Raw genomic sequence first — 288,358 nt, 5'->3', positions numbered from 1 at the left:
CGTTTGCTTCGTGCTTCCCATCCATGAACTGCGTTGGCGGGGTAATGTTGTTACATTTCAACCGTTCTCCCGACCACAAATGTTCTCCACAAAACGAATTAATGTTGTTGATGTTATTATTGCTGTTCGAGGACCTGGAAATTGTTTGTCATTTCAAATCATTTCGACAATTATTATCACGGGATGGGCAGGAAGAGAGCAATAACCGAAAATTGCAGGGTGATAACTGGTTGGGACATGGAGGTCAGGAGAGGATTTTCGGAGGGATTTGGGAACAAATATGGGACAATAGAGTAACTAAGAACAATTTTTACTTACGCGGGAGGCGATCTATTGACGGACTTTAACAAAATTTTTAACGGCGACAGGAATGACGTTTTTTTCTGGGGACCAGAAGCTTATCGTTATAGACTAGCTGACCAGGGACCAGGGAGTTCTTTATAAGGTCCTGAAACTCGAGTCTGAGACGAACTGATGTGACCTGAATAGATTTTATAATAAGAGTTCTAGAGAGAGAGAGAGAGAGATTGAGAGAGAGCCGCGCTGCTCGAAGATGAGTTCTAAGAGGCAGTCTTTATCTAGATCTAGAGATCTTTTATAGACAACGTCTGAAAGGAGGTCCGAAAGAAAGGTTTTTTCCATAGACCATTTCTAACAGTGTTTTCATCGACGAACTGGATCAGAATGTTATATACACAATTTAGGTATAATATATATTCATAAGCAAGATGGAAAGGGGCCTGACGCACGTGTAGGGGCAAGAGCGTTTCTTTACTTAGGTGAGCACTGAAAAAATGCAGCCGAATAAGGCCTCTTGATAAATGAGCTACTCTGAGTCTAGACTCCGTTCATAGTCGAGCTGTAGCCAGGGTGCCTAGTCCTCTCCATAGACGAGCTGCATCCAGGGGGTCTTCTCCTCACAGACAAGCTGTAGCCAGAGAGTCTTCTTTTCAGAGACAAGCTGCAGCTAGGGAGTTTTCTCTTCAAAGACGAGCTGCAGCCAGAAAGACATAGACAGTCAGGGAGACCAATCTTCATCCGTAGACGAGCTGCTGCCAGGGAGTCCTCTCTTCATTGACGAACAGAATTTAGGGTTGTTGTTATTTTCTATAGACGAGCTGCAGCCAGCAAGTCTAATCATATTCCATCGATGAGCTGTAGCCAAAGGGTCGTATGTTCAGAGACGACCTGTAATCAGGGGGTCTTATCTTCAGAGAAGACTTGTAGCAAGGGAGTCTTCTCTTTAGAGACGATCTGTAGCAAGTGAGTCTTCTCTTCAGAGACGATCTGTAGCCAGAGAGTCTTCTTTTCAGAGACAAGCCGCAGCTAGGGAGTTTTCTCTTCAAAGACGAGCTGCAGCCAGAGAGACATAGTGAGTCAGGGAGACCAGTCTTCTTCCGTAGACGAGCTGCAGTCAGGGAGTCTTCTTTTCATTTACGAAGAACATTTAGGGATTATTGTCAGCCAGCGAATCTAGCGAGCTGCAGCCAGCGAATCTAATCATATTCCATCGATGGGCTGTAGCCAGGGGGTCTTCTCTTCATAGACGAGCTGTAGCCAGAGAGCCTTCTTTTCAGGGACAAACTGCAGCTATGGTGTTTTCTATTTAAAGACGAGCGGCAGCTAGAGAGATATAGGTAGTCAGGCAGACTAGTCTTCTTCTTCCGTAGACGAGCCGCAGCCAGGGAGTCTTCTCTTCATTGACGAACTGCATTTAGGATTTTTTGTTATTTTCTATAGACGAGCTGCATCCAGCGAGTCTAATCATATTCCATCGACAAACTGCAGCCAGGAAGTTTTCTCTCCATAGGCGAGCTGGAAATCTATATCATCTCATAGACGAGTTGAGGACGGGCATTTTTTTTATGTACGAACTGCAGCTGTTAGTATATCTCCTCTCATAAATAAGCTGAAGAGGATTTTAAAGAGTCATAGGACAAAACGACCTGCAGAGGTCTTAAAGGACTTTTTGAGAAAACCAATGTGTTTTTGAGAATTTTATGAGGGCCTTAGACCATTAAACCTGTAATCGTGGATTTTTTTATAATTTTTCGAAGGACTCCCCATTATCGCGTATTTTTTAAAGATCTTCAGATCTGCCATCGTGGTATTTCCACGAATTTTTTAATGACATTTGGAGTCAACAATTTTTGTTTTACTAAAGAGCCGATCCAATTTCTTAAAGAACCTTTGAAGATATAATTTTGGAATTTTGAAGAATTATGAACGAACTTTGGAGTTATAATCGAGAAATTTCAAAGAATTTTTTATTGGACATTTGGAGTTATATTTGTGGATTTGTTTAAAAGACTCTTAGAGCCTAATCGTAGAATTTTAAATAAATGTTGTAAAGGGCCTCTTGAGTGTAATCGTTGATTTATAAATTAATGGGACCCTCAGAACTAAATCATGGATTTTTAAACAATTTTTAAAGGATCTTTGGATACATAAGCGTGGACCTCATTAAGGATCTTTGGAGATACCATCCTGGGTTTCTTAAAGATTTTTTTTAAGGAAATTTTAATCTTGGATTGTTATATATATTTCATTTAAAGAGCCTTTGGAGTTTTGAAAAAAAAAAAAAAGAAAACTTTAAAAGGTCTTTGGAGCTACATTTTCTTAAGGACCTCTGGAACAATAGTTGTGCATTTATGAAGACAGTTTTGAAGATTAATTTTTAAATTAAATTTTTATTTGTAGTTTGTTTTAAGATTTATTCATAGTAACGTGGTTTTTTAAGGATCTCTGTAGTTATAGCGATGGATCTGTAAGGACATTGTGGAAGAATCTTTTGACATATAATGGTAAATTTTAATGGACCCATTAAGCTATAATTATGGATTTTAAAAGATCTTTTAACCTATAATTGTGGATTTTTGAAGATTGTTATAAAAGGGACTATTAGAACTATAGTCATGATTTAAAATTTAATTTTAAGGAACTTTCTAGATACAGTCTTCGATTATTTTCTGACAAAAAAATTAAGGACCTTCAAAAAAAAATATATTTTAAACAACTATTTTTAAATGACTGTATCTTTGATATCCGACAATTTTTTAAGAATTCAGGTTTAATGGGGGATAGGGAATTTTACAACAACGAAATTTGTGAATAATCTATGGAACTATAATTTTCAAAGCTGTAACCCTGACCCTTTAAGAAAGGCATTTTAAAAGGCCTTTGAAGCTATATCGTGGATTTAAAATATATTTATTTAAATAAAAATTTCCAAAACTGTTTTCCTGGGGGAGGAACTTGCCTCCTTTATTTAGGTTACTTTTTGATGTAAACTCTTAAAAGGCATGTCTTGGCTCTATTTTCATAATCTGCTATTGAGGAATTTTCGTTTGAAGGACCTTTAAAACTGTAACCATAGATTTATTTAAGATTATTTTTTTAAAGGACCATAGGCGTAATTTTCGTAGAAATATATGGAGCTTTAATCGTGGATTTTTGAAACCATGACTTGTTAGTTTAAAAACTTTCTTTAATTTTCTCCCAAAGAAAGTCTTGATAATATTCTCCTCACTTTTGAAATTATTAGAAACCTTTTATCTTAATCAGCCTTCAAAGGTTTTAACAGGGTCCAGGGGTTTCCAGGGGTAAAAGGGGTTTCATTTTTGGAAGTCTTAAAAATGTTTTTCTATTGAAAACCTAAAAGATCTTCTCTCCATTGAAGAACTATAAAATCTCTCACCGCTGAAAGACGGCTTCTCCATATACAGAGTGAGATAAAAAAACTGCAACAAAGTAAAACGCAATAATTTCTACATTTTCTTTTAAATTTCTTTGAATGAAAACAACAGATGTCGAAAATAGCATAAAATTTTAGAATAAGTTAAGATTTGTTCAAATTGGTCACCTTTGGCACGAATTATGGCCTTAAAACGGCCAGAATACTTGTAGAACTTGTAGGAATGAGGTCTTTATGACTTAAACTTAAAGAAGGCCTTTGAAATAATTTATACTATTGATGTTCTTCTCTCTATTGAAAGGTCTTTTTTACAAAGATCAATCCTCATGACGTCCTCTTTCCAATTGAAAACCTTTATTAGGGCTTTCAGAGGTCTTCCCTGTTTTAAAATATCTGGTCTTTATTGAAGACCCATACAACGTTTTCCCTCATAAAAGAGCTTTGAACATTTTCTCACCCATGGAAGCTCTTTAAAGGTCTTCTCCCCATCCCTTTAGGTACCTTCGTCTATAAGTTACCATTTACACATTTTCTCTTCAGATAACATATTTTAGAAGTATTTTATACATATAAACCGCAGAGTGTGTTTCATCTCCTAGATGAAGTCCTCTTTCCATAGAAAAATTTTATAAATCCTTTCCGAGGACTTCTCTCCCAGCTCTTTGTTGAAGACCTTTACAACGTGTTCCATTCTTAAAAGAGCTTTAAAATATTTTCTTCTCATAGAAGCTCTTTAAAGTCTTCTCCCTACCTCTTTAGGTACCTTCTCTCAAGATCGCCATTAAGTGATTTTCTCTCCATATAAGGTCTATTTATTTTTAAGAAAAATAGTCTCAAAGATCCAGGGGTTATTATCATCAGTAAAATAATTTAGATTTTTAAACAAATTTTTTAAGACATTCGGAAAATGAAATTCCTTTTTTATACCCTCTACCATTCTATGAGGGAATATTCGTTTTGTCATTCCTCGAAATATTCATGACAGACCCTACTATATATACTTTATATTCTGGATCAGCGTAAAATTTTAAGACGATTTAGCATCCGCATGTCGGTCTGTTGTAATCACGCTTTCGAACGTTTTGAGATAGAAGGCTAAAATTTTACACACATGTGTATTTTACCAGTAGACAGGTTAAGTTCGAAAACCGGCCATGTCGGTCCATGTTTTCATATAGCCCCCATATAACGGTACCTCCCGATATTCGGCAATTTGATCTTTTAGCGAATCGTTTCAAATTTCAAATTTCGAATTCGAAGTTTTTAATGGGTACTGCAGCCTACGCCTAAAAATTTCGTTTGCATGTCCTCGACTTCATATAGCCCCCATATAACGGTACCTCCCGATATTTGGTATTTGAATGATTTTAGAGACATTCTCCATACAAATCGTTTCAAATTTCGCATTCGAAATTTGTTAAGGCTACTAAAGCCTACGCCTAAAAATTTCGTATGCAGGTCCACGTCTACGTACGTTTAGCCTCCTTATAACGGTATCTCCCTTTATTCGGTATTTTTCGAAGATATTAAATGTACTACAGTCTACGACAAAAAATTATCTATGCAGGTCCAGTGTAGCTTTCGAATAAAGTTATAACGGTATTTTTCGTAATTTTTTTGAGTTCCTCCCAATTGGTGGAGGGTTCTGAAAGTTCTTAGCTATTTTGTTACTTGTTTATGAATGCAGTTTAAAAAAAATTCTCCCATTACACCGAAACACTTCATTGGCACTTGATATCCTTGCACCTGGTTTTATGACACTTATCTGATTAGGAAGCGTTCTTGTTTATGATACCCTTGGGTGACGTATATCCCTTGATGCTGTTTTAATTTTTTTTTTTTTTTGTTTTTGATTTTATTGCTGCTGCCGACCATTGCTATTGAAGTATTGAGTAAATAAATCTCCTTCCGGTGTTCTCTTTCTCTCTCTGGTATTTAGTTTTTGTGCTTTTATTTTTTCTCCGATTCTGTTGTTGTTGGTTTTTTTGTTTGGGTCCCTGTGAGGTAAATAAAAACAGTGGAGTGACAGCAATTTGGATTTGTTAAGTGTCCGCTTCGTATTCCATGTCCGCTTCGTATTCCAATCAACTTTTTCGCGGGGACAAATATTGCTTTCGACATTTTCAGGGCACACTTACTTTGACCGGCATTAAACTTTTCGATTAGATTTTCTGCAGTTTTGTTCTTCTTGTGACATTGATGAAAATTTACATGCTAATCATTTTCAAAGTCATCAGCGTTATCATTTCGAACTACTTTTACATCAGCTAGACAGGCTCTTGATGAAAATGTGGCAGGACAGTGGCTAGAAAGACTACAAGGTGCTTAAAACTGACAGCTAGAATTTAAATGAGCACACACTTCCCGAAATCAAATGACATTACCAACAGCGATCTATAGATAAATATTTATATCATAAATATATATTCTATTTACCTCTTTAAACATCTTGATTATTCTCCTTTTCATTGTCCTTTGCTTTATTGGCCACTGTGCATGTCAGCCTTGCAGTATGCTCCCCTCACATTATTCCACATTATGTGCTGCCATTCATCATTCATTTGGATCATTGACACTGACATAGCCATCGCCATCATCACCGCTATCGTCCTCCTCCTTGGTATATCCCCCTTCGATTTTCTCATCATCGTCCTCGTAATTGTTGTCGTAATGCCATCAATACATTTAAGTACTTAAAAATGATTTTGCTTTAAAAAGTTAACGGATCAATTGCGACAATTTAAAGGAACTTTTTGTTATTTTGGGGCCATAACTCCCACCAAATCCTGCTCCTCACTTGCCATCCCCGTAATGGCTAAGGACTTAACTGAGGATTAAAGTTTCATTCAGTCATTTTGCCTCGTTGTTTTTCTGGGGTGGCAGAGAGCCCGCGGGGGACTCAGCTCAAATGATAAACAATAGATATATGTGAGTGTGTGTGCATAGAGGAGAGAGTATTTTAGCGATAGATGTCAATAAAATCCAGGGATGGAAAAGTGAAACTCACAAGAAGTTTGAAAAAATACAAATTTTCCACATAGAGAATAACTTTTAGATTTTGTCAAAAGAATACCTTTAAACAGTCGTCCGCCCATTTTAGAAGTTCTTCTCACGTACATACACAAGTTATAGGTCATATATCCTTAGAAAAGCTTTAAGGAGTCCTTTTTCATCAGTATACCGGTCTACTGATTTTTTTTTTACAAAAAAAAAAAAAACTTTCCATTAAAGAAGTTCTAGTCTATATAAAAAACTCAAAGGTATTCCCTCTATAGAAGCTCGGGAAGGGTTGTTCTCTCAAGAGAAGAAGAAGATCTCTCTATAATAAGATATGTATAACGTCATATCCCTGCAGAAAAGCTTTAAAGAGTTCTCTCCCCTCAGAAGACCAGTATATTGGAGAAATTCTAGTCTATATGGAAGACTAATAGATATTTTCTCTATATAAGGTCTGAAAGAGGTATTTTCTTAAGAGAAGACCAATCAAAGTTGTTCTCTCTATAAATAAGACCGGCAAAAGATATTCTTTCTTCAGAGGGTGTGTACAACTTTTTTGCTATAAAATACCTGAAAAAGAGCTTCACTGCGTAGAAGATCTTTAAAAGGCCTGCTTAATGTATTCTCTCTACAGAAATTCTGAAAATTCTTTATATGAGGCCTTTTTTCATCCGAAGACTTTTAGAAGGACTCCTCTCTAAGGAAGTTTTGCAAAAAATATTCTCTTTCCAAAAAAAAAAACCTGTAAAACGTCTTCTCTTTGTAGAAGTTAACGATCTGTAAAATATCCTCTGCTCTACAGAAGACATACATAACGATAGAAAACCTGGAGGTCTTCTTTCGGCTATAGAAGACCTGGAGGTTTTCTATCGGTACAGAAAACCTTCAGGCTTTATATTGGATATAGAGGACCTTTAGGCATTATATTGACTATAGAGGACCTGAATGTCTTTATTTGGCTTTAGAGGACCTTCAGGCCTTACATTGGCTATAGAGGACCTGAAGGACTTCTAGTATTATCTCCACAAAAAAATTGTAAAGAATATTCTCTGTACTCCGTAGATGATCTGTAAAAGGCATTTTCTCTATAAAAAACCTGTTCAGGATATTCTCTTTACAGAAATCAATGCAAAAAGTCTTCTGTCTATAGAATATCGGCAAAACGTTGTCTCTCCATAGAAGACCTTTAAAGACCATGGGAAACTTTCTCTCTTCATATTTTCTCATCCAAAACTTGTATAAGGATTTCTTTCTGTAGAAGGTCTGTATGAGATATATTTAGAGCTATTTTCCGGTCTATAAAAAATCCTTTTAGAAGACCTTTAAAACACATTCTTCCCAAATATTACCTCTAAGAATTCTTATCTCCATAGAAGACTTTTAAGAGATGTATTCTCCATAGAAGACCTATGAGTATCTTTAAAGCTATGTTACTAAACCACACCTAAAAATTTTCGGTCGATAATAGACCTATAAATATTGTTCTCTTCAAAGAAAATACCCCATGAATTCTTCTTTCCATTGGGAACCTTTAAGAAGGCTTTCAGAGGACTTCTCTCCTTCGGGATTTTAGGTCTTTATTGCAGACCCTTACAACATTTTCCCTCATAAAAGAGCTTTAGAACATTTTCTCTCCACAGACGCTCTTCAAAGGTATGCTCCCCACCTCTTGGGTGTATTCCCCCATAGGAGACCTCCCTCTATATATTAGATGTCTTAGAGGTCTTTTATCCATGTAAACCACTAAGAGTGGTTTCCCCTAGGTTCACCCCTATTTCCATAGAAACCCTTTATAAAGGCTTTCAGAGGTCTTCTATACCAACCTATTACTGAGGACCCTTACAAAATCCTCCTGGCTTTTAAAATGTTCTCTCCATAGAAACTCTTTAAAAGTCTTCTCGCTTTCCCCTTAGGCACCTTTTTTCAAAGAAGGCCATTAAGAGATTTTCTCTCCATATAATGTCGCAGAGAAGTCCTTTATCCATGGAAATCGCTGAGAGTATTTCTTGCCTTTGATGGCTTCTAGGAAAACTTCTCTCCTTGGAAGACATCTAGGAGATATGTTCTCCATAGTAGACCTGTGAGATATCGTTAAAGCTATTAAAAGGCCCGTAAAGCGACTTCATTCCATGAAAATCTTTGTAGAAAATTGTGGTCCATAGAAGACTTTGATACACCGTGATACACTGACCTCCTTTGTAGGGTGCTAGAAGAACTAAAAAAAATCGGTTCATAAGATAACTGCTAAAGTCATCCTTCAAGTCAAGTCAATCTTCATAGAAGACCGAAGGCATGTAGTGAGTCCTTAAAACCGCTTTAAAAGGTTTTCGGACCATAAAAGTCCTAAAACTTCGGCTCATAGAAACCCTGCAAAAGGTGTTCAGAACCTAAAATACCCTTTTAAAATGTCTATAGGACGAAATCCTGATATGGCTTCTTAAAAGACAGAAAACCCTTAAAAAAGTTTGCCATGTCCTAGAAGACCTTTAAAAAAATATCGGTTTATAAAATATCTGCTAAGAGGTCTATAGTCATGTCTTTATAGAGCCCGATCCTTAGAACCGGTTTGAAAGGTTTTCGCACCACAAAAGTCCTTTGAAGAGACTTTGTCTCATAGAAACCTTTCAGAAAGGGTTTGACCATAAAATACCCTTTTAAATATGTCTATGGGTTGAAATTCTGCTATGGTTTCTTAAAAGACAGGAGACTTCTAAAATATGCTTGATACCTCCTTTTGCAAGGTCCTAGAAGACCTTTAAAAATTTGTCGATTCATAAAAAGGCTGCTAAGAGTCCCATAGTCTTCCTTCATATCTCCAGAGAGGACCGAAGGCTTATCATTGGACCTTAGATCCGCTTTAATTGGTTTTCGGATCATAAAAGTTCTTTGGAGGAACTTTGGCTCATAGAAACCCTGGAAAATGTGTTAAGACTATAAAATACGCTTCTAAGGATTTTAATGGGTCGAAATCCTGTTATGGTTTCTTAAAAGAGAAAGACTTTTAAAAGATTCTTGACACGTCATTTGTAAGGTCCTGGAAGGCCTTTAAAAAATCGGTTTCGTAATATTGCTAAGAGGTTTATAATAATCCGTCATGCCTTCCTAAAATGGGCATCCTTCATGTCTTCATAGAAGACCGAAGGCCAGCCATAGAACCCCTTTATAAGGTTTTCAGACCGGAGCTCTGATTTTCTATATTTTTTCAGTCCTTTGAAGGATTCTTGGCTCATAGAAAAGAATTTTTATGAGAAGAAATCCTGTTATGAGGTCTTAAAATACCCTTTCAAAGGAAATCTGTGAGTGGTTTTTGTTCCACTGAAACACTTAAAAATCTTCAATTCATAAAAAAACTGGGTGTATAAAATAAGGGTATAAGGGGTCGTCAATCTTTAGAATACTAAAGGTTTCTTTGGACTTAAAGCACTACCACTTCATTTATCCAACCCTGTTTTGAGCTTGAATGAAATTATCCCACCCCACCTTATCTATAAGCCTACCTATATACACAACCCAGGATGATGAGCCAGTGAAATACTTGTGTGGTTAAATATGCCACTCAATGACCGCTTGTCATCTATGGGTGGCATTGGGCTGATGCTACTGTCTCTGCTGCTGCCTCGGCTGGATGTATTTCTTCTTCGGTGTGCAATTCTGTACTGGGATGTAAATGTCAGACATTGATAGATGTTTTAGTGATGATAAGTGATTGATGGCTTTGAACAAAAAATGTAAATATATATGTACGAACGTACGTGTGTGTGTGTGTGTGTATGACACTTTGCGTAAAGGGAAACGATAATGCTCGTTGACGAGATATGTTCATGGCAATTAAGTCATTTTAATAATTTCTATTTTGTGCTGGCAAACAAAAAACAAAAAGTTGGAGAAAAATCACAGAAGAAAATTGTAATTTTATTTAAATTTAATGCAATTTTCCGGAAGTTCCCCATGGTGGATGGTGTGTATAAGTGAGAGGGGAGGAAACAAATTTTTTTCTTATTCAGTTTCTTGCACAATTTAATAATGAATTTGTTATTCAAATGCAATTAATGGTGACTTGAATGCCAGACACATTTTCCGGATTGTTTAAAGAATCTGAGACAATCTGGAATATTTAATAGTTTGTTTGTAAATGGTGGTGGTAGGGAAATGATTTGGTGGTTGGGGGTTCCTTAGCTTTTTTCTGATGTCAAATCGAAAAGCTTGAAAAAAAGGAGGGAGTCTTAAATAAATGGTAAGTAAAGCAAATACAGAAAATTATTTTTAATTGCAGAAAAAAACATTTTTAAAAATGTCCTTATGAACGACTTCTTTCTCGGGATATCTGTAGTGAATTTGCACCACTACAGAGTGTGTTAATATCCACAACACGTGTTAAACGTAAACTAAGAGGCCTGTTTCTTTTGTAACTAAAATGCAGAACTATGAATAGAAGATATATCGATTCACTTGCTAGTACCTACCCCCTAGACAAAGTCGCCGCTTTAATAGCAACATAGCAAATCAATTTCGTGAATCCAAATATGCTGAGGGTGAAAATCAGTCTGCGAAAATTATGAATATCTGCTATGAGTGTGGTATTCAGAAGAATTGTTAGACCTCAATTCTCATAAGAATTTCTCATATAACACTTAAAATGAAAACTTAGGACACATTTGGGCTTAACAGAGATATGTATTGCGAAAAAAACATTAATCCAAAATAGTTGTTTTTTCCGAATTTGAGTTAAATCGAGAAATTCGAGCGGATATTCACTTCTGTATCGTCTTACAAAACAAAGCTCTTATAGTCCTAAAGAAAAACATTTTCAGAGACAGTAAAGTAACATATATATTCAACTTTATTCAATGCTACTTCGTCAGTAAAAAGCCACCTTAAAATTTTAGGTTCGTTCGTACGCGCGGCCTCCATTTCAAATTTTAGAATTTTAATTCTATCTTAAGACCCAATCCCAAATTTGCTACTATACTTTTCGCCCACGTAGAATTAGTATGTCTAAAACCACCACCTTGACTCCACCCTATACACCAACAGTGACCACGATACCGAATCTTAGAATTTCATATCTATCCCTTTAGCCAACAGCACGCTTTGTGGCACATTGCAATTTTCATGCATTCGAAGAGCAACTTTTTAAAACCACCTCTTTCTCTCAACTATAGACACCACTCGTGACATTCATATAAATTTTCGGATTTTTAGTTCTATTCTTCCACCCAATACCAATTTTTTAACATTTTCTTCTTATCATATGGTTAAAGTATGCTTTTTCAAAACCATCTCAATATATCAACCTCAGATACCAAGAATTATTGCAATATAAAATATCGGGATTCCAGCTCTATCCCTTCACCAAATACCCATACAGGGTGAGTTAAAAAAACAGCAACAAAGTCAAATGCCATCATTTTTACATTTTTTTTTAAATTTTATTGAATGAAAGCAAAAAATGTCGGAAATAGCATCAAATTTTAGAATAAGTTTAGATTAATTCGAATTGGTCACCTTTGGCACGAATTATGGCCTTCCAACGGCCAATGAAAAAGTCACGCGCGGCCCGAATGTTGCTCTGCGGTATTTTGGCTCATTCCCGGCGAAGAGCTTGCTTGGGGTGATCGACACTTTGGTATTCCCAGTGCCAACCTTGCTTTCCAAAATACCCCAGACACAATAGTCCAATGGATTGGTATCTGGAGATTTTGGTGGAAATTGTGCGCTAGAAATAAATCGAGGAACCTCATTTTGTAAACATTCTTGGGTTGCTGTGTGCGATGGTGCTGAGTCCTGTTGGAATGTTCAAGGTCTGCAGACAAAATGTTTGCGAGCCCAAGGCTTTAATACACCCTCCAGAATATTTTCTGATGCCACGGTCGATTAATAAGAGCGAAGAGCGACTATCGACTGTTATGGCGGCCCACACCATCACCATGGCCGGCGCTTGAGTTCTGGTGGCCAACCGAAGGTGCACATTTTCAGCCGACCTCTTTGGCAAGTGAACACGATTATTTTGTTTGTTTACAAACTGCTGGGCACCGAATGTTTTCTCATCGGAGAAAACCAAATTCGACAGTTCACCACTTTCGGCCAAGCGAAGCAACTCTTTAGCTCTTTTGGGTCTATTTTCTTTCTGTTAAGGTGTAAGTTCTTGCACTTTTTGGAATTTCAATGGCTTTACCCCGAGCTAATTTTTCAATATTTGCCGAATGGAATATTGCGATATGTTCAGTACACGAGTCATTTTTCGGCCACTGTGACGAGGGTTTCGATCTAGTCGCTTCTTTACTTTTCGAACCATATCTGCTGTTATTGCTGTTTTCTTCCATCCACTTCCTTGACGTCGGGTTACGCTACCAGGATCACGGTAACGAGTGATGCCACGAGACACAAACAATTTATTCACATTTAAATGCTGGAGTGCTCTAACGATAGACACTTGTAGTTTTCCAGCCAAATATAAAGAAATCTGACTATCACGCTTGAATTCCATCACGAATAACTTTTTTTTCTGGAAAATTCTCACCAAAATGCTTTTGTATGCTTGTAAGCAATATAATGGGCTGTCACTGGAATAATTTTAACATCTGTCGGACAAGTGGCTTAGAAATGACAGCAGTCTGAAGTTGGTTGCAGTTTTTTCTAAATGTAGATGTAGATCGAAGTTATATAAAAATCTAAACTAATCTCGTTATAATTTTTTCGAGCAGTATCTGAAACTCGGTATCAAATATCATTGAGCCCCAAAACGGATAAAACATAAATATGGGTGCTGTAGCTATTTCTGAACCGATTTACACTAAATTTGAAGTACTGCTTTCTAAGATGAATATATAATAAACCTGATATAGGATAGAAATTTGTATCGGAAATATATCCTAATCTGAACCGATCTCGATAAAATGTGGCAGAGGCATTTTCGAGCGGTATATTATGTCCGGTACCAAATATCATTCTTGAGGGGGTTCATATTGCGCATGTGAGGGACTTAAAACTCCAAATCGGCTGAAACCGATTTTCTCCAAATTTGATGTACTTACTTCCAGACTAAATTCGGTCGGATGTGCCAAAATGCAGGTCAGTTGGACTGATATTGGCCATTTGGTGCTCGATTAACCCGAAATCGCTTGAAGATATATATGGGGCTATATCTAAAATTGAGCCGCCAATTCCAATAGGGCTTGTCCTTGGGCATTACAAATATTGTTTGGAAAACTTCATCTCAATCGGATAATAAATGCGACCTGCATTTTGTTCACAAGAATACATGGACAGACTGACGGACTGACATGCATAAATCGACTCAGAAAGTAATTCTATGAAGATCCTCAAACATAGTTACGTTTGGCCTATCTTGCTTCCTTCTCCATGTTACAAACAAATGCACATAGGCATAATATACCCTTACCAGTAGGTATAAAAATGGATTCTATTAAATTATTTTATACCATGGTATGGAGGGTATATTGTAACACTTCGAAATATACATTTTAGACCCCTTCTTGATCAGCATAAAATTCTATGTCGATTTAGCGATGTCCGTCCGTCTGTGGAAATCACTTTAGCTTCCGAACGAATTGAAGTAGATTGATAAAATTCAGCTCTAATGTATGTTATGTCTGCAGGACTTTTGGTATAGCCCCTATATAATGGTACATCCCGATATTCGGTCTTTTGATTATTTTAGCGACACTAATCACCGGAATAGCTTCAAATTTAGTATTTAAAGTTCGAAATGGATACTACAGCCTAAGACAGGTCCACGTCTTCGTATAGCCCCCATATAAGAGTACCTCCCGATATTCGGTATTTTTATGCTTTTATGGACATTTTTCACCAGAATTGCTTCAAATTTGATTTTTAAGTTCGTAATACTACAGCCTATGACTGAAAATTGTCTGTGCAGGTCCACGTTTTTTAACCCCCATGGTGCCTCCCTATATTCGGTATTTTGGTGATTTTAACGACATTATAAACAGATTTTTTTTTCAAGTTTCGCATTTGAATAAATGTTACCTACGCAGATTTATGTCGTCGTATAGACCCATTCTGTATTTTTAAGATTTTAACAGAATTTTTAATGGAATTTTTTGTTTTTGAGTATTGCCAAATTCGTAACAAATGGTTTAGGGTATTCAAACTTCTGCGCGGCTGAACTTAAAGTATTTTTACTTGTTATATTTTTAAACAATTTAAATTTTTCGTAACATTTCATTTATCTATCTTTCCAAATCCCTGACTTATTAACAAAAATTAAATTTTGGCTCGATTTTGCCAAAACTTCATTTAAAATCGCATAAATTAACAGAGCACCACGAAAACATCTCATTATCTCGTTTTACATTACAGCGAATTTGCAGGCAAACTTCGTTAACCTTGACCTATCCATAAATTCAAGCTCAAACCCAAAACACTGGTGCTGTAACTGCTGTAAAAAGGCCTTGCCATTATTTCGTTTGCTGGTTCGCTCGTTTAGAAATCAATGCAAAACCACACCAACTACAACATGAAGCCAGACACTCGTCGTCGACATCGTCAATTTTGGGTTACGATAAGTTTCAAATTGGAATGCCACCTCCAAAGAGCCATCGCATTCCCAAGGTGGCTAGGCAGCCAGTCAGCCAGGCAACATTTAATTATTCAAATAGCTGTGGAAAACTTTTTTTTCCACCGGAGCAGCCATTACAGGCCGCCACAAAAATAAAACGCTTCACTAGGGCGGACAATGATGAGTGTTACAAACCAATTATTTACGTTAATTGAGGCTAAAGTGTGTGTGTGAGGGAGAGAGAGAGAGCCAGTAAGCAAAACGGTACTCGAGTGTAGCTGCGATTATTATTTCAATAGCAAAATTTAGATGTAATGAGAGCATAGCATTGGCATCATGGCCTGCAGCAGAATTTGTTGGCAAACTCTTTTTATGCCAACAACACCCACCCACACACACACAAATATTCGCAAAAATAAAGCGTCAAAAATGTGACATAGAATTTCTCCTCCAGCTGAAGAGTTGGAGATAGCGAACTGGGGGAGAAAAAAATTTAGCTTTAATGCATTTTCTTCTTTCCAATGGCACACAAAAAGAGAACAACTCATTTCCGCTCCATAAACATTCGTTTAGTGGTTATTCGTATGAATTGGTACGACCGGATGAATGGCTATAAGGTTGGCTTGTATTTCCCCCGACAGTGGAGGGTTCCTTCGTTGCTTTGGCGCGCTTGAGTGTTGTTTAGGGGAGCAGCGACATCCCTGAAAAGCATTTTATAAATATGAATCGCTCGCTTATGGTGATGGGGATGGCCGTTACGACACCAAACAACAATCCAACTGAGAAATGTCCCAAAAACAACAACAACAAATGTTTGCAAGAGATTTCCACCGCTAAATCTGTGGTGACCGTGGCCATGTTGGTGGCGATGGTGATGTTGGCCAGCAATGGTCAACACTGGGACTGCAGCTGGCTGGGTGTTTTGGCTCCTTTCGTCGTCCTCATCAGCACCATCATCATAGCGTGTTGTACACTTTTCAGTTTTATAATATGTTTTTTTTTCTTTTAATGCGCCAAAATATAAATGAGACCACTTAGCTTAAAACATGGTAAATGTCCAATGTGAGATGATGTTGAGTATAGGATGCAGAAGGGTGGGAAGGGGAGGGGTTTGGTGTGGCAATGGTTTTGGGTCATCAACCACCAACTCGTTGTGTGTAGTTTATGTTGGTGGATATATCCTACAACGCCCCTGGAGACTGTGATGCCACAAAGGCATCACCATCATCAACATTATTTGGATAGCTCCGAAAACCCCCAAACTGGAAGAGCGGCCAACGACGACAACATTAACACAAGGAAAATATTGTTAAAAATTTTTTTATTTCATATCGCTGCCCGTTCTGTCTCGTTTGAGTTGTTTTTTTATGGGTGTAAGGGGATTATTTTTAGTTTTCGATATAAATGAGGCAAAGGGTCTTCATGGAGTCGAGTGATGGGAATCATTGATTTTTTAGATCAAAGGCAATCATCGGAGCCAGAAACGTGGATTTTTCAAAGAATATCTTATTCCAGGACATTCGGAGCCAGATATGTGGATTTTTCAAAGAATATTTATTCCAGGACCTTCGGAGCCAGAAACGTGGATTTTTCAAAGAATATTTATTCCAGGACATTCGGAGCCAGAAACGTGGATTTTTCAAAGAATATTTATTCCAGGATTTTCGGAGCCAGAAACGTGGATTTTCCAAAGAATATTTATTCCAGGACATTCGGAGCCAGAAATGTGGATTTTTCAAAGAATATTTTATTCCAGAACCTTCGGAGCCAGAAACGTGGATTTTTCAAAGAATATTTATCCCAGGATCTTCGGAGCCAGAAACGTGGATTTTTCAAAGAATATTTATTCCAGGACCTTCAGAGCCAGAAACGTGGATTTTTTAAAGAATATTTATTCTACCTTCGGAGCCAGAAACGTGGTTTTTTCAAAGAATATTTATCCACGTTTCTGGCTCCGAAGGTCCTGGAAAAAATTTTATTTTTATTCGACATACACCGCACACACTCTCGCACACGCACACCCATATAGTTTCACACACACACACACACACACAAAAATACAAAATTAAATGAGAATCGCACGATGTTCCTTGAATATCATGGTGGCTGGCGTATGACCAACTTACAGACCACAGACACTCGTATAGCAGTTCGCACATACACATACACACACCCATCCACACGCTTCCTGAGAAAACCACTTACACATTAAAAGCCCCGTCCCGCATAAAGCATTAAATCTCATTAAATAATAATAACAAAAGACTGTCATTTTTGGAGGGTCCTGATGGGAGAAGATTTACATGTTATTGACCATTGCAACGACCATTGACATTAACAAAAGGCCAATGACCTGCGGTGGGGAGTTCTGGTTCTTGTTTTGGTTGTGTGTTTTTATTTTCTTTTTTTTTATAAAATTACGTTACCAAAAAGTTTATGCGTGCTGTCGTGGAGTAATTTAAGGACTTCATCTTTTGTCACTTTGTAATGTGGCATTTAATTGTGTTTTATATTTGTTTTTATCCTCGCTCGTGGGCCTCGTCAAGGGAAAAATGAATGAGTGGTGTGAAAATTGTTGTTAAGAGAGGCAATTTGAGACTCAATATTTTGGTATTGGATTTTATAGCAGTTGGAAGAAAATTAAAAAATTAAATTTTGTTGTACCGGAAAAATATCGTTAAGAAAAATAAAAATATTTTTAAAAATCTTTTTTTATAAAGGTCGTGTAAAATATATTCCTTCAAAAATTTAAAAAAGGCCTTTAAAAATATTATAAATATTAAAAATCTGCGTTTTTGCTATGAGTATTCTTTTAAAATCAAAGTTTTTCTTTGAAGATTCTTGAAACAAATTTTTCAATTACAAATTCTTGTCCTTTGCAAATCTGACGATCATCGAAAAAAAATTGTTTTAAAAAAATGCACCATTTGTTGCTCTTAAAATCCTGAAAATATATTTTTTATAGAAACTTAATTTGCTCTTAAATGTCGTTAAAAATATTCTTTCAAAAAATGTTTGAATGAAAAATCCACGTTTGTGGCTTAATATATCCCCGGAAAAATATTCCTAAGAAATCAAAGTTTCTGGCTCCGAAGGTCCCGGAAAAAATATACTTTAAAAATCCAATTTCTGGATCCGAAGGTGCTTGAAAAAATATCCTTTGAAAATCCATATCTGTGGCTCAAGAGGTCCTGTAAGAAATATCCTTAAAAAATTCCACATTTGTAACTCTAAATATTCCTGAAATATATTCTTTAAAACATCCACTTTTGTTCCTTTGATGGTCCTTAGAAATATTCTTTTAAGAATCCACGTTTGTTCCTTGGATGTTCCTTAGAAATATTCTTTTACAAATACACGTTCTTGACTTTTGAGGTCCTGGAAAAATATTCTTTGAAAAATCCACGTTTGTGGCTATAGAGGTCCTGGAAAAATATTCTTTGAAAAATCCACGTTTGTGGCTATAGAGGTCCTGGAAAAACATTCTTTGAAATATCCACGTTTGTTACTCTAGAAGTCGTGGAAACCCTTTTTTGAAAAATACACGTTTGTGACTCTTGAAGTCCTGGAAAAATATTCATTAAAAACCCCCTTTGGTGACTTTTGAGATCCTGGAAAATATTCTTTGAAAAATCCACGTTTGTGACTTTTGAGGTCCTGGCAAAAAATGAATTGTAAAATCCATGTTTGTGGTTCAAGAGGTTCTGGCAAACATTTTATTTAAAAATCCACGCTTTTAGTTCTATGTTTCAAGGGAAAAATTTATTTTAAAAATTCGCATTTCTGGCTCCGAAGGTCCTGTAAAAATATACCTCAAGAATCTACGTTTCTGGCTCCGAAGATCCTGAAAAAATATCCCTTAAGAATTCACGTTTCTGGCTCCGAAGGTCCCGAAAAAACCTCTTTTAAAAACCCACGTTTCTGGATCCGAAGGTCCTGAAAAAAACCTCTTTTAGAAAATCCACGTTTCTGTCTCCAAAGGTCCTGAAAAAATATAATTTAAAAATTCACGCTTCTGGCGCCGAAGGTCCTGGAAAAATACCCTGTAAAAATTTACGTTATTTTATCTGTGGGTCCTGCAAAAATAACCTTTAAGAATCCATGATAAATTTTATAGACGTCTCCGAGGGCTCTGGAAAAATACCTTTTTAAATCCACGTTTCTGGCGCCGAAAGTCCTGGAATGAAGGTCCTTAAGAAATCCACGTCAATTATTTCGGAAGTCCTGGAAAAATATCCTTTAAAAATTCCCGTTTATTATTCTAGGATTCCTAGAAAAAATATCCTTTGAAAATCCTCATTTCTGGCTCCGAAAGTCTTGGAAAAATATACTTTTAAAATCCACGTTTCTAACTTGGAAGATCCTGAAAAAATGTCAACTAAAAAGTTTATTATTAATCTAGAGTTTCTGGAAAAACATATTTCGAAAATCCACGTTTTATTGCTCTGGGAAGTCTTGAGAAAACCCAAGAAAACCCTGGAAAAATAAACTTTAAAAACCCTCGTTCATTATTTTAGGGTTCTTGAAAATAATATATTCTTTAATTTAGCGTGGATGTTCTGTTGCACTAAAGACATCTGAAGTTGCTGGAAAATATATTTTAAAAAAATCCACGTTTGTTGATCCTGCCAAAAATGGTTTTCCACGTTTGTTACTCTGAAGGTCCTGAAAACAATATTTTTTTTAAACAACATTTGTTGTTATAAAGGCCCTGAAAAAAATATTTTCAAATGCCCTAGTAAAAATATTCTGTAAAAAATGTATGTTTTTTACTCTGAAGGTCCTATTCTTAGAAAATAATTTTTTACCATGAGGGTCCATTTTAGCAATGGACTTGGCCATTAACCATACAAGCGCATTTCGAACGTTCCAAGAGTTTTCTTAAAGCTCTACATCAACACCTAGAAGTCGTTCTTAGATCCGCATATATTTGCCTTTCATTTGTTTGTATGTCTGTCACTGGTGTTTGCATTCGTTCTCAAACGCAACAGAGAGAGCAAAAACAAAAAAAAAAGTGAAGAAGACACAACAACAACTGCGACTACTTGAATTTAACACTCACTTGCTTTGTGAATTGCGAATGGATGATGTCGGTGTTTTGTTTGGCTGCAGCATGTTGCCGCTCCGGTCCATGGCTGCTACAAACGGCTGTTGCAAGTTGTTTATAAGATAATTAAGATTTGTTTGCAACCAGCAAACAAATTCACTAAAACAGACATATTTACAACAATCACAACAGCAGACAGCTCTACACTCACACAATCGCACACCCATACACACAGTCACACACCCCTGTGCATTGGTGTTGAGAAATATATTTACTTTTGTTTTCCCTGACTAAAAGAGATATACACGAAATGAAGACACTGGCAATGTCTTCCTTTTCCACCCCACACACTCATGTTCTCATACTCTCTCAACATGGCCACAAGGAAGGAACGGAACATCTCTTTCTAAATGTCTGTGCTTTTCTGACCAGTTTCCATTACAAATGCACAACGAGTACTTTTAGTTTTGGATTTTTCACAATTTAGTTGTTATTGTTATTCTTGTTGCCGTGCTGCTGTTGGCTATGAGTTTGACATTGCCGTTAGTGTTGTTGAAGGATATCCCTTTGTATTAAATATGCAATGGTGTTGTGGTGGGTGGGGTCTGGCCATAGAAGGATGTTGTTGCTTGAAGTGCGGTTTGGGTTTTATCCACCAGAACCAGAACCTTCACAGGCACTTTCCATTTCCCGCTCTCGGTCGCCCGCTCGATCTCTTTCTCTCTCTCTCCCAAGAGGAAGTGCATCATTGTGTGTGTGTGAGTGGTGGTGGACAACCACTACATTCTGCATACATAACCAATTGCATCAGCAGCCAACACAAAACAACATTTCACCATGGAAACTTTTATGAAGTGCATTTAGAATAAATTTTTAATCACAATCCTCATGAATAAATGTAAAAATTATTGCATTACGTGGAAGTGAGTGTGGGTGTGTGTGTGTGTGGATTATGTGAATTTTCAAGAACATGTACAAGTTTTAGTGATTTGTTAGAATAATAGGAAATGTTGGAAATTATATCCTTTTAATTAAATAATGTTCTATAACGCACAGCAACAGGTAAGGTAGGGAATTGGAAAGTTACACATGTATGAAACATTAAGTATAGAGCTATAAAAACACTGAATTACATCTAGAATCTTTGATTTAAAAAATATATCATGACGGTTCAAATTTTTTTATTTAGATGAAGAGTGAACCCTGATTTGAAAGGCTTTTTATGTTTTAGTCATATTTTCTATTTTTAATTTCGCCAAATTTTGGAATTTTAAGTTCCTACTTTATAGGAACGCAACTAGCAAACATTATCAATATCGGTCCACATTTTGGTGCATTACTAACAGGAATGAAATGCTCTGGTTTTAGTTATTGCGAGGGCACTTTCATGCATTAACTCTATAAATAGGAAAAAATTTTTAATAAAAATTAGAAAATATTTTCCAGTTTTTTAATAACATTAATGCAAACTTCTGAATTTGTCCTGTAATAATTATCGAAAAAAATATTTTTGTAGCACAGTGTTATTTGCTTAAAACAATAGTTGTTGGTCTCAAGGTAATTGATGAAAATATTCAATAAAAAAAGCCAGGAGTATGGGTCTGATGTTGCTAAAAATATATTCTTTAAAAATTGATCCGATGTGAATTGAAAAAATAATTTTTTTGCAAATTCACAATTCTTGGCCTGAAAGTCCGTGAAAAATATTTATATTATAAGTCATACCCGCGTTTATATCTCAGAGGATCCTTATTGGGTCAATATCCAGGATTATAAGTTTGATGTTACCTAACAACATATTCATCAACGATTATGGGTTCGGAGGTCCTTCTTCTTTGAAAAGCCATGATTTTTGGTCTGAACTTCTTTTAAAAAGTTTTCTTTGAAAATCCGCGAATGTTGGTCTGAAGGTCCTTCAAAATATCTTCCGCGAAAATCCACGTTTATTGGTCTAAAAATATCCTTGTCCTTGCTAATATTTTCCCTTGTTTTGGTCCGAAAATATTTTCTTTGAAAATCCCACGAATTTGATCTGAAAAAAAAATATATTTGTTTTGTTTTTTTTTTTTTTGAAAATTCACGATTATTGGTCTGAGGATCCTTAAAAATATTTTCCTTCTTTGAAAATTCACGATTATTGATCTGAAGACCGTTGAACATATTTTCGTTCTTTGAAAATCCACAACCATTGGCCTGAAGGTCCTTGAAAATATCTTCTCTAAAAATCCACGATTCTTGGTAGATGGTCCTTGAAAATATCTTCTTTTAAAATCCACGCTTATTGATCTTGAAGTCCTTGGAATGCCTTCCTTGAAAATCAGTGATTTCTGGTCTAAAAGTTTTAGAAAATAGCTTCTTTGAATATCCACGATTATTGATCTTGAAGTCCTTGAAATGTCTTCCTTGAAAATCCGTGATTTCTGGTCTAAGAGTTTTAGAAAATAGCTTATTTGAAAATTCACGATTATATCCTTTATGGTCCTTGAAAATGTCTTCTTTGAAAGTCCAATTTGACATCCTTCAAATATCTTCATGAAACTATCTTCATCGGAAACCCACGATTATTGATCTGAAAGACATGGAAAATATCTTTTTGAAAATCCACGATTATATCCTTTAAGGTCCTTAAGAAAGGTCTTCTTCGGAAATTCACGATTATATCCTTCAAATGCCTTCATGAAACTATCTTCATCGGAAACCCACGATTATTGATCTGAAAGACATGGAAAATATCTTTTTGAAAATCCACGATTATATCCTTTAAGGTCCTTAAGAAAGGTCTTCTTCGGAAATTCACGATTATATCCTTCAAATGCCTTCATGAAAATATCTTCATCGGAAACCCACGATTATTAATATCAAAGTCCTGGAAATATCTTCTTAGAAAATCCACGATTATGTCCTTCAAGGTTCTTGAAAATGTCTTATTTGAAAATCCACGATTATATCCTTCAAATGCCTTCATGAAAATATCTTCATCGGAAACCCACGATTATTAATCTCAAGTCCTGGAAATATCTTCTTTAAAAATCCACGATTATTAATCCGCAAGTCCTTTCTTTCTGAAAAAAACCAAATTTATTGATCTGAAGATCTTTGGAAAAAAATTATTTAAAAATCCACAATTAGTTGTCTGAAGGTCCTTGAAAATATTTTCTTTGAAAATCCACGATTATTGGTCTGTAGATCCTTGAAAATGTTTTCCACGATTTCGGTTCGAGAATTTTTTCTTCGAAAATCCACAATTTTGGTTCGAGAATATTTTCTTTAAAAATCCACAATTAGTTGTCTGAAGGTCCTTGAAAATATTTTCTTTGAAAATCCACGATTATTGGTCTGTGGATCCTTGAAAATGTTCTCCACCATTTTGGTTCGAGAATTTTTTCTTTGAAAATCCACGATTATCCTTAAAATTATTTTCCACGATTTTGGTCTGAGAATATTTTCTTTGAAAATCCGCGATTTTGGTCCAAAACATATTTTCTTTAAAAATCCACGATTTTTCGCCTAAAGATCCTTGAAAGTATATTCTTTGAAAATCCACCATTATTCGTCTAAAGGTCCTTGAAAATATCTTTTTTGAAAACCCACAATATTTTGTCTGAAAATCCTTAAAGATTCTTTAAAATATATTTTTTTAAAATCCACGATGAGGGCCTTTTAAAATTTTTCTTAAAAATCCTAGAAAAAATTCTAACTTTTTAGTTTGAAGTTCCTAAAAATTTGTTATTTCAAAATCCACGGTTCTATCAATGAGAGTCATTGGAAAAAAATCGCAAATTAATCTATGAATTTCTTTAAAAAATATTTTTTAAAGTTAACGATTAAAACGACAGAGGTCCTCAAACAAATATTTTTTTTTATTCTTAAGTAATATTCTTTGAAAACCACGAGTATCTGATTTTCTCTGAGTTTCTCTGATTTTTTAAAACAAAAATCCACGATTATATGCTTAAAAAATCCATCTAATCCATGAAGGAACTCTGATTATATTTCAAAGATTCCGTTTAATAAAAAATTTAAAAATCATAGACAAATTTTTTTTTTTTAAATCCTTAAAAAACTTTGACGGTCCTTGAAAAAATATTTTTTATTTTAAAATCAAATATAAATAATTCAAGAAAAATCTCTGAGAGTCCCAGAAAATTATGCTTACAAATCGAAATTCTAATAAAAAGTATTCTTAAGAATCCGGGAACATTGAGCAGGGAGCAGTTCCTTGAAAAAGAATATTTTGCTCTTCACTACCTCCGAAATCATATTCTTGAGTAATCCACGATTTTAGCTCCTTTCAAACCTAATCTTAAAAAAAAATATAATTATGGCTGCACGGGTGCTTTCGAATTATTATTTTACTAGGCCCGAGTAAAGCTCTGATATTCTTTGAAGAAGTCAAAAGGAATATTGGTACATATATACCTGAATAGAATATGTTGGTCTTAATACCCACGAAATCATATTTTTAAATAATCCACGATTATAGCTTGGATCGCCTTTAGAGAAAATATATCCAGGAGAACAACAATAAAGTCCTTTAAACAAAATTATCTTAAACATTTGAGAACTGAAATTTTTATTTCACAAAGCCCGATTATAGCTCTGATGTTTGCATTAAAAATCCACGCCTATAGTTCCGATGGTCTATTGAAAATATCCTTAAAAATCCGTTTTTATTTCCAACAAATATCACAATCTACTCCAAAAATATCGCTTTATAATTTAATTCTTCCTTCTGTCTTTTGCCCTCTTTCTCTTATCTCAACACAAATAATTTCATACCTAATCAATTTTAATTAGCTCTGCTGTCCAATCTAAGGGTGGTAGAAATTACAAACTTTTCTCTTCCATTTACCCACAGTGATGTGTCCATCAATTCCGTGGTTACATTGGTCAGCGGAAAATTGTGATTTCAACAAAAAAGGAAACTAAAGTGGTTTTTGGATTTCAGAAAATTAATGGAATTCTCTTACATTTATTTCATTGTTTTTTCTTTCACGCCACATGATATCTAATAGATAAATTAAAAAAAATAAAGCTTCTAATTTTTGTGAAGGTTTATTATTATGATAACAAATTCAAAATTTTTTAATAATTTCAGGGAAAATCTAGCTGGTTATGAAAGTAGAGCTAAAAAAACGACGTTTTGAATATTAACGCCACAATGTAGTGTAAATAGAGAGGGCAATTAACCCCCTCTTCTACACTATTAGAAATTTAGGGTTAATATTCCTCAAAATCCATGCATTTTAGTTAGACAGTGACGTCGGCAATATTGCAGGTAAAAATACGAGGAATATGTTGGTAAAAAATCTTAAACCTCAAGCGAGTCAGTAAAGGGTCCTTTTTATAAAAATATGGTTAAAGCTCCCTTTAAACGGGATCGAAGAAAGTCAAAATATTTCATAGGTCCCTTGAAAACTTAAAGAGTATAGATTTTACCTAAACCCCAGAAATTCATAAATACTAAAAACACATTTTAGGGTTAAAGCCGTTCTTTTTATGATTTTGTGCAAAAATCTAAAAAAAATAAGAAAGATGAAGTCAAGGACAAAAATATCTTTAAAATTTTACTATAAGTCAACTTTTAGACTTGTGTCGTCTTCTACGACATATAGTAGAATTTTACGTCAGATAATTTTTTAAATATTCTGACTTGCTACGATCCAGTTTAAAGGGTGATTTTACCCATATTTAAAAGAAGTACCAAAACCCACATGAGGGCTAAAATTTTCAACAGATATATTCCTGGTATTTCTATCTACAATATTGCCGAAGACACCATATTCCTAAAATGCACGGATTTGGAGGAATTCTTATCCGAAAATTTCCAAATGTCCCCTTGGTATAGATTACTTTTAATACCTTCAGGCACATGGATAGAGAGGACATATATCATTTGATACGGCCAAAACGTGCCTCATCGAAATAACGGTTTTAGACCCTCTTTTTGGACCAAATCCACTTCAGTGTCAGTCCGACCGTCTGTCTGTCTGGCTGGATGGTGCACACCATAAATCTTAAAGGGAATATCCGATTTGGTCTAAACATGGTACGTCGTAACACACATCCCATTATTTTTACTAACACAAGATCTGCTTTGAAGATCGGTTCACTCCTTCTGGTACCTACCCCACAAAGGGGTAAAACGCCAAATTAACATCCGATTCCATTCAGAATTGGCACATTTCAATATTATTATCAATTAACGACCTGATGTGAAAATGGAATATATCGGGTGACTCCTTGTGGTAACTCCTCCACAAAGGCTCAACGTTTTGAAAAACCAAAACGTTTATAAAATCCGAAATATGCATTCGGTTCTCTTCATATTTCACTTAGCCCATTATTTCTGTTAGCAAATGTTCGGCTGTGAAGAAGGAAGATATCGGTCCACTCCTTGCGGTACCTCCCTCACAAAAGGTCGAAATTTTAAATATCGATTAAGCTCATAAAACGCGAAATTAACATCGGATTTCATTTAGACTTTGCACATCTCAATATTTCTAAAAACACAAGATCTGTTATAAGGATAGTAAAGAGTGATTTGTTAAGAGCTTGATAACTTTTTTTTTAAAAAAAACGCATAAAATTTGCAAAATCTCATCGGTTCTTTATTTGAAACGTTAGATTGGTCCATGACATTTACTTTTTGAAGATAATTTCATTTAAATGTTGACCGCGGCTGCGTTTTAGGTGGTCCATTCGGAAAGTCCAATTTTGGGCAACTTTTTCGAGCATTTCGACCGGAATAGCCCGAATTTCTTCGGAAATGTTGTCTTCCAAAGCTGGAATAGTTGCTGGCTTATTTCTGTAGACTTTAGACTTGACGTAGCCCCACAAAAAATAGTCTAAAGGCGTCAAATCGCATGATCTAGGTGGCCAACTTACCGGTCCATTTCTTGAGATGAATTGTTCGCCGAAGTTTTCCCTCAAAATGGCCATAGAATCGCGAGCTGTGTGGCATGTAGCGCCATCTTGTTGAAACCACATGTCAACCAAGTTCAGTTCTTCCATTTTTGGCAACAAAAAGTTTGTTAGCATCGAACGATAGCGATCGCCATTCACCGTAACGTTGCGTCCAACAGCATCTTTGAAAAAATACGGTCCAATGATTCCACCAGCGTACAAACCACACCAAACAGTGCATTTTTCGGGATTCATGGGCAGTTCTTGAACGGCTTCTGGTTGCTCTTCATTCCAAATGCGGCAATTTTGCTTATTTACGTAGCCATTCAACCAGAAATGAGCCTCATCGCTGAACAAAATTTGTCGATAAAAAAGCAGATTTTCTGCCAACTTTTCTAGGGCCCATTCACTGAAAATTCGACGTTGTGGCAGATCGTTCGGCTTCAGTTCTTGCACGAGCTGTATTTTATACGGTTTTACACCAAGATCTTTGCGTAAAATCTTCCATGTGGTCGAATAACACAAACCCAATTGCTGCGAATGGCGACGAATCGACATTTCACGGTCTTCAGCAACACTCTCAGAAACAGATATTCTCTCAATATTCTCTTCTGTAGGCACTGTACGCATTCGTGTGGTTGGTTTAATGTCCAATAAAGTAAACTGAGTGCGAAACTTGGTCACAATCGCATTAATTGTTTGCTCACTTGGTCGATTATGTAGACCATAAATCGGACGTAAAGCGCGAAACACATTTCGAACCGAACACTGATTTTGGTAATAAAATTCAATGACTTGCAAGCGTTGCTCGTTAGTAAGTCTATTCATGATGAAATGTCAAAGCATACTGAGCATCTTTCTCTTTGACACCATGTCTGAAATCCCACGTAATCTGTCAAATACTAATGCATGAAAATCCTAACCTCAAAAAAATCACCCTTTAGAAATCGGATCATTTCTTCTGGTACCTCCACCACATAGGGTTCAGGATGTTAAAAAAACAAAACTCTGAAAGAAAGCGAAATAAGCATCCGACTGTCTTCAAATTTCGCACATACAAACATTTTTGCTAAAACAAGATCTGTTGTGAAGATGATATATATCTGCGCACCATTTCTGATATCTCACCCACAAAGGTGGGTTTATCTATCATAACTTGTTAAAGAAATCATCGAAGTCTTCTTTACAACTTGCATATGAATATCTCTCTCAGTTATAAACCTGAGATAAATATGGAATTTATGATTTCGCATAAAATTGGATATAAGTGTTCGTTCGTCTCTAAAAATGTTATCTTCTAAAAATTAGGGAAGATCTCATATTAAGTGAAGGAAGTACCCAATATAGCCCATACCATAATGATTTAGGTCCGATACGTAATTGACAATATTGGCCCATTCCTTCGGAACCTACTCCATAGAGGGTCAACAATTTGAATATTCATAATAGAAGTCAAAATATAGTTTAATAATCGATCATCGGCTCATGGTATACATCTGATACATTTTAACTTATTTTTTAAATTACAATTGAAAATTAAATTCCGACCTTTTCTTTAAATCCTTTTGACAGATAATCCCAATTGAATTTCTAACAATTTTATGGGTTAAGGTTTGATGGCTAAAACTTGAAGGACACAGACTAATTGAAGCAACGAAAACACGCAAAAAGAGAAATTGAAATTGGAAATTAATTTTATTTGTTTCAATTTCATTTCTTTCCATTTTTCTCTCTCTGTCTCTCCCCAACACATTAGTTTCGGTTCTAACTTTATCCTTGCACCGCAGCAGGGAAATAAAATCGAAAAATTTGCGCGCATTGAAATGGAACGTTTAAATTTGTTCTCAATAAAATGTATCATATGGTGGTTGTTGACCCAAAAAAAAAAACTAAAACACACACACTAACACAATAGCCAGTGGTTGTTTCGTTGTGGTGGAAAGGACTTTTCCTCTTCCTCCGCTCATTTCTCTTATGATATGTTTTTTCTTCTCTATATCCTTTGTTGTCTGTCATGTGTTTCTTGTGTTTGTCATTTGTTCGTGACAATGATGGTGTTGTCATTAGATCTGCTACTGCTGATGTTGCTACTACTGGTCGCTCCCAACACATTCCCATGCCATCAATCTTAATGAGCAAAATGTATGTTTTGTGCGAAATGGCTTTTAGTCCCTGTTTTTTTTTTTTCTTCTTCGTTTCAAAACTTGAAACTGTCCTTTCGACTTCTTCTTAGCTTGAACCATAGGTTCTTTTGGCAAAAAATGCGTTGAGGTCGAGCAGAAACAACAACAAATATGTGTACGTGTTAATGTATAAATTGGAAAAAAGCTTTTCCCAGTAACCCACACCCCAACCCCCGACAACTTCAAGTGCGGTGGTGTCATCCATAAAACATTAACACCACTGATCCTTACAATACGTGAATGATGTAAAAACTCATAAAATCGAATGTTCTATTATCGCACTGACTTGAAGTCAATAAGTATTCGATGGGTATCATCCAAACACAAGGCGCAGGGCACAGGCCACTTGGCCACTGCCATTGACACCGGCCATCAGTGTAACGCAATTGAAGTCATTGGTGATGGATAGAAAAATCCCTCCGAAAAAAATACAACATTGTGGAAAACATAGACAAAATACATTTTTTTTTGTTTTTCTTTTTTGGTTTTGAGTAAAGAAAAATGACCAAAATGGAGAAAAGGACATCGCAAGAAAGCAATGTGCAATAACAACAACACTGATTTTAATCGACACACAAAAAATTCGATACAAGCAAATGTCCTTAATGTCACATTACACTTCAAGTCGCATCTTTTTTTTTCATTTTTTTCTCGGACATTTGTAACTGTTTATATGAACGCAGGATAAATGGCACGGAAAAAGCACATTCATGTTTTTTTTTTTGTAAAGTAGAGGGGTTTGGTGTTAAGATCGATAGATAAATGTTGCAGTTGGAAGTACAAAAACTACTATATTGAAAGTCATCAAGACTTCCAATTTTTTGAAAAATTTTAAGCAACTGTCTTTATACCCTACAACACTATGTGTTGGGGGTATTATTGGGCCAAAAATTATGTAACACCACGAAATATTGGTTTCCCACATAGGAAAGAATATATGGATCTTCCTATCTCGCCGAGCTGAGTCGATCCAGCTATGTATGTCCGTCCGTCCGTCTGTCCATGTTAATTTGTAATCACTTTACAGGCCGCAATTATGGTCCGATCCTCACGAAATTGAATATGGAGGTGGGGTTATGGTCAGAATAGAACCCTATTGCTTTTGGAGATTATCGCATAATATATAGGGGTAAAAATGGACCGAAAACGGAAAAATTTCCTAATTTTGCAGTTGCTATACAGGTCGCAATTATGGACCAATCAACGCGGAGGTTAGCATGCGGCTAGTGCTTAGGACTGGGCAGAAGTTCTCCAATTTTGATGGTCTTCGGGTAATATTTAGTGGGTGAAATAGACCATAACATTTTTGTTAAATAAAAGCCAACATTTCCATTAAACCGCGAATATTTTTAATCCCAGAGAAATCATAAATAGACGAAAAGGTCAATTCTCGAAGTCGATGCCGATAGTAAATATATAGGATATATAAAGCGAAATATATACAATGTATATATCCATATGAAGGGGATGTTAGCTATAATGCTCAAGAATGGTTGGACCGATTTTGACAAATTTTTCTAATTCAGAATGCCCCCGTGGCATAAAAAGATGTCAATAATGATGTTAATATAGGTTTTGTAGTATTTTGTGACATATTTTTATTTTTTCATATTTTCTATCGCATGCGATTTTTTCAATTTGACTAATAATATTGAAGTGTACATTTTGTAATATTTTTTCACCTTACAACACAGGTTGGGGTTATATATCCGATCCTCACGAAAATTTTCACAAGGGTAGGGTAAGGCTCAGAAGGGATAGACCTATTGGTTTTAAAGATGTCCGCAATATATTTGGGGGTTGAAATGAACAACAACTAATAATTTTCCTGATTTTGCAGCCGTTATAAAGGTCACAAATAGAAACCAAAGGACACGAAATCTCGCAAGAAGTTCGAGATTAGGACAGCGAGTAGAAAGGACCACTACTTTTGTGTGAAAAATACCAGCATTACTTACAGGCGATATCCGAAATAAACAAAAGGCGATCTCTAGCCATATGGCTGAGGGTATATAAAAACAGGTAGTGTCGGTCCCCTTTTTGGAATAGTCTCTACATAAGGGTGAACCCCAAGTTCAAGTACTTTTGACGATTTTTGACAGATATCCGATATTTAAATGATTTTTGCCACATTTTTTCACAGATATATATCTAAAATCTAAACCAAACTTTCCCAAATTAGTTCACACAGTTTGGACACATTCGCAAATCGACCTTTATGTATAAAACTTACTTTCCAATCTTGATTCTCATACCAAATTTTGAAATTTTTAGCTCAATCAGCTCAAATGGTACCATTCTAGAACTTTTCATAACCTTATAGTTCGAATTTCCAAAAACCCTTTAGTGCGTCTATCCTGCACTCCATCAAGGACTCTCATTCAAAATTACATCTTCATCGGTTTATCACAATGTCAATTTGTACAAAATTCGCCTAAATACAAATTGTACACTCAGTCAGTAATTTTATTTCCAATATTCGGGATACCAGCTCTATTGTTTAACACGAATCCAAATTGTACCGGATTTAGTACCATTTAGTACACTAAAGTACAAGTTTTCATAACTACCTATTTCATACAGTCCAATGTAGAAATCTAATTCACAAAATCCAGGATTACAATTTTACCGGTTCACCCGAAATTTAAATTTGACTAAATTTAGTACCAATTAGTACACATAAGTACGAGTTTCCAATACTACCTACATTTCTCAGTCCTAGAATGCAATAGTAACCTTATTTCCAAATTTCTGGATTCCATCTCTATTGGTTCTCCCAAAATTTGAGCTGTACCAAATTTAGTACCATTTAATACTTTTCGTTCTCATAAATAAAAATTTCGAAAACTTCCTCTATATCCTAATCCTATACTCTGCCAGTAATGTTAATTTCAAATTTCAGGATTCCAGCTCCATTCGTTCCTCCAAATTCAAATTGTACTAAAATAAGCACTGTTTAGTATTTTTCGTGTACATGAGCACACACTTCCAAAACTACTTCCTTACATCGACTCCACTTCTAAGTCTTGACTCCCATTCCAAATTTCAAGTTTTTAGCTCTAATCGTTCACAAGGCACGCAATGGTGCCAAATGTACTACATTTGAGTACTTTTCATACACTTATAGTGCGAATTTCCAAAAATTTTGGTACGGCCATCATAAACTCCATCAGTGACCCTCATTCGAAATTTCTAGATCTACTAGCTCGTCAAATACAAAAACTAAGTTATATAAATTATCGCTTGAGTTCTGGTGGCCAACAGAAGGTGTATATTTTCAGCCGACCTCTTTTGCAAGTAAACACGATCATTTTGTTCGTTTACAAACTGCTGGACAACGAATGTTTTCTCATCGGAGTGGAGAAAACCAAATTCGGCAGTTCACCACTCGCTTGGCCGAAGCAACTCTTTAGCTCTTTTGAGTCTATTTTCTTTCTGTTGCGGGGTAAGTTCTTGCAATTTTTGCAATTTCAATGGCCTTACGCCGAGCTCATTTTTCAATATTTGCGAATGGAATATTGCGATATGTTCATCTCACGAGCCATTTTTCATCTACGAGACACAAAATATTTATTTACATTTAAATGCTGGAGAGCTCTAATGATAACCACCTGTGTTTTCCAGCCAAATATAAAGAAATCACACTATCATGCTTGAATTCCATCACGAATAACTTTTTTTTCTGGAAAATTCTCACCAAAATGCTTTTGTACTCTTGTAAGCAATATAATGAGCTGTCACTGAAATAATTTAAACAGCTGTCGGACGAGTGGCTTAAAAACGACAACAGCCTGAAATTGGTTGCAGTTTGTTCATCTCACCCTGTTTGGTATATGGAATCACATTCTGAGTCGTTTTATGCATGTCTGTCCGTCCGTCTGTCCATGTATTTTTTTAAAGTAAAAAGTACAGGTTGCATTTGTTGTCCGATCGAGATGATATTTTTCACAAATCGTTTGTTTGGGCCAAAGACAAACTCTATTGAGATTAAAGAAAATCGTTCAAAATTAAGATATAGCTCCCATAAATATCTTGGCCCGATTTCAAATGTATAATATTCATCAAAATAGAAATAGAATTTCAGGACATCCGACCGAATTCAGCCTAGAAACAAATATTTCCAAATTTGATGAAAATCGGTTTAGATATAGCTATAGCTCCCATATATTTAATCCGATTTGGTGTTTCGCCAAATGATTAATATAAGCCAGAATTTAAAGAATGAAATACGAACGTATTTGTCATGAAAGAAAGTGTGATAAATTTGCTGAAAATCGGTTAAGATGTTGTTTCATTCAGTTTTTTTATTGAACTCCCTCATCTCCATAAAAGTTTTCTCCACCTGTGCTAAGTTTTATAGAGATCGACTCAGATTTATTGTGCACCAAAAGTGTAATATCACAACAAACATCCTCTATATCCCAATCTTCCACTCAGCCAGTAATTTTAAATGCAAATTTCAGGATTCCAGTTCCATTCGTTCCTCCAAGCACAAATGGTGCCAAATTCAGTATTTAGTACACACTTCCAAAATTATCTCCTTACATCCACTTCTCAGCCTTTCAAGTTTTTACCTCTAGCCGTTCATGACACGAAATGGTAACAAATGAGGTAAATTACACTTATGGTGCGAATTTCCAAAAACCCTTTGGTTCATCTATCCTGCACTCCATCAGTGACCCTCATTCCAAATGTAAGAGTTCTAGCTCTACTAGCTCGTCAAAGACAAAGGCTAAGGTTAATATTTACTGCCGTTTTAGTACGAAATTCCAAAAAAAAATCAAGTAAAAAAACATTAAGTTCGACCGGGCCAAACTTTTAATACCCTCCACCTTAGGGTAAAGGAAACATTAGAAAAAATGTGGCAAAAACCATTAAAATGCCGAATATCGGGAGGTGTCGTTATATGGGAGCTATACTAAATCGTGGACCTACACATGCAATGTTTCGCCAAAGGAGCTAGAACCCATTATGACCTAGAATTACCAATTTTCAGACAAATCCGTGAAAAAATGTGGCAAAAATCATCAAATTACCGAACATCGGGAGGTACCGTTATATGGGGACTATACCAAAACGTGGACCTATAATTTCAATGACTCGTCACACGAACTGGGACCCATTATGATCTACAATTACCAATTTTCAGAGAAATTCGTGAAAAAATGTTTCAAAAATCACCAAAATACCGAATATCGGGAGGTACCGTTATATGGGGGCTATACCAAATAGTGGACCCCTACATGCAATGTTTTGCCACCGGGACTGGAACCCATTATGACCAACAAATACCAATTTTTAGACAAATCCGTGAAAAAATGTGGAAAAAATAATCAAAATACCTAATATCGGGAGGTACCTTCATATGGGGGCTATACCAAAACGTGGACCTATACATGCCATGTTTTGCCATACGCACAGGGACCCGTTACGACCAACACATACCAATTTTCAAACAAATCCGCGAAAAAATGTGGCAAAAATCATCAAAATACCGAATATCGAGAGGTACAGTTATATGGGGACTATACCAGAACGAGGACCGATATATCTCATTTTCAATACCAACCATCCTAGACACAATACAAATTGCTCTGCGAAATTTTGGCGCTCTACATCAAATAATGTGGCCTGTATCATGATTTCAACAGACAGACGGACAGACAGACAGACGGACATTGTTAGAATTTTATGCAGATTATGAATATATGTACTTTATGGGGTCTACAACGAATATTTAAGGATGTTACAAACGGAATGACAAAGTTAATATACCCTCCTGTCCAAGATGGAGGGTATAAAAACGAAACAGCCTGATCTAACCCTTCGAACCAAGAGTGACCCTCACCCAAAATTTCAGGATACTTTAAAATTTTAAGTTCTTACTAAGCATATAAATGTAATCAGATCTAATCCACTTATGGGATATTGCCTCATATCATCCAGCTAATTTTCATTATTTTGGCTAATAACACGACATCACGTATTTATTCCATATCTGATCAATATCCCGAGGCACTAACAACGAAATTAAAAAAATATAACACATGTGTATAGCTCAGCTAATAAGGAACCTTAATACCTTTTACATCTTCACATATATATAAATATGAAATTACATGCCTTCACTGCCACCTGCATCGCCTTGACATAGTTGCTTGGCCCATAAATGCCACACTATCGAAGATAATCTAATTTTAAAAAAAATTTCAATTTTAACCCAAAAAAGGACGATATTGATGTGTTGACATATGGATATTCATATTTACGATTTCACTTTGTTTTACCTTTCCCATGGACCTTCATGGCTGACAATCCTCTCCAAAAAAAAAAGACAAAGTAAGAGAAACGAAAAAAAGAAGAAGTGACATAAGCGTAAATCGTTGATGGTATCTTAAATCGGATATTGATATTTCACAGCCATTCACATTTAAGGACACATTATAGGACATTTTGTTGTCGAAACGATGCGATTTCGAATCCGATGTTGCTGTTGGTGTTGAAATGATAATCCAGCATTCAGTTGATATGACGACAACGATGGCGATGACGAAGACGATGATGAGGAGCGTAGCAGGAGAATAGATTAAAGCCAAGACAAATATGGACGTAAAGCGAGTGACAGGCTTGCACAGCTGTTGTGACAGTCGGAAAAATAAGGAAAAACTGGGGAAAAGCAACTCAAGGACATGCTACATACTAAGTATATCGATGAGGAGCATAACACAACACCAATACAAATACTCAACAAAAAAATAGAGGAAAAACGAAGAAAAAATAAAAGACGACGACGAACTAAAAATGAATATCTGTGAACATTCTTCACCATATGTTCGAGTTTAGTTGGTGGCAGTTCTTCTTTGGAGAATAGGGAGCGGGTGGAGGATGAAGGAGGGAGGCATGTGGTATTCTGTTGTGTTGACAGAAATTTCAAATTAAATTTATTGCTTATTTGTAATTTATTCTAAACCCAAATACACACACACAGACGCACACTCGCTCACTCACTCACTCACTGATGGCATAACAAACATATGTATCGACGACAAATAGAGTTCGAACAGTAACTGATATCCACGGGGACAACGAAATCTGAAAGTTGGAAAATACATTCGTTTTACAGCTTTACTCGCGTTGGGTATTGCTTTGACAGCTGATAGTGAGTGTGAGTGGGATTGTGAGAGTGTGTGTGTGTGTGTGTGAGGGTGAGCGAGTGTAACCAATAAAATGTTATTTCAATACAATAACGTTGGGAAAAATGTGAAAAAAAAGAGAAAGCATCAGGACACTGCGAGCTAAGCACAAATGCATTCGACAACAACTGTCTTCTGAATTATTGGGGAATGTGTAGAGCATGGAAACCATTATTGCAGTAATATTTGTTTCGTACGCTTTAAGAATTTGCAGTTCATTGTTGCAGTAAACAGGGAATACTGAACTTTTGAATATCCTTCAATTTTTATCCCCACGATTTGTCGAAATAACAATTGCTGGTCATAATAGTACTTTTTTATGATCAGCGTTGATAAAAGATAGGACAAATTTTTGATTCATCTAAAAATTAAGATTTCCATAATACAACCCATCGAGGCATAAGTGAGCAGTGAATTTCCCTATAAATGGACTTTCTCAATATTTAAGGAGTTATGGCCATTTTAAAATATTCAATAATTCATGCCTAGAAAAGTAATCACAAATAATAGCTGAAAACGCTGAAAACTCAATACTTAAGAAGTTATGGCCATTTTTAAGTCTGGAATAATTCGTGCCTAAAAAAGGTGATCACAAATGAAAGCTAAAAGCGCTGAAAACTCAATATTTAAGGAGTTATGACCATTTTAAAATATTCAATAATTCATGCCTAGAAAAGTAATCACAAATAATAACTAAAAACGCTAAAAACTCAACATTTAAGGAGTTATGGCCATTTCAAGATATTCAATAATTAATGCCTTCTCTAGAAAAAAAAAAAAAAACAAGTTAAAAAGCAGTAAGTTCGACCGGGCCGAACATTGAATACCCTCCACCAATTGGAACAAATTTGGAAATTTAAAAAAAAAAAAATTAAAATCCTTAAAAAATTCTGTTAAACTTTTAAAAATACCGAATATAGCCGTTATATAGGGGTCTATACGACGTGGACCTACATAGGCATTGTTTGCCATAAGCCAGTACCATATTCAAATTCGAAATTTGAAATAAACGGCGAATAATGAAGCTAAAATCAAAAAAATATAGTATATGGGGATGTACCGTTATATCGTAGCTGTGCGAAGACCTGGACCAGCATGGACAATTTTCTGTCAGAGGCTGTAGCATCCATTACGAACTTTAAATACGACATCTCAAAAAATGTCGGTGGGTTTTGTACCTAAACTCGTCAAAATACCGAATATAGGGAGGTACTGATATATGGGGCTTATACCAAAACCTGGATCTGCATATACAATTTTCTGTCGCAGACTGTAGTTCCCATTACGAACTCTAAATACGTAATTTGAAATAATTCCGGTGAATAATGTCGCTAAAATCATGAAAATACCGAATATCGGGAGGTACCGTTATATGGGGGCTATACGAAGACGTAGACCTGCACAGACAATTTTCTGTCATAGGCTGTAGTATCCATTTCGAACTTCAAATACCAAATTTTAAAACAATTCCGGTTAATAATGTCGCTAAAATCATCAATATACCGAATACAGGGAGGTACCGTTATATGGGGGCTATACGAAGAAGTGGACCTGCACAGATAATTTTCTGTCTCAGGCTGTAGTATCCATTACGAACTTCAAATCCCAAATTTGACACAATTCCGTTTAATAATGTGGCTAAAATCATCCCGAATATCAGGAGGTACCGTCATATGGGGACTATATGCAAACGTGGACTTACATGGCCCATTTACGAACTTAACTTGCCTACTGAAAAATAAACATGTGTGCAAAGTTTTAGCCTTCTATCTCAATTCGTTCGAAATATAGCGTGATTACAATAGACAGAGAGACGGAAATCTCTAATCCGACTTAGAATTTTACGCTGATCAAGAATATATTTACTTTGTAGGGTATGACATGAGTATTTCGAGCAGTTACAAACAGAATGAAAAAGTTAATATACCCTCCCTAGTATGGTGGAGGGTATAAAAATATTACAAAAACAAAGATATTTTGACATCAAGTCCTTTAAAAAAATATTGTAAAATCCGCTACCGTTGACAGGAAGTCCTTTATATCCACCACTTTTGGTTGAGAAAACTAAAAACTATTATTTGATGAAAAGTAAACAAGTAAAATAGTATAAGTCGGTTTTGCCGACAAATGTATACTCCCAGCCTTGATTCTTAATTATTCAAACTGTTGACTCTTTTTAGAAAAGGTTCCGAAGCAATAGGCTAATATTGACCAATTCCTATCTGACCTAGACTAATATAAATATTACAACGTGACAGATTTGGGATACATCGACTTCTTCTAGTACCTTATATGAGATATGTGCAAATATAGGGGATCAAAGTATTCTATTTTCATACTTCATCTAATACAAATAAAAATATTGGTATGTGCACCATTTGAAGGAAATCCAACATTAAAAGGTTGAGAAAAAAACGGCAACCAATTTCAGACTGCTGTAATTTCTAAGCCACTCGTCCGACAGCTGTTAAAATTATTCCAGTAACAGCCTTTTATATTGATTACAAGCGTACAAAAGCATTTTGGTGAGAATCAGCCAGGAAAAAAGTTATTCGTGATGGAATTCAAGCGTGATAGGTTAATTTCTTTATATTTGGCTGGAAAACCACAAGTGGCTATCGTTGGAGCACTCCAGCATTTAAATATGTATAATTTTTTTGTGTCTCTTACCATCGCTCGTTACCGTGATACTGGTAGCGTAGTCCCACTTCAAGGAAGTGGACGGACAAAAACAACAACATCAGCAGAAATGGTTCGAAAAGTAAAAAAGCGACTTGATCGAAACCCGCGTCGCAGTGGACGAAAGATGGCTCGCGAGCTGAATATATGGCAATATTCCATTCGGCAAATAGTGAAAAATGAGCTCGAGGTAAAGCCATTGAAATTCTAAAAACGTGCAAGAACTTACACCGCAACAGAAAGAAAATAGACTCAAAAGAGCTAAAGAGTTGCTTCGCTTGGCCGAAAGTGGTGAACTGCCGAATTTGGTTTTCTCTGGTGAGAAAACATTCATTGTCCAGCAGTTTATAAACAAACAAACAAAGTGATCGTGTTTACTTGCCAAAGAGGTGAGCTGAAAATGCGCACCTTCGGTTGGCCACCAGAACTCAAGTGCCGCTCATGGTGATGGTGTGGTTGGAGCCGCCATAACAGCCTGTTGTCTCTCTCCGCTCGTATAAATCGACCGTGGTATCAGAATAAATGACGAATATTATCACGAAAATATTCTGGAGAGTGTATTAAAGCCTTGGGCACGCAAACATTTTGGCCGTAGACCTTGGACATTCCAACAGGACTCAGCACCATCGCACACAGCACGCGCCACCCAAGAATGGTTACAAAATGAAGTTTCTCACTTCATTTCCAGCGCACAATGGCTACCAAAATCTTCGGCTACCAATCCGTTGGACTATTGTGTGTGGAGTATTTTGGAAAGCAAGTTTGGCACTAAAAAACACCAAAGTGTTGATCACCTCAAGCAAGCGATTCGCCGAGAATGGGCCTAAATACCGCGGAGCAACATTCAAGCAGCGTGTGATGGTTTCATTGGCCGTTTGAAGGCCATAATTCGTGTCAAAGGTGACCTATTCGAACAAATCCAAATTTATTCTAAAATTAGTAGCTATTTCCGACATTTTTTTTTTTTTTTTGTTTTCATTCAATAAAATTAGAAAAAAGTAAAAACTATGCGTTTGACTTTGTTGCAGTTTTTTTATCTCGTCCTATATACCCTGTCTAGCCATATGACTGAGGTTATGAAAAATATATGGTTTATATTCAGATTTATTGTCAAATATTATGTTGAATATTTCTCCTTTTGACACCATTTTTCTAAAACGACATTTTCATTACTACCAGGAGTCAATTCGAAAAAATCCGAGGAAAAATTGCTTACAAAATTAGGAAAGTTTTTTTTATTTTTGGAACTGTGTCGCAATCATTTTTTGAATATCGTACTTTGCAAATAGAGATTTCTTTTCTTTCGTGACTTTTAGCAAAATTTGATGAAGAATATTTTTGCCTCTAAAATAACTGTCTTCCAAAATGATACTTTCTTGGAGATTTTGACAAAATATGTTTTTTAATTTTTATGCATTCCTGGTTAGACTGAATATTTGGTTTGTTCAAAGCGAGTTTAAACCATATTTTCAAAAAAGGTCTTAAAAGACAACTTTTTTTACTTGCTAGCTATTAAAATTTTAAAACAAAATAGTTATTTTCTGTTAACTGCAATTTTGCCAAAGACTTGCTAAATTCGGCGGTTTTCATTGAATATTAATCCGAAAATTTTAAAAAGATGTAAGAGGGTGGTTACGTTTCCCCCGAAAACTGTTTAAACAAGTTTCGCCAAAAAGATAATAGCTCTAGAAATAGATTTTTATTTATTTTTTTTATAGTGTTTGGAATTTATGAATTCCTGCCGTTTTGGTAAGATTTATACTTTTGATGTATTTTGACATCTATAGCGGAATGTTTGGGATAGTTAAATTTAAAATAATCATGCAAAGTGCCAAAAAGACCGCACTGGCAGACATATTAATATATGTAATATTGCCGAATTCACATTGTTGCTAAAATCCCGAGATTCCAAAAAACACTAACCCGAAAATTTCAGAATCTTAAAATACCAGGTGTCTTAAATTTTTGGCTATAATTTCAATACCTACTCGATTTTTCTTTAAATTATTAAATAATAATAAATTTGTCGCACAGTGTAATGAAAGACATTGTACCTATCGCCTTAAATTCCATACAAAAGTCGAACGGCATAATAAAAGAAGGATATATGGCTAGTATTTTGGTATGTTACAAACATGTTGGCCCTAGCCAATACACTAATCCACCCCCACGTAATGGCGTAAGATATAACAACAGACCAATAAATCAGTGTAGACTTTTTTACAACAACACAACCTTTTTCGATAATCTCTCTCTTTTTATTGCATTTTACACTTCCTTCATATTTATTATATTCTCCCTAAATTTTATTCGCTACGGCTTAGATAATAAAAACCAAACTTCCATAATAGACTGACTTTATGGCAATTTTGGTATTTATTTATGGGTCGCTCTTACTTTTTTTGCTTAAGCCTATCTCTTGGATGTCCATTGCCGAAATGCGTTTTCATACATCGAGATACGTTTATTACATCCTCTGACTAATTTCGGACAAAAAAAAAAAAAACTCACTTTTATGGGCGTTTAGGTGTAGCAAATAATTTGAAATCTAATCTTTCTTTATCGCATTAAAAAAGCCAAAGGAATGAAAGGTGTGAGAGTTCTCTTCAAGATTTACTGTGTCCAATAATGGGTAGACAAAAAATAAAATTATAAAATATTTTAGTTGTTCTCTGAAGGTGTTGCATATAATCAGGAAATAATACACAGTTTACAAGACTAATTACAAAGGCTCAAAATATTTTTATACCCTCAGCCATATGGCTAAACAAAGAATAATCATTTGATATGTCCAAAACGTGCCCCATCGAAATAACGGTTTTAGACCGTAGGTCTCTTTGGACCAAATCCTTTTCAGGGCATTTGGAATCGATCTAGCCATGTCCGTCTGTCACCAGCAAGCGCACGATAACACTAGAAGGGAGTATTCGATTTGGCCCAAACTTTGTATGTCGTAATATTATTATCAAATTTATTTCGAGTTCGGAGATGGGCAATATCGGTTCACTCCTTCTGTTAACTCCCCAAAAAAGGTCGAAATATTCCCGATTTGGCTCCAAATTTGCAAATCCTTATATTTTAATCAGTGCTAGGTCTGGTGTGAAAATGGACAATATCGGTCCACTACATCAAGTACCTCCCCCACAAAGGGTCAAAATTTGGAATAAATATACAGGATGAAATAAAAAAACTGCAACAAAGTCAAATACCATAATTTTTAATTTTATTGAATGAAAGCAAAAAGTATCGAAAATAGCATCAAATTTTAGAATTAGTTTAGATTTGTTCGAATCGGTCACCTCAGGCACGAATTATGATCTTCAAACGAGGAACCTCATTTTGTAACCATTTTCGGGTGGCGCGTGCTGAGTGCGATTGTGCAAAGTCCTGTTGGAATATCCAAGGTTTGTGGCCAAAATGTTTGCGTGCTCAAGGCTTTAATACATCCTCCAGAATATTTTCGCCATAATATTCGGCATTTATTCTGATGCCACGGTCGATTAATACAAGCGGAGAGCGACCTTCGGATGTTATGGCGGCCCATACCATCACCATGGCCGACATGGCGCTTGAGTTCTGGTGGCCAACCGAAGGTGCACATTTTCACCTGACCTCTTTGGCAACTAAACACAATAATTTTGTTTGTTTACAAGCTGCTGGACAACGACAACGAATCGGACATCGGAGCAATTCGGCAGTTCACCAGTTTCGGTCAAGCTTTAGCTCTTTTGAGTCTATTTTCTTTCTGTTGCGGTGTAAGTTCTTGCACTTTTTGGAATTTCAATGGCTTTACCCCGAACTCATTTTTCAATATTTGCCGAATGGAATATTGCGATATGTTCAGCTCACGAACCATTTTTCGGCCACTATGACGCGTGTTTCAATCAAGTCGCTTCTTTACTTTTCGAACCATTTCTGCTGATGTTGCTGGTTTCTTCCGTCCACTTCCTTGACGTCGGGCTACGCTACACGGTATCAGTATCACGGTAACGAGCGATGATACGAAACACAAAAGATTTATTCATATTTAAATGCTGTTCTAACCATCACGCTTTAACTCCCTCACGAATAACTTTTGTGCCTGGAAAATTCTCACCAAAATGCTTTTGTACGCTTGTAAACAATATAATGAGCTGTCACTGCAATAATTTTTACAGCTGTCGGACTAGTGGCTTAGAAATGACAGCAGTCTGAAGGTAGTTGCAGTTTTTTCATTTCACCCTGTATGCATTTTAAAAGACAAATTTTCCTCAAATTACACACATATACAAATACAAATATTTTTAAATACCTAAGGTCAGGTCTTAAAAATGGAATATATAGGTGCACTCTTTCTGGTACCTCCCCACAAAGGGTCAACATTATGAGTTCGATGAAGCTCATAAATCATCAAATTAACATCCGATTCCATTTAGGCCTGGTACATTTCAATATTTCTATCAGCACAAGACCTGTTATAAAGATGGTAGAAATCGGTCTATTTCTTTTGGTCACCTCAGGCACGAATTATGGTAGAGTTCAAGATTTTGAAAAACAAAACGATGAATGAAAGCGAGATAAGCGCCCAACTCTCTTCAAATATCAGACATAAAAACCTTTTTTGTTAACACATCATCTGTTGTGAAGATTATAACTATCTGCGAACGCATTCTGGTACCTCACCCACAAAGGGTCACAGTTCTCTTTATTTTTATCTGTCATAACTTACGAAACAAATAAGCGATTCCTTAGAATTTGCTATATCTAAATATTTTTTTCAACCAGAAACCTGAGATGCATATTTAAATTATGATTTCGCATAAAACTGGATATAAATGTTCGAGATTACTAGAATTTTTCCCGTGCCAATATTGTTATCTGTATTAGATGAAGTATGATAATGGAATACTTCGGTTGTCTATATCTGGTAACTCATGCTCCAAACCTGGCACGTCATAGTATTTAAATATTTATTTAGACCCTATACGACAAGTACACTATTAGCCCATTCCTTCGTAACCTATTCCACATAGGGTCAATCGTTTGAAAAATCATCACCAGAAGTCATGATATGTTTAAATTGGCTTGGAATATGCATCTGTCGGCAAAACCGAGGAATACTTTTTAAATTGTTTTCAATTCAACTTAATTTGTTTTTGCGAATATCACACAGTATTTTATGTAGAATGTAATCGGTTGTTTGTTCTAATATTTTAGTCTTCGGAAATTTCAAACACAAGAGCTGTATCACATGGTGGACTTTATCCCATTTTTCCGTATTATGACCCACTGTCCGGCATCGCAAATTTGTAGCAGTGAAATAAATAAACATTTCCACCTTCTTTGTTTATTTCTTATTATCTAACACTTCGCTCGCCCTACCTTCCGCCAGACAGCTCCTTTTATCTGGCCAGGCATCTCTTTCTCTCTCTCTCTCCCAACAACATCAAACTGTGCTGATGCCCATATAAATATTAATGCTCTCGTTTTAAGGTCTTTGTCCTTTATTGTATTTCAAAAAACAACATCCTTGTGATGTAGCAAAACAACAATGTGTGTGAGAATGTCTGTGTGTTATTGTTGTTGTTGTCGGAGGAAGGGTCCTTAATGATCCACTGACTTACTTTTCGAATTACCTTTGATTATCTTTTCTTAATGTAGATTTAAATGGATAGAATTTTTAAATATTAAATGTGCAGAGGGGTTCGTTCGGAAGGTGGAGAAACAAACAAAAATAATCAAGAAATTATGGAGACGAGGGGACATTAAATTTTATTTAAGTTTGTTTCTGTTTTAGCTTTTAGACGAAATGTCAGAGATATGACTTTTAGGTATATTTTCTAATAAAATAATTTGCAAATAAAATCTGTTTTTAAAGACTTGAGGGGGAAACGCCAAGTCTTGGAAAATACAGGGTGAGATAAAAAAAACTGCAACCAACTTCAGACTGCTGTCATTTCTAAGCCACTCGTCCGACACCTGTTAAAATTATTCCAGTGACAGCTCATTATATTGTTTACAGAATTTTCCAGAAAAAAGTTATTCGTGATGGTATTCAAGAGTGATAGCGAGATTTTTTTATATTTGGCTAGAAGTAGCTATCGTTAGAGCATTTAAATGTGAATAAATCTTTGTGTCTCGTACCATCGCTCCTGACCGTGATACTGGTAGCGTAGCCCAACCTCATGGAAGTGGACGAAAAGTGGAAGAAAAAAGCAACATCAGCAGAAATGGTTCGAAAAGTAAAGAAGCGACTTGATCGAAAACCGCGACGCTGTGGCCGAAAAAATGGTCGTGAGCTGAACATATCGCAATATTCCATTCGGCAAATATTGAAAAAGTCAGCTCCGGGCAAAGCCATTAAAATTCCAAAAAATCCAAGAATTTACACCGCAACAAAAAGAAAATAGATTTAAAAGAGCTAAAGAGTTGCTTCGCTTGGTGAACTACCGAAAGTGGTGAACTGCCGAATTTGGTTTTCTCCGATGAGAAAACATTCGTTGTCCAGCAGTTTTTAAACAAACAAATTGATCGTGTTTACTTGCCAAAGAGGTCAGCTGAAAATGTGCACCTTCGGTTGGCCACCAGAACTCAAGCGCCGGCTATGGTGATGGTGTGGGCCGTCCTAATACCCAATGATCGCTCTCCGCACGTATTAATCGACCATGGCATCAGAATAAATGCCGAGTATCATAGCGAAAATATTCGGGAGGGTGTATTAAAGCCTTGGGCACGCAAACATTTTGACCGCAGACTTTGGACATTCCAACAGGACTCAGCACCATCGCACTTAACTTGCGGCACCCAAGAATAGTTACAAAATGTGGTTCCTCGCTTCATTTCCAGCGCACAATGGCTACCAAAATCTCCGGACACCAATCGGTTGGACTATTGTTTCTGGAGTATTTTGGAAAGCAAGGTTGGCACAAAAAAATACCAAAGTGTCGATCACCTCAAGCAAGCGCTTTGCCGGGAATGGGCCAACATAACGCAGAGCAACATTCGGGCAGCGTGTGATGGTGTCATTGGCCTTTTGAAGACCATAATTCATGCCAAAGGTGACCAAATCGAAACTCATTCAAAAATTTGATGCTATTTCCGACATTTGTTGCTTTCATTCAATATAATTAAAAAAATATGTAAAAATTATGGCTTTTGACTTTGTTGCGGTTTTTTTATCTCACCCTGTATATGGGAGCTATATCTTAATTTTAACCGATTCTCACCAATTTCAATAGAGTTCGTCCTTGGGTTAAACAAATGTTTTTTGGAAAATTTCATCACAATCGAATTATAAATGGACAGACGGACGGACTGATATGCTTGTTACAAAGAAATGCACAAAAACATAATACCCTTACCACTTTGTGGTGTAGGGGTAATGGATTTTGCCGCACAATGACACCTGTGAATACTATGCGCTAACGTGAGATAATATCTTTTTTTTTGTCCAAAATTCAAGAGTTTTACTTGCATAACTTGTTGTTTCAACGAGAAAGTGCCACAGCTCACATAACGATGGACTTGTTCAGTGGCGAGTTTGGTAAATATTTTTATGCCCTCCACCATAGTATGGAGGGTACATTAAGTTTGTCATTCCGTTTGTAAAACCTCGAAATATACATTTTAGACCCCACAAAGTATATACATTCTTGATCAGCAGAAAATTCTATGTCGATTTAGCGATGTCCGTCCGTCAGTGGAAATCACTCTGGATTCCGAACGAATTGAAGTAGATTGATAAAAATTTTACTCAAATGTATGTTACGGCTGCAGGACTTTTGGTATTGAAAATGGGCCATGTATGTCCACGTTTTGATATAGCCCCTATATAACAGTACCTCCCGATATTCGGTATTTTGATGATTTTAGCAACATTATTCACCGGAATTCTTTCAAATTTTGTATTTGAAGTTCGTGATGGATACTACAGCCTGAGACAGATAATTGTCTGTTCAAGTCCATGTCTTCGTATAGCCCCCATATATCGGTATCTCCCTATATTCGGTATTTTGATGATTTTAGCTACATTATTACTGACTTTTTTAAGTTTCTCATTTGAATATTGTAATGGCTTATGACAAATGTTACCTATGCAGGTCCGTGTCGTCGTATAGACCCTAATATAACAGCTACATTCGGTATTTTTAAGATTTTAAGAGACTATTTAAAGGATTTTATTGTTTTTGAGAATTGCCAAATTCGTTCCAAATGGTTGAGGGTATTCAAAGTTCGGCCCGGCCTCGTTTTGGCTTTTAGACTAGTTTTTGTGGATGATGAAATGGATTAAGCGGAGGGAGACACAACCGCGGTCAACAATTATATGAAGTTATGTTTCAACCTTAAAATATGTGAACCTTACTTGTCCAATAGAGATTGCATGTATTTTTATCAAATTTATCTGTATTTTATTTATTTGTTTATTTTATTTATTTATTTATTTATATTTTATTATTATTATTATTATTATTATTATTATTATTATTATTATTATTATTATTATTATTATTATTATTATTATTATTATTATTATTATTATTATTATTATTATCTTTTTTTCTTTTTTTTTTTTTTTGAAGAACGTTCCTATACCTCATAAAAAATCAATTCACAATTCCAAAAAATTTTGTTTTTATTTCCTCACAAATAATTACCAAAATAAACTCAATTTAGAAAAATAATCATCCTCTCAAACTTTTTTATTATCCTTATGCACTTATCGATCATAAATATATAACAATAAATTCGATTGATGAGTACTAAATTTAATTGAAATACAGCTTAGCTCTAAAATATATTTCCAAAAAAAAAAAACTTTCTCGTATTTTTTCCAACCAATCCATAAATGCAATATATAATATTCATTGCATTGCTGGGGATTCATTTCGTCTCATCTTCATGCATTTCGTATTCCAGTTTAGCTGTGACGAATCATCGCAACTTCCTTTATCGATATTGGAATTATTTTGCTTAACTGGTAAACTGTAGTCTGTTGTCTACGGGAAAACTGCTAAAGATGTGTTCTTTTTATTTCTCTCTGTGATATTTATTTTGCATATTCACTCAATTTCAAAGTCATTGTTATGCGGACATGTAGTTCTGTCGATTTTATGAGAATTTATTGATGGAGGGTTTTCCTACAAGTACAACACATTCGCACATACATGTATTTGTATATATGTTTGTATGGATGTGTATACGTTTCTAATACGCATTCCTAACCCTTGCTCAATTTGTATTCATAGCCGTCAGGAATATAAGAAACTTCAATTTTTATTTTCTCTACACGATAAAAATAAAAGAAGGGCAAGGATGAATAACTTTGACGATAAACTTCGGTTGCTTCGGTTAATTGAGGATGGGAGGTTAGTGGATTTGTGAATTTGATCAAAAGTTCCTATGTTTAAGAAAATATGTCTGAGATTGAAAGCTACTTGGAACCGTTAAAAGCAAATGCATTTAGGCCACTGATTAGAGATTTTAGAAAAAATGGCAAATGTTCCATTGCTTATTAAAAAAATATTTTTTTTGGTAGTTAAAATTGTGGATTTGATAAAATATTGCGGACTCACAAAACATCGTAGAATCTTAAAAAATATTGTGCATAATTTCAAATATTATGATATAAGAAAATTCCTTTATATTTTTCAAATCGTTTGTGACAATAAAATAAGAGATTTACGGTTTAGGTCTATGCACGGAACACTTGAATTTATTTTAAAGGTAGGTATTTTTAATTCGATTACGGCAAAGTAATTTTCTCGTGGGGGAAATTACCAGTTGTTCGATCCCAAAATTCGGTTTTTATCCGGTTCTATTTTTTATTTTTTAAATGTAGGTATTTTTAATTCGAATACAGCAAAATAATTTTTTCATGTCGAAAGATACCCGGTTATTCGACCCGAATGTACGAATACATAACCGGTTTTTAACCGGTTCTAAAATCGTTATGTACAAAATGGGTATCGATGGAAAGCTTATGGAAATACCTATCCAGCAATTCATCATATTATGGGATTGCTTGAACCGGTTTCGGACTAATAAAAGAAAATTGATATTTTTGATGCTCATATCTCTTGTAGACCTGAAGGTATTAGCGATCAAAATCATAAAATATAGATTTCGTCAACTAATACTTATGCTACCTTTAAACATTTCTTAAAAACTCCAGCCTTGGGCGGGGCTTGAGATTTTCCCCTCTGGGGTATGTCGGTGCCGTGTCATAATTCCCAGGGACATAATAATCTACATTACAATTATGGGGATTATGACCGTTTTTTCGGCCATAACCCCTATAACGGAATGGGGTTATGTAAAAATCCCCAGAAAAAAATGAGGACTGCGTCAAAACTATAGCGGACATAAACCCTATAATGGGTAAGTATTTTTAACCTGTTTAGAGAAAAACAATTTTTTTTTTTTTTGGGAAATACCATTTACCCGTTTATTCGACCCGAAAGCTCGGATACAAAGTGCGAGTTTAATTGGTTCTACAAAACTGACTGATGTATCAAATCTGTTTGAAATCATATGGAAATTCCTATCCAACAAATGGTCATATGATGAGGCTGTTTGAACCGGTAGTCTGTAGTCTGTAGATCTTAACACCCCATAATGGGTTCACTTTCGACTTTTTAGAGGTTTTGCAAAAAGTTCCTGTACAAAAACACCAATTTATCTTTATTTAATTACTCCGGAACCGGTTCAAACAACCCCAACTTATATTAGGTATGAATTTCCATAGGCTTCCAAATGATACCCATTATGTAAATTTCGGTTTTGCAGAACCGGATAAAACCCGAATTTTTTTTCCGAACTTTGGGGTCGAATAACTGGTTAACTGATAAAAATTACTTTGCCGTAATCAGATTAAAAATACCTAGCTGTGATAAAAATGTCACCATTGTAGAAAGTTAGGACTGTAGGCTATAATGTTGTATGCGGATCTTTATACCCCATAACAGGCAAGAGCGTAGGTTATAATGTAATATTTAAATCTTAATATCCCATAATCCATTCATCCATCCATTTTCGATTTTTTTAGGTTTTATAAAAAGTTCCGGTTCAGAAATAAAAATTTTCTTATATTACTTCGGAACCAGAACCTCATCATATGGCCATATGACCCTGTTGGATAGACATTTCCAAAAGCATTCAAAAGATACCCATTTTTCTACATTTCAGTTAAACCGGATAAAAACCCGAATTTTGTATCCGAAATTTCGGGTCGAATAACCGGGTAAATGTATATTTGCCCCACAAAAATATTACTTTTCCTTCATCAGGTTAGAAAATCTACCTTTGGTAAAAATATTAGGTCAATTCAATGGAGAATTTAGATCTTAATATCGCATAGTGGATCCGTTTTCGATTTTCAGGGTTTTTCAAATCTTCCAATGTAAATATACCAATGTTCTAGCATTACTTCGGATATACATTTTAATAAGCTTTCAAAAGATACCCATCTTGAACATTTCGCTGTTGCAGAACCGGTTCAAACCCGGTTTTTATACGAACTTTCGGGTCAAATAACCGGATAACCGAAAAAATACTTTGTGGTAATCAGGTAAAAATACCTATCTGTGATACAAACATTTCAGGTCAAACCGAGCATACCCCCAACTTAAGCCCATTTTTCCAAGGCCCACTTCGACCTAAAACTAGTGAACCACATTTTTTAAACTCAAGTGCGGAATAAACATACATACAAATAAAATAACATTTTCCTAACCCTATTTTATAGTTCAATCTCTTATGTCTCAAAACTATCCTCAATCATTTGCATAGACAAACTTCAATAAAGCAAAAGGACAACAACTCAATAAAATCAATGGAGGGTATGCCAAAGCCTAAGGCTAATCTATTACAAAACAGTCATTTTAAGAAAAAAATATTTGGGATAACAAGCCCAAGGCAATTTAAAGGCACACATATACACATGCATCAATAATGCGGCCTAGTTGTAGATCAAGTCGAAGAGTAATTTCTTTCAAAGAAAAATCCTTGTGGATTTCTACAAATTTATTTTTTCTTAGATGACCGGATTGTCTTCGCACTGCTGCCGGCTGATGCCTAAAAATGTTTACTGGTACTAATAATATCCTGATGTTAGATAGGACAAATTTGGCTTTATTACATTTTGAGGTTTTCCTTTCCTTCATTTTTTGGGTAAATATTTCGATTTCAAAATACCCAAATTACCCACAACGACAAAAATGGAACATTTCTCTCCGTGACATTTGTTAAACTTGATTTATGAGTAAATTTCCCATAGCTACATAGCCTCCGAACATAATTAAGTGCCAAAACAAATGTAAACACCAAATAAAAGAAACACATTTGCAAATAAAAAGTAATTAATGTCCTCCGCCCGACCCAACAACCGACCAGTCGTACAAAAATCATCTAATCGGCCTGCAGCTATTGTGGCAGCGGGTAATAAAGCTTTGGCTTCAAATATTAGCGGATTATTGCCGGCACTTTTCTATGGTTTCCTTTGGTGTGGCAAAACGTTTCCCAAAAACTTTTCGCGCGACACCAACAACAGCCACGACAGCAAAAGGTGCAAAATTCCATAGAATTCGCCAGGATGCCATGGGATGTTGATGGCGTTGTTGGTCATTACATAAGAGGCTAATCCCTTTTTTCACCATGGAGAGATTTGAATATTTTGGGTATTGGGTGAGGAAGGTTGAAAAAGGGGGAGAGTGGTGGGAAAGGGATTGAGATTCAAGTGAAAGCTTACAAAAGGAAGGACGTTTGCCTGTTATGCCAATTAAAAGCCGCATACTTTGTGTCAGCTTAACTGGAAATGTAATTCTGATAAAACAACAAGAAATCTGGCAGATCTGAAACCATTGTAGTGGAATAGGCATATAATTATTTAGGCACAAAATGCCATAGATATTGAAAAGAGGCATATTTCAAAAAAAGGTCTTCAGTTTAAAAAAGATCTTTAAAATTTCTCCTGTCTATACATTCATATCAGAACCCGAAAAACCTACTACTATACCCTCCATCACAGCATGGATGGTATTAAAAGTATGTCATTCCTTTTGTAACACCTCGAAATATAAATGTTAGAACCCTTTCTAAATTCTATGTTGACTTCGCTTCGGAACAAAATGAAGTAGGTTGATAAAATGTTATTCATATATGTGGTAGGTCTGGAGGACTTTTGGTATAGAAAATGGGCTACATAGGTCCACTTTTTGGTATGGCCCCCATATAACTGTACCGACAGTTTTAGGGTTTGGTAGGTGTTTTACTCACAATTTTAACCTGAATTAGCTGGCACTTGCTGCCATTATGTATAAAACATGGTTCCATAGGACTTTCAATATAGGGTTGGGTTTTGGTTCCTATATAACTATACCTCAAGATATTCTGTAATTTGATGATTTTAGCGATATTATCCACCGGAATTGTTTCAAATTTGGTACTGTAAATTATTAATGGGTACTAAAGTTTATGGCAGAAAATTACATATGCAGATCCAGGTCTTCGTATAGCCGCCTTATAACGGTACGTACCAATATTCGGTATTCTTATGATTTTAGCGACATTATCAACCGGAATTGTTTGAAGTTTTGTATTTGAATATTGTAGTGGCCTATTGCATATACAGGTCCAACTCTTCGTTTAGACCCCAATATAACGGTAACTTCCTACATTCTACATTTTTATGACTAGCAGTATTATTTAACGATTTTTTTTTTTTTTTTGATAATCTGAAAATTCTTCCAAATTGTGAAGGGTATTCAAAGTTCGGCCCGCCCAAACTTACTTCGTTTTTACTTGTTTACTCGAAGGAACTGAAGAACTAACAAGTTAAAGAGTATAAGTCGGTTTTGCCGACAGATTGATACCCTTAGCCTTTATCCGTTTAATAAAATATGTTTCGACAAGCTCTTTTACTATTCAAAATGTTGACCCTCCAGGGTGAAAAAAGCTGCAACATAGTCAGACCTATAATTTTTACATTTTTTTTTTTTAAATTTTGTTGAATGAAAACCAAAAATGTCGGAAATAGCATCAAGTTCTAGAATAAGTTTAGATTTGTTGTATTTGGTCACCTTTGGCACGAATTATTGCCTTCAAATGGCCAATGAAACAGCCACACGCTGCCCGAATGTTGCTCTGCGGTATTTTGGTCCATTCCCGGCAAAGCGCTTGCTTGAGGTAATCGACTCTTTTGTATTTTTTAGTGCCAACCTTGCTTTTCAAAATATTCCAGACACAATTGTCCAAAGGATTTGTATCCGGAGATTTTGGTGACCATTGTGCACTGGAAATGAAGTGAGGAACCTCATTTTGTAACCATTCTTTGGTGGTGCGTTCTGAGTGTGATGGTGCTGAGTCCTGTTGGAATGTCCAAGGGCTGCGGCCAACATTGTTTGCGTGCCCAAGGCTTTAATACACCCTCCCGAATATTTTCGCTATAATACTCGGCATTTACTCTGATGCCATGGTCGATTAATACGAGCGGAGAGTGAACATCGACTGTTATGGCGGCCCACACCCACACAATCACCATAACCGGCGCTTGAGTTCTGGTGGTCAATCAAAGGTGCACATTTTCCGCTGATCTCTTTGGCAAGTAAACACGATCATTTTGTTTGTTTACAAACTGCTGGACAACGAATGTTTTCTCATCGGAGAAAACCAAATTCGGCAATTTACCACTTTCGACCAAGCGAAGCAACTCCTTACCTCTTTTCAGTATTTTTATACCCTCAGCCATATGGCTACAGAGGGTATATATCATTTGATACGGCCAAAACGTGCCTCATCTTAATAACAGTTTTGGACCCTAGGTCTCTTTGGACCAAATCCGTTTCAGGGCATTTGGAGTCGATCTAGCGATGTCCGTCCGTCCGTCCATCCGTCTATCTGGCTGGATTGTGCGTACGATAACTCTCGAAGGAAGTATCCGATTTGTACATCGTAATATTATTGTCGCACTTAGATCGAGTTCGGAGATGGGCAATATCGGTCCACTCCTTCTGGTACGTCCCCCACAAAAGTTCGAAATTTTCAAAGAAAACAATTTATTGCACAGAAAGAGAAAGGATAATCTGATTTTGCTCCAACTTTGCGAATTCTAATATTTTCATCTGTGCTACGTCAGGTGCAAAAATTGACAATATCGGCCTTCTCCATCAAGTACCTATCCCACAAAGAGTCAAAATTTTCAATAATTACATTTCCTTAAAATTTGATTTAAGAGTCCAATTGTCTTGAAACTTCACACATCGCAATATTTTTATCAACTCTATGTCTCGTGCTAAGATGGAATACATCGGTCCACTCCTTCTGGTATCTCCCCCACCAAAAGATCGAAATTTTCAAAAAACAAAAAAATATTTTCTGCACAGAAAGAGAAGCAATAATCGGATTTTGCTCCTACTTTGCAAATCCTAATATTTGCTTCAGTTCTATATCAGGTGCAAAAATTAATAATATCAATCCACGCCATCAAGTCCTTCTGGTACTTTCCCCACAAAGGATGAAACTGTTGAATAACCAAAACGATCATAAAATCCGAAAAAAAGCATCCAGTTCTCTTCAAATTAGACCACGGTTTGGTGTGAAGATGGTATATATCGTTCTACTCCTTCTGGTGCCTCCCTCTTAAAGGGTCAACATTTTTAACGCGAAATAAAGATCCAATTCCATTCGGACTTGGTACATCGCAATATGTCCATCAACACAAGATCTCTTATAAAGATGGTAAAGATCGGATGATTTCTTCTGGTACCTCCCCCACATAGGGTTCAATATTTTGAAATTTTTACACATACAAACATTTTTGTTAACAAAATATTTGTTGTGAAAATTACATATATATGCGAACCCCTTCTGGTGCCTCACCCACAAAGGAGCACAAGGAGCACTAAATATTGCTTTCAACTGAATATGGAATTTTGAATTCGCAAAAAATTGGATATAAAGATTCGATTTACTTGTATTTTTCCACTCCGATATATTTATCTGTATTGCATGAAGTATAAAAATGGAATGATTCGGTCGACTAATCTGGTAGCTCCCGCACATTAACATTTTTTAAAAATTATCATATAAAAATAGAACTTTATATTATAAAAGGTAACACAAAAACTCTTGAATAGCACTACGAAATTATCCAAATTTACTTTGAAAATCAGGCTCTACAGCAGTTGGCAAATGACCCATTGTTTTATCGCAAAATTGAGTTCAGCGATAAAGGCGCATTTTTGGCTTAACGGGTTTGTTATTAAGCTAAATTGCCGCATATGGAGTGAGACCAATCCACAAGAGACCCTACAGACTCCATTACATCCAGAAAAATACACCGTATGGTGCGGTTTTCACGCTGGCGGCATCATTGGACCTTATTTCTTCAAATATGAGGCCGGAGCTCGCTTTACGGTCAATGGAGATCGTTACCGCACCATGATCAATGATTTTTTGTTTAAAAATATGGATGACATTGATCCGGAGGAGATGTGGATTCAACAGGATGGCGCTACGTGCCATATGGCGATCGCAACTATTATTGAAATCAAAATTTGGCGATAAGTTGATTTCGAGAAGTGGAACTGTCAATTGGCCTCTAAGGTCGTGCGATTTGACACCTCTCGATTATGTCCTGTGGGGCTACGTGAAGCCACTGGTTTATGCTGATAACCCAGCAACAATTGACGCCTTGGGGACCAGCATTGTTCGTGTTATTCGTGACATACTACAGCAATGCTCGAAAAAGTGGCCAAAAATTGGACGTCCAGAATGCACTTCGTCAAGAACAGCCGCGGTAGGTAATCGTAGTATTATTAGTAAAATTGCATAAGGTCCTATGTATAAAAATTACAAGGATTTCTTAATCCGAAAGTTTCAGAAAAACAAACATGAACCTGGTCCTCCATTTGGGTTACTTTGCGAGATAAACATTCAAAATATCATTTTTGGCTCTACTTTCAGAATCTACCAAGTTTTCTAGTTATTATGGAAAAAAATAAAAACTATAATACATGGGTTTTCCTTACAAAACTCACTTAAACGCTTATCAATCATTCACGCAAGCTTATCCCTTCCTCCTCCTCCTCCTTTTCCCACTCGCTGTATGTGTTTTAAGTGTAATTAACTACTTTCTATAAAAATTTTCTGTTAAATTTTATTCGCTGTTTCAAAGAAATCCCTCTCTTCACAAAAACGAAAGGATTCACGTTAAGCATGCAATCTGTCTTATGTCATTTATCACTCCCCCTACCTCCCCCCACCATACTCGCTTTAAATAGAACATGAAAGTGGGGGAGGAAACTCGGTTTTTTTTGCTGATACTGATGCATGTCATTGCAACAAGAAGACGAATCCGACATGTTGTGCATGTGTCTTGATTAAGAGTAAAAATTCTCACATGATCCCAAAGCGAAGATGGTGCAATTAATTACGAAACGAAATGGTACAAGAACACACACACACACAAAGCTACACATATACAAATACCTACATAAGTAAAGAAAGGCAGAAAATGTTTTTCTTGTTTTCCCCTCCCATAAAGAAAAGAGGCCCCACACTCATTTAAGTGCATTGGAATTTGTCAAAAAATCTATGCATATATGTAGGTGTGTGTGTATGGATCTCTGCGTTGGTGTGAGTGTTGATGAGATTGTTGTTTCCTTTTTGTTTCAAAAAGTTCATATCGCAAAAATCCTTGTGTAAATACCAGCATAAATGAAGTTTGTGTTATTTCTTTGTTTGTTTGTGTTGGTTGTATGTTTGACATTCTTTACAAATCGTTCAAAAGTCTTAAACGCATCTGCTGCTTACAAAAAATCCGTTAGAGCCTTTGATGATGATGATGATGATGAGGAGCTGCGTATTTGCTGTGTACATAAATAACACATATAGTATATACCCTACATCAATATTTTTCCACTTAAAAATGTATAGCATATCTGGAAATTGGTAAAAGAAGCCGGGATACAGGGTGAGCTGAAAAAACAGCAACAAAGTCAAACGCCATAATTTTTATACCCTCCACCTTTGTCATTCCGTTTGTAACATCCCTAAATATTCGGCGTAGACCCCATAATGTAATAAAATTCTAAGTCGATTTAACGATATCCATCTGTCTCTCGGTCTGTCTGCATGTCCTTCCGTCTGTCTGTCTGTAAAAATCACGATACAGGCCTCATTATTTGACATAGAGCGTCAAAATTTAGCAGAATAATTTGTATTATGTCTAGAATGGTTGGTATTGGAAATGAGATATATCGGTCCACGTTTTGGTATAGTCCCCATATATCGGTACCTCCCAATATTCGGTATTTTGATAATTGTTGCCACACTTTTTCAGGGATTTGTCTGAAAATTGGTATTTATAGGTCACAATGGGTTCTAGCACCGGTGGCGAAACATTGCATGTATAGGCCCACGCTTTGGTATAACCCCCATATAACGGTACCTCCCTATATTCGGTATTTGGATGATTTTTGCCACATTTTTCATGGATGACAAATCCATTGGTATGAATTGTTATTTGTAGGTCATAATGTGCCCCAGTTCGTGTGGCGAAACATTGTATGCATAGGTCCACGTTTTTGTATATCCCTATATAGCGGTACCTTCCGATATTTGGTATTTTGATGATTTTTACCACATTTTCCCACGAATATGTCTAAAATTGGTATTTGTGGGTCATAATTGCTTCTAATGTTTCCATTACCCTAAGGTAGAGGGTATTAAAAATTCGACCCGGAACTTAATGTTTTTTTTTTACTTGTTACATTTTTTTAAATTTTATTGAATGAGAGCAAAAAATGTCGGAAATAGCATCAAATGTTAGAATAAGTTTAGATTTGTTCATATTGGTCTCCTTTGGCACGAATTATGGCCTTCAAACGGCCACACTCTGTCCGAATGCTACTCTGCTGTATTTTGACCCATTTCCGGCGAAGAGCTTGCTTGAGGTGATCGACACTTTGGTATTTTTTAGAGGCAACCTTGCTTTCCAAAATACTCCAGACACAATAATACAACTGATTGGTATCGGGAGATTTTGGTGGCCATTGTGCGCTGGAAATGAAGCGAAGGACCTCATTTCGTATCCCTTTGTTCGAATTGGTTTCCTTTGACACGAATTTTTGGCCTTCAAACGGCCAATGAAACCGTCATACGCTGCCCCAATGTTGCTCTGCGGTTTTATGGCCCATTCCCGTCGAAGCGCTTGCTTGAGGTGATCGAAACTTTGGTATTTTTTAGTGCCAACCTTGCTTTCCAAAATACTCCAGACACAATAGTCCAACGGATTGGTATCCGGAGATTTTGGTAGCCATTGTGCGCAGGAAATGAAGCGAGGAACCTCATTTTGTATCCATTCTTGGGTGGCGCGTGCTGAGTGCGATGGTGCTGGGTCCTGTTGGAATGTCAAAGGCCTGCGGCCAAAATGTTTGCGTGCCCAAGGCTTTATTATACCCTCCAGAATATTTTCGGGATAACATTCGGCATCTATTTTGATGCCACGGTCGATTAATATGAGCGGAGAGCTACCATCGGCTGTTATGGCGTCCCACACAATCAACATGGCCGGCGCTTGAGTTCTGCTGGCCAACCGAAGGTGCACATTTTCCGCTGACCTCTTTGGCAAGTATTGTCTATCTTCCGAGCGAATTGAAATAGAACGCTGAAATTTTGCGCACATGTTTATTTTTCCAGTAGGCAAAGTTAAGTTCGCAAATGGGTCATGTAGGTCCATGTTTTCATATAGCCCCCATATAACAGTACCTCTCGATATTCGATATTTTGATGCTCTTAGAGTCATTATTCACCGGAATTGTTTCAAATTTGATATTTGAAGTTCGAAATGGATACCACCGCCTGAGACAGAAAATTGTCTGTGCAGGTCCACATCTTCGTATAGCCCTCATATAAGGGTACCTCCCTATATTCGGTATTTTGATAATTTTAGCGACATTTTTCACCGGAATTGTTTCAAATTTGGTATTTGAAGTTCGAAATAGATACTACAGCCTGTGACAGACAATTGTCTATGCAGGTCCAGGTCTTCGTATAACCCCCCTATAACGGTACCTCCCAATATTCCGTATTTTGATGCTCTTAGAGTCATTATGCACCGAAGAAGTTTCAAATTACGTATTTAGAGTTCGTAATGGGAACTACAGTCTGTGACAGAAAATTGTCTTTACAGGTCCAGGGCTTCCTATAGGCCCCATATATCAGTACCTCCCTATATTCGGAACTTTGACGGTTTTGGGTGCAATACTCACCGAAATTTTTTGAGTTTTCGTTTTTGAAGTTCATAATGGATACTTCAGTCTGTGACAGAAAATTGTCTATGCAGGTCCAGGTCTTCGTATAGCTCCAATATAACGGTACCTCCCTATATACGATATTTTGAAGATTTTAGCTACATTATTCACCGTTTATTTCAAGTTTCGAATTTGAATATGGCAATGGCTTATGACAAACAAAGCCTATGTAGGTCCACGAGCTATAGACCCCAATATAATGGCTATATTCGGTATTTTTAAGATTTTAACAGAATTTTTAACGGATTTTATTTTTTGTTAATTTTCAAATTCGTTCTAAAGTTCGGTCCGGCCGAACTTACTACTTTTTAACTTGTAGGAATTTCAATGGCTTTGAGCTCGGGGTAATTTTTTCAATATTTGCCGAATGTAATATTGCGATATGTTCATCTCACGATCCATTTTTCGGCCACTGCGACGCGGTTTTCGATCACGGTCGCTTCTTTACATTTCGAACCATTTCTGCTGCTGTTGCTGTTTTCTTCCGTCCACTTTCATGACGTCGGGCTACGCTACCAGTATCACGGTAACGTGCGATGGTAGGAGACACAAAAGATTTATTCATATTTAAATTCTGGAGTGCTCTAACGACAGTCTCTTGTTCTTGTGGTTTCCAGCCAAATATAAAGAAATCACACCATCACGCTTGAATTCCATGGCGAATAACTTTTTTTCTGGAAAATTCTCACCAACATGATTTTGTACGCTTGTAAAAAATATAATGAGCTGACACTGGAATAATTTTAACAGCTATCGGACTAGTGGCTTAGAAATGACAGCAGTCTGACCTTGGTTACAGTTTTTTTCATCTTACCCTGTATAGCATATCTGGGAATTGGTAAAATGATCCGGTATATTTTGCAAGAGTATTTATTCCCCATAGTTTAGGGAATCTGGTTTTTGGTCTGTGGCATAGAAAATCGATGTATTTCATTGCATTATCATTGTAGGGTATCCTCCAATCCAATCTACCAACAACGTCCCATATTTTCCCCCAAATATTTCCTCTTACAACCTTCAAATATTTTGTGCCTCTGTATCTGTGTGTGTGTGTGTATCAGTGTGTAATAAATTAATTTGAGCTCGTTGTCGTTTCTTTTTTTTTGTTGTTGCTCTTTTTGTTGTTTCCTCTTTATTTACTCTGCCATATTATTTTTGTTTACATTTACATAGCTGTCGTTGCTGTTGTTGTTGTTGTTGTCGTTACTGCCACTGTTTGAGGCTTAAATACATCTGTTCCTGTTTCATCTTCTTTAGGACTTCAAGTCTGTTTTGAGTTAATACAGGATATTTTGTGTCATCTCTTTATAAAAGAAGGCAACGAGTACGAGTGCGAGAGAAAAAAAAACAAGCAATTCCCCTGCCTTCCTTTGTTTGTATAAGTGTATATGGGTTCTCATAATTTCTTGTGGCCTTGTTAGTTAGTCAGTTGGCAAGTGGTATTATCGATATACTCTCGACATGCATCGCATATACTCGTATATGTTGACATGATGTCAAGACCAAACAAATTTGCCCGGAAATGTTACTTTGAACACCAACTATCACTAACAATTGGCCGGCCCATAATATTTATTCATCTGCTGAAAGGAAAATATTATGGGCCAATTGTGAATAATAAAGGACATAACTCTGATACAAATCAAGATGATGTGTCAGTAGTTCCGCAAATGGACACTTTGAATTATTAGTTTGTATTTGAATTGACAAAAAAATATATATATTTATTTAAATTTAGTAAAAACGAAAACTAATTTTTGTCTTCCTTTTTTAATTTCAGGTGAGTTTCCAAATATTCAATTGTCCTACTACAGGTAAAAAATCTACATTACGTTAAATGAAAATTGAAAGCGGCTAAAAATGGAAAAGCTGCTACCTGAAAAAAACATAGCCAGAAAATATATATTATTAATTTTTAGCGAGACCTTTGTTTAAAGAGGTTATATATCTCATGTAATACCGAATTTGTCTGTTGTCTGGTGCAGCACATTTAAATACTTCCCCACAAAATCTTAAAAATACTGATCCAATTCTTTTTGTAATAACCCCAAAAGGGATAAAATTAATGAAAAACAGAACAAATATTGAAAAACAGCCGGTCGAACTATTAATACCCTCCACCTTTAAGTAAAAAAAAACATTTTCATATCAAATTCCTGAATTCAAACGTGTTTTATGTTGTTAAACTTAAAAAAAAAAACATAAATTGGATAAGGCCTATGTATGGGCGCCATACCAAAACGGAAATCTCTATAGACAATTTTATACTTCAAGGATTGTCATCTATCAAATCTTCTAAAACACCAAATTTGAAACAATTTCGTGCGTAAATGTAACTAGGATTATCAAAGTACCGAATATCGTTGGGTATCGTAATATGTGCGCTATAGGAAAACGTGAACTTAAATGTTTAAAGTTCTGCCAGCGGAGCCAGAACCCACTATGACCTACAAATACCAATATGGAAAAAATTATCAACATACTGAATATCCGGAGGTACCATTATGTGGGGGCTATGCGAAAACGTAGACCTACATATACTATGTTCTTGCCACAAAAGCTAGAACCCGCTATGAACTACAAATACCGATTTTTAGATACATCCGTGAAAAAATTCGGCAAAAAGCATCAAAATACCGAATATCGGGAGGTACCTTTACATGGGGGCTATAGCAAAACGTGGACCTATAAATACAATTTTTTGGCACACTAGCTAGAACCCATTATGACCTACATATACCAATTTTCAGAAAAATCCGTTAGAAAATTTAGCAAACACCATCAAAATACCGAATATCTGGAGAAACTTGACCTATATGTACATACAATATTTCGTCACCGGAGCTAGAACTCATTATGACCTGCAAATACCAATTTTTAGATAAATCCGTGAAAAAATGTGGCAAAAATCATCAAAATACAAAATATCGAGAGGTACCGTTTTATGGGAGCTATACCAAAACATGGACCTATAAATATAATTTTTCGCCACACGAGCCAGAACCCATTATGACCTACATATACCTATTTTTAGACAAATCCGTGAAAAATGTGGCAAAAATCAAATAAAAAATCAAAAAATGTGGGCTGTATCCTGATTTCAACAGACAGACAGATGGACATTGTTAAATCGACTTAGAATTTTATGCTGATCTTGAATACGAATATATTTAATTTATTTGGTCTACGACGAATATTTATGGATGTTACAAATGGAATTCCAAAGTTAATATACCCTCCTTTTCAAGGTGGAGGTTATAAACATTTAAATAGTATCAGTTGGTTTTGCCGACAGCCATTGTTCGATTATTTAAATATATTTTGACTTCGGTTATGATTTTTTAAATTGTTGACCCTCTATGGAGTAGGTTCCGAAGAAATGGTTCAATATTCTCCATTTTGTATCGGACCTAAATAAATATGATATAAATATTACAACGTGCCAAATTTGGACTATATTGACACTTCCCTAACTTTATATGAGGCATGTAATAATTTTAAGAAAGTGTTAAAATGTGAATGAGGAGTCAACCAAAGTATTTCATTGCTATACTTCATCTAATACAAATAAAAATATTGGTCAAAATTTTGACCCTTTGTGGGGGAGCCACCATAAGAAGAGGACCGATATATCCCATCTTCTCAGCAGATCTTGTGTTAGTAAAAATAATGAGATGTGTAAAACAAGAAGAGAACCGGATGCTTATTTTGGATTTTGTGATTGTTTTGAATATTCGAAACTTTGAGCTTTTGTGGGGGAGGTACCAGAAGGAATGTCCCAATATCTCCCATCTTTAGAACAGATCTTGTGTTGATGGAAATATTGAAATGTACCAAGTCTGAATGGAATCGGATGTTAATTTCGCATTTCATGGATATTCAAAGTTTTGAACTTGTGTTGCGGAGGTATCAGAAAGAGTGGGCCGATATATTCGATATTCACACCAGACCTAGGGTTAATAAAAGTATTTTGATTTGTGTAATGTGAAGACAATAGGACACTTACATCACATTTTATAGGATTTTTGTATAATTATTCAAAATTTTAAATGTTTGCGGAGGGGGAGGTACTTGATGGAGTGGACCGATATTGTCCATCGCCGGGTGGACATCGATAGATCGACTACAAATGTCCTGTAACAGATTTGGTCCAAAGAGACCTAGGGTCTAAATCCGTTTTGGCCGTATCAAATAATACAGGTTGAGATGAAAAAACTGCAACCAACTTCAGACTGCTATCATTTCTAAGACACTAGCACGACAACTGCTAAAATTGTTCCACTGACAGCTCATTATATTATTTACAAGCGAACAAAAGCTTTTTGGTGTGACTTTTCCAGAAAAAAAATTATTCGTGATGGAATTCAAGCGTGATATCGTTTGACTTTGTTGCAGTTTTTTATCTCACCCTGCATATTCTTGATCAGCCTAAAATTCAAAGCGATGCCCGTCTGCCTGCCTGTCTGTCTGTCGGTCCGTCTGTCTGTTGTAATCATGCTATCTTTCGGACGAATTGAGATAGAATACTAAAATTTTGCATACAGACATAGTTTACCAGTAGGCAGGTTAAGTGTATAATGTCGGTCCTCATTTTTGTATAGCCCCCATATAACGATACCTCTCGATATTCGGTATTTTAATGATATCAGCGACATTATTTATCGAAATTGTTTCAAATTTCGTATTCAAAGTTCGGAATCACTGCAGCCAATTACAAAAAATTACTTATGCAAGTTCTCGTCTTCGTATTGCCCCCATATAATGGTTTTCATTTAGCCAGTATTTTTCGACGAAATTTTTTCAAAGAGTTTCAAGTTCCTTCCAAATTCCGGAGGGTTTTATAAGTTTGACCCTACCGAATTTTGGTGCGTTTTTACATGCTGTAATTAAAACGGCCCGGCCGAACTTGAAGTTCCTTTTAATACCCTACAACACAAGGTGGTCAGGGTATTATGTCCTTGTGTATTTGTTTGTAACAGGCAAAAGTAAAAGAGATAGACATATAGTTATTTTTGATGATCTGCATAGAATCACATTCTGAGTCGATTTATGCATGACCGTCCGTCCGTCCATATATTTTTGTAAACAAAGTACAGTTCGCATTTATTACCCGATCCAGATGAAATTTTGCACAAATCATTTGTTTGGCCCAAGGACGAACCCTATTGAAATTGGAGATAATCGATAAAAATTTAGATTTAGCTCCCATATATCTTCGTCCGATCTGCCTTTTATTGTGCACCAAACGTGTAATATTATCCCGAATAGTATGGAATTTTGCACATACAACCAAATTAGGCCTGAAAATAAGTATGCCACATTTGATCGATCGAATCGGTTCAGATATAGCTATAGCTCCAATATATATTGTTCATCCGATTTGTTATTTTAATCCTCCGCAGCCGTAATATGCACTCTGTAACAACAATATTTGGGGAAATATAACAAATACAGCTCAGAAATACATTTGCTAAATTTTATCGAGATCGGTTCGGATTTGGATATATCTCCCACATATAACTTCGTCCGATTTACTTTTTGATTGTGCACCAAACATCTAATATTTGCCCAAATGGAATGAAATTCGGCACTTACGACCGAATTGAGCCCAGAAGCTAGTATGTCAAATTATAATTATAATCATAGCGTGTATGATTGAATTCTCCTATAAAAACTTTTAATTGTTATGCGGAGCTCTACCAAATTACAAAGTGGTGTAGGGTATCATAAAGTCGGCCCCGCCCGACTTTAAACCTTTCTTTACTGGTTTTATTTATATATCATTTTCTTTGCTGTTTAAAAATAAATACCAGTTTGACTAATTTCATTCAAAATCTCCATAGAATTAAATGACCTACAATATTAATCTCCACCAATATCATCTCAAAAACTTTGCTAATATATATTTTTTCTTACAATAACTCTAGTAATATCCTCTAAGTGGTTATATTACAAAGCAATAATATTCTAGACTGATAAATGACTGAAATGACAAACAGCACGGCAAAGCACTTAAGCCAGCTAAATGAGAATCGGTTAGGTTTTCCTATTAAAACTTTTGCAATGCCACCACCACCACGCAGTGTCAGTGTGTGACGAATGGGCGGCCGGGCGATAAAACACATGGAGCGAAGACATAAAACAAATAATGACAAAATTCATAAATTTTTGAAATGATATTTGCATTGGACTTGTTGTTGTTGTATATTATTAGTATTTGTCCCAGTGGTGACACAGTAGCTGTCATTCAGATCCGAGTCGAGAGTTAATACTAGCGTTTTTTATGTTACTATCACTTGCCCTACTACAACATCCACACTACGAGCAACGTTTCACGGCCTTGTCAAGAGTATTTGTTTGGTTTTTGTAATGGAAGCAACATCCTGATGCCAAATCATTTTGCATCATACACACAACATGTATGATGTATGCACATGGGTGTGTGTGAGTGCGCTTCTCCATATTCTGATATGTACTACCAAGGATGGATGGATGGATATACAATCTCACAGCTGTTAGGTGCGTAGGTGTTCCAAGGCAGGGGCTGAGAACAGCGTAGACATATGTTATCACAAGGAAAAATGCTTTCATTTATTTTATGATTTTTTCAACATTTCTAACTCCCCCCCACACACACACAAACACATACCCTTACCCCACTCTCACACATGGCAAACCCATGTGTTGGTTGCATATGAAGGGTACTAGAAGATTTTACTTTGTAAATATTTTTGTTGCTGTGCGAGAGAGTGTGTTTGTGTTGGTTGTTGCTGCTGCTACTCCTGTATTTATTAGTTACCAACCGTATGTGTTATTTTTTTAATATTTCTTTCGGTTCTGTTTTTTTTTTTGCTTTTCTCTGAATTTGATGTCAAATGCGTTATATTGCAGATTATAGTTGAGCAAACATAACTTGCTCAAACACAAACACACACACGACCACACCTACACTTATTGCTGGCAAGATGAGGATATTCATAAAGTGGTGTGTGGATACAGAATTGGGTCATTAAATTGCTCTGCTTGGTAGGTTCTTGGTTTGAATGTAATAAATGAATAGAATGTTATACATTCACATCTTGGTATAATCCCAATATAAAATTTGTGAAATTTTGAACACTTAACTGCTTTCTCCAACTGAACTATAAATCGAAAATTTTCGAATATCGAATCTCGTTACTCTAATTTTTTAAAATTTTCTTTACCTAATGGTGCTTTCTTCACTTTATATGAGATATGTGATTACTTTTAGAAAACTATAGTTGACCGAAGTATTTTATATTTCATCTAATACAGATAAATATATTTGTATGGGTAAACATACAAGAGAATCGAGCATTTGTATCCATTTTTTCTGCGAAATCATAAATGTCATATATATATATAGAAAGTTGTAAAGCAAGTTATGACAGATAAAAGTATTGAAAATTTCGGTTAGGTACCAGAAGGGATTCGCAGGTATATATTATATTCACAACAGATCTTAAAATTTGAAATAAGTTTGTTGTTTATTTCGCTTTCTTTGAGAGATTTGATTTTCAAAAGCTTGAACCCTATGTGGGGGACTTACCAGAAGAAATGGTCCGATCTCCACCATTTTTATAACAGATCTTGTGTTGATGGAAATATTCAGATGTATCAAGTCTGAATGAAAACGGATGTTAATCTTGAGTTTTATAAGGTTCATGGATATTCAAAGTTTTGAGCCTTTGTGGTGGAGGTACCAGAAGGAGTTGGCCTATATATTCCACCTTTACAACAGATATTGTGTTAGTAGAAATAATGGGATGTGTGAAATATGAAGCAAACCGGATGCTTATTTCGGATTTTATGATCGTTTTGGTTATTAAAACTTTAATCCTTTGTGGGAGAAGTACCAGAAGGAGTGGTCCGATCTCTACCATCTTACAACAGATCTTGTGTTGATATAAATATTGAGATGAACGTCCTGACGAAACAGGTGAAATATTGGGTGAGGGTCACTCTTGGTCCGAGGGTGTCAGATAAGGCTGGAATTTTGGAAATTTGTTCTAGAACGGTATTAGAAGTAACAAACGGTATTAAATATGGTACCCTTTGTAGTAGACGAACCAGTACAGCTATAGCTCTTAAATTTGAAGTGAGGGTCTTAAATTTGAATGTAGTGTAGGGTAAAATTTGAGTTTTTGGAAATTTGTTCTATAAGTGTACGAAAAGTACCAAAACGTACTATGTTTGGTGTTATTTTGCATTACGTAAACAGTTAGAGCCAAGTACCATAGTTAGAGTTAAAAACTTAAAATGGGAATCAAAGTTGAGGAGAAGAGTCAATGTAAGGAGGTAGCAGTTTGGAACTGTATACCAAAAGTACTAAATGGTACTACAACGGTTTTTGTATAATTCGAATTTGGTTGGGTTTGGCTGAAGCTGAAATCCTGAAATTTGAAATTAACATTGCTGGTGGAGAGTAGGATTGGCATAAGCAGGTACTTTTCGAAATTTGTACTTATGTGCACGATAAGTACTAAATTGTACTAAATTTGATGCAACTTCGATTTGGGTAAAGCAATAAAGGTGATGTGATGAAATTATTGAAATTGCATTGTAGGGCTGAGGTATGACGTAGTTTTGAAAATTCGTGCTTATGTGTACTAAATGGTACTAAATTTGGTACAATTTGGATTTTGGTGAACCAATAGAGCTGATATCCTGAAACTAGGAAATAGAATTACTGCCGGAGTGGAAAATTGGGATATGAAAGTAGTTTTGGAAATTTGTGCTTATGTGCACGAAAGGTGCTGAATGGTACTATATTTGATATTGCATTAATGGATACCGCTTGAAATCTTGAGTTTGGCATTAGTATCACTGTTTGTATGTAAGGTTAAAATTTGGAGGTGATTTTGGTAATACATAATAAAAACTACTAATTTGTACGAAATTAAGTTTTGGGTATGGCATTGAGTTGGAAGCGGTTTGGTTAATATTTTAAATTTGGAGTTCGAGTTCCTCAATACTAAAACGGAAATTTTGTACAATTTAAATTTATGTGAACGGATAGTGGTAAAAACTTGAAATTTAATATGAGAATCAATTCGCGGATGTGTAAGTGGTTTGAGTTTTGTACAGTCTGAGAAGTGTACTAAATGGTACTAAATTTAGTGAAGGAATGAAGCAGAAATCCTCAAATTTCACATGGATATCCCTTGTGCCGTCTGTGTTTGAAGGAAGAGCCTGGTGTTGGATATGCGTACCATAATTGTACTAAATGGTAGTAAGTTTGGCAGTGGAGGAATTTAAAAAGCTGAAAATCTAGTATTTGATATTACGTTCACTCTTGGTGTCTGAGATTGAGATATGGATATTGTTTTGAAAATGTCAAATATATTTATTTTTAATATCTACCTTTTGTGGCGGATGTACTAGAAGGAGTGGATCTATATTACCCATCTCCTACCTCGATCTAAATTTGATAATTAATCTAGAATGTACCAAGTTTGGACCAAATCGGATACTCCCTTCGAGAGTTGTCGTGTGCACCAATCAGACAGAAAGACGGAGGGAAATCGCTAGATCAACTCCAAATGTCCTGAAACAGATTTGGTCCACAGATATTAGACTGTAGGTATCTGTGGACCTAATCTGTTTCAGGACATTTGGAGTTCATCTAGCGATTTCCCTCCGTCTGTCTGATTGGTCTGTCTGTCTATAAGCACGTTTTTACGTATCAAATAAGATATACCCTTTCTAGCCATGTGGCTGAAGATATAACAAGTAAAAAATCAGGGAAACCTCCACCATTTGGAAAGAATTAGGAAATTTTTAAGAAAAATAAAACCCATTAAAAATTCTATTAAAATCATAAAAATACCGAACATCGGAAGGTGCCGATATATTGGGGGAAATACGATATTGTTGACCTACATAGACAAATCTGTGGCTGGGGTAAAGTACTCCCTGTGTAGAATTTCAGACAATTCCCTTAAAAATGTGGCTAAAATCATCATAATATCGAATATCGGGGGTACCGTTATATGGGGGCTATACGTTATCGAGGACATATGTAGACAATTCTCCTTCAGGGGGTAAGAAACTCCTTGTGTAGAATTTCAGACAATTCCGTTGAAAAATGTGACTACAATCATCAAAATACCGAAAATCGGGGGGTACCATTATATGAGGGCTATACGATATCGTGGACCTATATAGACAATTCTCTTTCAGGTGGTAAAGTGCTCTTGAAGAACACCTTGTGCAGAATTTCAGACAATTCCGTTTGAAAAATGTGACTAAAATCATGAAAATACCGAATATCGGGGGGTACCATTATATGGGGGCTATACGACATCGTGGACCAATATAGTCCATCTTCGAACTTGGCCCGCCTGCAGACAAAAGACAGATCTGCGCAAAATTTTAGCTTCCTATCTTCACTAGTTTTGACTGTAGCGTGATTACAACAGATATACAGACGGGCGGACAGACGTACGGAAGGACAGGACTAAATCGTCTTAGAATTTTACGCTGATCAAGAATATATATATTTTGTTGGGTCTAAAATTATACTATGGTGGAGGGTATAAAAAATTATGTTTATATATGTATGGGCTGAAAGAGAATACTTTTAGGTATTATTCGGCAGTGAAAGAAATGGAGGCCTCATCAGGTTTCAAAATATCGCATCGCAATATCGTCTTTAGTAAAAAGTGAAAGCTAAATTTTCCAATATTTTAATTTTAGGTTTTATTTGTTGTAAAAATCAAAAATTAGACTATGATTTTGAATTCCTCTGGAGACACTAGACGCTGTTGTGGAACCGAAACAAGTTAAAAAGTTTCGGTCGGTTTTGCCGACAGATGTATACCCTCAGCCAATGTTGGATTATTTTAAAATCTGTTGACTTCTGGTTTGATTGATCAAATGTTTAAACCTTTATGCAGTTGGTTCCGAAGGAATTGGCCAATATTGGCCATTTCGTGTCGGACCTAAATAAATATGATATAAATATTGCGACGTGCTAGGTTTGCACTGTGTTGTGTTAATGGAAATTTTGGGATGTACCAAGTCATGAATAGAATCGGATGTCAATTTGGCTTTTTATGAGCTTCATGGATTTTCAAAATTTTGAGCCTTTGTGGGGGAGGTACCAGAATGAGTGGACCGATATATCCCATCTTCACAACGGATCTTTTGTTAGTGGAAATAATGGGATGTATGAAATATGAAGATAACCTAATTTCGGGCTTTATAAATGTTTTGGTTATTCAAAACTTTGAACCCTTGTGGGGGAGATACCAGAGGGAGTGGACCGATATATTCCATCTTAACACCAGATCTTGGATTTAGGAAAGTATTGGAATGTGTGAAATTTTAAAACAGTCAGATTCTAACATCACATTATAATTATTCAAAATGTTTACCCTTTGTGGGGGAGGTTCTTGATGGAGTTGACCAATATTATCCATTTTTGCACCAGACCTAGAACTGACGAAAATATTAGGATTTGCCAAGTTGGAGCAAACCCGGATTATAAGAATATTTTTTTTTTTTTTTTTTTGAAAGTTTTGATCTTGTATGGGGGAGGTACCAGAAGGAGTGGACCGATATTGTCCATCTTAACACCAGACCTTGGGTTAATATAAATATTGGGATGTGTGAGATTTGAAATAATCGGGATCTTACATCAAATTTTACGAGAGTTGTAATTATTCAAAATTTTGACCATTTGTGGGGGAGGTACTTGATGGAGTAGACCGATATTGTCCATTTTCACACCTGACCTAGCACGGACGCAAATATTAGTGTATGCTTAGTTGAAGCAAAATCGGATTATCGTTTCTCTTTCTGTGCAGAAAAATATATATTTTGAAAATTTCGACCTTTTGTGGGGGAGGTACCAGAAGGAGTGGACCGATATTGCCCATCTCCGAACTCGATCTAAGTTTGACAAAAATATTACGATGTACCAAGTTAGGACCAAATCGGATACTCCCTTCGAGAGTTATCGTGCGCACCAGCCAGCCAGACAGACGGAGGAAAATCGCTAGATCAACTCCAAATGTCCCGAAACAGATTTGGTCAAAATATACACACCGTTATTTCGAAAAGAACGTCTCTAGCCATGTGGCTGAGGATATAACAAGTAAAAAAGCAGTAAATTCGGCCAGGCCGAACTTTGAATTCCCTCCACCATTTGGAAAGAATTAGAAAATTTTCAGAAAAATAAAATCAATTAAAAATTCTGTTAAAATCATAAAAATACCGAATATCGGAAGGTGCCGATATATTGGGGGATATACGATATTGTGGACCTACATAGACAAATCTTTGTCTAGGGGTAAAGTACACCTTGTGTAGAATTTCAGAAAATTCCCTTACAAAATATGGCTAAAATCATCATAATATCGAATATCGAGGGTACCGTTATATGGGGGCTATACAATATCGTGGACCTATGTGGACAGTTCGCCTTCAGGGGGTAAAGTATTCACAAGAAAATCCTTGTGTGGAATTTCAGACTCCTTGTGCAGAACTTCTGACTATTCCGTTGAAAAATGTGACTACAATCATCAAAATACCGAATATCGGGTAGTACTATTATATGGGGGATATACGACATCGTGGACCGATATAGCCCATCTTCGAACTTGACCCACCTGCGGACAAAAGCCAGATCTGCGCAAAATTTTAGCTTCCTATCTTCACTAGTTTTGACTGTAGCGTGATTACAACAGATATACAGACGGGCGGACAGACGTACGGAAGGACAGGACTAAATCGTCTTAGAATTTTTCGCTGATCAAGAATATATCTATTTTGTTGGTTCTAAAATTATACTATGGTGGAGGGTATAAAAAATTATGTTTATATATGTATGGGCTTAAAGAGAATATTTTTAGGTATTATTCGGCAGTGAAAGAAATTGAGGCCTCATCAGGTTTCAAAATATCGCATATTCACCTATTCGCCTTTAGGAAAAACTCATATCTAAATTTTCCAATATTTTAATTTTAGGGTTTATTTGTTGTAAAAATCAAAAATTGGACTATGATTTTGAATTCCTCTTGAGACACTAGACGCTGTTGTGGAACCGAAAAAAATGCTTTTGGTGTTACAGTCAGCGTATTTCCAGGTCTTTTAGTCCACGAAATTATGATACAAGTAGTGTTTTTAGGTAGAGTCCCCATTCCACTGATACTTTTATATTTTAAAAATTCTGAAAAAAATATTGATGACAATTTCATAATTTTTTTAGTCATAAATATCGGTCCTAATATCATGACCCCACACTGTTCTCTCATATATCCAGTTTGCTGGCGATACAAGCAAATGATGTTTATGTTTATGCTAAAGTCATGAATGCTTCTTTCACCGCGTGTGTGAGTGTGTGTGTGTCTCGTTATGTCAGTGTGTTAGCGTAGCTGATGCTAATGTTGATTTTGCTGATGTGCATGTGGAAGTCACGACGGATGTGGATTGGAAGAAAAAAAAAACGTGGAAGCCAAAGAAGAAGGTAATGTTGCTTTTGCACTACTGGTGGCTGGCTGACGAGCTGGCTGCCTGACTGGTGCTGATGTTGCTATCGTTGCTGCTTTCTGACTTACTTAGCAAGTGTTTCGGTGTTTACTTTGGCATATCCTTTCGCTTCACTAAAAGAGAAATTATATTTTAATAACATTCATTGTTCGGCGTCCTTGTAACGATTTTTATGCTGCTGCAGCAGCAGCATTGGTGGCGGGGGTTGTGGTAATGGTGCGGTAGCATGGAAGCATCCATCAAATGAAATCTGCCACAATTTCTACGTAAATCATCTAATGTGTGGCCTTTTCTATTAAAAAAAAGTGGCAGCATTCCTTAACTTTGTCAGAGTTCAAATTCATCATCAACAACTCTCCGAGATGGGTTAGTAAATCTGGGCGAGGATAAATTATGTGGGTTACTGGTATTACAACTGCCATCATCAGAAAATAATGCCAAGGCAGGCTATGGCATATATGCCACAACATGACGACGACCGTGATGATGATGGTGTTGTTGATTATGATGTGTTGGTGTGTGTGTGTGTGTAGATGTATATGTCTATGTGTGTGCACTGCCATGGCAATACTTTAATTTTGTGGCTGTTGAACATTTTTAGCAAACTAATATGACCACATCACCGACCAACAAAATTTTCTAATTAAACAAAGTTTTGTAAATCATTTTTTTCTCTCTCTTGCATCTCTCTCTCCCACATACTCCCCTCCATGGCTCTTTGGTAAATGTTTTGCCAAATTGATTGTAAAACCAAAAAATTTACCACAAATCATGAAACACTTTATGGTCCATTTAAAAATATTTCAAATGGCAATTTCAGTTTTGATGGCTCAAAAAGTGAGTTGCAGTTGTTAAGTGTTCAATATACCAACATTAGAATACACACACACACACGCATACATATGTATATTTTTGGTTACAAAGATGACCATTTTGGGTCAATAGCTAACAATTTTGTTCAATCCAAATCGGAATAAATTAATTAAAGAATATGCATTTTTTGATTGATATTGATGTGGCGGATGGGGGAGTTTTGGCTAATATTCTTGGGATATTTTTGAAATAACTATTTTAAAAAAGGCTAAAAAAATATATTTTAAATGTCCCACTAGAACCCAAAATATCATGTTCCATCTTTCTATTATTATTTGAAATTAAGTGTCCATTAATAAGCACACTGCGACAAAAAAAGAAGACACGTGTACCGGGGGGTTTGAAACGTAATTGAAATAGAGGTACAATTTTTCCCCATTTTCTACAATTTGAAAATTTTCGGATTAAGGTTTCTTGAAATCTGCATATTTTGGGTATATATCTTCGAAAATATTTCAAACAAAAATACAGGGAATATTTTGGTAGAAATTTTTAACCCTCAAGCGAATTAAGAGATAGAGGGGCATTTTCTCTACTCTTCCACACATTTGGACATTTTCGCATTAAGTTTCCTCAGAATCTGTGCTTTTTATGTTTATAGTGTCTTGGCAATATTTCAGACTAAATATATCAAATTAATCATAAATCCAATCAAATACTTTGGTAGAAATTTTTAACCCTCAAGCGAATTGAAAAATGGGTCTTCTTGGTACATTTTTTTAAAATTCGTGTAAAAATCTACTTTAAACGGGATCGTAGCAAGCCAAAATATTCTACAAAATTGTTCGTGATAAAATTCTACTATGAGTCCTGGCAGACGTCAAGAGTCTAAATCGAACCTAAACGCCAGGAATTCATGTACGGGTGAGATGAAAAAGGTGCAACAAACTTCAGACTGCTGTCATTTCTAAGCCACTCGTCCGACAGCTTTTAAATTATTCCAGTAACAACTAATTATATTGTTTACAAACGTACAAAAGCATTTTGGTGAGAAAAAATGTATGGGGAATATGCGATATCTTGGACCTATATTTATAATTCTCTTCCTGGGGATGAGGTCTCACAAGGTACTTATTTTGTGGATTTTCAGACAATTCAGTTGAAAAATGTGGCTAAAATCATCAAAATACCAAATATCGGGAGGTGCCGTTATATGGGGGATATACGATATCGGGAACCTACCTTGTGTACAATTTCAGACTATTCGATTGAAAACTATGGCTAAAATTATCAAAATACCGAATATAGGGGCGTGCGGTTATATGGAGGCTATACAATATCGTGGACCGATATAGCCCATCTTCGAAAAAAATTGGTGCAAAATTTTAGCTTTTCACCTTCATTTGTTTTGACTGTTGCGTGATTACAACAGACCGACGGACTCGTACCATTGCTCGTTACCGTGATACTGACAGCGTAGCCTAACGTCAAAGAAGTGAAAGTGAACGGAAGAATACAGCAACATCCAGAAATGGTTCGAAAAGAAAAGAAACGACCGTGATCGAAACCCTCGCAGTGGCTGAAAAATGGCTCGTGAGCTGAACATATCGTAATATTCCATTCGGCAAATATTGAAAAATGAGCTCGGGGTAAAGCCATTGAAATTCCAAAAAGTGCAAGAACTTACACCGCAACAGAATGAAAATAGACTCCGTTCTCCGCTCGTATTAACCGACCGTGGCATCAAAATAAATGCTGAATATTATCGCGAAAATATTCTGGAGGGTGTATTGAAGCCTTGGGCACGCAAACATTTTGGCACCAGACCTTAGACATGCCAAGAGGACTCAACACCATCGCACTCAGCAGGCGCCACCCAAGCAAGGTTGGCACTAAAAAATACCAAAGTGTCGATCACCTCAAGCAAGCGCTTAGCCGGGAATGGCCCAAAACATTCGTGTGTGACGGTTTCATTGGCCGTTTGAAGGCCATAATTCGTGCCAAAGATAACCAATACGAACAAATCTAAACTTTTTCTAAAATTTGAAGCTATACCCTCCACCATATTATGGAGTGTAAATTAAGTTTGTCATTCCGTTTGTGACACCTCGAATATTCTCGATCAGCATAAAATTCTATGTCGATTTAGTGCTTCCGTCTATCCTTCTGTCCATCTGTGGTAATCACTCTAGCTTCCGAACGAAGTGAAGTAGATTGATGAAATTTTACTTAAATGTAGATTATGTTTGCAGGGCTTTTGGTATTGAAAATGGGTCGTGTAGGTCCACGTTTTAGTATAGCCCCCATACCTCCCTGTTTTCGGTATTTTGGCGATTTAAGCGACATTATTCACCGGAAATATTTTAAATTTGGTATTTGAAGTTCGGAATAGATACTACAGCCTAAGACAGAAAATTGTCTGAGCAGGTCCACGTCTTCGTATAACGGTACCTCCCGATATTCGGTACTTTGTAGGTTTTAGCGACATTATTCACCGGAATTGTTTCAAATTTGGTATTTGATTTTCGTAAGGTATGGTACAGCTTATGAATGGAGATCGTCTGTTCAGGTCCACGATTTCGTATAGCCCCCTTATAACGTTACCTCTACATATTCGGTACTTTTTTGGTTTTAGCGTCTTTATTCAACGGAATTGTTTCAAATTTGATATTTGAAGTTCCAAAGGGATAGTACAGCCTAAGACAGAAAATTGACTGTGCAGGTCAACGTCCCTGTGTAGCCCCCATATAACGGTTCCTCCCTATATTCGTTATTTTGATGATTTTAGAGACATTATTCACTGGAACTGTTTCAAATTTATTATTTGAAATTCCTAAGGGATGCTACAGCCTATGACTGGAGATTGTCTGTGCAGGCCCACGTTTTCGTATAGCCCCCATATCCATATCATGGTACCTCCCTATTTTCGCTATTTTGATAATTTTAGCGACATTATTCACCGAAAATGTTTCAAAATTTGGTACTTGAAGTTCGTAGTGGATACTACAGCCTAAGACAGAAATTTTTCGTTGCAGGTCTACGTCTTCGTATAGCCCCCATATAACGGTACATCCCTATTTTCGGTATTTTGGTGATTTAAGCGACATTATTCACCGGAATTGTTTCATATTTTGTATTTGAAGTTCGTAGTGGACACTGCAGCCTATGACTGAAAATTGCGTGTGCAGGTCCACGTTTCCTCCATATAAAAGTACCTCCCTATATTCGGTATTTTGACGATTTTAGCAACTTTACCATTTTTTTTCAAGTTTCGCATTGGAATATTGTAACGGCTTATGACGAAAGTTGCCTGTGCAGGTCCACATCGTCATATAGACCCTAATATAACGGCTACATTCGGTGTTTTTAAGATGCTAACTGAATTTTTAACGGATTTTATGTATTTATTCATTTATTTATTTTTTTTTTTTTTTTAAAATTGTAAAATTCCTTCCAAATGTTGGAGGGTATTCAATCATCGGACAGGCCGAAATTTCAGCTTTTTTACTTGTTTTTTTTTTTCTGTTTTTTCGTATGGAGTAGGAATATAGATTTCTTAGGTGGCTTATAATGAAATGTACTGAGGAATATTTTTGTCTTTGACGTCATCCTCCTAAAATTATGGGTTGTTGCAGAAACTCACATAAATTGCGGCTTTTACTCTAAAATGTGTTATTTTATTATATTTGAATTCCTCCCGTTAATGTAAGATTGGAATTTTGACGTCCTCTAGGACCTATGGTACACAAATAATTTTGTGGAATATTTTTTTACTTGCTATTATCCCATTTAAAGTAAGTTTTTTGCCATATTTTAAAAAAGGGACCTACATTTTTCTTGACTCGCTTGAGGGTTAATATTTTCGACCAAAATATTCCCCGTATTTTTATCTGTAATTTTGCCGAAGGCACTATCTGTCTAAAATGCACGGATTCCGAAGTATCGTAATCCGAAAATTTCCAAAAGTGTGCTAGAGAGGGGAAATGCCCCCTCTATTTTGGTAACTTTACGATGAAAACTTTCATAAATAAACCGATACACGTGTCTTCTTTTTTAGCTCTATATTGAAGATGTGCTGGATTTTCCCTTAATTATTGAAAAAAATTTTATCGTCCAGTGTAATAAATTTGTGACGCTGATTGATTATTTTGAAAGCTATTTAGAATTAAGATGCTCGACTCAATTCCGAATCCAGAATGCCACACATTCGTGAAATTTTAATTTTCTGTTCCCTACAACAGGATTACAAAATACTTAAAAACATGCAAGCGCAAACTTTTCCCTCGCAAATTGTTTTCGAATTGCAATTTAAAGTTTTAATAGAATTCCCAATGACGATATGTGAATTTAATAAAACCAAAGATACACAGTTAAACATTTCCATTCTTCGAGTAATACATCATTTTTGTTTCAACATCATCATGCACAGACACACACACCCACACACACTCATGTGTATTTCCTTAAATCCCCTCATACATATGATCCCTGTGAGACAAGTGTTTGTTCATCTTTTTGCTAATTCCCAACATCAGCCTTAAGTCTTGCTCAAATAAATACAATTAGCAAGGAAAAGTTTGGAAGCAGGATATATTCTGCCAAACATACATGTATGTGTGTGTGTGTTCGTGAGCTGAGTGTGGTATGGAAATACATATTAGCAAAATGTACAAATTAAATCTTCTACCCTTCCTTCCTTTTGCTCCTCCCCGTCACTTTTTCATCCATTCACTTTTTGCAGTCTTTTGAGCTATTCATCCATTCATCCATACTCGTATATCGTTAATTGTTATTCATAGTCATGAATATATCATTTAAGTACTAAATTTTGCATTATTTGTTTATGTGGGAATGTGTGTGTGTGTATATGGCACACACATACATATACATCCATCGGCATAGCTACATTTTTGAAAAGAAAAGAACGAAAATTGTAAACATTTTTTAGCTGTCTATTCCGTTTTCAATTTTTCTTTTGTCGAGTTGCTGCCTTTTTTTTGGTAGTGTGTGCGCGGTGAACAAATGTATCGAGGCGTCATTTAAATTCACCAACACTCGAATCCATGAAGCAGTGAATGGAACAAGCACAGTACTGTGATATATGCTAATAATTTTAAAATAAATATAATAATCTGCTGAAAACTGATGGAAAACTAGGGGAACCCTTCTGAAAGTCTTCAATCGTATATTTGGAGACTGAAAGGCGGCTCTGAAAAGGGTAATATGAGATTTTGAAAAATCTCAAATTTTTACACAAGGATGCCTTAAAAAAAAAAAAAAAAACAATGAAATTGCGTATAAGAGGATACATTTCGCCACAATATAGTAGCATCTAAAATTTTTTGGCAAAAATTTGGAAATTAGGAAAAAGTTTTAAAAATTGTTTTCCAAAAATTGGAGAGGAGTTGGGCATGGTGCCTTTAAAAAGTTCTTCCAATATCTACGCCATATATCAAGAAGATCGTCATAACTATTACTGTTTTCATACCCTCAACCATATGGCTACCATATCATTTGATGCGGCCAAACGTGCCTCATCGAATTAACGGTTTTAGGCTCTTGGTCTCTTTGACCAAATAAGTTTTAGGGCATTTGGAAACGATCTAGCGATGTCCGTTTGTCCTTCTGTCTGTCTATTTGACTGTTGAGCACGATAACCCTCGAAGGCGGTATCCGATTTGGTCCAAACTTGGTACGTAATATTTTTGTCAAACTTAGATCGAGTTCGGAGATGGGCAATATCGGTCCACTCCTTTTAGGCACCTCCCCACAAAAGGTCGAAATTTTCAACAAATATATAGAAAGAGAGACGATAATCCGATTTTCCTTCAACATTGAAAATCCTAACATTTGCGTCAGTGCTAGGTCAAGTGCGAAAATGGATAATATCAGTATACTCCATCAAGTACCTCCCCCACAAAGGGTCAAAATTGTGAATAATTACATCTCTTATAGAATGTGATGTAAGAGTCCGATTGCTTACAAATTTCACACATCCCAATATTTTTTTTTCCTAGGTCTGGTCCGAGATCCTTCCACAAAAGGACGAAATTTTCAAAAAAAAACAAAAAAAACGAACGAAAAAAATATTTTCTTTACAGTAAGAGAAGCAATAATCCGATTTGGTTCCAACATTGCAAATCCAAATATTTTCGTCAGTTCTAGGTCAGATTAAAAAATGGATAATATCGCTCCACTCCATGAAGTGCCTTCCCACAACATTTTGAATAATTATAACTCTTATAAAATGTGATGTAAGAATCCGATTGTCTTCAATTTTCACACATTCCAATATTTTTATAAACCCAAGATCTGGTGTTAAGATGGAATATATCGGTACACTCCTTCTGGTACCTCCCCCACAAAGCTTCAAAGTTTGAAATATCCTTGAAACTCATAAAACTTGATTCAGGCTAAATATTTGTTCACAAAGGAACAATTTTTAGAATAACCAAAACTATCATAAAATCCGAAACAAGCATTCGCTTCTCTTCATATTTCACAGATGGCGTTATTATACCCTTAGCCACGTGGCTACAGAGGGTATATATCATTTGATACGGTCAAAACGTGCCTAGTGGAAATAACGATTTTAGACCCTAGGTCTCTTTGGACCAAATCCGTTTCAAAACATTTGGAGTCGATCTAGCGATGTCCGTCCATCCGTCTGGCTGGCTCGTTCGCACGATAACTCCCAAAGGGAGTCGGATCCGATTTGGTTCAAACTTGATACATCGTAATATTTTTGTCGAACTTAGAACGAGTTCGTAAATGGTCGAAATTTGAAAAAATAAATATAATTTTTTTCTGCAAATGCTAAAGAGAAACCATAATCCGATTTTGCCCCAACTTTGCAAATCCCTATATTTGCGTCAGTGATAGGTCAAATGGACAATGTCGGTTCACTGCATCAGGTACCTCCCCACCTCCTCCACAAAAGGTGAACATTTCAAATTTCGCACATTTCAATAGTTCGTACTTTTCTACTAACACAGGGCCTATTATGAGCAGTGATTGAACGGACCACTCCTTCTAGTACCTCCCCCACAAAGGGTCAAAATTTGGAATAACCATTAAGCTCATCTGATTACTTTCAAACTCGGCACATCCCAATACTTCTATCAACACAAGATGTGTTGTGAAGATAGACAATATCGGACTTCTCTTTTTGGTACCTCCACAACAATGGGTCAAAATTTTAAATAATTAGAGAGAATATATTATGAAATATGAAGCAAGTTGTCGATATAAAATCAAAATCTGATACGTTTTTATATTTTTATCAAACCTATTTCAGATACGATGGATGTCATCTGTTAGCTGGTGATACGGACCACAATTTTGTGTGAAAAATACAAAAATTATCGAAATCACAAGCACGCCTCTGGCCTTTACATTGATGCTGATTTTTAAATATTGTTTAGAATTCCCATTGACAAAACCCATTGATAAGACGTAAATATAGGACAAATGCTACGAAGATTGTATAACATCGTGGTTTTAGGCTAAAAACTAGATAAAACTTTTGTAGGACTGTGTGGCATTATTTCTAAAAAAAATTAAATAAAAATTCAATATGGAAAAAAATTTTTGAATGTTAAATTGAATGAAGTTTTTTGAATGTGAATTAAGTATTTGAGGTTATGGGAATATCTACTTCATGTTCTTGGGAAATATTGATATCAGATCTCTGATGATTAATTGAACAGAGAAGCAATTAGGTTTAACAATTTCTTTTATTATGCAGTAGATATGGGGGATGTTCCTTGGGGAAAATTTCGTCCTAGTTAAAAGGGTTTTCAGATCTGCGGATGTCGAAGAGTCGGTTCCACCACCAAAAGGGATCTCAACATACAATTTCAAAATCTCAGCTTCATATGTTCGCTCTAAGCCAAACTGTTCTAAATTCTGTACAATTTAGTACAGTTTGCACACTTAGTACACATTTCCAAAAAGGCCTTCAAATTTAATTCAAATTTTCGTCCTAATGCCAAAGTTCAAAATACTATCTCTATTGGTTCCCAAATACCAAATGGTACTACTTTAGAAGTTCAGTGCCATTTTAGAATTTTTCGTAACTCAAAGTTCGAATTTCCAAAAACTCTTATGCACACCTATCCTACACTCCATCAGTGATTCTCATTCCAAATTTCAGAATTTTAGCTCATTCCGTTTGCCCAAGGCAAAGTGTTAAATTTTAAGTACCTTTTAGTACGAATTTCCATAAATCCAGGCTTATCATAAATTTTCAAGATTGTAGGAAATTTTCAAGGTTCTAGCATCAGTTATTCCGCCTGTGCGTTGATCCTAGGAAAGACAGTCAGTTATTTCACTCCTCTTTTGTACATACAGATATGTACCATAAGAAAAAATCATCAATTTTGTTTTCCGAATTTCAAAATTTAAAAATCCTTGTTATCAATAATACTGCCGGAGACACTTTATATGTAAAAATAATCCGAAAATTTCCAAATATATCGAAGAGGGTGAACTTGCTTCCGCTATTCACAATCTCCACTAATTACTTTGCGGTATAAAACTTCAAAGCGCTTATATTATATTTTTAGCCAAATTTTCATAATCTACTGGAGGGTATACCCACCATACTATGGAGGGTATATTATTTTTGTCATTTCGTTTGTAACTGCTCGAAATACTCATGTCAGACCCAACAAAGTATATATACTCTTGATCAGCGTAAAAGTCAATTTAGCGATGTCCGTCTGTTGAAATCACGGTATTTTTCGAACGAATTGAGATAGAAGGCTAAAATTTTGCACACATTTTTATTTTTTCGCTAGGCAGGTTAAGTTCATAAATGGGCCATATAGGTCAACGGTTTCATATAGACCCCATATAACGGTAACTGCCGATATTCGGTATTTTTATGATTTTAGCCACATTTTTCACTGGAATTGTTTCAAATTTGGTATTTGATGTTCGAAATGGATACTACAGCCTATGACAGAAAATTGTCTGTGCAGGTCCACGTCTTATTATAGCCCTCATTATAAAGGCACCTCCTGACTTGATGATTTTAATGACATTATTTATCGAAATCGTTTTAAATTTAGAATTCGAAGTTCGAAGTGGATATTACAGCCTACGAGGAGAAAATTGCTAGTGGAGGATAGCGGCATTATTTACCGGCACTGTTTCCAATTTGTTATTTGAAGTTCACAATGGACAGCCTATGACTGAAGATTGTCTGTGCAGGTCCATGCGTTTGTATAGCCCCATATAACGGTACCTCCCGATATTCGATACTCTGTTGAGTTAAGCGACTTTATTCACCGGAAATGTTTCAAATTTGATATTTGAAGTTCCAAAGGGACAGTACAGCCTAAGACAGAAAATTGACTGTGCAGGTCCACGTCCCTGTATAGCCCCCATATAACGGTACCACGCGATATTCGGTATTTTGATAATTTTAGCGACATTATTAACAGGAATTGATTCAAATTTGGTATTTGAAGTTCGTAATGGATACCACAGCCTATGATAGACAATTGTCTTGGCAGGGGATGGATTCTTGTTCTATGAAAATATGAAATGAAAAATGTTTCGTTTATAAAATGTTTATTAGACATTTATTTCCTTTATAAAAGTTTTCATTTGACATTTTCATAGATCAAGAATCGAGGCTCAGGTCAACGTTTTGTTGTAGCACTCATACAGAAAATACCTCCCTATATTCGGTATTTTGATGATTTTAGCTACTTTGCCATGTTTTTTTTTTTAAGTTTCGCATTTGAATATTGTAATGGCTTATGACAAAAGTTGCCTATGCAGGTCTACGTCGTCGTATTGACCCTAATATAATGGCTAAATTCGATATTTTTAAGATTTTGACAGAATTTTTAACGGATTTTTTTTTTTTGGAAAATTGCCAAGATCTTTCCAAATGGTGGAGGGTATTTAAAGATCGGACAGGCTGAACTGAAAGATTTTTTTTTTTATATGGAGTGGAAATGTAGATTTCTTTTCTTTGATGGCTTATAATGAAATGTAGTGAGGAATATTTTAGTCTTTGATGTCATCCTCCTAAAACTATGTTTTGTTGCAGAATCTCACACAAACTACGGATTTTACTCTAAAATGTGTTATTTTATTATATTTGAATTCCTCCCGTTAAGGTAGGATTAGATTTTTGACGTCCTCTAGGACCTATGGTACAATTTTATGACAAATAATTTTGTTTGTTTTGACTTCTACTAGAATTGTGATTTATTTTTAAAACAATTGTGATTATTTCAAGCCTAGACCTGATGAAAAATATTTCATTTCAAATGAGTCACACTGTTGTTGCTGCACTGTTAGCTAAATGGCAAACATCAGGCAAAACAATACCAACTCACAAATGTATCACTCCCTCAAGCAAAACATTCATTCGTTCATTCATTCATTCGACGAGAATGCTCTTCCAATTTTTTTGGTGTAGCAGATTTTATTTTGTTCATTATTCTGTTGTTATTTAGTCGTACTTGTTGTTGCTCTTGTTATTTTTATTATATAACATTTTACATTGCAATACTGTCATTCATTCATTCATTCATTCACTCGCGGTCTTTTGTCCCGACGCTGATTCATACGCCCGCCATTTGGTGGGCAACGGTGTGTGTGTGTGTGTGTTTTTTTTTTTTTTTTTGGTGGCATATCAGAGTAACACTAGAAAGGACTATCACTTTATTGCGGATATGTACGAATGACTGGATGGCTTATGGTGGTTGTACTGACGGACGTGTTAGGTAAGGTAACTAGGTATGCAATGATGTTGCATTGCAATGCAGTGCACATTCCATTCGAACGGCATATCTCAGGTGGCTTAAGGTGTAGTTTATACGAGTTATCTGTAAAATTCCACGCTGTATTTTGAGCGCTGACAATTGTCTTGAGCTCATGGAATGGAAGATTTGAAAATCAAAAAAAAAAAAAAAAAAATCGTCGATACTTGGGGTTATTTCACAGAGAAATATTGCGATTATAATAGAGTACTCAAAGGAATATTTTTCAGGATTCGTCACAGATCACGAGAATCAACAGCCAAACGAAACGGCTGAAGCTAGAATCTTCAAATTATGCACTAGGGTCAGTCTTGGTACGTAGGCTGGGTTTTGGAAAAAGTACTAAAATGTAATAAAAACAAGTAAAAAAGTATCGGTCGGTTTTGCCGACAGATATATACCCTCAGCCAATGTTCGATTATTAAAAATATTTTGACTTCTGTTATGATTATTCAAATGTTGAAACCTTTATGCAGTTGGTTCCGATGGAATTGGCGAATAATGGCCATTTCGTGTCGGACCTGAAATAAATATGATATAAATATTGCGACGTGCTAGGTTTGGACTGTCTTGTGTTAATGAAAATTTTGGGATTTACCAAGTCTTGAATAGAATCGGATGTCAATTTTGCTTTTTATGTGCTTCATGGATATTAAAAATTTTGAGCCTTTGTGGGAGAGGTGCCAGAAGGAGTGCACCGATATATCCAATCTTCACAACGGATCTTTTGTTAGTAGAAATAATGGGATGTGTGAAATATATAGCGAACCTGATGCTCATTTCGGATTTTTAGTTATTCAAAACATTGGCCCTTTGTGGGGAAGGTAGCAAGAGGAATGGTCCGATCTCTTTAACAGATCCTGTGTTGATAAAAAAATATTCAGATGTGTCAAGTCTAAATGGAATCCGATGTTAATTTCGCGTTTTATGAGCTTAATGGATATTCAAAATTTCGACCTTTTGTGGGGGAGGTACCAGAAGGAGTGGACCGATATATGGCATCTTAACACCAGATCTTTGGTTTATGAAAATATTGGGATGTGTGAAATTTGACGACAATCGGATTCTTACATCACATTTTATAAAAGTTATAATTATTCAAAATTTTGACCCTTTGTGGGGGAGTTACTTGTTGGAGTGGACCGATATTATTTATTATTGTACCTGACCTAGAACTGATGCAAATATTAGGATTTGCTAAGTTGAAGCAAACCGGGATTATCGCTTCTCTTTATGTGCAGAAAAAATATATATTTTTATGTTTTTTTGAAAATATTGACCATGTGTGGGGGAGGTACCAGCCAGACAGACGGACGGACATCGCTAGATCGACTCCAAATGTTCTGAAATGGATATGATCTAAAGAGACCTAGGGTCTAAAACCGTTATTTCGACTAGGCACATTTTGGCCGTATCAAATGATATATACCCTCTGTAGCCATATGGCTGAGGGTATAATGTAAACATTTGAATTAAACAAATGGAATGAGGTCGATTTCTGATATCTGGTATCTGATCAGTTACTCTGATGGATGTACCAAAGCGTTTTTGGGAATTCGAACTTTAAGAAAAAATTCTAAAATGGTACCAAACTTTTAAAATGATACAATTTAAGATTATGTGATCGGATAGAGCTAAAAAATGGTATGAGAATAAAGATCGGAAAGAATATTTGATATACGAAGGTGGTTTCGGAAATGTGTGCAAACTGTACTAAAAGGTACTAATTCGAACCGATGTGGTTAAGGATGAATTAATGAAGCTAATATTTGGAAATTTTGGTGGTAGGTTTGTGATAAAGAGGTTGTTCTGCAAATGCGTTTTACAAGTGCAAGGAAAGTACTAAATGTGGTACAATGTGGCATCGGGTGAGCAAATACTGCTTGAAATCTAAAATTTGGTATTAGGGTAGCTGTTCATGAGTAGTTTGAACATATGGAGGTGCTATTGGAAATGTGTACTATTGTTGTACGAAAAGTACTAAATAGTACTACATTTGGTATTGGCTGAAGGGATAAGGCTGGAATCCTCATTTATATTGAGGTCTCTGCTGATATCTAAGATATGATATGGTTTCGGAGATGTTTACTATAATTGTACAAAAAGTACTAAATAGTACCAAAATTTATTATTGGGTGAAGGGATAGATATACAATTCTGAAATTTGATGTTAAGATTACTAATGCTATCTGTGTTTGAGATTTGGGTGTGGTTTGGGAAACGTGTACTGCAATTGTACGAAAAGTACTAAATAGTACTAAACTAAGTATTGTGTGAAGGAATAGAACTGGAATCCCGAAATTTAATACACATGTCACTGTTGTTGTCTGTGATTGAGAGAAAGAACTGGTTTTAGATATGCATACAACAATTAAACGAAAAGGACTAAATAGTACTAAATTTGACATTGAGTGAAGGAAAAGAACAGGAAGTGTACTAATAGTTCCTTTAATGAAAAATAAAGTGGTAAAAGCCTGAAATGAAGGTCACTATTGGTGTCTGAGGTTGTGGTATGGAGATTGTATTGAAGATATGTACTGTAATTTCGTGTAAAGTACTAAATGGTACTAAATTTGGTATTAGGTGAAGGAATAGAGCTGAAACAAATTGATATTGAGGAATCTGTTGGTATCTGGAGGTTGTTTTGGAAATGTATACTATATTTTTACGAAAAGTACTAAATAGTACTTAATTAGATATTGGGTGAAGGAATCGGGCTGGAATCCTCAAATTTCATATTGAGCTTTCTGTTGGTATCTGAAATTAAGATGTAGAGGAGTTTTTGGAAATGTGTACAATAATTGTATGAGAAGTACTAAATAGTACTAAACTTGGTATTGGGTAAAGGAATAGAGCTGAAATCTGAAATTTGACCACATGTTACTTTTGGTGTTTGTGCTTAAGACATGTAGGTGGTAATTGTTCGAAAAGTACTAAATAGTACTAAATTAAATGTTGGGTGAACGAAAAAGGCTGGAAAACTAAGAGCTGAAATATTAAGATCACTGTTGGTATCTGAGGAACTAAATAGCACTAAATTACGTACTGGGCGAAGGAAGTATTGAATTGTAAGGTTGGGGGTTGTTTTGCATTCGTACTATAATTGTACGAAAAAAAAACTAAATATAACTAAATGTGAATGTGAAGGAATAGGGATTAACTCCCGAAAATGTGACATTGGGATCTCTGTTGGTATCTGGGATTGAGGTATGGAGGTGGTTTCGGTAATGTGCACTAAAATTGTACGAAAAGTTCTAAATTGTACTAAATTTGGTATGGAGTAAAGGAATAAAGATACAGTTTTGACATTTGATATTTAAATTACAGATGCTATGTGTGTTTCAGATTTGGAGGTGATTTCGAAAATGTGTACCATAATTGTACGAAAAGTAATGAATGGTACTATATTTGGTATTGGATGACGAAATAGAGCTGAAATCCTGAATAGGTCACCTTTAGCACAAATTATGGCCTTCAAACGGCTCTGCGTTATTTCGGCCAATTCCCGGCGAAGCGCTTACTTGAGGTGATCGACACTTTGGTATTTATACCCTACACTACATAGTGGTAAGGGTATTATGTCTTTGTGCATTTGTTTGTAACATGGAGAAGGAAGCGAGATAGACCCATAGTTACTTTTGAGGATCTCCATAGAATCACTTTCTGAGTTGATTTATGCATGTCTGTCCGTCCGTCCTTCTGTCCATGTATTCTTGTGAACAAAATCCAGGTCGCATTTATTATCCGATTGAGATTAAATTTTCCAAACAACATTTGTTTGTCTCAAGGACGAACTCTATTGAAATTGGAGATAATCGGTAAAAATTTACATATAGCTCCCATATATATCTTCGTCCGATTTGCCTTTTATTGTGCACTAAACGTATAATATCAGCCCGAATAGTATGAAATTTTGCAAATACAACCAAATTTGGCCTGAAAATAAGTATGCCAAATTTGATCGAAATCGGTTCAGATATAGCTATAGCTCCCACATATATTGTTCATCCGATTTGTTATTTTTGTCCTCCGCAGCCGTAATATGCAATCTGTAACAACAATTTTCGCAATAATATTCAGCATTTATTCTGGTGTCACGGGCGTTAAATACGAGCGGAGAGCGACAATCGGCTGTTATGACGGCCCACACCATCACCATGGCCGGTGTTTGAGTTCTGGTGGCCAACCCTGACCTCTTTGCGATCATTGTGTTTTTTTTTTTTTTTTTTCAAACAGCTGGACAACGAACGTTTTCTCATCTGAGCGGAGAAAACCAAATTCCGCAGTGCACCACTTTCGGCCAAGTGAAGCCACTCTTTAGTTCTTTGAGTCTATATTCTTTCTGTGGCGATGTAAGTTCTTGCACTTTTTGGAATTTCAATGGCTTTACCCTGAGCTTATTTTTCAATACTTACCGAATGGAATATTGCGATACGTTCAGCTCACGAACAATTTTTCGCCACTGTGACGCTGGTTTCAATCACGGTCGCTTCTTTACTCTTCGAACCATTTCTGCTGATGTTGCTGTTCTCTTTCGTATACTTCCTTGACGTCGGGCTACGCTACCAGTATCACGGTAACGAGCGATGATACGAGACACAAAAGATTTATTCACATTTAAATGCTGGAGTGCTCTAACGATAGCCACTTCCAGGGGTTTTCCAGCCAAATAAAAAGAAGTCGCACTATCACGCTTGAATTCCATTACGAATAACTTTTTTTCTGGAAAACTCTCCCCAAAATGTTTTTGTACGCTTGTAAACAATATTATGAGCTGTCACTGGAAAAATTTTAACAGCTGTCGGATGAGTGGCTTCGAAATGACAGCAGTCTGAAATTGGATGCAGTTTCATTTTTTCATCTGACCCTGTATATAACCCTGAATTTTTACCAATATTTTTTTTTTCCAGATATAAAATTTTTTTTCAAAATATATATTTTTCTCAAAATCCCAATATTTTTATAAAATTTTTCAAGCTTCTTATCAACGAAAAATTGAACACCTCTGGATTTTTTTGGGTAGATGTATGCGGCTTTTGTTGATTTTGTTAGAAACAGACAAAAGGCTATTTGCGTATACCCCAAGATATGGGGGACATAAATACAACAACGTCATGTCAAATGCCATGGGCGCACCTATGTCGCAAAAACACATACTCACACACACGCACCCCCACAATCTCCTAACACTTTACTTTCAAGCACTTGCCCGTGGCAATACTTGGGCCTGTGTGTGCGTCTGCTTTGTTGCTTTTGGGCTGATAGTACTCACATAAATAGATACGATTTAAAATTTCCTTTTATGCGTCAGTTCTAACAAAGCTAGGGCTTTTGGTTATTATTTAAATGCGGGTGTGTGTGTGCGTTTAAAGGGTACTTCTGAGGTTGTATAAGTTTGCTTAAGCGTTTTCATTCTTACCGCGCTGTTTGTTTTTTTCTTCTTCTCTAAGAAAATGCGATACTAACATCAGATTTAGAAAAACGACGTGGAATCTAAGGCGTTTCTGGGGGAAAATACCCGAACAATAACGGAAACAAAGATAAAGCTTAAAAAGATCTGTCTCACAGCTATTAGAGAATGTTAAAATGACAATCTCAAAAGATATGGAAAGTAAAACGGAATTCAATAACATTAGACCTGCTTTCCATAACCTCAATACCGAATGTAGACTTTTCCAAGAATGAGGACACATTTACGTTTCAATATACGTAGGTATGTATGTATGTAGTTACGTGGGTGTGTAACATGACATAACTCCAAAAAAAGTGAAATGCAAACCATTTTTAGATACCACCATTTTACCAACCCAGCCCAGTCCAAAATACAATCTCTAACCGAATAAAAACTCAGATTTTTAATTAAAACAAGGTTTGGCTTTACACTCAGCCTATCTTTATTTCTTGTAGTTGTTGGTGTTGTCGTTTTTGTGTTTTTCCGAAAAAAAGTGAAACTACCAATAGCCTATAATAGCAGTCGATATTGATATGACTGTTGTAGGAGAGGACAAGTATTGCGGTTGATTGGATATTTCAACAGCACAATAATTGTGCCATGTGGTATTGTTGTCTTTGCTTTAATGTTCGGTCATTGAGTCGGAACCAAATATTAATTTTGAAAAAGTGCACAAGGATAACACATATTTTTCTTGAAAACCTACTAAAAAAATTAAGATATGAGCTCCGATAATCATAGAAAAAAACTAAAAAAAATGAATTTCTCAATAAAAATTTTTGGAACTACTTGACGAGTGCATGATATGAACCGAGGAACCGAGTCTCATCAAATGAAAAAAATTGGTTGAATTTGGAAAAATCCTCTGAACTTTGTGGTGATATAACATATTTTGTGCACAAAAACCTAAAATCGAATAAAGATATGTATGGGAGTTAAGTCCAAATCTTAATAAAACTTAGCGGAGTTATATCTGAGCTAAATCCTATGTATGGAACCAAATATCATTGTTGTAGAGTGTACGTACTTATACGTTTGTAGTATTTACTTCTTGGCGAAATTCGGTCGTATGTGGCGAAATCCATTCCACTTGGATGACATATGGCGCACAATAAAATTTAAATTGACGAAGATTTATAAGGGAGATAAACTCTAAATACCCTCCACCATTTGGAACGAATTTGGAAATAAAAACCTTAAAAAATTCTGTTCAAATTTTAAAACTACCGAATATAGCCGTTTTATTGGTGTCTATAAGACGTGAATCTACATAGGCCATGTTTGTCATAAGTCATTACAAAATTCAAATTCGAAACTTGAAATAAACGGTGAATAATGTAGCTAAAATCATCGAAATACCGAAGACCTGGACCAGCATAGACAATTTTCTGTTATAGGCTGTAGCATCCATTACGATCTTCAAATACGACATCTCAAACAATTTCGGTGAGTATTGTACCTAAACTCGTCAAAATACCGAATATAGGGAGGTACTGGGATCTATACGCAGACATTTACCTGCACAGACAATTTTCTGTCTTAGACTGAATTATCCATTGCGAACTTCAAATACCAAATTTGAAACAATTCCGGTGAATAATGTCGCTAAAATCGTCAAAATACCGAATATTGGGAGGTACCGTTATATGGGGGCTATACGAAGACCTGAACATGCATAGACAACTTTCTGTCACAGGCTGTAGTATCCTTTTGGAACTTAAAATACCAAATTTGAAACAGTCCCGGTGAATAATGTCACTAAAATCATCGAAGTACCGAATATGGGGAGGTATCGTTATATGGGGCCTATATGAAAACGTGGACTTACATGGTCCATTTACGAACTTAACCTGTCTACTGAAAAAATAAATATGTGTGCAAAACTTTAGCCTTCTATCTCAATTCGTTCGAAATATAGTGTGATTACAACAGAGAGACAGACGGACATCGCTAAATCGACTTAAAATTTTACGCTGATCAAGAATATATATACTTTGTTTGGTCTGACATGAGCATTTCGAGTAGTTACAAACGGAATGACAATGTTAATATACCCTCCATAGTATGGTGGAGGGTATAAAAATATTAAAAAATATTTTTTAAAAATCAATGTTAATGATGTATGATTGAAAATCCTGAAATAAAACACGAATATTCTTTGCAAAATATTCTTCTAAAAGTCAGCAAATGGTCATTCAAAAATATTTTTTTTAAATCTAATGCCCTTGAAAATTAGTTCTAAAAATACTTAGTACTTCACAAATTTACCCACCCATATGGCTACAGGCTCTTATGAGGCTTGTTTGCTTCATCGAAATAACGGTTTTAGACCCTAGGTCTCTTTGGACCAAATCCGTTTTAGCACATTTGGAGTCGATCTAGAGGTGTCCGTCCATTCGTTTGCCAGTCTGGCTAGTGGGCACAGGGTATCCGATTCGATCCAAACTTGATACATTATCAAACTAAGATCGGTGAATTATATCGGTCCACGATTTCTGGTACTACCCAGTTTAAATTTTTTAAACAAAATTATTGATCTGATAGAACAAGAAAGGATCATCCAAATTTGTGCAAACTTTATAAATCCAAATTTTTGTAATGGCCACTCCATCAAGTACCTTCCTCTCAAAGGTTCGAATTATTACATATTATAAATCTTATTAAATGTGAAAAAAGAGTCCGATTATCGTAATATTTCGCATATCCCAACATTTTTTACAACAGAAATTCTGAAATACATTTGGAATATATAGGCCCATCTCGTAGGAAAATGTTGAATAAATGCTCATAAAACACGAAACACATATTGTATTCACTTCAAATCCCATTTTACACATCACAATATTTCTACTAATATAAGGTCCTCGGCCAACTCCTTCTGATACCTTGTTTAAAACTGTCAATATAGGTCTAAGTTTTGTATAGTCCCCATATATATCCATCTGAATTGTTTCGTATTTCAATATCGTAATAGTCTAAGACAAAAATTACAGGTCCAAGTTTTCGAATAGGTCACAAAACAAATGTTACCTCATACAGGGCAGGATAAAAAAAATCAACGAACTTCAGACTGCTGTCATTTTCGACAGCATTTTCCAGAAAAAAGTTATTCGTGATGGAATTCAAGCGTGATCGTGTGATTTCTTTATATTTGGCTGGAAAACCATAAGTGGCTATCGTTAGAGCACACCAGTATTTAAATGTGAATAAATCTTTTGTGACTCGTGCCATCTCTCGTTACCGTGGTAGCGTAGCAAACACGCTAACATTTTGGCCGCAGACCTTACACATTCCAACAGTACTCAGCAGCATCGCACTCACCACGCGCCACCCAACAATGGTTGCAAAATAAGGTTCCTCGCTTCATTTCCAGCGCACAATGGCCACCAAAATCTCCGGATACCAATCCGTTGGACTATTGTGTCTGGAGTATTTTGGAAAGTAAGGTTGGCACTAAAAAATACCAAAGTGTCGATCACCTCAAGCAAGCGCTTCGCCGGGAATCGGCCAAAATACCGAAGAAAAGAAAAAAACTTATTTTAAAATTTGATGCTATTTTCGACATTTTTTGCTTTTATTCAATAAAATTTCAAAAAGATGTTAAAATTATGGCAATTGACTTTGTTACAGACTTTTTTTTATCTCACACTGTATAGGGAGGTACTGTAATATGGGGGCTATACCTAAATGTGGAATTATATAGCTCAGACAGACCAAACACACAATTTAATAAAATAATATCAACTTAGTTCAATTCGTACGAAAGCTATAATGATTTCCACAGGCAGACAGATAGACGGACGGGCATTGCTAGTAATGAATATATATATACTTTGTGGGGTCTAAAAAGTATATTTTGAAATATACCCTCCATACTATAGTGGACAGTATATAGGAACACGCTGATTGGCCTTGAAAATATTTTTTTTAAGAGTCCAAGTTAATAGTCCTCTATAAAATATATTTATACCCTCAACCTTACAATGCAGGGTATATTTAATTTGTCACATACATTCCCAATCGGAATTTAATGATAAGGCGATTTAGCGATGTCCGTGTTTCTGTCGGTCCGTAAGTGTGTCTGTATGTTCAAATCACGATAGAGACCTCATTGTTTAATCTAGACCTTTGAAATTTAGCACAAAGGTTTATATTGTATGCTGGCTGATTGATGCTGGTACTTTGAAAGACCTTACAACGAACTTAGTCCGAAAACCATGAACTTCAGAAGTCTTTGGAAAGGGGTTTCTAAAAAAGTACGGAATCCTTAGAAAAAATATTTAAGAAGTTGATGAAAATGGACCTCTTGGTCCTTAGAAAAAAAAAACATTTTTGAACATTTGAAAAATCACTTTTGAAAATCCATAATGATCCTTTCTTGGTCCTTTGAAAAATATTTTTTAAAAACCAACATTGATTATTTCTAACCGTCTTTGAAAAGTATATTTTTGAAGGTCCTTAAAAAAAGTCTTAAAAAATTATATTTTATTTTTATGGTTAATTTTTTATTATTTATTAATTTATATATTTATTTATTTATTTTTTTTTTTTTTTAAATAAATATCTCACCTTCATATTTGCTACAAGTCCACTAATTGGTATAGCCCATATAAAAGTACCTCAAGATTTTCAGTACTTTGAAGGTCCTTATAACGAACTTAGCAGTAATACCGAAGTTCTATGGGCCTTTTTAAGTTTTTTTCTAATAAATACCAAATCCGTAGAAAAAAATATTTAGGATGTTGATGAAAATAACCCATTGGTTTAAAAAAAAAATTATTTTTGAAAATTTGAAAGAGTACTTATGTAAAATGATCCTTTCCTGGTCCTTTGAAAAATATTTTTTAAAAAATCAACATTGATTTTTTCTGAACGTCTATTTTATTTTTATGGTTATTTTTTTATTATTGATTTATTTTTTATTTTTTGTTTATTTATTTTTTTTTTTTGGGAAATAAATATCGCACCTTCATACTTGCTACAGGTTCACTAATTAGTATAGCCCATATAAAAGTACCTCAAGATTTTCAGGCCCTTATAACGAACTTAGCAGTAATACCGAAGTTCTATGGGCCTTTTTAAGTGTTTTCTAAAAAATACCAAATCCTTAGAAAAAAATATTTAGGATGTTGATGAAAATAATCCATTGGTTTAAAAAAAAAATCATTTTTGAAAATTTGAAAAAGTACTTATGAAAAATGATCCTTTCCTGGTCCTTTGAAAAATATTTTTTTAAAAACCAGCATTGATTTTTTTCTGATCGTCTTTGAAAAGTATATTTTTGAGGGTCTTTAAAAAATAAGTTTTAAAAAATTATATTTTATTTTTAGGGCTACTTTTTATTATTTATTTTATTTATATATTTTATTTTATATATATTTTTTTTAAATCTCGCACCTTCTTGGTCCTCCCAATTCACTGGCCACAGTCAGCTGTATTTTTTGTTTTTGCATTCACAATGAATGGATGCAGCCTGTCTACGTTGCAATCTATCAGCCATCCATCTCTACTCTTGGAATCATACCGCAACTCTTCATGGTAAATTGTTTGCTATTTCCATTACCACACAATCAAACATGGCATGGCATGCCCAAACATCCCCCTTACCTCCCTTTGCCAGTTTTCCACAACAGCAATCTAAATATTTCCATGTTGCCAGAAGTAGTAGCACCAGCTGGAACAGCATTGTACCAACAACGAAAATCGATTTCTTGTCAAGTTGCATTGATTGAACTTGCAACAAATAATAATAACAATAAAAAAAAGAGAGAGAGAGAGAGAGAGAAACCAACAACACCACCATCCTGCAACATCAACGAATATATGATTTTTCATTTAATATTCCAAACCAATGGATTGGCGATGCCTTCGTGGCATGGAGGCCAAACTATGCCAGCATTTCAAGTCCATTCGACTGTGTGTGTGCGGAAAATAAAATTTTCTCCGGTTATCAGTCAACAACAAGGAAAATGCAATAGCGATTTTCAATCGGATAACTGATTTCAATGACATTTTCTAAATGGTTATGGCGAGGCAAGTGGCCCTGCTGCCGCCGCCGCCGCCGCCGCTTCATTCCATGTTACCACGACTGAAGTGTATTGCAGTGATTGTGCCGGAGATAGAGGGTCCATGCCGCCAAAAAGTGGCAACCAAAAAATACTTTTTGCCGAATTATTGCCTGTCGACATTCATCCACTAAACAAGACCACTGAAATGAATGCCAAAGTATTTGTGAAGAGGCTGCTATTGCATGGCTGGCGACATTCTTGTTGGTGTTGTTTCTTGTTTTTCCGAGATATCTTGTAGCCAGCCTTTCGTCTCTCTCCCCTTTACCCTGCTTGACAATTTCGATAATAGTTTATTGGATCAGAGCATCCCTTGGCCTGTATATATATATGGGTATACAGATGGTCATGGTGCCATTTTACATCAATGTTGTTCCAGTTACAACTGTTTCACATACGTTCCATCTCTCCCAGTTCCTCTCTTCCCATTCTCTCGTTGCCTACATATGACCCACCGAATGACTGCCCCACAGAATTTCATGCTCATCACTATCGCATCACTGAAACTCATTCAGGGTTTTAGATAAAAATTCACAAAAGGGTCATCGAATCGTTCTGCTTGTCCACAAGCATAATGCTAGGTACTTTGGACATATCCCTGTCTCTCTCTTCCCTTTTTCCCCTTCTCTCACCCCTTTGACTGTATTGCAGCCACTCGACCAGTGGATTTGTTTGCTAAGGAGGTGTTATGAATCTTAAGCTGTTACTTCACCCCAAAATGGATTGAACAGCCATTTGAATTGAATATTGAGTACTGCATCAGTCCGGTTGCAATTGAGATGGTTATCAAGGAAAAGTGCAGCTATTCTTTTGGCAGATTTGTGTGTTTGTCGAAGATTGTAGTTTATGAGATATTTAAATTTTGGGAAAATTTAAAGGCAAAATTGCATAGCAATACGGTTCGGACATAGGATGGAATATTTCAACCTCAATTGATAGAAAAAAGATGAGCGACTTAACCAACAGCGAAAGGTGTCGTATAGTGGTTGGTGCGTGGCACTTTCCTAGATTTTAAAAACAATTTTTGATTCTGAAGGTCTTTGAAGAAGTACTTGTGAAAAATCTACAATGGTGATCCATGAAAAGATATTTTTAAAAAATCCAAAATTATTTTTCTGACGTTCTTTGAAAAATATATCTCACAGAAATTATTTTTTATAGTTTGCATATCAATACGGTTCAGGCATAGGATGTAATATTTCAACCTCAATTTATGCAAAACATGTGTGGAGAAAGATCGAGGAGAAAGATCGCCCAGGCGAAATGGCTGAAGCTGGAATCCTGAAAGTTTAGGTGAGGGTAACCCTTGGTCCGAAGCGTTCAGATCAGGCAGGGTTTTTAGAAATTCGCACTATATTAGAAAAGTATTAAATGGTAATAGACATGACACCCTTTGTATTTGAGGAAGCAGTGGAGCTAGAACTCTTAAATTTGGAAATAGGGTCACGGATGGAGTGTACAGGGTGAGATAAAAAAACTCCAACAAAGTCACACGCCATCATTTTTATATATTTTTTTTTTTTTTTTTCAAATTTTATTGACAGAAAGTAAAAAATATCGGAAATAGCATCAAATTTTAGAATAATTTTAGATTTGTTCGAATTGGTCACCTTTGGCGCAAATTATGGCCAATTAAACCATCACACGCTGCCCGAATCTTGCTCTGCGGTATTTTGGCCCATTCCCGGCGAAGCGCTTGCTTGAGGTGATCGACACTTTGGTATTTTTTAGTGGCAACCTTGCTTTCCAAAATACTTCAGACACAATAGTCCAACAGATTGGTATTCGGAGATTTTGGTGCCCATTGTGTGGTGGCTGGATATGAGGCGGGAAACCTCATTATGTAACCATTATTGGGTGGCGCGTCCTGAGTGCGATAGTGCTTAGTCCTATTGGAATGTCCAAGTTTTGCGGCCAAAATGATTGCGTACCTAAGGATTTAATACACCCTCCAGAATATTTTCGCGAAAATATTCGGCATTTATTCTGATGCCACGGTCGATTAATACGAGCGGAGAGCGACCATCGGATGTAATGGCGCCCCCACACCATCACCATGGCCGGGGCTTGAGTTCTGGTGGCCAACCGAAGGTGCGCATTTTCTGCTGACCTCTTTGGCAAGTAAACACTATCACGTTTGTGTGTTTACAAACTGCTGGACAACGAATGTTTTCTCATCGGCGAATACCAAATTCGGCATTTCAACACTTTCGGCGTGCGAATCTTCTTTCTGTTGCGGTATTTCTGGAATTTCAATGGCTTTACTCTGATCTCATTTTTAAATATTTGCCGAATGGAATGTTGCGATATGTTCGGCTCACGAGCCATTTTTCTGCCACTGAGACGCGAGTCTCGATAAAGTCGCTTCTTTACTTTTCGAACCATTTCTGCTGATGTTGCTGTTTTCTTCCCTCCACTTCCTTGACGTCGGGCTACGCTACTAGTGTGACGGTAACGAGCGATGGTACGAGATACAAAAGATTTATTCACATTTAAATGCCACTTGTGGTTTTCTACCTTGAAATGACAGCTGTCTGAAGTTAGTTGCAGTTTTTTCATCTCACTCTGTATTTCAACCTCAATTGGCAGAAAATATGTGACAAATAAATACTAGATCGTAATAAAAGAGTAAAGTAATTGACTGACTGACTAAATTACTGATTGACTTAACGACTCACCAACACCCAGACGAAGCGGCTGAATCTAGAATTTTGAAATTTTAGGTGAAGACCACTCTTGGTCTTGGCTTGATTTTTGATACTAGAACTGTACGAAAAATTAAAAGGTATTCAATATCTTACCCTCTGTATTTAAGGAAACAGTAGAACCATAACTCTCATGTTTGGAAATAGGGTCACTTATGGAGTATATGATATATGTACCAAAGGGTGTTTGGAAATTCGAACTATAAGTGTACGAAAAGTACTAAAATGTACTAAATTTGGTACCATTTCGTATGATGTGAACATGGTTAGAACTTAAAACTTTAAATTTTGAATGAGAACCAAGGTTGAGGGTTAGAATCGATGTAAGGAGGTAATTTTTTGGATCACTTTTTGTGCGATAGGTTTAGTATATGGAGGTCAATTTGGAATTATTTATTAAAAAAGCACTAAATGGTATTAAATTTGGAATTTGAGAAAGGAAAAAAGTAGGAAATCTTAAATCATTATGTTTGCAGGAGAGCCAGTCTTGATGTGTAGGCTAGTATTAAGGCTGGCTTTTTGAAAATTCGTACTAAAAGGTTAAGATAAGTTAAACAACTCGAAATGAGGTAGAATTCTGAAATTTGAAAGTTGGTTTTGGGTGAGATAAAATTCTGAAAATTGATATTTAAATTTCTTATGTTATCTGTGTTTGAGATTTTCGGGTGGTTTGGACATGTGTCCCATGTTTGTACAAAAAGTACTAAATTTAGCATTGGGTGCAGGTATAGAACTGAAATCCTGAAATTTGATTTGATGATACTATTGGTGTCTGTGGTTAAGATATGAAGGTGCTATTGGAAATTTGTACTGTAATTGTTGGAAAAGTACTAAGAGGTACTTTTTGGGGTATGAAAACGTAAGTTACTAAATGGTACTATTGGTATTGTTCGAAAAGTACTAAACAGTACTAATTTACCCTCAGTAATACGGATACAGAGGGTAAATATCATTTAATACCACCAAAACGTCTCGCATTGAAATAATGTTTTAAGACCCTTGGTTTCTTCAGACAAAATCCGTTTCAGGACATTTGGAGTCGATCTAGCGATGTCCGTCCGTCTGTCTGGCTACCTGCTGCGCACGATAACCTTCGAAGAGAGTACCTGGTTTTGTCCAAACTTGGTGCATCGTAATGTTATTATCAAACTTAAATCGAGTTCGGAGGTGAGCAACATCGTTCCACATCTTCTGGTGAGTCCCGCACAAAAGGTGACGCCCCTCCTGGTACCACCCCCACAAAGGGTCAAAGTTTTGTATATCCAAATTTATTATAAAATCCGAAATAAGCATCCGGTTCTCTTCAAATTACACACATCACATTATTTCTACCAACACAAGATCTGCTGTGAAGATGGGTAATATCGGTCCACTCCTTCTGGTGCCTCCCCCACAAAAGATCTAAATTTTCCAAATTTTAAAAATTATGATTGTTTTCAAATTACACACATCACAATATTTTATTAACCCAAGGTCTGGTGTGAAGATGGCATATATAGGTCCACTCCTTCTCCACCCCAAATAGGGTCAACATTTTGAATATCCGTGAAGCTCATAAAGAGCGAAATTAACATCCGACTCCATACATCTCAATATTTCCATCAACATAAAGTCTGTTATAAAGATGGTAGATATCGGACCATTCCTACCTGGTACCAAAGGGTCAAAGTTTTGAATAACTAAAATGATCAAAAAAACCGAAATAAGCATCCGATTCTCTTCATACTTCACATTATTCACATTATTTCCACTAACACAAGATCTATTGAGAAGATGGGATGTATCGGTCCACTCCTTCTGGTACTTCCCCACAAAGGGTCAAAATTTAGAATATCCGTAAGGCTCATAAAACGCGAAATTGACATCCGATTCCATTCAGACTTTGTACATCTCAATATTTCTATCAACAAAAGATCTATTATAAAAATGGTAGAAATCGGACCATTTCTTCTGCTACCTCCCACACATAGGCTTTACGAAGTTGAAAAACAAAACCCTCAGAGAATGTGAAATGACCATCTAACTCTCTTCAAATATCACACATACAAACATTTTTCTAACACAAGGTCTGTTGTGAATATGAGATATATCTTCTGGCACATCCGCCAAAAAGGGTCACAATTTTCAATATTCTTATCTGTCATAGCATGCGAAACAAGACAGCGATTCTTTGCCTGAGCCAGAAACCTGAATTGAATATGGAGAAATAAATAAATAAATTTCCCAAATTATATTGAAATCGGTTCAAATTTTGGATATAGCCCTCATACCTATTTTTGACCGATTCTGGTTATTTGATACACCAAACACGATACGTATGTCCGATTCCAATGAAATTCGGCGAAAGCGACTAACTTTGGTATACAAATAAATTTGTCATATTGGGGGTTCAGATTTGGATATACAGGGTGAGATGAAAAAACTGCAACAACTTCAGACTGCTGTCATTTCTAAGCTACTCGTCCGACAGCTGTTAAAATTATTCCAGCGACAAAGCATTTTGGTGTGAATTCCCAGAAAAAAAAAAGTTATTCGTCCAGTCCAGCATAAAAATGTGGATAAATCTTTTGGGTCTCGTACCATCGCCGGTTACCGGTAGCGTAGCCGGACGTCAAGGAAGTGGACGGAAGAAAACAGCAACATCAGCAGAAATGCCTCGAAAGTTAAAGAAGCGACTTGATCGAAATTCGCGTCGCAGTGGCCGAAAAATGGCTAGTGAGCTGAACATATCGCAATATTCCATTCGGCAAATATTGAAAACTGAGCTCGGGGTAAAGCCATTGAAATTCCAAAAAGTGCAAGAACTTACACCGCAACAGAAAGAAAATAGACTCAAAAGTGCTAAAGAGTTGGTTCGCTTGTTGAACTGCCGAAAGTGGTGAACTGCCGAACACCAAAATCTCCGGAGACCAATCCGTTGGACTATTGCGTCTGGAGTATTTTGGAAACAAGGTTGGCACTAAAAAATACCAACGTGTCGATCACCTCAAGCAAGCACTTCGTCGGGAATGAGCCATAATGCCGCAGAGCAACATTCGGGCAGCGTGTGATGCTTTCATTGGCCGTGTGAAGGCCATAAGTCGTGCCAAAGGTGAACAATTTGAACAAATTTAAACTTATTCTAAAATTTGATGCTATTTCCGATATTTTTTTTTTTTGCTTTCATTCAATAAAAATAAAAAAAGTATATAAAAATTGTGGCGTTTGATTTTGTTGCAGTTTTTATCTCACCCCGTATGTCTCAGAGTATCGGCAAACTCTTACTAAATAACCAGGAAGTTATAAATATTAGACATGCAGTTTTGGGGTGAAAGTCGGGCCTTGGAAGATATGTGGAAAATGCCAATTGAAGATATATTTAAAAACAAATATCACGATGAGTCTCTGACCTTACGAAATGATCTCTGACCTCTTATACGAAATGTACAATAGTGATCCATTCCTTTGGAACCTACTCCATAGAGGGAAAACAATTTGAATAATCATAACAGAAGTCAAAATATATTTATATTTGCCTCTGTCGGCGGAACCGGCTGATACTCTTGAACTTGTTTTATTTTCTTAAACAGTGGAAAAATTGGGCTGCTGATATAAATTACCAATTATTTTTTTTAAAAATAACACAAATTAATTACCACCTGCAAATACTTTATTTCGAAACATCAAACTTCATGAACTTATCTGCTGCCAGAACCTGAAATAATTTTCCAACTAATTATAAAGTATTTGTGTTACGACTTATCACCATGAAAATCTCCATTGTTTCCGAAAATTTCCAACACCTTTGCATAAAATGAGATTCGATAAATAACTGTCACTTCATTGCATAAATTAATTAATATTCACACCTCCCCCTCCCTCACTTACCTGCCGCCTGCAAAAAGCATTTTTCACAAAATAATAATGTCGACATCAAAGTAATTATCGGGGTATAAAGCCTTCCACCCCCACCCTCTTGCTCTCCATCCCCAGGAAAAGTGTCAAATTTTATCATGATTAATTAATTTAAATGAATGTATCTTATCTAGCCTTCCTGTGACACATCAGTTCAATGTGTCATGTAGAGGTCATAGAGGCTGTAAGCATCGGCATGCTTGCTTGCTTGTGGGCTTCCTTTCATTACTTTGCCGCACGACCTACAAATCTGTTTACATTACTGCCTGTCAATCTGGGTATTTAGTTAAAGGGGGTGTGGTTCGTAGGACAAATACACAATATTGAGTAATGAAACCCTTTGTTAGTTTTTTTTCGATCTTTCAAAAAAGCCTTTTATTTTCCCCTCCCCTCCCACCCCTTTTCTGTCGCATTGTTTTTGCCTTTGACACATTCGATAAACAAAAATTGACTATGACATGGAATAATTACAAGTCTCGACGTGTTGATTATTCCCGTAGACACAACATGTCATCAAATCCCCCACCCCGCAACACCGACACAACCTGCGTTTCAACAACAATTTGTGTGTGTGTGTTTTTTTTTTTTTTTTTGTATTTTCAAATCAACTGAAAATTGTTTTCAGTTGATTTGATTTGAAACCCCTTTTCAGCACAAAACAAAAATCCAATTGACAAAGAAAAATCACCAGAGGTTGCTTCATTGGTTGGTTGGCGGGTCAGTCATGTTTTGTTACGTGATGCCCGGAAAATTAGATACCTTGAACTAAATTAAAAACCACGCCAAGGCAGTAACTTCATGAATTGTGTAGCAAAGTTTGATTGAAATGCCAACAGCAGTGGCGTGTTGAGAGTGGACTGGTGTTGAGAGATATCATTCGTGGATATTTTGCACCAGGACACTGGATATTTGATACAGTTGCACTAACTGCTGCATTTTTGTTTATAGATGTGTGTGTGTGTGTGTGTGTGTGTGCGTGTGTGTGCGTGTGTGTGAAAACATGTCCATCGTCATCATAAAGAAGTAATTAAAATATTTTGTTCAACTTGCCAACGTGCTCTGCAGTCAAACATCGAACCTGATTTGTGTTTGCCGTTCATTACAGCAACGCAAATGTGACCCATTTGTTGGGAGAACACGATTTGCCGCATTTTACCCGACTGCACTTAAGATTAATTAGCTGCTAACATTGTTTTCGGCAACACGTATTCACTTTTCGGGGGAAAAAACGGAAAATCTTAAAAGGTCATCAGATGCAATAGAGAGAGATAATGGGGATGATGTTACAGTTCTGTTTGAGAGTTAATGTTCGTAATTTTGATCTGATTTTTATAGAATGTTGGCAAAAAGCTAACACTTTAGAGGGAACATCTTCGAAATATATATTTTTTTAAATAGTTTTGTGTTTTAAAATGTGTTTTAATATGATAATGGTCAGCTGGGATACTTTCCTGTATTTTTATAATGGAGGCCCAACAAATTTTTTGATGAATTTTTAATGGATCTTAAAGGCTGTTACCGTAACCGGCCGCAACCGCTCCTTAAGATCTTCTGGGCTGTAAACGCGTATTATCAAGAAATATACCCCATTTACCATATACTTCATATACCATCGTGGGTTCATAAGAGCTATTTTTCTCAACAGGACAACCATCATGGATCTTTTGGGACAATGGCCTATATCTTCCACAAACCATCGGCATGAGATATCAGCAATGCAGTTGTGACCTCTAAAAAATATTTTATAAAAAATGAAGTGAAAATTTTTCTCCATATCCTCTAAATTATAAATATTCATGATCAGCATAAAATTCTAAGTCGATTTAGTAATGTCCGTAAGCCTTTGGCACAATAGTTTGTATTGTGGCTAGGATAGTTGATATGGAAATATATCTTTGACATTTTCGTATAGCCTCCATATAACGGTACCTACATATATTCGGTAAATTTTTTCACGATTTTTTTATTCCCTCAGCCACAGAGGGTATATTTCATTTGATACGGTCAAAATATGCCTAGTCGAAATAACGGTTTTATATCCTTTTGACCAAATCCATTTCAGGCCATTTGGAGTCGATCTAGCGATTTCCGTCTCTCTGTCTAGCTGTTGCACACGATAACTCTCGAAGGAAGTATCCCATTTGGTCAAACCTGGTACATCGTAAAATTTTTGTCAAACTTAGATCGAGTTCAGATATGGAATATATCGGTCAACTTCTTCTACACAAATATAGAAAGGATAATCCGATTTTGCTCGAACTTTGCAAATCCTAATATATGCCTCAGTGCCAAATCGAGTACGAAAATGGACAATATCGGTCCACTCCATCAAGTATCTCCCCCACTAGGGGTCAACATTTTTAATAATTACAACTCTTATAAAATGGGATGTAAGAGTCCGATTGTCTTCAAAATTTCACACACCTCAATATTTTTATAAACCCAAGATCTGGTTTGAAGATGGGAAAAATCCGTCCACTCCCTCTGGTATCTACCTCACAAAAGATCAAATTTTGCAAAAAAAAAATATTTTTTTTTTTTTTGCACAGAAAGAGTAAGGATAATCCGATTTTGCTCCAACGTTGCAAATCCTAATATTTGCGTTATTGCTAGGTCAGGTGTGAAAATAGACAATGTAGGTCCACTACATGAAGTACCTCCTCCACAAATGGTCAAAATTTTGAATAATTACAACTCTCATAAAATGTGATGTAAGAGTCCGATTGTCTTCAAATTTCACACATCCCAATATTTATATTAACCCAAGGTCTGGTGCTAAGACGGGCAATATAGGTCCACTCCTTCAGGTACTCCCCCACAAATGGTCGAAATTTTCAAAATTATATATTTTCTGCACAGAAAGGGAAGCAATAATCTAATTTTGCAAATCGTAATATTTGCGTCAGTTCTATGTCGGTTGCCAAAATGTGTAATGTTGGTCCACTCCATCAAGTGCCTCTTCCACAAACGGTCAAAATTTTGAATGATTATAACTCTTAAAAATATGAATCTGAATGTGTTCATCCACACACATCCTACTATTTTTATGGACCCAAGATTTGGTAGTGAGACGGAATATATCGGTCCACTCCTTCTGGTACCTCCCCCACAAACGCTCAAAATTTTGAACATCCATGAAGTTCATAAAAACGAAATCAACATCCGATTCCATTCCAGACATGGTATATCTTAATATTTCCATCAACACAAGATCTGTTATAAAGATGGTAGAGATCGGACCATTTTTTTTTTTGCTACCTGGTGCACATAGGGTTCAAGATTTTGAAAAATATAAAAATTTATCATATAAAGTGAACTGAACTGAAATTTATTTAAATTAATTAAATTTAATTTTATTTAAAAATACATCAATTAATAATATATCTAACATCAATGTCTAAAATTTAAATTTTTGAAAAATTAAAAAAATTTTGGTTGAGTCTGGCTGGAATTTAAATCGCGGACCCCATCTACCTGAAGTTGCCATCTCAACCTTAAAAGCCATCATCCCGTCTTCCTACAGCAGCACACGTCGCATAGTTTTCAATGTGTGTAGTGCCTCTCTGGATATTCTATTCAGTCAAATTTCAGATCATAAAATTCGTCTCGAAAGAGAAGAAACTAATTATAATATTTCTTCTGCTCAACTCACCTTATGTGGCGTTTCCACTACACTTGATTCGCTCTCTATCCGTTGTTTGACCCTTAACTATGAAACAACTACTTAATTCTCCACACAAAATTTCCCGATCGAACACTGATATTTGTACATTCTTCAAATCAAATTACTCTCAGCACAACAAAAAAAAAATAAAAAATTATGACATTTAAAAATTAAAACTAGAAAAAATTTGATGAAATTTTAAAAATTTTTGGGAAGACTGAAAATTATGAATGAAAACTACAATGTTGAATGGCGTATGTACATTCAAACGAAATTATATTTTGTTTTTTCTCTCATTCGAGGTACCCATTTTATCCACGAGTTGAAATTTCCACAGAAAACTAGAAAAAAAAGAGGCAATATTTTCAAAATGTTTGCATCGGTAGAAAAAATGTTTCACAAGTGTCTCTTCAGCAGAATTTAAAAATAGAAAAATACAAAAATATGTTCAAAATGTCAACATTTACACAAAAAGTTGAAAACGTGAATGAAAATTGTAAATTTAATGATATAATTATTCTTCGGAAGAAAAACAATAATTTCTTCTATTCATATTAGTGAGAGTTTCATGTATTTTTGTATAAATTCCCATTAAAATCAACAAACTAAATTTTTGAAAAAAGGAATTATTTTACTATGAGTTACGAATCGTGCCGTATGAACGGGTTAATTTGTGTACCTAATTCTGAGAGCGAACAACGTGATGGAAAGTGTAATGAGAACATAGCATTATGATTCGATAATTTAAACAAGTAAACAATAACACATGGGGCGTATGATGCATGTAACATAATAAATTATTATGAATTATACGTTCCATGGTACCATACTTTTCTTATGAATTTTCTGAAAATTACGCAAAGCATTTAAAAAAAAAAAATAAATAAATAAATATCTATTAAAAAAATCTAAAAAATGTTCCTTCATAATTCATACAAAGAATAATAGTTTCAGAATTTCTTCCCCTCCCCCACTCTAAAAATAATCCGATTGTAATGAAAACTGTAGCGCATGATTGATATTAAAAATAATATTTTCATAAGCTGACAATATGTGGAGTAGTGAAGTATCAGATGTGAGAGAGATGCTCTCTGTGTATACATCTATGTATGTATTGAGTTGTATGTTCCTCTACATCCTTAATAAGCAATTGCAATATTTTTACAGTACTTACTATTGCAGTTTTTTCTCTTTTTATACCCTCCACCATACATAGTATGGAGGGTATATTAAGTTCGCCATTCCGTTTGTGACTCATCGAAATATTAATTTTAGACCCAGCAACACATATATATTCCAGATCATCTTAAAATTATAAGACTAAGACGATTTAGCCCTGTCCGTCCATCCGTCTGTTGTAATCACGTTAGAGACAAAAGGAATTAAGATAGGAAACTAAAATTTTGCACACATCAGTCTTTTGTGTGTAGGCAGGTCAAGTTCGAAGATGGGCTATATCGGTCCACGATATCGAATGGCCACCATATAACAGACCCCCCCCCCCCCCCCCCGCGTATTTCGATTTTTTGATGATTTTAGGCACATTTTTCAATGGAATTGTCTGAAATTCCACACAAGGAGTACCTTGTGAGTACTTTATCCCTTGGAAAAGAACTATCTATATAGGTCCACGATATCGTATAGCCCCCATATAACGGTACCCCCCGATATTGGGCATTTTGAAGATCCTAACCACATTTTGAATGGAATTATCTGAAATTCTACACAAGGAGTTATTTGTAACTACTTTAACCCCTGAAAAATAATTGTCTATATAGGTCTACGCTCTCGTATATCCTCTATATAACTGTTCCTCCCGTTATTCGGTATTTTGAAGATTCAAACCACATTTTTCAATGGAATTGTATGAAATTTTACACAAGGATTTCTTCATAACTACTTCGATCACTGAAGAAAAATCTATAAACGCCTACGATCTCGTATATCCCCCATATAACTTCACCTCCCAACATTCGGTATATTGATGAATTTAGCCGCATTTTTTAATGGAATTGTCTGAAATTTTACACAAAAAGTTCCCTGTGAGTACTTTACCTCCTGAAAAGTAATTTTCTATATAGGTCCAAGATATCGTATAGCCCCATGCATTGGTACCTCCCGATATTCGGTATTTTGATGATTTTAGCCACATTTTCCAATGGAATAGTCTGAAACTCCATACACGAATTTCTCTCTGAGTACTTTACCTCCTGGTAGAGAATTGTCTATATAAGTCTACGATTTAGTATATCAACCATATAAAGAAGTTCCCTGTGAGTACTTTACCTCCTGAATAGGAATTTTCTATATAGGTCCACGATCTCGTATATCCCCCATACAACTGCACCTCCCGATATTCGGTATTTTTGATGATTTTAACCACATTTTTCAATGGAATAGTCTGAAAATCCACACAAGAATTTCTCTTCTTCTCCCTTGGAAGAGAATTGTCTAAATAGGTCTACGTTTTAGCATAGTAATCATATAAAAAGCTTTCCCGAGATATTTGGTATTTCTAGGATTTTCGCAACATTATTCACCGGAATTGCGTCAAATTTCATATTTGTAGTTCGTAATGGGTACTACATTCTACGACGGAAAATTGTCTATGCAGGTCCAGGTCTTAGTATAGCCCCCTTACAACAGTACCTCCCTGTATTCGGTATTTTTAATGATATTAGAGACATTATTCACCAGAATTGTTTAAAGTTTGTTATTTGAAGTTCGAAATCGGTACTATGAGTATTATGTCTTTGTGCATTTGTTTGTAACATGGAGAAGGAAGCGAGATAGACCCATAGTTACTTTTGAGGATCTCCATAGAATCACTTTCTGACTTGATTTATGCATGTCAGTCCCACTGTCCGTCCGTCCGTCTGTCCATGCATTCTTTTGAACAAAACGCAAGTCGCATTTATTATCCGATTGAAATGAAATTTTCCAAACAACATTTGTTTGGCCCAAGGACGAAGATAATCGGTAAAAATGTAGATATAGCCCCCATATATATCTTCGTCCGATTTGCACCAAACGTGTTACATCAGCCCGAATAGTGTGGCATTTTGCACATACAACCAAATTAGGCCTGAAAATAAGTATGCCAAATTTGATCGAAATCGGTTCAGATTTGGATATAGCTCCCATATATAACTTCGTCCGATTTACCTTTTTATTGTACAGCAAACGTCTAATATTTGCCCAAATGGGATGGAATTTGGCACCATCGACAGAATTAAGTCTAGAAGCAAGTATGCCAAATATGGTGAAGATCGGTTCAGATATAGCTATAGCTCCCATATATATTGTTCATCCGATTTGTCATTTTTGTCCTCCGCAGCCGTAATATGCACTCCGTAACAACGATATTCAGGCAAATATATCAAATACAGCTCAGAAAAATCTTTGCCAAATTTTATCGAGATCGGTTCAGATTTATATATAGCTCCCATATATATCTTTATCTGTTTTTAAATTAATTTTGGACCAAATGGGCAATACAAGTCCGAATTTAAAAGATACAAATGCTTCGGTATATTTAGTCCTTTGAACTTTAAATTATAATTACAATCATAGCGTGTATGATTGAATTCTCCAATAAAATCTTTTAACTGTTATGTGGAGCTCTACTAAATTAGCAAAGTGGTGTAGGGTATCATAAAGTCGCCCCCGCCCGACTATAGGACTTTCTTTACTGGTTTATTTCTTATATAAGAATATAAAAATCTTTTTTCAATTAATATTTATTATGTGTTTTTCTTTCTTTTTTCCGTTACAGGTTTAAATTTAAGTAGAGAGTAGAGAACCGACAAGGAAAAAAACGAGGAGGAACACGAACTTAATACCCAATAATAATATAAGAAAAAAATAGAACTTCTGTGAAAAGAGGAAAGCTAAAAAAATATCTATACACATTCATATATGCCCCGCATGAAATAAGTATGTGGAAAAAGAAGTACAAGAAGCAGAACATGATACTGTAACAGCTACCAATAAATATTTATTTATAACCAATAACTGCCATTGTAACGAAATAACAAAAACAGAAAAAAAAACAAAAACAAAATAAATATAATTTTCAATTTGAAATAATAAAAAGAAGAGAACAAAAAACAAAAACAATAACTGCAACTACAGAAGTAACAACAACAACAAAAAGCTGCCACCACCAATAATAGTAATAAATAAATAAAAATAACAGCAACTGCAACTCGAACTGCAACCGAAACGAAAATAAAGACTCCCCCTCAAAAAGAAAAAAAAAAAACAAAAAAATAAACAAAAACCATAACCTCAATTCTTTTTTGGGCGAAAATGATTATAATTGCAAGTCCGTAAGCTGATCAAGTTGAAAACGTAACAATTGAATTGAAAGATAGCCATAGCCAGCGGCAAGTGGTAATCAATCAATTTCGGATTATCGTTTACCACCCCTCCACCCCACTTCTACCCCTTGGCAGTTTTGCCATCACCATGAAATGTTGAGTAAATGGTCCATTATTATCGCATACTGGCTCGGAAAATGCTCCACACCAAGGTCCCGTGTAACAAAGACAACGCCAACGAGCTGAACGTATAACAACGACGAACGTATAACAACGACGACGACTTCGACGACCCTTGGAGCAATTTTCCATTTCATTTCATTTCATTTCATTTTCTCTACTGGTTTTACGTTCGCTCGTTCGTTCGTTTGTTCTTTGATTAAGTCAAGACGTAGCAGATAGCAGCCACCGCAGCCGGAGACCTTCTCAAGAAACTACCAATGAATGAATCCACGAATGTTTGTGCAACACGAGGACATCATACAATAAGAGCGACGACGACGACGACGCCGACTACCGCAACAGCACAACTTGGGGCTGGTGCAACAGTCTCAGCCGCAGTAGTAGAGAGTTACTCAAAGAAGGGTGCCAGCGGGGCCTTGGATACAGCCCGTGACGGAAGTGAGGCACCACAATCCCTTGCGGCACCATTAGCATTTCGAACAAAAACTGCCGCTTACCAACTACGAAGAGTTCCACAACAAACGCAACAACAGCAGGGGGCCAGGAAACAGCACTGCATCTTAAAGGCCTGGCTTAAATGTAGCCGCATTTGTTGTTGCCGTAATACGCCGCTGTATTTTAGCTTCAGATAGCAAAACGCATACCAACGACGTTAAGGCGTTCGTCTTCATTCTTCCAGGAATAAATCAACAACAACAACAACAAATAAAACAACACAAATCACCATAGTTAGTTACGCACACATTTCCACACTCTCTCGTCTCTCTCTCTCACCCGACTCTGCTACCATTTGCCTTTTTTGCCAACCAAAAAGAAATTTCCATCGTCCATCATTTGGGGGCTTAACAAAACGAAACGAAAAAAATACTCCAAAGGAACGGAAAGTCCCGACAAAAGCTTAAGCTGGCAAGACAAACGGCCCTAATTGCCAACTGGAAAAAAAAATCGCCCAAAAAAAACTGTCAAGGAAACGAACTGAATTGTTAACGGATTTTTGCATAATTATCCTGGCGGCAGGGGTGCCCGCAAACCAAGCAAACGTCGTGATCTCCAGTGTATGAGACTGAAATGACAGCTATTGTTGGTGGCAAATATTTTTTATGAAAAGGCTTTCATCTGATTTTTGTCAACAGCAACAGCAAAAAACTACTAAATACTCTACTCTCCAACTCTCTGATCTGATTGGACAACAACTAAACTAACAACAACAGCAACAATAAAAGAAAAACTCTAAGAAACTATCAACAAAAAAACTCTATCTCTTCTAGACTCTGCATCTTTCGTCACCAAAAAAAAAAAATAAAATAAAATAAATCAAACGAATTTTTTTTCTCTAGACTTAAGGATTAGTGAAAAACAGGACTCTAGCGGCCATCATCAAAAACCTACCAACCATCACCACAGTCAACCAAAGGAGGTGTTCAAGCAACCCCTCGCGACTCATTAGCATTCTCTCAAACTCGTAAGATTTCAAACAAACGGCAACGACGTCATCACCAGCAGCAACAACATCACCCACAGCAACAACGACTAACATACAGCCCCCCCTCACCAACGACAACAAGAACAACAACTACAACAACAAGTTCAACTTGATCTTTTGTTTTGCATTTACAAGGAGGCACCATACAAAACTCACAAAAGGGGAAATGAGATGAAGTGGTTTCAAGTGGCATTAGATATGATTCTTGTGCTTTCATTCATATCAAGTAAGTACCAAAGACACTAATACCATTACAATTACAACTACGAGTACAACTACAACAGCAATAATAATAAAAATGGAAATACGAAACGGACAAGTATAAATGGAACTACAACTATTCCATGTTGGATTTTATCACAGACAGCGTTCAGTTGCATTTCTAAAAATGATTTTTTGTAAAGAAAGACAGTGAATCAAATTCGATTTCAGATCTTTTTTAAAAAAATATTAAAAAAGGATAATAGAAAATACTAACAAGTAAAAAAGAAGCTAAGTTCGGCCGAACCAAACTTTTAATACCCTCCACCATTTCAAAAGAAATTGAAAATTTTCAAAAAAAAAAAAAAATCCGAAAACTACCACTTAAATGAAAACCGTTATATGGGGAAGACGTGGACCTGTATACGAAATTTTTTGTCATAGGCTGTAGTGCCCATTACGAACTTCAAATACGAAATCTGTTACAATTACGGTGAATAATTCCGCAAAAATCATGAAAATACGGAATATCGGGCGGTACCGAAGACGTGGACCTGCACGGACAAATATTCTGTCTTAAGTTGTAGTACCCATTAAGATCTTCCAGTACGAAATTTGAAACAATTCCGGTGTATCTTGATTCCCAATATCTTGATGTATCGTCATATGGGGGCTATACGAAGACTTGGACCTGCATACAAAAATGTTTGTCATAGGCTGTAGAACCCATTAGGAACTTCTAGTACGAAATTTGAAATAATTCCGGCGAATAACTTTACTGAAATCGTCAAAATACCCACTATCGGGAGGTACCGGTATATAAGGACTATAGGAAAACGTGGACCTGCATATAAAAATGTTTATCATAGGCTGTAGTACCCATAACCAATTTCAACTACCAAATTTGAAACAATTCCGAATATCGTGAAAATATCGATATTTAGAAAATTGGACCGACATGGCCCATTTACGAACTTAACCTGCCTACTGGTAAACTGCGCATGTATGCAAAATTTTAGCCTTCTATCTCAATTCGTTCGAAAGATAGCGTGATTAAAACAGACAGACAGACGGACATGACTAAATCGACTTAGAATTCTATGCTGATCAAGAATATATAAACTCTGTTGAGTATAACGAGGAGTTATAAACGGAATGACAAAGTTAATATACCCTCCATAGAATGGTGGAGGGTATAAAAATCAATTTCTATTTTTTTTTTTTGCATTTTTGTACCCTGCAACACTACGTGTTGGGACGTATTATAAGTTTGATTGGGCCAAAAATCATGTAACACCACGAAATATTGGTTTCCCACATAGGAAAGTATATATGGATCTTCCTAGCTCGCCGAGCTGAGTCGATCTAGCTATGTGTGTCCGTCCGTCCGTCTGTCCGTGTTAATTTGTAATCACTCTACAGGTCGCAATTATGGTTCGATCTTCACGAAATTTAGAATGGAGGTGTGGCTAGGGTCAGAATAGGTCAGAGATGATCGCATAATATTTAGGGGGTGAAAAGGACCGAAAACTGAAAAATTCCCAAATTTTGCAGTTGCTCTACAGGTCGCAATTATAGACCAATCAAAGCGGAAGTTAGCATGGGGCTAAAGCTTAGGGCTGGGCAGAAGCCTTCCAATTTTGATGGTCATCGGGTAATATTTAGTGGGTGAAATAGGCCACAACATTTTGTGTTAAATAAAAGACAAATTCTCAATTAAACCGCGTATATTTTTAGTCCCGGCGAAATCACAAATAGACGAACAGGTCGCTTCTGACCGTTACGTAGACACCGATAGTACAAAGGAAGAGGATGTTAGCTAGAATGCATATATCTCAAAAATGGCTTTCCCGTTTTTACAAATTTTGTCAATTCAGAATGCCCTCTTGGCATAAAAGAATTAAATCTAAAAAAATTGCATAAAAAGATGCGAATAATGATGTTAATATAGATTTTGTAGTATTTTGTGAAATTTTTTTAATTTTTTCATATTTTTTTATCGCATGTGATTTTTTCAATTTGACTTATAATATTGAAGTGTACATTTTGTAATATTTTCAACTTACAACACAGGTTGGGGTTATTATGTACAGCCTGCAATTATCGTCCGATTCTCACGAGAATTTTCACAAGGGTAGGTATAGGCTCAGAAGAGCTATGCCTATTGTTTTTAAAGATTTATGGGTTGAAATCGGCCAAAAACAGAAAAAAATTCCTGATCACACAATTGAAGCCAATCGACACGCCTCAGAAGAGAGTTAAGGACAGGGAAGAATTCTAACATTTTGTACGACCATTGGATTATATTTAGCTGTAAAATGGACCACAACAACCAACAGCACGACGGAGTGCGTAAATATTGGGCAAATGTCCCTGTTCAGAATGCTAAGGGTAATATCTGGGCAGTGCTCCGTGACATAATTTCAAAAGCGAAATCTTCAAAATATTGTAGTGTTGTAGGGTATCACATGGTCAGCCCGCACTACCGTAGCCTTTGGTTACTTGTTTTTTTTTTTTTTCTTTTAATTTTTGTATTTGAATAAGGAGTAGTGAAATAAATGACTGTTCATCAACGCCCAGACGAAACGGCTGAAGTTAGAATCTTGAAACTTTCGATAAAAGTCACTCTTGTTGCGAAGGGGTCTGAAAAGGCTGGTTTTTTTTGCAAATTCTTACTAGAACGGAACGAAAAGTATTAAAACGTAATAAATATGCTACGCTTTGCATTTGGGGAAGCAGTAGAGTTAGAATTCTTAAATTTGGAATGAGGGTCACTGATGGAGCGTATGATAGATGTACTTAAGGATTTTTTTTTGGAAATTCCTACTATAAGTGTACGAAAAGTACTAAAATGTACTACATTTGGCACCATTTTCGTATCACATGAACGGTTAGAGCCTTAAACTTGAAATTTGGAATGGGAATCAAGGTTGAGGAGTACAGTCGATGTTAAGAGGTAGTTTTCGAAGTGTGTACTCATGTATACGAAAAGTACTAAACGGTACTAAATTTGGTAAAATTTAAATGGATCGAGCTGTAATCTTCAAATTTAAAATTAACATTACTGGCAGAGTGTAGGATTGATATATGGAGGAAGTTTTCGAAACGGTACTAAATATGGTACAATTTAAATTAGAAGAAACGAATGGAGCTGGGATCCTTATATTTGAAATTTATATTAGTGGCAAAGTGTAGAATTGAGATAAGTTTCCCAAAATTATACTTATGTACACAAAAAGTAAGAAATTGTACTAAATTTGGTACAATTTCGATTTGGGAGAACCAATAGAGTTGGAATCCGGAAATATGGAAATAAGAGTACTATTGCATTGTAGGTATGAGGTATGTAGGTATTTATGGAAATTGGTACTTATGTGTACTAAATGGTACTAAATTTGGTACAATTTGTGTTTAGGCGAACCGATAAGAATGGAATGCTGAACTTTGGAATTGGGATTACTGTGGGAGTATAGGATTGGAGTATGTAGGAAGTTTTGGAAATTCGTACTGATCTGTACTATGTGGTACTATATTCGGTACACTTTAGATTTGGATGAATCAATAGAGCTGGTAGCCTGAATTTTGGAAATAAGATTACTGTCGTTTTGTGGTATTGGAATATGGTGGTGTTATTGGAAATTTGTACTTATACGTACTAAATTTGATACAATTTGAATATGATAGCACCGATAGGGCTGTAATCCTGAAATTGGGATTACTGTATTGGGGTATGTGCGAAGCTCTGGAAATTATATAAACTAAATTTGGTACAATTTGGATTTGGGTGAACCGATGGCACTGGAATTCTGAAATTTGAAATGAGAGACTCTGATGGAGTGCAGGATAGTTGTTCCAAAGGGTTTTTGGATAAGGTTACGAAAACTTTTAAACTTCCGAAATGGCACCATTTGGTATTATGTGTATGGATAGAGCTAAAACTAGAAATTCGATATGAGAATTAAGTATGTTATATATATACGAAGGTATTTTTGAAATGTTTACTAAGTGTGTGAGCTCTCCGAAATGGTACCAAATTTTGAACAGTTTGGTTTAGGGTGAAGGGATAAAACTGGAATTTTGAAATTTTTAATTGGCGACCTTATTGGTGGTAGTTTTGTGATAAAGTGGAAATGTGCATGAAAATGAACTAAATAGTACTATATTTAGAACAATTTGTACCGAATCTTACTAAATCTTGTAATCGGGGAAATTGAAGAGCTGAAAACCTAAAATTTGATATAAAGATCACTGGTTGTATCTGAGGTTGAGATATGGATATTGTTTTGAAAATGCATACTGTAATAGTTAGTAAAGTACTAAATGGTTCTTAATTATTGAAAAAAGGGATAGAGTTGAAATCCAGAAATTTGATGTGAACGTCACTGTTAGTGTCTGTTGTTGAGAGGTAGAGTCGGTTTTGGATATACATAATTTTTTACCTTTTTTTAATTTTATTGAATGTCGAAAATAGCATCAAATTTTAGAATAAGATTAGATTTGTTTTCAATTGGTCACTTTGGCTCAAATTATGGTCTTCAAACGGCCAATGAAATCATCACTCGCTGTCCAAATGTTGCTCAACGTTATTTTGGTTGAGGTGATCGACACTTTGGTATTTTTGGTGCTAACCTTGCTTTCCACAATACTCCAGACCCAATAGTCCAACAGATTCGTGTCCGGATATTTTTGTGGCTATTGTGCGCTGGAAATGATGAGATGAACCTCGTTTTGTAATCATTCTTGGGTGGCGCCTGCTGAATGCGATGGTGCTGAGTCCTATTGAAAGTCCAAGGTCTGCGGCCAAAATGTTTGCGTACCCAAGGCTTACACCCTCCAGAATATTTTCGCTATAATATTCGGCATTTGTTCTGATGCCACGGTCGATTAATACGATCGGAGAGCGACCATCGGCTATTATGGTGGCCCACACAATCACCATGGCCGGCGCTTCAGTTCTGGTGGCCAACCGAAGGTACACATTTTCAGCTGACCTCTTTGGCAAGTAAACATGATCATTTTGTTTGTTTACAAACTGTTGGAAAACGAATGTTTTCTCATCGGAGCGGAGAAAACCAAATTCGGCAGTTCACCACTTTTGGCAATTCACCAAGCGAATCAACTCTTTAGCTCTTTTCAGTCTATTTTCTTTCTGTTGCCGTGTAAACTTTTTGGAATTTCAATGACTCTACCCCCCGAACTCATTTTTCAATATTTGCCGAATGGAACATTGCGATATGTCACGAGTAATTTTTCGAAATCACACTATCACGATTGAATTCCATCAGAATAACTTTTTTTCTGGATAATTCTCACCAAAATGATACGTTTGTAAACAATATAATGAGCTGTCACTGGAATAATTAATTTACAGCTGTCGGACGAGTGGTTTAGAAATGACAGCAGTCTGAATTTGGTTACTGTTTTTTTTTTGTCTCACCCTGAATATCAAAATTAAGCTGAAGGTTCATAAGCAGCTTGGCATCAGGGAAAGCCATAATAATGTTAAATCGTAAGAGAAGACCGTGACTGGATTCGAGAGCGTTTCTGGTATCCCTTTAAGCAATGTCACAAAATATGTCATGCGAAGACTCCAAGCTGCTTATATAACTATACCTTTACTTTCCTATCTTGATTCTCATAGCAAATTTAAAGTCTTTAGCTCCATCCTTTCATATAATAGCAAATGGTACCATTTTAGGACTTTTTATAACCTTAAGGTTCGAATTTCCAAAAAAACGCTATGGTACGTCTATTCTGCACTCCATCAGTGAGTTTCATTGCAAATATCTGAATTCTAGCTCATTCTATATGTCCAAAACAAAGTATTCAATTTATAATACATTTTAGTACTTTTCATACCCTTTTAGTACGAATTTCTAAAAACCCAGACTACGCACCAAGACTGACCCTCAATGGAAAATTTCAAGATTCTAATTTCAGCTACTACGCTGGGTGCTAATTCTCGATTGATCAGTCAGTTTACTCTTGTATTTATATGGATAACTAAGACTTTCTAAAATACATCATTCTACAGAGGACCTTCAAGAGGTCTTCGTAACATAAAAGACCTTTAAAAAGTCTTTATTCTTTAGAAGACCTTCAAAAAGTCTATAGAAGATCTTCAATAGGCCTTTTAATGGTCTTCTTTCTTTCTTCCTTCTTTTTCACGAATTTAACAAAAATTGAAAATCCATTTAAACTGGACCTTCAAAATCGTAAAAATATTGAAAGGTTATCCTATGAGGACATAAAATGGTGAATTTTTAGTTACGGGCTTTAATATTTTTGACGATTTTGATTATATATTCTGATCTTAAAAAAATTCTAGATTTTTTAACCCTTTACTTGATAAGAAGCCTCATAATAGGAATTTATTTTTTTTTAATCACCACTGATTGTAATTTCACTAATTTAAAGGGTTATAACTTTACGAACAGCGAACCAAAAACAAACACACAAAAAAATTAAAAATTAATTTAATGAAATCATAACCCATCATCAACACCATGAACTGTGGTATTTGTGTCAAAAGATCAGCCTCCATGCTACTGACACTGTCGTCATCAAAAGTTTTCTTCGTTTTTGTTTCTTTTTTTTTTTTAATTGGGTTTCCTTTGCCTTCCATTCTGGGTTATTTTTTCCTATTCTTCACGGCTTTATGTTTGTGGTTTCCTTCGAGCTTTTCCCTTAAACGTTGGCTATCTCAATAAACAATTCAACTTGACCCAAAAGAATAGCAAAGCTGCACACACACACACACACACACACACTAAAATGCCAACATGTCAAACCGAAGTACGGCAGCCAGAGGCGTAGTTTAACATTTGAACTCTGTACAGCATTTCACAGTGGGTGTGGGTGTGTGGAGATACACTAACTTGTCTAAGCGAGAAAAGTAAACGCGGAATATTATTTTTTTTTCCTCTCCGTTCTCTCTACCAACGCCAACCATAATTATTATGTCCCAAGTATTCTCTTGGCTGATATTTGCTGATGAGGCAAAAACATGGTAGCCAAGTTTTCCAATTCCTTATCCGGTGTTTCTTGGTCCCTCTCCCTTGCCGCCCTCGTTGCATTTAGGTGCCAAGCAAAGAAAATGAAGTACGAAATGAAAATGAGAAAAGACATTCATAAATGACCACCACCATTCAGTGCAATATTTATATTGTAACGGGCAACCAGCCAGCCAGTCACTCACTCACTCCGGCTATGGTTGCAATTTCTGGTCATTTTTTTTTGCAGCCATCTTCTCGTTATTGTACTGTACTTTAAATAATAGAATTTTCAAAAAAAAAAAAAAAAAAAAAGAAAGTGAATAATGAAGGGAATAGAAAAAAGGAATGAATGAAAAGCCATTTGTGAGTGTATTAAATTTCATTAAAATTGCTTATGGTCTTCGTTTAATGTTTTTGGGAAGGGGCAATCAATATTTGTGGAGAATTTAAATTTAGGAATTTGATTGTAATTGCAAGATTAAGAAAAGAAAACAGACCTCCAAAAGATATGGAGGTCATTCTGTTGATGACCTTAAAACGAACTTCATTCTATAGAAGACCTTCAGAGGTCTTCTTTCTATAGAAGACATCTAAGTGGTTTTTTTTCTATAGAAGACCTCTAAGAGGTCTTCTTTCTATAGAGGACCTCTAAGAGGTCTTCTTTCTATAGAGGACCTCTAAGAGGTCTTCTTTCTATAGAGGACCTCTAAGAGGTCTTCTCTCTATAGAGAACCTCTAAGAGGTCTTCTCTCTATAGAGAACCTCTAAGAGGTCTTCTCTCTATAGAGAACCTCTAAGAGGTCTTCTCTCTATAGAGGACCTCTAAGAGATCTTCTTTCTATAGAGGACCTCTAAGAGATCTTCTTTCTATAGAGGACCTCTAAGAGATCTTCTTTCTATAGAAGACTTCTAAGAGATCTTCTTTCTATAGAAGACCTCTAAGAGGTCTTCTCTCTATAGAGACCCTCTAAGAGGTCTCCTCCATATAGAAGACCTCTATGAGGTCTTCTCTCTATAGAAGACCTCTATGAGGTCTTCTCTCTATAGAAGACCTTTAAGAGATTTTCTTTCAATAGAAGACTTCTAAGAGATCTTCTTTCTATAGAAGACCTCTAAGAGGTCTTCTCTCTATAGAGAACCTCTAAGAGGTATCCTCCCCATGGAAGACCTCTATGATGTCTTCTCTCCATAGAGGGCCTCTAAGAGGTCTTCCCTCTATAGAAGACCTCTATGAGGTCTTCCCTCTATAGAAGACCTCTATGAGGTCTTCTCTCTATAGAAGACCTCTATGAGGTCTTCTCTCTATAGAAGACCTCTATGAGGTCTTCTCTCTATAGAAGATCTCTATGAGGTCTTCTCTTTAGAAAAGATCTCTAAGAGATCTTCTTTCTATAGAAGACCTCTATGAGGCCTTCTCTCTATAGAAGACCTCTATGAGGCCTTCTCTCTATAGAAGACCTCTATGAGGCCTTCTCTCTATAGAAGACCTCTATGATGCCTTCTCTCTATAGAATACCTCTATGAAGCCTTCTCTCTATAGAAGACCTCTATGAGGCCTTCTCTCTATAGAAAACCTTTATGAGGCCTTCTCCCTATAGAAGACCTTAGGAAGATCTTCATTCTATAGAAGACTTGAAAGAGGTCTTCACTCTGTAGAAGGCATGAAAGAGGCATTCTTTCTATAGAATACCTAAGAGGTATTTTTTCTATAGAAGACCTCTAAGAGGTATTTTTCTATAGAAGACCTCTAAGTGGTCTTCTGTCTATAGAAGACCTCTAAGAGGTCCTCCTTCAATAGAGGTCTTCTTTCTATAGAAGACCTCTAAGAGGTCTCCTAGCTCTGTAGAAGAGCCCTAAGAGGTCTCATAGAGGTCGTTTATAGAAATAAGACATTTTAGGGTTTTTCTTTTTATAGAAGACCTTAAAGCAGTATTTTTTATAGAATAAGGTCCTATTAATATAGAAAGCCTATAAGAGGTCTTTTTCTAAAGAAGATTTTCAAAAGATCTTTTTATGGAAATCTTTGAAAGCTCTTTTTTCAATAGAAAACCCATTAGAGGTTATTTTTCAATAGAAGACCCTTAAGGGTCTTCTTTCTATAGACGACATCTTATAGAAGACCTCTAAGAGGATTTATTTCTATAGAAGACTCCTTTAAATGGTATTTTTCTATAGAAGACCTTCAAAAGGTCTTCTTTCTATGGGAGACCTTTAAAATGCCTTATTTCTACAAAATATCTCTAAGAGATCTTCTCTCTATAAAATATCTCTAAAAAAACATCTTGTCTTTTAAAAAAAGACCACTAAGAGGTCTTCGTTTACAGAAGACCTTTAAAAAAGGTTCTGCCTTGTAAAGACCTGTAAAAGTTTTTTAGTCCATAGAAGGACTATAAGATGTCTTCTCTCTATCAAAAAACTTTAAAACTTCTTCAGTCTATGGAAGGCCTTTTAAAGGTCTCCTTTGTTTAAACGAAGTATTTTTTCAACAGGATTTCAAAAAGTTTCTAACAAGTCTGTCGTTTTTACCCCTGAGGTCCCCATTTTTTCGTAAGAATACTGGGATTGAAACTCTCTGATCTTGAGTCTTTTCTCCGCCCTACATGGCCATTTAGAACCATCAGCTATGGTTTTATTTTTAACTTTTTCGTTGCTTTTTTTCAAAACATGTTTTTTGTTGTTTTTTTTTTTTTAACCTGGGCACCGTGCCAACTTAGCCTTTGGCTTAAAACAAGAATGACATTTGCCTGAATAGCACCAACAAAAGGAATGCCGACACCACTTCACACAGATCCTCAGCCACACTTGGCCAATATTGAGATGACATTTAACAACAAAAAAAAAGGTTTATTGTTTAAATATAGAATACTTGCCCCTAGAAACTATTTACACATACCAAGGCATGTACACAGGGTCAGTTGCACAAAAGGGAAAATAGGAAAAATAAGAAATGCTTTGGAATCTTCAATAAAAGGCTCAAAAAAACAATCTTAAAAATTGCATTCCTTGCCATCAAGACCTTGAAACAAAATATTCATTAATTTTTTTTTTTTTTTTTTTGGATTTGTGGATCCTGAATAATTTTAAACTCCGCGTAAGTCTGCGAATATAATCCTAATCAAAAAATCCTCTTCAATAAATTCTTTAAATTTGGACAGCGCCAATGGAGCTTGATAAAATGTAAAGTTGTCGCACAGTGTTATTATCGTATCTGACTCAGAAAAGTACGACTTGCAATTTAACCCGTCCTCCCATGTAATTTTCTTTATCCCTTATTTTGTAATTAAAAAAATATTCACCCTTAAAGCCACCCCGCAATATTAAATAACTTTAAAAATGACGGCGTAATAAAAAAAACGTCGACAATTACTGAAGGCCCGACACAAAAACGTCAGATCAGTTCTGTTTTAATAGCCTTACAAATTGCCTGACGACATGACCTACATAGAATTTCCGCTTCATATTGAATCAGCCAACACCACTCCCAGCACCACCCACCACCACCGACCGACAATCGATATTGATTTCCCATTCAATTACAAATAAAGGAAAATTATATCATATTTCACAAACACGGAGAGTTAAAAGATAAAAATTAATTTTATAGACACATCAGGGTTGTATTTTTTTTTTTTGCGACGATGAATAATAATTTTGCAAACTTTTAATTTTTTCCTCAACATCGCCGAAAAGGTAAATGGGAAACAGGTATAAAAAAGTTCCTGGATGGGTAACGGCATCATATCTCACCCACCAGCAGCATCAACTTTCATGTTGGCATAATATTCACGTTAAGACACACATTAAGGTGGGAATATAATTTTTGGGATATATTTATTGTTTGAGTGTATGCGTGTTGTTGTTTTCATGAAAAAGTTATACGTTTATTAGGGAGGGTAGGAAATATTAGGGAAATATCATGTAAAATTTTATATATAATTCAAATTAATTACAGGGATATTTGAGCTATAAACGTGGATTTATCAAAACTATTTTTCAAGGGACGTTTTTACTGCTTTCTAAGGACATTTAAGGGTAAAACAATAATTTTTCAAGAAATATTTGTTGAAGGATAATCAATAATTGTTGTTAGATTAATTTTCCAATAGTAATCTGAGCGGAGAAAAATGGTGATTTTTTTAAATTTTTTAAGGATACATTACTAAGACTATTTTTAAGGACCCACAGAGCCTTAATCATGCATTTCCTCAGAATTTTATTAAGAACATCAATAGAGTTATACTCATTGGTTTGTAGAAAAATTTTTAGAATATTTTAAAAGGGTTGTTTTTATAAAAATTTTCAAAAAAATGTTCAAAGACCATTGATTTTTAGAATATTTTAAAAGGGTTGTTTTTATGAAAATTTTCAAAAAAAAAAATGTTCAAAGACCATTGAAATCATAAAGGTCTTGTGAAAATACGTTTTTTTCAAGGACCCTTAGAGCCATAAATGTGGACTGAAATCAAAGTGGGTTTAATTTTTTAGAACCATTTTAGCGCTCGTGGTTTTTTAAGTATATTTTCAAGGACCAAACAAACAATAATCCTATATTGTTTAAGAATATTTTCAAGGCACTTATCGGGTATTTCTCATGGACCATAGGAACAATACGCAAACATGATTTTATAAAATTTCATTATAGATCACATTCTGGGATTCTCCGAATATTTTCAAGGACAAAAGTGGATTTTTAAAGAGTTTTAAGGACCATTTGATAATTACTTCACTATTTTTAAGGATTTTTTTCAAATAGTACAAAGTTTTCCAAAATTTTTTAAGGACAAACGTGGAATTCTAGTGACTTTTTAAGAACCCATAGCGCATTGAAAACAACTCATTAATTTTTAAGAAAAAAAAATGTCTAAGACCGTTCAGCATCTCTCTTGATTTTCTTAAGAATATGTTTAAAAGCACTCCTCTTAGATTTTTTCAAGGTTTATGGAGCCATATGCGATATTTTTCTCGTGGATTTTTTCCTAGAACTACCCGATGATTTTAAAAACATCAATGTTTTTCAAATACAATTTCGGATATTTTTTTAAATTTTCAAGGCACTATTCGTGGAATTTTTGAGATATCTACTAGGATTACATTTTATAGGGCATTCACGCGGATTCTTATAATAATTATTGTCTCGTCGTTTTCGTCGTGGATTTTCAAGAATATTTCACAAGGATATCCATTTAATTTTAAAAAATTTTCAACGAATATCTGAGACATTCCAGCAGATTTTCTGAGAATATTTTGTAAGAACATCCGCGTAGATTTTTAAGAATATATTTAAGGATTGTATGAGAAATAATAGAGACATTTTTTTTTGAAAATAGTTTTAAGTATTATTTTAAGAATATTTTTTTAAATACGTGGCTTTTTGAGCATTTTTTCAAGCATAATCTGAAATTGGATTTTTTGGAAATCATTTTCAAGGACATATACGAGGATTCAACTAATAATTTTCAAAGATATCCAGGTGAATTTAAAATATATTATTTCAAGGATTATTTACATTGAGTTATTTATAGCAAATATCAATGACATCCTAATGAATTTATTAGAATATAGTATCAAAGTCTATATGAGATACCCATGTGAATTTATAAGAATATTTTTCAAGGACATATATGTGAATTGCTTAAAATATTTTCAAGGACATACACATGAATAATAACCGATTTTTAAAAATATTTTTAAGCAAAATTGTATAAATATTAACTGAGACACACTCATGGAGTTTTGAGAATATTATTCAAAGACATCCATGTGGATTTTTGAGCATTATAAAGGGCAATCTTAGACAAATCCTTGGATTTTTATACCCTCAGCCATAATTTAATAGGTCAAAACGTGTCTCATCGAAATAGCGTTTGTTAACCCTAGGTCTCTTTGGACCAAATACGCATTTGGAGTCGTTTGAGAGATGTCCGTCCGTCTGTCTGGCTGGCTGGTGCGCACCATAACCTTGGAAGGGAGTATCCGATTTGGTCCAAACATGGTACCCCGTAATATTTTTGTCAAACTTAGATCGAGTTTGGAGATGGGCAATATCGGTCCACTCCTTCTGGTACCTCCCCCACAAAATGTCGAATTTTCAAAGAAAATATTTTATCGCACAGGAAGAAAATTAATAATCCCATTTTGTTCTTACTTTGCGAATCCTAATATTTGCATCAGTGTTACGTCAGGTGCAAAAATTGACAAGATCAGCCCACTCTAACAATTACCTCCTCCACAAAGGGTCATCATTTTGAATAATTACAACTCTTATTTTCACACATCCCAATATTTTTATTGGACCAAGGTCTGGCGTTAGAATGAAATATATATGTCCCCTCCTTCTGGTACATCCTACACAAAAGGTCGACATTTTCAAAAAATGTTTTCTGCACGGAGAGAGAAAGGATAATCCGATTTTGCTCCAACTTTGCAAGTATTAATATTTGCCTTAGTGCTAGGTTAGGTGCGAAAATGTATATAGAAAATATATATAATATATAAAATATTGGTCCACTCCTTCAAGTACCTCCCCCACAAAGGGCCAAAATTTGGAATAGTTAAAACGTTTATAAAATGTGATGTAAGTTTCTGATCTTCTTCAAATTTCACACATCTCAATATTTTTATTAACCCAAGATCTGGCGTTAAAATGAAATATTTCGGTCAATTCCTTCTCCTGCCTCCACCACAAAAGGTTGAATTTAAAAAATATATATATATTTTCTGCACAGAAAGAGAATCGATAATCCAATTTTGTTCCATCTTTCCGATTGTCTTCAAATTTCACACATCCCATTATTTTTATTAACCCAAGATCTGGTGGGATCAAAAGATCAAAATTTTGATCATCTATGAAGCTCATAAGACGCAAAATCAACATCTGATTCTATTCAGAATTGGCACATCTCAATATTTCTATCAACCCCAGATCTGTTATAAAGATGGTAGATATCGGACCATTTCTTTTGGTACCTCCCCCACATAGGGTTCAAGATTTCTGAAAATCACAACGTTCAAAGAAAGCGAAATAAGCATCCAACTCTCCGCAAATTTCACGCATCCAAATATTTTTTATTATGTATCCATGACTTTTGGTATTGAAAATGGGCCATATAGGTTCACATTTTGGTATAGCCTCCATATATGTTGGTACCTCCCTATTTTCGGCATTTTGATGATTTTAGCGACATTATTCACCGGAATTGTTTCAAATTTGGTATTTGATGTTCGTAATGGATAATACAGACTATGACAGAAATGGTCCATGTAGGTCCACATCATCGTATAGCCCCCATATAACGGTACATTCCGATATTTGATATTTTCACGATTTTAGCGACATCATTTACCCGAATTGTTTCAAATTTAGTATTTGAAGTTCATAATGGAACTACAGCCTATGACAGAAAATTGTCTGTGCAGGTCCACGATTTGGTATAGCCCCATATAATAATACCTCCCTATATTCGGTATTTTGATGATTTTAGCGACATTATTTACCGGAATTGTTTCAAATTTGGTATTTGAGGTTCGTAATGGATACTACAGCCTAAGACAGAAAATGGGCCATGTAGGTTCACGTTTTGGTATAGCCTCCATATATTGGTAGCTCCCTAATTTCGATATTTTGATGATTTTAGTGACATTATTTACCGGAAATGTTACAAATTTCGCATTTCAAGTTCGTAATGGATACTACAGCCTATGGCAGAAATATGTGTGTGCAGGTCCACGTTTTATGACCCCCATGGTACCTCCCTATATTCGGTATTTTGAATTATTTCAGCTACTTATGAACAATTTTTTTTAAGTTTCGCATTTGAATATTCTAATGGCTTATGACAGAAGTTTCCTATGCAGGTTTACGTCGTCGTACGTAATGTACAGCTACTTTCGGTATTTTAAAATTTTAACAGAATTTTTAACGGATTTTATTTGTTTGAAAATTGCCTAATTTGTACCAAATGTTGGAGGGTATTCAAAGTTCAGCCCGGCCGAACTTACAGCTTTTTTACTTGTACAAAATAATCCTTCTCGAAGTAATATCCGGCACTCTATAGCAATGTTATTTTGTATAAAAAATTAAAATGTCTCCATCAAATTTCGTGAAAATCCATTCAGAATTGGATATGCCTCCCCTATATTAGTTCCCTCTGAAACCAAACTCTAACTGCTCTAAAGCCAAAGGTTGATTGCCTAATTTGTACCAAATGTTGGAGGGTATTCAAAGTTCGGCCCGGCCGAACTTACCGCTTTTTTACTTTTTTTTTAATAGAATCCTTCTCGAAGTTATATCCGGTACTCTATAGTAATTTTATTTGGTATAAAAGATTAAAATGTCTCCGTCAATTTTCGTGAAAAACCATTCAGAATTGGATATGCCTTCCCTGTATTAGTTCCCTCTGAAACCAAACTATAACTGCTCTAAAGCCAAGCGTTGATGGGTGGTATGTTCCACATCAAATAAATTCTTTTGTTACGGGAGCTCTACTAAATATGCATAGTGGTGTAGGGTAGCATATAGTCAGCCCAGCCCGTCTTATGACTTTTCCTTACTGGTTTTTAAATTGGAAACGTTTTAATTCCTACTTCTCGAAAATTAGAAATACCACACTGATATTTCGAATTGATGATTTTTGAAATTATTCAAAAAAAATATTTTGATAAATGTGTTCGAGCATCACGCCTATATAAGCCATACCGTTTAATATATTGATGTAGGGTAATAAATGGTGTAGCCATAAATCTGGATTTCGTATTTGGAATTATTGAGCCTCTAACTTTAATGTCCCTCCACCCTCATCCATATTTTTTTCTGAATATTTATTCAGTCAATTCACACATTTTGCAATTGTTTTCTCATTAAAATTCATACGAATTGTGTTCGACGCAACCCAGTTCGGGGGCTGAAATCAGACTTTGCTGCTGTTGTGGTGCAAGCCCGGGCTGTTGATGATGTTGGCGCTGCTGATGATTATCAATCGAATCGAAACGAAATGAAACGCCTTTGCCTGAACCATGAATAATATTTTGTTGGAAACAAATTTTTGCTTTCGCTCAGACATTCAGCGAATGAATCGAATGGAAAAAAAAATCATTGATTGCCTTTGAAACTTTACACGTAAATTCAATTAAATAATTTACGTCTTACGTGCGGCACTTAATGTGCTCTGACGGATTTATTAAATGAAAGAAATTTGCTCTTGTGGAGTGAAGTGAATGAAGTGTGTGTGTCGGTGTGTTGGTGTGCACACACACACTTCAATGAATTTTATCATCAAGTATGGATGATGTCGATGTATGGGTGTGGATGTGTGTGTGTGTCTGTAAATTCATAATCCTTGAATCAACCGCATCTACATGTACGAGGCCAATGAAACATTTGATTTTATGAGTGATGCGAACGAAACTTAATGCAATACTCAACACGTATGTCAGCCTGCGTGTGTGTGTGTATGACTATGCCAATATCCACACACACACACATTAATGAGACAATACATACATAGATAACACTTAAATGCCATAAGACATTTTTCAGGGGGGTAGAAATTTAAAAGCTTAAAATTTATAATGAATATTAATGCGATTCGCCCACAATCTGACATCGCGGTCTGGCACACTTTAAGCCCAAAAGTAACTTGTCGTGGAAGTTCACAACACACACACACACACACCCACACATAAACCCGGACAGATAATGCCCCACAGCCGTTGCCATTTAGTTGAAATTTTGTCACAGTCATCAAGTTATGTCCGCACATATGTTCCGGGCAAATTACATTACATTGATTTTAATTGCATTTTTTCCGCCAGCAACAAACAACAATTGTTGTTGGTTTTGCTATCTCAACCACTGGTACACACCAATGCAATCTTGGTTGTGTATGTGTGTGTGTGCATTTGTGGGTTTCGATTGACGTCTGACCAGATAGAGTAATGCTGATTGTGCAATATTGTGTTTAAGGAAGTACAAGTTAAAGGGCATGGACGTTTTGATTTTAAAGGAAATTGTTTATTCTTTAATTGTTTAATTGTGTGAAGTATAAATTTTGAACATGGGAAACTACTTTCATGGAGAATTTGTTCAAGTTCGTGGGTAAATGTGACTAGGATTATCAAAATACCGAATATGGGTGGGTATCGTTATATATGCGCTATAGGAAAACATGGAACCTAATATTCAATGTTCTGTAACCGGAGCTAGAACCCATTATGAACAACAAATGCAAATTTTTATACAAATCCATGAAAAAATGTAACAAAAATCACCAAAATATCGAATATCAGGAGGTACCGTTATATGGGGCCTATACCAAAACATAGATGCCTACAATGTTTCGCCACACAAACTAGAACCTATTATGACAGACTAATACCAATTTTTAAACAAATCCGAAAGAAAAATGTTTGGCAAAAATTATCAAAACGTCGAATATCGGAAGATAACATTCTATGGGGGCTATAACAAAACGTTGACCCACATAAACTTTGATGCGCCACCGGATCTAGAAATCTTTACAAACTACAAATATCAATTTTTAGACAAAAGATTATACAAAAAAATTATAAAAATATCGAATACCGGGGGGTACCGTTATATAGAGACAATACCAAAACATGGACCTATTCTAGAACCTAATATGACAGGTACATACCAATTTTTACACAAATCCGTAAAAAATGTGGCAAAAATCATCAAAACACCGAAAATCGGGAGGATAGTCCTCATATAACGGACAATACCAAAATGTGGACCGATATATCTCATTTTCAATACCAACCTTTCTAGACACAATACAAATTGTTCTATTAAATTTTGAAGCTTTACGCCAACTAATAGGGCTGTATCGTGATTTCAACAGACAGCCAGACAGACATCGTTAAATCTACTTAGATTTTTATGCCGATTATAAATATATATATTTTATGGGGTCTACGACGAATATTAAGGGATGTTACTCCAAGATGGAGGGTATAAAAATACGAATTCTTTTTGTAAGAGAATGAAATGAATATTTTGAAAATCGAATATTTTGAAAATCGATCCATGCGATCTTTTGTGAAGATAGGTCCATTATTATTTATAGGCCCTATATAAGTGCAAAGATTCCCAAAACCGAGATGAATTCGAACGTCGAAGCTTTTCCCACTGATATTTTTTTATACCCTCGGCCATATGGCTACAGAGGGTATATATCATATGATATGGCAAAAACGTTCCTTATCCAAATAACAGTTATGTCCCTAGATCTCTTTGGACCAAATCCATTTCATTACATTTGGAGTCAATCTAGCGATATCCGCCCGTCTGTCTGGTTCACATGATAACTCTCGAAAAGGTACCAAATTTATTGCCAAATTTAGATCGGATATGGGCAATATCGGTGCACTCTTATTGGTACCTCTCAAACAAAAGATCAAACATAGCCACAGAAAATAATTTACCATTTAGAACAAGAAAGGTTAGCACAATTAAAAAAAAAAAAACCTTTTCAAATTCCAATATTTTTGTCAGTGCTGGGTCAGGTACGAAAATTGACAATATTGCCTCATCCATCAAGTAGAACGAACCACTCCCTTTGGCACTCTTCAAGAACTTGTAGTACATATTTACAAAACCATCACCATTCTTACCCCCAGATACCAACAGTGATATATATATCCAGTTTCAAGATTTAAGCTACATTCCATCACCCAATACTGAATTTAGTACTATTTAGTACTCTTCGTGCAACTATAGCACACATTTCCGAAATCACCTCTTTATCACAAACCAACCACCAGCAGGCACCCTAATTCAAAATTTAAAAATTCCTGCTTAATACGTTCAAACCATGCTGCGCGCACACTTCTAAAGGGAATATTAGATATATCAAACTTACCTTCCAAACTTGATTCTAACACTTAATTTTAAGGTTGACGTGAAAAAACTGCAACAAAGTCAAATGCCATATTTTTAAATTTTTTTTAAAAAACGTTATTGAATGAAAGCAAAAAAGGTCGGAAATGGCATTAAATTTTAGAATAACTTTAGATTTGTTCGGATAGTTCACCTTTGGCACGAATTATGGCCTTCAAACGGTCAATGAAACCATCACACGCTGCCGAATGTTGCTCTCCGTTATTTTGGCCCATTCCCGGTGAAGCGCTTGCTTGAGGTGATCGACACTCTGGTATTTTTAGTGCCAACCTTGCTTTCCAAAATACTCCAGACACAATAGTCCAACGGATTGGTATCCGGGGATTTTGGTGGCCATTGTGCGCCGAAAATGCAGCGATGAACCTCATTTTGTAACCATTCTTGGCTGGCGCGTGCTGAGAGCGATGGTGCTGAGTCCTGTTGGAATGTCCAAGGTTTGCGGCCAGAATATTTTCGCGATAATATTCGGAATTTATTCTGATGCCACGGTCGATTAATACGAGCGAGGAGCGACCATCAGCTGTTATGGCAGCCCACACCATTACCATAGCCGGCGCTTGAGTTCTGGTGGCCAACCGAAAGTGCACATTTTCAGCTGACCTTTTTGGCAAGTAAACTCTACAATTTTGTTTGTTTACAAACTGCTGGACAATGAATGTTTTCTCATCGGAGAAAACCCAAATTCGGCAGTTCACCACTTTCGGCCAAGCGAAGCAACTCTTTAGTTTTTTTGAGTCTATTTTCTTTCTGTTGTGGTGTAAGTCCTTGCACTTCTTTGGAATTTCAATGGTTTTAGCCCGAGTTCATTTTTCAATATTTGCCGAGTGGAATATTGCGATATGTTCAGCTCACGAGTCATTTTTCGGCCACTGCGACGCGGGTTCCGATCAAGTCGCTTCTTTACTTTTCCATCTGCGAACCATTTCTGTATCACGGTAATGAGCGATGCTACGAGACACAAAAAAATTATTCAGATTTAAATGCTGGAATGCTCTAACGATAGCCACTTGGTTTTGGTGGTTTTCCAGCCAAATATCAGTCTATCACGCTTAAATTCACGAATAACTTTTTTTCTGGAAAATTCTCACCAAAATTCTTTTGTACGCTTGTAAGCAATATAGAGAGCTGCCATTGTCACTGGAATATTTTTAACAGCTGTCGGAAGAGTAGCTAAGAAATGACAGCAGTCTGAAGTTGGTTGCAGTTTTTTTTATCTTACCCTGTATATGGTCCACTGGTGTCATGAGAAGGCATCCTGTCGCAGTTTTCAGCGCAACATTCCTGCACTTTCATCTCTGTTCTCATCTCCGCAGACCATATGTTAATGGGTGTTGATGTTGATTTTGTGGCGGATATTTTCATATTCCTCGTGTGGAAGTAGGCCGCATGGCCTCGATATAGCTGTTCAACCTTACACTTATATCAACAACACCGGAGCCGGGGCGGTTAAGGATCTCTGTGCCATCTGGAGGGCAAAGAATCCCGGAAAGGCATAAGTTATACAGTCCCAAGGATATCGCCCTATTTTGGGGAACTTTCTGTTTCACTCTACAGGGTTTGGACTTTGTGTTCCAGAATTCCACGTACGACTGACGTCCACACATATAGTCGATTTCCCGACGATTCAAGCTAGTCCTCTCTTTACTTCCTTAAACAGTGTGGTTGACGGTCAATGGCTACCAACACTGATGTGTGACACGATTTGTTGTGGTTTAATCCTCCTGATATGAGTGGATATTGTATGCAATATTTTTGTGGTGCTGTGTTTTGGACGGGATCCATGTTGATGGTTGAAAAGTGGATAGCTTTCTCTGATGCTGGTCTTTGATACTGACGACAAAATCGATATTGGTGATTGACGTCCTACTATCCTTTTTTTCCAGGGTTCGAGAGGTTCCTCACTTTTTTCACTTTTCACTTTCACTTTTCCTCTTGTGCCCCAGTACGTGGTACGCAAAGGAGTGAGCCTATAAATTTCATATTAACATAAGATCTGTGTTAAAAAAATTATGTTGAAATACCATTTTGGAAGGAAACGCCGACTTGTTTCTTAAGTTTTGAGCGTTATTAAAATATTGGAATGTGTAAAATTTGAAGAGAATCGAATGCTTATTTCGCGTTTTTTGAGAGTCATAATTATCCGAAATGTTTACCCATTCGTGGATGTGGTGCATGATGTGTGGGCCGATATTTTCCATTTCCGCACCACTTTTCAATTTCGCATATAGCACCGATTATATTCGTTCTAAGTTTTACGATAATATTACGATCTACCAACTTTGGACCAAACCTGATACTCCCTTCGAGAGTTTGTTTTAAAGAGACCTAGGATCTAAAACGGTTATTTCGATGAGGCAGCCTTGAGTAATTAATCTAAATTGGATGGAATTCGGGATATGCAACCGAATTGAGCCTTGAAATAAGTATGTACAATTTGGTAGAAATCGGATCAGAGCTATAGCTAGCTCCCATATAAATTGTTCATCCAATTTGTTGACTTTGTACAGATTACAATTTTTTAGAGATCGATACAGACTTGGATACAGGGTTGCCCATATTCGACGGACCCATCAGGCAACGCCATAACTTTTGCAAGCAGATTTTTACCATGAACCAATACACGCCACGCGAGCGCTCTGAAATAGTTGAAATTTACATTCAACAGAAGAAGTCAATTGTGAAAACTCAACGTGCTTTTAAAACATTAAAAAATGTGAGAAGTGCGCCTTCTAGGAAAACCATTAAGCGTTTATACGAAAAATTTTCGACTGGTAAGGCTCTTTCTAGTCCGAAGAGGCCATATAAAAGTCGGCCAAGGCGATCGGCCGAGAATATCGCTGCCGTACGAGCCAGTGTTGAGAGGTCCCCAAGAACATCCCAAAAACGCCGTTCTCAGCAGTTGGGCATGGCTCGGTCCACTTTACAACGGGTTATTCGCATTGATTTGCATTTGCATTTGTTCACAGTTTGGTGCGGCGTTGGTGCGAAAACGGTCATTGGGCCGTTTTTCTTCCAAAATGAAAATGGCCATACTGTTACCATCAATCGCGACATAATGACCAATTTTGTGATGCCAATTATTCGTCGAAAGCGTATGAGGCAGTTCTGGTTTCAACAAGACGGCGCTCCACCGCACACAAGTCGCATAACAATCGATTTTCTGAAGAATTTGTTTCCGGGCCGTTTGATGTCGATAAGTGGTGATTTGGACTGGCCACCGCGTTCGACCGATTTGACGCCGCCTGACTTCTTCTTATGGGGATATTTGAAGTCAAAGGTTTACGTTAACAAGCCAAGGGCCGTAGAAGAGCTCAAGGACAATATTTGTGAAGAAATAGCCGCTATTCCGGCCGAAATGTTGGCAAAAACGATGGAAAATGCAGCAAAAAGGGCACAATACGTCATCAACGCCAGAGGCGGCCATTTGAGAGATATCATATTCAAAAATTGATGTAAACAAATCTACTTGGAACAAATTAAATGACTAACATTGCCAACCGCCAAATTTTTATTTTTTTCTTTGATAAAAAAAAAACATGGGTCCGTTGAATATGGGCAGAGCCTTGTAATAAATATGTATGTATTTTTTTTTTTTTTTTTTTTTTTTTTTTTTGAGATCGGTTCAGATTTGGATATATCTCCAATATATCATTTTTCCGATTTCACGTTTATTGTTCAAAAAAGTGTTATATCAGCTCAAATGGGATAGATAGGATCAGATATAATTATAAATCCGAAATATATGTTTTAATTTAAACGTTCTCAATGTCGAGAGGTACAAATGCCTCTGTCAAATTTAGTGAAATCCCATTTATTATTTACTTTTCTTTTCAAACTATAACACACACAAATTCCCAATATAAAGGTTTATTTTTGCGGGTAGCTCTACTAGATATATGGTGTAGGGTATCATAAAGTCGGGTGCGCCTGATTTCGAATTTGGATTCCTTGTAATCCGTTGTGATATTCTTAGACCTCACACTGCACCTCCTAAACTATAAATTTCATTACTCAAAATATGGAAGGATTTTTTAACAAGTCTTTGTATATTTTTAACCTTTAACCTAAATTTTGTCCACCTCCTGATCTATAAATTTCATTACTCAAAATATGGAAAGAATTTTTAAAGAGTCTTTGTATATTTTAAGCAACCCCTTTAACCTAAAATTTGTCCCTTGACATTTGGCGCAACATATTACTAAAATTATAATTTAAATCCACCTTGAGCTGTTACTACTTAACATCCATTAACCAAAAACATATCCAACCCAAAAGAGCGGATAACAATTTTACCTTCAACATAATTTCTGTGATTTTTTTTTCTCTTTGCACTTCACCCCAATCTCAGAGGAAATGCCATAAGTAAATACATTTCACTAAGCCTGTTACTTTCCAATTACTAGTTTTACCCACACACACACCAGAGCATATACACACCCAGACACACACGCACACACACATGAGTTGTGATGGGTATTAATGTTGGCACTCTGTGGAATTTCCATCAACCTTCAAGGTTTCCTTTACCATTACGTTTAGGGTTTGTTTTGCCAACTTTTTTTTTTTTTTTTTTGTTCTGCCTCCTCTTACGTTTCAAAAGTAGTTTGCGGTTAGGTTTATGTCGACTTTTTACTCCAAACAATTCATTAACACATCATTGAGAAATTCTCGATTCTCCTTCAAACGCCTGCCTCTCCCCTCACCCAATGCTCCACAAACCTGGAGGGAGTAGAGCATCCTTGAAATGTTGTTCAAATAGCACTCACACCACAACAACACTACACCTTGCCACAAAATGCAGCCACACCCTGAAACTGAAAAATATAACTAATATTCTTCAAAGTGTATGTGTATGTGTGGGAGAGAGTGTGTGTGTGTTGCGTTGTTTGGGGCTGCATGTATTAGAAGTGACTTTCAATGTTGCAAATTAGTCAAATATTTCATGGAAAACTGTTAACATCGCAAAACTTTTGACCAACATGAACTTAAGTTGTTCTACGAGCAGCCTGACTGACTGAATGAATAAATGAAGGAGCGAAGGAGAGAAAAATATAGAGCGAACAAACGTCTGAACCCAGCAAGCAAAATCTATCCCCCAAATCACTTAGAAGTCACGCCTAAGCGATTGAAATCATCGCGTCTGATATCGCTTTCTCACCCCGGAAGGATCATCCTTCGGGAAGAGATGAACCACGCCCGCGATAGTTTTCTAAAAATCGTGGAAGTCACTTCCTCGATAGTTATTGGAAGTGAAAAAACAAAAAACAAAAAAAAAAAAAAATTTTTTTTTACTCCAGACTTAAGCCTTTATTATTTTTTTTTATTGTTATTGTTACGTTTTCCAATGTTAATTTATATAGAACTCTTACTTATTAGATGAAATATTCAAACATTTTTTTTCGTTTTAAAAATGTGATGTCTGGATTGGGAATCGAACCGAGGTGTTCAGAGAGCAAAGCTGGCATGCTTACCACTGCGTGTCTTATATTCCTCAGATAGAATAAAGTCTTATTTATGTTCAATTCGTGAATGATTGTAAACTATCACTGTTTTATCCGATGGCAGTTACTACATAGTGTCTGCACACGAGATACCTTCTTTTAACTTTCTTGCGCCACTACGTAGTAACTACGTGACGATAGAAAGTAGACAACAGTAGTTTTGTTATTGTAAATCTACATACTATCGCATTTAATAGGATTAGAAGCGTCGCAGAAGTGGCATCTTAAAATGGAAGTGAGTCACTCACTTCCAAATGCTTGCTGGGAATGAATGAATAAATGCACGCTTTTCTATGTTCCCTCTCTGTGGTTGTGGGTGTGTGTCTGTTTGCGTGCATGTTTATGGAAAAGAGAGAAAAAAAAACGAAATGGCAAAGCATTGTTGTTGTGGCTTAGGTGCTTGTCACACACACACGTATACACACACACAAAACAACAAATAAACAGCATAACCAGTAGTAACTGCATCATTCAACATAACTTTGTTGAGAGTCCTTGTAGAGCGCCAGCCAACCAACCAAACATCCAACCCAACCAAATCAGGCAGTCATGGAGCAAAAGAGAAAACACGAAGTTAGGAGAAAGAATGCACCAAAAAAAAAAAAAAAAAAAAAAAAAAACAAGTAAAAAAGCTGTAACTTCGGCCGGTCCGAACTTTGAATACCCTCCACCATTTGAAACGAATTTGACAATATTCAAAAAAATAAAATCCATTAAAAATTCTGTTAAAATCTTACAAATACCAAATGCAGCCGTCACATTAGAGTCTAAACGACGACGTGGACCTGCATAGGCAACTTTTATCATAAGTCATTATAATAATATAGGAGCTTCTATTATATGGGGGCTATACTAAAATGGGGACCTGCACAGACATTTTCGTGTCATAAGATGTGGTATCCATTACGAACTTCAAATACCAAATTTGAAACAATTCCGGTGAATAATGTCGCTAAAATCATCAAAATACCGAATATATGGGGAGAGACCGTTATATGGGTGTTATTCAAAGACGAGGACCTGAACAGATAATCTCTTGTCATAAGCTGTGGTATCCATTACGAACTTCAAATACCAAATTTGAAACAATTCCGGTAAATAATGTTGCTAAAATCTTCAAAATACCGAATATCGGGAGGTACTGTTATATGGGGGCTATACGAAGACGTGGACCTGCATAGACAATTTTCTGTCACAGACTGTAGTTCCCATTACGAACTTGAAATACCAAATTTGAAACAATTCCGGTGAATAATGTCGCTAAAATCATCCAAATCAGAATATACAGGGAGGTACCTTTATATGGGGGCTATACGAAGACGTGAACCCGCACAGATAATCTCCTGTCATATACTGTGTTATCCATTACGAACTTCAAATACAAAATTTGAAACAATTCCGGTGAATGCTGTCGCTAAAATCATCAAAATACCGAATATCAGGAGGTACCTTTATATGGGGGCTATACGAAGACATGGACCTGCACAGATTATCTCCTGTCATAAGCTGTGGTGTTCATTACGAACTTCAAATACCAAATTTGAAACAATTCCGGTGAATAATGTCGCTAAAATCATCAAAATACCGAATATCGGAAGGTACCTTTAAATGGGGGCTATACGAAGACGTGGACCTGCACAGACAATTTTTTGTCTTAGGTTGTAGTATCCATTACGAACTTCAAATGCGAAATTTGAAACAATTCCGGTGGATAATGTCGCTAAAATCATCAAAATACCGAATATCGGGAGGTACCATTACATGGAGGCTATACCAAAACGTGGACCTACATGGCCCATTTTCAATACCAAAAGTCCTGCAGACATAATATACATTTGAGTAAAATGTAATCAATCTACTTCAATTCGTTCAAAAGCTAGAGTTATTTCCACAGACGGACAGAAGGATAGACGAACAGACGTATAGACGGACAGACGGACGGACATAGCTAAATCGACATAGAATTTTATGCTAATCAAGAATATATATACTTTGTGTGTGGGGTCTGACATGAGTATTTCGAGGAGTTACAAACGGAATGACAAACCTAATATACCCTCCATACTATGGTGGAGGGTATCAAAACTAAAAAAATTTGCATTTTCAGCAAAATACGAATGGGGTGACATTTGTAATGCTAACACTGTTCATAATAGTAACGTCAAGAACAACACGAGCAACAACAACAAACAAACACCAACAACTAAGTATGAATAACAACATTAGTTGCTTAAAATTTAGGTCGCCGTTGGAAAATTGTGGTGCTGTTGTTGTTGTTGTTGATTTTCGTATTTTTGGTTTGTTGGCTTGTTGTCGCTGTTGTTGTTCGTGGTGCTGGTGGTGGTGTTGCTGTCGCCAGTATTTGCCTTCATCATTGTCGTTGCTCGTCCGCCTCTAGGCTCACCACAATTCAGGGCCAAACGTGCCGGGCTGTATGTTTGTGGTATGTAATTGCCCCAAAGAAATAATTCATGTAATGTATATTCCAATTCAATGCAACAAATGACCCTAACCTGCTTGAAAGCAAGTCAGCCAGCCAGCTGCACTAGCCTTTAAATTTTCAGACACCAAAACTTCTCCAACCAACAATTTCGACAAACACCATAGCCAGTTGGCTATGTGGTGGGTGACCTACAATTAAACAAATAGGCCTGAACGGATGCAAGCATTTTGGTTTGTTACAACTTGTTTTCACTTGTCCTCCATGGGTGGGGGCTAATTGATGAGGGGGAAATTATGAGTGATTATTTGGCATTTGTTTAGTTGAACAATGCCCCTAGAATCTAGTAAAAATATGATGTGGTACCTTGTACCATATGAGATATACATTATTACTATTTTGCTCACCAAACCATATCCTGAGAAGAGGAATTCCTGAAAATCCTACATTAGTCGTGATTTAAAGTCTAAGGACTCAGTTTGAATTTTTTGAGTTACCGGCAAATACTGGTGAAATAGAAAACGCCGAATAATGAATGGAAAGTGTACATTAAAATTGACAGCACTGTTGCTATCGGAAGGACATAGCGGCTACTTTGTTTTTATACCCTACACTACCCTTTTATACCCTACACTACCCTCCCTACTATGGAGGGTATATTAACTTTGTCATTCCGTTTGTAACTCCTCGAAATACTCATGTCAGACCCAACAAAATATATATACATTCTTGATCAGCGTAAAATTCTAAGTCGATTTAGCCATGTCCGTCTGTCTGTCTGGGCCATGTTCTCATATAACCCCATATAACGGTACCTCTCGATATTCGGTATTTTAATGATTTTAGCGACATTATTCACCGGAATTGTTTCAAATTACGTATTTAGAGTTCGTAGGAACTACAGTCTGTGACAGAAAATTGTCTATGCAGGTCCAGGTCTTCGTATGGGCCCCATATAACGGTACCTCCCGATATTCGGTATTTTGATGATTTTAGCGACATTATTCACAGGAATTGTTTTAACTTTGGTATTTGAAGTTCGAAATGGATACTGCAGCCTATGACAGAAAATTGTCTGTGCAGGTCTACGTCTTCGTATAGCCCCCATATAACGGTACCTCCCAAAATTCGGTAACTTGATGAGTTTAGCGCCATTATTTACCTGATTTTTTTCAAATTACGTATTAGAGTTCGTAATAGGAACTCGAGTCCGTGACAGAAAATTGTCTATGCAGGTCCAGGTCTTCGTATAGGCCCCATAAATCAGTACCTCCCTATATTCGGTATTTTGATAATTTCAACGACATTATTCACCGGAATTGTTTCAAATTACGTATTTAGAGTTCGTAATGGGAACTACAGTCTGTCACAGAAAATTGTCTATGCAGGTCCAGGTCTTCGTATAGGCCCCATAAATCAGTACCTCCCTATATTCGGTATTTTAATCATTTCAACGACATTATTCACCGGAATTGTTTCAAATTACGTATTTAGAGTTCGTAATGGGAACTACAGTCTGTCACAGAAAATTGTCTATGCTGGTCCAGGTCTTCGCACAGCTCCGATATGACGGTACCTCCCTATATACAATATTTTGATGATTTTAGCTACATTATTCACCGTTTATTTCAAGTTTCGAATTTGAATATGGTAATGGTTTATGCCTAACAAGGCCTATATAGGTCCACGTCGTATAGATCCCAATATAATGGCTATATTCGGTATTTTAAAATTTTAACAGAATTTTTTAAGGATTTTATTTTTTTTTTGAAAATGTCCATATTCGTTCCAAATGGTGGTGGGTATTCAATTATTATTATATTTGTGGAACCACCCCCATATGTCCAGGCTACACATGAACAGCGACGGTAATACCAAATTTCAAGCACAACCACTTTACCTAATACCAAATTGTACCAAGTATAGTACTATTTATTTCGTTTTGTGCACTTTTAGTACGAATTTCTATAGCCAACTCTTTATCACAAACCTACCATCATCAGGGACCATAATATAAAATTTCAAAATTCCAGATCCAGAGCTGAAATCCTCAAATTTGATATGGATGATGTCTGTAGTTATGATGTCTGTGTAGTTGATATTTGTAGTTGAGGATATCAGATGATCAGTATCAAATGCCACAAAGTGTGCCGTTACCTGTTGCGATAGAGATGGATTTCTGAAATTTGCTACAGAGATCACTATTGGTGTCTAGGTTGGAGATTGTTCGAAAACTAAATTGTGCTGAATTTTCTGTTGAATGAATGGATTAGCTTGAATCCTGCAATTTGATATTGTTATTTTGTAATGTTTAGATATCGTGGTGGCCTATGATTATTGAGGGCGGAGGGTTATAAAAGTTTATAATAAAAAAAAAACTTTTAATACCCTCCAGGCATGGGCCTGCAAAATAAGAAATTTGAAACAATTTCGGTGAATAATGCCGTTAAAATCATGAAAATACCGAATTTTGGGACGTTCCGTTTTATTTTTTTTTTTTTTTTTTTTTAAATGTATTTGACACAAAACACCTCAATTGTTGAACCTTCATAATATTTTTGAGTGCGGAATTCAAAACTCCAAAATCTAACTTTTACCCGAATTCTTACTTCTCTGTAACTAGCACCTTTTGACAATATTTTTTGTAGAACAGAAAATTATACTTACTTGTTTTCAACAGCTTCATTTCGATTGAAACACTCTCAAAAGTATATATATCTATTGTTTATTAACCCTATATTCAGTTAAGAAAATTTTCTTTACATGAATTTAAGAACTATAAGCGTACACATGCTTTAGCATCACTAAATTCAAATAAAAACGGATTTTGACATTGACTTTTCAGCAATGTTGGCCATATTTAAGTGAATCCCTAAACGGATTTACTTGCAAAGATTCAATGTCGCTTTATTTTGCTCTTTTTTATATTTTTCTTTTTTCTCTGCTTCTTGTTGTGTCAAGGAAAATTCCATGTTTTTCATATGTTCGAGAAATACACCTGTGCAATGTCATGGGAATGAAAATATGCTAAAATGCTTTTTTTGGAGCGCAAAAACTTATATGCTGAGAAAATAACTATAGTAAAATAAGTGAATGTATCAAATTTCCATAATGGAGTGGTTCGCTCGTAAATTTCAGTGGAAAATTTTTCAGGGATATTAGAAAATCTTGCACAATTGTTTAACAACTTATATTTCCAAAGTTTTGCGATCTTGAAAAAATATATTTTTGAACGTTTAAGTCTTTATATTTTATTAAATCTGACGACTTATAATCCGTATGTTGGAAGAAGAGCTATATCGGCGCGCTTTCTTTGCAGAAATTTAAAGTACAGGTCTATATAAAATGTCCTCAACATTCTAAATATTTTGAAGATTTTTAAGAAGTACTGTATTCTAACATTCTTGGCAATTTTAAAGTAAGATAATAAAATTCTCTTATATATTGGAGGAGGAAATTCTTAAAACAACACCAATTCAAACATTTCAGAAGTTATATAGGCGTATGATTAACATACTTAATATGAAAGTAACACAATTATAAATCATACGCCTCATGTTGTCATTTTTCTATCTATATAGAATACATTACCCTATTGTACTTCTGAACTTTCGAAATGACAAGGCTAGTAAAAATGCGAAATATTAAATTCGACCTGAGAACTACTTTCGACGGAAAAATTGTCACCAATAGAAAAACCTTCACAAATCGCAATTCCAACAAAACCGAAGCCGGCAATCAATTAACAATTTTTTAATTCTTTAATTTATCCACCAAAAGGTTGCAATAATAGTTAATTTTAAAATAAGTAAACAAACATTGAGTTCGGCCGGACCGAAATTTTAACACTCTCTACCTTTACTAAAACTTAAAGAACAAAAAACATAGAGTGGGGAGGCCGTTGTATGGTACCATATCAAAACGGTAACCTCCATAGCCAATTTTATACTTCATGGATTGCCATCTACTCAAGTTTCTTAAATAACAAATTTGAAACAATTTCGTGTGTAAATGTGACTAGGATTATCAAAATGGTGAATATCTGTGGGTATCGTTATATGTGCGCTATAAGAACTCGTAAATCTAAATTTTCAATGTTCTGCTGCCGGACCGAGGACCCATTATGACCAAAAAATACCACTTTTTAAACAAATCCGTAAAAAATCTGTCGAAAATCATAAAAATACTGGATATCGGGAGCTAACGTTATATGGCAGCTATTCCAAAACATGAACAGTCGTAGCTCACTTTCAATACCAACCATCTTACACACAATACAAGCTCTACATCAAATAATGTGGACTGTATCGTGATTCCAACAGACAGACGGACATCGTTAAATCGACTTAGAAGGAAAAAATAATCCGATTTTGCTAAAACTTTACAAATCCTTATCTTTCGATCAGTCCTAGGTCAAGTGAGAAAATGAACAATATCGGTCCACTTCATCAGGTAACTCCACCCCACAAAGGGTCAAGACTTTAAATGTCCATGAAGCTCATAAAACGTTGAATTATCATGCACTTCCATTCAGACCTGGTACATCTCAATGTTTCCATCAACACTAGATCAGTTATTAAGATGGTTGAGATCGGAACATTCCTTCAGGTACCTACCGCACAAATGGTTCAAGATTTAAAAAAAAGCTCAAAGAACGCGAAATAAGCCTTCCAGTCTCTTCCAATTTCACACAAAATTTCGAAAAATTATGTCATATATCAGTCATAGTCCAAACCTGGCACGTCGCAATGTTTATATATTATTTATTTAGGTCCGGTACGAAATGGACAATATTGGCCCATTCCATCGGAACCTACTCCACAGAGGGTCAACAATTTAAAGAATCATAACAGAAGTAAAAATATATATAAAAAATATTGCCTTAGATGTATGCCTATCGGCAAAACCGAAGGATACTTTTTAACTTTTTATAGAAAGAAAGGTAGACTAAGGCTAAGGTCGACCATTTGATACCCTGCAACACTGCAATTTTCGGTTCTACAGATTTGAAAGACTAGAATGAAGAATTGCTCTTCTTTTCGAATATTCATCATATTTTCGGACAAACGATCTCTTAAATACATCGGTGTTTTACGAAGCAAATTTTCCTACTAATCCCATTTATATATTTTTGATTTCGTTAATGTTGTTTTTTTTTACACAAAATTGTGATTCATTTTAGCTTAATATTATCTGTTGACCAACCAGAATGCTAGTCTTTAGTGATGTTAAAAACTCATAAACATATATATATATATATATATATATATATATATATATATATATATATATATATATATATATATATATATATATATATATATATATATATATATATATATATATATATATATATATATATATATATATATATATATATATATATATATATATTACAGGAAAATATCATTTTTATTAGCATCTTTGTTTTTGCAATTTTTCTACTTTCCATTCTCCATTCTCTAGTCCATTTGAGATTAGTCAAAATCCTCTTCTTTGATATAAGAGATTGTATATATTTTGCTATATATGTGATGTCTTGGCCCAGATATGGGTCAATGGCCCAGATATGGGTCAATGACCCTGATATGGGTCACTGCAATGATGAGAAGTGACTTCTTTGTGTATTTGTGATTTCGATGAAAATATAAATATTCGCGGTTTTATGTAAATGTTCGTATATTTTTTATGTAAAAGTTATGGTCTATTTCAGCCATTAAATATTATCCGATGACCATATAAATTGTTAGACTTCTGCTCAGCCTTAAAGTCTTGCCACACGCAGAATTCCGAGTTCTTTGGTCTTTAATTGTAACCTCAAAAGCTGCTCCAAAATAAAAAAAATTCTCAGTTTTTCGTTTAGCGATAATATATACCTTACCCCATCTCCATGCAAAATTCCGTGAGGATCGGGCCATAAATACGACCTATAGAGTGAATACGATTTCACACAGACAGATGGACAAATATACATAGCTAGATCAACTTAGCTCGGCGAGATAGGGAGATCACTACATAGTTGCCTATATCTTGGACAAATATTGCGAGGTGTTACATTATTTTATTCCCAATCAAAGTCATAATACACCCAGAACATAGTGTTGAAGGGTTTATACCATATTTTCTAAAAAAAATGTTTTCTATGCAAATTATGTCACTCCACCCTAATATCGAACAAAGTTTCACTTGTAAGACATAAAACTTGTTTTGCTTCCATATATTTTGTTTTTGTTTTGTTTTTTGTTTAACAATATTGCAAGTATTACGTAAATTCATAGTTTTACACATCGTTAGAGATTCGTGTGCAACATGGCAGCAAGTCTTTGCAACATAAATTCCAACAAAACAGATATTTGCATTATCCCGTTTGTTCGTTAAGGTTGTCGTTTTGTTTTTCGACGACGGTGGTGGTCGTATTACCTGCATGTTTTCCTCGGAGAGTTTCCAATGCGTTTTTCACAAAATCTTCTTTTGTGTGAATTTTTATGATGCTACAGATATTGGAATGAGACAGTGTTTACAAATAAAAAATGAGCAGCTTTAAACAGACAGAGAAAGGTGTCTTACATAGAGAGAGAGAAAGAGAGAGAGACTTGATAGATGGAGAGAGATACCTAAATAAAATTTGTTTAGATCGGGGCTAGCCAACAACTACCAACAAAAATGATTTGATACAGGCGTGAGTATGGAGAGAGTAATTCTCCCTCTCTCGGCAAATAGTGTGTGTGTAGGCTTGTTTGTTCGGGATACCATAGTATTTTGTTGTTGCAAAATGGTCAGTTTTAATTCCTTTATTGTTGTTTTTAATTCTAAGCGAAGTTGAAAATCATAAAATCAAGCAACCGAACCTCCCACTTCATTGTTTGCTCAAAAGCTACCGACTATCTTCAAAGCAAATTTGTTGTTGGCAAACATGTGAACAGTTCTGGTGGTGAGTTTACTGATCGATGGCGAGTGTTAAACACAAAACTATGATTGTGTGCGAGGTGTGTTGAATTTCTCATGAGTCGTATTTTGACTAGTCCTGCTTTAGATTTTTGGATGCTTACATTCATCAAACATTCCAAAGAGAGACAAAAAGAGAAGAGCATTTCTCTTTTATTAAAAAATAATAAAATTTTATTCTTGGCTCAGTAATATACGTATGCTAACCTCCATATCGGGGATTCCTCAGCCCTTGCAAACGTGGCACATCAACATCCTTTGAGAAGTTCAACAAAATTGAAATCTTCTGAAATATCCGCTATGTCACATTATTAAATGATCTCAAACTGCGCTGATTGAGGTAAAAGTTTAAAATAATGAAAGATGCCTTTCGAAATATTTCGCCTCCATAAAAATAAATTTTTCCATAATTTTCCGCTGAAAAATTTATTTTTTCTATCCCACTGTACCTTTTTTAATATTCCATGCATATTTCTTCAGCTTGACAAATTTCCTAAACAACAAAGTGATAATGTTTTTGTTTCTAGTTCGCATGTTCGCATTGTTTGCAGCAGCATCTTACATGGCTTCTTACACTGGTATTGGGAATATGGAATTCATGTAATTCGACTATCAAAACAAAAGATGTAATGACACCATTCCCAGGCCACCCTTTCCCATCTCTTGCTGTGCATTGAACTAAACCTTGAATAATTTTGGTTCTTTTGCAGGTTTAAGTTTGGTTGTTTTTCAAAAAAAAAAAGACCTGGTGACAAGCTTGGTTGCCTCAATGCACCCGAAAGGTGAAAGGGTTAGGCTGTCTCTTTCTCTTTCCCTCGCTCAGTAGTAACAAGTCGTTTTGCCTTGTGGCCATCACTGCCGCAAGTAGTTTTATGCGTTACTTACTCTTTGTCTTTGTTCGAAAATTGACATTTTTGGAAGATAAATTTTGGGTTGATATTTTTTTCTCTAATACTTTTGTTTTAGAAAAGTTTATTAAGAAATAACTTGTTTGTAAAGACTAGTTGTGTAAAAAACTTGCAAGAATATTTTCGGAATATTTTAAGAAGACAAGAATGCAATTTTAATTGGGTATTTACACACCTAGAAACATATCGGATATGAATATTTAGTGTTAGGGAAAACATTTTCTCAAAGAATTGAATAGCTCAATAGACTTCAAAATTAATATAATTTTTTAATTGAAAAAATATCTCTACATTAAAAAATGGTCGTTTTTAAAGAATAATTTAAGAGACACCACCCAGCCTTAAAATGTGAATTTTTTATGAATATTTAAACAGATTCAACGGCGGCTTTTTAATAATATTTGAGAGTGATCTCCTGGGACTTAAAATTGTATGTTTTCTGCAGCCACCATCAGGGCCCTACGTTGATTTTTAAAAATAGTTTCGAAGACTGCATCGGGGTATTATCTAGATTTAAAAAAAATCCTTAGAGGCTTTGAACTTTTGATTTATCACAATATTTTAGACTGGCCTTAAATGGATTTCGAGATATGGACTTATGATAAACAATTTACCATTGATATTGCCTTGCGATGATCTTGGCCTTTTTTCCAATTAACTTGATTGAAAACTTGTATTTTGGTTCCATCGGAATTAAAAACTTACCAACATTCTATTATTATAGATTGTGCTAAAACTTATATAACATCTCGAAATAATTGTCCTGTACATAGGAAATTATATGTGGATCTTCCTGTCTCGCCGAGCTTAGTTAGTCAGTCTCTCCATGTTGTTTCGTATTCACGTTAAATGACAACGCAATTATGGCTCAGGAAATTGAAGCTGGGGTTAGGTTCAAAATAGAGACCTATTGTTATTGGAGATGATAGCGAAATATTTAGGATTTCAAATGGATTAAAAACAGAAATAATTCTTGATTTTGCAGTTGCTCTTGAGTGTACAATTATAAACCAATCGAATTGGAATTTTGTATGGAGCTAGAGTTTAGGGTTATTCATAAGCTTAGTTATTTCCATGGCCATCAAATAATATTTGGCGGGTGACATAGACCATAAATATTATGTAAAAAATACAAAAGTTTTTTTTAAACCGAAAATATTTTTTTTCCGAACGAAATGAAATTGGTTGATAACATTTTACTCAAATATATATTGTGTCTGCAGGACTTTTGGAATTGAAAGGGGGTCATGTGGGTCCACGTCTTCGTATAGCCCTCATATAACGGTACATCCCTATTTTCGGTATTTTGATGATTTTTGCGACATTATTTACCGGGATTGTTTCAAATTTGATATTTAAAGTTCGTAATGGATATTACAGCATATGACAGAAATTTGTCTGTGTAGGTCCACAGTTTGTAGGTCCACAGTTTGGTACCTCCATAAATTCGATATTTCGATGATTTTAGCTACATTATTCACCGATTTTTTCTTTCAAGTTTTGCATTGGAATATTGTAATGGCTTATGACAAAAGTTGCCTATGCAGATCCACGTCGTCGTATACATATGGCTACATTCGGTATTTTTAAGATTTTAACAGAATTTTTAACGGATTTAAGTTTTTTGAAAATTGCCAAATTAGTTCCAAATTGTGGAGGGTATTCAAATTTCGGCCCAGCCGAATTTACAGCTTTTCTACTTGATATTCAAGACATCGAAAAAAGCCTATATTTAACAATTAAAGAGCTGTAAGTTCAGCAAGGTCGAACCTTGAATACCCTCCAACATTTGGAACGAATTTGACAATTTTCAATAAATAAAAACCGTTTAAATACAACAGCGTGGACCTGCATAGGCAACCTTTATTATAATATTAAAATGTGAAACTTGAAAAAAAAAATCGGTAGATAATTTAGCTAAAATCATCAAAATACCGGATATAGGGAGGTACCATTATATGGGGCCATACCAAAATGTGGACTTGCACAGACAATTTTCTGCCAATAGGCTGTAGTATCCATGACGAACTTCAAATACCAAATTTGAAACAATTCCGGTGAATAATGTCGCTAAAATCATCGAAATACCGAAAGTCGGGAGATACCCTTATATGAAGGCTATACGAAGACGTGGACCTGCACTGACAATTTTCTGTCACAGGCTGTTATGGCGGCTATACGAAAATATGGCTGTATATGGCAATATATCTCATTTTCAATACCATCCATCGTAGACATAATACAAATTGTTCTGCCAAATTTTAAAGCTCTACGTCAAATAATCGTGATTTCAACAGACATACAGACGGATATCGTTAAATCGACTTAGAATTTTATGCTGATCATGAATATATATACTTTATGGGGTCTACGACGAATATTTATGGGTGTTACAATCGGAATGACAAAGTTAATATACCCTCCTTTTTAAGGTGGAGGGTATAACAAATTGGTTTTTAAAGATTATTTTAGAGTGACCATACGGACTTGAAATCTTGATATTTTATGGAAATTTTTTACAAACACCTCCAAGATGGATGGAGACAATGGTACTAATGTACTCTGTCCTAACCCAATGAATAAACACTCATATAAGCTTAATGGCAATTGTAGCGCTTTTCAGGCGTATATTCTTCCAACTGGAAAAAACAGAAGAAGAAGTATGAGAATTCTGCAATAGCATAAGAGGAGGAGAGTGGTAGTCGATAGGTAAGCGGTTCTACCGATTGATGAAACTTTTAAACCACCAAGAAACTATTATGACAGCTGCTTCAAAAAATGTCTCATCGAAGAAGCTTTAAAAATAGGGTACTTGGAAAGTGGTTGCAAGTTATATGAGGCCACATAACCGGTATTCTCCAAGAGAAGAACAAACTTTGTCACTTAGTAGGTTTGATTAAAGAATCATGATATGCATACTGTAACCAATTTGAAGATGAAGACGAGATAGAAACTTTGCACATGTCCCATGTTATTCAACAAGGAACATAGGCCATTTGGCAGGTGAGAGATAGAAACTCAAATGTTCTTCTCCGACATAGATCCCATCATCATTTACAAGTTTGCCACAGGAATTCCATGCCTAGGCAGACAACCCTTTTAACTAAACTTCTCTCTATAAATATTTTTTTCTTTACCTGTCTTTGCAACAACCATATTCTTCGTAATAAACATTTTTTTTAATTTATTTAAATTTCTTAAGTTTTTTGAGCATTTATTAAAAATTTTTGAAATTTGTCAAACAAAAACAAATTACAATAACCACTTTGACACAAAGCAAGTATCATCCATGACAATTTCAATTTATTTACAAAATTGCATGTTTCTTAAAGCAATATGTTCTGTGATGTTTTTTATTTGTCTTCTCAGGAAAAAAGCTTCAAAAGCTGAGAAAAAAAAATAAAAAATAAAATAAAACATAAATCTTTTTGTTAGAGAAGAAAAAAAAACGAAAGTTATTTGTCTTCAAAACATTCAAAGACCAATGCAATAATTTGTTTTAAACAGAACATGATATTATACCTTAGGGTACAACGTGGATATACCTTGTTGTATAGCTTTGCTGAGGGGTAAGAGATTGCGAAAGACCCCTCTATTCAAATATTTGCTTCATTTTTGAAGAGAACTTATTGGTAGTATTTGCAAACCCTCTAAAAAGAGGAGGGATGAATCTAAATCTTCCTGACTTTAACTTCGAAAACGCTATTTACGTATCTTCATTTGGTGGCTATTCTTCACAATGAGTCATTCTTTATACTCCCAGCCATATGGCTAGAGGGGGTATATATCATTTGATACGACCAAAACGTGCCTCATCGAAATAATGGTTTTATACCCTATGTCTCTTTGAACCAAATCCGTTTCAAGACATTTGGAGTCCGTCCGCGATGTCCGTCCGTCCGGAATGGGCAATATCGGTCTACTCCTTCTGGTATCTCCCCCACAAAATGTCAACATTTTCAAGGAAAATAATTTACAGCATAGAAAGAGAAGGGATAAACCGATTTTTCTCCAACTTTGCAAATCCTGATATTTTCATTAGGGCTAGGTCAGATGCCGAAATTTACAATATCGGCCTGATCCATCAAGTACCGCTCCCACAAAGGGTCAAAAATGTTGAATAATTCTAACTCTTATAAAATGTGACATAAGAGTCCGGCTGTCTTCAAATTACACAAATCAAAATATTTTTATTAACTCAAGGTCTGGTGTGAAGATGGAATATGTCGGTCCACCCCTACTTGTACCTCCCCCACAAAAAGCCAAAATTTTTAGTAACCATGAAGTTCATAAAACGCGAAATTAACATGCGTTTCCATTCAGATTTGGCACGTCTTAATATTTTTATCAACACAAGATCTGTTATAAAGATGATAGAGATCGCACCATTCCTCCTGGTACCTCCCCCCACAAAGAGTTCAAGATTTTGAAAAACAAAACGCTTAAAGAAAGAGAAGTAAGCACAAACTTTTCTTCAAATTTCACACATCCCAAGATCTCTTGTGAAAATGATAGACAGGCTGAAATTAAAAAAAAAAATTACAACAAAGTCAAACGCCTTAATTTTTACAATTTTTTAAATTTTGAAAAAAATATCGGAAACAGCATCAAATTTCAGAATAATCTTTGGCACGAATTATGGCCTCTGCGGTATTTTGGCCCATTCCCGGCGAAGCGCTTGCTTGAGGTGGTCGACACTTTGGTATTTCTTAGTGCCATCCTTGCTTCCCAAAATACTCCAGACACAATTGTCCAACGGATTGGTATTCGGTGATTCTGGTGGCCATTGTGCGCTGGAAATGAAGCGAGGAACCTCATTTTGCAACCATTCTTGGGTGGCGGGTGCTGAGTGCGATGGTGCTGAGTCCTGTTGAAATGTCCAAGGTCTACGGCCAAAATTTTTGCGTGCATCTGGCTTTAATACACCCTCCAGAATATTTTCGCGATTCGGCATTTATTAATATTCGGCATTTATTCTGATACTACGGTCATTTAATATAAGAGTAGCCCTCGGTTATTATGGCGGCCCACACCATCACCATGGCTGGCGCTTAAGTTCTGGTAGCCAACCGAAGGTGCAAGTAAACACTATCATTTTGGTTCTTTACAAACCGCTGGACAATGAATGTTTTCTCATCGGAGCGGAGAAAACCAAATTCGGCAGTTCACCACTTTCGGCCAAGTAAAGCAACTCTTTAGCTTTCTTGAGTCTATTTTCTTTCTGTTGCGGTAGAAATTCCGGCACTTTTTGCATTTCAATGGCTTAACCCCGAGCTCATTTTTCAATATTTGCCGAATGGAATATTGAGATATATTCAGCTCACGAGCTACTGCAACGCGGGTTGCGATCAAGTCGCTTCGTTACTTTTCGAATCATTTCTGCTGATGTTGCTTCCGTTTTCTTCCGTCCACTTCCTTGACGTCGGACTACGCTATCAGTACCACTTAGTGGTAACGAGCGATGGTACGAGACACAAAAGATTTATTCACTTTTAAATGCTGGAGTGCTCTACCGATAGCCACTTGTGGTTTTCGAGCCAAATGTGAATAAATCGAACTATCACGCTTGAATTCTATCACGAATAACTTTTTTCTGGAAAATTCTCACCAAAATGCTTTTTTACGCTGGTAAACAATATAATGAGCTGTCACTGGAATAATTTTAACAGCTGTCGGACTGACAACAGTCTGAAGTTTGTTGCAGTTTCTTTAATCTCACTCTGTATATCTGTCAACCCCTTCTAGTACCTCTCCCTCAAAGGATCACAATTTTCAATTATTGTATCTCTCATATCCTGCGATGCAAGTCTGTCTCTCTATATCTATTTTTATCTGTATTAGAAGAAGTATGAAAATAGAATACTTTGGTCATTTTCCAAAAATTTGAACATATCTCGTCAAAAGAATAGGAAGTGGTCTATGTGGTCCAAATCTGGCACTCTTGTAATATTTATATCAGTCTTAGGTCAATAGTGGGTATACATCTCTCGACAAAACCGACAGATATTATTTTACTTGGTTTATTCCCCAAAGGTATACGTTACACCCTCAACACTGATTGATTATTGCCCATACGCCACATGTATCTTAAGATAGGCATATATCTAGAGTTGTGCAGATCTGGTTTCATCGAACGAACTAGTTCCCTGTCTATTCTCTTGGACTCCGATCGTTTACAAAAAAAAAAAAAAAAAAAAAAACACTGCGTATGAGTGATATGCAGTTTTTTAAATCACTCATACGATTAGAAACTGGTGTACCGAACTATGAACAAAGTTGAACCACCTTCTCCTTCAAAATCCAAAATAAACTTTCATTTCCAACCTAATACTCACGCATTCATTCCTATAGCCCGAAAACATCATCAACCATAAGACTTGATTTAGAAATTAAATTTCATAAATTGTGTGCTCTGTTGATTAAGTTGACATAAGACATTGTTAAACAATGATATGATGATGCATTTGCGAACATACATACGTACATATACATAGATGGTTTTCAATGCAGGTATGCCTATGTATACACCGGCATATGGGTGTGTGTGTGTGTGGGAATGAAATTATAACACAAGTATTGCAATGCCTGAACTCGTCTTAACCTCTGTCAAGTGAAGTGAAATTCTATTATTTTCATGATTCCGACAGATACTTCATGCGTGTACATACGTATGTTTGCATGTACGCATGTGTGTGTGTGTGTCAGTTGCTTTGCAGTATTTTAAATAATATTTTAAATGTTCAATTTAGGTGACATTTTAACATATTGCTGGAATATTGAATTAAATAACATCGAATGTCGAAACATGACCGAGTTCTGAGTTTACAATTTAAAAATTACGACGAATGGGTAATTAAATTGACATTTTGTAACATTTAAATATAAACTAGAGTCAGACGAGCCTTAAAATATAATGCCACGCATTTAAACTACCAGTAACATATGAGAATTTATACGTTTCTTTTAATTTCCAAACCAATGTCAAATTTCAGAAATTTATCTCTAAACCTTCACAAAATAGTAAATAAAGTACAATTCAGTACTTATCGTACTTAGCGCTAATTTCCCGGACCACCTCCATATATCCAGCCTGCACATGAACAGCGACCTTATAACAAATTAAAGAATTCAAGAATCCCAATACAAAATTGTACATTTCTAGTCAAAATTTTCAAAAAATCAACCTTGTCTTACCCAACATTGACCTACATGCATTGTCTCGAGATTCTGGCTTCAGCTGCATCGCCTGGCCGTCAATAAGTCACTCACTCATTTTCGTACCCTCAGTCATATGGCAATTGGTACGCACAATAACTCTCGAAGGGAGTATCCGATTTGATCCAAACTTAGTACATCGTAATATTATTGTCAAATTTAGACAGGCGGACATCGCTAGATCGACTCCAAATGTCCTGAAACGGATTTGGTCCGAAGAGACCTAGGGTCTAAAACCTTTATTTCAACTAGGCACGTTTTGACCATATCAAATGATATATACCCTCTGTAGCCATATGACTTAGGGTAAAAATGTTTAACTGTAGAGAAAGAAAAAAGGTAATCCGATTTTTCTCCAAAATTGCAAATCCTAACATTTCCATCGGTGCTAGGTCAGTTCCGAATGAAATCTGATGTTAATTTCGCTTTTTATGAGCTTCATGGATATTCAAAATTTTGACCCTTTTTGGGGAGGTAACAGAGGGAATAGACCGATATATCCCACCTTCACAGTACACCTTGTGTTAGTAGAAGTAATGGGATGTGTGAAATATGAAGGTAATATGATGCTTATTTCGGATTTTATAATCGTTTTGGATACTTAAAATCTTGATCCTTTGTGGGGGATATACCAGAACGAATGCTCCGATCATTACCATCTTTATAACAGATTTAAAGTTGATAGAAATATTCATGTGTACCAAGTCTGAATGGAAACGAATGGCACTTTCGCGTTTTATGAGCTTCACGGATATTTAAAATTTTGGCCCTCTGTGGGGGAGCTACCAGAAGAAATTTTCCAATCTCTACCATCTTTAATACAGATCTTGAGTTTATGGAAATATGGAGATGTACCAAACGAATGACAATTTTGCGTTTTATGAGCTTCACGGGTATTCAAAATGTTGACTCTTTGTGGAGGAGGTACCAAAAAGAGTAAACCGATATATTCTATCTCTACGCCAGACCGTGGGTTAATAAAAATATTGTGATGTGCGCACTTTGAAGGCTATCGCAATTTGGAGGTACTTGAGGGAGTGGACCGATATTGTCCGTTTTCATACCTGATCTAGCAGAATTTCTCCCCATTGGGCTGGAATAGCTCGCCGGGGTCTGGGATTTTCTACAGAAAATTTATTTGTTGAGACAGAAAGAGAAATGTAGTGGTTTGAGTTAGATACTACGTTTTTTTATTGCTAACTAACTTATATTATGTTTATTATACGGTAAATAAAAATTATCCTGATCATCTTCGGTCCGGGATTGGAAGTGGTTCTTCAACTCGAGACCTGGATAAGTACTCGAGAAACGGAACAAGGACACAGGATTTGGAATGGATTCAGTGCGAGATACCTGGATATGTACTCAAGCAGGCTAAAGGATATTCAGGGATACGGTTGCAGGAGACCTTATTAAGTACTCAAGCACTACAAGGATCTAGGTTGCAAGAGACCTTAATAAGTACTCAAGCACTTCAAGGATCTAGTATACAGTTGCAAGAGACCTTAATATGCACTCAAGCACTAAGGGATATTCAAGAATTACCATCGGGATTCGAGGATTAGAGACCTGGATAAGTACTCTATGGAAGGATGTCAAGGATACTTTTTTAATTAAGCACCTACCAAAGTTAATGTTGTCACGTTCAAGATCTCACTCTGACTGTCCCGATACTGCCAACGACTGCCCTTTTATACCCGGCTCCACCATATGTTCGTGATAGGGTAACGGGAAAATATTTTACCCTCCCCTAGTATGGAGGGTATGGTATATTAAGTTTGTCATTCCGTTTGTAATACCTTAAAATATACACTTAAGACCCCACAAAGTATATATTCTTGATCAGCATAAAATTCTATGTCGATTTAGCGATGTCCGTCCGTCTCTCCGTGTGTCCGACCCTACGTCTGTGGAAATCACTCTAGCTTCCGAACGAATTGAAGTAGATTGATAAAATTTTACTCAAATGTATATTATGTCTACAGGACTTTTGGTATTGAAAATGGGCCATGTAGGTCCACGTCTTCGTATCGCCTCCATATAGCGGTACCTCCCGACATTCGGTATTTTGATGATTTTAGCGACATTATTTACCGGAATTGTTTCAAAATTGGTATTTGAAGTACTCAATGGATACTACAGCCAAAGACAGAAAATTGTCTGTGCAGGTCCACGTCTTCGTATAGCCCCCATATAATGGTACCTCCCAAAATTCAGTATTTTGATGATTTTAGCGACATTATTCACCGGAATTGTTTCAAATTACGTATTTAGAGTTCGTAATGGGAACTTCAGTCCGTGACAGAAAATGTCTATGCAGGTCCAGGTCTTCGTATAGGCCCCATATATCAGTACCCACCGAAATTGTTTGAGATATCGTATTTGACGTTAGTAATGGATGCTATAGCCTGTGACAGAAAATTGCCTATGCTGGTCCAGGTCTTCGCACAGCTCCGATATAATGGTACCTCCCTATATACGATATTTTGATGATTTTAGCTACATTATTCAACGTTTATTTAAAGTTTCGAATTTTAATATGGTAATGGCTAATGGCAAACAATGCCTATGTAGGTCCACGTCGTATAGACCCTAATATAATGTAAATATTCGGTATTTTTAAAATTTAACAAAATTTTTAAAGATTTTATTCTTTTTAAATTTCCAAATTCTTTCTAAATGGTGGAGGGTATTCAAAGTTTGGCCCGGCCGAACTTACTGCTTTTTAAATGTTTTTTTTTTTTTTTTTTAATTGTGATCTTTTGTGGTGGAAAGAAAGAGAGGACCGATATTTCCTATCTCCGAACTCGAATTAAATTTGATAATAATAATATGATGTACCAAGTTTGGACTAAATCGAATACCCCCTTCGAGAGTTATCGTATAACAGCCAGCAAGACAGATGGACGGATATCGCTAGACTGACTCCAAATATCCTAAAACGGATTTGGTTCAAAAAGATCTAGGGTCTAAACCCGTTCTTTCGATGAAACACGTTTTGGCCGTATCAAATGATATATACCCTCTGAAGCTGAGGGTATATATCATTAGAAATTTTGTTTGGAGGGGATTTTCGAACCGTGGACAAATTTCACATTGCATTCCTGTTTCTCTTTACTGTTTAAATACCTTTTTTCATACGAGAACGATTCCTTTTCGAAATACTGATGTGGAGAGCCTTACAAAAGCTTTGCACGCATCTAAGAAGAAAAAAATACAATTGTGATAAGACATAATTATTTTTTACCGACTTATTAAGAAAACAGACTCCAGAGAAAACATCTCCTTTTTTAATAAGAATTTCGTGTTGAAACCAACATCGGAAAACACACACACACACTCCCAAATGCATACACAAAATGAAATAAATTGATAATTCATGAATGAAATGCATATTACGAATATTTCAATTACATTTCAAGTTAAGCTGAAGTGCCGTTGTGCGGGAGGAAAATCTCAAGAGGAAAGCCCATTTCCATGGAAATGTCTTAAGGAAGGCACGCACAGCCATATGTGGTTTGAAAGTACGAAAAAGAAAAAGCAATTAACAGCGCGCGGAATACAAGCTTGTACAACCATGGGAATAATATTTAACATAGCTTTTTTGAATGGATGCAGGTTGGGGAGAAATCACAGTCGAATATAATTTTTTGGATATTCAAATCTAACTACATTTTTTATTTCCCAATTCCAGCTAATATAGCTCCCAAATTGTTAATAATTTACATTTATTGTTAACCAAATTACCTTTTTGCATATGGGCCCATGGTTACATCCCTCAGCTTAGCTCAGTGCTCGCTCATTGTTTTTTTTTATATTTTGCCTGTCATTCATTCACTTACTTGGCAATTCTGAAATATAATCAACTGTAACCAGAAATTTTCACACACATGAATGCATGTCTGGCCGTCTGTAAAAAGCTGAAATCATTTTCCTCTCCATCACCGGATTTTCAATTTTTAAAGCAATTTTCATTTTCGTACCCTACACCACAAGGTGGTCAGGGTATTATGTCTTTGTGCGTTTGTTTGTAACAGGCAAAAGGAAAAGAGATCTGCATAGAATCACATTCTGAGTCGATGTATGCATGTCTGTCCGTCTGTCTGTCTGTCGCAGGTCGCATTTATTATCCGATTGAGATGAAATTTTGCACAAATCATTTGTTTGGCCCAAGGATGAACCCTATTGAAATTGGAGATAATCGGTTAAAATTTAGATATAGCTCCCGTATATAACTTCGTCCGATTTACCTTTTATTGTGCACCAAACGTGTAATGTCAGCCCGAATAGTATGGAATTTTGCACATACAACCAAATTAGGCCTGAAAATAAGTACGTCAAATTTGATCGAAATCGGTTCAGATATAGCTATAGCTCCCATATATATTGTTCATCCGATTTGTTATTTTTGTCCTCCGCAGCCGTTATATGCACTCTGTAACAACAGTATTTGGGGAAATATATCAAATACAGCTCAGAAATACCTTTGCTAAATTTTATCGAGATCGGTTCAGATTCGGATGTAGCTCCCATATATAACTTCGTCCGATTTACTTTTATTGTGCACCAAACGTCGAATATTTGTCCAAATGGGATGGAATTTGGCACTTACGACCGAATTGAGTCTAGAAGCTAGTATGTTATATTTGGTGAAGATCGGTTCAGATATATCTATAGCTCCCATATATATTGTTCACCCGATTTGTTATTTTTGTCCTCCACAGCCGTAATATGCACTTTGTAACAACAATATTTGGGGAAATATATCAAATACAGCTCAGAAATACCTTTGCTAAATTTTATCGAGATCGGTTCAGATTTGGAAATAGCTCCCACATATAACTTTGTCCGATTTACATTTTTTTGTCCACCAAACGTCTAATATTTGTCCAAATGAGATGAAATTTGGCACTTACAACCGAATTGAGTCTAGAAGCTAGTATGTCAAATTTGGTGAAGATCGATTCAGATATAGCTATAGCTCCGATATATATTGTTCATCCGATTTTTTATATTTATTACCCACAGCCGTATTATGCACTCCGTAACAACGATATTCAGGGAAATATATCAAACACAGCTCAGAAATATCTTTGCCAAATTTTATCAAGATCGGTTCAGATTTGGATATAGCTTTCATATATATCGTTATACGATTTCAAATTAATTGTGCACCAAATGGGCAATACAAGTCCGAATTTAAAAGACAAATGCTTCGGCATATTTAGTCCCTTGAACTTTAAATTATAATTATTATCATAGCGTGTATAATTGAATTCTTCCATAAAAACTTTTATTTATTGTTAAATTATCAAAGTGGTGTAGGGTATCATAAAGTCGGCCCCGCTCGATTTTAAGAATTTCTTTTTTTTTTTTTTTTGATATTTTCAAACAAGTTTTACCATATAACCGTATGTATGTATGCATGCCTGAATGAATAAATGTTTTGAATGAATGCTATGAAATCAGGCGAATGTGTCGAACACACGCCAGCACCAATACTCATTCACTTACTCACTGGCAAACATCTAGCCAATCAGCCGCCCGCACACTTGGCATAAAGGCGTAACTTTGCCGGGTATTTTATTTTATTCAATTCAATTCAATTCAATTTTTTTTTTTTTCATTTACATACCTTTGTATTAGATGAATATGAAAACAGTTATTTTGATTTCATATAAATACATATGTATATTTTCACAAACTCTCACACACACATATATGGAGATATGTATGTGGGCTCTCCATAGATAAATTTCTATACAGTTTTGTCACAAAGTGACAATCTAAATGCAAGTGTAAATATATTACAATTTATTCATGACATCAATACACACACGCGCAAACACACACACATCCATTTTGAACGACTTCATATCCAATTCGAATTTGATGTGAAATCCCGGAAACGTAGAACTTTTCCAAACATTTCCATTCAATGGAAAATATAAATGGAATCAAGGGTTTAATGTTGAACAAAAGCTGGGACACAGGGTAACAGAAATATATTGGAGTTGGAATCGCACTCATATAAAGTTGAGTAAAATCCGTTTCAGTCGATTTGCAGAATTTAATTGTGGTTCACAACAAATTTGCAAAGAATTGCAAGATTTGATAGAAAATTTTTACAGGATGAGATGAAAAAACTGCATCCAACTTCAGACTTCTGTCATTTCTAAGCCACTCGTCCGACAGCTGTTAAAATTATGCCAGTGACAGCTCATTAAATTGTTTACAAGCGAACATTTTCGCGAGAATTTTCCAGGAAAAAAGTTATTTGTGATGGAATTCAAGAGTGATAGTTTGATTTCTTGATATTTGTTGTCCAGCAGTTTGTAAACAAACAAAATGATCTTGTTTACTTACCAAAGAGGTCAGCTGAAAATGTGCACCGTCGCTCTCCGCTCGTATTAATTGACCGCGGCATCAGAATAAAAGCCGAATATTAATAGTGATCCACAATTATTACCATTTAGTACCTATCGAGCATTTGAAAAAGCTAATTTCGTGATTCCATCTCCACTATTTCGCTCAATACCCAATTTAGTTCCACTTAAGACAATTTAGTACATTAATAGTACGCATATCCAAACCAGCTCCTTATCTCAACCAAAGGCACCAATAGTGACATCCACATCAACTTTCAGGATTTCAGCTCCATTCCTTCACAATGTTTAGTACCATTTAGTACTTTTCCTAAAATAATAGTACACATTTTCAAAACCACCTCCATACCCCAATTCCAGATATCAACAGGTTCCTCAGTATCAAATTTCCATTTTTTTAAACATAAAAACCAAGAGAAAGCTCAATATGAAATTTAAGACTTCCAGCCATATCCCTTACCCCAATACAAAATTAAGTACCATTTAGTACTTTTCAAAGGATAAAGGGCACATTTCCAATTCCATTTTTTAAACCAGATAGTATCAGTAATCCAAATATCCAATTTCAGAATTGTATCCCTATTCCTTCACCCAATACTAAATTTGGTACAATTTTAGCAAACATTTCCAAAACCACGTCCATATCTTAATTCTGATCCCAACAGAGACCTCAATATCAAATTGAAGTATTTCAGCCCTTCCCTCATTACCAAATTCAGTACTATTTACTTCTTTTCGTACAATTACAGTACACATATCCGAAACGACTTCCATATGTTCAGGCTATACATAAACAGCGTCCTTAACACAAAATTTCAGAATATAAACACTGCAGGTTCTCTCAATACCGAATATAACTATTTAATACTTTTGGGGCACTTGCAGTACAAATTTCCAAAACCACCTCCATATCTAACCACAGGCACCAACAGTAAATTTAAATTTCAATTCTTAGCTCTATCCATTCACAAAGTACCAAATGGTACCATTTAAACGGTTTAGTTAATACAATTTTTAGAATTTTTGGTAGTCTTAAAGATTGAATTCACAAAAACCCTTTACTACACCTATCCTACACCCCATCGGCGACTCTCATTCCAAATTAATAAGGCTTTAATAACAAAATAATAAAGCGACGTTTATCTAACCATACGAATTCGAAATTTTTGGAGGTACAACTTCTTGAACAGAATTGAACCGAACTATTTTTCATACTCTCACCCATATGGCCACCGAATGTATACAGGGTGAGATAAAAAAACTGCAACAATGTCAAACGCCATAATTTTTACTTTTATTAAATTTTATTAAATGAAAGCAAATTATGACGGAAATAGCATAAAATTTTAGAATAAGTATAGATTTGTTCAAATTTGTCACCTTTGGCACGAATTATGGCCTTCAAACGGCCAATGAAACCGTCACACGCTGTCCGAATGTTGTTCTGCGGTATTTTGGCCTATTCCCGGCCAAAGCCGGCGCTTGAGTTCTGGTGGCCAACCGAAGGTGCACATTTCTAGCTGACCTCTTTGGCAAGTAAACGCGATCATTTTGTTTGTTTACAAACAGCTGGACAACGAATGCTTTCTCATCGGCCAAGCGAAGCACCATTTTCTTATGCGGTGTAAGTTCTTGCACTTTTTGGAATTTCAATGGCTTTACCCCGAGCTCATTTTGCAATATTTGCTGAATGGAATATTGCGATATGTTCAGCTCACGATCCATTTTTCGGTCACTGCGACGCGGGTTTCGATTAAGTCGCTTCTTTACTTTTTGAACCATTTCTGCTGATGTTGCAGTTTTCTTCCGTCCACTTCCTTGACGTCGGGCTACGCTACCAGCATCACGGTAACAAGCGATGGTACGAGACACAAAAGATTTATTCACATTTAAATAGCCACTTGTGGGTTTCCAGCCAAATATAAAGAAATCACACTATCACGCTTCAATTCCATCAGGAATAACTTTTTTTCTGGAAAATTCTCGCCAAAATGCTTTTGTGTGCCTGTAAACAATATAATGAACAGTCACTGGAATAATTTTAACAACTGTCGGACGAGTGGCTTTGAAATGACAGCAGTCTGAAGTTGGTTGCAGTTTTTTCACCTCATCCTGTAAATGTTAGATTTTCTTGTAATTTTTGTCTAAACCTAGCAAATCATAATATTTATATCACACTTAATTAGGTCCGATACGAAATGGACAATAGTCCGAAACCTACTCCATGGAGGGTAATAAATTTCAATAATCATAACAGTTGTCAAAATATATTTAAATAATCAAACATTGGCTGAGGGTATACATCTGTTGGCAAAACCGACTTATACTTTTTAACTTGTTTCTCTGGAGATACAATTTTTTCCCACTGTTATAGCCTAACCATAGGTTCGTAATGTAATGCTATCTTCTTATGAAAATTATTTCTTTTAATATATTTTTGAAATCTATTGAGAAATGAAAATCTATATTGCAGGCTAGTTTTAGTTGCCCTGTGTCGAGTAGACATACACCCAATAAAAGCATTAACATCAGTGTCATTCACATCCGCGGGGCGTTAAATAATTTTCACTGAGCTTTAAATGAGCCTCGGAAACGGAAACGAATTGTTTTTGTCTCTTGTCTGTCATTCGGTTCGGTTCGTTTGTAAGTTTCGCTGGATGTTCGTTTTATTGTTTTTTTTTTTTTTTTTTTTTTTGTTAAATCTGCTGCTTTATAAATTGATCCTTTTAACGATTTCGAAATGTCGGAAATGCTTTTGAGAAATGCTTCAAACTTTGTTAATTTTTCATGAAAAAAGAGCAAAAAAACAGAAAATCGCTGGGTGTTTTGTTTCTTTTCAGCAAATTTATGTTGATTATCTTTTGAATGTGTTATTGCCAAACAGACAGCTAGTCACTCCGACAGTCAGCATCAAAGCGCATCACAGATGGAGACGTGTGGAGACGTTCGCAGTCAACGCCGCGTTAACGGCGGCATTCTCTTTCATTGGCATCATCAGCATCATCGTCGCCGTCGTCGTCATCATTATTATCACCTAACAAAGCAGCGGGGCTAAATGGCTGCTTAAAAAAGAGCAGCCAGCAAAGCAAAGACCAACAAAATCTCGCTGAAAGGCATTTTCAGCTAAAAAGGCAAACAGAAGCTGTAGCAGCAACGACAGCGACAACAACAACAACAATGGCATTGTTCATTGTTAACAGTTAAATAGAACAGAACAGAAGAATAAGAAGAAGAATAGGACAAATAACAAAATAAAGAGACATAGAGACGGACTGGCTGACAAACAAACAAAGGCAACAAAAACTGAAAGAGGAAAAAAAACAATAACAAAAACAACAACGACAACCGACAAATATAATGAAGTATGCACTTGATCTCTTTCGCTCTCTGCTGTTAGATGCCTTTGATGACGACGACGCTGCACCGCTATGTTTGTCTATCTGTCTGACTGTTGCCCTTGCAATGGCATTCAAATATTGCCAAAAAGGAATTCTTGAGGCTGAAGAATGGTGATGTCTGAATTTATACGAAGGAGGAGGTGGTGTTTAGAAATAATTGTTGAAATATTTAAAATAAAAAGAGTTTTTCGATTTTGAAGGACTGCTATTTTATCTTCAAAAAAAACCTTAAAATTCCAGTTTTGAAATTTTTCAAAAGGCCGAAAAAGTTATTTTTACGGAATATATATAAAAAATATCCTTACGAAAGAAGATCTTGGGAAAGGTAAAAGGTATGAAAAGAAGATCTGTAAAAGCTGTTCTATAGAAGGAAGGGCATTCTATTGATAATAGAAAAAAATAATAGAAAAGACTCTCAAAAGATCTAATCGGGACAGAAGACCTCAAAAATGTCATCTATAAAAAAAGATATTCATAATTTGATCCAAAGAAATGTCTTCCTTAGGATGACCTTCTTTTCTTTTTAAAGGTATTTTATAGAAAAATTATATAAAACTCCTCCTTATAAGAAAAATTTCCTCTTTTAAATAGAGGAAAGACAATGAAACTACCTTCCGAACTTCTTCTAATAGAAAACAAGTTCCTCAAGGGGTCTTTATAATAACGAAGAGTATATCTCTAAAAGCCACTTTTAAAATTATTCCAGTTACAGCTCATTATATTTTTTTCAAGCGTACAAAAGCATTTTGGCGAGAATTTTCTAGAAAAATAGTTATTCGTGATAGAATTCAAGCGTGATAGTGTGATGTCTTCATATTTGGCTGGAAAACCACAAGTGGCTTCGTTAGAGCACTCCAGCATTTAAATGTGAATACATCTTTTGTGTCTCGTACCATTGCTCGTTGCCGTGATACTGGTAGCGTAGCCCGATGACAAGAAAGTGGACGGAAGAAAACAGCAACATCAGAAATGGCTCGAAAAGTAAATAAGCGACTTGATAATTACCCGCGTCGCAATGCCAAAAAATGGTTCGTGAGCTGAATATATCGCAACATTCGGCAAATATTGAAAAATGACCTCGGGGTAAAGCCATTGAAATTCCAAGAAGTGCAAGAACTTACACCGCAACAGAAAGAAAATAGACTCAAAATAGTTAAAGAGTTGTTGTTGTTGTAGCAGCTCATACATCCGTGTTCGTTCGGTTTCCATTTTCTGACTCAGTTCAATCAGGTTCTGCCTCTAAGTCCAGTCTCAAAAAGGATGCAACCTGTATGGGTTGTGTCCATAAAGAGACTGGAGTTAGGTGAGTAGGCTTGGCTGGGTAGCGAAATAGGTGAAGCGTATCATGTGAGCCTGTGCCACATGCTGGGCACATGTTCTGCACGTCGCCGTTAATCCGAGCCCAGTAGAAATTTAGGCGGCTGCACCATCCGGATCGTAATTGAGCCAAAACTACTCGGGTTTGTCGGTGCAGCTCTCGTTCTTCAGCTGCGACGGGAGGGGGATGGTCTCCTAGCACTGTATTCACTCTATATCCTTCAATGGCTTCTGAGACCGCATTAGAGAGAATACTATTCAGTCCCGCTTGATAGGCCCGTTGATCTAGAGTCTCTCTCTTATACCTCTGTACCTCTCTCGCCTATTCACAAGATCGTGATTTGGATGGCTTTGTCTATAACACCCAAGCAGGTATTGCATTGACAGCATTTAAAAAAAATCGGATTATCATTTCTCTTGATGTGCAGTAAAATATTTTTGTTGAAAGTTACGACATTTTCTGTGGGAGGACCGGAAGGGGTGGACCGATATTGCCTATTCCGAACTCGATCTAAGTTTAATAATAATAATAATAATATAACAATGTACCAAGTTTGCAGCAAATCGGATACTCCCTTCGAGACAGACGGACATACAGGCGTACGGACGAACGGACACACCTAGATCGACTCCAAATATTCTGAAACGTCCGCCCGCCCTTGTTCGTCGCAATAATCATATTGGACTTACGTTATATGCGAAATGGATAATATTGGCCCACTCCTTCGGTACCATCTCAATAATGAGATAAAACAATATAAAAATAAGGCTTAGGGCGTTCGACAAATCCATCTGATACTTTCTAACTTGTTTTTGAAAGATGATCTTCTACAGAACTCCGTCAGAAGGGAAATTTTTTATGCAGAAAAAAGATTTCCAGAAGGCAGTCCAAAGAGAGTACTGTCTAGGAAGAATATCTAGGAAAAAGTCTTCTTTAGAAGGAAGGCATTTTAAATGTCTATAAAAGGCCTTTAAAATTTTTTTTGCTGAAAGATTAAAAAAAAATTAAGGGCTTTTAGTTGAGTAGGTTTTCTTATATGCTTAAGACCTTCAAAGGTTGTTTTTCGGGTAAAAGGCCTTTTCAATATATGATATAAGGCGAGGATCAAAGTGTTTTCTATAGACCGAAAAATTTCAACAGACATATTCATTAAAGACCCAATTGATTTGACCTCACGAAAAGTATCGCTTTATAAAATATATTTGTTTAAAGAATTAAATTCTCCACTAAACCTAATTTAATGATTTAAATTCGGAAACCTTGTCAACATATTTAAAGCCAAATAGCGATAATAAACTATCATTAAATGTCTAAACATCATCCATTCATTTTCTGCTTTATTGACATTTATTGAAATGCCCGCACTTAGTTTGTAATTATTTTATTTTGTTAATGGTAATTTACACCCCAACCTTCCTTTCACAACGGAACTCCACCGCCATCACCTAAAACAAAATCTCTATCATATTCATCGTCAACTGAACAAATTCTAAAACATAACAAAATTGTTTATGCAGCCACACACATATATATATGAGAGTGTTAATATGTGTGTGAAAAAACAACAAAATACATACACACACATATGTGTATGAGAGTGCATGTGTGTGTGTTTGCATTTGTGTGAAAATTGTTAACACTTCATTGAGCAATTTTGGTGATTTCAACAAAATTTGCCACAATCTGTTTGAATGGATCCCAAAACGAATATTATATAAGCGTGTACACTTGAACACTTGTGACACGCTTGGCTACTTCATTACACTGTGCGGGATGAAAGGCAGGCTGTCGGTCTGCCTGACTGGCAGACTATTCGACTGCCACAAGTGAGTGAGTGAGTGAATGAATGCGGATAATACATATGTATGTTGGCAAAAGATAAACAGAGCGGGAGGAAATCATCTAAATGCCATTCAGAAAATTACTATCGTATCGATATGGCGGGGCGTATGTGTAATTTGTATTAAATATTTAACATTCCAAATACGCACAAAAGGTCAATCACCTCATTTTAAGCCAACATAATTTGATTTGATACAGCTGCTAACGCTGCTGTGCGGAATTTATTAGTCACATTTTGTTTAAGTCCATTTGAGGATAAGGAGAATTTTAATGGGAATTCAATCCTTAAATATTAAAAGTGGCATGATTTTGGGTTTGGATATGAAAGTTGAGTTTATTAATGAAAATACATCTGATTTGTATATATCCTTACAGGGCGTATTTAATTTCATACAAATGCGTTTTTTATACCCTCCACCAAACTGTGGAGGGAATATTAAGTTGTCATTCCGTTTGTAACTCCTCGAAATACTCATGTCAGACCCAACAAAGTATATATATTCTTCATCAGCATAAAATGCTAAGTCGAATTAGCCATGTCCGTCGGTCTGTCTGTCTTTCTGTTGTAATCACGGTATCTTTCGAACGAATTGAGCACAATTTGCACAAATGTATATTTTGCCAGTAGGCAGGTTAAGTTTGTAAATGGGCCATGTAGGTCCACGTTATCATATAGCCCCCATATAACGATACTTCCCGATATTCGGTTTATGATGATTTTAGAGACATTATTTACCGGAATTGTTTCAAATTTGGCATTTAAATTTCGAAATGGATACTACAGCCTATGACAGAAAATTGTCTGTGCAGGTTTTCGTCTTCGTGTAGCCCCTATGTTACCTCCCTATATTCGGTATTTTGATGATATTAGGGACACTATTCACCGGAACTGTTTCAAATTTGGTATTTGAGATTCGTAATGGATGCTACAGCCTATGGCAGAAAATTATCTCTGCAGGTCCACGTCTCCGTATAGCCCCCATATAAGGGTACCTCCCGATAATCCGTATTTTGATAACAGTAGCCACATTATTCACCGACTTTTTTCTAAGTTTCGCATTTGAATATTTTAATGGCTTATGAAAAAAATACCTATGCAAGTCCATGTCGTCGTATTGACCCTAATATAACGGCTACATTCGGTATTTCTAAGATTTTAAAGGATTTTATTGTTTTTGAGACGTGCCAAATTCGTTCCAAATGGTGGAGGGTACTCAAAGTTCGGCCCGGCCGAACTTACAGCCTTTTTACTTGTTGTTATTCATTGGATTACAAAACTAGGTAATTTTTACAAACTTGATTTACTCAAAGGATATGATTTAGTGGAAGACATCTAAGGAGGCTTTCATTCATCAATAAAATGTCAATAAATAAAAGTGTCTATCACTGACATCTGCTCTCATCACCCATCAACTTGATTCGTTTAATTTTTTTTTTTCAATTTTATTGAAGGAAAGCAAAAATGTCGGAAATAGCATCAAATTTTAGAATAAGTTTAGATTTGTTCGAATCGGTCACCTTTGGCACGAATTACGCCCTTCAAACGGCCAATGAAACCGTCACACACTGCCCGAATGTTGTTCTGCGGTATTTTGGCCCATTCCCGGCGAAGTGCTTGCTTGAGGTGATCGACACTGTGGTATTTTTTAGTGCTAACCTTGCCTTCCAAAATACTCCAGATACAATAGTGGTATTCGGATATTGTGGTGACCATTGTGCGCTGGAAATGCAGCGAGGAACCTCATTTTGTAACCATTCTTGGGAGGCACGTACTGAGTGTGATGGTGCTGAGTTCTGTTGGAATGTCCAAGGTCTGCGCCAAAATGTTCGGGTGTCCAAGGTTTTAATACACCCTCCAGAATATTTTTGGGATAATATTCGACATTTATTCTGATGCGACGGTCAATAAATACGAGCGGAGAGCGACCATCGGCTGTTATGGCGGTCCACACCATCACTTTGGCCGGCGCTAAAGTTCTGGTGGCCAAACGATGCTGATGTTGCTGTTTTCTTCCATCCACTTCCTTGACGTCGGGCTACGCTACCAATATCACGGTAACGAGCGAAGGCACGAGACACAGAAGATTTATTCACATTTAAATGCTGGCGTGCTCTAACGATAGCCACTTGTGTTTTCCCAGCCAAATATAAGGAAATAACACTATAACGCTTGAATTCCATCACGAATAACTTTTTTTCCTGGATAATTCTCACCAAAATGCTTTTGCACGCTTGTAAACAATATAATGAGCTGTGACTTCAATAACTTCAACCGCTGTCGGACAAGTGGCATAGAAATGGCAGGAACCTGAAATTGTTTGTAGTTTCTTCATTTCACTATATTTTCGATTCTATGTTGATCTCTAAATCAGTAAGTCCGTCTATCCGTCTGTGGAAATCACTCTAGCTTCCGAACGAAATGAAGTAGGTTAATAAGTCTTTACTCCAATGTATATTGTGTCTACAGGACTTGTAAGTACGCGTTTTGGTATAGTCCCCATACAATAGTACCTCCCTAATTTCTGTATTTTGGTTATTCAAGCGACATTATTCCCCGGAAATGTTTCAAATTTAGTATTTGAAGTTCGTAATAGATACTACAGCCTAAGACACAAAATTGTCTGTGCAGGTCCACGTCTTCGTATAACCCCCCTATAATATTACCTCCCGATCTCCGATATTTTCATGATTTTAGCGACATTATTCACCGGAATTGTTTCGAATTTAGCATTTGAAGTTTGTAATGGATGCTATAGCCTATGACAGAAAATTGTGTGTTCAGATCCAAGTCTTCGTATATCCTCCAAACAATGGTACCTCCCGATATTCGGTATTTTGGTTATTTAAGACACATTATTAATCGCAATTGTTTCAAATTTGGTATTTGAAGTTCCTAATGGATATTACAGCTTAAGGCAGAAAGTTGCCTGTGCAGGTCCACGGTTTGGTATGGCCCCCATATAATCCCGATCTTCGATATTTTGATGATTTTGGCTACATTACTCACCAGAATTATTTCTAATTTAGTGTTAGAAGTTAGTAATGGATACTACAGCCTAAGACAGGAAGTTGTCTGTGCAGGCCCAAGTGTTGGTATAGCTCCCATATAATGGTACCTCCCTATATTCGGTATTTTGATGATTTTAACTATATTATTTACCGATATTTTTTCAAGTTTCACATTTGAATATTGTAATGGCTTATGGAAAAATTTGCCTATGCAGGTTCACGTCCTCGTATGGACACTAATATAATGGCTACATTCGGTATTTTTAGGATTTTAACAGAATTTTTCACTGATTTTATTAATTTATTTATTTTTATTTTATTTTATTTTTTTTTTTTTTTTTTTTTGAAAATTGCCAAATTCGTTGCAAATAGTGAAGAGTATTTAAAATTCGGGCTGGCCGAAGTTACATCTTTTTTAATTGTTTTTTTTTTTTAATTTTCACATATCTCGAATAAAGTGAAAAAATAGTCGATATAGTCCAAATCTGGCACAAAGTGGACAATATTGGTCCACTGCTTCCGAACCTCCCCCATAAGGCGTAAAAAGTTGGAATAATTATGGGTCGAAGTCAGGATATAGTTAAATAATCGAACATTGGCTGAGGGTATGCATCTGTCTGTAATATCGACAGATACCTTTTAACTTGTTTTCTTTTATTTCTGTCGCACTGTTTTATGGTCCCCATTGGAGCACCTCAACGATGAAAGGAAAATCATTAATATTACTTCCATCTCCCCCCTCTTCCACCTCGTAATTCTTCAGTAATGTTAGTACTTTTTTTGTAATTAACAATGACACCAAAACAGCTACGGCAATTCAAATCCCTTTTGCAGTTAAGCAACACTTTCCACAGCTGCTTTCAAAAGTCGTCATTCATTCCATCGCTCACTGGCAACCAGGGAAACCATTCCATCATTTGGCTTGGTTGCATTAGTGAAAATCCGGATGGCAAAGGAACAGCTTCATTGGCAGTCTTAAAACGATACAACCCCATTTGAGCTTTCAGCTTCAAGAGTAAGTGTTTAAAATTACGCTATGCGTGTTGGGCCCGGGGAAGCGAGGGGTGGATTTCATGAAAGTGGGCCTAGGATTTGAATAAGAGTCATTCATTCAATACCGTGGCAGGGCATGTCATGGAAATAAATAGATATTCATTCAATTCAGTTGGGTCGTTGCTCAGAAGGCGCTTAGCACACCTTGCTGGATGGCTGGCTGGCTTAATGTGCAAAGTTTTGCACAAACCTACACACACACATATGTGTTCAACAGAAATCCAGATGTTGTTTAGCCAGATATGGGATGTGTGTCAGTGTGTGTGTTTGTGCGTGTCTGCATTACAGGGGGAGTAGTAGTGCAAATCTCCAAAGCCATTGCAGGCATCAGCTTCGTTATTCGTCTAAGTCAAAATAGACACGCGAGAGAGGCATTAATTTAAATGGACCCAAATGAGCAATTCCGCTACACCCATAAACTCTGAGTGCGCATATGCTTACGTGTGCGTGAGTGCGTGTTTGTTTGTGCATCTGGTGTTCGTGTTTATGTTTATTAGTTTGCCACAAAGTGGCCATAGCTGGGAATTTGCATTTGTGTGTGTGTGTGTGTGTACGCGGTGTGGGAGTTAAGCTTAAGTTGTTGTGTAAATTGCTGCCTGTGTGTGCGGCGGAGCTACTTAAATAAATTTTGTCTGAAGCTTCGATGGCATGCCGTTAAGATTTCGTTGACTTTCCCAGCATCGCTGCCATTTAATTTATGCTTTCTGAGCGGAATGTGATAACATCTTGCGATATATTTCCTTCATCGCTTTAAATAATGATACACAAAGGACTTTTCAGGAGAGTTGAAAGCTTTGCCAATTTTAATTATAATGGAGGTTGGTAATACAGGGTGAGATGAAAAAAACTGCAACCAACTTCAGACAGCGCTGTCATTTCTTAGCCACTCGTCCGACAGCTGTTAAAATTATTCCAGTGACAGCTCATTATATTGTTTACAAGCGTACAAAAGCATTTTGGTGAGAATTTTCCAGAAAAAAAGATATTCGTGATGGAATTCAAGCGTGATAGGGTGATTTTTTTATATTTATCTGGAAAACCATAAGTGGCTATCGTTAGAGCACTCCAGCATTTAAATGTGAATAAATCTTTTATGTCTCGTACCGTCGTTCGTTACCGTGATACTGGCAGACGTCAAGGAAGTGGACGCCAGAAAATAGCAACATCAGCAGAAATGGTTCGAAAAGTAAAGAAGTGACTTGATCGAAACCCGCATGGCAGTAGCCGAAAAATGGCTCTTGAGCTGAACATATCGCAATAATCCATTCGGCAAATTTTGAAAAATAAGCTCGTGGTAAAGCCATAGAAATTCCAAAAAGTGTAAGAACTTACACCGCAACAGAAAGAAAAAAGACTCAAAAGAGCTTAAGAGTTGCTTCGCTTGGTGAACTGCCGAATTTGGTTTTCTCCGCTCCGATGAGAAAACATTCGTTGTCCAGCACTTTGTAAAGAAACAAAATAACCGTGTTTACTTGCCAAAGAGATCAGCTGAAAATGTGCACCTTCGGTTAGCCACCAGAACTTTAGCGCCGGCCAAAGTGATGGTGTGGGCCGCCATAACAGCCGATAGTCGCTCTCCGCTCGTATTAATTGACCGTCGAATCAGAATAAATGTCGAATATTATCGCAAAAATATTCTGGAGGGTGTATTAAAACCTTGGACACCCAAACATTTTGGCATCGATCACACTCAGCACGCGCCACCCAAGAATGGTTACAAAATTAGGTTCCTCGCTTCATTTCCAGCTCACAATGGCCACCAAAATCTCCGGATACCAATCCGTTGGACCATTGTGTCTGGAGTATTTTGGAAGGCAAGGTTGGCACTTAAAATACCAAAGTGTCGCCTCACCTCAAGCAAGCGCTTCGCCGGGAATGGCCCAAAATAACGCAGAGCACCATTCGGGCAGTGTGTGACGGCTTCATTGGCCGTTTGAAGGCCATAATTCGTGCCAAAGGTGACCAATTCGAACATATCTAAACTTATTCTAAAATTTAATGCTATTTCCGACATTTCTTGCTTTTATTCAATGAATTTAAAAAAAAAGATAAAAATTATGGCGTTTGACTTTGTTGCAGTTTTTTTATCTCACCCTGTATATGAATGTCAGCATCAATGTAACGGTCACAAGTGACCTTTTCGTGTATTTGTGATTTCGCTGGAATGTTCGTATTTATGATCTATTTTACATACTAAATATTATTCGATGACCATACATTGGGTTCTGTCCAGCCCTAAACTCCAGCTCCATTCAAAATTCCGAGTCGATTGGTCAGTAATCAACAAAATTAAAAAGAGTGACTTCAAAATCAGATTTTTTTCTGTTTTTAGTCCATTTCAACCCCTAAATCATCTCCAACAAAAGGCTTCTATTCTGACATAAACCCACTTTCAGGCAAAAAAAAATCGTGAGGCTCGGCTCATAATTTCGTCTTGTAGCCTGATTACAATTTGTACGCGTACGTGGGCAAGTGGACAGATCATAACTAGATAAATTTAGTTCGTCGAGGTGTCCTACGTTTTGGACCAATATTTCGAGGCGTTACATAATTTTTGGCCACATTAAACTTATAATACGCCCGCCACAAAATGTGTAGGGTATAATGAGAAGAGTCAGTCCACACCTTCTGCTTTTTCATCAAATTCAAATCAAATTCTTGATATCTATTAGTCAAATTATATTAAAATAGGTTCAGATTTGGATATAGCTCCCATATATATTTTCCGCCGATTTCCCATATTTGATGTACAAAACACGATACGTATTTCCGATTCCATCTGGCACTAGAAAAAAATTGCCAAATTATATTGAAATCGGTTGAGGTTTGGGTATAGCTAACTTATATATTTTGGCCGACTTCATACATGTTATGCACCAAACTCGATATATATGACCGACTTCAATGAAATTCAAAATGTGTGGCGGAATTTGGTTATAATAATAAATGTGATAAATCAATTGGAAATTAGTTAAGATTTGGATATAGCTCCCATATATATATTCTCGGCCGATTTCACATATTTTACGCACCAATTTCAATAAAATATGAAAATTGTGGCGGAATTAAGTGTAAAAGTAAATTTTTTTTATTATATTTAAATCGGATCAGATTGGGATATGATTTTAATAAGAAACATTGACCCACAACGCCTTAGGCTAACATTAAAAAATAACACAACAATTAATTTGAAATACACTTATTACGGGGAAGTATGTTGCTACCTCGAACTCACTAACTGCAATAGAAATTCCACTCAACTTCAAAAATTGCAGTTTCCTGCACGCTTGGTATTTGCTTTGAAATAAATAAATCCAAAGGACAAACCCTTCGTGTATGCATGTCATGTTACTGCTTTTCTTATGGTTTTGTTTATTAACGCATTAAAGTAGTGCAATATATATATTTTTTTTAATTTTTAAATTTGTTTTTTTTTTTTATCCAATATATATTCGTAAATAAAATTTTGAATGCATATAAAATCGAAAGGGGTAGCGAAGCGCACCGGTTTCAGCTAGTTTCATATAAATCGGTTCTAGCACATTGTAATACTTTTATCAGACTTAGGTCGAACTTTACATATTCCAATATTTTCATCGGAAGTTGATCTAAACCAAAGAAGGGCCACTTACCAGCATTCCTCTTGCCACAATATTTCTCGATATTTCTTCGCATGTACAGATAGGATATATAAACGATTAATATTTTGTTTAAATCGAAACAAACTTGTATGTGTTGTCTTTCAAAAACTTAAACAAAAATATACCCCACCAACTATAAAGAACTTGCATTTTGTTGAAAGAATCATTAAAGTGAATAAGTACCTTAACCTTTTTCGGTTTATTTTCAAAATATGTTAACTGTAGTTATTACGGTATTCCTTTACCTCTCCAAACGCTTTTTTCCTTTTTAACTGCCAAGGATAATAGTCATTTAAAAAATCTAGGTGCTTGTTTAAAAGGGTAAACGAAATACTTTCACGATAGCAAACACTATAAGTGTAATCCGAAAAGTAAGCAATAAAATACTTAATAGCATTTCAAATGGTTTATTTGGTGTATTAAGCAAAACTTGACATTGCTCCTGCTGCTACTCTAGATACGGTTAGGTAATAAAACTCCATATTAATGTGTTAAAAAAGTTAAATTTGTCGCCATTTAGGATTTGATGAGTCATAAATAACAAACCTTGATACAAATCAACGACAAAACATAATTTTTCAAGGGATTACAAATTGAATTGCTTAAAGAACTCAATAGGAACGAGAGGAAGGTCAGAGATTTATAAAGCATATCGTAAGGGTTTTAGACTAGTTAAAGTGATATTCACATGATTATCCACACCACTATGCAATGGATTGAACAATAGGTGTATCTCGTTCCCTTCCATAATGTGGTGCAGATTATAAAAATTTATTAATTACTTTATGTTCTAGCTAGTATTTCTAGCAATAGCTAACCTTCTACAGCAATATTTTTAAAATTTCAGGATATCCTACCCAGCCGATACATCAAATTTGGTCTCATCTAATTTTGTGTTTTTTCCTTTTTTAATAAAAGTATTAAATTTAATGAATCAACTAATTCGACTAATGCCACAATATTAGCCCGTTAATTCAAATACACATTAGCCGATGCCTTCCGAAAATTTTCAAAATTTTTTGTTGCCACACGAACCCCTGGAACGCCCTCATTATAAACCTATTAAAACAAATACGGAAAAGTCAAAATTTGGCTGGGCTGACTATATGATACCCTACACCACTAGGCATTTTTACTAGAGCTCCAGTAACAAAAAAAATCATTTGAAGTAGATCATACCACCTATCAACCTTTGGCTTTAGAGGAGTTATCATTTGGTTTCAGAGAGAACTAGTATATAGGAGACATATCCAATTCTGAAACCGATTTAAGCAAATTTGATGGAGACACTTTTATCTTTTATACCAAATAATAATGCTCTAGAGTACATGATATTATTTCGAAGAAAGATTTTAATACAAAAAAATATATATCGGAGCCGAGTTCACCCAAATCGAAATCCATTTGGACTGGTTTTAGCCATTACTTGCACAGTAAACCTAAAATCACAATAAAGATATATATGGAAGCTATATCCAAATCTGAACCGATCTCGATAAAATTGGCAGTGGTATTTCCAAGCTTCATAAGATATCTGATACCAAATATAATTGTAGTGGAGGGCATATTACGCATGTGAGGTACTTAAAAACCCAAATCGGATGAAACATATATTTGGGAGCTATTGCTATATCTGAACAGATTTTCACCAAATTTGACGTACTTCCTTCTAGACTAAATTCGGTTCTAAATTTCTATTCGGTGCCAAAATTCAAAATTCAGGTCATTTGAACTGATATTGGCACAATAAACCTGAAATCGGTTGAAGATATACGGGAGCTATATCTAAATTTGAACCGATTCTCATCAATTTCAACAGAGTTCTTCCTTGGGCCAAACAAATATAGTTTGAAAATTTCATCTCAATCAGAATCATAAAAAATGATACGGCCAAAACATGCCATGTGAAATAACGGTTTAGACCTTTGGTCTCTGGGGACCAAATCAGTTTCAGGACATTTGGATTCGATCTAGCGATGTCCGCCCGTCTCTCTGATTGGTGCGCACGATTTGGTCCAAACTTGGTACATCGTAATATTATTATCAAACTTAGACCAAGTTCGGAGATGGGCAATATCGGTCCACTCCTTCTGGTACCTCCCCCACAAAAGTTGGAAATTTAAAAAGAAAAAGAGAAACGATAATCCGATCTTGCTACAACTTTGCCATTCCTAATATTTTTACCAGTGCTAGGTCAGGTGCGCAAATGGACAATATAAGTCCACTCCATTACAACTCTTATAAAATATGATGTAAGGTTCCGATTGTCTTCAAATTACACACATCACGAATGTTTTATTAACCCAAGGTTTGGCGTGAAGATGGGACATATAGAATCACTCCTTGATGGAAACATCCCCACAATGGATCAAACCAGTAATCCATGAAGCTCATAAAACACGAAATTAAAATCCGAAAATCCATTATTTCCGGACATACTTAAAAGAGGGTCAGAAATTTGAATAATCATAAAAGAAGTCAAAATATATTTAAATAACAGAGCAATGACTGATTTGTTTTTGTTTTTTTAATATCGACCTTTTGTGGGGTATGTACCAAAAGGAATGGACCAATATTGCCCATTTCCGAATTCGATATAAATTTGATAATAATATTAATATGTACCAAATTTGGACCAAATTGGATAATCCCTTCGAGAATTATCTTGCGCACCAGCCATCGCTAGATCGACTCCAAATGTCCTGAAACGGATTTGGTCCAAAAATACCAAGGGTCTAAAACCGTAATTTCGTTGAGGCATGTTTTGGCCGTATCAATTGATATATACCCTCTCTTGCCATATGGCTGAAGGTATAAAAAATGAATGTGATCAACGGAATGCTTCCTTTGTTTTCGTGGATCTAACCCCATTGGGATCTAATCTTGACATAATAATCAAAATATAATAGTAGACTTATCTTCACAAAATTTAGCAGGGAGAGATTATGTCAGCTCAGAGCTCAAAATGTCAAGTTACTTCTGATTGGGTGTAAAACTGGGGTTGAAGCTTTTAAGATACCAAAAATTTGGCGGAACCGTAGTATAGGGCCCACCACCAAATATTGCAGCAATATTGAACATTTTTAGCATGAAGAGATGACATAAGAACTCTTAATGTCAAGATACACATGATTTGGCTTAAGATTGTGGTCGAAACATTTAAAATAGCGAAAATTAGAAACGATGTATGGAGGATATACCGAAACGTCGATGTCGCTAATATAATATAAATGTCTGAGCAAAGCATAAATGTCTGAGTAAAACATAAAATAAAATAAAAAACGATAGAAAAGTTGGGCTATTTGACTCCAGAAGTCCCTATCAGGTAAGACATTTGTCCTTTCTCAATCGACATTTTTTGCTAAGGTTATTGTCACTATGTTTGGCCCATATAGGCCATCGGAACTTATAGGACATAACATAGCCCCAGGTGTATGTTTTAAGTTCAGGCATCTGGCTTGAAGACTACCACGCTCTGTTAAACTAAAACCACACATATTCTTCTTTATATCATCCTTGGTTCTCCCACTAATATATCAACATTCACATTTTTTCTCATTTCACCTTATCAGAGAAAACTTTGCTCTTTACTCGTCTTTAGTCAACGATGATTAATTAAAAATCTTTGCCACCAAACAAATCCTTTCCCCAGCATGACTACGAAATTATTGACCAGCCAAAAAACACCTAAATATTATTAATAATAAATTGATGATGTTCGGGCAAAAGTTTATTAAAAAGTTATGGACGAAAGAATTCGAATACCAAAGCAGAGCTCCTCCAATCTCCCACCCCCCAAAATGCCGAAATTCTTTATGATTCATTAAAGATGTTAAGATGAGTAGTTAAATACTTAAATTCCATGGCTTATGAGAGAGAGAGGGAGAGAGAGAGAGAGAGAGAGAGAGGGGAGAATACTTAACCCTTTTTGCTTAACTATATTTCCAGTTACATTTTTTTCTCTCTGGGTAAATAAAACTTATTAAGGCGGAGGTTGGCCCGAATGATGAAAATAATAATAATAAAGTTTTATGAATTTTTTCGTCACGCTATCAAAAAAAACGCATTTGTTTTTTGGAGATTCCCAACGAAGGGACAATGTGGAATTCCTGCCATTTGAAATGCATTGACAACTAAATTTCTGGGAAAAACAAAAACAAAATGCCACAATACCAGTCAAAAGCTGCTGCAGCAACTGAAGTGTTACAGGGGACTGTCAAAACCATGCCACGCCATTGGTAACTGTTCGTAATGATGGCTTAATAAGAATAAATTTCAGAAAAGTAAATGGGGGGGGGGGGGTGAAAATCAAAAAAAAAGAAAACTTTTCGCTGAATTCATTCAAGCTCTCAAAGCGTTTTACTTTACCGTCCTCCATTGCTTTTTGCCACTTTTCAATTCTTAAGAAAAATATAACAAAAGAGAAAGTTTTGTTTTGCTTTTTCGTACTTTGCCAAGTTTGGACCAAATCGTGCGCACCAATCAGAGAGACGGGCGGACATCGCTAGATCGACTCCAAATGTCCTGAAACGGATTTGGTCCAAAAATACCAAGGGTCTAAAACCGTAATTTCGTTGAGGCATGTTTTGGCCGTATCAATTGATATATACCCTCTCTTGCCATATGGCTGAAGGTATAAAAAATGAATGTGATCAACGGAATGCTTCCTTTGTTTTCGTGGATCTAACCCCATTGGGATCTAATCTTGACATAATAATCAAAATATAATAGTAGACTTATCTTCACAAAATTTAGCAGGGAGAGATTATGTCAGCTCAGAGCTCAAAATGTCAAGTTACTTCTGATTGGGTGTAAAACTGGGGTTGAAGCTTTTAAGATACCAAAAATTTGGCGGAACCGTAGTATAGGGCCCACCACCAAATATTGCAGCAATATTGAACATTTTTAGCATGAAGAGATGACATAAGAACTCTTAATGTCAAGATACACATGATTTGGCTTAAGATTGTGGTCGAAACATTTAAAATAGCGAAAATTAGAAACGATGTATGGAGGATATACCGAAACGTCGATGTCGCTAATATAATATAAATGTCTGAGCAAAGCATAAATGTCTGAGTAAAACATAAAATAAAATAAAAAACGATAGAAAAGTTGGGCTATTTGACTCCAGAAGTCCCTATCAGGTAAGACATTTGTCCTTTCTCAATCGACATTTTTTGCTAAGGTTATTGTCACTATGTTTGGCCCATATAGGCCATCGGAACTTATAGGACATAACATAGCCCCAGGTGTATGTTTTAAGTTCAGGCATCTGGCTTGAAGACTACCACGCTCTGTTAAACTAAAACCACACATATTCTTCTTTATATCATCCTTGGTTCTCCCACTAATATATCAACATTCACATTTTTTCTCATTTCACCTTATCAGAGAAAACTTTGCTCTTTACTCGTCTTTAGTCAACGATGATTAATTAAAAATCTTTGCCACCAAACAAATCCTTTCCCCAGCATGACTACGAAATTATTGACCAGCCAAAAAACACCTAAATATTATTAATAATAAATTGATGATGTTCGGGCAAAAGTTTATTAAAAAGTTATGGACGAAAGAATTCGAATACCAAAGCAGAGCTCCTCCAATCTCCCACCCCCCAAAATGCCGAAATTCTTTATGATTCATTAAAGATGTTAAGATGAGTAGTTAAATACTTAAATTCCATGGCTTATGAGAGAGAGAGGGAGAGAGAGAGAGAGAGAGAGAGAGAGGGGAGAATACTTAACCCTTTTTGCTTAACTATATTTCCAGTTACATTTTTTTCTCTCTGGGTAAATAAAACTTATTAAGGCGGAGGTTGGCCCGAATGATGAAAATAATAATAATAAAGTTTTATGAATTTTTTCGTCACGCTATCAAAAAAAACGCATTTGTTTTTTGGAGATTCCCAACGAAGGGACAATGTGGAATTCCTGCCATTTGAAATGCATTGACAACTAAATTTCTGGGAAAAACAAAAACAAAATGCCACAATACCAGTCAAAAGCTGCTGCAGCAACTGAAGTGTTACAGGGGACTGTCAAAACCATGCCACGCCATTGGTAACTGTTCGTAATGATGGCTTAATAAGAATAAATTTCAGAAAAGTAAATGGGGGGGGGGGGGGGGGTGAAAATCAAAAAAAAAGAAAACTTTTCGCTGAATTCATTCAAGCTCTCAAAGCGTTTTACTTTACCGTCCTCCATTGCTTTTTGCCACTTTTCAATTCTTAAGAAAAATATAACAAAAGAGAAAGTTTTGTTTTGCTTTTTCGTACTTTGCTTAAGAATATCATAATGACTAAGGAATTTAACCATTACACCCCTTTTGTATAGGAATTTCCTTTTCTTCCTGAGTTTTCTTTTCTTTGGAGCTTCTCTGGGTGTTGTGTGTTTTCTTCTTGCGGTTGGCTATGCCGCTAACTACACGTCTTTGGCCATAATTTCGTAAACAATAGCCATCCATCCATAAATGAGATATAGAATATATTTTTGTAGGTACATTTAATGTTGGCTACAAACAAACACTTAACTTTCAGCGAAAAAGCAAATAACGAAGAAAAAAGAAAACAACAACCACATGGTAACATTGTTAGCTCGAGCTAACAATGGTCAATGACTTAGGAAATGTCTTAAGCAAAACGCTAACCACTTTATGACCATACTTATTTTGTTCTTTATGGGCAGAATAATAATGAGCATTAGGATTTAAGACTTAAATGAACAGTGGAGCAAAATGATATTGTTTTTATACCCTCCACCATAGTACAGGGTTGTCCATATTCGACGGACCCATCTGGCAACGCCATAACTTTTGACAGAGATGTCACATCGCTTAATAACATACCGCGTTTGAAGCGTCAGTCCAAGCAGATTTTTACCATGAAACAATACACGCCACGCGGGCGCTCTGAAATAGTTGAAATTTACATTCAACAGAAGAAGTCAATTGTGAAAACTCAACGTGCTTTTAAAAAATGTGAGAAGTGCGCCTTCTAAGAACACCATTAAGCGTATATACGAAAAATTTTCGACTGGTAAGGCTCTTTCTAATCCGAAGTGGCCATATAAAAGTCGACAAGGCGATAGGCCAAGAATATCGCTGCCGTACGAGCCAGTGTTGAGAGGTCCCCAAGAACATTCTCAGCAGTTGGGCATAGCTCGGTCCACTTTACAACGGATTATTCGCATTGATTTGCATTTGTTCCCGTACAAAATTCACTTGACGCAAAGAATGTTGCCTGCGGACAAGCCTCGTCGATTGGAATGGGCCCAAAGGTCCGTCGAATATGGTCAACCCTGTATTTTGTTATTCAGTTTATAGCACCTCGAAATATACATTTTAAATCAAAGAAAGTATATATACTCTTGATCAGCGTAAAATCCCATTTAGCAATGCCCGTCCGTCTGTGGAATTCACTCTAGCTTCCGAACGAAATGAAGTAGGTTGATAAAATTTTATTCAAATGTGTATTATATCTGCAGGACTTTTGGTATTGAAAATGGGTCATGTAGGTCAAGGTCTTCGTATAGCCCCCATATAACGGTACCTTCCGATATTCGGTATTTTGATGATTGGCGGTGCAGGTCCATGGTACCTCCCTATATTCGGTATTTTGATGACATTATAAACAGAATTTTTTCAAGTTTCGCATTTGAATGTTGTAATAGCTTGTGACAAAAGTTGCCTTTGCCTAAGTTGCCGTCGTCGTGTAGACACTAATATACGGCTTCGTTATTTTTAAGATTTTAACAGCATTTTTACGGATTTTATTTTTTTGAAAATTGTCAAATTTGTACCAAATGGTGGAGGGTATTCAAAGTTCGGCCCGGCCAAACTTTTTTAGCTTTTTTACTTGTTTTTTTTTTTTTTTTTTTTTTTTTTTTTTTTTTTTTTTTTGAAAACATAGATGCCAATATTTTGCAAATGTGCCCTTGAAAATTTATCTGCATCTAAAGTTTGGTAAATTTTCAGGGTCAAATAGTTAATGTCATGAGATAACTAACAAGTAAAAAAGCAGCGAAGTTATTTTATACCATCCACCATTTGGGAGAATGGGGGGTACCGTTATATGGAAGCTAAACTAAAACGTGGGCCAATTTAGACAATAGGTATTTAAAGACAATTTCACTGAAAAATTTGGCGTAAAAATACCTAATATGGGGGTACCGTTGTATGGGGGCTATAGGATATCGTGGACCTATATAGATTATCAAAATACCAAATATCGGGGTTACCATCATATGAAGACTATACGAGAGAATCTATATGGACAATTCTCTTTCAGAGGGTAGAGTGCACACAAAGTACTCCTTGTGTAGAATTTCTTTGGAAAATGTGTGGTACCGTTATATGAGGGCTATACGATATCGGGCTTTACCGAAATAGCCCATCTTCGAACTTTAGCTGCCTGCAGACAAAATACAGATCTGTGCAAAATTTTAGCTTCCTCTCTTAATTCGTTTTGACTTTAGCGTGATTACAGCAGACAGACAGACGGAAGACGGACAGGGCTAAATCGTCTTAAAATGACGAACTTAATATACCTTCCATACTATTTATGGTGGAGGGTATACAAATACAGACGAACGTTTGGGTTTAGTCTGACATGAGCAAATATTTTATTTTGTGGTGTAGAATAAATTATTAATCCTTATAAACAGAAAATAATTTACAGTGGGAGAATTCGGTTGAGACACTGATAAATGGGGTTCGTGACACATGCGAGCTACTTCAGACCCATATAGAATATTTTTAATGCCCTCAGCCATATGGCTACATCATTTTGTCAAAACTTGCCTCATCGAAATAACGGTTTTATACCCTAGGTCTCTTTGTATCAAGTCATTTTCAGAACATTTGGGGTCGATCTAGGGGTATCCGTCCGTCTCGGTGTGTGGGAGGAAGTCTTCAATTTGATCCTAATTTGGAACATGGTAATATTATTGTCAAACTTAGATCGAGTTTGGAGATCGACGGCAATATCGATCCATTCCTTCTGATATCTCCCCCACCAAAGGTGAAAATTTTTAATAAAAACCAGCAAGGAAAAGTCAAAAGTCGGGCGGGGCTGACTATGTGATACCCTACACTACTATGCATATTTTGTAGAGCTTCCGTAACAGAAGAATTTATTTGAATCATATCATAGATCATATCACCTACCAACATTTGGCTTTAGAGCAGTTCTAGTTTGGCTTCAGAGGGAACAAGTATGTCGGAGGCATATCCAATTCTGAATCGAATTTCACTATATTTTAAATGTTTATACCAAATAATATTGCTATAGAATGCATGATATCACTTCGAGAATATACTTCGGATCCGAGTTCCACAAAACGAAAACGTACGAAAAGTACTAAATGGTATAAAATTTGGTATTGGGTAAGAGAAAAGAGATAAAATTCTAAAATTTGATACATTCTGGAACCTTTTCAAAATAAACTTTCAAAACGAGGGTACACATTTCAACCTTTTTGAGTTTTTCCTGTATATACAGGGTGAGAAAAAAACTTTGCAACAAAGTCAAACGCCATCATTTTTATTTTTTTTAAATTTTATATGAATGAAAGCAAAAAATGTCGGAAATAGATGTTGCTCTGCGGTATTTTATCCCGTTCCCGGCGAAGCGCTTGCTTGAGGTGATCGACACTTTGGTATTTTCTAGTGCCAACCTTGCTTCCAAACTACTCCAGACACCATTGTGCGCTGAAAATGAAGCGAGGAACCTCATTTTGTAACCGATAATATTCGGCATTTATTCTGATGCCACGGTCGATTAATACGAGCGGAGAGCGAACATCGGCTGTTATGGCGGCCCATACCATAACAATGGCCGACGCCTGAGTTCTGGTGGCCAACCGAAGGTGCACATTTTCAGCTGACCTCTTTGGCAAGTAAACACGATTACTTTGTTTGTTGACAAACTGCTGGACAACGAATATTTTCTCACCGGAGATACCCAAATTCGACAGTTCACCACTTTCGGGCAAGCGAAGCAAGGCAACGTGTAAGTTCTTGCACTTTTTGGAATTTCAATGGCTTTACCCCGAGCTCATTTTTCAATATTTGCCGAATTGTATATTGCGATATCTTCAGCTCACGAGCCATTTTTCGGCAACGGTGACGTGGGTTTCGATCAAGTCGTTTCCTTACTTTTCGAACCATTTCTGCTGATGTTGCTGTTTTCTTCCGTCCACTTCCTTGACGTCGGGCTACGTACGCCAGTGTCACGGTAACTAGCCATGGTACGAGACACAAAAGATTTATCCGCATTTAAATGCTGGAGTGCTCTAACGATAGCCACTTGTGGTTCTCCAGCCAAATATAAAGAAATCACACTATCACGCTTGAATTCCATTACGAATAATTTTTTTTCTGGAAAATTCTCACCAAAATGCTTTTGTACGCTTGTGAAAGATATAATGAGCTGTCACTGGAATAATTTTAACAGCTGTCGCACGAGTAGCTTAGAAATAACAGCAGTCTGAAGTTGGTTCCAGTTTTTTCATCTCATCCTGTATATATTCTCCCTCCCCATCTTTCCCAAATTTTTATGTTTTAATTAATAAATACGATATGGAAAACAAACATAATTATGCAATCAAAATAAATTAAAAAACTTGGGACGAAATGTGGGATCATTTTGTCCTTATAGTCCCTATAAAAATCTGGCCCAATTTTTGTTATTTAGACCAAGAAAGATTCACGAAAGAACTTTTAAAATGGCAATATTTGTCTACATAACTGTCAGCATTTAGATATATTCTTAATCGATTTTGAACCTAAATCATAGGGTATTTTATGCCAAATTACCAAAATTTTTAAAATTTTTGCTATAAAATATTCTCATAAAAGAAACTGAAGAATTTTCGATAATACCAAATTTTAAAAAATACTCCCTCCTTTAAATTTCTTAATTTAAAGCAAATACTAATAATTTAAAGCACCATTTATCCCCCAACTACTCACAAAAGCATGTCCCATTTATGTGTCGTTCATGCTGTTCGGAAATATTCTAATGTTGACAGGCTTATGAAAAATTAAATATTTCAAAGAGAATCTCTTCCTTCCGTTCATTATTCTAGGCAGGCAAAAAATATGTAGGCGATGGAATAACCTTAGTTCCTGTCATCATCGTCGTCGTAAGCGTGTCACAACTGAGGTCGGTGTCTTCTGCAACAACAACAACAAGACGACAGCAAATGCTATTTCCTAACCAAACAAGGAAATTGATGTTTTGTGTTGTTGTGGTATGGGTATCTGAGGTTATGGCTATGTTGCCATGGCGTAAAGCTTTAAATGTGGTATTCAAGATATTTTTAAGTATTTTTTCGGATTTTTCAGGTTTAAGTCGCCCAGTCGTCGTCGTTGGTAAAATGTATTTTGCTTTTAACTCTTGACATGGTTGCTTTTCATTTTTCATTTGTTTCTCTTGCCTCATTTGGCCCACAAACATAAAAAAGTCATAATAATGGCGTGCGTAAGCCATGGCCCGGCTTATGCTCGCAAAAGTATGATAAATAATGTGTTTAAAACCATTAACGACTTACTTTGCCACATAAAGGCAAAATGGTTGTTATGGAAGGGGGGGGGGACTCGTTGCTGCTCCCCAACTCTCCCTCCACTTTCTTAACCACACACAGCAAACAAATGGACATAAATAGCCATTGTTTGTTTTTTTGTTCGCTTTTTGTGTTCTTCTCTTGTAATAAATATTTAGGCTTCAATTAGTAACATCTCCGGGCCACATTTGCTGTAAATACAAAAAGCAGGGGGCGGGGAGGTTGTTATAATTACTGGCCACACGCATTTGCGAGGTTTTTAAATGTTTTAATATTTTTATGGCATTTTTCCTTGCAATCAATTTCAGCTGATGCCAGCCAACATTACTTGGCGTTCAATATTTTCTTTATCACTTGCAAGGCGATGACAGAGACAGTGGAGCTGCATAAGTAAATTTTTCCATTATGAGATTAATTTTTATACCCTCAGCCATATGGCTATAGAGGGTATATATCATTTGATACGGTCAAAACGTGCCTAGTTTTGAGACAGAATGATTCCGAATTCTTGGTACCCTCAGGCATATGTCTAGAAAGGGTATATATCATTTGATACAGCAATAACGTGCCTCACCGAAATAGCGGTTTAGACCCTAGGTCTCTTTGACCTAAAGTCATTTCAGGATATTTGGAGTCGATCTAGCAATGTCTGTCTGTCTTGCTGGCTATAAAACTTAAATCGAGTTCGGAGATGGACAATATCAGTCCATACCAGCCCCACCAGAGCACTATGGGTTTTTTTACGTTTATTTTGGCATAAACTCTAATTTCAAAGCTATTGAATTGAAATTTGGTTTGTATGCATTTTTTATGCTTCCAAGATGACCTACCAATTTTCATATGATTTGGGGCACTATTTCATATAGCTGCTATATAGCGGATCTGGCCGATTTGACCCAACTTTTTTGTTTATGAAGCTATTGAAGTGAAATTTGGTTTGTATTAATTTTTTATGCCCCAAAGATGACTTACGAATTTTCATATGATTTGGGGCACTATTTCATATAGCTGCTATATAGCCGATTTGGCCGATTTGACCGATTTGACCCAACTTTTTTGTTTATGAAGCTATTGAAGTGAAATTTGGTTTGTATTCATTTTTTATGCCCCCAAGATGACCTACGAATTTTCATATGATTTGGGGAACTATTTCATATAGCTGCTATATAGCCGATTTGACCCAACTTTTTTGTTTATGAAGCTATTGAAGTGAAATTTGGTTTGTATTCATTTTTTAAGCCCCCTCAAGATGACTTACGAATTTTCATATGATTTGGGGCACTATTTCTTATGTAGCTGCTATATAGCCGGTCTGGCCTATTTGACCCAACTTTTTTATTTATGAAGCTGTTGAAGTGAAATTTGATTTGTATTCATTTTTATGCCCCCAAGATGACCTACGAATTTTCATATGATTTGGGGCACTATTTCATGTAGCTGCTATATAGCCGATCTGGCCGATCGGCTATGATGATTTGGAGAAACATACTGCTCATTCATTACAATAATTATACTTTTGCTAAGCCATTTTGAATGTTTAGTTTTAAATCGCTCTAGTTTACGGATGCACTTTGGCAAATGCTTTTTATATAATTAACAAAATCTTTCACTTGTTTTGATATCAAACGCATTTGGTCTTCATTTAAACTGATATTATTGATATTCTGTAACACATATTTCACAAGTGCATCTTCTGAGCGATTGTTGCTTCTCCAAATTTCAATAAGCGCTGCATGGACAAACACATGTTTATCTGCAAAACACGTGTTGGCACAAAATAGAACAAAAAAGGCTAGTTACTCATTAATTAACACACTTTTGTTAATAACTTGGCATTTATACCTTTTTGCAATGCTTTGCCATTCACAAGTTACACTCCACGGAATACAACTACAATTTATAGATTTTATATAAAGCTATACATAAACGAAACAATTCACAGTATTACAACAACAGACAATTATGACAAAAAGGGCACCTCGTCTTAATTTTACATACCTGCACTAACGTTTTCCATAATTACACATTTTATTTTTTTCAATTTTGTCAAATCAGAAGCACTTGAACTTAGCTGATCTTTACCGCCAGTTGTACCAAAACAAAGTGACTTTCAAACAGCTGACTTTAAAAGCTCGCCAGCAAAAAAGGGTTGCCACCCGTATTGTTATTAAACATTTTTTTTTCTAATATGGGTATCTACATTTAGGAAATCAGTTAAATTTCAAAATATGAAACCAAAAAAAAAATGACTTTATGCCAAAAAATCATGCTTTTTACCCATAGTGCAGAGGTCAACATTAAAAAAAATCAAAAAGTATAAATTCAACCTACAGACGTATACCCCCAGCCAATGTTCGATAATTTAAATATATGTTGACTTCTGTTATGATTATTCAAATTTTTGATCCTTAATGGAGTAGGTTCCGAAGGAATGGCACAATATTGTCCATTTCGTATCGGACCTAGATAAATATGTTCAAAATATTGAGAAGTGCACGGTTTGGATTATATTGGCTACTTCCTTCACCTTACATGAGATATGTGATAATATTTAGAAAATTTTGAAATTTGCTTGAGTTACCACATACAGGGTGAGGTAAAAAACTGCAGCTAAGTCAAACGCCATAATTTTTTACATTTCTTATAAATAGAACAGTGTGGCTTGTTTGTTCGGGATTTTGTTGTTGCAAAATGGTCAGGCTTATCCCTTTATTGTTGTTTTTATAAAAACAACGTTTGTTTATTAGTGGAGAACGATGGTAATGTTTACCAGGGGATATGGCAGGGAATACCTAGGTTTCGGAAAGAGCCACCAATCCTCATCAGTTCCCTTGTTTCTTGTCTGGGATATTCTCCCTAGAAGTTATTTTAAAAATAACTTCTATAACAAAAAACATTTTTTTACCCACGTGACGGTCGACGAAGGGTTTTTTGTTGTCACAGACAAAACCAACTTACATGGTTATGCTACTTCGTTCAGGTTGAACGAAAGCATAACAAGTGGAGAGAGATGAAAATGTTTATAAGTGCGTTTGTAAGATTTAAAAGACTTTCCAAAAGAATTTTAGTTTTATTTAATTCTTTGGTTCCTCTTCTATTGAGCTTACGATCTCGTCACTTGGGTAAAAAATGTTTTTTGTCATAGAAGTTATTTTTAAAATAACTTCTAGGGAGAATATCCCAGACAAGAAACAAGGGAACTGATGAGGATTGGTGGCTCTTTCCGAAACCTAGGTATTCCCTGCCATATCCCCTGGTAAACATTACCATCGTCCTCCACTAATAAACAAACGTTGTTTTTATAAAAACAACAATAAAGGGATAAGCCTGACCATTTTGCAACAACAAAATTTCTTATAAATTTTATTGAATGAAAGCAAAAAATGGCGGAAATAGCATCAAATTTTAGTATAAGTTTAGATTTCTTCCAATTGGTCACCTTTGGTTCGAATTATGGCCTTCAAACGGCCAATGAGACCGTCACATGCTACCCGAATGTTGCTCTGCTTTATTTTGGTTCATTCTCGGCGAAACGCTTGCTTGAGGTGATCGACACGTTGGTATTTTTTAGTGCCAACCTTGCTTTCAAAATACTCCAGACACAATAGTCCAACGGATTGGTATCGGAAGATTTTGGTGGCCATTGTGCGCTGAAAATGAAGCGAGGAACTTCATTTTGTAACTATTCTTATGTGATGCGTGCTGAGTCCTGTTTTAATATCCAAGGATTGCAGGCACAATTTTTGCATGCCCAAGGTTTTAGTAGACGGAAGAAAACAGCAAAGTCAGCAGAAATTGTTCGAAAAGTAAAGAAGCGACTTGATCGAAACCCGAGTCGCAGTGGCCGAAAAATGGCTCGTGAGCTGAACATATCGCATCATTCCATTCGGCAAATATTGAAAAATGAGCTCAGGGTAAAGCCATTGCAATTCCAAAAAGTGCAAGAACTTACACCGCAACAGAAAGAAAAGAGACTCAAAAAAGCTAGAGAGTTGCTTCGCTTGGCCGAAAGTGACGAACTGTCGAATTTTGTTTTCTCTGATGAGAAAACATTTGTTTTCCATTGCTGTGTTTGCTTGCCAATGAGAGTCAACTAAAATTGTGCACCTTCGCTTGGCCACCAAACTCAAGCGCTGGCCATGGTGAGCCATAACAGGCGATGGTCGCTCTCTGCTCGTATTAATCGACCGTGGCATCAGAATAGATGTCGAATATTATGGGAAAAATATTCTGGAGGGCAAAATGAGGTTCCTCGCTTCATTGCCAGGGCTATATGGCCACCAGGATCTCAGAATACCAATCCGTTGGAGTATTTTAGAAAGAAAGATTGGCACTTAAAAATACCAAAATGTCGATCACCTCAAGCAAGCGCATAGTGGGAATGGGCGAAAGTACTGCAACATTCGGACACCGTGTGACGGTTTCATAGACCGTTTGAAGGCCAAAGTTGACCAATTCGAACAACTCTAAACTTATTCTAAAATTGTATTCTATTTTCGACATTTTTTTTGCTTTCATTCAATAAAATTTAAGAAATAATGTAAAAATATGGCGTTTGTCTTTGTTGCAGTTTTTTATCTAACCCTGTATTTGTGATTTCCCCTATTTTTCGTATAAGAGTTACGGTCTATTTGTCGGCATTGGTCATCTAAGGTTCGTGGGAAGAGTGAAAGTTTAATGATATGTTCATATTGTCTTCGAAGTGAATGGGAATTATTTCTCAAATGCATGTGTTGAGTAATATCAGATGTAAGGTATGTCGTGACTTGCTGCTCCTCCAAAGCCCCATTCTGAAATGACACCTTTTCTAAAAATTGTATATATTTTTTATGGAAAAGTGAATTATTTGATAGTTGAAAGAGTTAAAAATTGATTTCCCTTTTTGCCTTCCTCTAACAATTCCCCTGGGCACTGATACAAAATTTTTCTATGTTTCCCTTTTGACGGCGATTCGTTATGATTTTTACCAAGTTATAAAAAAAAAAACTAATTTCCATCATCGAGTTCCTCATTATTATTGCTGACGGTTGTTTGAATATCAGGTAATTAAAGTTCTGCTTAGTAAAAGCACAAAGCAAGCCTTTGTGTAACCCAACTTCTGCGATGTCCAGCAACTTCATCATTACAAAAAGTTTTTTTTGAATTTCAAGAAACAACACCTAATACCACCTCTTAAAGTTTTAAATCCAAGTACTGGCCACAAATAAATCGTTAACTACAGATTAAACTTTTCAACTTGAAATGAAAACCACAGGAGTTGCCGTAAATAAGAAAACTTTTTCCTGCCGCTCAAAAATGAGAAACTTATGAGTTATGGGATTTTTTTCTGGCGAACAACAAGTGGCAACACATTAATCCCTCCGGTTAACATGAAATCCAAAGTATTTTTAGGCTTAAATAATGAATTGATGCTTTGGTCAATTGTGGCCGACCTGCTGCCATAATCACAAATTTCACCTAACAAAAAAAAAAGAGAGAAGAGAAGAGGAGAGGAGAAAAGAACCCACATCTTCCATTGGCATCCTTGCATACCTGCTGCAGACGTAAATAAATAATGAGAACGACCTCCTACCATTGAAAGAAATTCGAAAGACTTTCAATAAATATTTACCATTGATGGTTATTATGTGGCAACAAAACCACAGGCATTCATGACCACGCTGGAAAGTCTTCCTCCCCAATGGCCAAGGGAATGGCTCGTGACTAACTTTTTGAACCGAATTCAATGGCCAATTGTTGTTTTGGCCATAGTGTAACGCAACATTCATTCTTAAATGTAAAAGTTCTGCTGCTTATCTTCAGTCAGCCACTTTACAAGGGCTTTTCAGGCACCCAGGCATGTTGGCTTCTTGGCCATGATTGCGGCGCAGTATTGGCTTTAAATTGGCCACTTGTTTTAATATCTTCAACCCTTCTTAGCAACGAATTCACAAAGTAATAACAATTTCCCGTTTAAGGTCATGCATGAACTCTCTTTACGGCAGGTATTCCACAGAGGGAGCCCTGACCACCAGTGGATATCCATGAGGATACCTTGGGGCAGCAGCAACAGAAAGAAAGAAAGACAGAACGGAAAAAAGCCCAGCACGAAAACAAACAAACTCTTAAATATTTAGTAGTATTTGTTTGTTTGTGTGTGTTGGTGCGATTGCGAGTGAGTGTTGTGTTTGCTTTAACACAGCGCGCATTATTGTTATCATAACAATCCCCCGCCATTGTCTCTGTCCGTAGCATTTATCCAACAACCCCTTCTCTCACTTTTCTCGGTTAGCTCTTAACCTTTTGTCCAAACACACAAACAAAGACACATTATTACCCTTATTATTTTATAACGTGTTATCGTTACACCGTCTAATGTTATTTTTATCCTTTCTTTTGTTCGCCCGTTCATCCGTTCGTCTGTGGCTACTCAACTCTTGAGCGGATTGTTACTTCGTTAGGTTTACTGCGCTCACATTTGCAAACAAAAACTACTGCCAGTCGGCTGAATACTTGGCTGAATTGCAAATAAATTTAAAATAAAATTCTGCTGAAGTGTTCAGATAAATTCCTTGGATTTAAAAAAAGAGGGGTTTTTTACATCTTATGACAATTTTCGGAAAAAGCAAGATGTGGGTGTAATTCACATTGACTTGAAATTGCTCGACACTCAAAGCTTGCTTTTCTAAGAAGTCGTCATATCAAACAGCAGATAAATCCCTTCGCCGCACCGGGGAGTTGATATCCTCAAAAACGCAAATTAATTTAGGGAAGCATTCTATCGCTTTGAAATATTGCTTAGACATTTACATTACCCTTAATATGCTTGGTTTGAAAAATGGGACATATCGGCCCACTTTTCGCTAAGGCCCCCATACAGCGTTACTTCCAGATTTTCGATATTTTGAATGTTTTGACCACAATCTTAAACCGAATCATTTGTAACTTGACATTTAGAATTCGGGGTAGATATAATATCGGAATACTAATAATGTTCAGGATTGCTCCAGTATTTGGTATAGACCTCATATTACTGTACCTCCTAATTTTTCGGAATTTTTTTTTTTCGACAATTCTAAACCAAATCATGAGAATTTCTCTCTCCTAAATTTTGTAAAGGGGAGTCCACTATTATATATAGGCCCAATATAACGGTACTTCCTAATTTAAGGTATTTTGAGGGATTAGGACAGAGTGTAATTGCAGACGTATAATTTCCTTCAAACTCAAACCTCTTTTTAAGGTGGTCTAGAAGTAAGTATTTGTCGGTGTGCCGAGACCCCAAGCGTATTACCAATTTTAAAAATATATATAATAACCATATAGTGTGAAAAATGAATTACAAAAGGAAATAAGAATTAAAAAACCCCAATTACTGTACGCCAGTAAAATCTTGAAAAATTTATTTTAAAAATCGGCTACGAAATTCTTGAATAACATCAAGTGGTTATTGTTCCCCAGAATACTTTGAAAAAGTATCCTTACAAGATCCCCGATTTAAATATCAAATCCACAAGTGTTTGGCACAAAGCTCTTGAAAGCCTTTGAAAAAAATTCAGTTTTCCACTAAAAATCCACAACCTATCGGCAGTATGTGATAGAAGGCCACGTCTTGCTGACCACTAAGCCCTCCACTAAACAAGAACACGCGGTTGTTGCCAAAAACAAGTTAAACAGCATCATTCGATATAACCCCAACCTTGAGTAATGATTATTCTAACTGTTGACCCTTTATGGGTGAGGTTCCGAAGCAGTTGACCATTATTGTCCAATTCGATTAATTACATATTCATATCAGATTTCAGGCTAAGGGAAATATTTCGACATAGCAAGTTGTATAGAATATAAAAATTATGACAGATATAAGTATTGGAAAATGGTGACCCTTTGTGGATGAGGTAGCAGGAGTTCGCAGATACCTATCATCTTCACAACCGATTTTGCATTGGGAAAAATGTTTGGATGTGTGAAATTTGAAGAGAGTCGGATGCTCATTTACGTTTTATGATCGTTTTCTTTTTCAAACATTTGAACCCTCTTTTGGGGAAGTACCAGAAGGTGTACGCCGATACATCTCATTTTCACAGCAGATCTGGTATTAGTAGTAATATCCTGGATTTTATGATCTTTTTGGTTATTTAAAATTTTGACTCTTTGTGGGGGTGGTACCAGATGAATAATCCGATCTCTACTATATTTATAGCAGGTCTTGCGTTGATAAAAATATTAAGATTTGCCAAGTCTGAATGGATTCGGATTTTAATTTAGCGTTTTGGTAGCTTCATGAATATTCAGGAGGAGGTACCAAAAGGATTGGACCGATATATCCCATCTTGATAGTAAATCTTGTGTTAATAGAAATAATGGGATGTGTGAAAAATGAAGAGAACCGGATGCTAATTTCGGATTTTATAATAGTTGTGGTTATTCAAAACTTTGACCCTTTGTGTGGGAGGTACCAGAAGGAATGGTCCGATCTCCACCATCTTTATAACAGATATTATGCTAATTGAAAATATAATGCAAATGTTGACCCTCTTGTGGAGGAGGTATCAGAAGGAGTTTATCGATTCATTTCATGTTCACACTGGACCTTGGTTTAGTAAAAAAAATTGTGACGTGTAATTTTAAGACAATTGGATTCCTATTTTACATTTTAAAAGAGATATGGTTATTAAAAATTTCCAACCCTGACCTAAAAATGACAAAACTATTGGGATTTGCAAAGTATTCTCAAAATTTATGGATCAATTCTTGTTCTATAAGGTAAATTATTTTCTGTGAAATTTTTTACCTTTTGGGTTGGGGACGGTACGAAAAGGGGTGGACCGATATTGCCCATTTCCGAGGTCGATCTAAGTTTCAAGTTAATATTACGATATGCCAAGTAGGGATCAAATCGGACTCAAGATATGCTGAAAAGGATTTTGCCCAAAGGGACCTAAGATCTTAAAATATAAAAAAACTCAGCAACAAATCGGGTACTCAATATGCTCAACACTTCGCACATTTTAATATTTGTATCAGACAGGAGCATGAGGTCAACATTTTAATTGTCTCATGTTCCAATATTGTTTAAAATATTTGATCTGGCATCAAGATGTGTAGGTCAACTTATTTTGGTATTCAGTCCCTTCCCAAAAAAAAAAGGGTCAAACATAATATCTCTTGTACAAAGTAAGTGTAATTCTGATTGGCTTGAGAGTACTCGTGACTTTAGTAGACCTTGATTTTACCAAACCCATAAAATCGGAAAGCCAAGTGAACATTCCCTTCCACGGAATAATGACATTCGTAGTGATCCACAAATACAGAATATATCTATATCTCTCAGATATAGAGTAGTAGGGCCAATAGGGAATAATTCCGAATTTTGCAAAAAAAAAAACTCTCGAATAATTTTGAAACATGAATATAAGAAGAGATTTAATAATTCCGGCCAGTTATTGAATGATTTCTATTTGAATTTCTTAAATAAAAATTGCTTCAGAAAAATCCTCAAACATAACGGTGCACTTCAGGAAAAATTTATTTCATTTTTTTCTCATCCTTCGTTTAGCACTTTCTTTAAATAGATTTAAAGCGAAGACCACCGTTTGGCCGGAATTGAGTTTCACTTTTAGACTCAACTTATGGTGGGAAAAGTTGTTTTTTCCTTCTTCTTATTCTTATTCTTCTTCTTTTCGCTCTTTCCTTTATTCATGTTTATCAAAACTTGTTTGCCTTGACTTGGTGGCTCCTGCTGTTTGGTAAGCCTTCCGTGGCCGTGGAAACTTTGGCGTTTGTCCGTGGTACTGCATTTAGACATTGGATGTCTTAAAGAGAGCAAAAGAAAAAGTTGAGAACCAAAAAAAAAAAGAAAACCAAAGAAGAAAACTTCTAGGAGGTTTTTCTTCTTTTCTCTACGATTCTTTCTTGCATTGTTTGATTACCATTATTTGGCCGATAAATTTTGGTCGCCCCCGCACCTATAAAAAAAAGAAGCAAAAAAAGTTGCTGCAACGCTTTCTATGTTACGCTACTTGTATCCTGGCTTTATCACTTTTTGCTGTTGTCTCCATCACCAACACCACCACAGGCAACCAATGGTTCTCCTTCGTTGTTGTGTTTGCTAAGGTTAAAAGTGCGAGAGAAAAGAGAATTGGGTAAATAAGTTTCAAGTTGAACGAAACAGTTTTCATTCCTTTTGCTGGCATTAAGAGGACTCATCTCTGAAGTGGATGAATTTCGGCACAGCAAATGACCTTTAAAAAAATAGAAACAGAAATTATTGCCATATTTTCTCTAAGACTTGTATTTTCCTCTACATTGAGCATGGAGTGGAGACTTGTCTTTAAGTTAATCTTGAAAATTGTAAGTTGAAGAAGTGGAAATGGAAAAACGGAATTCGAAAAGAAGACTTAGTGGCAATTGTAAGAATTTTCTGTTGTTGAAAATGGCAGAGACCCATGGTCTAGTTGTTTGTAATGCCCCAGTATCCTTCGCTGCTGGTAACAAAAGCCTAACTTCTATATGAAATAATTAAAAAAGGAAAAAACTAAACAAAAATGTGGTTGTTGCTGTTGTTGTTGTTTTCACATGTAAATATCAACAATAAGAACATTTACAGTTTTAATTAAATGTATATACATTAATGTGTGTGTGTGTACTTAAACTCTTAATGAGTGTGGGTTTTTTGAGTGTGTGCGAGAGAGAGTGTGTTTTTTTTTCGCATGCGTGTGTGTGTGTGAAATGCAAGTTGCCACAAGTGCTGGTTGTGCGTGTGACCTCTTCAAAAAAAAAGAAAAGCGAGAAATGTTATAATTATAATAACATTGAGTGCACTTAAGGACAGAGTTGCCAGCACCAGATGAGATTTACTTCCATTAACTAGTTTCACTTTTGCCCCTCCCCCTATCTCTCTTAAGCCCTTTGGTGCCCATGCTCCATAGTTTCTCGTTCACACTTTGCCAGAACTTTTGTAGTTTTTCGTTTCGTAAGCAATGAAAACAGAGGATTTTCACTTACTTCACATCCAAGAGCAGTAATGCTGCTGAGCTCACCAGACAGAGGCCGCTTGAAATTAATTATCTGTTTGGCTAATTTGGGTTAAAAGGATAAAGAAAATATGGTTTTTGTTTTGCATTTATGCTATGGCATATTTATGCTGGGGAAGGAAGAGCAAATGGAAACAAAAAACTATTTAATTAAAACTTAAACAAATGTCTTGGGAGTTATGAAGTAAATTTAAGGAATATATATATAGTTATAAGGTCATATTTTGTATTATTGTTATATTATGAGAAAAGCCCCATTTTGGGCGCCATTTTTTATTTTTTAAACGATCGTTTATATCAAAATTTGTGTCATTTATACTGGTAGGAAATTATAAACGATAGCAATGTCTAAATCTGAACCAAGAGAAAGAATTCTCTAAAGAATTCTCTGGGAAACGATTTCTAGGTTGTATGTAATGTTTATTTCACGTTGGGCGCCATTTTCTTTTTAAATAGTTATTGATTCCACAGCGTGTTCCAATCTGGCTATCTTCCGAAGGATTTGAGATCGAAAGCTGAAATTTGGTACACATGCGTTTTGGATCTGAACTTAGATCAAGCTTGGAGATTACTATACCGCTATAGCCCCCCATATAATGGTATCACCTCATTTGAAGCATTTCGACAACTTTCGACACATTTATCAACGGAAATGTCTGGAAAATTGGGCTTTTTTTATTTGAAAAAAAAAATGTAATTGGATTTGTTATTTGGTATTCGATTTGTTAGGGATTCCTAATTACCTTGCAATAGCAGTTAATTTATGTCCACATTGCAGTATATCTCCTATACAACAGGTACAACCCAATATCCGATATTCTGATGGTTTCCTTCATTTTTTCAACCAAACTTTCTAAAATTTTGTCTATATGTTTCTAGTGGATGGCTATCGGTCTTACAAAACATTTTTTTATATAGGTCCTCATTCCGACACCTTATTTTTTTATTAATTCGAAAATGAACCTTAACTAAACTCTGAAGGAATAACATTCCGTGGTTATATTCAAATCTGAATCGTGAAAAATATTCAATTTTTATCTTTTTTTTAATTGGGCGCCATTTTTGCGTTTTAAATCCTAAACACTGGGGGAAATACATATACATGTAGCAATAGTAGTAGCTTTTAGAAGCGATTTCCTAGTGGTCTATTATATTTTATTTGGGCGCCATTTTTTCATTTTTATATCCTCCACCTTCAAAAAGAAATATACAGGGTGAGACAAAAAAACTGCAACAATGTCAAACGCAATAATTTTAACATTTTTTATTATTATTTTATTTTTTAATTTTATTGAATAAAAGCAAAAAATGTCGAAAATAGCATCAAATTTTAGAATAAGCTTAGGTTTGTTCGGCCTGAATTGGCATGAATTATGGCCTTCAAACGGCCAATGAAACCGTCACATGCCGGCCGAATGTTACTCTGCGGTATTTTGACCCATTCCCGGCGAAGCGCTTGCTTGAGGTGATCGGCACTTTGGTATATGTTAGTGCCAGCCTTGCTTTCCAAAATACTCCAGACACAATAGTCCAACGGATTGGTATTCGGAGATTTTGGTGGCCATTGTGCGCTGGAAATGAAGCGAGGAACCTCATTTTGTAATCATTCTTGGGTGGCGCGTGCTGAGTGCGAGATACTGAGTCCGGTTGGAATATCTGCGGCCAAAATGTTTGCGTGCCCAAGGCTTTAATACACCCTCAGAATACTATCGCCATAATATTCGCATTTATTCTGATGCCACCGTCGATTAATACGAGCAGAAAGCGACCATCGGCTATTATGGCGGCCCACACCATCACCATTGCCGGCACTTGAGTTCTGGTGGCCAACCGAAGGTGCACATTCTCAACTGACATCATTGGCTAGTAAACACGATCATTTTGTTTGTTTACAAACTGCTGGACAACGACAGTTTTCTCATCGGAGACCGAGAAAACCAAATTCGGCAGTTCACCACTTTCGGCCAAGCGAAGCAACTCTTTAGCTCTTTTGAGTCTATTATCTTTCTGTTGCGGTGTAAGTTCTTGCACTTTTTGGAATTTCGAAGGCTTTACCCCGAGTTCATTTTTCAATATTTGCCGAATGGAATATTGCGATATGTTCAGTTCCCGAGCCATTTTCGGCCACTGCGACGCGACGGGTTTCGATCAAGTCGCTTCTTTACTTTTCGAACCATTTCTGCTGATGTTACTGTTTTCATCCGCTACCAGTATCACGGTAACAAGAGTTTACGAGACACAAAAGATTTATTTACATTTAAATGCTGGAGGCTCTAACGATAGTCACTTGTGGGTTTCCAGCCAAATATAAAGAAATCACCCTATCACGCTTGAATTCCATCACGAATAACTTTTTTTCGGGAAAATTCTCACCAAAATGCTTTTGTACGCTTGTAAACAATATATTGAGCTGTCACTGGAATAATTTTAACAGCTGTCGGACGAGTGGCTTTGAAATGACAGCAGTCTGAAGTTGGTTGCAGTTTTTTCATCTCACCCTCTAAGTATTGCAAATTGTTACCCTTTGTAGGGGTGGTACCAGAATATATTCCATCTGTCCATCAGAATATGGAATAGAATGAAACGGATGTTCATTTCGCGTTTTAGGAGCTTCATGGTTATTCAAAATGTTGAGCTCTTTATGGGGGAGTTACCAAAAGGAACAATACAAGTAATATTGAGATATTGCGAGTTTGAATGGAATTGGATGTTCAATTTGTGATTAATGAGCTGCATGGTTGTTCAAAATAAAATAAAATTCAACTAAAATCCATTCTCATAACTTTAATAATTTTTACATTTTAACAATTTTAGGATTATAAATTTGAAGCTTTCAGTAAAAAGAAGGAGTCTTTTGCCTTTGAACTTTTACTGCTTTTACTATTAAACATCCTCTAAAATTTTATGAGAATATATTTTTTTCAGAATCCAACAAAAGCGAAAGGTTATAAATCAATTGACTTAAATATTTCCAATTTTTCTTGAACATACTTTTTGCTTGATGGTAAAAAATCTTATGATAGTTAGAAGATTTTTGATTTAGTTTCGATTTTATTTATTTCTAGAAAAAATATATTTTTTTAGTAAATGTTTGTCTCTCGTCATCCTCGAAAAATTTCCATGTGGCAACTCTGTGTGCAGTAAAAAAACAAACACACAAATGCTTTGTTTAACTTGAAAATATTTGCTTACTTGTAGGCTGAATTAAAAAATAAAGCCACATTCTCCCTCGGCTCAACCGAGCTACTCTTCAAACACATTGCCACACATAATGAGCGCAGTTTAATGTACTCATTACGGAGAAGAAGAAGAAGCCTCCACCATGCTGATGATGATGTAGTAAAGTCATAACAATTCTCTATTCACATCCTCTTCCACATGCAACAACAATAGCAGAAGCACCAAAAAACTACAACAACAAGAATGAAATGTGTGAAACAACCGTTTGACCTTTCAAAATAACTCTATCATTCGTTTCTCTCGTTTGACACCACTTTGGCTCAAACAATGGCAAGGAATACAACAATACTCATAATCTCAAGACAACAACAATATGCAAAAAGTAAACAAAAATATTTTACTTCCGCGTGTGTGTGAGGGTATTCTTTCGCTCTCGAACAATTTGGACCGTTTTGTTCTCAGGTGTCATAATAATAATTATGAATTTAGTACATGTATTTTACGAATGTACGTTCTAAGAGTTATTGTTATGGTTGTGGGTGTGTGTGTGTACGTGTGTGGCAGAGACGGAAACAATGGTTTCATTCTTTTTGCTGTCGATTATTTATGTTTGTATGAATGAAAGTATGTACTCGTAAGTGTGAAATCTCTTCCTCCTCCTTGTGTGACAGCCATTAAGCGAATGGTACATAACGCGGAAAGAAAAAAATTACAAAATTATATTAATGTATATGTTTATCTGTGATTGTGTACAACAATTAATTACACAGGCAGCTACACACACACACGTACGCACACACACATGTTTACGTAGTTGGAATAAATGAAAGTACATTCACTTATAACTGCGTGTTTCTTGGGGTATACCGCGAAATATTGTATTGATAAAATGAGATTTGGATTATTCAGGGTTATGGATCTTATCGCCCATGCCCAAGGGTCTTGAAAAGCCTAAATACCCATCCTAACCATTTGTAAAGAATTTGCTAACTTTCAAAAAACCTGTTGAAAAATTAATTTACAGCCAAACCATTCGATTTTCTTTCTTTTCTCATTTTCCACATTGATCCCTCGAGCCGGATAGAGAATTGAATCTACACCCAGCCGAAGCGGCTGTTCTTTCTTTTGTCGTTTTTTTCATAAATATTTAAAATCCATTTTTTTTCTATAAAAATAAATTTTACAAGGGCCTTCTGAAGATTAAAAAAATATATATTAAGTCTTTTGATTCAGACTTAAGGGCTAAGTAGTCATGGCTAGGCATATTAATGTCAAATTATAATGGAAAACGACGGCTGGATTTTAGTGCGGCTCTGTAATCCCTTTGTGAAATGTCACAAAATATGCCTAGCCATGACTTCAAGCTTCTTATGTATTTAGCCCTTTAGGCTTAAGAAAACTTCTTAAAATCTACTTCAAGTGGCCCTTATTGGTCAAATTTAAAAATAATCCAAGTTCGAAGTATTTCACTTCACCTAATACAGAAAAATATGCGAAATTTTTACCACTTAGCAGGAGGAGTGAACCGATACATCCCGTTTTTCATATAACATATTGTGTTGGCAGAAATATAGAAATGTACCAAATTTGAAGACAATATATATGAGTAATAATCAATCAAAATGTTGACCATTGATGAGGAAGGTACTTGATGGAGTGGGCCGTCCATTTTCGCACCTGACCTAGCACTGATGTAAATATTCAAGAGTTACGTGAGCACTCGCCAGCGGGCCAAACAGACGTAAAACCCTAGATCGACTCTAAATGTCCTGAAACGGATTTGGCCCGGGCATTTTTTGGATGTATCAAATGATATACATGGCGATATGAAAACAAGTAAGCAAAGGCTACAGTCGAGCGGGGCCGACCGTTGAATACCCTACAACACTATAATAAACGATACTGTTTATATAGGCGAGATACTCGAAAGAATTCCACAAGATATTGTGACAAATAATAAAAGAAAACCATCAGGTTTTGTTCTCTAATTTTCGAATAATAGCAACCAATATTTCCCAAAGACCTATAATCTCTCAGAAGTGGCAAAAGATTAACATTTACTATTGGTTTTTTGGCTGAAACGCATCTATATGAGATACAGACATTTGACTATATTCTCCAACGAAATCAGCGTTAACGAAATAGTCAGAAGTGCGTCTTTCCTGTATTTGTGAATTCTCCAAAAAGTGACTGGAATGGACATTTTCGTATTGTGTCTACAAAAGTTGGCGAACTATTTCGCACATTGAATATTTTTGGATGGCCATCCAAAACTGCTTGGCTTTTGCAATGTCCGGTAACCCCCATTCAAATGTGCGTGAGGATCGGGCGATAATTACGACCTGCTGACAATTTTGCATTTTTTTGGTCCATTTCAACCCCTAAATATATTGCGATCATCTCCAAAAAGAGTAGGCATCTATTCTGACCCTCATCTTATCCCCAGGCAAAATTTCATAAGGATCGGGCCATAAATGCGATCTGTATATGATATCCTGATATCTTAACTACTTAGTTTTGTTAGCTGTAGAAATATTACCAAATGTTTAATTCGAAATGAAAATATGCCAAAAATACGACAAAAATTGAAAAAATATGACAAAAAGTTACAAAATCAATATTTTCATCTTTAGAGAGATATTTTTATGCGATTTTTTAAACGTTTTTTCTTTCCTGTCAAGAGGCCATTCTGAATTAATGAGAACTGTTGAAATCAGTTCAGCCGTTCTCGACATATAAGAGATCTTTCAAGCATATCTTCTTTGATAGACATATATATCGCACATATTTTGCTATATATCCGATTTGTTGGATGTTAACATCAATGTAGAGGTCAGAAGTAACCTTGTCATGGCTTCGTGATTTCGCCGGGATTTAAAATAGTCGCGGTTCAATGAAAAATGTTGAATTTTTTCAACACATGGTCTATTTTACCCGCTAAATATTATCCGATGACCACCCAAATTGGTAGGCTTCTTCTCCGCCCTAAACTCTAGCTACATGCGAAGTTCCGCGTCGATTGGTCTATAATTGCGACCTGTATAGCTACTGCAAAATCCGATATTTTTTCAGTATTTGGTCCATTTCGACCCCTAAATATTATGCAATCATCTCCAAAAGAAATAGGGTTCTATTCTGACCCTAGCCCCACCTCCATTTTAAATTTCGTGATGATCAGACCATAACTGCGACCTGTAGAGTGATTACAAATTAACATGGACAGACGGACAGACGGACGGACGGACATACATAGCTAGATCGACTCAGCTCGGCGAGCTAGGAAGATCCATATATACTTTCCTATGTGGGAAATCAATATTTCGTGGTGTTACATAATTTTTGGCCAATCAAACTTATAATACCCCCAACACATAGTGTTGTAGGGTATAAAAACTGCAACCAACTTCATACGGCTGTCATTTCTAAGCTAAGCTGTTAAAATTATTCCAGTAACAGCTTATAATATTGTTTACAAGCGGACAAAAGCATTTTGATGAGAATTTTCCAGAAAAAAAGTTATTCGTGATGGAATTCAAGCGTGATAGTGTGATTTTTTTATATTTGGCTGGAAAACCACAAGTGCCTATCGTGAGATGACTCCAGCATTTAAATGTGATTAATTTGTTTGTGTCTCGTATCATCGCTCGTTACTGTGATACTGCTGGTAGCGTAGCCCGATGCCAAGGAAGTGGACGGAAGAGAACAGCAACATCAGCAGAAATGGTTCGAAAAGTAAAGAAGTGACTTGATCTAAACCCGCATCGCAGTGGCCGAAAAAATGGCTCGTAAGCTGAACATATCGCAATATTCCATTCGGCTAATATTGAAAAATGAGCCACTGAAATTAAAAAAGCGCAAGAACTTACACCGCAACAGAAAGAAAATAGTCTCAAAAGAGCTAAAGAGTTGCTTCACTTGGCCGAACGTGGTGATCTGCCGAATTTGGGGTTTCTCCGATTAGAAAAAATTTGTTGTTCAACAGTTTGTAAACAAACAAAATGATCGTGTTTACTTGCCAAAGAGGTCAGCTGAAAATGTGCACCTTCAGTTGGCCACCAGAACTCAAGAGCCGGCCATGGTGATGGTGTGGGCAACCATAACAGCCGATGGTCGCTCTCCGCTCGTATTAATCGACCGTGGCATCAGAATAAATGACGAATATTATCGCGAAAATAATCTGGAGGGTGTATTAAAGCCTTGGGCACGCAAACAATTTCGCCGCAGACCTTGGACATTCCGACAGGAGTCAGCACCATCGCACTCAGCACGTGCCACCCAAGAATGGTTACAAAATTAGGTTCCTCGTTTCATTCCAGCGCACAATGATCGCCAAAATTTCCGGATACCAATCCGTTGGACTATTGTGTCTGGAGTATTTTAGAAAGCAAGGTTGGCACTAAAAAATACCAAAGTGTCGATCACCTCAAGCAAGCGTATCGCCGGGAATGGGCCAAAATACCGCAGATCTACATTCGGACAGCGTGTGACGGTTTCATTGGCCATTTGAAGGCCATAATTCGTGCCAAAGGTGGTCAATTCGAACAAATCTAAACTTATTCTAAAATTTGATGCTATTTCCGACATTTTTTGCTTTCATTCAATAAAATTTAATAAAAAATGTGAAGATTATGGCGTTTGACTTTGTTGCAGTTTTTTTTATCTCACCCTTCAAATGGGAGCTATAGCTATATTTGAACCGAATTTAATGTACTTTCTTCTAGACTGTATTCGATCAGATGTACCAAAAATTAGGATTTTTGGGCTGATATTGACCATTTGGTGCACAATTAACCCGAAATCGGTTAAAGATATATATGGTAGCTTTATCCAAATCTGAACCGATCTTGATAAAATTTGGTAGAGATATTTCTGGGCTGTATCTGATACCAAACATAGTTCTCTTGCTGGGGGCATATTACGAATGTGGGGGACTTAAATACCCAATCGAATGAAACCTATATATGATAGCTATAGCTATATTTAAATCGATATTCACCAAATTTGAAGTACTTGCTTGTAGACTCAATTCGGTATGATGTGTCAAAATTGAGGTCATTTAGACCTATATTGGTCATTTGGTGCACAATTAACCCGAAATCGGTTAAAGATATATGGGAGCTATATCTAAATCTGGTCAGATTGTTACCAATTACAATAGGGTTCGTCTTTGGGCCAAACAAATATTTCATCCCAATCCATGGTTCACAAGAATAAATGGACAGACGGACGGATGGACTGACATGCATAAATCGACTCAGAAAATGATTCTATGAATGTCCTCAATAGTATCTATGGGTCTATCTCGCTTCCCTCCCCATGCTACAAACAAATGCACAAAGACAAAATACCCTTACCACTATGTGGTGTAGGGTATAAAAAATCATACTTCTATACAATGTCTTTTCAGGTATAGTCCTTTTCGGGATAGTCCTTGCACGGATAATTCTTGTCCGGATAGTCCTTGAAAGAAATAATAAAAAAAATAAACAAATGCGAGACTTGAAAAAAACCTGTTTATAATTTAGGTAAAATCCTCAAAATACCGAATATTGGGAGGTACCATGGGTGAAGCTGCGCAGACAATTTTCTGTCATAGGCTGTAGTATCCATTACAAACCTCAAATACCAAATTTGAAATAGTTCCGGTAAATAAATTCACTAAAATCATCAAAATACCGAATATCGGAGGGTGCAGTTATATGGAGGCAATACGAAGGCGTGGACCTACATGGCCAATTTTCTTTCTTAGGATGTAGTATCCTTTACGAACTTCAAATATCAAATTTGAAACAATTCCGGCAAATAAATTCACTAAAATCATCAAAATACCGAATATCGGGAGGTACCGTTATATGAAGGCTATACGAAAAAGTGGACCTGTACAGACAATTTTCTGTCACAGGCTGTAGTATCAATTACGAACTTCAAATACCTATTTTGAAACAATTCCGGTTTCCGCATATCGGGAGGTACATAATACACGTTTGAATAAATTTTTGTCAACGGAAGCTAGAGTGATTTCCAAAGACGGACAGACGGACGGACATTGCTAGATCGACATAGAATTGTATGCTGATCAAGAATATATATACTTTGTGGGGTCTAAAATGTATATTTCGCGGTGTTACAAACGGAATAACAAACTTAATATACCCTCCATACTCTGGTGGAGGATATAACAAGATTATAGTGTGAATGACCCACACAAAAATTGTTGTGAAATTCAAGATCCGTTGACATGGTCGCACTCTTCCTAAATGTCTTACATTTTTTTTTTAGTTCTGTAGACCTTGATTTCTAGAAGATGTCCTTTTATTGCCTGTTTCATATGTCTGTTAGCCCCTAAAAAAGGGAAAAGAAATCCACAGTTACAGTTCTGATGGTATTTACAAAAATTTCCTCATTAAGTGACTATACATTTTTATTGGACTTAATAAATATTTATTTGTACCTAAGCCACCCTAATACACCACCAGTCGACGTGTGAATGCCTACTTAAGTGTGTGCTTAATTTTGATTGCGTTGAGTTGTATACAATTCAGAATTGCAATTTAACCAACGGAACCAGAACTGCCTGCCCACGCCCACAATTCACAGCAGCAACAACAACAACAAACAAAAAAACGCTGCCACTGGCGCTGGCTTTCATCTTAAATTAAATTCATTTCATGTCCTGTACAACGGATGGCGGCCCTACAACCGGTTCTGCCACAAATGCTGCTGACGGGTTTTTTCTCTGTGGTTACGTATAGGCACGAACACAAACACATAGATCAACGAAAAAAATATATCACTGAACAGCATAAGCGAGAGAGAAAACACACGCACACACACACACGCCAGCCCCAAACAAATACACTTATAATACTCTGAAAATCAAAATGCAGTTTTTCACTTTCATTCAGGCAGCCAAGCGATTTTCGTTTCAGCCGCTTTTTGCGTTTTTTTTCTGGTTTCTAGGCTTTAGTCGAGGCTAAACTGGGATGATGCGCTGACAGAGCCGAAAGACCACAGCATTTAAATTTAAATGTTACAAGGATTACGGTGACCACAAAGTAAATTGTTGAAAATCTAGCAAAAAAAAACAACATCAGCACCAATAAATGAACAGCAATTGGCGGGCAGGCGTTGCGCTGGCAAACAAATTTCGTATTTTATTTTATTGCAATTTTATGGCCAAACATAAATTGAAAAAATAAAGCATAAAACTGATGAGGGAAAAGCCAAAAACAAATTTGTTTTTAACGGATGGCAAATATGTATTTGGGTGGGCGGTTAGCATTTGTTGCTTTTGTCCACAATGTCGTGCGAACAAAGGCGGCCGTAAGTGCAAAAAGAAGTGTGGATAATTAGGCTATTTTGAATTTTTTAAGGGTTATTGACAATGGAGATTTATTGACGGATAATCAAAACACGTCTAACATCTAAAAAAACGATAATAAAATCTGATAGACCTTTAAAAATATATTTTAAACATATTCGTTTTTAGGTTTGACAATTATTCAAAAAAAATATAAAAATCTATGCTATTAGGTCATATTGTCCTCCAAATAATTATTTTTAAATCAACGTTTTTAGTTCCAATGTCTTCCAAAAATACTATTTAATTCGATTTTTTTCAAAAACTAATTTTCATTTAAACGTAAATAATTATACCCTCCACCATTCTATGAAGGGTACATTAGCTTTGCCATTCCGTTTGTAACTCATCGAAATATTTATCATGGACCCTACAAAGTATATGTACTCTGTATCAACGTAAAATTCTAAGGCGATCTAGCGATGTCCGTCTGCCTCTCTATCTACCGTCTGTCTATCCTTCGAACGAATTGAGATTGAAGGCTAAAATTTTGCATATTTTTTGCCAGTAGGCAGGTTAAGCTCGTTTTCATATAGCCCCGCATAACGGAACCTTCCGACATTCGATGTTTTCAAATTTGAAGTTCGTAATGGGTACTATAGTCTACAAAAAATGTTTTTGTTTGCAGGTCCACGTCTTCGTATGGCCCCCATATAACGTTTACACTCGATATTCGGTATTTTCATCATTTTAGCGACATGATTCACTGAAATTGTTTCAAATTTCGTATTAGAAGTACGTAATGGGTACTACAGCCTATGACAAAAAATTTCGAATGCCGGTCCATGTCTTTGTATAGTTCTCATATATCTGTTTTCATTTAAGTTTGGTAGTTTTTAGATTTTTTTTTCAATTTTTCAAGTTCCTTCCAAATGGTGGAGGGTATTAAAAGTTCGGCCGACCGACCCTATCTGCTTTTTTACTTGTTTTTTTTTTTTTTTTTGGTAACTTTCTTATTTGGTAATTTAAAAATACTTCCACTTATATCTCAACTGAAGAAGAAATATTAAAAAAATAAAACCCGATTACAACAAAAAAAAAAAAAACAACAAAAAGCCAGTTTTCTGATAATCCTCTAAAAAATATTTTAAAATATATATATATTAAATTTTATAGTCCTTAAAAATTACAAAATCCTCATCTAAAAATCAAAAAAAGTTCAAAAATTTGTTAAAACTCTAAATAATAATAAATAAAAAATCTAAAGTCTATCGCCTTTCTGAGACCTTAAGAACCACTCAACAATTAATTCATTACCCTGATGATCATTCATGATGATTATTCATTTATAATTGCCCTCTATAGTTTCGATGTTCCTTGACAAAATACTCTTAAAAATCTTATTTGCAATCTTCATAGTCTTCCAATGAAATCCATGTTTAAGGACCTTGAAAAAATGTAAAATTAAAATTTAAAAATCCATTTTTATAGCCTTGATGGTCCTTGAAAAAATATTCTTTAAAAATCCACGTTTATTTCCTTGATGGTCCCTGAAAAATATTCTTAATCGTCCTGATGGTCCTTGAAAAAATATTCTTTAAAAATCCACGTTTACAGCTCTGATGGTCCTTGAAAAATATTTATTTAAAAAATCCACGTTTACAGCCCTGATCATGGTCCTTGAAATTTTTTTCTTTACAAAATCCATTTTTATAGCCCTGATGATGGTCCTTGAACATTTTTTTTACAAAATCCACGTTTATAGCCCTGATGATAGTCCTTGAAAATTTTTTCTTTAAAAAATCCACGTTTATAGCCCTATTGAAAATATATTCTTTAAAAAAAGTCCATGTCTATATACTGGAAGGTCCTTGAAAATATATTCTTTAAACTCCACGTGGTCCTGGATGGTCCTTGAAGAAATATTCTTTAAAAATCCTCGTTGTCCTGGATGGTTTTTGAAAAAATATTCTTTAAAAATCCATGTCTATACCATGGACGGTTCTTGAAAATATATTCTTTAAAATCCACGTGGTCCTGGAAGGTCCTTTAAAATGTATTCTTTAAAAATCCACCTCTATATCCTGGGTGGTTCTTTAACAAGTATTTTTTTTTTAAATCCATGTCGATATCATGGTTGGTCCTTGAAAAAATACTTTTTTAAAATATATATATATATATATCTTTGAAAAAAATTTTTTTTTAAAATTCCATGTTTATATCCTGGTTGGTCCTTGAAAATATATTTTTTAAAAATCCACATCTATATCTTGAAAGGTCCTTGAAATTATATTCTTAAAAATCCACGTCTATATCCTGGATGGTCAATGAAAATATATTCTTTAAATGCCCATGTCTATATCCTGGATGGTCTTTTAACAAATATTTTTTTAAAAATCCATGTCGATATCCAGGTTGTTCCTTGAAAAAATATATTTCTTAAAAATACATGTCTTGAAAAAATATTTGTTTAAAAATCCATGTCTATGTGGTTGGTCCTTGAAGATATATTCTTTTAAAATCCACGTCTATATCCTGAATGGTCCTTGAAAATATATTCTTTAAAAATCCATGTCTATATCATGGATGGTCCTTTAACAAATATTTTTTTAAAAATATACGTCTATATCCTGGTTGGTCCTTGAAAATATATTCTTTAAAAATCCATGTCTATATCATGGATGGTCCTTTAACAAATATTTTTTTAAAAATATACGTCTATATCCTGGTTGGTCCTTGAAAAAATATTCTTAAAAAATCCATGTCTATATTCTGGATGGTCCTTGAAAATATTTTTTTAAATCCACGGTTATAGGCTTGATGGGATTTGAAAAAATATTCCTTAAAAATTCACGTCTACATATTGGATGGTCCTTAAAAATATGTTCTTTAAAAATCCAAGTCTATATCCTGCATGGTCCTTGAAAAAATTATCTTTAAAAATCCACGTCTATATCCTGAATGGTCCTTGAAAATATAGTCTTCAAAATACATGTCTATATCCTGGATGGTCCTTGAAATTATAGTCTTCAAAATACATGTCTATATCCTGGATGGTCCTTGAAAAATATTCTTTTAAAATCCACATTTATAGCCCTTGTCCTTGACAAAATGTACTCTAAAACGTTCAAATTTATTGCCCAGGTCGTTTTTAAATAAATTTTTTTTTTGTTAAACCAATGTTTATATCCTTTATGGTTCTTAAGGAATCATTCTTTAAAATAACCAGAAATATATCCTTGATGGCTTTTAAAAAAAAAATTTTTATTTAATTCTCGTTAGAGTTTTGATAGTTCTTGGTAAATATTTTGTAAGTCCGTATTATATCCTTGTTAGTCCTATAAAAAAATATTAGAAGTCTACTTTCGTCCTTGAAAAATATCTTAAAAATATTTTATAAATTCATTTTTTTAATTCCAATTTTTGGTCCAATAATCTTTCAAAATCCAATTTCCTTAAAATTCCCAAAAGTTTACTTCCCAAATAATTTGCACTTCCTTGAACTTCATTTTCATAATAAAGTCCGACAATAACAACGAATTATACAAAAACAATCAAGAACAATTTAGCATTCCTTTATTTTTTTTTTGTCAGCCTTACAAATAACATGATAATGCCCGAAACTACAAATGCTTGCCGCATAGAATTTTATCAAAAGAAGGAAAAAGGAGCAGTTGAAGAAAAAACGCCGACCGACCGACCACAAAGGCAATAACGAACAACCTAGGAAATAATAATAAAAAACGGTCAAACAGCCCATAACGACAACTGAAAGTGGAGGAAAAGCGTTGCAAAAAAAAAAGAAAAACAAATTCTATAGTGAAGTGTGAACACTCACTTCACTTCACGTGGAAGCAGTAAAACAGCAATACAGCTGTGCAATTATTTGTCTGTCCTAAATGCTGGCTGGCAATGGTAGGTGGGTGGGTGGTTGGACTAGGCCAGCGTTTATAGGCCAAATAAATTCCAGGAAAAAAATAAATATTAATGCCGTATGATGCTTATGCCGGTGGTTGTCGTTTTTGACTATAAGGCTGTGGTCGGTATATCCTTCACTCTCCTCCCTCTCTCCCCCTCCACCCCTCTCACGAAATATGTATTACTGATTCTGCAGGCATTTCCAATTTCATGATTTTTTCGCAGTTTTTTGTTGCCTGTCATTTAACCGTATCCACCGAATTTGTTGTTATTATTTTTGAAGTTGTTGCCATTATTTTATGGGTGGTGAGTGTGTGTGTGTGTGTGTGAGAGAGAGAGTGTACTTTTATTTATTTATTTTTTTTTTTTGTGTTGCTTTAACGCCTAAATTTAAATAATTTGTTTTGCGACCGACTCGTTGAGTTGTTGTTGTACAAACACCTGAGGGCTATTACTGTGAAATGGTGTAATTTAATTGTATTATTCAAGTATTTGTACTAGCAGCATGCACACATACAATCACACCAACACTCACACACACGCACTGTGTGGAAAATGTGCAAGAATTTAAGTTGTATTAAATTTTTGTTGCGGATATTAAGGGGGATCATGATGCAGTTAATTTTTGGAAAAAAAATCCTTGGATCCTTTCTAAGGATTTTAAGGTCCCCATAAATGCTTACAATAGGGACTTGGTCAATATGTCTGAATATGACCTTCATATCCCTTTCCCTTCTCAATGAACTATCCACTTGAGTAAATAGCATTCTTAAGATTCAATTAGACATGCCATAACCATAATCATATAAAACAGCAAACCCATCTCATCTGTTATCTCAGAGAGCCACCTTAATGTCGTAGTTTTTGTTACAATGTTTTCCCGATAAAAACCGATTTAAATTTATTTTTCGCTTCCTGTAATGAATAATAAATATTTACACAATGTTTTTGTAGTCACATACATACATATTTATTTACAAAGTGGACTAATGCATGCGCATAACTTTGTGTGATTTTTAGAGGAATGTAATTGCTAATCGCATAAAAAGATTTTATTTGTATTAGCTTCCGAAGAATTTATTGAAAAGAGATTAGCACCAGATTTTCTCAAGAATTTCCTTGATTTATTTATTAAGGGTCATCGAGGCTATCAAAGTTGATTATTTTAAAATTTTTTTTTCAAGGGCCATCAAAGATATAGGCGTGGAGTTTTTAAGAAAAGCTTTAAGGATAATAAAGGCTATAAGCGGAGATTTTTTAAGAAAAGTTTTCAAGGATCATAATGGCTATATGAGGGGATTTTTTAAAGAAATTTTCTTGAAGGAGCATCAATGATATAGACGTGGACTCTTTAAATAATATTTTTTAAGGACCATTAAAGATATTGATGTGGATGTTTAAAGAATATATATCTTTCAAGGACCATCAAGGATATAGACGAAGTTTTTTAGAGAATATTTTTTAAGAACACTCAAGATTTTTAAATAATATTTTCCAAGGATATAGACGTGGATTTTTTAAAGAATATTAATTTCAAGGACAATCAAGGATATAGACGTGGATTTTTTTAAAGAACATTTTTTCAAGGACCACCAAGGATATAGACGTGGATTTTTTAAACAATATTTCTTTCAAGGACCATCAAGGATATAGACGTGGATTTTTTAACGAATGTTTCTTTAAAGGACCACTAAGGATGTAGACGTGGATTTTTTAAACAATATTTATTTCAAGGACCATCAAGGATATAGACGTGGATTTTTTAACGAATGTTTCTTTAAAGGACCACCAAGGATATAGACGTGGATTTTTTAACGAATGTTTCTTTAAAGGACCATCAAGGATATGGACGTGGATTTTTTAAAGAATGTTTCTTTAAAGGACCATCAAGGATATGGACGTGGATTTTTTAAAGAATATTTCTTTCAAGGACCATCATATAGACGTTGATTTTTTTTTACAATTTTTCTTAAAGGACCACTATATAGACGTTGATATTTCTTTCAAGGACCATCAAGGATATAAGCGTGGATTTTTTAAGAAAAATTTTCAAGGATCATAAAGGCTATAAGAGGGGATTTTTTAAAGAAATTTTCCTTGAAGGAGCATCAAAGATATAGATTTGAAGTTTTTAGAGAATATTTCTTTCAAGGACCATCAGGGCTAAAAACGTGGATTTGTTAAGAATATCGCTTTAAGGACCATCAAGGATATAGGGACATTTTTTTAAGGAGCTTCAAGGATATAGGCGTGGTTTTTTTTTTAAATATTTCTCTCAAGATCCATCAAGGATATAGACGTGAAGTTTTTAACGAAGATATCAAGAAACTCAGTACCTAGACATAGATTTTTTTAAGGATATTTTTTCAAGGTCCATCAAGGATATAGGCGTTGATTTTTTAAAGAATATTTTTTTATAGGCGTGGATTTTTTAACAAATGTTTCTTACGAAGAGCATCAAGGATATAGACCTGGATTTTTTAAAGAATATTCATTTCAGGGACAATCAAGTATATAGACGCGGATTTTTTAAAGAATATTAATTTCAAGGACCTTGAAGGATATAGACGTGGATTTTTTAAACAATTTTTTTTGAAGGACCATCAAGGATATAGACCTGGATTTTTTTAAGGAATATTTCTTTCAAGGATCATCAAGGATATGGAAGTGGATTTTTAAACAATAATTCTTTCAAGGATCATCAAGGATATGGATGTGGATTTTTTATAGAATGGATCAAGAAAGTCTGAGCCATATACGAGGATTTTTTAAAGAATATTTCTTTCAAAGACCATCAAAAATACAGACGTGGAATTTTTTAATGAATATTTCTTTGAAGGACCATCAATGATATAGACGTGGATTTTTTAATGAGTATTTCTTTCAAAGACCATCAAGGATATAGACGTGGATTTATTAAAGAATATTTCTTTCAAGGACCATCAAGGATATAGACGTGGATTTGTTAAGAATATTTGTTGAGGACTATCAAGGATATTGACGTGGATCTTTTTTTTCAGAATATTTCTTTCAAGGACCATCAAGGATATAGACATGCATTTTTAAGGAATATTTATTTAAAGGAATATCAAGGATATATCGTTAGATCAAGGATATAGACGTTGATTTTTTAAACAATATTTCATTCAAGGAACATCAGGGATGTATACGTGGATTTTTTAAAGGAATATTTCTTTCAAGAACCATCGAAGATACAGACGTGGATTTTTTAAGGAATATTTCTTTCAAGGATATAGACGTGGATTTTTTAAAGAATATTAATTTCAGGGAAAATCAAGGATATAGACGTGGATTTTTTAATGAATATTTTTTTCAAGGACAATCAGGGAAATAAACGTGGATTTTTTAAATAGTATTTATTTCAAGGGCTTGGAAGAGAAGTTTTTTCAAAGACAATCAAAAATATTGGCGTGGAGTTTAAGAGAACATTTTTTCAAAGGATAGTCAAGCACATACATGAGGATTTTTGAAGAATGTTTTCTCAAGGACAATCCAGGATATATACGTCGATTTCTAAGTTTTCAAGGATATCAGAGATATAAAAGAGAATTTTTTAAAAATAATTTTTTAAGGACAATCAAGTATACATACGTAGATTTTTGAGAGAAGGACATCAGGGATATAAATGTGGATTTTTCGAGAATTTTTTAAAAACAAACAAGGATATAAACGTGATTTTTTTTAAAATATAGCTCCAAGGAATATGGACGTGAATTTGTAAGAGAAGTTTTCAAGGACATCAGGGTCATTAACTGGGATTCTATTGGTGATTTTTTTATGAACTAGGATATTTAAGGATATTTTTTAATAAATATCGGGGGGAGGATATTTTAAGATTTTTTAAGGACCAGCAGGATTCTTTTAAAATTTTTTAACGATTTTTTTTAACAACATGAATTTCAAAGTTTTTGCAATGGATTTTGTAAAAAAAATGAGAAACACCCCATCGGTGTTCCAATATTCATTTTAAAAAAAGAATGAACATTTTTTGTTCTTTTTTATAAAAATCTAGTGTTACCAGATCCAATGGCGTGAATTTTATTTTTAGGGGAAATTTCAGATTTGCATTATTAAGAAAATGTTCAACGGAATTTTAAAGCTACAAACTGCTGAAAATCGGGCATCATTTTTTAAAGAGTTTTCAGCACTGAAGTACACTATGAAAAAAGTGATTCAAATTGCGTCGCTTCGACTTGCGTCGAACTTTTTCTGGCCCATTAACGACGCAATTCGGATCCCTAGTGTACCAGTTTTTAAATATTATTTCAAGGATCGTCATTAAAGGCTATACTCGAGGTTTTTTTATTTATATATTTTAAGAATCTTAATAAATTTTTTTTAAAAAAACAATGTTTTGGATTTTTTACTGATTTATTTTTCAACGACTACGGATTTATTTTAGATTTTTAAGGATTTAAACTGTAATCTTGGACCTTTAAACATTTGTTTCATGCTCTAAATCTTATGAGAAATTTTATTGTAGATTTTCGGAAACATTCAAGGACTTTAAAGTTGATTTTCTTAAATTTTGTACAAATACCTTATTTTTTTGACAAATTTTGTTAATAACTGTAGTTGTGTATTTTATAGATTCCAAGAATTGTCAGGATTATTTCATAGGATTTAAGAAAGTTAAAACTTGATTACTGATATTTAAAACCTTTGATTCAGCGTTTTTTATGATTTTCTCTGAAAGTTTTTTTTTTTTTTTTTCAAGGACAACTGTTTCAAAAGCTATCAGAAAATTTCAGGTTTTTTTTTAGTTTTTTACATTTTTTAATATTTTTTCAACTACTACAAATGTGTTTTTTTATTTTTTAAATTATTTTCAAGGATTTTAGATTTGATTTTTAAGGATTTTAACCATTTTTTTAATATTTTCGGGGACGTTAATATATATTCTTTTGGAAACAGTGGCAATAGATATTAGGAAATTTCATGATATTTATTCTTTTATATTTGAATAGTTTTTAAAATTTTTTCAAGGTATTTAATTTTATTTATTTTTATTTGATTTATTATTATTATTTTTTTTTTTTTTTTGATCCATCAGGATTATTATAATGATTTTTTTAGAAAAAATCTAGGTATTTTTAAGGACCTCTTTAAGATTGTCGTTGCATAAAAGACCATTTAATGACTTCCATTAAGAGGATGCCCGTGACTGGCATTTTTATCTAAGGACAATTTTTTAGGATCTTTAGTCTATGGAACACCAAAAACCTCTTAATGATATTCCAGAAATAATTATCCCTGAAAAATATTATATAAAATCCCCGTATATTGATTATCCTTGAAAAATGTTCTTTAAAAAATCCACGTTTATGGTATTGATTATCCTTGAAAAATATTCCTTAAAAAAGGCCTATATCCTTGATATTCCAGCTATAGCTGACCTTTAAATGGTTATTGCCTTTACTTTCTTATAACTACAATCCGTCCGTACAATCCTCTTTCCGTCACCAAATAAACATCCATATTGGAATAATTTTCAATTATCAAATTGCAGTTTTATTTTAAAAACCCCATTCAATCTTGAAATATCCACAAATTTTCAAATCTCATTATGTTCATAATTTTTTTTCAAATAATTTTCTTTGTATTTCTAAAATTGAAATTCTACTAAAATATTATTATCCCTGCAAACATTCTCCCGAACATAACATCATTATTGATGAATCTATTTTTCCATTTCATTCCATTCTGTTTATTGGCTTTTAGGGCATGCCATGCCATCCATGGCTGTTATTGTTCGGCTAATTTGTTATTGTTATTCAGTAATTATTTATTATTTATACAAATGGCCAAACAAATAATAAACTTTTGGCATTTATCAATAAACAGTTTAGCTTAACTTATCTCATGGTCTCCGCTTCGGCCTCTCTTCATCCCGCCTGACCGATTCCAGGCCATTGTCTAACTAATAAACTGAGCCGAAATGGGCTCGTTTATTGTTCCTTTTGTTTGATTTCCTTTTTCAACAATTTTTGGGAGATGGATTGAAGATTTGACAAAGTAAACACAATTAATACCCATCACTGTCACTTTTGAGACTATTAGGCGAGGCATTATTGCGAAAAGTTTGGGTATTTCTTCCATTCAACACCTCATCCTCCCCCCGCTCCCAGTCTTCGATTCTGTGAATATTAATTTAAATATTTCGAATTAGAAAGAATCAATCAAATCATTATTCATACAAATATTGAACAATAGGCAAATTTTCCTTACCCATGTCTTCCTCGCCCTGTCACTGGCACAACTCCTCGCTCTCCTCGGCGGAGCTATAGGCCCAAAGTTATTGTTTGGCAACAAAAGAAATGTCCATTATCTGATATCTCTGTGGATGTGAATAAAATTCAAATATTTATCAATGATTTAATGAAAGATGAAAAATTGTTTTTGACCCCTCGAAGTCAGGGCTTAAAGGAAGTCAACATAAAATATGCAGACCACAAAAAAGGAAAAAAAGTGGGAGCATATAGAGAATTTGGAAGGTGAAGGAATGATTTTACAGAAAAATAAGGAAATTTAGGTCAGATTTAATTTTAATGAAAATTGAAAAAAAAAATCTTCGAAAAAAAACCGATCTCCAGGCCAGCTGCATAGGGTTTCCATTAGGAAATCACCTATTCATCCTGGCTGAATAGGGTTTTCATTAGGAAATCACCTATTCAGCATGGCTGAATAGGGTTTCCATTCAGCCTAGCTGAATGGAGATTCCGTTAGGACAACTCCTACTCAGCCTGGCTGAATAGAGTTTCCGTTAGGACAACTCCTATTCAGCCTGGCTGAATAGAGTCTCCGTTAGGACAACTCCTATTCAGCCTGGCTGAATAGAGTCTCCGTTAGGACAACTCCTATTCAGCCTAGCTGAATAGAGTCTCCGTTAGGAGAACTCCTATTCAGCCTGGCTGAATAGAGTCTCCGTTAGGACAACTTCTATTCAGCCTGGCTGAATAGAGTTTCCGTTAGGAAAACTTCATATTCAGCCTGGCTGAATAGAGTTTCCGTTAGGAAAACTTTCTATTCAGCCTGGCTGAAAAGAGTTTCTGTTAGTACAACTCCTATTCAGCCTGGCTGAATAGAGTTTCCGTTAGGACAACTCCTATTCAGCCTGGCTGAATAGAGTTTCCGTTAGGACAACTCCTATTCAGCCTGGCTGAATAGAGTTTCCGTTAGGACAACTCCTATTCAGCCTGGCTGAATAGAGTTTCCGTTAGGACAACTCCTATTCAGCCTGGCTGAATAGAGTTTCCGTTAGGACAACTCCTATTCAGCCTGGCTGAATAGAGTTTCCGTTAGGACAACTCCTATTCAGCCTGGCTGAATAGAGTTTCCGTTAGGACAACTCCTATTCAGCCTGGCTGAGTAGGGTTTCCGTTAGGACAACTCCTATTCAGCCTGGCTGAGTAGGGTTTCCCTTAGGAGATCTTCTATTCAGACTGGCTGAATAGAGTTTCCGTTTGGAGAACTTTTATTTATTCTCGTTGCAGAGGGTTTTTCGTAGAATAACTTAGTTTAATTGAAATATTTTTTATTCCGAATTGTATTAATAAATTATTTAACTCAATTGTTCTCCCCCTCCCTCCTCGGCTGTTAATTACTCTGCGAGGTTTTATTCTCACACAACAACGACAGCAAAAAGACAATAACAAAATTAATGATCATACGTTTTATGACAATTAAATTCAATCGTTGCAAACATAAAATTTAATTTTTTATTGCCATCATTTGTTGAACATCAGAATTCATTTTCATTTTGTGTTCTCACTTCGATTTTAACTTCCGTCGGTTGGGTTGGGTTTGGTTTGGCTTGGTATACCGCCAAGCCTTTGCAGCGGCCAGGCCATAACCATGTTGGCCATTGTGGTGGCCGCTGATGATGGGGATGATGAGTACGACGATGGTGCTGGCGAGCCTGTCGCCGAGACACAGTTTCCATGTGAACTGACGATAACAACATAAATTACATCTTAAATGGTTGTAATAAAAATTCAAACAAATTTATTGCAAACAATCAGACATACCAGCCGACAAATAGATGGTTGCAGACGGACATCGAACTGGCAACCCATACATAGGAAACCAGCCACAATCATTTATTTATGACTTTTATTTTATGAGGATGATTTTATTATTTAACTCGGAGAGTGGTGACGAAAAGCCCTTCTAATTTTGGGATATGTTTTCTTCTCTCTCTCTCTCGTTTCAGGCAGCACATCGAATCCCGATGCAAAACGTCTGTACGACGATCTCCTTAGTAACTATAACAAATTGGTACGACCCGTGGTCAATGTAACGGACGCTCTGACGGTACGCATTAAACTCAAATTGTCACAGCTGATTGATGTCAATCTGAAGAATCAAATCATGACAACGAACTTGTGGGTGGAACAGTCCTGGTATGACTACAAACTGCAGTGGGAGCCCAAGGAGTATGGCGGTGTGGAAATGTTGCATGTGCCCAGCGATCATATATGGCGACCGGATATTGTCCTCTACAACAAGTAAGTCAAGCATTGGTCTCATCCCACCATCTCTGTTTGTCCAGACCTCATTTCCACTCAAACCACATCCATGGAACACAACACATATTTGTTCATTCATTTCATGACTCTAAAACTTTTCCAATTATTGTATGTACAACAACAACAAAAACAACAACTAACTTGTTTCTTTTTTATATCTCCATCTTTCTTGTTCGATGCTGTTTCGCTGTTGTAATGATTTTTTTTCGCCACAACTCCTCTTCACCGGTCATCGCCATCGTCTTTGCCACACCCCCGCCTCATTCCCCGCGAATCCATCCAGTGCTGATGGTAATTTCGAAGTAACTTTGGCCACCAAGGCAACACTCAACTACACGGGACGTGTTGAGTGGCGACCACCTGCTATCTACAAAAGTTCATGTGAAATTGATGTCGAATATTTTCCCTTCGATGAACAAACTTGTGTCATGAAATTCGGCAGTTGGACATATGATGGATTCCAGGTGAGTTCTATTGCCATTATATTGGATGTACAATAAGTGACCCTTGAGAAAGTTAAGTTCGGCATTTTTAAAATAAGGAAAAATGAAAGGAATAACAGGGGTTTAAAGGGAATCAGAAATTGTTCCAAATGAAATTAAATGACTGAATATAAATTTTCCTAAAGAAAAAAATCCTAACGGAAACCCTATTCAGCCAGGCTGAATAGAAGTTTCCTAACGGAAACTCTATTCAGCCAGGCTGAATAGAAGTTTTCCTAACGGAAAACCTATTCAGCCTGGCTGAATAGAAGTTTTCCTAACGGAAAACCTATTCAGCCAGGCTGAATAGAAGTTTTCCTAACGGAAACCCTATTCAGCCCAGGCTGAATAGAAGTTTTCCTAACGGAAACCCTATTCAGCCCAGGCTGAATAGAAGTTTTCCTAACGGAAACCCTATTCAGCCCAGGCTGAATAGAAGTTTTCCTAACGGAAACCCTATTCAGCCCAGGCTGAATAGAAGTTTTCCTAACGGAAACCCTATTCAGCCAGGCTGAATAGAAGTTCTTCTAACGGAAACCTTATTCAGCCAGGCTGAATAGAAGTTCTCCTAACGGAAACCCTATTCAGCCAGGCTGAATAGGAGATTTCCTAACGGAAACCCTATTCAGCCAGGCTGAATAGGAGATTTCCTAACGGAAACCCTATTCAGCCAGGCTGAATAGGAGATTTCCCAATGGAAACCCTATTCAGCCAGGCTGAATAGGAGATTTCCCAATGGAAACCCTATTCAGCCAGGCTGAATAGGAGATTTCCCAATGGAAACCCTATTCAGCCGGAAAGAGATTTCCTAACGGAAACCCTATTCAGCCAGGCTGAATAGGAGATTTCCCAACGGAAACCCTATTCAGCCAGGCTGAATTGAAGTTTTCCTAACGGAAACCCAATATTCAGCCCAGGCTGAATTGAAGTTTTCCTAACGGAAACCCAATATTCAGCCCAGGCTGAATTGAAGTTTTCCTATGGAAACCTCTATTCAGCCGAGGCTGAATATAAGTTTTCCTATGGAAACCTCTATTCAGGCCAGGCTGAATAGAAGTTTTCCTAACGGAAACCTCTGTTCAGCCAGGCTGAATTGAAGCTATCCTATGGAAACCTCTATTCAGCCCGGCTGAATTGAAGCTATCCTGTGGAAACCTCTATTCAGCCCAGGCTGAATTGATGTTTTCCTAACGGAAACCTCTATTCAGCACAGGCTGAATTGAAGTTTTCCTAACGGAAACCTCTATTCAGCCCAGGCTGAATTGAAGTTTTCCTAAGGGAAACCTCTATTCAGCCCAGGCTGAATTGAAGTTTTCCTAAGGGAAACCTCTATTCAGCCCAGGCTGAATTGAAGTTTTCCTAACGGAAACCTCTATTCAGCCCAGGCTGAATTGAAGTTTTCCTAACGGAAACCTCTATTCAGCCCAGGCTGAATTGAAGTTTTCCTAACGGAAACCTCTATTCAGCCCAGGCTGAATTGAAGTTTCCTAACGGAAACCTCTATTCAGCCCAGGCTGAATTGAAGTTTTCCTAACGGAAACCTCTATTCAGCCCAGGCTGAATTGAAGTTTTCCTAACGGAAACCTCTATTCAGCCCAGGCTGAATTGAAGTTTTCCTAACGGAAACCTCTATTCAGCCCAGGCTGAATTGAAGTTTTCCTAACGGAAACCTCTATTCAGCCCAGGCTGAATTGAAGTTTTCCTAACGGAAACCTCTATTCAGCCCAGGCTGAATTGAAGTTTTCCTATGGAAACCTCTATTCAGCCAACTCTGAATTGAAGTTTTCCTATGGAAACCTCTATTCAGCCGAGGCTGAATATAAGTTTTCCTATGGAAACCTCTATTCAGGCCAGGCTGACTAGAAGTTTTCCTAACGGAAACCTCTATTCAGCCCAGGCTGAATTGAAGATTTCCTATGGAAACGTCTTTTTCAAAGAAATAGTCATTTCATGGGAAATCTTATAATTTCTCACCATTTTGCTATTCTCTAAAGTTTAAGATTATCAATTTTAAAACTCTGAACCACTGTTCAGAATTGTTGTTATGGTGCCCTCAAAAGAAATGTTACCGACCATCACGATTCCATCTTAAATGGATCAATAACTCTCCACGACAAAGTGAACACTTCGATGTAATCTACAACTTTATTACTTCTATACCCTGGGTTAGGGATATGTGAATGGATTCCAACACATGCATCACACACACCTGTGTGTGTATTTGCCAAATGAAATTAATTCCACACTCCCACATACATACACACATTTTCACCAAAGATATGCAATACCTACGTGCCACTGCTCTCTCTCTCTCTCTCTCTCTCTTTCTCTCTCGCCGTGTGTGTGTAGTGGTGTACATGAATTGCCATACATCATTTGATATGAAAAGGTTTTTAAGTAGGGTTTTAAAATGTAATTGCTTTGGAAAGAATTTAAAAAGAGTGACGAGAGGAGAAGAAAGCCAATGGGAAAGAGAGGAGAGATAGTTCCATTCATTGCCATTGCAAAAGGTGTAGCCCAATGTTAAATTGTGTGTTGATGTGTTTCTCTAACATTTACAACCATAATGAAGCTGATATTAACTTCTACACAAACAAACAAATAAACAGACACCTATCTAGGTAGCTGCGAAACGTGAGACGACGACGTAATATCATGTCAGGTTTGCTGTCTATCGTTCGTGGGTGCCCGTAAACAGGAGGGTATCCAAGGAAATAGTTTATTAAACTAATTTCCTTCATTGCTCACAGTAACAATTTCCGTTTTGTTAAAAACATCATCTAAAGTGTTTAGTTTATGTTCTCTGGCTGGTGGAAAAAATTCTTTTCTTGCTTTTTTTTGGTCGAGACGTTTAGTTGGGTTGCGGTGATTTTTAGATGTTTTTCCTTACGTTCCTTTTTTTTGTTGAACGTTTTGATCTGCAGCCTAGTTAAGTTGCACAGATGATGTCTGATGTTGGGTATTAAAGGAAACAATGTTTTTTTCTTGGCCACCCAACGGAAAGTTTTAATGTCGGAGGAAAACGAAAACATTTACTTCTTAGGATAAGGAAGATGCTGTTTTTTCCTTATCGTAGCTTAAAAATAAAATCAAAATCTGGGAATGCAAAATATTTAAGTATTTTTCTTTAAGTTGTGCAATTTTTCATGGAGTCACTGCAACTGACTGGATTTTGGAAATTGAATTCTTTACAAATGTAAAAAAAATATTTTAAATTTAATGTCATTTATTGAGAATTCTTAAAACAAAAAACACACACACCCAGAAGATCCAAATGTTAAGGAAAATATTCTAAATAAAAAAATATTCCAAATTATAGACTCAATATTTTGCAAACACTCAAGATTCCAATTAAGGTATTCCATACAAATTTATTCTTCAAAAAAATCCCAAATTCACGATGACAGTCTATATAGTCAGTTCCCTAGCGAATTCTGTAAAAAATATTCTAAACTGGTTAAAAAAACTGTTATTAGTTTTTGATTATAACATTTTCCATCCATTTATTCAAAAATTACATTCGATTGACATTTATTCTTCAATTCATTAAGTAAATTAAACAACGCACACACAAAAACTATAACCCAGTTTAATCGACTATAAGAGCCCAAAATGCGAAACACATCTATGATCCGACCACATACAGAGATGGTCAATTCAATACTAATGGCTACAGAAAATAAAGAAAAAATGTCAGGCGCATACCAATTTCTGAATGGTCCAAATTCATTATAATTGACATCGAGCTCGAAGATGAACAATATTGGTCTCCTCTATCTGATACCTGCAATTTTCAAAATTCAATTAAAAACAAAAATGAATCCTACAAATTTGTGGTAAAGTTTCCCCAGAACTAAAACCTCTTTGACCAATGAGAATTTGAAACAGTAATGGAAAATGTAGATTCTCGTATATACAGGGTGAGATAAAAAAACTGCAACAAAGTCAAACGCCATAATTTTTACATTTTTTTTTTAATTTAATTTAATGAAAGCAAAAAATCTCGGAAATAGCATCAAATTTTAGAATACGTTTAGATTTGTTCGAATTGGTCACCTTTGGCACGAATTATGGCCTTAAAACGACCAATGAAACCGTCACACGCTGCCCGAATGTTGCTCTGTGGTATTTTGGCTCATTCCCGGCGAAGTGCTTGCTGGAGGTGATCAACACTGGTATTTTTTAGTGCCAACCTTGCTGTCCAAAATACTCCAGACACAAAAGTCCAACGGATTGGTATCCGGAGATTTTGGAATGTCCAAGGGTCTGCGGTCAAAATATTTGCGTGCCCAAGGCTTTACTACACCCTCCAGAATATTTTCGCGATAATATTCGGCATTTATTCTGATACGAGCGGACCATGGCCAGTGCTTGAAACCCCATTCGGCAGTTCACCACTTTCGGTCAACCGACGCAACTCTTTAGCTCTTTTGAGTCTATTTTCTTCTGTTGCGGTGTAAGTTCTTGCACTTTTTGGAATTTCAATAGCTTTACCCCGAGCTCATTTTTCAATATTTACCGAATGGCAACCATGTGTTACCATATTTTTTTACAGTTACACTACGCACATCCCAAATCACCTCCTCTCCACGGCACATTTTGTGCCATTTTGCACTTTTTGTACAAATATAGTGCACATCTTCTCTCAAAAGTGACATCTATATCAGCTTTGTCCCTTCACCCAATACCAAATTTAGTATCATTCAGTTCTTTTTGTACAATTATAGTACACATTTAGTACGCATTTCCAAAACCTACCACCAACTTAAGTCCCAATAAAAAATTTAAAAATTGTAGCTTCATCCGGTTATACTAAACCAAATTGTTCTAAATTTAGCACCATTTAGTATAGTTCGAACATTTAGTGCACATTTCCAAAACCACGTTGATGTATCAAACATACTTTTCAACCTTGATTCTCATGCCGAATTTTAAGTTTTTAGTTTTATAATTTCACATAATACCAAATGGTACCATTTTAGAAGTTCAGTAACATTTCCTGAATTTAAAGTTCGAATTTCCAATAACCCATTGGTGCATCTATTCTGCACTTCATCATTGACCTTTATTCCAATTTTCAGAATTCCAGCTTCATTGGTTCATCGCATTTTCAATTTGTACCAAATTTAGTACCATTTAGTACACATAAGTACGATTTCCCAAAACTACCTACATGGCTCAGTCCTACAATGCTATAGTAATCTTATTGCCAAATTTTAGAAATCCAACTCTACTAGTTCTTATAAAATTTTAATTGTACCAAAGTTAGTACAATTTAGTACACATAAGTACGAATTCTCAAAACGACATTTCTTACCCCTAAAATGCAATAGTGATCTTATTTCTAAATTTCAAAATTCCAGCTCTATCGATTCACCCAATTCGTAATTGTACCAAATTTAGTACCATTTAGTACATTCCATGCACATTGGAATAAAATTCGATAATTTACTCCATATCCCAATCCTACACTCCTCCAGAAATGTTAATTTCAAATTTCAGGATTCCAGCTCCATACGTTTCTCCAAATTCAAATTGTACTAAATTCAGTACCGTTTAGTATTTTTCGTGTAAGTGAGCACACACACTTCCAAAGCAACCTCCTTACATCGACTGTACTCCTCAACCTTGATTCTCATTCCAAATTTCATGCTTTAAGTTCTAATCGTTCACATTATTCGAAATAGCAATATATGTAAATGTAGATCTTTGTTACACATTCCACTTTATTAATAACTATTTAAATATTAAAAAACAAACATACACACGCTCACATATATCTCATTTGTTTCACTTCATTTAAATGGCCAACATCTGTGTGTGTGAGTGTTGTTAAATAGCTGCTAGCATAAAAAGTCCAATTATGGATAAATGTAAGCAACTTTTGTTGTGTGTGTATGTGTGTCTTCAATAATGCCAGCTATATGCCACGGAAAAGCGTTTAAGTATCCTTGAAGAGGCGTCGTTGCTTGGCCAAATACCAAACATTAACTGTGTTATGTAGCTTTCTCTCTCTCTCACTTTGTCTCTCCCCTCTTTCCCGCTGGCCGCTGTGTGAGTGTGCTCACAGTTATTGTTTATTACCATTTTTATTAGCCATCGAAAACAAATAACCTCAAGCATTGTTAACAATCTGGCCAGCAGTTAATTTCTTTTACAATACAAATACTCAACGACCGGCCATGAAGTGGCAATTTTATGGCTCGGCCCTTCATCATTAAATCGCCCCTCTTTCTCTCGCCCTCTCTCTTTCTCTGACTCTCTTCTGGTCATCGTATCAAAAATAAAACGTGATTAATTTTAGTGAACAATATTTGGGCGTGAGTAATGAACGAATCCATAAGTGTTTCATTGATATTCCTCGTTTGTAATTAAAGAGGGCCCGGCCAGGCCATGCCAGGCAAGCCATGGCAGTCTACTGCAAGACATAAAACAATAACAAAAGTGAGCTAATTAATTTGGTTTTTGCAACATCAAACGAAAGTTTGTGGGAATTTGGTTTAGGGAATTAGAAGAGCATTTCGATGTAAGAAAGAATAATATATCAAATGTATTGGAGCAATGTGTTAAATATCAATGGAAGGTGCAGTCCGAGGTATATGTACATAAAGTAATATTTAGAATATAGCTTGGGATGTAACCTTCACTGAATATGAAGTCGTATACATCCTCGAAGGTGAGATTTACCGAATTACTCTTTCTCTGGTACACATATGCGTATGAGTAATACACTAACATTGACTTAATGAAATTAGTCGTATATCATACGCCCTAAGGGCCCAATGAGAAAGTCAATCTAACATTAATTTCATATTTTTGAGAGCTTCGGTTATTGAAAATGTTTATCTCTATCCCATATTCTATCCAGACTTAGTATTTGCAGAAATACAATAATGTACAAGGATTTGTAGAAATCCGAAAGTGTTGAGAATTTATAATGAGATTAGCCAGCATAAGTCTAACATAAATATTTATTGATATAAATATTTATTATTAAATGGTATACATAGACTTACCCTATTTGGTACCTCCTAATTGAACTGGCAAAATTTTGAAAAATTCCGAATCCCACATAATGCAATGGGAGTATTCGTGTGGTTCGAGATATCAAACTTTATATGGACATAAATTGCGGTTCTCTTTCAAGGATGTCTGAAAATCAGAACTTCATGAAAAAACTATTAATTTACAAAAATGCACAAAAAGCCATTTAAAAAAAATCGTACATTCAAAAAAAAAATTGACCTTTTGACAAAAAAAGGTGCTTTAAAATAAACATGATACAGGGTGAAATAAAAAAACTGCAACAAAGTCAAACGTCATCATTTTTACATTTTTATACCCTACACCATAAGGGTATTATGTCTTTGTGCATTTGTTTGTAACAGGCAAAAGGAAACGAGGTAGACCCATACTTTCTTTTGATAATCTGCATAGAATCACATTCTGAGTCGATTTATGCATGTCCGTCCGTCCGTCTGTCCATTTATTTTGGTAAACAAAGTACAGTTCGCATTTATTGTCCTATCCAGATGAAACTTTACACAAATCATTTGTTTGACCCAAGGACGAACTCTATTGCAATTGGAGATAATCGGTCAAAATTTACATATAGCTCCCATATATATATTCGTCCGATTTGCCTTTTATTGTACACCAAACGTGCAATATCAGCTCGAATAGTAAGGAATTTTGCACATACAACCAAATTAAGCCTGAAAATAAGTATGCTAAATTTGATCGAATTCGGTTCAGATATAGCTATAGCTCCCATATATATTGTTCATCCGATTTGTTATTTTTGGTACTTCGCAGCCGTAATATGCACTCTGTAACAACAATATTTGGGGAAATCTATCAAATACAGCTCAGAAATACGTTTGCTAAATTTTATCGAGATCGATTCAGATTTGGATATAGCTCCCATATATAACTTAGTCCGAATTACCTTTTATTGTGCACCAAACGTCTAATATTTGTCTGAATGGGATGGAGTTTGGCACTTACGACCGAATTGAGTCTAGAAGCTAGTATGTCAAATTTGGTGAGGATCAGTTCTGATATAGCTATAGCTTCCATATATATTGTTCATCAGATTTGTTATATTTGTTACCCACAGCCGTAATATGCACTCCATAACAACGATATTTAAGGAAATATATGAAATACAGTTCAAAAATATCTTTGCAAAATTTTATAGAGATCGGTTCAGATTTGGATTTAGCTCCCATATATATCTTTATCTGATTTAGAATTAATTTTGCACCAAATGGGCAATACAAATCCGAATTTAAAAGATACAAATGCTTCGGCGTATTTAGTCCTTTAAATTTTAAATTATAATTATAATCATAGGGTGTATGATTGAATTCTCCCATAAAAACTTTTAACGGTTATGTTGAGCTCTACTAAATTAGCAAAGTGGTGTATGGTATCTAGAGTCAGCCTCGCCTGACTTTAAGACTTTCTTTACTGGTTTTTTATTTTAAATTTCATTAAATGAAAGCAAAAATGTCGGAAATAGAATCAAATTTTAGAATAAATTTAGATTTGTTCGAATTGGTCACCTTTGGCCTTCAAACGGCCAATGAAACATTCACACGCTACCCGAATGTTGCTCTGAGGTATTTTTACCCATTCCCTACGATGCGCTTGCTTGAGGTGATCGACACTTTCATATTTTTTAGTGCCAACCTTGCTTTCCAAAATACTCCCGACAAAGTAGTCCAAAGGATTGGTATCCGGAGATTTTGGTGGCCATTGTGCGCTAGAAATGAAGCGAAGAACCTCATTTTGTAACCATTCTTGGGTAGCGCGTGCTGAGTGCGATGGTGCTGAGTCCTTTTGGAATGCTTTAATACACCCACCAGAATATTTTCGCGATAATATTCGGCATTTATTCTGATGCCACGGTCGGTTAATACGATCGGAGAGCGAACATCGGCTGTTATGGCGGGCCACATCATCACCATGGCCGGCGCTTGAGTTCTGGTGGCCAACCGAAGGTGCACATTTTCAGCTGACCTCTTTAGCAAGTAAACATGATCATTTTGTTTGTTTACAAACTGCTGGACAACGAATGTTTTCCCATCGGAGAAAACCAAAGTCGGTAGTTCACCACTTTCGGCCAAGCGAAACAACTCTTTAGCACTTTTCAGTCTATTTTCTTTCCGTTGCAGTGTAAGTTCTTGCATTTTTTGGAATTTCAATGGCTTTATTCCGAACTCATTTTTCAATATTTGCCACATGAAATATTGCGATATGTTCAGCTCACCAGCCATTTTTCGGGCACTGCGACGCGGGTTTCGATCAAGTCGCTTCTTTACTTTTCGAACCACGTCCACGGTAACGAACTTACCGTCCACGGTAACGAGCGATGGTACTAGATTCAAAAGATTTCTTCACATTTAAATGCTGGGGTGCTCTAACGATAACCACTTGTGGTTTTCCAGCCAAATATAAAGAAATCACACTATCACGCTTGAATTCCATCACGAATAACTTTGTTTGTGGAAAATTCTCACCAAAATGCTTTTATACGCTTGTAAACAATATAATTAACTGTCACTGGAATAATTTTAATAGCTGTCGGACGAGTGGCTTAGAAATGACAGCACAGTCTGAAGATGGTTGCAGTTGTTTCATCTCACCCTGTAAATCCTAATTCTCAAATAACTTTAAGGCTGAAAATTTTATAAAAATATTTTTTTAAGAATTTCCAAATATTGGATTTTTTAATTAATTTTTATGCTATTTTTATTATTTTGGAATCTAATTTAAGATATAATTCCCAAACTGTCCTATATATCTCTCCATTCCCCCCATTACAGGTTGACTTACGGCACATTGATGAACTAAACGGTACCAATGTGGTTGAGGTTGGTGTGGATTTATCAGAGTTTTATACATCCGTTGAATGGGACATATTAGAAGTACCTGCTGTAAGGTAAGTTTCATTTTATTTTATTTTTTTTTTTTTTTCTTTTTATTTTTCAACAGTTCTCCGATTAAATGGCGACATGTGCCTTTTAAAACGTTAAAATTGGACAAAATGCGTCAAATGATTTTACTATCTTCTTTTGCCTGCGGCGTTCAATTTGTATGTCTAACAAATCGTCAACGACATCTGAAGTTGATACAATGCCTGCGGAATGTCTCTCATTCAAATGGATGTTCATCCTTTATGTCAAGGGATCGATGTGAGCAGGTTCAATGTGAAGCAGTGTTGTCGTTTTTTAAGTTTGGATTTAAGGTTTCGGTGAATCGAAGTCAAAAAGAATGGCAATCGACCAAATATTTCTACATTATTTCATTAACACTTTTGAAGATGGAATATATCGGCTTACTCCTTCTGGCACCTCACCCACAAAGGATCAAAATTTTGAATATCCAAGAAGCTCATAAAAAGCGAAATTAACATCCAATTCCATTCAGACATGGTGTATCTTAATAGTTCCATTAACACAAGACCTGTTATGAAAATGGTAGAGATCGGACTATTCCTTCTGATACCTCTTCATATTTCACACATCCCATTATTTCTACAAACACAAGATCTGCTGTGAAGATGGAATATATCGGTCTAGTCCTTCTGGCACCTCACCCACAAAGGGCCAAAATTTTGAATATCCAAGAAGCTCATAAAATTCAGAATTTGTACTCCCCAATATTTCCATCAACACAAAATCTGCTATAAATATGGTGGATATCGAGTCAGTCCTCTAGGTATCTCCCCCACATAGGCTTCAAGATTTTGAAAAACAAAACGCTCAAAGAAAACGAAATAAGCATCCAACTCTCTTTACATTTCACACATACGCACATATTTCCTAACTCAAGGTCTGTTGTGAAGATTGGAACGTGGGTGTGGTACCAGGATGGCAATTTTCAAAACTTTTATCTGTCAAGTCAGCGATTCTTAAATCTTGCTATATCTAATTATTTCTATCAACCAGAAACCTGAGATAAATATGGGATTTATCGGAATTTATGATTTCGCATAAAATTTGATATAAATATTCGGTCTTCTTGTAATTTTTTCCATACTAATGTTTTTATCTGCTGTAGATCTTCATCTAATGAAAATGAAAGACTTTGGTCGACTATAGCTCACGAACTTTTCAACATTTTCTAAAAATTATATATCTCATATAAAGTGTAGAATAAAGTCCAAACCTTGCACGTCGTAATATTTATGTCATATTTATTTAGGTCCGATACGAAATGGACAATATTGGTCCATTCCTTCGGAACCTAATCCATAGAAGGTCGACAATTTAAATAATCATAACAGAAGTCAAAATATATTCAAATCATCGAACATTGGCTGAGGGTATACATCTGTCGACAAACCCGATTGATACTTTGTTTTACATATTTTTTTTTTTTTTTTTTTTTTTATTTATTTATTTATTTTTTTTATTTATTTTTTTTTTTTTTTTTTGTTTGGTATTTAAAACTCAAAGTAAACAGTGGTAACCCTGTCCTCAACGGAAGTTACTTTTGTTGTTTTTGCTGTTTTTTGTTTCTTTTCCATGACAATTAGTCGATGTGTCACGTAGTGTTGCTATCATTTATGTTTGACGCTGGAGATAATCGAGCTTCCGTTGTTCTTGTTTTTTTTTTCACTTCCGCTTGTAGCAGAGTTTTGTTTCAATGCTGGGAGTTTTTTTTTCATTCCTGCTGCTGCTCTTGGATACCATCGGCATTTCGGCTTGATAGGTTAACACACAAAAAGAGAAAACCCCATCACGAAGATGAGACGATGGAAAGGACGAAAAACATAAAAATTCCAACAACAGCAAACAAAACTTTAGCTGCAGGGTTGGCATTTTTATTATTATCATTAAATGGACGAACTGAAGCACCAGTAGCAAAAGCAGCAGCAGCGGCAACAACAACAAAGGCTGCCACAACACCACTAGTTTGATTTAATGATATAAACATTAAGCTATAAAAACAAAGATTGCATTTCCTCGAAAGATATGAAGAGATAGAGAGAAAGAGAGAGTGGAAAAAAATCAGATTTACTCCATTGGCGCTCATGATAAGTTGGCGTGAATGGCATGATAAAGTGTGGCCAGGAGTTGCATTCAGCCAACATCAGCTCGCTTGGATGGGGGTTTGCTTCCTTTCTTTTGGCTAAAAAGAAATTTATGCAAATCATCAACCTACTTTGAGGAATAAATCTTAACGCCTTTGTTGTTGCTCGTGGTTGTTTAGTTGGACCAACACCAACACAGACACCCGCAAAATATGTACACATGTATGTATTAGTTGCTCCATAAAAGCACAAATTGTGGAATATCCTGTCTTCATCTAAGTTCTCTGAAATGGATGCCAAGCTGTGTTTTATGAAATATGTTTGTGTATTTCTTCTTTTATGGATTATTTATTTCCTTGCATAAATTCATTGCAATGCAATATTAATCTAAACATAATGTTGTCAGATTTAGAAATCAATAAATTTTTATCGGAGGATATAAAAATGAATAAGAACATTTTTAAAGGATAGTGGCCAAAATGATGGAGTAGTATGGAATAAGTAGATTGCATCGAAAAATGCATAACATTTTGACAAAAAAAATTAAATAAATATGCGGCCATCGATTTGATGGTCCTTAAAACGATTTTTTAATAGTCCATCATCATGACTTTAAGGTTCATGAACATTTTCTTTTTAAAAAACCCACGTTGAAAGTCTTGAAGGTCCTTAAAAAAACAACTGGAAATTTTTCTAACAAATCGGCCTTGAAAGATTCCCTGAAAAAGTATTCCTAAAAAATCCAGGTTGAAAAGTCCTTAAAAATATATTCTAATGATGAAGTGATTTGAATAAAAAGTTTGCATCAAAAAAACGCATAAAATTTTAACAAAAAAAAATCTCCAAAAACTTACTGTCATCGATTTGATGGTCCTTAAAAGGATTTTTTGTTAATGAACATTCATGGTTTTAATGCCGATGAAATTTTTTTTAAATAACCCACGTTGAATGTCTCGTAGGTCCTTGGAAAAATATTCTTATAAATTTAATTTGAAATTCTTGAAGGTCCTTGAATATTTAAAAATATTTTCAAACAATCCACATAAAAGGCCCTTAAAAAATTCTTAACAAATCCGCCTCAAAAGGCCCTTGAAACGGTATTTCTAAAAAATCCAGGTTGTATGGTCCTGAAGGACCAATCCTAAAAAACTCCACATTTATGTTGATGTGCTTGAAAAACAATTCCCAAAAATACATGCTGGTCGGCCCTTAAAAATTATAAAATATATTCCGGGTTTTGTAAAAATTCCACGGTGAAGAGCCTTTAAAAAAAACCTGAAAGTCCTAAAAAATTATTTTAAAAAATCCACGATTGAAAATGCATAAAAAATATTGCGGAGTTGCAAATTATTCTAAAAAAATCTGAAGTCCTCACAAAAATCCTGAAAGTCCTTGAAAATAATTAAAAAAAGTTCACAAAAAGAAGTTCAAAAAAATATATCTGAAAGTCCTTGAAAATTAAAAAAAAAATGGAGACGAAGAGTCCTTGGTAAATTGTCCTGAAGGGTTTTGCAAATTATTCTAAAAAAATGTACGATGGAGTGTCCTAAAAATATTCGTGAAGGTCCTTGAAAACTATTCTAAAAGAATCAACGATGAAGAGTCTTGAAAAATATTCCTTAAGGTCCTTGAATATTTTTCTAAAAAAGATTCAAATATATAGTTGATATTTTTAAAATTGCACCTTGAACTTTGGTTGTCCTTGAAAAAACCATGCGTAAAACCCACCTTGAAAAATATTATTTAGATATCCTCGTTAATATCACTGACGGTCCATGAAAATACAAGTTGATTGCTTTGAAGGTCCTTGAAAAAATACTAGTTTAAGATCCACGACAAAAAGATTCTTAAAAATATATGAATTAAAAATTCGAGTTTATCATGTCTGAAGGTGATTAAAAGATATCCTTAAAAATCGGGTTTATCATGTCAGAAGGTCCTTCATGCTTTAAAAATCGAAGTTTAAAGACTTTAAGATCCTTCAAGAATATGCTTTAATAGATCCACGGTCAAAGACTAGAAGACCTTCAAGAATATCCTTAAAATAATCACATTGAAAGGCTTGAAGGTCCTTCAACAATATTCTTTAAAAAATTCACATTTATCGCCGTAAAGGAACTTCAAAAATATGCTTTAATATATATATGTTCACAGGCTTGAAGGTCCTTCAAACCTATGCTTTAAAATATCCAAGTTTCAAGGCTTGAAACTCCTTTAAAAAGCCACGTGCAAGGCTTGAAGATCCTTAAAAATATTATTTGAAATATCCATGTTTATAGGCCTGAAGGTCCTTTAAAAATATTTAAAAAAACTATATTTAAAGGCCTGAAGGTCCTTCAAAAATATGTTTTATAAAATCCAAGTGTATAGCCTTGAAGGCTCTTCAAAAATATGCTTTATAATCCACGTTTGTATCCTTGATAGTCCTTGAAAAAATATTCGTTAACAGTCCACGTTTTAGGGTCAGAATGTCCTTGATAAAAGAAGGTCATTGAAAAAACCTACATTAAGAAGTCCTCGTTTATGTGTCAGATTTTAAAGTCCCTTTCAAGTCCTTGAAATATTCATTCAAAAATCCACGTCTTAGGGTCAGAAGGTCCTTGAAAAAATTGTCATTAAAAAGCCTCGTTTAAGTGTCAAGTTTTAAAATCGTTTTAAATCCTAGAAATATTCATTAAAAATCCACGTCTTAGGGGCAGAAGGTCCTTGAAAAAATATGCATTACAAATCCACATTTTAGGGTCAGAAGGTCTTTGAAAAAATATTCATTAAAAAGTCCACGTTTAAGGGTCAGACGGTTTTCATAAAATGTGCTCTAAGATTTGAAGTTTAAGGGCCAGAAGATCCTTGAAGAAATACTATTTCAAAATCCAGGTTTATCATGAAAACTCCACGTATAAGGGCATGAATGTCCTTAGAACGTCCTTCAAAAACAACTTTAAAAACATATTCTTTAAAAAATCGCCACTTGAAGAAAACGCGTTTAAATGCTTGCAGGTCCTTAACATTTTTTTTTTAAAAAATCCACTTTTAAAGACTAGGAAGTTCTTGAATAAATATTCTTTAAAAAATCCCCGCTTGAAGGCTTGAAGGTCCTTAAAAACTATTCTTAAAGAAAACTCGTTTAAACGCTTTCAGATCCTTTACATTTTTTTCGTTAAAAAGTCCACGTTTATAGGCTAGAAGGTCCTTGAAAAAATATTCTTTGAAAAATCCACTTTTAAAGGCTTTCAGATCCTTAAAATTTTTTTCGTTAAAAAATGTACGTTTAAAGGCTAGAAGGTCCTTGAAAAAATATTCTTTAAAAAATCCACGTTTAAAGGCTTTCAAGTCCTTAAATTTTTTTCTTTAAAAAATCAAAGTTTAAAGGCTTTCAGATCCTTAAAATTTTTTTCGTTAAAAAATCCACGTTTAACGGCTAGAAGGTCCTTGAAAAAATATTCTTTAAAAAATCCACGTTTAACGGCTAGAAGGTCCTTGAAAAAATATTCTTTAAAAAATCCACGTTTAAAGTCTTTCAAGTCCTTAATTATTTTTTTTTTTTTTTTTTCATTAAGAAATCCAAGTTTAAAGGCTAGAAGGTCCTTAATTTTTTTTCTTTAAAAAAATCCACGTTTAAAAGTTAGAAGGTCCTTAAATTTTTTTCTTTTAAAAATCCACGTTTAAAGGCTTGAAAGTTCCCGAAAAATATTATTAAAAAAAAACGCCGTAGTGTCAAAAGGTCCTTTTAAAAATATTGACAAAAAAACACGTTTATAGCCTTAATAGTCTTAAAAATGTTCTTTTAAAAACCGACGTTTATAGCTTTAGTAGTCCTTGAAAAATCCACGTTTATGGCTTTGGTAGACCTTGACAAATATCCTTTTTAAAATCCACGTTTAGTCCTTAAATATTTCCTCTTAAAAATCCAAGTTTATAGCCTTAATAGTCCTTGAAAAATATCCTTTTAAGAAACACGTTTACAGCCTTGACAGTCCTTGAAAAATATCCTTTTAAAAATCCATGTTTATAGCCTTGATAGTCCTTGAAAAATATTTTCAATTTTCTTTAATATTTTCGCTTGAACTTAAAAGCCCCTTGTCTAAATTTCGAAATTTCAATTAACTACGTGTCCTGTGACTTGTAGCGAACTCTAGCTGTTCGCAAACTGATTGACAGCTCAAAACAGATATGTATTTCAAAATCATCTAAACATGGCTAAAACTCAATTTTCCAATTAAATTTCAATTTTCGTAATTGAAATGCAAATTCCCTACCCTCCATCCCTCCACCCCGCAATCATTCACCCTTCTCAGCGTTCAATTAAATCGCAATATTTTACGCTCGGTCACAGCTTTCTTTTGATATTCAACTTTTCATATTTGATTTGCGAGTTAAGCGCCACACAGCTGTGATTCCAAAACATTTATTCATTCGTTCGTTCGTTCATTTCGTGCTCTTTGTTGTCTCTTAACCCCAGAGAGAGATTAGATTACACAAGGATTAAATGGAGGGCTCACTGCTATACCGAACCAAGTCATGAAAAATAAAAAATGCCGAAATTAGTGCCAATGTCCCTGTATATGGAAACTCTGTTTACTCTGTAAAGCACAATGTCAAAAAGTGTTTCGTTCCAAAGATAATGGTAAAAAACCTAAGTCAACGACTGTGATTTTCGACTTTTTTTCAAAGCAAAAATGAACCAAGTCAGTGTGTTTCACTTTGAATCAGTACTATTAGTGAGCACGTGTTTATTGTCGTTCAGCTTTCAGCAATATTAAAAAAATCAGTGTTTTCTACAAATGGATAGTAATAATAGCAGTGCTAGTGATTTTTCCTGTAATGAAGATGAGGAATATTTGCCAGCCCTAAAAATGATGAAGACGGAAATGACGAATTTTTTGTGTGTAAATATTTGTTGAAACCATAGTAAAACTAGGAAGGTAAAGTCATTTCAAATAAGCATCTCTGCATTTTGTGTTATTTACTCTGTCAAATTTCCCTGCCTAGAAAGCAGATTCCCATCTCTGATTTATATATACAATGGATTTATAAATATATATTTTGACAATGAGATGTTGTCAAATCCATAACTTTGAAAAAAAAAAACAAGTAAAAAAGCTGTAAGTTCGGCCGGGACGAACTTTGAATTCCCTCCACCACTTGGTACAAATTTGGCAATTTTCAAAAAATTAAAATCCATTTAAAATTCTGATAATTATCTTAAAAATACCGAATGTAGCCGTATATTGGGGGCTATACGAAGACGTGGACATGTACAGACAATTTTCTGTCATAGGCTGTAGTATTCATTACGACCTTCAAATACTAAAATTTCAAATAGTTCTGGTAAATAATGTCGCTAAAATCATCAAAATACCGCATATCGGGAGGTACCGTTATATGGGGGCTATACGAAGACGTGGACCTACATGGCCCATTTTCAATATCAAAAGTCCTGCAGACAAAATACACATTTGAGTAAATTTTTATCAACTTACTTCATTTCGTTTGGATGCTACAGTGATTTCCACAGACGGATAGACGGACAGCCGGACGTACTTCGCTAAATCGACATAGAATTTTATGCTGATCAAGAATATATATATATATACATTATGGGTTCTAAAATGTATATTTCGACGTCTTACAAACGGAATTACAAACGTAATATACCCTCCATGCTATGGTGGAGAGTATAAAAATGTAAACATATAATTGCATGACTTTACCTTCTTTTTTCTGCCATAGTTGAAACCCTAAATTTTCCTTTGTCCTTGCTAATTAATATATTTTTTTTTTTAAATGAATTTATTTTATTTTCCTAAAAATCACAATGATTGTCAATTACAATAGAAGCACCCACAGCTGCCAGCAGCCAAAGCAAGACATGACTTAAAATAAAACTCCGAAACTAGAGGGAAATTAATCGCTAAAGTCAACTATATTTAGTCATATAACGAACACTTTATTTTATTTTTTTGACTTGGTTCGCTTTGGCTGTAAAACCTTGAAATTTTATTCAGACTAATAATGAACCAAAGTAGATTTTTTTGTTTTTGAATATTTTTTTAGCAATATATTTAAATTATTTTTGTTTTAAATTAATATCATTAGTTAATTTTGAATATAGACTTTTACATTTTCTTTTGGTAGACTACAATATTCCTTCCAGAAATTAATGGCAGTGCATTTACTTTACCTCCAAATATCTTCGAATTATGTTTTTATGACTTAGTTCGGTATAGCTGTGAGCCCTTCAAATATATTTATGATTTATTGGAGTATCCTGCAAGTTGTGTTTTTATTGTTGCCACAAGTTCAAATACCACGGAGATTCTGCTTTGCGTCGAGGAGTTTTGTTGCCACGAGTTCAAATACCTGGGCGACAAAGCAATTCGAAAGCATTTCGATGTGGTGGTACAAGTGTAATGTCTAGTGCGGTGTTTATTCGCATCCTAAGGACTTGTGAAAAAGGCGTAAATCTTGTTTAAGACATTTATGCCAAACACAAAGGCCAGGACACGACCACCACTGCAGGTATGAGAGGGGGAGAGAGACCGTCTGTGCTCCAGCATACATGGTCGGGCTAAATAGATTTATTACCTTGCAGTCTAATGGTTCAATGGGCACCTCAAAGAATCCTATCTCCTCTCTCATGCCATTATCACCCCCATCCTCTCTAGTTTCAAAGCCAAAAATGTCTAATGACATCTGCCTAGCTGCTGGAATTTCGAAACTAGTATTTTTTCTCCCTTATGCTCCCACTCTTCCCCCTTTTTGTTTGGCTGTCAAACAAAAAAGTCATCTTGTTAGCCTTTCAACTTGCCTTTGATTTCGTCGAGTGTTCTCTGCTGCTAATTCAGTTGGCAGGTTTTGTTTTTTTTTTCTGTCGCTCCCACTTTTCATTGCCTTTTTGTGCCAGGATGGAGGCCAAACTTATTGAAATATGAGTGGCTGACAATGTTTGCTGCTGTTGTTGTATGGCCCTTCTATGTTTACCATTTTGAAGAGCAAAAAACGAACAACCGGCTGCCGGATGACTGGCTGGCCCCAATTGGTCTCGTATTGACTTGCCTGGTATTTAGATAGAGCGTTTTTCTTTTTCTTTGTTTTGACAAAGGTTGCTATAACTTTCGAAATATCTATTGAAGATTTTTTTCTGTACCAGTCGTCGTGTGCTGTTCCCTCCAGGTCCTCACGCTGGAGGAACATGGACGCGGTCATACGTTTTTGATTTATTTAATATTATTCGCATATAAATTATGTTCGAAGCATTTCCACATCGACACCCATCCACTTCTACATACGGAATCGTATTAACACGTGTGTTGTAGATAATGTTGCCATTTTAGCTTTTCTTAAAGATGACCAAAATAAATCGATTTTCCAGCTAAATTAAATATACGAATATAAAAAATCCTCAAAAGGAATGTAAAAAACCTTCAAGGCACAGGATGAGAAAATCTTACAAGTTCCACGGTTACGGCTGTATGTCTTTTGAAAAATTGTATAAAATTTGCGGATATGGCTATTTAAAAAATATTACTTATCCACGACTGTGATTATGTTAGTCCTTGGAAAAAGCAACAAAATCACTCCTATATTCATGTTTTTATCCTAAAAGGTATTTGAAAAAATATTTTTGAAAAAAAAAACCTCTTTTAAAGGACCTCAAAAATTATTCTAAAATAACATCCACTCAGAACAATTTATGAAAAATAATTCTAAAAACTTCATACTAAATGTCCTTGAAAAATGTTTTTCAAAATCCACGCTAAAATGTCCTTAAAAATAATACGTATAAAAATAATTCATATAGGATTTTTCATTTTGTTCCACGGCTATGTGTTTGTAGGCCATGGAAAATTGTTTAAAATATCCACGGAGTACTGAAGAAAACTTAAATATAAAAAAAAAACTATAAAATAAAAATCAAAAACGAAATCAAATATAAAGTTTTTGGAAAAAAAAGGCTAGCTTACTCTTTGAAAAAGATTTCTTACAAAATCATAGTTGAAGTATTCAATCCAACATATTCTTTAAAACGTCCATGCAAAAGTCCTTGCAAAAATACGCTAAAAATTCCACTGCAGAAAATCCTTAACAAGATATTTTAAAAAAAGAAGCTCGATTATGTCCTGAATAATAACATGACTAAAATCCACGTTTACAAAAACTCCACTTTTAAGGTCATGATTGTCCTTGAAAATATATTCCTAATAAAACCGCGGTTCTGATTTTTTCTTGAAAAAATATTTCTGAAGAATTTACGGGTATCGTACTTCTACTACTTCTTTTCCTTGAGAAAATATTCATAAAAAAACACCGTTCAAAAAATCCTTGTTAGTCCTTAAATAAATATTCGTAAAAAATCCTCATTTTTTGTCCTGTTAGTCCTTGTAAAAATATTCTTAAAAATTCACGTTTATGGTCCTGAATATCCTTGAATTATTATTCTCACAAATACAAGTTTATTGTTAAAAAATCCAGGTTGATTGTCCAGTCAGTCCTTGAAAAAATATTCTTAAAAAATCCAGGCTTATGGTTCTGTTAGTCCTTGAAAAAATATTCTTAAAAAAATTCAGTTTATAGTCCTGAATATCCTTGAAAAAATATTCTTAAAAAAATCCAAATTTTTTTGTCCAGTTAGTCATTAATAAAATGCAGGTTTAAAGTCCTGAAAATCCACGTTGTGGTCCTGAAAATCCTTGAAAAATTATTCTTAAAAAACCCACGTTTATTGTCCTGTTAGTCCTTGAAAAAAAATAATCTTAAAAAATCCTGGTTTATTATTCTGTCAGTCCTTGAAAAAAATATTCTTAAAAATTCCACGTTTATTGTCCTGTTAGTCCTTGAAAAAAAAATAATCTTAAAAATTCCACGTTTATTGTCCTGTTAGTCCCTGAAAAAATATTCTTAAAAAATCCACTTTTATTGTCCTGTTAAATATAAATATTATAAATAAATATTCTTAAAATTCCGCGCTTGTGATCCTAATTTTCCTTGACAAAAATATAAAAAAATACACGTTCATATCCTTGAAAAATATAAAAAACCACGTTCATATCCTTAAAAAATATAAAAAATCCACGTTCATATCCTTGAAAAAATAAAAAATCTACGTTTTGTGGTGGTTTTGAATATCCTTGAAAAAATATTCCTAAAAATATCCACATTTATGACCCTGATTATACTCGAACAAAAAATGCTTCAAACTTTCATGTTAATGTTTGTAGCACTGATTATCCTTGAACAAATATTTTGGACAATTATTCATATTTTTAATTTCTTTCTTTTTTCAAATCCTGATGTTACTTGAAAAAATATTCTTAAAAAATATACGTTTATAATATTGAAGGTCCTTGACAAGCCGTTCCTGAGAATTTCGAGTGTAAGAATAAGAAAAGTCCTTAAAATGAAAAGAATTTAAAAAAACACATTAAAAGCTCTGATAAGCCTTAAAAATATTTTAAAAAAATTGACTTCATTAAATGCTCTGATGAGCCTGGAAAAATATTACAAAATTTGATTGTTCTTAAAAAAATATTTCAAAAATATCCAAATCTGTAGGTCCTTGAAAAAAATATTCTAGATAAACCCATGTTCAAAGAGTCTTCACCTCCTAAAAATATTATTCTCAAAAAGTACACGATTTTTGCTCCTTGAGAAAATAGACCGTTGAAAAAATAATCTCAAAAAGTTAGCTCCTGTTTGGTCTTAAAAAATATTTTTACGAAGATCACACGTTATGTCCTTGGTCCAGGTCCTTGTTTCGATAAAACCACGTTTAAAAATCTACCCATGATACCTTTTAAAACTTATAGGGTGGTGTTTAAAGACAAAAATGATTAAAAATCAAGGATTATGGCGTTATTACTCCTTGAAAAAAAAAAACATTTGTACAAATCAACCGTTGGTTCCTGAGAAATGAGTTTAAAACTTTACGTCATCTCCCCGATAATCCATGGAGAACTATTCTTACAACGGTCCGTAAAAATCCTATAAATCCACGTTTATGATTTAATTGACGAAAAAATACCTAAAAAATCATAGTTTTTTATTCAAATGGGTCTCAAACAAATCAAAAATCAAATCAAAATATTCTCAAAAACTTCTCTTGGTCTTTGAAAAATTTAAAAAAATACAAGATTTTGGGTCTCCCAACATGTGTTCCCATGGCAACCCTGCCTCCTACAGTTCTGAGATATTCGATATTGCCGCTGCCACAGGCATATCCATTTTTGTTTCTATGCTCTGTGTGTGTGTTTTTTCACCAGTTCCTCATAAGATTTCTGGTTGGCCCTTTTTTCGCCATTACAAAGTCTAGGGCAGAGCTATGGCAGGTTTTGTATTTCGATGCGTTTTATTGGCAATATGTTGATGTCGTTCTCCACGTTGTTGTTGTCGTTGGAACCCTTGGGGCACTTGGAATGATTTCTACTTAGTTATGTTGCCGTTGTTGTTGCTTCTGCTGATTTTTTTTTTTTTTTTTTTTTTTTTTTTTGCACATTGTTCCCCCCATATATTTTCTATCCAAGAGCATTGATGCTGCTGCTGCTTCTGTTGTCTTGTTTGGTTCGTTTTTTTTTTTTTTCTTTGTTTGGTTGTTTGTTTGCCACGTTCCTTCCTTCATTCTTTTGATGTTAACAATGTGACCTACATTTAGCATCTTGTAAGGATAAGGCAGAACAGAACACAACCAACAAAAAACAACAGCAAGAACAAACAACCAAATAACAAAAACAACATTGAAAAGTGTTCACACATAAATATATAGGCAAATAACACCCGCACGTACACATGCATACATATGGTGGATAGGTGGACATAAGAGTGGAACGGAAGTTCAAGGAGGTAGCATGCCCTTAAATTAAATTTTAGAATTATTAATAGGATATGACAACATGATTACAGGGTGAGATAAAAAAACTGCAACCAACTTCAAACTGCTGTAAGCCATTCGTCCAACAGGTGTTAAAATTATTCCAGTGACAATTTTTCAGAGAAAATTTTCCAGAAAAAAAGTTATTCGTGATGGAATTCAAGCGTGATAGTGTCATTTCCTTATATTTGAATAGAAAACCACAAGTGGCTATCGTTAGAGCACTCCAGCATTTAAATGTGAATAAATCTTTTGTGTCTCGTACCATCGCTCGTTACCGTGATACGGGTAGCGTAGCCCGACGTCAAGGAAGTGGAAGTGGACGGAAGAAAACAGCAACATCAACAGAATAATGGTTCGAAAAGTAAAGAAGCGACATGATCGAATCCCGCGTCGCAGTGGCCTGAAAATGGCTCGTGAGCTAAACATATCGCAATATTCCATTCGGCAAATATTGAAAAATGAGCTCGGGGTAAAGCCATTGAAATTTCAAAAAGTGCAACAACTTACACCGCAACAGAAAGAAAATAGACTCGAAAGAGCTAAAGAGCCGCTTCACTTGGCCGAAAGCGGTGAACTGCCGAATTTGGTTTTCTCCGCTCCGATGAGAAACTATTCTTTGTTCAGCAGTTTGTAAAAAAACAAAATGATCGTGTTTACTTGTCTAAGAGGTCAGCTGAAAATGTGCACCTTCGGATGGCCACCAGAACTCAAGCGTCAGCTATGGTGATGGTGTGGGCCGCCATAACAGCCGATGGTCGCTCTGCCGATATTATCTCGAAAATATTCTGGAGGATGTATTAAAGCCTTGGCCACATAAACATTTTTGGCCGCAGACCTTGGACGTTCCAACAGGACTCAATACCATCGTACTCAGCACGCGCCACTTAAGAATGGTTACAAAATGAGGTTCCTCGCTTCATTTCCAGCGCACAATGGCCACCAAAATCTCCGGATACCAATCCGTTGGACTATTATGTCTGGAGTATTTTGGAAAGCAAGGTTGGCACTAAAAAATACGAAAATGTCGATCACCTCAAGCAAGCTCTTCACCAGAAATGGGCCAAAATACCGCAGAGCAAGATTCGGGCAGCATGTGACGGTTTCATTGGCCGCTTGAAGGCCATAATTAGTGCCAAATGTGACCAATTCGAACAAATCTGAACTTATTCTTAAATTTAATGCTATTTCCGACATTTTTTGCTTTCATTCAATAAAATTAAAAAAAAAGTTAAGAATTATGGCGTTTTACTTTGTTGTATTTTTTTATCTCACCCTATATTTCAACCATTTAGGTATTATTTAGATATTAAAGCAAATTACTTTAAACTGAAAAATATTGCAATCGGTATCAATCATGGATTTAGGTTTATGTCAATCCCTTTGGTATTTTTTCTATAAACCCCAGACTTTTTTTCTGCTTCTCTTTGATATTTTAATGAAATTATATGTGTCAATCTCATTCCCCAGTATTCCATTCCACCCCAATGTCTCCATGTGAATTTTTCTTTCTCTCTCTCACACTCTCTCCTCTTTTGTAAAAGTGGAAAACTTTTATGGACCATTCTCTGATCTAACAACTAAAAGTTATTCAATTTGTTAAAAGTTTGCTCCGAAATGTAATTTACTGTTAAGCTAAAAACTCGAAAAAATAATTATAATTTTAAAATGGAAAAAATAAACACAGAATATTTTGCGAGTTAACCACTACAGAATTTAATGCAACTTCAGGGGGTAAAGTGTGCAGATTATTCTGTTATGAGAGATTTGCAAACATTACCATAACTACTATAAACAGTTGTTTGATGATTTTTTTTAAATAATTTATAAAAAATTAGGAAACTTGGCTCAAAGCTTTAATATGAGAAAACGTAGAGATTTTAAATTTATTAAATGTAGTGGTGTAGTGACATAACATTTTTAATATACCTATGTAGAAAATTTTCCAGATAGTCCTGGATTTTAAAATGTATTTTTGTATTTTTTTTAAAGGCCACAGATGTGAATTTTTAAAAATATTTATTTAAGTACCATCTGGGCAATAATCGTGGATTTAAAAAAAAAATATTTTGTCATTATTTTAAAATAGAGTTTTTTCAAGTGTCTAAAACCAAGTGAGCGTTAATTTTGATTTTTTAATGAATATTTTTGGTCATCAACCAAAAAATACTTTTTTTGAGAACAACAAAATATTTTTTTAATAATATTTCAGGAATCTCTTCAACAGGGTTATGGTTCGTTTATTTTATAAAAAATATTTTTCTGGGACCATCAAGGTTTAAATATGTAAATTACTATACCCATGAATTTAAAAAAAAAATATGTTCTTCCATGGACCATCAGAACTATAACCGCGGATTAAAAAAAATAGTAACCACAAGAGTAAAATCGTGGATTTAAAAAAATATATTTTTTTCCAGTGATCATCGGAGCTAAAATATTTTAAAAATTATCTTTTTAATTGACTACAAATATTCTCATGACCCCTGGAAAATTATTCGTTCAAATTCCCCTATTAGGGAACTAGAAAAAAATATTTTTGATTATGTCCCTGGTGTTCATTGGCGGAAAATTATTTAAAAATCCAATATTCTTAAACAAATCCACGACCATTGGTCTCCTGGTCCTTGTTTTGTATACTAGTTTTCCTTTTAAAATCAACGATCAAAGCCCTGAAAGATTACGAAAAATACTTTTAAAATATCCTTGAAATTTTTCCACAATTTTTTTCCTCGAAAATATTCTTAAGATTAAAAAAAAAATAAATATACGCTTTGAGGTCTTGGTTATTCTTGAAAAATATTTTTGAAAATAATTGTTATCTTGTTATTGCAAAATGGTCAGGCTTAATCCCATTATTATTGTTTTTATAAAAACAACATTTGTTTGTTAGTGCAGAACGATGATAATGTTTACCAGGGGGTAAAGCAGGGTAGTTTTCCACTAATAAACAAATGTTGTTTTTATAAAAACAACAATAATGGGATTAAGCCTGACCATTTTGCAACAACAAAATGCTATGGTATCCCGAACAAACAAGCCAAAACTTTTGTAATATCTGTTATCCTTAAAAGAAATTGTTATCTAATAGTCCACAGTTATGGTCCTGGTTATCTAAAAAAAATCCTTAAAAAGAAAAATATTTTAAAAAAACACATTGCAAGCTCTGACGAGCCTAAAAAATGACAAATTTTTACTTTATTAAATGCTATAAAGAGCCTTGAAAAATTAATAGTTTTTGAACATTTTTTTCAAAAATATATCCATGTCTGTGGGTTTTTGAAAAAATATTCTCAAAACATCCACGTTTTCCAAAACAACTATTTAGCCAAGAGAGACTTCGAAAAAATACTACTAAAATATCATTGAAAATTGTCCATTTAAAGGTCCTTTAACTTATTAATTATTCAAGCACGACAATTGGTCTGATTGTCCTCAAAAAATCCGCGTTTATGGACTTAATACTCCTATGAAAGTATTCATTAGTAAACCCATGAAAGATAGAAATACTATTCTAAAAAACTGTTAGTTCTTTAATAAAATATTCTTTAAAAATCCACGGTTATTGTCCTGTTAGTTCTTTAATAAAATATTCTTTAAAAATCCACGGTTATTGTCCTGTTAGTTCTTTAATAAAATGTTCTTTAAAAATCCACGGTTATTGTCCTCTTAGTTCTTTAATAAAATATTCTTTAAAAATTCACATTTATTGTCCTGTTAGTCCTTGAAAAAATATTCTTTAAAAATTCACGTTTATTGTCCTGTTAGTCCTTGAAAAATATTCTTTAAAAATCCACATTTATTTTCCTGTTAGTCCTTGAAAAATTATTATTTACAAATCCAAGTTTAGTGTCCTGTTAGTCCTTGAAAAAATATTCTTTAATCCACGTTTATAGTCCTATTAGTCCTTGAGAAATATTCTTTAAAAATCCACATTTATTGTCCTGTTAGACCTTGAAATAATATTCTCTAAAAAATCCATGTCTATTGCTAGGATGTTCTTGAAAAATATTCTTTAAAAAATCCACGTCTATTGCTTGGATGGTCCTTGAAAAATATTCTTTAAAAAATCCATGTCTATTGCTTGGATGGTCCTTGAAAAATATTCTTTAAAAAATCCACGTCTATTGCTTGGATGGTCCTTGAAAAATATTCTTTAAAAAATCCACGTCTATTGCTTGGATAGTCCTTGAAAAATATTCTTTAAAAAATCCACGTCTATTGCTTGGATGGTCCTTGAAAAATATTCTTTAAAAAATCCACGTCTATTGCTTGGATGGTCCTTGAAAAATATTCTTTAAAAAATCCACGTCTATTGCTTGGATGGTCCTTGAAAAATATTCTTTAAAAAATCCACGTCTATTGCTTGGATGGTCCTTGAAAAATATTCTTTAAAAAATCCACGTCTATTGCTTGGATGGTCCTTGAAAAATATTCTTTAAAAAATCCACGTCTATTGCTTGGATGGTCCTTGAAAAATATTCTTTAAAAAATCCACGTCTATTGCTTGGATGGTCCTTGAAAAATATTCTTTAAAAAATCCACGTCTATTGCTTGGATGGTCCTTGAAAAATATTCTTTAAAAAATTGACTCTATTGCTTGGATGGTCCTTGAAAAATATTCTATAAAAAATTCACGTCTATTGCTTGGATGGTCCTTGAAAAATATTCTTTAAAAAATCCACGTCTATTGCTAGGATGGTCCTTGAAAAATATTCTTTAAAAAATCCACGTCTATTGCTTGGATGGTCCTTGAAAAATATTCTTTAAAAAATTGACTCTATTGCTTGGATGGTCCTTGAAAAATATTCTATAAAAAATGCACGTCTATTGCTTGGATGGTCCTTGAAAAATATTCTTTAAAAAATCCACGTCTATTGCTAGGATGGTCCTTGAAAAATATTCTTAAAAAAATTCACCTCTACTGCTTGGATGGTCCTTGAAAAATATTCCTTAAAAATCCACGTCTATTGCTAGGATGGTCCTTGAAAAAATATTCTTTAAAAATCCACGTCTATTGCTAGGATGGTCCTTGAAAAATATTCTTTAAAAAATCTACGTCTATTGCTTGGATGGTCCTTGAAAAATATTCTTTAAAAATCCACGTCTATTGCTTGGATGGTCCTTGAAAAATATTCTTTAAAAAATCCACGTCTATTGTGTGGATGGTCCTTGAAAAATATTTTTTAAAAATCCACGTCTATTGTCCTGTTATTCTTGAAAAAATATTTTTTAAAAATCCACGTCTATTGTCCTGTTATTCTTGAAAAAATATTCTTTAAAAATACACGTTTATTGTCCTGTTAATCCTTGAAAAAAAATAATATTTATAAATCCACATTTATTGTCCTTAAAAAAATCCACGTTTATTGTCCTTGAAAAAAATATTCCTTAAAAATCCACATTTGTAGCCCTAATGGTCCTTGAACAATTTCCTTTAAAAAAGAAATTGTGAAAAAATATATAAAAATTTGCTTTTACTGTTCCGATAATTCCCCACTTGATCTATTTCAAAATTCCGTGATTAAAGAAGTCCTATTGTTCCTTGAAAATATTTTATTTATGAGCCAGAAATAATCTTTAAAAATCCAAATTATAGTCCTAATTAAGGTCCTGATAGTCCTTGAAAAAAGTTTCTTTATTTATTTTCTTTGATTCTCATGATGACCTTTGAGAAAAGTTGTTAAAAATCCACGCTTTAGATCCTGGTAAATATAGATTTTTCAATTTTTTGAAAATTAAAACTTTAAACCTTTTCCCATGTTGATATTTGTTTACCATTATACATCAAAACGTTTGAAATCGCCTACTATAAAATTCTCTCTTTTATTTCATTGCAATTTAGAATCACTCTGGAGAGAAAACAATTAAATTTTCTAAAATATTGAATTTTTTTCGAAATCCAATTTATTTTTATATAATATTTTTAAAAATTAAAAATTAACCCATCAACACAACACTAAATATGAAATTATTTTCAAAATATTCTAAACATTTTTAATGCAGCTGCCAACAGCATCCGAGCTCCATGGAATTCCCATAAATATTTTGTGAATTTATTTTAACGGTATAACAAATTCAAATTTAGTTAGCAATGCACCGCTCCCATCTCCTCCTACCCCCTCCACCACACATAAGCCTATTTCGATGCAACTACCAAAATTTTTCGAATGACATGACTGACTGACATGCATTGAATTCCTTCGGAAGTGCATCATCATAATTTTATGAAAATGTTGCCAATGTTGATGATGCCGAATGTTGTGCGTGTCATTGTGTATTTTGTGTGAGAATGTGTGTGTGCAACCTGTCATACAAACGAAAAAAAATCAACTTCTACCGGATGTTTTGTTCCTAATTGAATTAGGCGGAAATGAACATCCGTCCGCTCGCTTTTAATCAAAGTGAAACAAGTTTTCAGTTTCGCTTTTTTGTTTCATTTGTTGTATATATTTTTTGTGAAAAAAAAAATAGTTAAAGCTTCTGCTTAGTTTTAACTCTGGGCGGGCCTGCCAGAATGCCATGCCATGTCTACTTTAATTCTCTATCAGAGCGAAATGCTCCTCGGTACACTTATGAAACTAAACATTAATCACCAGAGATGAGCTCTTCTATTTTATGATTTATGGCTTTGTACGTAAGTTTTTTTTCTGTTTTGTTATACTGCTGCTGTTGTTGTTGTTGCTATTATTGTTATTGCTGTTTTATTTTCACATTCTTTATTGGCTACCCCTTGCTGCTGGGAATTTCTGCCATTTTTTTTTGCTATTGTTATTGTTGTTCTTGGGTGGCTGGTCGAACTGAACAATATATAACTGCAAAATAAGGAGTGTTGAAAAAACACACACATATATATGATTTACACACACTCCGATATATCAGAGTGAATGGCTATATGTGTGTGTGCGTGTGATAGCATGAGAATTGCATTAAAAACTGATATGGTAGATTATGTTCATATGGATCATGACATTTGTGAACTGTCCAGGATATTAATGATAGATCACATGTTTCAATTTATAAAAAGAAATCTTGAAAATAGTTCAGGGCCATAATCATAGAATATTTAAAATATTTTTTTAAGAAATATCAAAATAAAGAAAAATTTCCTAGGAAAAACGGGACCATAAAGGTAGTATTAAAAAGATTTTTCTCAAGGACTATCAGGATTTTTGCTAATAACTTTTTTCAAAGATTTTCAGCTTGATATTTGTATAAAAAAAATTCCGACAACGTTTATTTTAAAAGACAATTTTTCCAAGGACAATAAACGTGGATTTTTACAGAGTATATTCTAAAGGGCCATCAGGACAATAAACATGGATTTTAAAAGAATATTATTCAAGGATCATCAGAGCAACAAACGTGGATTTTTTAGGAATATTTTTCAAGGATCATCAGGATAATGAACATGGATTTAAAAAAATTATTTTTCAAGGAAAATCAAAACTATTAGCTTAGAATAATATATAAAGAATAATTTTTAAGGGCTATAATACTAGATGTTTTAATCAATATTTTTTCAAGGATCATCACAACTATCAATGTGGATTTTTGAAAGAGAAAAATTTCAAAGTCTATTAATTTAAAAACAAAAAAAAAAGTTTGTAACGTACCATGAGGAATACAAATGTGGATTTTTGACAAATATTTTTCAAGGGCCATCAGAATTGTAAAACTGGATTTTAAAAAGTATTTTCCGACGAAAATCGGGATCATAAAAGAGGGGTTAAAAGATTGTTTTTTTTTCAAGTAATATAAGTATAATAAGCTTGAGTTTTTCTAATGACTTTTTAGAAGGACTTTCAGTTCGATATTCATGGATTTTTAAATTATTTTTTCAGTAACTGTGCATTTTTTAAAAACATTTCTTAAAGGACCCCCAAACTTTGTATTTTTAGTACTCTTGAAAGGACATAATCGTGGATTTTTTCAAAGAGCATTTTTCAAAGACCGCCAAAAGCATAAACGTGTATTTGTTGAAAAATATTCTTTTATGAAACTTCAAATATATAACATGGATTTTTTAATAATATACTTTTTATAACTTAACTTCTTTAAAAAAATGTTTTGTCAAGGACCTTCTCTTTTATAAACGTTTATTTTGGACCATTATCATCAAGGACCATCAAGTCCATTAACGCAGATTTTTCAAGATTTTTTTAACGGACCATGAGAACTTTAATTGTGTATTTCTGAAGAATACTTTTCAAAGACCAATAAGGTGTCCTGTTGGTTTTTAAGGGCCAAGGGCTTTAAACAATCATATTTAAATAAAATTTCCTTCAAGAAATGCAACGGCTACAGACGTGGTTATAAAATGGGTTATAATTTTTATGAAGAACCATCAGGTCAGATTTTTCAAGGTATCAAAAATGTTAAAATGTTGATTGACAAAAGCCTCACAAAATGTTAACTAAATTTGTCGGTCCACTCTTTCTGGAACCTCCTCCTACAAAAGTTTAACATTTTTATTCACAATTATTCCCAAAAAATTTGAAATAAATTTCTAATTAAAATTTTGCAGATTCAAATATAAATACTAGATGAATTGAAAAAATTCAGTCGACGATTTTCAAATCTTATAAAAAATTTCAAATCTTATAAAAAGTGAAGGGAGTAGTCGATGTAGTATGTGGAACGTTGTAGTATTTGTATCGGATTTATATAATATTCGAATCACACAATCCAATATAAATTTTATTTGAAATTTCAGAATTCCAACTCTACCGGTTCTCCCAAAAATTTAAATTGTACCAAATTTAGTATTATTTAGTACACATAAGTACGAATTTCCAAAATTACCTACATACCTCAGACCTACAATGAAATAGAAATTTTATTTACAAATTTTAGCATTCTAGCTCTACAAGTTCACCCAAACCGAAATCGAATTAAATGTAGTACCATGAGTACAAACTTCGAAACTCCATCCATATCCCTTGTTAATTTCAAATTTCAGAACTCCACTTCCTTCCGTTCCTCCAAATTCAAATTGTACTAAATGTAGTACAATTTAGTAATTTTCGTATACAAGAGTGCACACTTGCAATATTACCTCCTTACATCGACTCTATTGCTCAGTCTTATGATACGAAATGGTACCAAATATAGTACATTTTAGTACTTTTCGTACACTTATATTGCGTATTTTCAAAAACCCTTTGGTTTATCTACACTCCCTCATTGACCATCCATTAGTGACCCTCATTCCACTGCTTCCGCAAATACAAAGGATACAATATTAGTACCTTTTACTACTTTTTGTACCTTTTTAGTACGAATTTCAAGCAACCGCTTCGCCAGCAATGTGCCAAAATACCGCAGAGCAACATTCGGGCAGCGTTGACGGTTTCATTGGCCGTTTGAAGGCCATGATTCGTGCCAAACATGACCAATTATAAGTAGTTACTTTGTTGGGTCTGACATAAGTATTTTCAGGAGTTACCAACGGAATGACAAAGTTAATACACCCTCCATAGTATGGTGAAGGCTATAAAAACCATTAATGATTACAAAAATCGGGGGTTTGTTCAGTTTGGGCAAAAAAAACCCTCTATATCTCATTATTGTTATACTCCCCCCATTGTCTGCGAAATATTCTAAAACAAAGTCCTTCAAATGCTAACTTGCCAATGATATATTCATTTCCACTTATGCTAAATTGGAAATTACAAATACTTGAAAGTCCTCGTGATATTTCTTTATTATGTTAATGTGATTGTTTGATTAAAATATATTCTTATGTGATTATCATATACTTATTACTGCATCGCATCACTGGAAAATGAAAAGGAGGATACTTGAAAATGAAATTCAAAAAAGAAAAACCAAAGAAGGAAATGGAAATGGAAAATAAAAATCTCTTAATTGATGTGTTTTCACAACCGACACAACAACAACAACAACAACACAAAAGATGAATTCTTTATTTTATTATTATCCTTGATGTGCTGGTCGAGATAATTTTTCTTCTCCATCTCGAGGAGACTGAGGACGAAGCAGCATTCAATAAATCATTTGATTTCCATTCAATGCAACTGCATTGTTTATGTGTTTATTATACCCTCCACCATAGTATGGAGGGCATATGAAGTTTGTCATTCCGTTTGTAACACCTCGAAATATATACATTTTAGACCTCAGCATACAATTCTTGATCAGCATAAAATTCTATGTCGATTTAGCGATGTCTGTCCGTCTGTAGAAATCACTCTAGTTTCCGAACTAATTGAAGTAGATTGATAAAATTTTACTCAAATGCATATCATGTCAACAGGACCTTTGGTATTGAAAATGGGACATTTAGGTCTACGTTTTGGTATAGCCCCCATATAACGATACCTCCCGATATTCGGTATTTTGTTGATTTTGACGACATTATTCATCGGAATTCTTTCAAATTTAGTATTTGATATTCGCAATGGATGCTACAGCCTATGACAGGAGATTGTCTGTGCAGGTCCACGTCTTCATGTAGCCCCCATATGACGGTACCTTCCGATATTCGGTACTTTGTTGATTTTAGCGACATTATTCATCGGAATTCTTTCAAATTTGGTAGTTAAAGTTCACAATAGATACTACAACCTAAGAAAAAAAATTATCTCTGCAAGTCCACGTCTTCGCATAGCCCCCATATAGCGGTACCTCCAGATATTCGGCATTTAATGATTTTAGCGACATAGTTCTCCGAAATTGTTTCAAATTTGGTATTTGAAGTACATAATGGATACTACAGCCTATGACAGAACATTGTCTGTGCAGGTCCACGTCTTCATATAGTTCCCATATAACAATACCTCCCGATTTTCGGTATTTTGATGATTTAAGCGACATTATTCATCGGAATTGTTTCAAATTTGGCATTTGAAGTTCCTAATGGATGCCACAGCCTAAGAAAGAAAATTGTCTGTGCAGGTCCACATCTTCGTATAGCCCCCATTTAACGGTACCTGCCGATATTCGGTATTTTGATGATTTTAGCTACATAATTCATCGGAATTCTTTCAAATTTGGTATTTGAAGTTCGTAATGGATACTACAGCCTAAGAAAGAAAATTATCTCTGCAGGTCCACGTCTTCGTATAGTCCCCATATAACAACACCTTCCGATATTTTGATGATTTTAACGGCATTTTTTACCGGCATTGTTTCAAATTTGGTATTTGAAGTTCGTAATGGATGCTACAGCCTAAGACAGAAAATTGTCCTAAGAAAGAAAATTGTCTCTGCAGATCCATGTCTTCGTATAGTCCCCATATAACAACACCTTCCGATATTTTGATGATTTTAACGGCATTTTTTACCGGCATTGTTTCAAATTTGGTATTTGAAGTTCGTAATGGATGCTACAGCCTAAGACAGAAAATTGTCTGTGCAGATCCACTCCTTCGTATAGCCCCCATATAACGGTACCTCCCGATATTCGGTACTTTGTTGATTTTAGCGACATTATTCACCGGAATTCTTTCAAATTTGGTATTTGATGTTCGTAATGGATGCTACAGCCTAAGACAGAAAATTGTCTGTGCAGGTCCACATCTTCGTATAGCCTCCATAAAACGGTAGCTCCCGATATTCGGTATTTTGATGATTTTTTTCAAGTGTCGCATTTGAATATTGAAGTGGCTTATGACAAAAGTTACCTATGGAGGTCCATGTCGTCCTATAGACCCTAATATAACAGCTACATTCGGTATTTCTAAGATTTTAACAGCATTTTTAACGGATTTTATTGTTTTTGAGAATTGCCAAATTTTTGTTCCAAATGGTGGAGGGTATACAAAGTTCGGCCCGGCCGAAGTTATGGCATTTTTATTCGTTTTTCTTTTTCTGTTCTACTTCTTCTCCCGTCATTCATTCATTATCCTTTGTGAAAAAGTGGCAGTGGTAGCAATGATTCAGTGCCAACTATTAATGATTGACCTCGCCAGAGCGCTGATAATGATGAGCGATAGTACACTACTAGTTTTTCACAATTTTTGGAAAATTTCAAAATTTTCCTCTTCGTTTTCCCACTACATTCTTTTGATTAATTTATTCTTTGTTGATGCTTTTTTCTCACATGTAACCCCTTTTTTCTTCTCTTCCGCAGAAATGAAAAATTCTATACGTGCTGCGATGAGCCGTACTTGGATATCACGTTTAATATCACAATGCGCCGTAAAACGCTCTTCTATACAGTTAATCTCATTATACCGTGTATGGGAATCAGTTTTTTAACGATTTTAGTATTTTATCTGCCATCAGATAGTGGTGAAAAAGTAAGTAAATTATTCAAAGCTCATCAAACGGACACGCACACACACACACCCACAATCCCTGCAATTTGCCATGCCATGTTGGCCACACTAACACACACTCACAGACAACGACCCATTACTTTTCCTTTTTGTCTTTTTTGTCATAAATATTTATGTTTGAACATTTGTAACTGACGTATCGTAAAGATGCTGGCGAGGATGATGATGATGACGACACCAAATACGATTACATCTCTCTAGCAGATTCAGTCATCCTCTTCTAGCCAGCAAAAAAAAAATCAGAGAAGGACTTGATTTGCATCAAACTTTAATATTCTTTGACTTGACTATATTTTGTCTGTGTGCGAGTGTGTGTGTGTGTGTGGAAAAATAATTCTGGTTCTTTATTCTGTATTACTGATGCTGATGATGTTTTCTTTTTTCCCTACTGCCTTTTGTTGTTGATATTTTTGGTTCGTTTTTTTTTCGTCTTCTTCCCCTTCTTTTTTGCAGGTCTCATTAAGCATATCCATTTTACTGTCGTTGACTGTGTTCTTCTTGCTGCTGGCGGAAATTATTCCGCCAACATCGTTAGTTGTGCCGCTTTTAGGGAAATTTGTACTTTTTACAATGATACTCGACACATTCAGGTAAGTCAAAGACTCTGTTTTTTTTTGCAGGTTATTAAAACACTGACACACCCACGTCTATATGGTAATGTATGCGTGGCTTACATTTCGTAACATATATTAATTTGTAAGTGTGATAATGTCTGATCAATAGACAGGGTATGAGATATTCTATAAATGTTTATAAGAGAATGTGGAAAATTGTTATCCCGAGGAATTTTAAAATTATTAGAAAGATTGCGGAACTGTGTGAAATTTTTAAATCAAACATTATTAACCCCATTTTGACACCACAACATTGTAGAAGACCAAAAGAGAGATGACACGTATCTCGCTGTTGACGCGTTATCTCATTAACTTTAGCAGTTATGGGCCGAAACGTGTGGAAATTTCTTGTGAAAATTAATTATTTCTGGAGGTTTATGATCTGTAGGTCGTTTGGAGACTTGATTCTCTCTGTATCTCTCCCTGTCTCTCTCTCTCTGAGAAAAAGTTAATGCTATTGTTACGCAAAAGAATGTTAAGTTTGGTAAAACTTTTAGTAAAAATTCTCAGATTTTTTTTTCAAATTTTTTCCAGAGGTAGGAACCGGATATTTGACCCGGATTTTCGGATATTTGACCCGAACTTTCTAATCCGGTTCTATAAAACCGATATGGATAATATATTTGAAAGCTAACGAAAATACCTGCCCAATGTTATATGGTTATTTGGGTTATATCAAAATTATGGACTTTTTAGACCAGGATTTAAAAAAAAATACCACAAAAGTCTAAAAAGGTCCACTTTGCGACTCCATGAAATACATATGCCAAATTATATTTGACATTGCAACCTTTCCTTGAGACATAGCAATATTTTTTATTAGCTTTCAAATGATAAATACCTTATCGTTGTTGTAGATTCATATCGTTTTTATAACCCAGGTCTTGAACCCGGACTTTCGGGTAAAATATCCGGGTCCGTTCCCCAAGAAAAAAATAATTTCCCGGAATTAGGGTACAAATAAATAAATCTTTAAAAAATCTGAGAGTTTTTACTTAATTAAAGTTAAATCAAAAACTCCTGTAAAGGTAGGAGACCTTCCAAAGCCCCAAAGCAGACAGATAAGCTTGTAAATCCAGATACAAAATCCAGGCCTTTCCCTGGTAGTCTCCTATTCGAAACTGGTCTTCCATACACAGAAGACCTCTAAAGATTTCCCGTTTTGTTGGCATTTTTATCGGCAATACTCACCGGAATTGTTTTAAATTTCGTATTTGAAGTTCGGAACTGGTACTACAGCCTATGACAAAAAATTGCTTATGATGAAACACGTCTTCGCATTGGGGCTATGGTGGTATGGCTATGGGGTTTCATTTGAGAAGCATTTTTCTATGATTTTTTTTTTTAAATTTTTCAAGTTCCTTCAAAATGGTAGAGGGCCTGGCCGAACCGAAAAGCTATGAAAACTATACCAGAAAGAGCTTCCATATGTCGTTTCTAGCTATAGACGTTCTATAGGGGACTTCTCTAAATGGAGGACTCTGAAAGGGGCCATCGGAAGGATTATATGCATGCAAAATTTTAAGAAGGAAGAAATTGTATATTTATTTAAGACCTCTGGAAGGTATATTCAGGTAGGGAATCTTCTGTGTATTAAATACCTCTTGAAGGACCACAATGTAATGAAGTCCTATGGACTAAATGAAGATCCCTGGAAGTTCGTCTAAGCAAGAAAGGCAATTAGAAGGCATCTATATATTACAAAGAAAAAAAAACAGTAAATTCGGGCAGAACTTTAAAGATCTTCACGACTTGCAAGGGCTTTGCATATTAAAAAAAACTGTTGAAAAAATACGGTAAAATCATAAAAATTCCGAATATATGGAAGTATCGTTATATAGGGGCTATATTGCATATAGGAACTTCAAATTCCAAATTTAAAAAATTTTCTTGTGAAAGGTGCGACACAAATCATCAAAATACCGAATATCGAAGATACAATTATATAGGGACTATACCAAAACGAAGACTTATTTTGACAGCTCTATGATGGGATTTTCGGCAAATTTAAAAAAAAATGGGGTAAAATTTCCCTTTACCACCCAAAAACCGTTGAGTGACTAACTGACTGATTTATCAACGAAAAGGCTGAAGCTAGAATCTTGACATTTTGCATGTCAAGGTTGGTGTGTAGGACTTAGACAAAGCTGGGTTTTTGGGAATTCGAACTAAAAGCACTAAAAGGTACTAAAATTTTAATACATTTTATTAGGAAAACGAATAGAGCTTGAGTTCTGAAATTTCGAATGAGGCTCACTTATGGGGTGTATCTACCAAAAGATTTTTGAAAGAAAGATACAATCATAGTACAAATTTTAAAAACCACCTCCATATCTAAATTTCAGTTACCAACAGAGACCTTAATATCAAATGTCAGGATTTCAGCTCTATCCCTTCACCCAATACCAAATTTAGTACCACTTAGAGCTTTTCGAATGATTATTTACACATTTCTCAATTCCAAATACCAACAGGTCACTGTCCTCAAAGTTGAGGATTTCAGCCCTATCACATACCATACCAAGTTTAGTACAATTCAGTAATTTCCGTACAATTATAGTACTAATACCAAATTTCAGATTTCAATTTGGCACTTTTCTTTCATTTTCCATTTCCAAAACCACCTCGTTATCAAAAATCAACCACCAAAAGGGACCCCAATACAAAATTTCAAAATTCCAGCTTCATCCGTTCACCCTGAACCAAATTTAATACCATTTACTACATATTTAACTACCTTAATATATCGAAGTTACTTTCCAATACCAATACCAATACTTTTATACATTTACCCTGCACTCCATCAATGATTCTCATTCCAAACCTCAATTCATTTTGTTTGACCGAGACAAAGTACATTTTAATATTTTTTCTTACACTACAAATTTCCAAAAACTCAGCCTTATCACCAAGACTAGCCCTCGTGAACAATTCTAAGATTTTAACTTTAGCCGTTTCTTAACACTTCTCACTCTCGTTTCGAAAATAAAAATTTTCAAAATAGGTAATGGAAAGTAATCCGCGAGAAATATTTTTTCATGATTACCCTGATTATAAATAATTATAATAAATTAATTAGGGCGGAGGAAGTACTAAATATGCAAATTGGTGTAGACTATTGAATAGTCGGCCCGATTGCCTGTTCTCTTACTGGTTTTCTATTTTTGTTACAAATTTTAAGGTCAACATTGTCTTGTTGTTCCCACCTCACTTCCTAGTACAAATTTCGTATTTTAAAATCAATTCCAATTCAAATAAGTTAAACGAAAATGTTGACCAATTCCCCTGGGTAATATCGAAAACATATGAAATTCGAATAAAAAAATAAACCTAAATACGCAGTATATCATTCTCTCCCTCACATATTGGTGTTCCTCTTTATGGCATTCCTTCCTTGGGGATTATGTTTTTGTCCCCTTTTGAAACAGGCTGTCTGGCCGCTTTCCACTGTACAAAACATAATTTCCTTTCAATAAACATTGTTTGTTTGCCACAAAATGCCTTAGTTTTCCCTACAAACTTTCTTTAGCTCCCCTCACGATTTCCCTTCCTCCCATTTTCCTACTCTTATGTTTGATATACAGCTCAAATGTAATCCATCTGAGAAGAGGAGAAACCTAAATTTGAGCTCCTTTAAAAAAATGTCACAACATTAAAAGATTATGTCAAAATAAAAGTAAATTTTTGGTAACATACACCGTAAAGGTGTTTTTTCCCTCTCTAGTGAAGAGAGGGAGGTGGGGAGACTGGCAATTCGTCTAAGGCTCTTAACGTTGTTGTGACTTCGCCCTTTGGGTAATATTTCAACATCAATTTAAACTAATTCGTTTAGCCGGTATTATTCTGTTGACAGTGGCATTATTTTGCGGTGATATGGCCCTGTCGTGGCATCAACAACGTCTAGCAGTTGTATGGCAAGTGGCAGGGCGAGAGCAGCAGCCCTTGTAAGAGGATAAGTTAACATTATTTTTCTTGTTTTGTTTTCGTCGAAATAAACCTAAATCCAATAATAACATAAGTGACAGACACCTATTTTATGAGTCACTTACTTTGCCATGCCGTGCGTATGATTTATATGGTATTTGTGTGGCAGTTGTAAAATAATGTTTAGCATACGACAGGGGGGTTTGTTAGGTTTCTTAGTTGGAATATCTAAGTAATAAGAGTTTTTTTCTGAAGTTAATTTCTTATGGATTCTCCATTCCAAATGACCAAAATTGGAACAGTCATAAACATAAAAAATTCATCGATTTCGTAAGATAATGAAATTCTATCAAATTTAAAGAAACGACATCCCTAGACTCCCATTGTAGGCACATTTTCTTCCTCGTCTCCAGATGGGATCGGCATTTTTTTAAACAAAGTGGAGGGTTGAATTGTGTGGGAAGTTTGAACAAACAGGGCACTTTATTCTTTTTGTATAAAATTGGATATTTTTTATATATTCTAATCAAATTTGGAAGCATTGCGAAAATATATTCTCACTGTGTACACATTCCTTAAAATATTCAAAAATCAAAAAAAATTAACAAAAAACTTAAAAAGTATCAGCCTGCTCTTCATACATGTCAAAAATTGAGTTATGTATTAATTACAAAAAAGTTGATTATTCTTCAGAATTTCCAGATTTTTGGCCCGAATATGTTTGAAACAAAACGTTGTCAATAACTTCCTCTTCAATGTTTGTGAACTAAAATTTGTTCGTCATGGTCCGATAACAAAACGAACACTCCTTGCTCATTTCCGAAGAAAAATGGCCCAACAAAGCCTCTGAACCACATATAAAATTTCAGAATTTCATATCTATACCAAATTTAGTACGTATATCCAAAAAAAAAAAAAATATTCGCTCAATACCCAATTTAGTACCACTTATTACTTTTCGAACAATTATATTACACATTTCCAAAACCACGGCCAATATCTTAACCACAGATCCCAACAGTGACCTCTATATCAAGTTTCAGAAAGAAATTTAGTACTATTTAATATTTATTTTCTTTCAATTATTGTACACATTTCCAGAGCGACCTCCATATATCAATTCCAGATGCCATCCTAGACCTCAAAATCAAATTAAAGGATTCCAGCCACATTCCTTCAACCACGTACAAATATATGACGCATTTCCAAACCACCTCCAAATCTCAAACACAGATCACAGATCTCAATCTAAATATGAAATTTCGGAATTTCCATCTCCATCTCTTCACACAATTCCAAATGTAGTACTATTTAGTACTTTTCGTACAAATATGGTACACACTTCCAAAACCACCTTCATATCTTATCTACAGACACCAACAGTTGTCACAAATTAAGGGAATCCAGTACCACCCGATTTAGTACCACTTAGTACTTTTCGAAAAATTATAGTACGCATTTCCAAAATAACTGATATTCCTATTCCTTTATACAGTGCCAAATTTAGTACCACTTAGTACTTTTCGTACAAATAAAGGACTCATTTCCAATTCATCTCCTTATCAATTTCGGATACCAACAGAGACCTCAACATTAAATTTTGAGAATTCCAGCTCGCATTTCCATAACACCGACAAATCTTGAACAGAGATACCATCAAATATCAAATTTTAGAATTTTATTTCTATATCCCCACCCAATATCAAATATTTTGAAAAACCACCTCCATATCTTAACCACAGGCACCAACAGTGATATATATTGCAAATTTCAGGGTTTCAGCCCCATCCCTTCAACCAATACCAAATTTTGTACCATTTAGTACTTTTCGTACCAATAAAGTACACATTTCCAAACCACTTCCAAATCTCAAACGCAAATACCATCAGTAATTTAGGTATCAAATTTCCGAATTTTATCATTATTCCTTCACCCATTACCAAATTTAGTACCGTTTAGCACTTTTCGTACAATCATAGTACACATTTCCGGAATCATCTCCATCTATCCAGGCTAAACATGGGCAGCGACGCTAATGCAAAATTTCAGATTTCAAGCACTATCTGGTCACATAATACCAACTTGTACCAAATATAGTACTTTTTGTGCACTTGTAATACTCACTTCCAAAAGCACCTCTTTATCACAAAGCTGTAACCAAGAGGTACCCCAATACCAAATTTCAAATTTTCTACATTTTCTGCTTCATACAAATTGTTCCAAAATTCTCAGCATTTAGAACAATTCGCACACTTAGTACACATTTCTAAAACTAACTCCATATCTCAATTCCAGATACCAATAGAGACTGCAATATTAAATTTTGAGAACTATAGTCCCATCCCTTAACCCAATACCACATCCCTTAACCCAATACCACATGTGTACTTTTCGTACTAATATAACGCGTATTTTCAAACCACCTCCAAATCTCAAACACAGATACAATCAGTAATCTAAATATAAAATTTCAGAATTTTATCTTTATCCATTTATCGAATATCAAATATGGTACCATTTAGTACTTTTCGTACAATTATTGTACACATGGCCGGTGGTTTACCAAAATTGAGATTTCAAGCACTATATGTGCACCCAAAACTTAAATGTCCCAAATATAGTACTATTTAGTACTGGTCGAGAACTTGTGATGCACATTCCCAAAGGCACCTCTTTTTCGCAATTTTAGCTTCATTCATTCACTCTAAACCAACTGTTTCAAATTTTGTACTATTTAGTTCTGTTCGTACATTTAGTACACATTTCCCAAGCCATTTAAAATATCAAATTTACTTTCCAACCTTGATTCTCATACCAAATTTCACGGTTTTATCTCTGTCCGTTCACATAATGCCAAATGGTACCATTTTAGAAGTTTAGTACCATTTAAGAACTTTTCGTAAGGTTGTAGTTCGAATTTGGTAATCCTTTGGTATTTCTGTCCTGCACTCTATCAGTGACTCTCAATCCAATTTTCAGGTTTCTACCTCATTCCGTTTGTCCCATATTAAATATTTAAACCAAACCTTTCGTGCGCTTTTAGTACGAATTTTCAAAAACCAAGCCTTATCATACGCCTAGACTCACCTTGGGTAAAACTTCAAGTAGCCGTATTTTCTGGGCATTGATTCTCGGTCAATCAGCCAATTATTTCGCATAAATATAAGTTTAAGTTAAGTACGAGTTAGGTTTTAATTAGACGTGCTTGCCTTGAAAAATATTCTTAAAAAAAATCAAATAGACGGCTATAAAGCTTCTCCGAAAAATATTTTTGATAAAATTCAAGTTCAAAGTCTTGGAGGTCCTTAAATAATATTCTTGAAAAAAAAAACTAGATTGACGTCCTAACAGTAAATAAAAAAAATCATAAAATTCAACATAAATGGCTTATAGATCCTTGCAGAATATTCTTAAAAAATTCCATTGACGGTCCTGAAAGTCTCCGAAAACAACCCACTTTGACAGATTCTTTGAAAATATTCTTAAAAACCTACGTTAAAAGGTCCTTGCAAATATTCTTAAAAATCCACTTTTCAGACTTAAAAGCCCTTGACAAATATTCCTAAAAATCCACATTGACCGGTCCTTAAATATGTTCGATTACAGCATTAAAATCTTTGAATAAAAATTCTTAGAAATCAAAATTAAGATTTTTGGAGGTCTTTCAAATACCCCCACAGACTTAAAGAATATTCTAAAATATCTCTTTTGACAGTCTTGAAAGTTCTTAAGAAATATTTAATGCTTAAGGAAAATATTCTTAAAAATCCACTGGACAGTCTCAAAAGCCCTTTAAAATTTTTTCTTAAAAATCAACATTGACCGGTCCTTAAATATGCTCGATGACAGCATGAAAATCTTTGAAAAAATATTCTAAGAAATCAAAATTGATATTTTTGGGGTTCCTTTAAATTTCCCCTTTCACAGACTTAAAGAATATTCTAAAATATCCCTTTTAACAATTTCAAAAGTCCTTAAGAAATATTTAATGCTTATGGAAAATATTCTTAAAAATCCAAATTGATAAAAGTTCTGGAAAAAATATTTCTTAAATTCTTTTGAAAATATTCTTTAACTAATCCACATTACTTGAGGTTCTTAAATTAATAATAATCATTCGTAAAAAAATCAATATTCAAAAAATTCAAATTCAGTTTACAGATCCTTAAAGATATTCTTAACAATCGACGTTGATATTTTTGAGTAAGTATTCTTTAGATGGCCATATTGACAGCCTTAAAGGTCCTTTAAAAATATTCTTGAAAAACTAGGTTTAGAGTAAATTAAAAACAGTAACAACAAATCAAAAAATTCATAAAAATCTTGATGTAGGATATCATATAGTCGGCTCCGCCCCACTTTTCACTTTTCCTTACTGGTTTAAATTGCAGCTACTTTGCCTTTCAAATATCCTTTTATGAACCGTAGATTTATTTGTCAAGAAGGGTTTCCTCTGGACAATAAATGAATTCTTATAATTTTTACTACTCATCCTGGCTGCTATTCTGAGAGGAGTACCTTTATGGGCACATCGATGAGGAAAATCTGAACTCCACCAAGTGAATGGGAATTATTTCCCCCATTACATACAACACACTTGGCCAAAGGTAGCCAATTTTGCCTATCACAAATTCACTTGAAAAAAATTACCTAATATCCACTGGATTTGCCCCCGCAGCCACAAAATTTCTTTCCACCTTCCTTCCTCATTAATAAATCTCTCTCTCTTACCTACGCCATCGCTCTTTTTTTATTGTTAATAAAATATTTACTATCCCCCGCCACTTGCCAACATTAATATTTCCCCTGCATGTTCTCGCAGCAAATAAACTTTAAGTGGCTTAGCACGATGGGCTTCATTTCTCCAAGGTGAGTGCAGCCTCTGTTTCTGCAGAACAATGTAAGGTTTTAACAGTTTTATGGCCTCGTCGCCCAGCACCATTTAGACAACAATGAATTTTATGCTGTAGTTTTAAACGAGAACCTGGGCTTTGTGAAAGTGTGACAAAGAGAGGTTGGGCAGGGGAGAGGGAGAGGTGAGAAAAACAGGTGTTAAATTTAATAGCAAACATTCAACATTATAAAAGTCAGTTGTTAATGTAGATCTTTTAGCACTTTTTTTCATGGCTGCATTAGGCCAGACAAATGGGTCAATTATTTTTATGGATTCTTGATTTTTTTACTGCCACTACTTTTGCTTCCACTCGCAATGTGGTCAAACTAAAAAGAGAGAATTTTTTATTAAGAATCAGCCAGTGAAGGAAAAAGTAATTTTATTCCCAGCTGAGCGGGAAAAAAGGCAAAAATTAGCTAATATCCTGCCGCTTGTTTTTGCTGTAACAATCATTGATTTTTGTTGCCACAACTGTCGTTTGTCCGCCGTTGCTTTCGCCTAATTGCTTAAACACACCATTATGCTGATTATGTGCGCCGCTTATGCGTTTGATGGTGGTAGTATTGGTGTTCGTACTGATGCTGGTGATGGTAGTAATCATTATTGTCGTCGGAATCTGCGGTTGACTTAATTGCTCTGTACACAGACCATTAACTTGATATTTGACACATTAACGCTCATTTCATTCAATCATCAGGCATGCATGGCAACACATCCGCCTGTGTGTGTGTATGGGTGCATTGGGGGAACATTATTATCCTGATTGTACTTGTGTTAGTAGCTTTGGCAAATTTTTTGGGTTGGGTGAATTTATTTAGGCTAATATGGAATATTTCGGTCCAGTACTTCTTATAACTCCCCGACTAACGGCAAACAGTTTGAAAAATTGGCTGTCAAAGTGGATTTTTAAAGAACCCTTGTTCAAATTTGGTTTCTAAGAATATTTTTTAAAGAAACGTGTGTATTTAAGGACCTGTGAATGTGGATTTTTAAGAAAAAAGTTTGAGGTCTTTTAGAGCTTCCAAATCGGAGTTTTTAGAATATTTTTAAAGACTTCAAGGCTATCAAAAAAGTTTCCTCCGAAAATGTCAATTTTGATTCCTAAAAATCCTGTAAACGTGGATTCTAAAGAATATTTTTCAAAGACTTTTAAGGCTGGCAAAATTGATTTTTTGGAATAATTTCCAAGTACCTTTAAAGCTGTCATAGGTGTTTTTAGAGGACATCTTAAAATATCAATTTTGATTTCCAAGAAAAATTTTCAAAGACTTTAAAAGTAAATGTGAATTTGAAAACCTGTCAATGTGGATTTTTAAGAATATTTTCAATGATCCTCTTAAGAATATTTCTACAGGACCTTTAAATCAGACAACGTGGATTTTCCTAACAATCTGACAAGGCAGTTTTTAGGAATATTTTCAAGGACCTGTCAAAGGGAGTTTTTATAATAATTTTTAAGGACCTTCAAAGGGATTTTCAAAAGAATTCTAAGAATTTCAATGTTTATGTCTACAGAATCTTTTTTAAGGACCCTTAAGGCCGTAAACGTCGATTTTCAAGCATACTTTTGAACACCTGTCAATGTGGATGTTTAAGAATGTTTTTTTAAAGTTGGATTTTTAAGATTTTTTCATGGTCCTTTAAGGACCTTTAAGGATGTCAATATCGATTTAAAAAAAAATCATTAAAAATGTTGATTTCCAAAAATATTTTTTCAATGTCTTTTAAGGATGTAAACGAAGATTTGTAAGAATATTTTCAAAAACCGTTTAGGCCGCGAACATGGATTTTTAAGACTTTTTTCTAGTACCTTTAAGGCTATTCAAGGTAATTTTCATGACATCAAAGAAAGTCAATGTTAATTTCTAAAGAATATTTTTTGACTTCGCATTTGTTTTAACCAAAATTCTCAATACCCTCAGCCATATGTCTACAGAGGATACATATCATTTGATAAGGCCAATATGTGCCTCAGAATATATAGTCTTTTGCTTGAAAAGATATTCTTAAAAAATTGAAATAAAAAACACGTTCAGAGCCTTTAAGTTCCTTGAAAAACTATTCTTTAAAAAATCCACGGTCAGAGCCTTTAAGTTTTTTATAAAATATTCTTTTAAAAATCCACGGTCAGAGCAATAAAAGTCCTTGGAAATTTTTTTTTTTAAAACACGTTCGTAGCTTTAAATGTCCTTGATTAAATATTCATTAAAAAATCGAAGTTCAGAGCCTAAATGTCCTTGAAAAAATATTCTTTTAAAAATCCAAGTTCAGAGCCTTTAAGGTTTTTAATAAAATATTCTTTAAAAAATCCATGGTCAGAGCCATAAAGGTCCTTGGATTTTTTTTAAAACACGTTCGTAGCTTTAAATGTCCTTGATTAAATATTCTTTAAAAAATCCAAGTTCAGAGCCTTAAATGTCCTTGAAAAAAATTATCTTTAAAAAATCCAAGTTCAGAGCCTTAAATGTCCTTGAAAAAAATATCTTTAAAAAATCCAAGTTCAGAGCCTTAAATGTCCTTGAAAAAATAATCTTTAAAAAATCCAAGTTCAGAGCCTTAAATGTCCTTGAAAAAATATCTTTAAAAAATCCAAGTCCTTTAAAAAATATTATTTAAAAAATCCAAGTTTAATGCCTTAAAAGTCCTTTAAAAAAATATTTAAAAAATTTACGTTCATAGCTTTAAATGTCCTTGAAAAAAAATATTTAAAAAATTTACGTTCATAGCCTTAAAGGACCTTGAAAATTATTTAAAAAATTAATGTTCAAAGCCTTAAAGGTTCCTTCAAAAATATTCTTTAAAAATCCACGTCCTAAGCCTCGAAGGTCCTTCAAAAATATTCTTTAAAAATCCACGTTCAGAGCCTTCAAAGTCTTTGAAAAAAATATTAATTAAAAATCCACGTACAGAGCCTTAAAGGGTTGTTCAAAATTGTTTTTAAAAAATCGACGTATAGAGCCTTAAAGTCTTTTAAAAAAATATAATTTAAAAAATCCACGTTCAGAGCCTTAAAGGGTTCTTCATTTTTTTTTAATCCACGTTCAGAGTCTCGAAAGTCCTTGAAAACATATTTTTTAAAAAATCCACATCCAGAGCCTCACAAGTCTTTGAAAAAATATTAATTAAAAAATCCACGTTCAAAGCCTTAAAGGTTCTAGAAAAAATATTCTTAAAAAAATCTACGACCAGAGACTTTGAAAAAGCATGTTCAGGACCTCAAAGGTCCTTGAAAAACATACTTTAAAACATACAGTTTTAGACACTTGAATATCCTGCAAAAAATGTCTATAACATATTCGGGGTCCTTGAAAAAAAAAATTCTTTAAAACCCCAGGTTCAGAGCCTTGAAAGTCCTTAAAATATTCTAAAAAATCTTCGTTCGTAGCCTTGAAAGTACTTGAAAAAATATTCTTTGAAAAATCCGAGGTCCTTGAAAATATAATATAAAAAAATACGTTCAGAGCCTTAAAGGTCCTTGAAAAGATATTGTTTAAAAAATCCACTTTCATAGCCTTTTTATAAGTTCACAATTTGTGTTTCCGGTAGAAAATATTCTTCTAAAGACCTGAACTAAATTCTTACTAAATATTATAATGATATGTATTATAGACTTATTACTTATGAAAGCAATCTCCTCAAATGAAAATTTAATACACCTTAAAAATCATAAAACATTTAAGCTTACAACTCTACTAACTACTGCCAATTTTGAGGGTATCCTCCAGTAAATTCTCTAAATAAAAAAACACACATACTCACAACTGCCACCATACAATCATGATGACGATCATCATCATCATGACAATAATTATTACTTGTGATGATATGTTGGCAATGCTTAAAATGTGTCACCACCATATCCTTACATCCTTCCTTCCGGCCAGTGATCCGTTCATTCGTCCGTCCGTCGGTTGGTCCTTTCACTTATTTGCTTATCCGTTTTGCTCATTTCGTATTAAAATTTCAACACCCAGAAACATTAATGGGGACAGACGGACGGACGGACGGACGAACTGGCATTCCAAACCATGGAAAGGAAATGAGCTGCAATATGGATAGTCATATTAGTTGAAACGTTTAAACGCCACTTAAGTTGCATGGCTTAATGAAGATGTGCATGTTTAATCGCGCCCAAAAGTTTGGGGCAGAAATTTACTTCCAACACCCTGACCCACCCTGTTACCGTTGCCCTACAAATGGAGATAGGAGAAAGTTGCTAAACATTGTACTCTAGTTGGGCTCATTTTACAGCTCGTCCCCCACCACACACTTATGGAAAATTGTCTAGTTGATGAAATTTATAATTTTTTCCTTTTGGCATTGTAGCCCGTAGGTCCGGCCCGGCTGAGCAGTGCCTTTGTTGAAGGGTGGCCAATTTAGATAAATGATGATTTAATTATTTAACCTCTCCGTAAAGAAGTCTATAATTTAACCGGAGCACAAGGCTCAAGGTGTTCTTTGCTGTCACGTTATGGACGTATGTGTGTGTGTGCGGGTTCAAGAATGCATAACAGTTTCAGCACCTACTCACAGAGCATGTTGCACCCACATATACACACATTCACCCGTAAGGCATGTCCTTATTTATTTATTAAAAAAAATAAATCTGCATAACACTTTCAGAAGAAGGCAGCAGTTTTTGTTTAAAGTTGTTAGTGTGTGCATAAATGTTTGAGTATGTGTGTTGCAAGCTTAAAGACACATCCCAGCAAGCATTTTTTGTCGCTGACATGACTAAAAAGTCACCAACAGGCGATGAAAACCCTCGCCGGCGATCTCGAATCTTTAACCAAAAAGTTAAACCGTTCGGGAAGAAATGAACCACGCACTCGTTACTTCTTAACATTGACTTTTTAGTGGCAGATAAAATTGACGACTAAGTAACGATCAGTTGTTACAATAAAGGTAATTTATGGAAGTAACGAGAGCGTGGTTCATTTCTTCCCGAACGGTTTACCTTTTTGGTTAAAGATTCGAGATTGGGGGTGTGGGTTTTCATCGACTGTTGGTGACTTTATTGATTTGTATGCGATATACAATGCCTTCAGAACGTAAAAAAGAGCTGGAAGTCTTTAAAATAAAATTATTATTTGTATAACTTTATTAATATAATTTCAAATAAATAAGCGTAATTAAATAATCGGTAAAACGCATACAAAAATCATAAGTAAAACACAGTTATTAACACAAAATTAAATTTTATTTTTTCACTAAATAATATTAATTTTTTTATTTTTTTTATTACTTCTTTTGTAATTTTTAAAAAATTATTTGAACACATACACTAAAAATACTGGAAAAAGGCACAATTATTTTTCACTAAATAATTTAAATATATTTTTTCATTTAATAGTTTTTTTTTTTCACTCGTGCACCAATGCCGATCTCCGACAAACTGAACTCGTTTAATTTTGTTCTCCGTTTTGGGAGTAAAACAAAACAATCGCTCTTTAATCTACGGGAAGTGCCAAAAAAGTTACTATTGGAGATGAAAATTAGTTGACTGTAGTGGGGCAATAGAATTGTTATTGCAAATCGACCAACTATCGACGTTTCACAAGCAGGAAGCGACAAAGTAGTGTAATATTAGGTGATGGAGTTAAAAACTCACATCCAAATGCTTGCAGGGATGATAGCTAGAATGTTGGTGGGCAACAAAAAAAGAGAGAACCCTCTCCAGTGATTTCTATATATAAGTGCATATGAATGAACTCAGCGCCCATCTCACACAGCTCCAAACGTGACGTGTATGCTGACATATGCTGCACTTTGATGTGGTAGCTAGATTTGTAGCTAAAATTGTATTAGGGGTAGTACGAAACTTGGGAGTCGACATGGAAACAACATCAGATGGTTAGGTTTTGGGATATAGGATATGGGAAAATGTCCTTTCAAAATCACATATTGGTTAAATATCGAAACCAGCTTTCCATAGATAAAACACTTCGAACTAGTTCTTACCCCCAATAGCGAAAATTCAATACATTGGTAGTTTTTAATATTTTAAAGTAACAGAACCTATCAAAAGCACATTCACAAGTGTTTTCATATTTATAGTCCACTGTGAATATAAGGCAAAAACTTAAGCGTTGCACCATGGGCATTGAAAAAATATTTTTCAAAAAAAAAAAAAGTACATCAATGCCACAAAAACACTTCTCTTAGAACCTTAAAGGTCCTTTAGAAATATTCTTTAAAAATTCAAATTCATAAATAGCATTAAAGACCCTTGGAAAAATGTATGTAAGGGCGTTCGTACCCTTGCCCTTGAACAAATATTATTTAAAAAATCGAAGATACATGAAAGAATATTCTTTAAAAAGAATATATCCTTAAAGATCCTTGAAAACATACTCCTTAAAAATATCAAAGGTCCTTGAAAAAATATTCTTTAAAAAAATCCAGGATCCTTGAAAAAATATTCTTTAAACAATCCCAGGTCCTTGAAAATACATTTTTCAATAAATCCCAAGTTTTTGAAAAAATATTCTTTAAAAAATCCCAAGTCCTTAAAAAATATTCCTTAGAAAATCCAAGGTCCTTTAAAGAAATATTCCTTAAAAACCCTAGGGTCTTTTAAAAAAATATTTTTTTTTTAAAAAATTGATGTTCATAGCCTTAAAGGTCCTTGAAAAAATATTCTTTTAAAAATCCAAGTTCAGAGCCTTAAAGACCCTTGAAACAATATACTTTAAAAAAATCCCCGTTCATAGCCTTGCAGGTTTTTGAGAGAAAGATTTTTAAAAATCCTCGCACAGAGCCTGAAAGATGCTTTAAAAATAATCTTTTAAAATCCAGGTTAAAAGTCTTAAAGGTCCTTGAAAAAATATTCCTTGAAAAATCCATGTTCTGAGCCTTAAAAATTCACGTTCCGATTCTAAAAGGACCTCAAAAATGTTAATTAAAGGTCAACATTCAGATCCTTGAAGATCCTTAAAAAATATTCTTTAAAAATCCACGTTCCTTTTATAAAAGGACCTCAAAAAAATGTTTACTAAAGGTCGACACTCAGATCCTTGAAGATCCTTAAAAAATATTCTTTAAAAATCCACGTTCCTATTCTAATAGGATCTCAAAAAATTTTAATTAAAAGTCAACATTCAGATCCTTGAAAATCCTTAAAAAATATTCTTTAAAATGTCCAAGTTTAGAGCACTGAATGTCCTTGAAAAAAATTCTTTAAAAAATGCCGGTCAGGAATCTTAATGGTTCTTTAAAAAAAATGTTATTAAAAATCCAGTTTCAGAGCCTTAAAGCTCCTTGAAAACCAACTCTTTAAAATAATCATGTACAGAGGTCCTTGTTTTAAGGTCCTTAAAAAATATTTTTTAAAAAGTTCACATTCAGAGCTTTAAAGGCCCTTGAAAAACATTCTTTAAAAAATCCAAGTTCAATGCCATGACAGTTCCTGGAAAAATATTCCTTAAAAAACACACACACATTCCGAGCCTCTAAGGTTCTTGAAAAAAGTCCACGTTCAGAGCCTTAAAGGTCCTTGAAAAAATTGTCTTTAAAAATGCACATCCAGAGCCTTGAAAAAAATTGCCTTTAAAAAATCCATCTTCAGAGCCTTAAAGGCCATTAAAAGATATTCCTTCAAATCCACATTCAGAGCCTTAGATGTCCTTTAAAGATATTCCTTACGTTCAGAGCCTTGGTACATTAAAAAATATATTCTTTGAAAAATCCGCATTCAGAGCCTTAAAGATCTTTGAAAAATGTTCATTAAAAATCCATATGCAGAGCCTTGAAGGTCCGTAAAAAAAAATCGTTAAAAATCCCAGGTCCTTGAAAAAATTTTCTTTAAAACCCCATATCCAGAGACTTAAAGGTCCGTAAAAAATTTTCTTTAAAAATTTCAGGTCCTTGAAAAATTGTTTTCTAAAAATCCCAGGTCCTTGAAAAAAAAAAATTCTTTAAAAACCCATGTCCAGAGCATTAAAGGTCCGTAAAAATGTTCTTTAAAAATTCCAGGTCCTTTACAAATTGTTCTTTAAAACCCCTAGTTTATAGCCTTTAATCGACCTTCATAGCCTTTAAGGTCCTTGAATAAATATTCTTTAAGAAACCACGTTCGTAGCCTTAAAGGTCCTTGAAAAATATTCATTAAAAATCTATGATCATAGCCTTAAATATTCGTGAAAACTATTTTTTAAAGACCCCACGTTTATTGACTTAAGGGTCATTGAAGAAATGCTATTAATAATCTAAGTTCAGAGTTCAGAGTTCCTTAAAAAAATTTAAAAAAATCCAATTTCAAAGCTTTAAAGTCCTTGAAGAAAATTCGTTAAAGTATTTGAAAAAGATTTCTTTAAAAAGTCTATAGCCTAATAGTCCTTGAAAAAAATATTCTTAAAAAGTCCACGTTCAGAGCGTTGGTAGTCCTTCAAAAATTTCTAGGTCCTTGAAAAAATATTCTTCAAAAAAAATGTTTTCAATACCTTCCTTGTCCTTTTAAATACATCCTTTAAAAAATCCGATGTCCTTTTAAAATATTCGTTAAAAATTGCGTTATAGCCTTAAATATTCCTAAAAAATCCAAGTTAATTATCTTAGAGGTCCTTGAATAATTATTCTTAAAAATCCACGTTCAAAGCTTTTAAGGTCCTTGAGAGCGTGCTCTTTAGGAAATCCACTTCCAGGGCCTTAAAGGTCCTTGATTAAATAGTCAAGAACCACGTTAATTATCTAAAATGTCCTTTAAGAAATACCCTTATAAATCTACAAAAAAATATTACTTAAAAAATCCTGTCCCAAGAGTCCTTCCACCAATATAAAAATATTAAAAATATTCTTGAATGAAACATGACACATCTTTCAAAAAATTGTTTTTATTTATTGAGAGAATTATCCTCCCATTGTGCAGTGGTCACTTGCTCTGTCTGTTATTGAGAGCCAACACATTATTCTTCCACCAAAGTCAAAGTAAAGTGCAAATTATTTGGCCCCAAAACACACAGGGCAAGCGAACCCAACAAAAAAAAAAATTCAGCCCCAACCAGCAGGTGATGTTTGTTGTGTCGAAGAGAAAAGAAATTGATTTTTGTATTGTTTTTTCCTACCTCTCTTCTCTTTTTATGCATTCCCTATTCAACAACTCTGTGCAATGCTGCTCCTTTGACCATTGATGCTGATGCTGACGACGACGATACATTTATTGTCTGTAAACTGAAACTGAATCTGAAACTGAACGATAATAAAAACATATGCTCTGTGTATTGCTGTAATTCCCCGGATGCTGCGTTTTGGTGATTTTGTGGTCGACTGACTGGCTGGCTGGTTGACTGTCGGCTGGCAAATGCAACTGAACCGAAACAATGGCATAAAACATGTTGCAACTTGTTACAACGTGGATGGTGTGAATGGCAATGCATTTTCGCGCTGGACAAACATTGAATACGACGGCCACATTCCATACCTTGATGCATATCCTGCTGTTTTTGGTTGCCATTACTTACCTTTTGGCCGCCATGGGTTTCTGGAATCTTGCTATGGTGCCTGGGTGCATATGCATATGCTTACGTGTGTGTGCGTGCGTGTAACACTCGAACAGTATATGTGTGACGGTGGTAGTACTAAATATACATTTTCGCTCACCACAAACACACATTATGGCACCGTGGGTGCGAACAGTGTTTATCAATCAACTGCCACGGTTTCTGGTTATGCGACGACCGCTCTATCCCATAAGTGAGATGATGTAAGTATTGGATACCCACAGACCACTTGTTTTTTTTTTTTTGCATTTTTTTAATGTGGTGGAATTTTATTTACTTCTGCTTCTCTGCTCCGACAGTAAAACATCACGCCAACTGATGCTACGCACATGTAATGGATTCGAACTTAGGGATCAAATACCACCGCTGCCACCACCAGTAGCCTTATCACGGTAAGTTGAAATGTATGAAAAATAAGTTGATCTATTTTTAAAAATCCGCGTTTAGTCCAATAGTCCTTGAAAAAATATCTTCAAAATCCACGTTCAGTCGAATAGTCCTTGAAAAAATATTTTTCAAAATCCACGTTTAGTCGAATAGTCCTTGAAAAAATATTTTTAAAAATTCACGTTTAATAGGTTTTTAAATATATATTTTTAAAAATTCACGTTTAATAGGTCCTTGAAAAAATATTTTTAAAAATTCACGTTTAGTCAAATAGTCCTTGAAAAAATATTTTTAAAAATCCACGTTCAGTCAAATAGTCCTTGAAAAAATATTTTTAAAAATCCACTTTTAATAGGTCCTTGAAAAATTATTTTTAAAAATCCACGTTTAATAGGTCCTTGAAAAAATATTCTTAAATATCCACGTTTAATAGGTCCTCGAAAAAATATTTTTAAAAATCCACCTTTAATAGATTCTTGAAAAAATATTTTTAAAAATCCACGTTTAATAGGTCCTTGAAGAAATATTTTTAAAAATCCACGTTTAATAGGTCCTTGAAAAAATATTCTTAAATATCCACGTTTAATAGGTCCTCGAAAAAATATTTTTAAAAACCCACGTTTAATAGGTCCTTGAAAAAATATTTTTAAAAATCCACGTTTAATAGGTCCTTGAAAAAATATTTTTAAAAATCCACGTTTAATAGGTCCTTGAAAAAATATTTTTAAAAATCCACGTTTAATAGGTCCTTGAAAAAAATATTTTTAAAAATCCACGTTTAATAGGTCCTTGAAAAAATATTTTTAAAAATCCACGTTTAATAGGTCCTTGAAAAAAATATTTTTAAAAATCCACGTTTAATAGGTCTTTGAAAAAAATATTTTTAAAAATCCACGTTTAATAGGTCCTTGAAAATATATTTTTAAAAATCCACGTTTAATAGGTCCTTAAAAAAATATTTTTAAAAATCCACATTTAATAGGTCCTTGAAAAAATATTTTTAAAAATCCACGTTTAATAGGTCCTTGAAAAAATATTTTTAAAAATCCACGTTCAATAGGTCCTTGAAAAAATATTTTAAAAATTCACGTTTAATAGTCCTTGAAAAAATATTTTTAAAAATCCAAGTCCAATAGTCCTTGAAAAAATATTTTTGAAAATCCACGTCCAATAGTCCTTGAAAAAATATTTTTAAAAATCCACGTCTCTTAGCTGTGAGCCCCTGAATATAAAGTCCTTTTTTAAGTTCTTTAGTTAGTCCTTCCACACCTAGTAGCTCTTAAAGCCCTTGACAAAATATTAAAAATATCCTTTGATTTTTTTCTTCTTCTTCCCCCCGTTTAGACTACACCATAGTCCGCATAAAACTTCACGTAGCACCTCGCCTCACCTGCAACACCGAGTACAAAGTCTCAACCTATTGGACGAAATCGGCGGACCAGGCGCCTTGGCTGCTGCTGGCAATATCGGCTTTGGTGCCACTTGTGTTCCAGCTGCCGCCACCATAAGCGGCAATTTTATATATCCTTGTACGGTGAATCAGGAAACCTCCACCACCAGTTCCCTGGTCGATACGCTGCATCACAGCCAGTATCAGCAGACGGGCGATTCGCTGCTCGACCATCCCCTGACGCCAACGAAATTTCGCCAGAAAACCTCAACATCGGTGCAGACGAACGGCTTCGGTTGTGTGGAGTCGTCGACCTCGCAGTACAGCGGTTACGGTACCATCCATCATCCGCCACATCATCATCAACCCCTCTATCATATGGGCCAATCGGCCACCAAGTCCTCATCCACCACCACCCTGCATCAGCAACAGCAACAACACTCGCATCCCTACCATCTGTACCGTCAACAATCCACTTGTTCGGCGAACTTTTCGCCAGTGCCTGCTCCCCTGCACCCGCATCAACAGCACCAGTCAACTACGACATGTGACCTGATAGGCAATACAAATTCGAATGTGATAAAATCGACGACTACGGTGAATTCGGTGGCCACAGCCTCAACGCTGGCCGGTTCGTGTTGTAGCGTCAGCGGTACGGTGCAAATACATCAGGGCCTGGGTACGGGGGCGGCATGTGAATCGGCTGCGGCGACAGCGACTGGTGGCCAATCGGCAGCGGCCGGGACAGCAAATCGCCAGAGTGCAGCCGTACAGACCAATCCAACTGCCACTGCCCGTGCCGAAGTTCTGCCCGAATGTCAGCGTGAGGGTGGTCCCCATTGTTGTGAGGTGAAGGAGAAGAAGCTGAGAAATCGCTGGCACAAATGTCCCGAACTGACAAAGGCCATGAAGGGCGTAACCTACATAGCCGATCAGACGCGCAAAGAGGAGGAGAGCACAAGGGTGAGTAGCTATTGCACAAAAAAAACACAGAGAAATGTATAATCTTGAATTGAAATGTGGGATTAATTGGTATGAGTTCTAAAATAGAAGAGAGTTGGTGGTTTAAGAGAAGAGAAGAATTCAACTCTCTAAGCTGGGAGATCACAACCACAGTTTTAATGGCAAATATACACCCTCATAAGTTTTTTATAGCAAGGATATATCCAACTCAACTTTTCAGAAAAAAGACTCCTATGCTTTTCTTCTTAACAATCCTGAAACTTGAAAAAAATATATACATTTGTTCTACTAGAAGAGAGTTTTCTCAAATCTCTCCCCTCTTCCTTTTTTTCTCTTTTACTCTCCTTTTGTAAAGGAGAGCATTTAATGTTTATTTCAACCTAGCCTTGTTGTTAGCACTCAACTGCCTGCTGACCCCCATCTTGATGGAAGGCAATGCAAAATTTGACACTCATCCAAAGGTGTCCGAATCTTCAACACAAATCAAAATTTCCATACGGCCCAGAGTCCCACATGTTCCATGTCAATTGACTACAAAATTTGATGATTTCATGTTTTACATTGAATCTCAGCAGCTGTTAGACGATGATGCTGATGATGAGGATGGTGATTTCCATGTGGGACCGAGGGAACTGGTTGTCCACAATAATTGTTGATTAGCTTCAAAGCATGTGGTATTGTGAAATGTAAGAGACTTGAAATGAATAAAGACAGATTGAAAGTTCCAATGGGGTACTTACTTAATTGACTGTGTGTGAAAGTTAATTGGAGTTGTAATTAGTATTGAAATTGGTGATTACTGGTTAGATACTGACTGCTTGCTGTACTCATAATATAACACTGTGAAACAAAATTCAGCTTTTTCGATAATTACAGGAAAAACTTAGTAGATCAAGAAAGTAGAGCTATGAATTGAAACATGTGTGTGAAATTTTTGGAAAGTCTAGGATTTCGGCTCCGTAATTCCCCATTGTCAAATTTAGGACAATTTAGTAAAATTATTAATAGTACGCATATCGGAAACCACCTTCATATCTCAATCCCAGATACCCACAGAGATTCCAATATCAAATTTCAGAATTCCATCTCTATCCCTTCACCCAAGACCCCATTTAGTACCACCTAGTACTTATCGAACAATTATAGTACACATTCCCAATTCCACAGACACCAAGAGTGACATCCATATTAAATTTCAGACTTTCTACCGTATCTCTTCTCCCAATATCAAATAGAGTACTGTTTTGTACTTTTCGTACAATTATAGTACACATTTTCAAAACCACCTCCTTATTTTAGCTAGAGACACCAAGAGTGAGCTTAATATCAAATTTTGAGCTTCCAGCTCTAACGATTCCCACAAATCCCAATTGTACCAAATTTAGTTCCCAAAATTTCTACACTCCAAATTTCCAAAACTGCCTCCATACCTCAATTATGCAATACCATAACATTTTTTATTTCCATATTTAAGAATTTCCAGCTCTTGTGGTTCACTACAATTCCAAATGTGTACCAATTAAGTACATCTAAGTACGAATTTCCATAACCAGCATTATACAATCCAATAGAAATTGTACTTCCCTATTTTTGGATTGCAGCTTCATCGGTTTACCAAAAACGAAATTGTACCAGATTTAGAACCCATAAATACGAATTTCCAAAAATTTCTATTTACCCTAAACCTGCATTGCCACAGTAATCTCCATTCCAAATTCAGGATTCGGTTCAACCTAACACAAATTGTACCCAATTTAATAACATAAAGTACACATAAGTAAGAAATTTCAGGATTCAAGCTCTATCGGTTTAACCAAATCCCAATGGTACCAAAGTTGGTACATATAAGTACAAATTTCCAAAATTTCACCATATCCCAATACTACACTCCGACATAAATATTATTTGCAATTTTCTAGATTTCAACACTACCGGTTCTCCAAAAATGGTACTAAATTTAAATGGTAGTACACATAAGTACGAATTTCCAAAACTACGTACGTACCTCAGTCCTATAATGCAATAGTAATCTGGAAATGGAAATTATACCAAATTTAGTACTTTTCGTGCACATAAATACAAATTTCTAAAACGTCCTCCATATCCCATTCCTACACTCAGAATTCAGGATCCTCCAAATTCAAATTTACTAAATTTAGTACAGTTTAGTACTTTTCGTATACATGAGTACACTTCCAAAACTACCTCCTTACATCGACTCTAATCCTCGACCTTGATTCCCATTCAGAATTTCAAGTTTTTAACTCTGACCGTTCACACGATTAGTAATGGTACCAAATATAGTACGTTTTAGTACTTTCCTATAGTGTACAGTTCCAAATAGAATGAGGGTCACTGATTAAGTTTATGACATATGCACCAAAGGGTTTTTGGAAACTTGCACTATAAGTGTACGAAAAAAAACAAAAATATACAACATTTGGCAACATGTTGTGTCATGTGAAGGGTTAGAGGTTCAAATTTGGAATGGGAATCAGGGTTGGTCTAATAGTCCTTGAAAAAATATTTTTAAAAATCGACGTTTAATAGGTCCAATAGTCCTTGAAAAATATTTTTCAAAATCCAGGGTTGAGGAGTAGGTCTGATGTAAGAATGTAGTTATGGAAGTGTGTACTCATGTATACGAAAAGTACTAGATTGTGCTAGATTTGGTACAATTTTAGGAGCTGGAATCCTAAAATTTAAAATAACTAATCCTTGCGGAGCGTAAGGTTAAGATATGAAGGTATTTTTCGAAATATCTACGTATGTGTACGAAAAGTACTAAATGGTACTAAATTTGGTACAATTTTGATTTAGGTGAACCGATAGAGTTGGAAGCCTAAACTTTTGAAATAAGATTACTATTGCATTGTAGGATTGTGTTCCAAATTTGGATCATAAATTTGGTACAATTGATATGTTGGAGAATCGGTAGAATTGTAATCTTGGTATTGGGAATTAATATTAATGTTGGAGTATAGGATTTGGTTATGTGGGAACTTTTGGAATTTCGTACTTATGTGTACTAAATTTAGTACAAACAAGGACTGGTTTTCCGCAATTCGTACTAAAACAGTACGACATGTACTATATCATACTAAAAACTTAATACTTTGTACAGATGGAATGAGCTAGAATTCTAAAATTTGTAATGAGTCACTGATGGAGTGCAGGACAGATGTATAAAGGGTTTTTGGAAATTCGAACTTTTAGGTTACGAAAAGTTCTAATGGTACTATACTTCAAAAAAGGATACCATTTGGAATTATGTGAACGGATAGAGCTAAAACTGAAAATATGGTATAAAAATCAGGGTTGGGAAATATGATTTTTATATGAAAGTGGTTTTGAAAATGTGTACTAAGTGTGCTTAGTACAGTTCGCACACTTAGTACACATGGTACTTAATTTTGAACTGTTTGAATCAGAGTGAAATTTTGTAGTGGGGTCCCTGCTGGTTGTAAGTTTGTGGTAAATAAGTGATTTTGGGAATGTGTACTACAAGTGTACGAAAAGTTCTAAATAGTACTATTTTGGTACAATTTGGTATTGGTTGAACAGATATTACTTGAAATCTGAAATTTTGTATAAGAGTCGCTGATCATGTTCTCATGCATGGACATATGGAGGTGGTTTCGGAAATGTGTACGATAATTGTACGAAAAGTACTGAATGGCACTACATATGGCATTGAATGATGGAATAGTCTGGGAATCCTCCAATTTGATATTAAAGCCTCTGTTGGTATCTGGAATTGAGATATGGACTTGTTTTTGGAGGTATGTACTATAATTGTAAGAAAATTACTAAATGGTACTAAATTCGTTAATGGGTTAAAGAATAGAACTGAAATCCTTAAATTTTATATATGTCACTGTTCATATCTGTGGTTGAGTTATGAGGGTGGTTTTAGAAATGTGAACTATAATTGTACAAAAAGTACTAAATTTGGTATTGGGTAAAGGGATAGCGCTGGAATCCTGAAATTTGATATTGAGGCCTCTGAGATTGCAATCTGGAATTGAGATATGGAGGTAATTTTGTATATGTGTATTATAAAAGTAATAAATTTAGTATTGTGTGAAGTGATAGAGCTTGAATCTCGAATTTTGATATTGAGGTCTCTGTTGGTATTTCTGTGAAGACATGAAAGTGGTTTTGAAAATGTGTACTATAATGTACGAAATTTTCTGAATAGTACTAAATTTCATATTGGGTCCAGGGATAGAGCTAGAATCCCGAAATTTGACATTGAGATTTCTGTCGATATCTGGTATTGGGATATAGAGGCTGTTTTGGAAATGTGTACTATAATTGTACGAAAAATAAAAACTTTTGGTATTGGATGAGGGGATAAATCTGGCATTCTGAATTTTGATTTCAAGGACACTGTAGGTGTCTGTGGTTGAGATATGCAGGCTGTTTTGAAAATGCGTTCTAAATTGTACGAAAAGTACTAAATTGTGTGTTGGATGAAAGGATAGAGCTGTTGGAGTCTAGGATGGAGAGATGTTGATGGTTTTAAAAATGGACACTAAATGTTACCAAATTTGGTATTGGGTGAAGGGATAGAGCTTAAATTCCAAAATTTAATATTGAGGTCCCCGCCGATTTTTAGAATTTACATATGGAGACGTTGAAATAGTTTTGAACAGAAAATTTGGATATGGGTTCATTGTGTCATTTTTCCCAAATATTCTCCTTGGTAAACTTCAAAATAAAAGATTTTGAAGACATTTTGGAGTAAAATTCAAACATTTTCTGAAACACCTTCTGAAAATGGAAAATTCTTGAATAATATGAAACACCTTGACAGTCTGAAAATTTAGAACGATGTGTGAAGTTCTAATTAAAAAATCTGTAAAACTGGAAAAATTGCGCATTTTGGGTACCAGAAAGGCCTAACAAGAAATGATGGACTTTTCGCTGGCTAGGTGGCGGGCGTTTTCTGGTCTCAATATGTCTGTGTGCTACAATGGGGAGTATTATTTAAACACCATCTTTCTGATGTATCCCCCAGAAATTTGGATTATTCTAACCTCTAGGCCTTATTAATGTTATATAGAAGCTCTTATCTTCTAACTATAGAATATAAATCGTCCTGCGGAAACTCTTCAACCACATAAATTGAAGATTGCTATCCAAAGACGTCTGCCAACATTTTCGGAATAAATTTTAAATTTGTTTAAGCAATCGATTTAGTTTTAACAATTTATTAATATTAATTGCATATTCTTTTACTTTCTTTCTTTTTCGAACGGTCTTCTCGACTTGCATCTGCCTGGCATTGCACGCACGCACACATACACATCGCACCACACGGATGATGATAATACGGATGCGGATGATGACAATGTCGACAACAATGTGCCATTGAAAATACAAAAAAAAAAATCTGAATGGGCCTTTAAATAAACCATAAAAAACAACAACAACAAAAATAGGTCAAAGAAGATTGGAAATTTGTGGCCATGGTACTGGATCGTCTTTTCTTATGGATTTTTACAATTGCCGTTGTGGTTGGCACGGCTGGCATTATTTTGCAGGCCCCCACGCTCTACGACACACGCATACCCATCGATGTTAGATTATCTGAAATTGCATCGACCACAGCCAAGCCGAACGCTGCCAAGCCCGTGTTGTAAATACTTATGAAATGTAAAAGTAGAAGAAGAAGAAGAAAAATGTCCGAATAACAAAAAAACAACAATTGACTACCCCGCCCCAGAAAAAAAACTAGTAGATATTCTTCTTTCACTTTCACTCAAAACAAAGAAAATGAAACGAAACATAAAAGACAAAGAAGGAAAAAATCCAAAAAAAGAAAAATTAAAATAATTTTTAAGACTTGAAGTAAAGGCAAAAATCCAACAACCTCATCCTGTATACAGTCTCCCGCCACATACTATGACTATATCTCTCTTTGCCCCCTGTCTTTCTCTCTATCTTGTGTGGCTCTTTTTCGGCAAAATACAAAAAATAGTTCAACGACAAGAGCAACCTTCTGACGAAATAACAACAAGAACAGCAACAACAACTAAATCGAAATACCGGAAAACCTTTCGTTACTACTCATAACAAGGGATATAATTACACATAAACACACACACTGCAACATAACAACAGCAGCAACAAATAACATAAAATTAATATTAACAACCATTAAGTAAGAACAACAACAACAAAAATGCAACAACAGTAACCATAACAGTAACATTGTTTTAAGATACAAAATATATATATAAATGATAATATATATAGGTGATTTACATGTAAACCAAATTTCCATACATATGTTATGAACTGCACACACACACACATGACTACCCAACCTACTCGTATGGGCATAATACGAAACAGATCTGCATATGTATGTGTGTCAATATGAGGTACTAAATATAAATGTAAGCAACTTGAAAAGAATTTTCCACTTCTCCCTCCTTCCTTTTCTCTTATCCTCCTTCTCCCTTCATTTTATATTTTTTTTACATTTATAAGTATTTTCATTCCTAAATCTTTAACCCTTTCAGTGGTTATGGGATTCCTAACAGCCTCTTTCCAAAAGTAAAAAGTAAGGAATTTGATTTCAATATCTGCAAATTTAATGGGGCCTCAAAAAGGACAGGATAATACCATTGGTTCTTACAATACCCAGAAATATGGCTACAGAAGTTATATATCATTTGACACCGTAGCAATGCGTCTCATCGAAAAACAGTTTAAGACTCAGGTCTCTCTTTGGATATAATGCTTTTCAGAACATTTGGAGCCGATCTAACTATGCATAAAAACTCGTAGGGTGTAGCCGATTTCGCCCAAATTTGGTATACAGTAATATTACTATCAAATATGAATAATGTTGGCCCACCCCTTCAGGTACCTCCCCTTACAAAAGTTTACCATTTTGATTTACTACTCTTTAAATATTTTTCCCCAAAATTCGAAGTATCTGCTTCTAGGCTGAATGCGGTCAGATGTGCCGAAATGCACTCTATTTGGACGAATATTGCACATTTCGCGCCCAATAAAATATGACGCCTAATAAAATATGGCGCCCTATAAAATATATTAAATATAAATGTATATGGAAGCTATATCTAAATTTGGACCGATTTTCATCAATTTCAATAGGGTTTGTCCTTGGGGCAATCAAATGATTTTTTGAAAGTATTATCTATGATGCGAAATAAAGCTGGGTCTTCGAAATCTGTGCTATAAGGAAACGATAACTAGAAAAGGTAAAAATTGAGCGATAACAGATGCTAGACCTATGTACATAAGTTTGTCTATTATAAACAAAAAAAATTACAGAACACACATTTCGGATACATGATATAAAGGCTGCTATTAGACATGTCTGCTTAAGTGTATCAATCGTAGCATTTTGGTATTACTATTGGTATAGAGTGTAGAAAATAAGCTGGAAGCATAAATTTTGGTATTGGGGTAACTAGAGAGTGTCTATCGTTTAGATAAGGAGGTGATATGGTCTATGGAAAGAGCTAGGATGGAGACTATTGGTATGGGGATCATTGTGAGTATATAAGGTGGATAGGAGGTGGATTTATGCAAAGTCTACGAAAAGTACAAAACTGTACTAAATTTGGGATAGTGAATAGGAAAAAGGCTAGAATTGTGAATTGTGTGCAGCGTTTAAATAACAGGGTATATTTGGCTATTCGTACTACATAGTGCTCGAAAAGTACGAAATATTACTAAAGTTGGTATATGATTTAGGAAAACAGCTAGAATTGTGAATATGGGTAGGGGGATCACTATGAGTGTGTTGGGTTTATAGAAGAGGATTGATTTGAAAATATGAATTTTGGAACAAGGATCACTGTGGATGTGTAGGATTTAGATTTTTTTTTTTTTTTTTGAAAATGTGTATTGTATAGTGTGCGAAAATGTAATTAGTTTGATATGAAGTGTAGGACTACAACTGGAGTTTTGAATTGGGACAAATTCAGACAGTGAGGTGTTTTTTGTTATTTTTTTCCAACGAAGTAGAGGGAACCTGTTAGTCTCATATAAAGTGGATAGGTTAGCCAATACAATTCTAACCTGGTACATCATAATAACTATATTACACAGCTGCAAAAATGGGCAATATTGTCCCACTGTGTAAACCCCTCTCTCCCATAAAGGGTCAAAATTTTTTTATAATCATAGCGCAAGTCATTATATTTAATTAAACGAACACAGACCGAAGGTTGTATTTGTATTAAAAGTTTGATTGGGCCAAAATTTAAGTAACACCCCGAAATATTGGTCCCGCATATAGGGTATCAAATATGGATGGTCCGAGAATTGTTATTGGATATGGTTGCCAAATATTTAGGAATTGAATTGGATCAAAAAATAGAAAATTTTCGTGATTTGGTATTTGCTCTACAGGTCACAATTATATAGCAGTTAAATCATCTATTCCGAATTTCGTAAGGGGCTCTAGTTTAGGACTCGAAAAAAACGTACTCACAGTCATATAGATGTTTATTTCAAAGATATCGAATATATAGCAAAATATATATAATCCCATTTTCCACAGAAGCGGATGTTAACAGAACGGGTGGACGGATTTTGACAATACTTACTAATACGGAATAGCCTTTTGGCAGGAAAAAATCTTGAATACCCAAGATTCAACTTGTTTCCCAATTTTTAGATATTTTGAAAGTTTCAGATTTCTGATCGAATCTGCTGCAATTTTATATTTCTGGTTTTTCGCTTCCTATCAAATGTTCATGAAATTCAACTATGACATGCCTCCGTATTTTCAGTATTTTGGAGGTTCCAGCCACAAACTCTTCCTACAAAAAAAGTCCGACACTACGTAAGTCCTTGCAACACATGTTTCATGACCCACTCTGTAGGATTCGGTACAACACTGGTGCCACATATTTGACCCCAGATCATCTTATTAAATTAAAAAGGTCAAAACCCATAGAGGATATAGATTATGACCCCTAAGGTAATTCTGAATTTTTGATCGGAATTATTGATTTATCATTCTGCCCATCTAAGGTAGCATAATCTCTTCATCCATGTGACGAACGGCAATGGCTTGGAATAAGTAGCAGATATTTTACATTTCTCTCATGGAAAATAATATTCAGATGAACAAAAAGAAAGGTGACCCTGTCCAAATAAGTGCGGGCGAATGGTGCTCACATAAAACCACTCATATATTGATGAAGAAGATTCTCGGCATGATATTTTCAAATTTTTGATCAGTTGCACGATAAACATGCTGAATTTGCACGAGAACTGTTTGAGTTCCCTTGAATAATATCGACCAATATGACGAATTTTAAAGGTTTTGGCCAAATTTTCCTAATATTACCATGGTAGGATTCTGTAAGTGCCCCACATCCCGTATAAGCTGAACAAAATTTTAAATAGCTGTAATTATCTGGTATCCTACCTCATTTGGAGTAGATCCAAATCGTAACAGTAAATGTGCCATTTTGTTTTCAAAATGACTTCGAGATAAGTGATTTTCAAAAAATGGACAGTGTGAGGAAGGCATTGTTTTTCCCCGACAGAAAATTTCCAAAATGTCTTGATTTTTAAAATACCTTCTAAAAAAAGTTCCTTTCAATACATGGTACTTGAATCTTACTTTATTTCTCTTACATATAAGCCCTTGGGAGATCTATGGGCTCATAAAAAATCTTCCATCTCCAATATATATTAAGGAGAATTTCTTCATTATATAGAAGTCAAATGCGAAGAGCTCTAAACCGAATATAATATTAACTTTCAAAAAATATCCTGAGGACCCTCGATACCACTGAAAGGGTTAAACATAAAAAGAAATATAATAACTATTTACGATTGCATTTTCTCATTCACTCCCAAGTACCCCAGAATATGAAAAGAAAAATTAAGTTTTATTGGAAACAAAAAAAAACACACAAAATTACCTACCTAATCGAAATCTAATGAGCACAACAACAATAATGAAAGCAACAGCAACATCCACACACACACAAAATGACATTCTCAATTGGAATGTACTGACAAAAAAATAAAAATAATTGTAGAAATAAAGAAAAACAAAAAAATATACATATTTATATTTTTTATTATGATTATTATTATTGAAATCTATAAAACCAAAAAAAATAAATAAATAAAAAGAAATGAAACAAATGATGATTATTATTACGAATAGAAAAACCAAAATAACAAAAAATGAAAAAAAAAAAAAAAACAAATTACCCTTTAATAAGCCGCTACAATGGTAAGATGAAAATGATGATTTTTATATATATTGTATGTGTGT

At 35.3% G+C, this 288,358-nt stretch overlaps 1 protein-coding gene across 1 annotated transcript; it reads left to right on the top strand.

The window, feature by feature from the left end:
- Nucleotides 1–110,205: 110,205 nt before the first annotated feature.
- Nucleotides 110,206–283,785, top strand: LOC101888242 (acetylcholine receptor subunit alpha-like). Its single transcript, XM_005178931.4, has 10 exons — nt 110,206–112,635; nt 220,389–220,683; nt 220,988–221,168; nt 231,017–231,132; nt 256,191–256,359; nt 256,852–256,988; nt 275,384–275,530; nt 275,627–275,719; nt 277,059–278,067; nt 283,515–283,785. The coding sequence occupies exons 1-10, from the start codon at nt 112,581–112,583 to the stop codon at nt 283,713–283,715; spliced, it is 2,403 nt and encodes an 800-aa protein (XP_005178988.1). The 5' UTR covers nt 110,206–112,580; the 3' UTR covers nt 283,716–283,785.
- The last annotated feature ends 4,573 nt before the right edge of the window (nt 283,786–288,358 follow it).

The sequence above is a fragment of the Musca domestica genome, unplaced genomic scaffold (assembly GCF_030504385.1).
Source record: "Musca domestica strain aabys unplaced genomic scaffold, Musca_domestica.polishedcontigs.V.1.1 2, whole genome shotgun sequence".
Classification (NCBI taxonomy): domain Eukaryota; kingdom Metazoa; phylum Arthropoda; class Insecta; order Diptera; family Muscidae; genus Musca; species Musca domestica.
Note: the sequence above shows the minus strand (reverse complement) of the source record. Positions and strands in the feature narration are given on the sequence as shown.

Excerpts from the sequence above, each read along its gene's own strand:
- LOC101888242 (XM_005178931.4), top strand. The coding sequence starts at position 112,581 with ATGAAGTGGTTTCAAGTGGCATTAGATATGATTCTTGTGCTTTCATTC. Across the intron at positions 231,133-256,190 it reads TTAGAAGTACCTGCTGTAAG|AAATGAAAAATTCTATACGT; the intron begins GTAAGTTTCATT and ends TCTCTTCCGCAG. Across the intron at positions 278,068-283,514 it reads AAGAGGAGGAGAGCACAAGG|GTCAAAGAAGATTGGAAATT; the intron begins GTGAGTAGCTAT and ends CAACAAAAATAG.